Source organism: Neopelma chrysocephalum, unplaced genomic scaffold, assembly GCF_003984885.1.
Source record: "Neopelma chrysocephalum unplaced genomic scaffold, ASM398488v2 Primary Assembly neopelma1_24, whole genome shotgun sequence".
NCBI classification, from domain to species: Eukaryota; Metazoa; Chordata; class Aves; order Passeriformes; family Pipridae; genus Neopelma; species Neopelma chrysocephalum.
The window spans coordinates 1,997,826-2,228,276 of NW_020897693.1; the positions used below are offsets into that span (position 1 = coordinate 1,997,826).

The 230,451-nt window shown below is 41.1% G+C and overlaps 2 protein-coding genes across 4 annotated transcripts; both read right to left on the reverse strand.

Moving 5' to 3' along the window:
• Positions 1-554: 554 nt before the first annotated feature.
• Positions 555-67,587, reverse strand: PARVA (parvin alpha). 2 transcript variants are annotated; one of them, XM_027699710.1, is made up of 13 exons: positions 67,358-67,587; positions 24,924-25,013; positions 24,755-24,825; positions 24,038-24,140; positions 21,959-22,099; positions 19,894-20,009; positions 14,910-14,968; positions 13,831-13,850; positions 12,429-12,490; positions 11,696-11,764; positions 9,837-9,938; positions 8,975-9,047; positions 555-5,513 (listed from the first exon to the last, which is right to left on the reverse strand). In XM_027699710.1, the coding sequence occupies exons 1-13, from the start codon at positions 67,491-67,493 to the stop codon at positions 5,437-5,439; spliced, it is 1,119 nt and encodes a 372-aa protein (XP_027555511.1). In that variant the 5' UTR covers positions 67,494-67,587; the 3' UTR covers positions 555-5,436. The 2 variants fall into 2 exon arrangements, with proteins under 2 accessions (XP_027555511.1, XP_027555518.1); XM_027699717.1 differs by lacking the exon at positions 67,358-67,587 and adding an exon at positions 35,543-35,900.
• A 7,333-nt stretch (positions 67,588-74,920) lies between these two features.
• On the reverse strand, positions 74,921-222,654 carry MICAL2 (microtubule associated monooxygenase, calponin and LIM domain containing 2). 2 transcript variants are annotated; one of them, XM_027699727.1, is made up of 38 exons: positions 222,580-222,654; positions 218,505-218,665; positions 214,150-214,217; positions 177,743-178,100; positions 158,579-158,786; positions 157,801-157,917; positions 156,578-156,679; positions 154,571-154,726; positions 153,555-153,655; positions 151,685-151,942; positions 150,738-150,853; positions 149,356-149,482; positions 149,065-149,155; positions 148,822-148,969; positions 146,498-146,697; positions 145,884-145,993; positions 141,636-141,707; positions 140,926-141,075; positions 139,668-139,772; positions 138,219-138,431; positions 137,898-137,999; positions 137,171-137,302; positions 130,719-130,817; positions 130,215-130,295; positions 128,633-128,819; positions 127,529-127,617; positions 127,104-127,203; positions 108,104-108,296; positions 104,956-105,128; positions 103,609-103,683; positions 99,574-99,671; positions 95,563-96,913; positions 88,114-88,208; positions 86,018-86,110; positions 84,510-84,603; positions 79,016-79,115; positions 77,796-77,869; positions 74,921-76,894 (listed from the first exon to the last, which is right to left on the reverse strand). In XM_027699727.1, exons 4-38 carry the CDS (start codon positions 178,004-178,006, stop codon positions 76,710-76,712), a joined length of 5,859 nt encoding a protein of 1,952 aa, XP_027555528.1. In that variant the 5' UTR covers positions 178,007-178,100; positions 214,150-214,217; positions 218,505-218,665; positions 222,580-222,654; the 3' UTR covers positions 74,921-76,709. The 2 variants fall into 2 exon arrangements, with proteins under 2 accessions (XP_027555528.1, XP_027555537.1); XM_027699736.1 differs by lacking the exons at positions 74,921-76,894; positions 77,796-77,869; positions 79,016-79,115; ... (6 more) ...; positions 104,956-105,128; positions 108,104-108,296 and adding exons at positions 122,620-122,842; positions 124,165-124,222 and having other exon boundaries at positions 138,219-138,437; positions 222,580-222,650.
• Positions 222,655-230,451: the final 7,797 nt, after the last annotated feature.

Below are 230,451 nucleotides of genomic sequence, written 5' to 3' on the forward strand. Positions count from 1 at the left end.
GCACTTCAGATGCCTAAATTTTGGACTGGTTCCAAGTTCTGCATTGAAGCTCCTGCATTAAAGGGTCAAAACAAAAATAAGTTTATAAAGAAACAGATCTCAAAATCTTCCTAAATGCAGTTATTTTCTGAAATGGACATTTAATTTCAATCATCTTAACGTTCCACTAACGTTTTGTTAGATTTCAAATTAACAACATTACTCCACAGAAAATGGCATTATACCCAGCTGCAGTATCACCACTGAAGTTTTCAGCACAGTAATGTTAAAGCAAAGGTATACTTTGCTATTTTGAGTCAAAGACGGCATTTTCCTGACCTGCTGCTGTTAATCATTTCAAGCATATGTTTACATGACTGTTTTTGCCAACCCACTTCCAGCTGTCACCAGCCCCCACAGAACATAATAATAAACACCTTGTACACCCATAAAGAGCTAACTGGAAATGGGTTAGATACACAGAGAGGTCTGGAAGCTCTGAGAACATAAACCATACAACTTCCCTAATTTTTTGTCGGACATCTCATACTTTGACCCAACGACAACATGCAGTGTTGATTTTCAGGTGCAAATTTTATTGTGGATCATAACAAAGGTTTCAGAAAAAGCACAGGGAAAAAGTCATCAAAAGAGTGTGTCTTGTACTTACAGAGTATATATATTCTGTGAAAGCCACTAACTCTGCAGTTGAAAGCAAGGCAGCTTAATTTAAACTAATAATTATTTTTCAGATACATGTTAAGCAAATTTTGCAAATATTCTTTTTTCTCAATTAGTTTCATTTGGAAGTTGAGAACCAAATATTTCAAGGACTTGTTGCAGAGCACATAGTATTAAATTGTTAGACAAAAAAGAAAATCTCACTATTGAAGAAAAAAAGTCACACAAAATATTGTCAAAATACACAAAATTAGCCCTTGTAAATGTTAAATGACTCAAAACCTCTTTGGATGCTGAGGTATGCCTATTTTTAGAATTTTGATGATGCAATCTCAATTTTTCATGTGATAAATCAAAATAAAATACCTTAGTTCAAACTAATAGTAACTTTTTACAAAGGATTCTTTCAGTCTGTCATTTGACTATAAAGATAAAACCCATAATAATTTTTAAAGTAAAAGGACAAAAGTCTATTAGGTAACAGTGTAAATAATCTTGAAAGAGGTCTTCAAGGCACTGTTTTCTCTTTGGGTGCTTGGCCATTTATGAGGGTTGTTTCGATAGGAAGACAAGAATAACAAAAACTAGACCTAAAGCTGGTATCTAGTATATTAAATATCATATATATCTTTCTCTAATGAAATAAACCCCATTACTTCTAAAAGCCATTCTGCTTTACAACACTGCCGCTTGCAGTAAGGTGTCTGCTAAATTAATCTGAAACATGAATTTAAAAACACACTGGCAGAAAAGAAGTAAGAACAAAAGTCATCCAAGTGGCATTTACCTCAATCAACAGTCTGCCTGAATGTAAACCATTTCCAAGTACTTTTCTTCTTTTCTTTCTGTAAAACAGAGGCTCTGTTGATTTAATGCCACTGGTTTACACGGGATACACCAGTCAGCAACTTGGTCCACAATTAACTGAAGTAGATAAGGACCTTGCCCAGCTCTTGCTGGTCCATTTGAATTCCTGAGCTATGTAGCTGCAAGGGCTGCTACCCCCTGTTACAGGAAGATACCTACTGACTAAGAAATGCAAAGAACTAGATATTCTGCAGTCAGCTCATTTAATGAGAAACTGAGCATGTCTGTACTCCATCAGAAATACAGAGCAATCCAATTCTGGACTTTATAACTGTGTCTTGAGTAAAATTATGCAAAAGTTCCTTCAATACCTTTTTTATAGGGTCTGTTCTTTACAGCAACTCAGTGTCAGTCAGCTGGGAGAGAAACCTGAAAGGAGCTGTCTTCAACATATTAGGATTTTAGGTAATTGTCTTGACAACATCTTATGGACACACTATGAAAAATCTGTACCTCCTCTTTGAAAGAAAAGTAAGTTTTGTTTGGTTGGAAGAGCATGTCAGGATCCACCAATGGGAAAAGATGCTATGTCTAACCACAGAACAAAACTGGATACCATATTGCTGGATGCAATGAACGATTTAGAAGTCGGAGAAGCACAGAAAGCTGTTCTTACAGCAGTTTCATGCTGCCCCAGCAGCAGAAATGTTTACTGTTTGTTACTCAAGGCAGGCTTATATTCTGCCAGGTTTTGGTGGACTCAGCTTCCTGTGGGCCTTCGTGTGATGGAGCACAACAGACAAGCACATTGGTCTGGTGGGTGAGATCCAAATACCACCATGAGATCTTCAGGCAGTGGCTTGGATTCACACTGCCTGGCTTTAGAAATCCAGCCAAAGTGCTGAGATGGCAGCCTTGAGAATAGGGGCTCCCTCTGGGACCAGCAGAGAAACTGGCCTCTCCAGGTGGTTGCTCATGTCTTACACGAGCTAAATCAATTGACTTGGGTCCATTTAATCATTTAAAGTAATTATAAATAAACTCTGGATCAACCTAAAATTTAAGCAACTTCTATCTTAATATAAACAGTGAGGAAAATTCTGCATCCAGCAGTATATCAGTACACACTGCTGTGTATCAAGAATAAAAGCAATGAAGGTGTTGGCAGAATTCGGCCCAGTTAACTTAACACTTCCCTTCCCTGGAGGAAGGGGCTGACCTACACCAATGGCTGAAGAGCAAACTGTCTACAGTAGTATTCTATATTTCTATAATATTCTGTATCAAAGCAATAAATATTAGATATAATCTGTATATTAGATTTCATATTTATCTGATAGCTATTTAAATCTACACTGTCAAAAATATAAGCAGTGACCCACTCCTACATGGCAGCATATACTATTTGTGTGAATGTGTTAAAACTATCATATGGATCTATATTTACATAGGGCACTCTCGATTATATAGTGGATTTTAATTTACATAAATTGTTACCATAGGATAGGTAATTGTGTAAAGGTTGGACGTTGTTTAAATGTTTCTCTGGTTCTGCATAATTGCATTTCAGCATGAGGATTTCATCCTTCTGTCTCAGTATTATGTTTTTAAGGATGGAAAATGGAGTCTGATAAGCTTCAAAATATCCAAAAATGTTATACCAATATAGCACAAGAAATACTTATTTTCAAGTCCAGGCAAAAAACCAGTTTCACTGTTCACCTTACATACATAAATCCCTTCTTTAAAGAAAGTGCACTCCTGAAATCAAAGGCAATCAAAATGGTTTGTCACTGTTGATATGTAAAAGTGTTTTAGCTGAGCATGATCTGCAGAAAAAACATACTTTTTAAATTAATTACTACAATTACTAAAATCTAGGTGTGTAAATAAAAAACTTACATGTGAAACATTAAAATAAACTGAAATGGCTGGTGGTATGTACATGAGAAGTTCTGTCTCAGTTTGCTCAGAAAATGTTTGGTTAATTCTTATTTCTTAGCTTCTCAGATATTAAAGCTGTAATGAAAACATGTTCATTTTCACTGAGGTCAAAATGTCCAGTTATTTCTCTCTGTAAAAGGCAAATAATTGTTATTTTCTGTACCTCTAGTTTCAGAAACTCAGTTAAAAATGCAGAGGTAAGAAAATATTTTAACAAAGATATTTAGAATGCTTATAACAATCAGATAACAATTTCTGAATTCATAGAACATCCGGGCATTGTCCTTTAAACTGAACACTGACTTTCCCTTGAAAAAGTTGATATTTACTTCTCAGAAGAATAATTTCGTAGCCCTGCAGCAGAAGCCCGTATCACCTTATTAAAAAACATCAGTTGGTTTTTATCAAAGATAGAAAGCAATTGCTTGAGTTCCCTTTTTGCTAATGTTGTACTGGAAAGCTCTACATAAAAGAAAAAAAAAAAAAGCCCTGGAAAATTGAAAAATATGTCATGCTTTACATAATAAGTAATATATAACTGTTAATGGCTGTTCTTGCCAGCACTGCCTTTCTTCCGAGGAACTGACTCAGGAGTCAACAGATCACTTTTCCTTTTACCGAAACAAGTTCTGCCAGAACTGGATGACTATTAACAAGTCTCCTTCCTGCACTAAGCAGCCCAAAGATTTCTGAACAGTTGTCTAGGAATTTCAGCTTAAGGATTTTTTTTCCTTACTGTGTAACCCAGGATTCCAAGAACCTGTGGTTGCAATGGAACACTTTGTTTAGAAAGTGATTCAGGCAGCCTCTATCGGCTTCTTTACGGAAAAATAACTGGTGCTTGGTATCAGTCGAAGGGAAAAAAAATCAACTCCCGTTTCTCCTTTGTGTCTTTGTTAAGGCTAAAACCAAACAGAAAACAGCTTATTCTTGGTGATTATTAGATAAAAGAAACCTTTATAGGCATGTAAAATCACCAAAGAACTTTACAGTGTAATGGAATCTTTGCAGGTGGGAGCAATTTTGACCAAAAAGCAGTGCTTTTGTATCTGAAACACTATGGGAATATTTCTAGAAAATTAATCTTTTTTTTTTTGTGTGTGTGTGTGTGTGTGCTGGACATTATGCAGCAAAATACATTCATCATAAAATCAACCAAAGGACAATTCTAAATCCTATTTAGCAATAAATCTAAACCTGATAATCCTGTGATTAAACTACCAAAACAAAACCAAGACATTCTTCTACTTTCTAATATTATGTAATAATACAAATATTATAGAAAAACTGTATTATACAGGTGTGTCTTCCTGAAATGTGTTCTTTGCAAAAAAGATCTCTGCCTTGAACAAAACCAAGTGACAAGCTGCAAAGTGTGCTGCTGTGGAATGCTCAATAACACAGATTTAAAGCAGAGTATCACATTATAATAAGTCTGAAGGAATGACTAGCCACTTCAGTTTGTACCCATAAAATTAAAACCTAATAATAGCACTGGAAATATATATTAATCAGGTAAAGTCTCTTCTTTTTAGCCGTCAAGTGAACAAGTGTATTTAACTTTTTCCCTCTATTCTATTCTAATTTCTCACAATTAGAATGGAACCGTCTTATCACAGATAGAAAATATTCTTTCCCTTCTCAGATTCAAAAAAGATATATGTAAAAAAATATTAAAGTACTCAGTACAGAATCTTCCTATGATTGGCTTCAAAGGCTGATTTGAAGCAAAGTTACCAAACTGATTTGTTGTTTGACCTACTAAAAACAGCACGAAGACAATATTATTGAGACATGAATACTCCCAGAATATACTCAAATATTTTCCTCCAACCCTTTTTTCTTTTTAAGTTACATAGTTTTAAATCTACTATGAAAATAGTAGTGCAAGAATAATCAATTAAAAGTTCTTCAGATAAATGGTTTAGTTCCTTTCAGGATAAAGATGCAGAGGAATATGGATGAAAGATATGCTAGGGACAATGCTTTCTTTGTTAACACTCCTTTACAACGCAAATCAGTTCTTCACTCCACGTTCCTGTATTTGGTAAACAAATTGTACAGTACTCTCAGTGTAGACTTCAAGTCACAATTTACAATATCTGAAAAAAAGACAAGGAAAAACAAATTAGTAACTTCATTAGCTCAAAATATTTTTCAGAAAAAAAAGTGCCTATTCTCTACTCCCATCCTTTGCTTGGATCAATATCCATGAACACTGGATCACAAAGATAGTAAGAAAGAGCAGAAATATCAATAAAGCACAATTTTCAAACCGGCAACTCAAAAATTGGTGTTTTAACCACTTTTAGTTAGGGATACAAATAGCTAATGCTACTGATGTTGAAATGCAACCAAGGTTTAGATACCCGTGAGACAAACTGTGTCCAGGATTACATATATTTATATGACTTAATCTTCAGTCAGCTGTGGTTGAAAAGAAACAATTTTGAAAAAATCATCAGGCAGGAAAGAATGGAACTCTCCTCTTATGTAAGAACTGTAGAAGTTAGCACATTCTGAGCTGCAACATCCTTTATTAGGCCTAATTTCAGCAAGATAGCAAGAGGCAAGTTTAAATTTTCCAAAGGATCTAAGGAAGCTAGGTATACAAGTGCTCCTTGAAGACACTTCTGAAAATTCTTTGAGCTAGCTGACATACACGGCTGAATCAGTCCTCAGAAACTCAACATCTAAAGTAAGGGATTTATGTGAAACAAAAAGCTAATGAATACCTTCTGTTTCAAAGAGAAGTTCTTCAGAAAGTCAATATTATTTCACAAGAAATCTATAAAACAAACTGACAAGTACTACTGCAGCAGTCTACACTAGCGCTTCAAGGAACATTTCGTCTCAAACAGGGATTTAGAACTGCCCTCAGAAAGAACTGAGTAGAATTAGAATTGTCCTATCTCTTTCTGTTGACCATATAGGAACTCAAATTCCTGACTCTGGTCTTGGAATTGGCTATGAAGGTGTAAAGCAGATGGTGTGGATACTCCTCATTACCTTCAAAACTTCCACGTAAGCCTGGTAAATGGTGTATTTAATCATTAGAGAGTTTTGCTATTGTATGTATCTATAGTGCTGTTTCTCATGGAATGTAAAGGGCTCATCCTTTGAGAAATTAATCCAATCAATCTCACACACAGTGTCCCAAAGTATGCAGACTTTGAAGGGCCAAAGATATTGGCTACGTTTCAAACTGACATCCATGGACAAAGGGTGAAAATACTCAAGCCTAGATTGATGCATGGCCACGAAACCACATCCATGATGGTTTTGTGGCTCTCAAAAAAATCAGATCAAAAATGCTTGGTATAACAGGAAGAGGAAATGCCAAAAGCTACAGGAAAGGTACATTGCTCCCACAACATCTTGTTATAATCTGCAGTACCATTTGCATGTAACATGGAAGTTTCGTCTGTCAGGCCAGGAGCAAGGTGCATAACACCTTTTTTTCCTAATACATCTCCAAATTAATAAGGAGATAACTTTGTTAGGTCTTTGCAGAGATGCCAGGAGACTCCACCACCACAACAGAATTGCACAGAAAGGCCCAAACAGAAAGAAGCACGCTCCCAAAGAAAGATGAGTTATTTCCATTGCTTCGTGTGTTTGACTGGCATGTACAACATTTTACTGGTTGCAAGTTTCAAAAAGAGAAACTTGAGTTTGGCTTTGATGTACACATTTCAAGAACTAATCTGAAAAAGCTCAGACTGCAAGTGAATTCGTTATAGACTCAGTAGATTAATGTTCCAGCCATTTTTAAAGTAAAAGGTCACGGAAAGCTTTTTAATACCTTTTCAATTATATTGCAAATAACCCAAATAAACTGTTGACCCCATAAAAATCATTGGGTTTTATACTCATTTATTTAACTGCATTCTTTTTCCACTAAATATGTTTTTCATATTCTAAAGCACTTTTCAGCATATTTTTTCCTCAAGAACCTCAAAGAAACAGTGTAGGAATTTAAAGAGAATTTAGTGTACACATTTAGGGTAAGATCCTTTTCAATACTCTTTTGCTCACTGGAAATTTTAAGTACAGGCATTGTGCCCAATGTAACAACACATAAAACAGATGTGTTTTTCCATTCACATTGGGCAGGAAGTTTCATATTAAGCATTTCAATAATTGCACAAGAAATGTCTTATATATGCTGAAATATCCTTATGGCTTGATTTATACTGGAAAAATTAGCTGTCCCTTAGAGCAATAAATACCTGAAAAATTAAATGCCATAAGAATTTTAAACCTCCATGGGGAGTAAGGGATCACAGATACTCTCTGTTTTACTTGGATCCCTAGATTCCACTGTTTCCCCCTTCTCTCTTTTGACTATTTCAAACATAAAGGTTTGTGATACACTCACCAGTTGTTTAGTTAAGCGTGATTGTGGATAAGAGTTCAGACAATCAAAAGAAGTAAAAAAAATAGGCTGGGTAGGTCCAGATTTAATGCACAGGTAGCATAGGCTTGACACTGAGATGCATCATTTTGTGTGTGTGCATATGCCTGCTGCTCCCAGAAGTTGGGAGGGATGGAAAATAAGTAGAACGGAGCAGAACCTGATTCGGCAACGTTTGCCTGAATCTCCAGAGAGTTCTTACTATTAGAAGCAACAGATCATATCAGCTCCTTGGGGAATGACAATCCAGTATTATGGCAGGAAAAGACTGTGAGCACCATATAATGTGAATCTGCAACCGGTCTTGAAAACACACATTTATGTATTGATTATTATGGTGGACAACCAGCAGAAACCCAGCTATCATCCCTGTTAGGAAGAGTGGAGCAGAAGCTGCCTGTCCAGCTCCTACATGGTAAGAAGTGGTAACTGCATATGGGAGTAGCCACAAGAATATGGCGAATAAACACCATGGTGAATAAACACCATGGTGAATCAAGGGCTCTATATCTAGACCAAACAACATCGTGAATCAAGGGCTCTATATCCAGAACAAAAAACTGGATTTAAACACTGTAATTATATGAGCAAAGAGGAGTGGAACATTGGTACTGCTAAAGCCAGCAGCAAAACCTTTATCCTCCCTGAAGACATGTTTTACTTTCAGTTTCCAACTCTGTACCTAATTTAAATATGCACGATTAGGTTCTGCATTCAAAGGCAGATATGTGAACAACTTCTTCCACATCTCCCTCTTTTGTGAAAATCTTGTAAATTACGTTGGAATACTTGAGGTTTAGTATGAAGATATGGTATGGGGGAAAATGAAGCAATTGGAGCAATTCATATCTGACAGTGACACCATTCACACCTGTATTCTTTTCTTTTCAGTGAATATTTGAATATTACTGCATATATGTGGTCATACAAATTTTACCCAGGCCACTGAAGAAAGGAACTTCTGCAAAATTTGGAGAAGTGTATCTATCAGCCATTTAAAAACAGAGTTACTCGAGCAGCTCAAAATATATCTTGCCTTTTGCTCTTTGATTAGTGTTTTAACCTTCACTTAGCCATCCCATAACCCTGTAGGATCTGGATCCAATGCAAATTTTTAAGGAGATACAAAAAAGGTAGAATAGATACCTTCTGGTCTTGGTTTTGGTTTTTCCAATCCACCATCTTGCATTAGCTCAAATGCAAAGGATACATTGAGGACCTAGTAATATAATGAAGGTAGTCACTATTGTGAATTTTATATTTTATAGTACAAATGTTCAAAACAAGATCTATTTAAAGGTGCAGAAGGAAAAACAGTCAGGGCTCCATTTATCAACAGAAGATTTGGTCCATGGAATCCAGACAATCCATTGTTTTGGTGTTTTGGGCTGATGGTGATTTCAGAAATATAAAATTAATTGTAAGGTAACATACAAACTAACATTACCCATAGAAAAATTACTTACAACTAAGAATAGCCCACCTCCCTCAAGTATAAAAATTGGAACATGATGGACCATGAAATGCTCTTGTCTTGAACAGACAGCTGAACTGCCTTGATAGCAACAGACACTGAGGTAATGGTTGGTCTCAAATTGACACATTGTACATATATGCCTTTATGCTTCCAAAACCCATTAAACTTTTCAAACGCTAAATGTGTCTTGGATTTTGGATGTAAAAAAAAAAATCAGTTCTGTCATCAATTCTTGTATGTAACCCTATATGCACTTAATGAACAGTAAGTCTCGTTCAATGACAGCATCACACAGTGGCTGCCAAAATCTGTTAGTACTTGCTAACCACACCATCATTAATATAATTTTCTGTTTTATTCCAGATAAGTATTAATACCGAAATTTTTTAAACACTTGGAAATGGTTACCAGTACAGTCCTTTCTTTCAACTATTAACATCAAACTTATGTGGAAAAATTTATGTCATCCTTGTAAAACTAGACATGTTTATATATTTGTTTGTTTTTAACAGAAAAATACAATCTAATTACCTTTTGTTCAAAACTATCAGGAGTCAAGAAAAAGCAGTGCAGGGGAACAAAATAGCCTTCTAGGAGACCCATTAGGAGGACTAAGTACACACCATCTGCAAACTGTAAAAAAGACATTTCTCAGTACATTTCCTGAAAAATATCTCATTGCTTTTCTTAATGAACAAGATATATATTGTCTAATGCAGAACCGTCAACAAACTACTAAAACAAATATTTTAAATTGCAACTAAAAGATGTCATCTCACTTCTTTGATTCTATTTAATTAGTTAGTTCTGTTATGTCTAATTTTAAGTGTCTGTAATTACAGTGGAAGATATCTAATTGCTATGATATATGTTCATTTCTATCTAAAAAAATAGCAACATCCATAAGAAGGACATGGACCTGTTGGAGCGAGTCCAGAGGAGGCCACGAAGAAGATCAGAGGGCTGGAGCACCTCTCCTGTGAAGACAGGCTGAGAGAGCTGGGATTGTTCAGCCTGGAGAAGAGAAGGCTCCAGGGAGACCTTTGTAGCACCTTCCAGTGCCTAAAGGGACTACAAGAGAGGTGGAGAGGGACTTTTCACAAGGGCATGTAGTGACAGGACAAGGGGGGAATGGCTTTAAGCTGAGGGAGAGCAGGTTTAGATTAGATATTATGAAGAAATTCTCTACTGTGAGGGCAGTGAGGCAGTGGAACAGATTGCCCTAAGAAGTTGGGGATGCCCCATTGCTGGAACTGATCAAGGCTGGATGGAGCCTGGAACAACCTGGTCTTGTGGAAGGTGTCCCTTCCAACCCAAAACATTTTATGTTTCATGGTTTTGTCAAAGGCCTCTCAATTCTACCCCTGTGACATCAGGTCTATTAGTGCACTGAGGTATCTCCACACTCAAATTGAGTTATCTGAAGCAACCTATCACTTTCCTGAGGTAAGTAAATTTTCTTCCAACTGATAGAAATACAGTCTCTCATCTTAGGGAATACTGTATTGCATAAATTCTTAAGAAGTTTCTAGGTACATTTGAATAATACATTTTTCCCCAAAGTAAACAATACAATAAGCAGATATAGGGAATGCCCTTCTGAAAGCCTTTACACATTATTTCCATCTAAATCCTGATTTTACCTTTGAAAAAAATCTCTATCAGATTGATAGCTATTTAAATAAAGCGGAGACTGTTAATAACACAAATCAAGACATAAAATAAAGCCTGACCTGAAGACGCCTGGGCTTTTTTGACAGTGCAGATACCACTCCTTCCTGCCTGACCCCGTAATTTTCTTATGATAACTGCTGCAATTGTTCACATGGGGAGGTATTAATACAGCAGGATTAAGCTTTTCTTTTAGCTCCTTTTCAGCCAATTTAGCAGCTGAGGACAAGAAAGAAGACCACGCACCACATTATTTCTGTGGTGCAATCAAGCCTGCAGCCCAGCTGTACAGCTGCCTGTACACTTGAGTAGCTTTACTCTGGAGAATGCATCTCACTGAATAGAGCCATTGTAATCCCTTGTGACCGCGTGCTTGTGGAAAGGTAGGCAGGAAACAACTGCTCAGCCTGACGTTGGATCAAACCAAGCGGACAGAGTTCTTTCCTGACCAAAACAAGTATGGCACTTGGCAGCACCCAAAGGGTAGCATTTGTTAATTAATTTTTATGCCAGTGAAAGTAAAAAATTGGTTTAGATGCTTAATTGGTGAGGGTCTTCGTCATATAAGCATATCTAGAAATGAAGGGTTTCGTGCTGAAATAACATCTTAGAGCTCAATCAATAACAATTCAATGAAATTTCTGGATGAAGTTGGGGGCATAGAGCAACTGTCATAGTGCAACTGTCTCTTCCCTTTAAGAAAGGCTATAAAATTCTACCTGCGTGTCCAGTTCAGTCACCTCCAAATTCAACTTATTCAGATGCTTATTCACAAAGGTGATGAGAGTCTGAAATATGAAAACAGTGTAGTGAAGGCCTATTCAGTAGGGCAGCAGTCCAATGCAAGCAGTATGAACTCCACTCAGAAGAGAGTGCACGAGTGAGGAGACTGCAACACAGTCTCTAAGTTTTAAAACTGAAATGTGACACTAATAAAAAAAATAAAATTCTTTTTCCAAGAATGAAGAACAGACATAAAACAAGTGTGATAATGTAAAAAAATATACTGTTAAAACACAGAAAACAAACACTTGCAGCAGACTACAGAGAAGTAGGTAATTGGACTCCACTCAAATCTGACAGCAGCCAAAATACTCTAGGTCAGACCTCTAGTAGTTGTAAACTGGGTATCTCTTTGGCATCAGTACAGTCAATGTACCAGTTGGGTTCTACTCAACATACACTTTGTGAGAACTTTTTTGAAGGAACCTTTGGTAACTATATGCTGTTGTGTGTTCCAAAGTTAAGTTCACGCTGCTAAACTTTAAATAAAAAGTAATATCATAATCGTGAATTTGTATATTTAAGCATAAATCCTAATTGTATTTAATGTATGCAAACTGTGCCAATTTACACATTCTATCCACACACACTCACTACAGACATACAAACAGAGATACCCAAGAACGCACATGCACACATTATGTATTTCAAAAATAAAAACCTTCCAACCTTTTTCACCACATTGAGCTTGTCTGGAGCATGGTCAAATAAAGTGTCGAATGCATCTCTTTCTGAAAAACATTCAGTGATATTAATATACTGAGCAGCACTTGTTCCAGTGCAGAATAAACACTTACTGAGACACATACTCATTTGAGACAACACAGCCAGCAAAATGTTTCAATATAGTCTCTGTATTGCAAGTACCATGTACTTTTCATACTGCTCTCTTGCTATAAGCTGCTAGTAACTTATTTTCTATTATTTAAAAACATATAATTTTCAAGTAGTATCTTTCTGCGTAAAACCTTCAACAGCCAGACACAGGTAGTTAAGTAACCAAATCATTTTGTGCAGAACAACATGAGTTTACATTAGAGACACTACATCTACAGATGAAGATTTTCCCCATGGGCCACTGACTGCATTGTGGTATTAAGCAACTCAAGCAGGCCTATGATTACTCATCTGCAATACAATCCTTTGTATAGATGTTTTGGGCTGTTCTGATATGCAATTTAGGATGTTATCATCAGTACAGGTAACCCAAGGTAGCATGACAGGAGTGCTACTGTAGTGACCTTCTAAAGACAACAGAAAAAAATAATTAAAAAAAAAAGCCACCAGAGCCTTTTCTGAGCGTTTTCCATTTCGACAATCACCTGAATGATAGCAAATGACTCCATAAACAGTTACATTCATATTCCTCAATTAAAAAAAAAGCTGAAGTAGATCCAAAGGCATTTATAGAAGGCAGATTTTATACAAAGTAAGACTGTTCAGGAATATCATTGGGAAAAGAAGTCATTCACAAAGCCTTTTCAATCAGCTCCAAGGCAGCCTTTGAAATAATACAAGAAGCAAAAGCTAAATTCTTGGTGGCAAAAAATAAAGAAGGAAAAGCTAAATTCTCCATCTAAGCTGCTCAGGTGAGTGTTTTCTGCTGGCCAGGCATCCGGCCAGTCTCAGTCCTGGCAGTGAGACCTGCCAGGCACAGGACCTTGCATGGTGTGTAGAGCTGCTGAATGATGACTCCAAGTCTTTAAAGTGTAAGTAGGTAATGGATGCAAGAATATCATCATGTTCACCAGCTGGATCATGATAAGCCACCATTTTACATTATGCTGGGAACTTACAACCATCAACACTATTACAGTAATGCTCTGGAGGTTAAACCATGAAGCACCTGAAAATTAACATGTACTGAAAAGCAATAAAATGTGTTTTAAAGATGGTCAGACTGATTTTGATGTTTTTTTTTCCCCTGCCACAATAGCCTGTGGTTCATATATTTGCCAGGGCAACTTGAAATCCTCTACTTCCTTGCAGGTTGATCAAAGTGACCACCCACTGCAGAACTAATGTATACTTTGGCTGCCTCAAGGAAAAGATAATAATCAAATGAACTTACCATGCCTTCCTGATAAAGCCCTATAGGAAAAAAAAAAGAAAAAGAACAAAACACTGTTATATATAATTCACTTGCAGATATTGTGCTGCAAAAGAAAACAGTATACATGGTCAGATCTTCAACTTAGTGGATACTGGAGTGGATCCATGGAACTAAGAAAACCTTCATTAAGTTACTCCAACTGAGAATCTGGATTAGTCTGGAGTCTATCAGCTGTCTCTTGGCTTCACTAAAGTCTCACAGGAGGCCAGATCTCACATTTTCTACTTTGAACCAAATCAACACACCTTGCCTGAGTGAAGAAGGTTTTTTCATGTCGATTTTGTGAAAACTTGCCCCTCTCCTTAAAAGCTGAATTTGACACACCAACTATAATACAATTGCAGCCAAAACAAGGCTTGGGTTGGGTTTTTAAGGACTGAAGCATTTTGCTCCAGTTGATCCCTCATACAAATATCACACATAAACAAATCCATACAGATAATAATAAATCAATAGTACAGCTTCTCTCCATTCAATTAGAAACCAGAATATTCTACTATTGTTCTCTGTTGGTTTGGAATAACTTTTCTGTTATAAATTGTTCAGTGAGATGACACATACAGGGCTTACTACCGTCATTTCACATTCCCAAAGTCAAAACCACGTAAAAATAGTCATATTACATCCCTTTTTGAAAAAAATCTCATTCCTTATCAAGTAAAAACCAACAGAAAAGAATGAGGCATGTCTTTCTTGTTTGTTTGAAGGACTATTTAATAAAATAATAATAAATAGAATAAAAATAGAAATAAATTAATAGTAGATAAATACAGAGTAGAGATTTTGTATATCTTCACTCTGTCTTCTCTTCTACCCTGATCTCCTGTTTTTAGTTCCCCTCCTCTCTATTTCCTCCCCCTTTTGTATTTTTAGATGCATGTTTGCAGCTCTTGAAAAGGCTAAAATGCAGTCACTGGCTGATGCATCATCTTCCCTGGAACCCCAATACTGAAATCTAAATATCAGCAAATGTTTGAGTTTCTGAGACGCATCTGTGTTCAATTACTGAACTGCTGGCAAAAGTGGTGTTGACATACTCAGTGTTACCAGTTATTTCCTCTTGGATTTGTCGAGACTGGAGGATTCCTTCTCGTTTCTGGAAAAAATAAAAAAGGGACATTTTTCTCAGTAAAGTTTAATGCTTTGGGTACGGTAAAAATTTATTTGTGATCCACAAAAGTAATTAGATAAAAAGCCTGCAAAATAAGAACTTTTCTTAAACAACCTTACAGTAATATATTATTTTACCTTGCAAGTATTTGAGAAAACTCTTTTGTACATTAACGAGAAACTTGAAACTCCACCTGCAGAAGGAAGTATTTCTTTTCCTTTCTCCATTGTTCCTAATTCACTTTTCTTTTAAAGGCCCCAATTCAGCAAGACATTCGAAACACCTAAACCCATATGTAAGTATTTTAGTAGAGGTATGCCTAGGTGAGCTGAATTAAACCTTGTATTTCAATGAACAGCTTTGGCAGATGGTGCCTGTGTTTCCCTTTCGCAAAAATCTTGCTCCAAGGCTATTTGTTCTTTCTGCCCTGTTCATACTCTTTCCTTTTTCGCCTCAGTGTTTCCCTTTTCTGACTCCTTTCCAGACAAAGAGCTCTATTTGCCTCTGATGGAAAACCAAAACGGAGCTTCCATTCACACCCATAGGCTGCTCCAAAACCCAGTTGCCTTGTGTTAATATGAGCATTGACTCCAACACCGAGATGTGAGAAGCCCTTGGTACGTGGTGCTGAGTAGGCTTTGTCCAGAGGCTGCACACAAAAAACATGGCAGAACCCAACTCAAATGGTTGCTGCTTGAGTCAGTCAGAAAATGAAGAAGTTGAAAAGTTTTGACATTGTTTCCAGTGTGCTGATGATCGCAGTCATCTGGCGGCGGCGTAAATACCACACATATGTTCTGCCTCTCTTTTTGTTCTCTCTGTTAATTCTGTTCGCTGGTTATTACTAAAATTTTGCAATAAAGAAAAAAAAAAGTCAGGCGGACGCTGACGGCTGCATGTAAAGTCTAGACATTAGGCAATTATTCACGATTCTTCGCTCCCTGTCATAAAAGGAAATGAGAAAAATAAATTTATGCTGGTCCTAGACTTGCCTTCTACGTAGAAAAGGAGAATAACGTTTTGGAAAAGTCCTTCCTGGCATGTGAACTGGGACTGCTGCTCTTCCTTGCCTTGGAGAAGATAGCACATCCCTACCTGAGGCAGTCCTCAGTGTATGATGTGCTGAGGATTTAGCCAGCCTTGAGTCTGTTATTTCTATAAAGCATTACTAAAATATATGAAGAAATATCTTTCTTTCTGCGAGAAAGCTGAACACAGTACCCTCTGGGTCACTCCAGACTGGGACCTGGGGTAATCTAAACTGTCCTTTTAGCTAGATGATAGTTTCAGGGGGTTTCCACAATATTTTTTAAAGTTCTGTTACTAAGTATCTTGAACACAGTAAAAAATGCATTCAGGAAGGACCTTTGAACATTAAAAAGACAGAGTGGAGTCCAGTGTGTTACATACTGAAAGAGGGGGCACAGAACAGCTGCTGAGATATCTTCTGTCACATACCTTGAAAATCTGAAGAAAAATGATATAATTTAGGGCTATCTTCACTTCCAGTTTGTGCAGACAGCAGTAAGTGCTTGTACTTCAAGTTACAATCCAGTTCGTGCTAATTCCAGTTAGAATTCCTCTCTGAGATTTTTGTTTATTTTTCCCTCTGCTGCAGGGTGAAAGGAAACTTTTATTTCCTCCTCATGATGACTCTGACATGCCAATGATGCCTTCTGCAGCAAAAGTTCTATTGCTCTCATCTCCTAGAAGAGTTGAGCATCACAGCAATGGTATCTGTACTTTTCAGTGACCAGGCTGGTAGTATTGAGAGCAAAAAAAGGTCCTTTTGAGGACTGAAAGACTGTCCAGCATGTTCCTTAAAAGCAACAGTGGCTACAACTGAAATAGCAAACTATAAAAATCAACATTACTATTTGAAAGTCACTGAGAAATGAAGCATGAATTAAGACTCCTCGTTAAAAAAAAAAATCTGTGTGCCCTTTCCAGTGACAACAGGAGACTTTAGTGGACAAGCTTGGCATTTTCTTCCTTCACACCTGAAAGACTCCACAAAAAGCCATGAAGATCTTCCTAATCACTTACCATTTTAAATTGTCAATTACCACTAGAACTAAAAAATACATCTGAAATCTGGGTAGGACGTCCAGAAATGGAAAAGGTTTTTTCTTCATCTCCCTTTGTGTCAGCAGTTCTATGTAACTGAGGGCCAACCGCTTAATTTCCCAGAAAAAAATTACACTTTGAAAACCTTCCCTCTACTTGGATGGCTTTTTGCCTATGTATTGTTGCTATCCATTCATCTGGAGGATCATGTTTTATAATTGCCTCAAATGAAATGCAGAATTATTCTGGAGCTTGAAAGAACAAACACATTTGTCACAGGTTCAGAAAAAGACTTCTTGGGAACATGGAGCCAACGCTGCTCTTAAACATTTCAGACCTTCCCAGGTAGTGGGACCAATGATCTCCAATTAAGCTTGTGATGTACACCTTCATCTAATCTCACTAATTTCCTAGCTTTGCCTAAGAGTAGTTTATGCATCCAAGAATTGCTGTCCCAGAATATACTGCAGCCATTCTGGCTGCTCTGCCAGTGCATTCTTATACTCTCTGACTTACATCTCTTGCACACAAACAATCTGTCATCTAATCATTCATGGACGGCATAAATAAATAATTTTTAAAAAGAGGCAACTTGATGACAAGACCCAGCTCTCCAAGAAAGCTCTCCCTTGTTTCAGTAGATACGATCAGACAAAGCCTGGGCTTTGTTCAAAGTTATTCATTCTGTTAGTATGGAAGGAAAAGAAAATAATATAACAGAATAGCTACAGAAGGTCCAACTATCACATTTTTTCCCAAATCAGCTCATAACACAGATTTCATATTACTCTCATTGCTAACAGCTTTTGTACAAAACAGCCAAAGGAAACAAGCTTTCATAAGAACCTGTTGGGCACGAGCACATTTTTTTGTTTCACGAATATCTTTGTTTCTATTTCAATGAACTACACCCAGCCAACATGGCAACCCTCAGATTTTGTGTGTTCCTACAACTAGAAAAATCATGAAATGAATTAAGTTAGTCCTTCTTAAAGACTTCATAAAAGTACTTTGTTCTTTTAATTTCCCTCTCTCTACTGTTCTCTTCATCGAACCATATACAGCAGAATTTAAAACCAGCTACCACATAGTTTGTTAAACTTCCCTAGACTTGACCTTACTTTACAGAATGTATGAGAGTTTAGAACTTGAGGTGTGCAAGTCTGACCACTAAATTAGGCTTTAGGATCTGCTGATTGTTGATTAAAACCTCCATTGACTTCAAACGGTACATGATGCATTACACAGAATCAGTCCCACGGGACATGAAAGACAGATTTAAAAAATAAGCATAAAAAACCCACTCACCATAAAATAAAAATGATAAATGTCTCAAACAATTACAGTAAGTATACTGGCCCCCACCCTCTGTTAATAGGAATCAGCACAGCTTTGGAGTTCCACTGAGTGGCTTTCACCCAGCTCGGGGGCTGCAGGACAAAATCTTCTCCAACATTACTTGGATTTTATTCTGCTGCAAATGCTTTCTCCACAATTCACTGGCGCCTGAGCTACAGCTGTGCAACTAAGAGGCAAAGCAGCAAACCAGATTCTCCCACTGCTTATTGTTTTTAAATTGGTTTATCTGTACTGACTTCAGTGGATTTGCTGTTGAACTACATTAGCCTATTAAACAAGAGGACAATTATATCCACTGATTTCAATGGGAAATTTGTCCGGACGTGTGGAGCGACAGCAGAAGATCTGCTTCTCTACTGTAGGACTGTGTTCTTTTTCTTGTTTAGTTTCTCAGCATAAAGATGCCCTGTCCACTGTACTCCCAATTCTTTAAGTTGGTTTTGGTGGAACTTGGAGATAAAGCAGTGTAAATAATACATCTACAACAGCCAAAGGAAAGTGCTTGAAAACTATGTTCCTCTGAAGCCTAAATGCAGATTTCTGGGGTTCCCTTATCTCTAGAGAAACCCATGAATCAGAATCTGAGAGTCAATGAGTCATTACTAGGCACCAATGATACATTTACCAGACTCTCCTTCAGATTTCTCCCCAAATTACAAATCTTGTCCTATTTGAATGCTGGAAAAAAAGAGCAGTTACTTTCTCAGATCTGTCTCACAGATTTTTCAGTCACACAAAACTTTAGCAATAGCTCTTCCCACCAGTTACTTCAGGGTAACATCAGCTAAAAGGCATAAATAAAGACAGTTACAGTGTGAAAAACAAAGGTAAAGTTAATTGGAGAGAAAAAAAGCAGATTAAATGGGAAGAAGCCAAATAAGATAGGGCAAGCACAAGTCCAACTGAAGGAAAAATGATGAACAGAATAACATAAAGAGTTTGAATGGATGAGGCTCTAATAAGGAGACCGACTGACACAAAAGATTTAGTTGATGGGGAGTTTTTTGCGTGCTTATGAGAAAACCAACACTGTAATCAGACTGAATTAGTATGCACAAGGCTGAAAAAGAATATTTAGTCACCTAACATGAATCTGAATGTAATAAACAGTGACAATTCATCATTCAGTGCCAAGAATGATTTGAATCTCTACACAAGTGAGAAGACCGTCAAAAAATGGGAAAAATAATAATTCTAGAGATCACACTGAGTGATAAACACATTCCAACAATAACAACGCTTCATATATTTTTAATGTCACAGTCTGGCCACTTCACAATCAAAATAAGGTATTCTGAGCCCCAGCTCAATCTGGGAAAGCACTTCTGCCTTTTTCTGGTTGAAGCACTGTCAGCAGGGAAGATGCACACGTGTTTCTCACCAGCCAAAGAGACAAACACATGCTCATCCAAACAGAAACTCCTGATGCATTTCTCAAGAAACCCCTCAGTCATTTTCACAACACTACCAAGAGCTGCTCTTACCTGCACAACAACCACCTGAATGGACACATGATCAGGGAGTCTGATTGGTGCTCGAAAATACTGAGATAATGCAACCAGAAGATGAAGTATTGCTACGAGGCTTTTAGCATGAACAGCTGAAATAGATATCAAAAGCACAAGTTACAAACTGCAAAGTAACTGGGGCACGTATTTTTTTACTTCTTAGGATGTAGGGATTATGGGACTCTTTTCCTCTTGCCACCTGGAGCCGGGGGCACTTTTAAGGCACCTTGTCTTTACTGACCTCCTCCTGCTCAACAGGCTGTGAGAATGAGACCCAGTCAGCAACGTGTGTCAGCACTGAAGTGCTACTCTTTGCAACATGTCTGGATGCCATAGGCTTATGGAGATGGAAATCTAAAGCTAATCCAAAAGCCAGATTTCACGTACGGCAGTTTAAGAGCCGTCTCTGCATTCTCCTTGCCTCTCCTTTATTCCTTTTATTTCAATAAGGATTTATGGACTATCAGAAAGATATTTTTGTACTCATAACATGCACTTATTCATTTTTAAGTGTCACAATGTCTGCAGGATGATAAATGAGCCTATTTTGGCAGAAGCCTTAAGCAATAACTTACTAAACTCAATGACTCAAACATTCCTCATGAAGCTGTTATAGTTCTGCTATTGAAGCTTTTTCACAGCAGGTTTCATAGGGGTAGTTAACACTAACACAACTTACAAGATATCAAAAGCCATGCTGTAGGAAATCCTTAATCAAGTATCAAACCATTGGCATGAAAGTGAATAATTTCTAATTCTTATTATTGCCTTTCTTCTTCTTCTATTTTGTTTTTGCATTCCTCAGAGCAGTATTCCTAAATGATCTTTCATAGCTACAGTACAGTGCACTTAAAGTTTCTTGTCTTGAACTAACCAATAACTCCTACCTGACTTCACTGGTAAAGCACTAAAATATGTTTCTTCATTATCTTCCAATGCAAGTTTCAGTTCTACCATGGAGATACCAATTCATATAAAATGTGGCACTGCTGTCAAATTTTGCTGGTGTGCCAGTGGTCATGGATGAGGTGCTTTTAAGAGAACACTACAAAGATGTCTGTCTGCCTGGCACTGGTGTGTGCCACAGCTGGGTCCAGCTGCTGCTGTCTATCTCTACTTCAGCTCTAAAACACATGTAAAACATTAAATTAAAACTAGAAGTTAAATTGTTGGGCCACTCCACACACCCTGCCTCCAGCTGCAAAACAGAGAATGGAAAAAAACGGGGGGGAGGCTGAAAAGAGAAGGGGACAGAAAATTCAGCAGGACCACACAAAGGGGCAAGTCAGACTGCCTAATGTTCACTCTTCATCCCTTGAGATATTTCTCTCCCTCTCACTAATTTGTTGTGAATGGAACAGGACACAAAACTGCTCAGCTCAAAACAGGTACAGGAGACTGGGAAACTGCTGTGTACTGGTCAAGGTATTCGCCAGCACAAAATGATTCTGAAAACCAATCTTAAAACAGATTAAGAGGCCTAATTTTCTAAAGCTGGTAACCTGCTTTCTGCAACACATGTGCACCAAAATGTCTCGTGTTGGGCCACTGAAGGCATTTCTGTTAGATATTGCTATGTTCATTTTTAACACACAAAAAAGGAAGGACTCAGAACTAACCTTGATGACAGTTTTGTAATCAAAACTAATGGTTCAGATTTAGCCTTAAATGATCAGGAAATATTATTTCCTATCTATGTTGCAAATTCTACACAAACAAAGAGTTCTAGGACCTAACCCTCCTTCTGCCTATTTACTGTATTTATACAGGTTTCAACAAACCTATTTCATAACAGAAAACTTAAGCTGGTATGCACATGGTCTTCAGAGCAAAACCACCATACTTTGACAGACAGTTCATTGAAACTGAAGGCTGAGTATCAGTAAAGAGTGTACCATATCTGGAAATGCCCTTCAGAGCAGTTCTACCACAAATACCAGATTTCAGCCTTCCCTTATCATTGGATATTTCAGAATTCCAGATAGCACCTATAAACTCCCAGCTGCCAACAAATGAGAGCAGCATAGCAAACACAACTTACAGTCAACGTTCCATTTAATGCTTCTTGGGGGGAGTTTAAGGGTTTCATTGATCTTTTCAAGCACTGTCTGTAACTTCTGTTTCTGAGCAATTTCAGACTGAGTAACTTCCGCAACGTTCAGCTTCTCACTTTCAAGCTTCTCTGAAGTGATACAAGAAAAAACAGGAAAACCAGTTGTCAACTCCATGAAGAACACAAAGACATTCCATACACCCAGAGGTACATTTAAGAGGTACCAGACTTCCTAGTTTTAAAATTATCTTAAGTTTTCTTCCAGGGCCACTTTCCCCCACCCTACTGAGCACCTAAAGATAAGATCATATTTTCCTTTTAGTTACACATTGCCAAGGGGAAGGCCAAGTATTATCCTATGCCACACTACTGGCTAACAAATATTTGCTGAAACTCCCTTCAGGGAGCACCAGACTCAGAGGTATGGCCCATTATTTCTATTGCTACTGGATGAGAGAGTATCACTCTGCATGAGAGTGGCTTTACTAGCAGACCATCAAACCTAGGAAACCAACTTTCAAATTTGTTTCATCAGCCTCAGCCTCCCAGCTTCTACCTCAGATGCAGGAGATTAAAAAATTTTACTTGGCCCATTTGTGATAAAAGTGAAGTGATTCCATATTCATAGAGGTGGAGGATGCACCAAAGAAATGCAAACAAGTTTTTCTGGAGGCATGAAAACAACTAAAACCTCAGGAAATCTCTTTCTATGAAACCACAGCCCTTTTCTGCACTCAAAACTTGCAGTAGATTTTAAAATACTTTATGAATTGGTGTGTTACTGATTAGTACAGACTGCTACGTATATCATACATGGCTTAGTGTTTACACTTAAACAGTAAGCAAAGAAAATTTAGCAGTAAGATAACAACATCAGAAACAAAATGCTTGGTCACCTATCAATTTACTTCTATGAAAGAATATCCCATTAGGACATATCTTATTTGGTAAGAGCTGATCTTGTTCTCATCAAAGGGAACTGAGTATCTTCCCAAAGGGAGCGAGCCTGAGCTACCAGTTTGACTGCTATCTCCTAACCCTGCTATATATCCTAATCCTGCCTGAGAGACTGCTGTCTCCAAGGGTTTCTTGTGCCTCCTCAGGATCAGTCTCACAACAAGACCAAAGTCTTCAGTTAGCATAGACCTGATCCACAAGGAATTGAGGGTAACGGAAAAGATTCCACCGAAATCTATAAATGCTGGATCATTATATGGACATTTAAAAGTCAGACTGCATCTGATACGCGTTTTTTGGATTTTGGGTGAGGTCACTGGAGGTCTGCCCATGAGAATCAAATTGCTCAGTCTGGGGCATATCCAGTCCATCACAATATATTCAATAGCTCAACCATTCATAGAAGGGAATAGTCTGTGTAGTCTTTATTGTAAGTGCTCACATGATGTTTCAAGATTCATTTAAGATACTGAAAAGAAATTTACTGGAGACTTTATGAGCTGTAATAACTACGAAAATGGCTTCCAAGCCAGCACTGTAAAAAGCACATGCCAGCTCTGCATTAGCAGTTTCTTTTCTCTATCTGTTTCTCAGCTGAAGCTCAGTTTGCAGTCCACTGGGCACCATTACCTCAGCAACGTTAAAAGCCAGACATCAAGTCAGAGAGAAATTCCAACTTTCCAGAGGAACTTCGCAATGTGAATAAACTACAGTACGGAACGAGCAGAGATTAAAAACATCCACCGTTGTACTGAAAATACCCTTTCCTTCAGACTTACTTTCCACTTGTAACACGGTTAAGTTTGTGCAGCGCATCTGCAGATAATAAATTTAATTGGACTGAACACTGTTGCCAAGACAAGAACCCTCCCTCTCTAGCACCCCAGGTAGGCTTTATGCTGTTCTCATCAAGTGCAGAGCACCACACATTGCACTGCAGCTCTGAGGACTGTGCATGCAGCCTATTGCCCAAGGGCCTCGTAATACAATGCTATTTTTATATCACTTAGTGGCATAAATGTAAGATGATACCAAGGCTCCTAAGTAGGAATAAGAGATCCACTTATTGACAAAGTGCCTTAACAGCGTGCACGTATATTTTTTTCTTACCAAATAATTTCTGCAAAACTTGTCCATCATACAGGTCTTCAGCCAAGTCTTTCACAATAATCCTCTCTCCTACCAACACATCATTAATCCAGTCAATTAATACCTATATGGGAAACACAAATTTGGCAGTATTATACACTATTCATTTGCAATTTAAAACACATGTCATTTTGTACGATGATGAAAATAGAAAATAGAAAGAATACCAAATTGCAATGGCTCAAAATACAGCCTGAAATACCATGAGAAGCAAACAGGAAAGACTCTTCTAAGGTGGCTGTGTCAATGCACCATGAGGTCTAGACAAATACCAATGGATTCAGTGCCTCCTGGAGTGAAGTGTTTCCCTTGCTTTCAGTCGCATTTTAACACTTTACTGTGAAGCAAAAGGTTCTGAAGTTGATTCTGATGAAGCATCCTGCTAAAGTTCTAACCTCAAGAAAAAGATCCCTCAAGATGAGGGATCTTATGTTGGTGGTGGGATGGCACTGAGAATCTGGACTCAGGATTTTAATTGAAATTCTTAAGTCTCTCTGTGCCACATCTAGAGAAAGATGCTGCAGCAAATGACCTGCCCATTTCACTGGGATGTGCACACCAGATGGTTTCATTTAATTAATATCTAACCAGTGCTTTGAAGTGTTCAAATGAAAGAGGCAGTGGTAGCATTAAAAAATAGTTTCACTTTCCTGAGAGTGTTTACATGCTTTTCATTACCTTCATTAGTTCTTGTAATTTTGGGTCATTTCTTGAATTTGGATCAACCATTGTTCGGACTTCATTTTCCTCTGGAAGATTTAAAAGAAAGATATTAGTACCTATTACAGCATGACACTTTATTTTACATCAAGCTTTTATGTTGAGATGTAAAATTGTTGTGAATTACCCAGCATAGTGTCCTCAGGGTCTAGTTCGAATGGAATTGGACTGAGAGGCAAGTTAATGGCATTCATTCCTTCTTCCTGCAATTCAGATACTAGGAAATAAAAAAGAAGAGCTTGGTCAAATTTCAGTTTAATTTTACTTACTATTTCACTCTTGCTAAAAGTAGCATTAGTTGTCTTAATTTCCTTATAAGAACATGACTCTATTAGATAAGCCTCTAGGTGTAATTACAGCATAAAGGATAGCTAACAAAAATTGGAGGTCCAGCCAAAAAACCTTGACTTGTATGAGTAGATTTTTCATGGGTAATGGTACTGGAATTCACGCAATTGCCTCAAATCTTTTCCAGGATAAGGCACATTGTCCTCAAATTTTAAAAGGCTCACTTGCATTTTAATGGTCCTGATATTTTAACACTAATGAATCATTTTAGCTGAGGGAAATGATTATTGCTCTCAGCTATGTCACCCTTGCTCTGGAAATGCTTCAAGTTTAGCTGCTTGAGCAGAGCTGGGCCTGGCTAAATATCCATGCAGGAGTTGCCACATTGAGAAAATATTCAGGACAGGAGGTGCAGCTGCAGCTCACAGCTCCACTGCTCAGGTCAGAGGCAGCCCAGCTAGAGCAGGCTGTGGGATGCTTCTGGCCTGTGTCCCTGGCCTTTCCTTAGCAGAAATCACAGCAGCAAGATACAGGTGTAAGATGATGAACCCTCAAAAGTACTGCCTGAGTGTGGAGTCCAGTAACAGGTTGAGAAAGAGCTCGAACACAGGAGAGGGGGGAGTAATCGAAGATCCCATAGTTTGAAGATACTTGCAGGTGTCAGGAAATACAGATGAGTTCTTACTCAGCCAAAGCCCCCAAATACTGCAAAAATCAATCTTGTAATACCTGCTCTGAGAACATAAGAAGGGAAAGATCCAGAGAAGTGGTGTAAAAGGAGGACTGCCACTACTTCTGCACCTGGTACAGTTCAGAGCAACTTCATTCATTCCTCTGGGTGACCCAAAACTTTAGTAGGTTGCAAAGACAAAACCTCTCCTTTCCTGCCCAAACATGCCTCCTTAACAGAAAAGAATAAACACAAACAAGCCAATACACAATCCCGCTGCTATGGAAGAACTCACAGCACTGTGCAGGGATGGAACCCACAAGTCTGTATCTTGCTTTGTAACCAAGAAATCAGTGCAAACCTGGTTTATCAAACCAGGAAAGAGGTTTGCTGTCTGCTGTCTTATGAATGGCAAGTAAAAAATGTTGTTTTGATCACTCAGTTTCCAGTGTACAGACCTTTAAAAGGTATTATTAGCACATCTGTTCCAGTCATAGTTTAAACTTAAACAACTTAATTCAGTGATCCTACATATGTCCTGTAGATTCAAATATTTGTCTACACCTTCTGATGTGAACGTAAGTATTTGATTTGCGTGCAGATCCAGATTCACCATCCAATAGTTCAGATTTACTGGCTGACGCTTTTCTCAGTTTATTCTGAAAATTACAGAAACAATTTAGGTTGGGAGAAAACAGAAAAGAACTTTAAAGATCTTGTGTTTTGTGGATGACTCATAGGTTAGCTTTTGGATGTTTTGCCTCTCTGCCTTAACTTCCTGTGTGCAGTAAGTGTAGCTAAGTTTCACATGAACACTGTGATAACCAGTCAGTTGGTGTGATAACAGGACTTAAAACTTTCCAAATATTTTCTACGCTTCGTGAAATGTTTTGTGGTCTTCCAGATGAAATGCCTGTGCATGTTTCAAGAGTCTGTGTAGCTGTATTCAGGTATCTATGCAAGATTCACAGCAATCATGGTTGCTGGAATCCTTATGACTTTTAACTGAACAAAAATATCTTTGAAAAATCCACTGCCTTCAATACTGAACCCGTAACTTCACTCCACACACTCACCCTGCTTGTGTATCTGTAAAATACAAATACTGAGCAGCTCTAAAGAGTCATAAAATAATGTTGACAATAATAGTTCCCTCGGTTGTTGCGTATTCTCTAAAACTGGTGGCTGAGAGCAACAGACCAAATTAATCCCTTATGTAACTTCACTGAGTTCTGAGGAGTTATAGCAAAGATGAATTTGGTCTAGCATGTACAATCTCAGGAACTGTTTACACTTAATGGCAGTTGTTGGAATTGTTAGCACTCCTTGGAGAAAATAACTGTTGGTTTTATTAACCTATTAATTTTTTTAAATTCTTTTTGTTTTGGTTCAAAATGGTTATGGGCATAAAAATGTCAGTGGGTACACCATGTGGAGGTCTTTCTGGTTTGACATCTTTAGTTCTTGGAGGACTTCTGCACAAAGGTTCCTAGGCAGAAAACATGGGGGTTTTTCACATCAATCCCAAGAGGGAGCATAGTAACTAAAATCTGTTCAAGCCAATTGCCTCCACTGAGCTCCCCTCTCCCAAAGGGCTTAAAGCTCTGCTTGGGCAAGACACACTGGAGAAAGCAGTCAGCTCATTTTCCTAGTGAAGGACAATAATGAAAGCTTTTGGTTCCTCTCTTCAGGGAGCTACTCGCTGGCAGAGCTGGCTGACACTTCTCCAAGGAGACTGAGCAGACCTTTCAAGGTTGAATGTTATGTAAGGAATTCTTTACAAGGCCCATTGAACCTCCCCACATTTGTCCTCCAATGTGCACAACTATTACATTCTACTTTTAATAACATGACCTTCATCATATTACCAGAGTTTCTGAAAATAAGAGAAAGCAAACAAAACCCTGCCATAATCTTAGCATGGAAAGGGAACATAAAATACAAAGAAAATTATAATAAACATACACAGGGAACTAATACATTGATGTGTTCTAGAACACAAGTGTTATATTTATTGTATAGCAGGGGCTAAGCCCTGCTTTCTGTAGGCTGCTGTAAGCAGCTCACCCAAACTGCAAATACAGTGTGCACACCTGCCAGAGCTATATGCAGAACCTACCCAACACACTGCCAGATGATCCACAGATCCCAGATGGATCCAGTTTGCAGAGAGGACAGCTCCTCCTCAGCCACTGCATTTTGCAGTGCACAACCCCTGCCCCAGGTTGGTATTAATCCCATAATAAAGACTCCTTCTGCTCTACTGTTCCCTACAAGCAGAAAAGATGATGGAGAAACCCTGAGACTTAGAGCATCTTTTAAATTCTTTCCCAAAACTGAAGAGCAAAGATTTGACTACAGATTAGTAATACTACTAAATGGAGCAGATAAGCACATGCATAACATCAAGCTGTGTGTAAAGTCAGTGAAAATGTACTATGTAGAATAGACTCACTTTCTAAGAATTGTCATAAAATACCCAAACATGACAAATCACTGCTATACACTTAGGTGTTTATAGAGGAACCACAAATATGTGATTGAGGTTGAGTTTGCATACCACAGTTTCAGCAGAGGAATCAATTTTTCAGCTGCCTTTCACTAATTTGTTTTAATTAATTTTCATGAAAATCACTTCAGCAACTTAGTATTTTAATAAAAACAAAGACCACAGTATTAGGGCAATTTTTGCAGCAGCTGAAATTAAAATAAAATACTCTAATTTTTTTAAATACTTTGAGGAATTACTTTGGAGCATCAGTAAAACCTCCACTCCAAGTGTAAAGCCCCGGGAAGGGAGGAGGGGATGCATCTGCAGCAGTTCATTGATACCACACCAGTTGCCAGACCAGTGCACTGGGACCTGTGGCAGTTCCTCTGAAGGAGAATATCCACAGAGTTGTCTGTTTGACTTGAGGCATGCTTGGCCACTGGATGACCTCAGCAGTTAGAGTTAAGACCACCTTTCTGTTCTCACCCTCTGCTGTGACCCAGACACAGCCCAGTTCATCAGCTACCATGGGACTTATGCTCGTCACGCTTATATTGGTAGGATTAGAGACTTTATCCTTTTGGACACGAGAGTAAAATCCAGTCCTTCATGGCTTTTTTTTTTTTCAGTCACCATGCTGAGTGGAACTGGGGCTGAATGTACTTTTAGAGCAAGACCCTTAAAAGCAACAGCTACACACGGGCCAGACAAATCTCTGTGTATTGGCAATGTGCAAGTCCCAGTTTTAACTCTGGATAAAGAATGGACATTTCTGCTCAGACTTCTGATTCAGTTCCACGTGCCAAATTTCTTATGATGTAATCAAGTGTAACTCCACTGCTATCAGCTGTCAACAGACTTCCTCCCACCATGCCAGCACCAAATTTGGCCCCAGAGCCGGGGAGCCCGCAGGCCTGTATCAACAGCAGCTACAGCAGCTATTTTAAGCTGGATGGAATTCTTACTGGTTTAGATGCTCTAGGATTACAAGGTCATAAACCTATGCTATCAAATCCACGCTGGTGCTCTGAGCCAGGCCCTGCCCTTTGATGCATGCATCCAACTGCCATTGGAACTGCTGGAGGCCGAGCACATCTGAAAGTGGAGCACTGCCCATACGGTTTAAATTGGCTTAATTCCTCTAGTGCATGCAGCCTGTTGCTCCACATTGTATTTATTAGACAGTTTCATTTGGGTTTTTTACTTGTTTATTTTGTGTGCTGAAGGCTTTTTGCTGCCCTATTTAGTATTCAGGGCTTAACGTTATTCTGATTTGAATGAAACACATCTCATTATTTAACCGAGCTCAGAAATGCCACATCACCCAATGCACTCTCTGTGGTTTAGACATATTTCAGCATATCCATCCAAAGAATCACAAAATAAATACAGTAAGATGCAGTGTTAAATAGTCTCTCCTCTGAGTGCTACAGCCATGTCTTCCCACGTAATTGATTCTGTTCTTACAAAACTAAAATTACTCAAGTGCTACAAAAGTAACGGATCGATTCTGGAAGTGTGTGACTAACTAGAACTGAGCCCTAATGCTGGAGGAGCACAATGCCACAATGCCTCTGACCTCAATTTTTCAAAACCAGGAGATTTAAACATATGCACATACACCTACATAAATATATACAACACTTCTGCAGTTCTTTAACTGCTTTCTTTCTCCGGTCTAAGAGTTTTCCATTCAAGGTCTTCTCCGCCATTTTGAAGGTTGCATGTGCTTTGGTTGGGTTTGCTGTTTTTTAGTTTTGTTTGTTGGTTTTTTTTTGTAGAAGCTGAGTCATTCACATGACTCCAAGAGTTTAAGCTTTCTATAAAAAGTCAAAAATATCTGATATTTTAAACTGCTTTGGTAGGCAGTAGCTTTATATGTCATGCCTCTATCTTAAGCTTATTCTTTGGACCATTTGGAAGGCTAGCTGCATTCATATTGCCAGAATAACACTGGATATTTGTATATATGCCCACATTCAAACATGCATGCCTATGCTACATACATTTATATATGTAGCCAGAAATCATAGCCAGTTTAAAAGAATGCTGATTTTCTTCAAGAACTATCTTTACTGCTCTTGTGTAAGACATACACTCAATTACAATTGAGACAAATTTAGAAGAATTGCTTTTTGGTTTCATATTCTCTTTAGTGGGTGCAAATTTCCGGTAAATGCCCATGACCTTGATGGTTTGCTTTTGTAACCACTCCAGCACAAGAGCAGCTTTACTTCTTCTTCCAACTTGATGGCCTGCAATGCAGACTTGAGTGTGAGTGTATCTGCACAGACTTCAGTGGATTTATGCTGATTTAGACCGGATCACTGGCTCAGTGTGATTCCTGTTCCCTCTCACATACTCCAGTTCTATAAGCTGATATAATTCCAGTGGAGTCATTCTGGATTTGCACTGGTAAATATGAAAACTGATCAGAATTACCTAAGATGGTAGAAAATGAGAGAAAAAAAATAGCAAAAACATTTTCAAAAAGTCCTAGTTTAAGCTTTTACAGAATGATACTATTTAGTCAAGCAAACTTATGCAATTGCTTTCTGGGCAATCCATCCAAAATGTTAATTTCTAATACTTGTGTGTGTGCATCTTGTAAGTCCACAAAGGGAAAAGAAAATATTAATCTAAAATGGTACTGCCTAATTTTCTGGAATACATAATTCATCCAACATGGATTCTGGCAGCTCAGCTTTAACTCCGAAACAAAAGAAATCCACACAAAAGACAATAAATCTGCATTACACATGGTACTAAAATGATCCAATGGATTTATAGATGTTTACAAGTTTGCAGAGTGTGACACAGCGTCCACCAGAAATTTGATATTCACAGCACAAAACATCATAAACATATGTCTGCAACTACAAAAGGGCCTTTTTATGTGGGGATCATTGTTAAAATTGTCTTCAGAACATAAACCTTGAGTTGTAAATGCTACTCCCCATTTATTCTCCAAGACATAACAAATGAGGGAAGAAAAGCAGAGATATGTTTGTAATTGAAAATGTTTCTCAGGAAATGATCTGTACAGGAACATCATTCTCATTCCATTAACTGCTGACTCCAAGCCAACCATTTGTAAAAGTAAATAAATATGCAAACTGGCTGACAACAATGTGCCTGTCTTTAATGTTTCTGCATTAGTACTCAGTCTCCAAAAAAGAATCTATTTTCTTTTCTCATTTCTCCATTAAACCAAACATGGCATGCACACAAAAAGAACAGGAGTAATGCTGTTCACAAAAAAGATGGGAGAAATGCTATGATTTGATTTTCATGTATCCAGTAGAAATTAAATGCTTATTGCCTTGAGCTTTCTTTAAAGTCTGAAGCCACCCTGAAGTACCTCATTGACTAGTTTGCTGTTCCTTTCTTTTTTGCAATTAACAAGGAAAAAAAAAACCTCCATAGACTGACAAATGTCTGGTCTGGGTCTGAGTAGGTAAAAAACAACAAATCAGAGAGCAAACTCAGTCCTTCTTTCTCAGAATTTTCCTGTAGTTTCTAAGAGGTAATAAGTGGTGCAGTGTCAAGCTAATGCAGATGCCAGTCATTCCATTCATTCCTTCAACACATCCTCTCAACACATCTTTTAAAATACATAAGCAGTGTCTGCAGATGTTTTGAGAAGCTTGTCACCCTCCAGGAGTGTTTAAAATCCTACTGAAAAAACAAACCAAACAAAAAAACCCAAAAGGCAGCTTTGGGAACAAATACAGACAAGAGTTCAATTGACACTGAGTTTTACTCCCACTGAAGAATAAATCACGCATATGAGAAATGCTGTGACCATTCCAAGTTGTTATCAAAATGTGCTGTGCTGAATCTGATCCCAGCCTGCAAACTCCAAACAGCCTCAGATGCTTACACAGGGTCTTTGTGCAACAGATACACGCAGGTTGTTCGCTGGTCTGCACATGGTATCCCTATATTCAAAGTGTTTTATTGAAACAAATCCTTCAACAGCTGAGATTTCCAACTTATTGAGGTAAGTATTGAGAGATCTCTAAACCGATTTATTGAGGCACATCATAGTTACACAGAGCACTCGGGGCTACACAGAGACAGAAAGAGGAAGCATTTTTATCCTTCTCACTGATATTTTGATATTTCTCGAGTTACAACAAATCTGCAGAGGACAGCCAGACAGACCTCTTGCTGCAGTCCTAACCCAAAGCAAGTGGAGGCAATTGTTCATCCTATATGCACAACAGCTTGCTGCAACAGTTTTTTTCCAAACATTGTGGAGTGGAGAAGCTGATTTTGTAGGGCTGACTTGCCTCATTTTGTGAATCACCAACCAGCTAATAGTAGCTATTCCAACATCAACATGAGGCACTCATGCAGAGAAGACAAAACCAAGGATCTGTTCCAAGAAGTCTTTCCCAGCTCAACAAGTTCTAGCTATTCCTAAGAGAAAACCCAGAAATAGTTCTTAGGAATGTGAGGGCACACCAGTAGCAAGCTGAGGATTTCCTGAATTTCTTGCTCTTTTCTTCTTGTGTATATAAGCCTCGTTTTTGAAGGAGAAAAAGTTAAGTGTCAGACCTACTGCATCTCAATCATCTAGATGATTGCTTTTTCTTGAAAGAAATAGAAAAATGACTACATTTACTGGAAAGTTGAAGTTCCTTCTCAAAGACTGCAAATTAGTTTATGTATCACACATGGCCACTCTTTTCAAACTGTAGTTCCTAGAGCTACTTGTGTTTTAAGATAAGCATCTTGTCATCTTCAAGGAATGACTTTGTGACAAAGGATCAAAAGATTTGTAGTAAATGGCCAAGCATTTCTACATCCCAGAAGGAAAACAAAAACAAAGCCAAAACCAACTTAATATCTTACGAGAGTTCCTCACACTTCAAGAACTTTCTTTGGTGTCAAAGTCAATCAAGATGAAGTTTGGGGGTGACACAGAGGCTGGACAAGTAGCAAACACATGAAAGATGGGATAAGAGTCACCTAAAGAAATTAAAATAATAATGAATACAAATACGTAGATGTGGTACTAATTTACATAACTGTGGTTTTCAGTCCATTTTTTGCTACCTTCTACATCAATCCTGGGCATCTAACCACAGTTCTCAGATTCAGTACAACAAAGGAGAATTAACTTGCAACATCAAATTCTGTTTTTCCCCTCCACTTTAAAGATTTTCAGTTTCTTGCTATGTTTATTATTTGTGCCTACCACACAGATGGTTTCTAAAAATCTCTGCAACATGTCCTAGGGAATTGAAGTTTCTTGTCAAGGACAGAATCAGGATCTAATTTGGGAATTGGGATCTAAAGACAGGCCTTCAACATGGAAAAACTAGGCTGTGGCTTTGGCTGGATCAACAGAAACCCAGCTATATTCTTAAAGAAAATGGGCCGGATTTGGTGAAAGGCAAAAAAATGAAACCTTAAAATGGCAGAAATACATCTTCCAGCATACTGAAGAGTAAGCTGCCCTTTGGGGTTCTCTCACCAATGTGGAGGTGGAGGTTAACACGTATTTGACAGCAGAAAAGTTTCAAGCTTTGACTGTGACAGCAAGGACTACAGAAAAGGTAAACTTGCTTCCCCATCCTTATCTCACAGGAGTGTGCACCAGCAAGATGCACATCTGATGTGTGGAAGTCTTTCTGCTTTTCCCAGCCATACAGTTTGAAAGGCCATTTCAGGGACAGAAATATTAGGGCTGTGGCAATCCCTGGCTAGAGGGAGGACTTCGGTCAGCTGGCATAAATCACAGTGTGGTGTGATCAGTAGTATGGCTGTGCTATTCTCCTAAAACATATTTACACAAAAGTGTAAGATGATGATGCAAGACAGGACTTTGGTAGCACAAATTGGAAACTATGTTTGGCCTAGGAAAGCAGAGTTAGTTCTCAACTTGCTCAGGAAATAAATGAACATTTTCCAGTCTAGGTTCTCAAATCCCTTAATCAGAATTAATTCATTTAACATCCCACCAACAGAAAAAAACAGCATTATCCCCATTCTGCAGCATAGAAAGTGATGCAATTCTAGATGATGGAATACATCTACACGTTTCCTTTCTGGAGACACAAATTGCACTTGTAAAATGGAAGCTTGGCATTTGAAAATACAGCCTTACCTGTCTGCAACGTTACACTTAGCATGACACGGAGTGGACAAGAATACTCTTGCTTTCCAAACCCATATCATAGTAAAGAGAACACCCTTCTTTCCATATAACCAGTAGTAATGATTTTCATCCAGCCCTGTGCCTTGCCCTTCACAGGCCCTGCCCGGTACCCTCCTGTGCATTCCTAATCTTCCTTATTTCCCTGTAAAACTCAAACAGCTGCTCCAATTTCCAAATGCCCTAAAATAAAGTACTTTATTGAACAGTTCATCTGATTATGGTGTTCACATGTTATTGTGAGGACCAGCTCTGAACGGCACATGCACTACAACAATCTTTTCCAAGAAATCCCAAACAAGCTGCAAGTTCGGAGCAGCACTTGCTACCACCTGTCAAGAGCCGTCAGACAAGGGAAACACCACTGTGTAAACTCCTACCTGTTAAATGCATTTCATGGATTGCTGTCATTATTAATGTATCTATTCCAGCAAGAAGAGCAATCATATCAATAGTAGCTGTGGCTGTATTTCCTACCTTGCAGGTGAACATAACAAAACCTACAACTCAATAATCTAAGTAGATAACCTTAAATGGGTTTTACTTCATAGCACTAACACATTTGGAGTTTCTCAGAAATAATCTGCAGCCTTCTGTTGCTGATGTCATAAATGAGTTTATGTTGCTATTCCTATTAGAAAGTATATAGTACCACAAAATTTTCATTTTAATAAGCATGAATATTAAAACTTACCTACTGTATAACACATAGCTCATCTGAAAATTTCTATCCCAAGAATGCTTTCAACTACAGATTGCTCTGAGTGGAAATTCAGCTGATAAAAATCACTGTTTTCACACTTGAGCCAGTGTTACTTAAGGACTGAATTAGTACCAAACTGAAGCTAACAGAAACACATACTCTTATGAAATACCACTAGGATGAAATAGCTAATTCTATCTCACTAATATTGCAGAAATATTTTCATGGAATAGCATTCAAAATTAACTGCTGTATTTTCTTCCTTTTTTACCCAGGAAAAGCAAAGTCTGACAAGGGTAAGAAGAAAATATGCTCCCCTTCTTATCTCCAAAATATTACAAACCAAAAATAACTGCCATTGAAATACACAAGGTCAGAAAACAATGCTCCTAAAGTATCACAGGAACCGAGTCAGTCTAGTCTCCTACCTTTAGGGCAAAACGCTCCACAGCCCATCGTGGGGTCGCTGGGCCACCCTCATAGTGCATCACAGGGGGGGACTGCAGTCCTTAAGGTGTTTGAAGCCCCTCGCAGGCCCCTTTGCTGCTGCTCTTCAGAGAAGCTGTATTTGCTTTAGAGCCTGTTTTCCAACAGAATGGTCCAAGCACATCACAACTCTCGGCTCAGAGCATCGCTTCAGAACAAGCGACTGACTGCCTTTATAATTTAATATGATGCCACATGAGACTCATAGACCATCTGCAAAAGAAACCAAATCTGCTTTTTGCAGCTTGGTGAGTTGTGTTCTGAAGGCTGTGATGCAGTTTTGATTGTGTGCTTTTGTTATCAGTCATATAACTAAACAAAGTGCTCAAAGGGCAAGTGTAAACCACATGTTTTTAGTAATCGCAGTCTGTTTCTGCTCTAGGTAATTTGTACCTTTTCCCCTTATAACTGAATAAAGTCACAATTCCCCTCAAAGTGTAAGAAAGGTCTATGCATAGACATGGCAATATTTTTGTTTGTTTGTTTGTTTGTGAAACAGAATCTGATCAACAGGAGTTACAGAATCCTTGAAGCTTGTTTCCAGAATTGAGGTGCACGTGTGATATTACCAAATTCAGATCCTGGTCACAGTACTCTTTTCTCTAAAAATACTTCCCAACTGAAATAATTAGCAAAACTCACATGGAATGAGGATTAAGCTCTGAAACAGTAAAAGGCATATAAAAAGCTAAAAAGCAAAGGAAAGGAGAGGTATGAGCCATCAAAAGAATAATAAACTACTGGTAAGAAATAAACTAGTTTTATGGTCTATAGGTCCTTCCAAAGAGGGACAGTAATGAAAATATAATCTAAAGCAATTACTTGCTTGGACTAAAAGTCAAATTCCTATGAAGTTTTCTACAGACTAAAACTTTTCAGAAGCTGTAAAATGTTTAAGTGTCTGTTTCAACTTGGAGCTGGATGAGGGAAGTGACACATCCCTGGCTCATTTCTAAGTAGTGGAAAGTAGTTACCTTTCTAGTTTCCAATTGAACTTCATTTAAAGTACCAGTGCCAAAAGACAAGTATGGAGAACTAAGCAGTATTTATTATTTAGTGTTATTCAGCTGTGCTACACAACATTCATTCTGCAGGTTTCATGTCAGATGTGATTCCTTGCAGAAAAAGATGTGGAGCCCTCATCACAGTTCTGAAACCACATTCTTCTCCAGTTCTAAAGAGTCTCTGACACACACTGGTCTGTGGCTACTGGGTCACTCCTAAAAGCAGCTTTCTCCTGCCAACATTTTCATTTCATGCTGTACTCACAAGTAGTAATGGGGCTCCCCATTCTGACTCCTGGAGTCCCATTGCCTTCTGGCACTGGAAAACTGGATTGCTGAACTGCTGAATAACAGCATTCAGTCACAGGACAATACTGAGCTGGCAGTTCTTTACCAAGCTTTCCTTTTCTTAAGTTCTGAATAGGACTGTAAGTGTCCCAGATACTTTACTGGGGCAATCCCATTTGGGAGATAAGTACAGCTAAAGGAAAACCATGCTTCACTTGAAACATCACAGACGATGCTGAACATGATTATATATAATGAAAATTCACAAAGTCTGAAGCCACAGCAACCTGCATCATCAATTCAAGCTGTTTTGCAAGTGATTATTTATACTTGTGTACAAAGCAGCACTTTTTTGCATGCACAACCATAGCTATTTTACAAAAATAGTAAATGAAATTTTTTTTGTTTATATACCTACAGTACTAAACAAAAGATCATGTCCAGGTAATAGGTGAGGTTACAGCAGAGTAAGAAAGCTGTAAATTGGCTAAAGCAGAGCTGCTTTCTCTGAGGGTATAACATGGCAAGAAGTTGACAATAGTAGATCTGAAGTGCATAGTTTGGGGACCCTACTCATTCCCTCTGTAATTCATTTTCACTTGCCACAAACATAAATTCAAGCAGGGCTTGATTTCTAATTCCTGTAATATAACAACAACATCATCACTCAAAAAGCCTGTGCACTTCCCCCTTCCTTTAGCAGAGATCACTGCAGAGGAAAAAAAACACATTGGTAAGATGCTTTGGGCCTAGAGTTTCCCAAACTGTTCCTAAGGGCTCATTTTCAACCCTGCAATTTTCAGCTTTGTGAAAACAGAAGTATAGCCAGGGAGGACTAAAGTCTTTTTCAAACCGTTTTGGCCATCAATACAGGAAACAATTCAAAGGCAACATGACACTGATAGTTTAATTTGTGAAAATGGATAAATACTGGATCTGCCACATAGCACATTAACCCATGTAACAAATAAATACAGAAATAGCACTGCAATACTTGGTTAAAAGGTTTTGGTTCACAGAGGAGGAAATTCAATTAAAGCATGTAATGTCAATTACTGTCATTTGTAATTTTATTTTGCTTCCCTAGAAACAATACAGATGCAGGATTCTAAAGTTACCTGCATGTTTGATGCAAATGGGATAAAATTATCTAGGTTCTGAGAAAATCCAGATAGTAGTAGGGAAAAAACCCACAGTTTTACCTAACCTCACTCATGGATCTTCTTCGAAGTGCTGATTACATGAGGACTGACAACCCTCCAATTTAAACATAGAAGCCAACAACCCAGATCTGAAACAAGACTTTTATGCTTAAAAAATTATGTTAAGTCATCAGAAAGGTTGGGATGGGAGCAACAGCTTAATTCTCAGCTACTGCAAATGGGCACGGCCTTACTAAAGCCAACAGAAGAACATTGATTGATATTAGAAGAGAACTTGGCTTACTGTTTATACTTACTGATTTCAATTGGAAAATTACAGGGTTAGGTCCTTAATGCTTCTGTCTCTTTTGCTCTGCTCTGTGCAGAAGTGACAGAGACTAGAAGCTAAACCTCTCACCACCACAGTAAGAAACACTGCCAAATCTCATCAGTCCTTTTTCTCCTTTCCCACATGCCATGCACTGCAGTATCAGTACCCATTTCTGCTTTCACACAGTTTTTCAGCTGTAGAGCTCAGTGCTGCTCAGAAGCATCCTACCCATATCATACCCTGTTGAAGTCAGGAAATAGTACCAAAAATGAAGCAATCGAACTTACTGTCGGTGAAATAAATGTCAGACATATTTCTATCTTGCAAACTGTGATCTTGAGCTACCACTAGAATTAGCAAGAGAAAGTCTTCTGTAAAGACCTCCAAGCCATTTTTCTTTTAGTAACACCACTTGTAAATATGGAAGGCATCCTGCCTTTGAAAAAACATACTTTCCTCAATAGTGTAATGGTAAAGTAAAATGATGATTAGATTTATAGGAAAGAGCTAAAAAAAGAAAGACTAAATCAATCAGATGCTTTCTTATGCCTCTAAATGACACACATAAATCGTGTCTATCAGGTTCCCCCAGGCTATTTCAGGAGTATGCAGAACACAAAATGATGCAGATTCATTACAAAAAGTCTAAATCTAATCTACCTGAATTTAAAATGCCAGGAATGGCATGGAAGAAGAGAAGACAGACCTTGTACGCTATACATAAGCAGAAACAAGAGTCATGCAAACTGGGAATCACATAAAATGCTCAGTTACAAAGAAATTATAGGTCAGATCCCTGGCAGTGCCGACATCTATTGGTGTGTAAGTGCAGGGAGGAAAGAGGTATCACCAAACTGCATTTGTGCCTTCCCCAGTTCTCATAAGGATGGTATGAGGCTGGCATCTGGGACTTCAGGGGTGGCACTTAACCTCCCCTCACCATTCACTAAAATCCAAATTATGAAACACCTTCCCAAATAACACAGGGGAACGTTGACAAAAGACATTCAAAAGGGGCATTTCCTACTAGATCTAGGTGGCAAATGCAAAAAAAATAGGACTGTTGACAAAAATAAAATACCACTGACATGACACAGTTCACCTACAGTATAACTGACAAATAGTTAAAAATATGTTGACAAGAACCTGAGGAATTACAGCTCCCCCAGAATGTTGCTATTATTTGTATTGCACCTTGCAAGGCCCAAGTGTCACTAAACACAGGCAGGTCCATTACTCTTTTCCCTAAAAACACTGGAGAAAGAGAATGGTGTTATACTTATAAATACACACACCTTTTTATGCCTTATATCATAAACAAAATCTTTACAACCATACACGCGCACAAAATCAGTTCATTTGGAACACTCAATAATACAGCCTCTCTCTCTTAACAAGCAAGTCTCATTCCCTGACATTAAATCAAGACACACTTGGGTCTAAAACCTTCACCTGGAGCCAGACTGTTGGCTTGTTATGTGCTGACATTTTAAACTGAATGTAGGAATAACTCTCCTCTCATTTTCTAAGAAAGCTATGCTGGATCAAAATCTAAACATAAGCAATGCTACTGAAGATGCAGAAACGACCTCAAAGTCAGCAGAATCTCAGCAGCATAAAACTGGTAGGCAGGTCAGACCTAAAGCACAACCCCTGCCAACTTCTCTTGTGGCACAAAAATATTACTCAGCAAGAGTAAAGGCAGCACAACTGATTACCAAACAGCTTACTAGTGCCATGATACTACTTCTCAAGAGAAGAACTACAGTGTACTGACTTACAAAGATGTCCAAAATTGGCTCAAAGTTTGTGGTAGAGTAAGAGGAAAAAAACCCTTGATTTATAGACCTGTACATTAACAAGCCCCTCTTTCTCATTACTCTCTCACTGCCTTCCATTTAGTCTTCATGTTACTCGAGCTGAATTTCCTTTATGCCCGGGCCCTATTCACTGACTGCATTACTACACCAATTCCACTTGAGATCTCCATTTCTAGAATCCTGCCAAGCTGGCAATATGGTTCCTGAGAGACTACTTTCCCTGACATGCAGTAAGCTATTTATTGACACACCACTGTTCCCATTCAGTTCTGCACCTAAGCAGTGAACTGGATAGCAGTTCCATATGTTGGAGCTGTTACACTTCTCTGGAAAATTATATTACTTTGGGTAAATAAAAAGCTAAGAGCAGCAGGAAAAATATCATAAAAATGCAGCCGAATTTGTTTCATCCTGCTTCCATCAGCAAATTTGGTCTATGACCTCTGCATATGACTCATGCAAGTGCTTTAAAACTTGCAGTGATTTATATTTTCAGGATAGGAAGTTCAAGGCTTATATTTCTGTTCTCCAACCATACATTATTTCTCTCCATACACAATTTCTTGGTAATTATCTATGAACTAAAACATACAGGCATCTTTTTTTCTACTCTGTGGTGCGTATTAACCAAAACCATTCATCTCAATAACCAGTCTCTGTGTTCTTGGCAGAGTAGAGCTGACGTGTAGGTTATTCCTGGAACCATACTAGGTTGATGCTCTCACCATAGTTTTAGTCATGGAAACTGGCTTCTAGCAAGACAGGCATTGTTTGTGAGAAAGGAAATTCCCAGCATGTCTGTCAGAAATAAGAAGTAGTAGGGTACATCCCTTAAAAATGTAACATTTGCATAGCACTGTTCATCAGAAGACCTTAGTCTGTTCTACAAATCAAGTAATGCTCTTTGGAGCTCTGGGCTCGTGTCCTGCTGAGAGAGCACTCTCTGTACTCACAGTCCCTCTGCAGCACGGCTTCACTCCTCAGTCTTACCTTCATAAAAGAGCAACAAGTCAAAACACCACACTGACACCAGAAAAAGAGAGATCTTCTCACCCATCACATGCACACAGACTATTTCTGATCCCACATTCAGTAACCTAACTTTCCATTAGCTTTTCAGACGATTCTATAAAATCATTAGTCTACACGCTACTGTTCTGCTGCCATCCTGCTGATCAGAACCAGTGACTGAGCTCCCATGGAGGCAACTCTAAACCAAACAGAATTATTTCTAGACTTGTGTAGGCTGGTACGGAATGGCATGAAAGCTTCAGTGAACTGGACAACCTATTTCCAAGAGTTTACAGCAGTTCTGTTATGTGGATGCACTGTGGAATGGTGAGACCAAAGGTAACTCTACAACTCACTGTGTATATCTGGTACTTATTCTACATATTTGAGCTCTGGATTTTAATCCCAGAAATGGTAGTGCCAAGGTTCAAGGCACATGGTCCACTCAAGGAACAACCTGATGGCCAGTGTCTGGGTGACCTAACATTTCCCTGTGTGTCTTAAAGGGCTCTATTTGAATTCATAGTCTGCTTTGAAGAGAACCAGCAGAAGAGGCTGCTTTTCAGTTTCTCTAAACACTATTAGTTGGGCTTTTGGATCCACAAACCTTTGTTTTCTATGGTCTATTTGACGTGTATCACAACACTTAAAAGGTTACAAGTAAGGTCTCACTGACTTGAAATAGATAATTTGCCTCATTTGTGATGCAGCCCTGTAAGAACCACAGTGCAGCTTTAACCATAGGTATGTTGACTTTACCCTCTAGGGACCAAGTTGGGAATTACTGTACTGGTTAGCTGCAACTCATTAAGCACTCTTTGCCTTACTCCTGTAAAATTTAACAAGTAGTCCATTCAGTAAAAGAGTAAAAATCTGCCTCCACGGATAAATTCTATGGGGCTCTGTGTCTTCAGCACTTGCCTCTGTAAGATATTTTATGACAGCAAAAGCAAAGTGTCTCGCACATCAGAGTCTGGAGAGTTTGTGTGGCATTGATGTTCTTCCTGCATGCTCTCTTGAACTGGTCATGCCCAGACAGTGAAAACTTTTTCTTTTCTACAGTACTAGCAGAGATCAACAGTTCTGCTTTATCTAATGGGAAATCTCCGGGGGCTTATGAATCATGTGTTGGCAGCTTAATCTAGATGGAAATCTGTGTTCATCCCTGGAAAGCCTTGCTTTAAAACAATTTTCTGTAACATTCAGACTTTAGTTGATCTTAAAATTTATTTCTAGTCTAAATGAGTTAAAACACAGGTGACGTTTCCCCGCTGAATGATCAGCTCAAGCACAAAACCTGATCTGACAGATCTGGATCAGTTTTAGAAGTTGGCTGCAAAATGTTACATCAGTGAACAAGTTAATCCTAACCAAGGACCTGAAAGCTTCTGTTTTTCTTCAAATGTTTCCATTTTCATTAGTACTACAGGGCATGTCAGGCGAATCCTGCCCTTTGTTATTTGTGCAGCCCAATTGCAATTAAGCTAACAAGTCTGCTGTAGTACAGGATGGTGTCCAAACCCTTTTCATAGCTGTGGTTGCTCAGGAAGAAGAAAGCAAACCCTTAATTTGTCACTGAGGTAAGCATTTATCAACTGCAGGCACAAAGGAAGGTCAACACATCTTAGCCGTTTCAGAACTACAATGGCACTTTAAGCCTCCTGACACCACTTGGATGCAGACAATGGTCATTATCACAATTTCATGAATATGACAGAAAAGAAAGAGAATTTGCATGCAGCCTCAGAACAGACCTAGGATTAGTGCTCAAGGCTGTTGGCTCCCAGGCACAGGCTTAGTCCACTTCAGAAGCAGTCCCTCACCCACATCAGTGTCCTCTCATCCACTTTCCTGATTCAAGCTGGTCACCTCTTGAACACTACTTTCACCTTGTCCATCTCCCCCTCCAAGCCCCATGTTTATTGTCACCTTTCCACTCTCCCACTCTGGTGCTGCTGCTGCCACTTCATCCCAATGGCTTCCCCCTTCTCGACCCTACAACTGCAGGCACAGAGCCAGAGCCTCCATGTTCAAATGATCTTGTTTTCCAGATCCTGCAGGGAGCAGAACCAGAAGGTAAATGATGAAAAACAGTTCCCCGTGTTGCCAATCCAATTTATCATATTTTGAATGCAGGTATTAAAAATATGAAAAGCATTATTAACTCTCTCTTGTCCCACTCAGAGGCACTTTAAATTGACTGTTTGAACTTTGCCTTACAAATCTGTTCCCAGTGTTAACTGCTCATTTTACATTACATCCTAGATTGCGTAGTTGTCACCAATCTCCAACCTTCTCTGACCCCTGTAAAACATTTTTCCTGACAATTTTATGAAAAGTCTTTAAATAATATTAGGAAGAGAACCTGATAGTATATACTTCCAGAAACCTGTGTTGGCAGAATTAAGTTTAAAAGCACTGCATAAGCGAAAGAAAATATATTTCCTGGATCAATCAAGGCTTAGTGTAATAAAGGGAAGATGTTGCCTTTAACAGTCAAAGGAATCTACCACCTTGTTAAAGAGCACCAGCCAGGCAACCCGTGCTGGTGAACAAACAGAAGATTTTCAGTTTCTGGCCCCTCACACAGTGAACCTGTTGGTTTATAATTACAGCTCTCTTTGCCTTGCCAGGGCAGGGGGAAAGGGCAGTTGAGAGGCTGTGCTCCACCACAGTAGCACCTGCATGCAAATGCAGCGATATCAGCTTAGGGGCTCCGAAGGGAACCACTTGCCATAAGTAAATGCACTTTGACAGCAGCTCCTAATAAGAGGAAGGAAATGAGAGAGAGAAAGAAAAGTGATAGGAGACAAAAGGACTTTATAAAACAGGGCTTTATTGCTTTCATTTGTAGCATTTTCTCTTTGTTCTCTTGAGCCTTCCAATTCCAGATGCTGCACAAAAGAGATACCTGTCTAAAAAAGTTTATTTCAATCTGTAACTGACTTGCAAGATGCTTCACAAACTCAACAGCCCATTATTAGGAGTAACAATGAGCTACCTCTAATTAATTTGGTGCAGCCTTTGCTTCTGATACCAATCAAATCAATATTAATGGGGAGTTTGTGCTCTCTCATTACAGCACAAAATGGGTACCAATCTTCTCATGAAGATTTTTGGACCATAAACTGTGTTTGAGGTCAGCGTAGTTGGCTTCTTCCCACACCCTTTTTTTCAACCAGGATGGAAAAAATATATAATGATGTGCTATTTAGTACCTGGATAAAAATCTACATTCAGGCTGCCTACACCGAGAGACTGAAACCAGTTCAATATGAAGAAATCCCAGTCTAAGAAAATAAAGAATTTGGTAGCTCGCAGAGCTCAAATTAAACACTTAAATAGGTAACACTAGATATTTCTCATGCTGCCTCACATTTCTCTATTTATTTTTATCTGCAGGATCAGGCGTGTTAGAGAGGGAGGCCTGGTAAGAATTGCCTCAGCCATCATTCTTGGTTACTTACATCTGTGGTCAATTTTCCACACTTTCTTCCATAAAAGGTAAACGAGGCACTGTACTTGCAACAGGATAATCTAAACAATATGAACAATGTTACTGTTAAAGACCATCTGGCTCATCAAGCACGGCTCCAGACTTTTAACTCCTTGAATAAAGTGTGGAACCCTGCAGTGTATTTTTTTTATTCAAAATTCATTTTTAAAATGGTAAAAGTATTGCTCCTGGAGACACGAGGGACTCAGACTGGGAGGAAATTCAGTTTCTGTTTTTATCCGTCCTGTATCTCACACATGTCGCAATCCAGGCTGGAGACAAACACTCAGACGTCACATTTTTCTACAAAAAAAAAGCCCTATGTGCGTAACTGGTATGTGTGGGGTTGGCATTCAGAGGGGAGACAAGAGGGTTAAGTATTTCATAACTCACTTCAACTTAATGGCCTGATTCTGCCACTTCTTGAAAGGTAATAAAAGTCAAAGAAGGGTCACTGGGAATTAGAAGAAAATAAGGGAGGAGAGGGGGTAAAGGTGAATGAGACCAAAGAAGGCTTTTGCTAATTGTACACACAATTTCTTATCTGTAGATAAATTAACAAGTGGCTGGTCTCTGGGAGAAAAATGTTAAAGCAAAGTAGAAAAATATCCTGGAAGAGAGTAAGCTGGTAGGGAGAAAACAGTGATCCCTGAAGTCCAAAGAGCAAAGGAAGCCCTGGAGCTGGCTGTGCTCTGTACACCAGAAGCCAGACCGTGGCTCCGTGCCTCAGTTTCCCCACCCACCCACTCCCAGGGGAATTGCAGCCCACGGGGAGCAGTGCCAGGATTCACTTGAGGTCTGTGAAGTGCTCAGAAACACAGAGCGGCAGCAAGCTCATGCCTTGAAGAAAAACAGTTCCACAGACACACAGGAGTTAAATATTCCCACACTTTTAAAAGGCTATGCACCTCAAAACACACTTGTTTTTAAACTGAGTGACAGAAAGAATTACATCTTGTCGTGGGTCTTTGTTTAGTTTTTGCTCAGCTCTGTGATTTCTCAACTCCGTGATTTCTGTGCACAGAGCGGGTTAAAAAGCCCTGTAAGCACTGGCTGTAACAGAGGGCAGGGTTTTGGTCCTCAAGAGGGTTGTTATCCTCCAAAGAAGTTTTAATAACATTATAAAAAACAAAACAAAACACAACAAAAAAAATCTGAAACAAAACAAAAAAACCCCTGCAACTAAGTGGTTGTTGAAATACTTCAATGCTTTGTATTTAATTTCTAAAAATATTTTTGGAAGCCAAAGCAAAGAAAATGAATTAGAGCATAGCTGGATTTTTTCTTTTTGTGTAAACACAAAAATTAATTTTCATATTCAGTGGTTCCTTGCTTTAAATTCTGCATCTTGTTTTAACCAGAAACATCACCCTATCTGGTTTCTAGGTAGAGCACATACAGGGCTGAACCTTCCCCTACAGTAAGTTCTTCCAGCCACTCCCAGAAAAATGTGCCCACAACCCTTTTTCAAAGTCTACTCTAGTTTAGATCTAATTTTCATTGAAGCTATTATAACATAAGCCCACTGCAATATGCACTGACATACATAACGCTGAATTCTTAGCTTACAAAATAATTTGAACACGCAAGCAGGGCTTTTTTTAATTTTGAAAGAAATTGTGTTTAATATATGCTCATGACTCATCAATTTGGGAAAAAAAAAGCAGTTTTACAGTAAGTAAGATAGGTCAGGCAGTTTTATGATTAATAGGGTCAAAAAGTTAGAATTCATACTTAAAACTTTGGTTGCTCACACTAAAACAATTAACCCTATCTACTGAGCAACAACTATACACCAGGCCCCCAAAAAACAATGTAAAAATTCAAAAAGAAGCAACATGATGTTACAAAACACTTATTTTGATGTTTGTTCATTCCACTCAAAACCAGAGCAACAGATTTCAAGATTTTCTGGGTGTAACTCTTCCAAAACAAATCAAGCTTTGAAGTATGATATGTCAGAGTGCAATGTGTAAACCAGGCGTGCCCTAATGGCTACTTTGCTGCAAAAGAATCCCGTTTTCTGATGTACCAACTGAAAGTCCCTTTCCTCCTACTTAAGCTAATATTAGGATTTGAAAAAATGAAAACAGAAATCATTTGATCAACAAATGAGTCTCTTGCCAAAACATCCTGTATGTTAATGACAACATCAGTTACAAAAGCGTCTGCCAATTACATCATAGCTCCGAGAAAAAATCACTCCCTTTACATTTATTTTGCTGCTAACTTGACTGAGTGCTCGTGATAGTAAGCATCAAATGCACTGTAAGCTACTACTGGATTTTAATTAGGAGCATTCCACAGGAATAATGCTAACACGTGCTGAGTGATAAGCGTGTATGCGCTAATACTGTTCCGTAAAGCCTTAAATTACACGCTTCGGTGCGCTGGATTTAAATCCTAGAAGACACTGGCACCAATTGCTGGGATTACAACTTTCAATTAAACCTAGAACTAAATTACTGGATTTCAAACCATTTCTTTAAGCCACACCTGTCTGCTAAGCCTTTCACCATATTCACACTTAATAACCCTTAACATTTTTCATCTAGAAAGCTCGAAGGTTCTTCCAAATTTAATCCCCGTCACTGCTCCACGTCACATGTATGGAAATTGAGGCACACAAATAATAAATATCCAAACTAATGCAGGAACCTGTGCCATGGCCACTGCTTTTAAAAGGGGCGATTGCACCTTGTTCCCAAACTTGTTGATCATTCTTTATCCCTCATGATCATCATCTCTTGCACAAGTATTCACATGGCCTTATGATAAATTAAGTCAGGAAAGAGCTGTGGATTAAACCGACCAACCAGCCAACAAAAAAAGGTCAGTTCTAACCTATGTCAGTTCCTGATCCCATACATTCCACAGCCATGGAGACACTTGAGTTGGCTCAAGGGAGGCAACACCCCAGGGTTTATGATCAGAGTGAGACTCCATCTTTCAGTCAGCCTGTAAGACTAATGAAACAACAGCATTAGTGCTGGAACTTTCCAAAACCCTGATAACACTCAGGACCATGTGATCATTCAGCAGAGAAGGTGAAGAGGGAATGTGCACTTAAAAAACAATACTCTAGACAATACAACCAGCATTAGGGGGTGGGTCTTCAGAAAGCTCATGGTAAAACCGATAAACTCCTTATGTAACGTACTGCAGGTGTCAAAACCTTCACATGGTCAGAGGCCAAATGGGAAAATTCACCCCAAAAAAACTGTTTGGAGAGAAGTTTAGTGAACGTACACAAAAAGAGTTGCCAAACTGGTGGAGGCTGGCAGAGCATTCTGAAAAGCCATCATATGTGCCTCATACTCCTCTACAAACGTACATCTCTGGCCATTATGTGCTGAGCTCGTTGGGCCTTCACTTGTCTGTTTTCATACTAACTAGCAAATATAAGAGAGAGAGCTGCTATTTATAAAAAAAATGCTTATTAAGTGAAATATTAAATTAACAAAAGAAATCAAGACTCCAACATTCCTATTTAGATCATAAACATTAGAAAACTATCAGATAATTATACCCACGGGTGTAATTCAGCTTTTATTTCGAGACCTGAAATGGTAAGATTTCTCTGGGGCCTTTCAATGGTCTTCTGCAATGAAACCTCCAGAGGAAATAATTACCTTTTGTGGGTAAAAGGAAAAGAAATTGCACCCTGATCCATGCATGTAAATTAACACAGCTGAGTCTGCAGCCATTATTTAGGAGGCATGATCTAGGTGGGCAACTTTCTAGACTTGGCAAAAGAATGTTATGTTGAGTCTGCACAGCAGAATTCTAAATAATTGACCGATGGCCTGAAGCATCTCTCATGGGGAGAGGATGAGACAGCAGGGACTGTTTAGCCTACAGAAGAGAAGGCTCAGGGGAATAACATCAATGTGCACAAACATCTGAAGGGAGATTCTAGAAAAGGCAGAGACAGACTCTTCTCAGTGCTGCACAGTGACAGGACCAGAGGTAATGAGCACGAAGCAAAACACAAGAGATTCCATTTGAACATCAGGAAAAACATTTTTATCATGAGGGTGACCAAGCACTGGCAGAAGTTGCCCAGAGAGGTTGTAGAGTCTCCATCCCTGGATGTATTTAAAAGCCATCTGGACATGCTGGCTCCAGTGGCCCTGCTTAACAGGGTGGTTGGACCAGATGACCTCCAGAGGTCCCTTTCAACCTCAGCCACTCTGACTCTGTGACTCCAGGCACACAGTGATCTTTGTGGCCCAGCACTCACACTGTCTTGAGCAACTGTGAATGGATGGAGATACATCACCTACCTCCCTTCACACTGCCTGAGTGAGCCCGAAGTCCCAAGGCTCTGGTGAACACAATGATTCTCCAACTCAGAAATGCTTAGAAGGTTCAACTATTGAGGCAAATTGGAGAACAGGACCCCCACTGCAGGAGCACAGAATTGAGCAAAGAATCGACTGGGCCATGCCTGCCCTCAACCACTCTTTATATGCACAGACATCAAATAACCAATTCATATTAAGGAAATGTAAGCCATGTGCATATATAGGAACACCTCATTCTTTTCTTGCATTCCTACAAAGAGTTAGATTCATTTAGTACCCTGGTAAAAAGTGGTACTGCACAAACATGCTCTGGGCATAAGATCTGTCACAAATCAAAACTATTAAGAATTATTTTGCCTTGTATCTAGTGTTTGATATATTTCATAAATCCTTGCACACACTGGCAAGCAAATGACTTGAGTACTTTATGAAGCTAACATGTATCACTTCTGAGTAAAGAAATGACCCTGTCCTTTTCTGGAGACTGACATTACAAAAGTAGGTAGTTGTTTTCTGCAGATGAAATCCCTGAAACTGCACATTCTAGTCCACACTCTGTAGTAACTGCTTTGAAGCAAAAAGAAAAATGCTTGGGTTGCTGCTCCTTCTGCAAAGGTTTCTGTGTCAGAAACAGCAATGTATGCTAGCACTTTTAAAGCCTGATGAACTAAAAGGCAAGGAGGACTCTGCTAAACATAGAATCCTTTACAGTGCCTGGACGAAACAACTGAAGAAAACTGCTGCAGCTGATTGTACTGTCTCTAGGTCTTGGCATTCATTATTTAAGTTCAGTGGAAACTGTTCAGCCTTGAAGTAGACTGACTCATGCACTTTAACTTCCAATTTCCTGCAAACAATCCATTAGTTTTTGGCAAGTTTCATACTGCACAGTACTTCCCTGAAAAGGGCAGCTCCCAAACTCTTCTAATTTCAACAGTGTTTTTTGTAAGAGAGTTTAATGAAAGTAGAATTTGTACTTGTGTCCTCACAAAACTGAGTGTGATCCCCACCTGAAGATGTCTGACACACTCATCAAAGGTATATGAACAAATTTGCTCCTAAAGGCTCTCTCCAAATGTACTTGTTGGGACAAATCCTACTGGGTTGTACTATACTCTCCATGTGAGGCAGTGGGCATTTATCAGAGAACACCAGCTGAGTCTAGATGTGCACTGTTGAGTTTTATCTGACAAGGAAAGTAAACCCAGTATTTTCATACTACCTACACTTCTCCCAAAAGTGCACTATCTACTCCTACACTTATCTGGATTTATAATGGCTGAAATGAGCTTGATAAGTAAATGCTAATTTCATCATTTGCAACTAAAATGGCTTTTAAATTTACCATTCCCTTCAAATATTTTGTCACTAAGTGGTATCTGAAATATGTCAGTAACTCAAAATGGAAAATAACTGTGGTATCTCCAACGCCACCAGTTGGTAACTGTAGATAAATGTGGTCTAATAAACAGTGACTAGTAAAACAATTCTTCTTCCATCCCCAGGATGTAATTATTTAAAAATGAGAAAAGAGACAAAAGCATCAACATAAATACATGCGAATACAGCTTTCAAAGGACTCAGTGGGATTCCAAATCCATATGTGCTACAGTTCAGCTGATACAGTATAAAAGCTTTGCACACTAAAATTAATTTCTTTAATCTGTGGACTTTGCAGGGCATGGTGCTGGAATCTTGTGTTTATCCACACTCTAAAAATGCTACAGTAAACAGCAGTACAGATTTCCTCACCTCAGCGTATCAAATCTCCATCTACACAACGCAATCATAATCAGGTTGCAGAGTTTTCACTTTTATTCAGGTCCCCAGTCATCTCTCCTGGGACTGTCAGCAAGCACAGATTATTAACTGAGATTTGCAAAATACTCTGCTCTTTGTAAGAACTGACCCAATCTCATCCAAATGATTTTACTTATGTGACAAAACCATCAAACAAATAGTGGCCACTATGGGAAACTTCATATGCAACAAACTAGGCAAGATGGTCTGGTAGCAAAAACGTTTGCAAAACCTAGAAGCAAGCTCCAGAATGTTTTGAAAGGCTTGTTTTAAAGTGTCTAAAAATGCATTGTGACTATGAGGAGACTATACACTGTGGCAACTTAAGTGGCTATTTAGGCACCTATATTCACTGTGTATTTGGGTGTTCAAAAGACACCTACCAGCTCTACAGGTACTTGCATCCCAGCTGGGAAAGTCCAACAGATATCCAATTCCCTCTTGCTGTACATGAACACAGGCATAAACCTGATTCAGCCAGCTGCCTTTCCCAAGCTAGACTTTGCACAAGTATTTCCACTCTAAATAGGATATTGAAAGATGGCAGACCAAAGTTATAACAACTTTTACCTACTGCAGAGGGTTACCTTATTTTCTGCACAAGCAATGTGTCATTTGATGTTTCATGGCAACGCTGGGTTTGTCTTAATTTCTTGGTACATAGGTTACTATTCTCCACTTCAGAAAGAACTCGCTCTTACCTTGTAGAAAAAAACTAGAAAGTAATCCTGAAGACTGGCTAAATGCTTGAACAATTAGCATAAACCAAGTCCCTTTCTTTCTTTCTTTCTCGTTTTTTTTAATGGACTTTAATTCCCTCGTTTTTAAAAATGCGCAATTTCTTCCAGCTATGTTTAAGGTTCAGTCTGACAGATCCGTTCACTCTTTCTACTATATTTTCAAGCCTTAACAGAGTATGTGCCTGATTTAGTCCTTAAGCTCTGAGCCCCTGACTTGATCCATGTATGCACCTCTTTGAGCACATGAATGGTTTCTTGACTTGTCTACTTGACTTGTCTACTTGCATGTTTATTGTTAAGCAAGGAATTAAGTGGTTTGTCAGACTGATCCCAAGTGCTTAGCATCTGAACAGCATGAATTTTTACTCCACTGGGTAAGAAAACCTTTCCCAGAACTTCATCTCTCTACCCATGATAACTGCCTACATATGACTCTTACTTTCCTGACAAAAGAATAAAATTTACTGACATTCTGATCTGTCTGGGACTTATTACTGAAACTGGAGACCGATGGTTTAAACTAGGGAATCAAATGAAGCAGAGCCAGTATAGTAGTCATCGAGGGGTTAAGCTAATTTGTTAGTGCCCTTGCTGTTTCTTGCTGTCAGCCACTATGCACCCACTCTTTAAATTCTGAAAAGAACACCGACCTTTAATCTGTGGTATTAGTTCCTTTGACAAAATGGAAGATTATGTCTTTTTCCCACAAGCCTTCATGCGAAGCTTAGCCAGCTTCCATCTGGTCTGGCTAATTAAATGTAAGTTAACATTAAGTTAAGAGCCAGCTCCAGCCCACAGACCTTCTATTCTGCAACAGCAGATTTATTAATTGGCCAAACTATTTGCGTATTTAATACCAATTTTTGATTACTTCTATTTTCTTCACTCTCTCATGAAAACAGGGAAATGTTTTTGAAGACATATTTGCATAATTTCAGTTCAGAAACACAAAACATTAAGACGTGCTAGTAAGACTCCGAGTAGCCATAAAACTGTCAAGTTTTTTTTCTTCTGTATTTGACATGTTAATAAAGCACCATCATAACAGTGTGAAGGATCTGCCTATTATGCACAAGATCTGGAATCACTGGAGCTGTACACTGGAGCTGGCCGTGACCCACAATCTGGCCCTATATGTACTAAAAGTAGAGCCAGTTGTTGTATTCCTTATTCAGTCAAAACTTTCTTTGACTCTAATGGGCGTTCTGTCTGAATGAAGAACAAAGGGATTAGATCTAATATGGGGAGTTACTAATTAGAATCATGCCCATAGTTAACTTTTGATAAAATGTTTTTGTAAAACTGAAAATACAGAAAATCTACTAAGCCAAAATGGTGCTTTGCACTATTTTAACATTAGCTCGGTGTAGGTCTGGTACCTAATTTATTTCTCTGTATTTAACATTAGTTGTTAGAGAAGAAAATTATAGCCTTCAAGACTTTTAAAATAAGCAATGCAGCAAAGTTAGATTTATAAATTTATTTTAACACCTGACACTACTTTGAGAAAGACTGTTATCAAGTAAAACAGTTTAAATCTCTTAAGCAAACCTCCTTTTTTGGTACAGAGGCAAAGATCACATTGAGAACTGCTATTTATTAATATACTTATTTAATATAATGCCTGCTGCAACTGTATGTAAAGCAAATTTAAAAATTCAAACCCTAGTAAACTTCTACTTAGTTCACACAAACAAAAAAATGCAACAACAGATGAGTTGCTGTTAAATAAAAAGGAAACCAAACTCAACCAATTAAAAGTTCAGTTTCATCTAAAAGTCTAAACTATATCAAGGCATGCATCAGACAGTTAAAAAAAAAACAGAAAACAACCAAAAAACTTGAATGGCACAAAGCTATCTAATGGAGCAAGACTAAACATTGAAATGAGGAGACCACTGTTCTCTTCCACTTCTTACTTTGCAGATGATCACATGAGTAAATCAATTCATTTTTTTCTGCCTCAGTTGCCCCAAGCAGGCGGTGCGGAGAGAACAAACATTTCTCCTTTTCTGATCTCACTTTAAAATTCTCAGGTGTTTAAAAACATTCAGATGAAGATGTTCTGTGTAAGGACAGACTACTAGCAGCTAGTATTACGTCGGAAATAGAACTGGACAAGCAATTCACTTCTAAGTGACTCTGAAAACAAAAATGCTGTTGTTACATAGTGCAAGACCAACAACAGACACAAGGCATTTTTTATTGTTGGTTATAATGTGCAATTTTTTTATCAACTTATTCTGTTATCTTCTGTGCCCAATAAATTTTAACAACCTCCTTGATAAAAAAAAACCCCAAGCCTTTCTCGTGAACCTTTATCTCTGTTTTACCCTCTGCCCAGCTTACTTTACATTTGTGTTCTTACTGTACACACCAACTCTGTTTATCTCCATAGTTTACCCTTGGAATGCTGTTCTGAGCAGAGTTGTTATTTACTCGGACAAGACCAACTTCGCTCAGAATGTCTGATAAAATCCACTGGGGAAACTCCCTCTAAAACGAAATACAAGACACAAAATGCAACCTAAATTTACTAGCCCGACTCTAAGGCTAGACCCGGTTTTCTTCTAAAGGCCATTAAGATTCAGCCCATATTTAAAATACCAGACCTGCAATACAGCGAACCGCTGAGCTCCATTCTGACACACTACTGGCTGATTCCTCTGAACTAATTCCTGGCACTTACTCGGCTCACGCCAGCTTTCCTCGTGAGCTGGAGCCACCTTGTGCCCTACAGAGCACCTGCACCCTGAGGTCCCGTCAGGAAAAATTGTATTTACATGCTGGCTTTCTGTGCATGAGACAACAACTTCTAAAAAATATTTATTAGGATTCTACATAAATCGTTTCATTTGTTAGCAACTGTTTCAAGCCAGTTAAAAATTAAAAAAATAATAAAGATGCAAATCGACTGGACGCTGATTATTTTTTTCTAATCCAACCCACCACTGCAATGAGGTTTTAGGAGTTATGCAAGACACTAAATCACTTAGAACACTGATGGGATAACTATTTTCCAGTTTATTATCTCTTCTTACCTATGATTGAGAATTATAACAAAGCAGTGACAAGAATCAGAGACCACAAGCTGCTTTGCTGGGTTTTACTTTGCAGTAAAACGGTAAAGTCTCTTTTACGTAAGCATACGGCCTTAAAAACATTTACAAGTGCTGCAGTTCAGATTTGGCCTCTAGCCATAAAATTCAAATCCAGCTTGGAAACATGCCCAAAACTCAGAGGTGAATTTTTTTTTGGTCGTTATAAAATAGGGATCACATGCATTAAATAGATCTGGACACATCTCCAGAAGCTACTGGGGCAAATTCTGACTTGGGGCCAAATCTACCATATTCATGTTCTTTTATTCTAATAGGATCAATATCAAACGTGTTGAGGGTATGAGGCTATTGAACCAATAGGTATTTCCTTTCCTTCTCAAAGCAAGAATGATTTTCTTTATTCCAAGTGGGGAGGACAGATGTGATCGTACCTTCTAATAAAATCAATATGCATCATTCAAACACATAAGACCTGACATTTCTTCTTAAGCCTGAAAGCGTAGGCCACAAAAAAACCCCCAAAACCACCAAAAACCACAAACCCCAAAACCCTGAACTGCATAGTTACAACAAAAAGTGTTCTGACCTTTTACCATTCTTCTTCTTCATGCACTCTGACGACAAGTTAGGCATATCATCTTTTGAATTCAGCACTGCAATACATTATACTGCATTTACTCTGAGCACTCTGACATTATCATTATCTTCTTTTGTGCCCGACAGCAACTGCAGCTCCTATAATGCCATTATTGTAATTAAGAACAATCTGAACCATTGACAGCATTGCCTCGTTTGCTCTAGAATCCCCTGTGCATTAGTGTTCTTCTAAACCAATATTTCACTATTAATACTTTGCTACTTTAGAACCGCCTACGGTTAAAAGAAAAAAATTATTAGGCCTCAGCCTGACTTGATGGCCAAAGAAAAAACTTGTTAAGAAAAAAATAAATGAAAGGCAGTATACTGGCAAACTGTTATGCTTTTCTTTACACGTGTTGAAAATGGATTCACACCCTGGCAACCTATTCAGGCTGTTACCCAGGTGAGGAAGCTTACTTTGGCTTTCTTCAAAAGGACCACCTGTACAGATACAAAAGAAAACATCTCTTCTTTCACTAAATGTACCCAAAGTACTTCTCTGTCTAAACTCTCCCTTTCATTAATCCAGCTCACAGTTGGATAAGTAGGGCACAGCAACTTAGACATTCTTGCTTGGGAAATTCTGACCTTAGCACCCACCCTCATGGCACACGTGATCTGTGGGCTGCCTGCACCCCGTCCATCTGTTTGCTGGCTATGACACCTGCCTGTTTTCTGAGCCAGGAACGTGGTCAGTCATAGCTCTGTGATCACCTGACACCCGAGTCTTTCACTGTCTGTAATTCCAGGGAAACAATTAACTGTGAGCTAAAGAAGTGCAGGTACATCTGGCACTGACAACAGCACTGACACATTAACGTGTACATCTTAGAAGCCAGGCCAGAAAGCCCATGGACAGATCATGAGAAGGAAGTTAACTTTTTCCCCTGCAGTAAATGAGAAGCTGGAGTGTTAAATCCTAGTAGAAAATAAGACAGCAATCATTACCTGCTGAGGTAAGAAAAGGGCTATGTTGAAGTCCACCTACTGAACATGGCTGGTAACATGGAGCTTTAGGTATTTTTAGTAGACATGAACACAGAAAGCACTGTATGAAAATGATCAAAGAAATGTGGCCAGTTGGAAAAGCTGGTATCTCCAAAGGATAATGCAGAAAAGCACAGATGAAAAATGTTATTTCACAACTCCCCTTCTCAGTCCTGTTTCTAGCATAGTTAGCTTAACTTCACCTGAATTATCTGCTTGTGCACTGCTGCAGCAGCAGCCAAGAGGCCAGAACTAATTAGAGCACTTAAAAGCTGACTTACTGCATGCAAAGGCAGGTAAAGAGGTTCAAGTACCACATGAGACTTCAGTACTAATACCACTGATGTGGTGATGAACTTTTTCTTCTTGTAAACATACCTTCCAATAAAAAATTATGAACCCTCTGCTAAAGAAACATTGAGGAAATTATAATGTTTAGGACTCCATCTAGGATTTTTGATTCTTTCAAAGCTTTTGCAGTATGAGATTGCATTTTCATGTCTGGGAAATTACTACTGGTCTGGAGATGAGCAGCTGCTCCTCACTCTACCACACCCTTCAGTCTCTGCTCAGAGCTTTTGAGGGGGACCAGTGACCACTGACAATTGTTGCACCCCCTCTCCTACCACCCTGACTGAAGTCCCTTTTTCCAAACAGGATTTCACAGGTTTCACTATGAATAAAGGCTGATCTCTCCCATCACTGGGTCAGTGCCACAGACACTCTATGAGAAAGGCAAAGAACAGGACCAGCTCTATGCTAAGCAGAAATCAGAGAAGCCAGAAGGACTTAAACATGACTACAACTACCGAGAATGACTCACAAAAATATACAAGGCACATGTTTTCTTTTGCAAAAATAATTATCTAGGGAAAAGTAACATATTGTTAACCATGGTACACTACGTGCTGCTTAATGCAAACATCAATAAGACGTCAGGAAGAGAAGTGCAAAGATTAAAATAAAAGCAGTGTTGCCATCTCATGACCAATGTGCTCTCTTTAATTTTGTATGAAATCCACATATATAACAAGAACATTTCACAGTACCACGTGCAATTATTTTACAGAGACTACTACAAAACTAAAAGGAAAGCAGAACGTTTGGGACACTGTAGAGCCTTGTTATTTAACCCTGCAATTCTTTAATATTTTGAGTAAGATCATTGCTTGGTTAAACAGTCTAGAGCCAGGTGCAGGATTTGGGTGAACAGATGGTGGCTAATCTTCCTAATAGAGCCCTGCCAATACAACTCACTCTTGACCAGCCACATCCCTACTTTTTTTCTGGCCCTTGGTTTTCTCTGGCCTGAGCACAGCTTGCCAAGGGGTAGTTGCAGAGTAGGCTAAGGATTCACATAAGGTTGTTGATCTGATTTGGCTTTTGCTCCAAGACATCTTTTGTTTGTATTTCAGTCTGGTCACTGAAGTGGATTAACTCACTGCTACATCAACACACACCCAATTCCAACAGGGACAAGGTTATCCAAGCCAAGTAACGTTATCTATTAATAAGTATTAGCACACCAAGTAAAAAATGTATGATGAAACATGTGAAGAGCAAGGCTCTGAGTGCCTTTGCTACTCGGTTTTGCTCCGACTACACACTCAAAAGCATCACAGGAACTACTACAAGCTGCAGAAGGCCCACAGAATACACAGAGAGCAAGCTAAGCCTTCAGCCCCACCCCAGCATCTGGAAAAGCTACAAGAGAAAATGTGAAGCGCTGCAAAATATCCTCCCTTCCAGCTCATCCTCTCTCACGCAAAATGGCATCATCACGTGAACGGCTTCCAGCACAGCGTTGACTGCACCAAGTGCAGTGTTAACTGTCCTTTCAAGGGTCATCTCCTTTTTGGTTTTGGCTGCAGTTTGGCTAATAAAACAGCTTAGCATTAGAGATACAAGTCAACAACAACTGTATTTTAATAGGAACTGGTGGGGGGAGGAAAACGAAGAGGACAGAAGCAGCAGATGGAAAAGCAACAAAATTTTAGGTACACCTTGACCGCTGCTTTTCCCAAGTTTCACTTTGCAAAGTTAAGTTGTGCTCCTACAATTTCTGATTTCACCTTCAGCAACATTAGCATTTTGCTGAAAAAGACTGCAGAACTCTGTGGATTAAGTTATTAGGAAGCACTTGATCTCAGATACAGTGAAGTAACAAAATAACTGGACTGTCCTTATCTTAATCTCCGTGAGAAAGGCGGGGAGCTATTAAGCTATTTGGTCTGCAGGGAGGGCATTGTTTAATGGTTGTGGAAAGCATTTAAAAAAAGGAAATTAAAACTAGGATACATCCCAGAGATTCTGTCCAAGGAAGATTTCCAGAAGCACAAATCCATACTTTCAGGGAGCTGCCTTTAAGATAAAGGGTTTCAGAAGATGTAGAATCCCACAAACAGTAATCAAACCCAGTGAGAACTTTTCTCTTGGTCACAGTATTTGGCTCTAGATCTTCTCTTACCTTCAGGGCAGATTCCTTTAAATGGTACAGGCAACATTAGCATTCTAAAACTACAGATTCTGTTGACAGCACACTCACTTCACTGAGGATGAAAATGAGAACTTTGTATTTACTCTCTTCTGCAACTTCATTTAGCTATATCCACCTTCACATTGCAAATTGGATACATGCTTTCATGAGTCTAAGGAAAAGCATATTTTAAATCTGGAGATGTAAAGAAAAAATTAACACTGAAATAAAGGTACATCAGTCTGAGTTGGTCTCTAGCTGTTTTTTTTTTCTTTTCCATGGTTCTGTCCTGTAATCTGGAGGCACTGGAAGCTCTTCAACCATTTGTTCAATGCTGATTTTATTCCACCACTTTAATCTTTTTTATCTTTCATCTAGATAATTGCTATGCATCCAGCCAACTAGAGCAGATACTGAAAAGAACTGACAGAGTACACTGTCACCATGCCTTCATCACACCTGGCCAGTCAGAGGTACAAGCTTGGTGGGCCAGACCAGTCCACCTTCCCTCAGTTGAGATCCTGAACCATCAGACACCTGAATCTCCAGACAATCTCCAGGGGTCCCTTCCAACCGTAACTATTCAGCAATTCTGCAACCCAAGCTGTCTCTAGGACAGCACAGTCCAGCTGGCAGCCTGTGGCCATCTCCCCTTCCCCACAGATGGGGAACAGCTGCGGTGGCAACGAGCTCTGCCAAACCACCAAGCCCCCTCGCCCAGGTCTGCTCACAGCACCCCAAAGAGCTCAGCAGTGACCAGGGCAGCATGAGGAGTAGGGGGAAGCAGCTGCTGCTGGAGAGAGGAGAGGAAGGGATGGACACAGTCACACATCCTCCTTCCCTCCCACTGCCCTCCAGCCCTGTCCCTCCTCCCAGTGCAGCAGCACCTCAGAGAGCAGCTGCTTCCCGAAGCCAGACCCCTTGCTCTGCTTCTCTACTCCCCTTCACCACCTCCCTTCCTTTAACCCATTCCGTGCATGTTTAGTTTTAGCCTGTGTGGGACGTGTGGGCTCAGATGATGGAGAAACTGCTCAAATAGGAAAAACACGGGAAATAAAAGGCATGGTTGTGTAGCAGCTGACTTGTCCATGTAATTTAGGCTGCTTTTGGCAGTCAAATGCCAAGACAGAGTTCTGTGGCTCTATGCCCTCCTGCAGGTAGAATTCAGAACAACAGAATTCATGGCTGTATTGGGTCAGAACAGGGCATCAAAGCCCAGGGTCCCGGTCCCTGGCAGAAATCCTTTCTTTACAACACAAACAGGGAAAAGCAAACCAATGAAATTTGCATAAGCTTCCTAACAGGCATGGATTTCAATTTCATAACAGGTATTTCATGATTTTGGAACACAAAATGTCTGTGATGGCCTACATGATTCCCAAGTGGGTCTCTACAGACATTGGAGTATCTCTCCATCTAAAATCCAGCCAGACTCACTTCTAGCTGCCCCGTCCACTTTTAAAAAATATTTCTGGCATCCAAAACATCCCATAGCAATAAGTTTCAAAAAATTAACCATGCACAGAGTAAAAAAAAATAAAAAATTAAAATTCTGTGTCACTTGAGTTAGTTCAAAAGCAACTGGATATACTTAACCATCAAGGGTCCTCTTGTGGGAAGAGTCAGGAGAGTCTGGCTCTGTGTCCTCTTCATACACATCCCCTTACTGCATGCATGGGTCCTCCTGCCTCCAGTGAGACACCACCACTCCGCTTTGCCCCCTCTCTGGCACAGAAGAGGTTGGCAGCGCTGTGCTTTGTGTTAACCTCAATGCTGTCAGTGCATTTTCCGTATCCTGTTTTACAATCCCACAGGATCTAACCCCTTTGCACATGCTAGGGGACATTCAACATAAAGCAGGCACTGATATGCTCAGCTATACCATGATGGGATAACTCTGGATACAGACTCAATAACCTGTCTGGCAAAAAGGCTGGCATCTGGGACTCACATGCTTGTTGTACAGGAAACACATGGACCAAGCATAATTGGACTGGGCCCTACACGAATATTTGGTTGAAACAATGAATTGTTTAGAGTAATTTTAGGGTTATCTGTGACTTTTGAGGTTCAGAAATGCATTGACAATACTCTCATATCTTTCTCTGAACTAACCAGAACCAGAGGCTATTAAAAAAGGAGGGGGGAAAGCTGTTTAAACAAAAAAACAAAGAGAAAATGCACTAGATAAAAATTCTGAATGAGATCATGAGTACTAGCAAAACTGAAATCCAGGTATAACGTTAAAATGCAGATTACAGGAAGAAAAAGCCAGAAAAATATGCAAGATAAACAGATAAAGAGCTCTAGGTTGCAAATTGTTGTATGCAGGGGCTCTTGGCACTGTCAAGGTATAGTACCTAGCACAATAAGACCTGGCCCTTGATTTAGCCACATATAAACAGTAATAGATGCTTAACAGTGTCTTTCAGATAACAACTAACAGCGCTGGCTGGTTCCTGTTTATTGCAGAGAGCACCACTTGTGGGAAGAAGAGGCAGAGGCAGGAAGGCAAGAGTGGGACAGACCCCAAAACTATCAAAGGCTGCAGCAGTTACTCCTCCACCCGCACAAACCCGGCACAGCTCAGCCCGACAGATGACAGCTTCAAGCACGTCAGAGCTGTCATTTACAAACGTGCCCTACAGCTGCATCTGGAGGGTGATTGCCACCACAGCCCGAGCAACAGTTGGGTGTCCGTGCTGTTCGTCTCTGCCGACAGAAGCGTTTCAGAGACAATTATCTTCCTTTCTGCCGAGCGATCCCTTCAACGGCCAGGGCAGAGAGGCCCCAGATATCCCCTGACAATTCGGATTCAAAGGATGGAAACAAAAACCCAGTGCCGTCCTCTGTAGTAGTTTCTCTTACTCTCATGCTCGCAAGGCTTGTAGCAATGAAATGACAAACAAGGCAAGTGGATCTTCCCTCTCTTTTTCCTTTTTGCTTTCCACTTTCCTTCCACCTACTTAACAGAACTTGCTCCAAGGCAGTAATTATTTCAATGGTGATGCTAACAGGTTTTGCCCAGCATCAGCTATGCAGCTGTCCATAAGGTGCCTGTGGCAGCACACCAGGGACACGGAAATATGCAACACAGTATACAGGGAAAAGATTGTAAGCACATTTCAGTTGCTACACAGTAAGGTTGGCAGTAAAGATCATTATGTCAGACAGCAAAAACAGCTGATCAGCTCCTCAGATGGCACACAAAGGCCTAGGGTTGGTGTACTGATACGCTGCAGCGAAAGGCAGCAATTCAAAAGTAGGGATACAAGACTGACAGTAAAGCCTTTCCCATGCCATTTCCTTTTCTCAGAAGACACTAGATGCCACCTTTGAAGCACCAGTATGAAATCAGCATTCAGTGGTTCATTTTCACCATTCGTGGTACACATCAGCAAATACGATTGTAGGGCATGGATCAGTTCTTCTTCCAGCTTCCTCTGCATTTTAAATACAGCACTGGGTGAGAGCAGAAGATGAGAGAAAGCCTGCAAAGCATTTTGGGCAGCCTAGAATCTCTCACATGAGAAACAGAGAGGCACAAAAATCTACTGACAAAAAACCTAGGCATTTGCACTAGGAGTGTGCATTACTCAAAAGTAAGTTGCAGAAACAGGTCCAAAGAAAATTATTTAAATATATCAATTAAAATTCAGCAGAACACTTCTTGTATACCAAGGAATACACTTCTTTCACAGTAAAATGCCCACAGCAAGACCAAGGCATAATCTCTCTCTCAGTGAGTCACACAGCAAGGCATTTTACTCACAGATTCCAGAAAGACAAACATTTTACTTAAAATACCTGAAAAGCTTTCATACCCTACACTTACTCTTAATTCGTATTCTTAGATTGTCCTAGTTTCATGTTCTTCCATGAAACGCAGGATGAAAACAAGGTAAAGATTAAGAAATTTAAGGTTATTATCAAAACACACCCAGAATCTACAATATTTTACACTGTTAACATGCTCTTCCCTTAGGCATACAGAGAATACTGCCTACTGTGACCTCACATACCAAAATTAAATCAAAACAAGACATGCAACACAAAAAGATGAAATATCGTAAGTGGAAGGTAGCAGTAAATTCATTCCTTCTCCTGCCCATCAACACCAAATAAACGAGGCAGAAGAGCAGTCAAATTGCTGAAATTGATGTCATATCAATTGGAAAACTGATTGAGCCCGCACAATTGCTCTCTACCAAATGCAGGGGTCCAAGCTGCGTGTTTCCCATCTGCTCCTATGCAATTTAAGCAATTCCGAACTTCGCTCTCCATTCCCAAACGTGTCACAGATTTATTAGCATGTCAGGGGCCAATTCTTTTAGATTCTCCACTAAGGTGAGCTATTAGGGGGAGTGAATTTTCTGTGTCTATAATTGCCAGGCCAGGAAAATTCAAGGAGGACAATCACACATGACCTTACTAAAACCCACCATGAAAAATTCATAAGGTAACACCACCCCCCACACACATCTAAAAAAAAAAAAACAACATTCTGTTCTCTCCTTGCACTTGTTTAAAGATATATATTTAGTCCACAATTCAAACTTCTATAAGGAGCTTACAAAAAATTAATTTGTGGTTTGCTTTTGCTAATATGATGAGTTCCACCATATATCTGAACTCCTGATAGATAAGGACTGGGATCCTTCAGTAGCATATATGGGGTGGCTCAGCTTTTGAATGCCTTTCAGGAATGAAAGGGATGGAACCTTGCTAAAAACTACAAATAATTTTTGCGTATCACAGTCCAGTTTGCAAACAGGTCATCAAATATTTTAGTATTATCTCACCATTCTCTCATTGGATAAAAATCTAATTTAATTAACTCCAAACATATTCAATAATTTTAATTTTTTTTACTTTAAGAGAACATATACACCATTTAAAGATGCAGCTGCACATGCTCTCACAGGAAAGACTAAAGTACAATGTTCTCATCCTTGAATTACATCAATGGTGATGAGATATTGTAAATGAAAACCAGATAAAAGCCAACATGACAGATGGGAACATAAGCAAATTTGAACTCCAAATCCTAGATTTTATCAAATATTCTCTAATATTTAATGGCAATGTATTTTCCATATTAACATATGTCTTAGGGTATGACTAAGCCCTGCTTACATCACATGTGATATCTCAAGTAACAGTATCTGGGATTACTCGCTTTCTTTTGGTCAACAATTTGTGCTGTCATATTAGAGAATTCATTTCACTTGTCTAGACTACCCTCATCTCTACCTCTGGTGGACTACTTACCATTGCCAAGAACTTTGAAGTTCATAACGAAAGGCTTGCTGTATATTTTTGTATATATTTATACATATAAATTAATGTTATTACAGAAAACCCACTTTATATTACAAAATACTTTAGGTGTAGCAAAAACTACATAGACTTGACTCTCTTCATAAATAATCTGCATTTTTCTTTATCATAATGTCACTTCAGATCCTAAAGGATTTTCATTTGGTGGAGCACTTTGGCACTTGCTGTATTGTTGCAACAAATGAAAACATCACTTTGACAATGATCAAACTGACTGTTGACTACAAAGTCAAAACTCATGTGTAATAATGCATCAACTACACACACAGCACAGATAGTACCAAAGTGTAAGTAGCATATTCCCTACAAGAGAGAAAATGTTCTTGCATTATTCAAACCCACCAATTCTTAGCCCTTGCAGCAAAATACTGGAGCAAATCAGTAGCTTTCCGTCCTCTGAGTAAAAGCAGAACTTACACCGACTGAAAGAGAGAGAAATTTTCAGTTGTCCCTCATTTATCATAAGCACACCAGGGCCCACTGAGTGTCTTGACCTATCACTAAGCTGTGAGACCCAGGTCTGATCCCAAGTTTTTGATTTCAGGTGTGTACCCTCAGCATGGTCTGGCTTAATATAGAGTAGCAAAACAGAGGGGAGTGTGCGGCAGCTCCTAGGTAGCCCCTAGGGGTGTGCAGGTTGGAAAAAATGCCACAGTAGCTCTATCCAGGCCTTTAACCCAGTGGATCAGGAGACTGGGATGACAGAGGTATCTTCTGCATAGTCTACATTCATCCAAAAGAGCACTTGTTCTACTGGCCACAGATTAAACACAACAACAAACTGGAATAGTCAGAACTGCTGCCTCATGAAGAAATACCAATATAGGTGAGATCCAGAATCTACGGGATTTACTCTACTGGAATATTAAAATGACAAATCACAAGACTAAGTAGGTGAAAAGGGAAAATGAATACCCTATGCAGAAAAAAAGAAACAACAGAGCATTATTTCTGAAGAGTTACTAACAGTTCATTTTTTTGAGAGACTTTACAAGATTAGAGATCAACATCCACATTAAAACAGGGTAGGTAGAGATATCGGACTAACAAACTGCATCACAGAATCCAGAACATCCAGATCCTGATGCTCCACTAAAAAACGTGAGAAAAGAGTAAAGATGCCATCTAAAAGTACTTCATTCTACTTTAATAAACTTAAAGGTCTAAACGTGGCCAGTAGAAAAAAATATTTTCTTTCCTCAAATACCTATGACTTATACTTGAAAATTTTCTAATACGTGTGTAAACAGTGAGTAACCACGTGCACTCCTATGTCTGAGACCCATCTCTATAGGAAACCTACCAAGCAGGAAAACCCCCAAAGAACAGAGCCTAGATAAACAAGCAAACTGCCCTCCTATATGAAGTTCCCAGCTAGGTGGCAAGTACATCTAGAGCTCTACAAACTGACAGCAACTTAAGATGAAACCCGTGTGTGTGCAAGAAACAAAGCGACTCATTCACAGTTTCCAAACCCATATTTATTTCTAGTGGAGGAAAGATTAAGAAGCATGACAAGGACAGGCTTCACAGTAAGGTTTGAATCTGCTAAACCCCAAAAATAAACAAAATAAAATAGCATACTATCAACCTCACCTCTATGTACACTTCCACCAGAGAAATGTCACAAATACGTGCAGAAGTAAGAAGGATAAGATGAATTTAATACAATACTTTTTTGTCCATCAGCAAATAACAAACTCCTCAAAAGTTAAAAAGAACCCACTATTCTCCAAGCCACTGTTATTTTTAAATAGACTTTATAAAATTGGGAAACACAGAAGACAATACTAATGCAGGTTCAAAATTTCAAAAGGGTAAACAGTGATGAGGTAATGAAGTGGCAGGTGCAGATTTTAGTCAGTAAATTCAGTACAAATGTAAAAGTAATGAGAAGAAATATGATCTCACAGAATACATCTTTTTGTAAGATTACAAGTTGAGGATAAAACTAGCTTCTACCTCTAACAGTTTGCTGGAGACTTGTGACTTCAAACACCCGTCACTAAGGAAAACAGCATTTAATAATAAAAAATAATAATAAAAATAAAATGGGCATACCAAATCTGCTACAAATAGGCCAACCTAAAGATCTCTACACATACCTACAATATGGACTCATTAAGGAAAATTGTTGCTAGTTCAGTGCTGCCAGTGGTCACAAATACGCTAACAGAATAATGTAAAAAAGTGGATAACTAATAAAGTTTGTCGTTCTTTACTATTTCATCAACTTCTGGGCCATCTACAATGACCAGAGAAAGCCAAATAATGTGAGCACAATCGTGCAACATGGGTTTTAATGGAAAAGCAAGCCCATGCAACACAGAAAGATGACGTGATAGCTACAGAATGAAGGGCTGTACTGGCTAAAGTTTGTATCATCCTTGTCTACAGCACCGATGCTACTCTGTGCCTCCTTTCATTGCCCCTGTGCACATGAGGAGAAGGGTCTGCTGAGTGTAGTACCTTTCTTTGCACTTGCAAGCAACGAATGGTGCCTGAAAAACTGTTTTGAAGTGGCTGTTACTTCGGCTTTACTTGCATCATATTTAAATTAACTTCAGCTGTGAAAACGATGGGCGAGTGAGGTTAAATTCCAATTCTCTGTCTCATGGGATTTCAAACAGGCAGATTCAGTCGGGGGTGGGCATTAACTCACATGTATGGACAAAGAACCAGACTGTTCTACATACTCGGCGTTCTGCAAAGGTCCGCTGTCGCGAGGCGAAGGTTTTTTTTTTTGCTTAGCCCAAGGACAATTACATTGCAAGCCTCTGAGCAATGATTATGAACATTAAATCAGTTGCGTGCTTTACTCTGGCTCCTCAGAGCGACGTGTGCCGGCCACACCGCACACCAACACTGCATGTTTATGAATCACGGAGGATCCGAGCACCGAGTTTTTGGGTGCCTGCACCACAACTGCGGAGGTAAATCCCGCTGAGGGACAAGCCCCGGGCCCTGCTCGGGGAGCGCTCCTTCCCCGGCCGAGCTCCGCGGCCGCCCCGCACACAGACCCCCGGAGCAGCCCCCGCACCCAGACCTTGGGATCGGCTCCCACAGAGACCCCAGGAGCAGCCCCCGCACACAGATCCCGGCATCGACACCAGGAGCGGCGGGGCCGGGGCGGCTCCTCCCTCGCCGCCTGCCCACCCCACCCCACCCCGCGCGTCCTTCCCCGCCAGCCCCTTCCTCCCGCTCCCCAGAGCCTTTTCCTCTCCCCCTGTCTCCTCCCCCCGTCCTCCGTACCCCCCCCCCTATTAAGGTAACTCCCAGGAAACGTGGAAACCTGTTAATTTTTTTTTTTTTACCTTCTTTGGCTTTTTTTCTCCTGGCCAGCGTGCCGCCGAGCTTGCCCAGGAAGGAGTCATCCTTCTTTCTGGACGGAGGGGATTTAGGGGTGGGGGATTTTGGGGACGAAGGGGACTTCTGCGGGGAGGTTGCCATGCCGGCCCGGCCGCCGCGGGCGCTCGGGGACGGAGCAGACGGGTCCGAGGCCCCGGTGCCGTGGGAGGCTGTTCCCGGCTCTGGAACGGAAGCGGAATTATTTCAAGCATTTGAGGCAGCTCCTGCTCCGCTCTCCCGGCTCTCCCGCTCCTTCCCTCCCTCCCTCCCTCCCGCCCGCCCTCCCGCCGGGGAGGGCCCGCTCCCCTCGCACGGCTCCCTGCGGCCCCCGGCTGGTGCGGGGACCGCGCTCCGCTCCCGGGGGGGCACCCACCGCGTTTTTGGGGGTCCCGGCTGTGCCCTGGGGCACGGGACAGCGCCTCGCCCCGTGGTCCATCCTCCGCCCTTGCCCTGCCTTGCCGCGGAGCCAGGCGCTGACTGGGTCTGGGTGGTCAAACGCCCCGGCGTAGTGGGGTGCCAAAAGTTAAAGGCAGGTATGGACAGAGTGCCAAGGCTCAGACAGCTCGGTTCACCCACAGCTACTCGTAGGTGAAGGCTCTGAAGGATGGGAGGGTCACAGCTACACCCTGCACCAACAGAATCATAGAATAATGGTCTGGGTTGGAAGGGACCTTAAAGATCATCTTGTTCCAACACCCCGCCATGGGCAGGGACACCTTCCACTAGGCCAGATTGTTCAAAGCCCCATCCAACCTGGTCTTGAACACTTCAGGGATGGAGCATCCAGAACTACTCTGGACAACCTGTTCCAGTGCCTCACCATCCCCACAGGAAATAATTTCTTCCTAATATCCAATTAAATCTACACTCCTTCAGCTTAAGGCAATTTACCCTTGCCCTATCACTGTCTGCCCTTGCAAAAACTCTTTCTCCAAGTTCTCCTGTAACCCCTATTTAGGTACCAGAAGGCTGCTAGAAGGTCTCTCCAGAACCTTCTCTTGTCCAGGCTGAAAGGCCCCTACTCTCTCAGCCTGTCTTCATAGGAGAGGTGCTCTGGCCCTCTGAGCATCTCGGTGGCCTCCTCTGGACATGCTCCAAACAGGTGCATGCCATTCTTTTGTTGGGGGCCTCAGGTCAGGACACAGAAAAGAACTCATGAAGTAATAAATTGTAACTAAATAGTTCAGAGCAAGTTAGAGTCCAACCTTACTAAATACATTTCAGTCTTGAGCCCATTTTGCAAAGTAGCTCCTCTGCCTGTAGGTTTGTTCTATGTCTGTGGTGAGAGACAGTGGGCATCATCACATCCACTTCTACAAAACCAAACAAATGTTGTAGTCAGACCAGTACAAAAAGCCAGTGGGAAGGAAAGGTGACTTAACACAATGGATTGTCTATACCAACCCTGCTTTGATTTGCAGATGAGTAGCTTAAGAGACAAGTATGTTTAAAACAGATAATTTGCTGTGCCTGGTTCGGGAGGCACCCAGGACTGCAGCAGCATTAATGTCATCTGGATGCACTACTTTCACTTACCACTTAATCACTTGATTAACAATTCAGGCAAAAAGCCACACACACTTCATGCAAATATCTAGCTATCCATTAGGCATCATAAGTGAAATGAAATTACCACGAGGATATTTCTAAATCGGCTAATAATTGTTGTGTTTTTACAAGCCAGTAACATTGGTTAGCTGATGAGGGGTAGACATCAATGCCTATTTGCTGCATGCAGTTAGTATATGCCCTGGAGAAAAACTTTATTCATCCATACTGCCATCAGTTACAAGAAGGAGTGAGCCCAAGCCATTACCACAATCCTTTCCTTACATTTTCTGTCTGGTTCACAGCACCTATTGTGTCTCAAAACTGCTGTCTATAGAATTTAGGTCTGAATTTCACACATTATTCTCTTTTTACAGAAGTGCTGCTCACACAGTGTATGGATTAGGAGATAAACAGTTTTGAATAATCTTTTAAGAACATAATAAAAGGTGATTTCAAAAGAAGGAGAAATAAACACATCAAACACTTTTTTATATGCCTGTGAATCTGTGGCATTTACAAACAGAGCAATGACCCAACTAAATCTCTATTTGGAGCCCAACTATACATAGATGTCAATATTTTGTAGGCATAGCAGAAGAGAGAGCATTTTGGCAAACACAAGTGTGCTTGCCTTTGTACCTCTAAAGACAGAAAGAACAAGCCAGATACCTCATGAACAGTAATGGGTGCTGGGTTGTGCAGTACAGGGTAGTCAGAATTCAACATGTAGTTTGCCAAGTTTCTCACAAAATAGCTGAAAAGACCCAGCATCTTTCCTATTTCACTACACTCAGCTTATGTAAATACAATATTACTTACTTAATAGCTTCATGAACTACGGGAGTTTCACATCACAAGGGGAAAAAAATTAAATGAAATTTACTGCATTTAAAATCAACTTTGTCAGATTTAGAAAAATAAATACCGTGGGCTTTATGTAATAATGCAAAAGCAAAAGGCAGATTTAATTTTACTGTTTTGTTTTGTTTGTTTGTTTGTTTGTTTTTAATGGGTTCCTTTCAGGATTTATTTGTAGTTCTTTGTGTATAATACTATTGCAGCGTTTTTCCAATTATGATGTTTCTCTTTGAGGATAGTTACAACATTTTTTTTCCCCCTGTATCTTAAGTTTAGAACTGCATATGCTACCTTTTTTTTCTTTTTATCTGGGAATGTATATGGACATATGGCCTTAAATTAATATTGCATTCAGCACAAAGGCCTTATAGATATGCACGGTGTCTAAGTTACAGCAGATACAGGAATGAGTTTTTCTCTGCTTTATATTTGACAATTGAATACTTTCACGATCATGTTCCATGGTCCCAGCACAGGACACAGCAGTCAGCAGGCTGCTGTTCAGGCTGGCCCTGCTGCACCTGGCATATAAAATCCAGAGCAGACCACAAGAGCTCTCACCATGCTCCCTGTCAGCGCCTTGTTCGTACAGATGAGCCAAACATTAGATCAAATTAATTGTATCCTGATCACATATGTACTTTTGCCAGGCAATAAAAGAAGGCTAAATCGCCCCCCCCCATACTTCAAATAATTCTTATTCACCTTCATATCTGTCCATGCACAGCTGTTTTTTATTTCTTTTATTACAAAACTCAGAACAATCAGGAGCAGAGGTTTACTTTCTGAATGAGATGGAAGAGGCAGGGTGGGTAATATCCCAACCACAGCCTAGGCTGGTGAGAAAGAGCAGCCCAGCTGGTTAAGGCTATGCAATATCATTCACTTGTCTTACAGTGTTCTCCTAACACTTTTCTCCTAGGTATACCTCTGCTCTAGCCTTTTGGCCATTTGATCATGTAAAGTTAATGGAAGTAGAATATTTAAAAGCGCTTTATCAACTTACTGCCACTGCCGTGATTGCCTACAGTAACACCCTTTGCTGACTTCAGGAAGAGGAGAACCAGATCAATGTCTACCCTTTTTTATTTTCCTAAGTATTTGCAGTCAGCCTTCTGCTGACCTGCCAACTCAGTGTGGTGAACTGCTGAACGCGCCCACCTCACCCTGACAGTTAATGGCACGGTAAAGGAACCCGCTTAGAAAATAAGGTGTTTCCATACCAGTTACTTTGCAGATGTTTGATATCTATTTTCTTGAAAGGGATTTTCCCAAGAGTGCCCCAAAATACCTGGAGACAAGAGCTCCTGCACGTGTCCATGAAGAAGATATGCCAGGCACTCCCTCCGGTGTGGTGAGGCAACGCTGTGGGCAACGCTGGCGCCCCAGGAGGCTGGGAAGCAGGAGCTGCCTCCAGCCCTGCCCTGCAGGAAGGTGTTTTTGATTTCACCAGGCAGTCCCACTCTTCTTCACGTGGCTGTGGGCAGTGGCCATCTCTGCACAGTACTGAGAGAGGCAGCACAGGGAGCAGGCTGAGGCACAGCCACTCCTGGACGGCAATTGTACTTCCACATCTGTATTCCATACCCACACATGAAGGTTTACACATCCCAAAGGACTTGGCTGCAAGACAGGCCCAGGGTTGACTGATCATCTCAATGTGACTACATCGTAACAGCAGAAAGCATCAGTGTCAGGGTAGAAGAGCTCCAAATTTTCATTGCCACCATCATCTAAAACTCACACTTCAGGATAAATTTGTTTCCAGCTCAAAAACTGAATTTAAAATTGAGCACATGCTCATGCTTAAAAGAGAGCTATGCTTTCTACTCAACTTCTAACTTCTTTGAGATAAGAATCTTCTCCTTAAGTAATATAACAAAATAACATAGTTTTATAAAAGTAACAGAGTATTTCATACTAGATTCTTAAAAAGTACAATGTATTTTTTGTTGTAAATCAAGGAGCAAAAAAGACAGATTATGTTGTGATGAGGAAAAAAGTACATGAAAGACAAAAGATAACATGTTGCACGCAGTCACAGAGATTAATAATTTGAAATTTTCAATGGAAAGAAAGTGGGGTTTAAGCTTTTTTGGTAAAATGAGAACATCATCCTCATATTTAATTCTTATGGTAACATGTTGTTTGATCAATCAGTTATCTATAAAAACTTGGGTAAGTTTACTTGCACTTACAACTGGCCTTCTTGAGATACTTTTAGAAAAAAAAAATTACAACCTTTTTCATAATAAGCTTTACTTGTGCCCTTCACTTGGGCCTGTAATTTTGTACAGCTGTGTTCTATGAATATTCCAGCAAACACATTGCTGGTGTGCAGGGCCATCAGGTTTCTTTTTGTAGTTCTTGAGAAGCAACAAGAAGAAACCACAATTTGTTCATAAATATCAGGCAGAGAGATTTAGGTGAAATCCAGCACATACCTTGCTCATCACGAAATTTTTGCCAGGATCTAGGTTCATGAGATGTGGCTGCCATGAAAACTGCAGGGATAGTATTTGCATGCTAACATGGCAAACCCATTGTGCTAAATGATGCCAAAATGTATGGTCCATGCAAAACCCAGCAGGGACAGCTTTAAATCTTAACAGTAGCAAAGTCTTAAAACATGTGTAGAATCTCCAGTCTTCTAAGCCACATCCTGTAACTTGCTCAAGCAAGAAAGAAAACAGAGTGTATCTTTCTGGAAAAAAAAAAAGGCTATTAAACTAATGTGAAAATCTTAGTTGAAATCAGATATGCATTGGGCTAAAAAAGCAGAAGTTTCAAACCACAAAACCTCTAGATTTGTTTCCTGTGCCCAGAGAAACCCGGTCAAATACACTAAAAATCAGTGAAGTGTCCCTTCACCTTGGGGCAAATGGATTGGTCTTGATTCAAATAGTAGTTTACAAAATCCTTTTCTCAAACTTCATATAGAATCACAGAATTGTTTAGGTTCAAAAAGATCTTTAAGATCAGAGTCCAACCATTAACCCAGCACTGCCAAGTCCACCACTAAACCATGTCCCTAAGCACCAACTGTGATTCTTTAGACCTCTGATCTTTTGAAGAAAGGACAAGGAAAGGGTGTGTGCTGTGATAAGGAGAAGCTCAGTAATTCCTATGAGAGAATTTCTATCCCACTCCTGGGCCAGAAAAGTCCTCCAGCTATTGACTGAGAAGCCAATGTGTCTGCAAGGCTTTCAACATGGATAAGTGTTTGATGTATTCCAGTAAACCCAGCAGGCAGGTTAATTCCTATATGCAGTTCTGAGAACTTACATGTGGTATTATGAGAGAAGTCACCACCCCTGAGGCACACAAGATGGAAGGGAAAGGATAGGAGATGGAAAACTTCAGTTCAAAGATGTTAGAAATTACCTTGACCTGTGAAGAGAAGCAGCTGTCCATCTGTCCTCTGAAGAGGAGAGAACTATCAAGCAGTGCAGAGTCACTAAGCAGAGGACAATGGTGCTGGCACCAACATAAGCCCAAGTCTTGCTTATCCACTTCTCTCCTTTGAGCAGCACATTGTCTTGCTCTGTAAGGCTCTCCCACTGGTAGAAAATAACAAAATGAGATGACCTGATAGAGGTAAAGTTAGTGGAATTTGAAAAATTACAGTTAAGGTTTTCATCACCATTTGATCCATTCAGAAACACTTTCCTTTCGAGTCTGCAAGGAGCTGTTATAATTTTTATATAATTATATAAATTATATAATTGCCTAAGGAAATTAGCTGATGAATTCCTATGTAACATGTGTGGAAGTTGTTAATCTCATGGGGTTTATAAACTCTTGTGTTAAAGATAGAGTTAAATGCCCACTAACTTGTGTCAGACTGTCATTATTTATAAACTACAAAATGAATCTGTGCACTGCAAGAAAGTACGATTTACTTACCAGTAGATGAATTAAGAAACTGATATAATTTTTTATCTATAGATCTTTCCTCATCATACATTATTACACTGTAGGTATCAGTGGAGAGAAATTGCTTTGGAAATGATTTTGAGACTTCAAAGAGTGAGATAGAATTTTATTTTTTCAAATAGAAAATTGTTCACATCCAGTCCATTTAGACACACTCAATACATTCCAGCACATCACATCATACCCCAAAATGACAGTGCCAAGAACTCAAAAATGAACAAATCTATTATAAATTAGTGAGCCAATTCACAGAAAAGATTGAGCAGCAAGAAGACTCATAACCAAACCAGTGTTTAAATACATTTCTAATACAAGCCAACCATATCAAATTGACCTGTGAACAGTGCACATAGCTTCCCTTTTTTTTTACCTTCTTCTCTACTCTCACAATACACAAAGGCCTGCTTTAAATTACTTAATTAAGAGTTTATGATTTTCTAAATCACTAGCACAGTTTATTTTCGGTTCTAATCTTGTGAGGTACTTAATATCAGGCAGGGTTACAGTAGCCTGACAGGTTTTTCCACCCAAGAGCAGACAGGTAGTTTTGGGTGGAGCACGTATTACAACCACATGGCATCCAGAAAAAAGTATTTTTTTAGCTAAGAATAATTTTGAAGTCCCTAAAGTGCTGATGGCCCTCAGCTTCTGTTGACTCTAATACTCTCAGGAATGCAAAACTTTGGAGCTGAAGGGAAAGCACCCTTTTGTATTTGGTTTTATAGCAGGACAGGTATCTCCTGTAAACCAAAATCTCACTTTTTAAAAATACCTTGAAAATATTATGACTCGCTGTTTTTCTTCAGAAAACTCTGATAGATGTTCTAGAACATCTTGTTCTACAGGATTACACGAGGCTTCTAGCAACAGTGATAAAACCCAGAAATTTTCCCCACGTAACTGGAAATATCAGCAGATTTCAACAGAGAAAACCAAAAAATTTATTGCTGCTCTGCCTCTCCTACTTTGTGTCAATCTTGAGTAATAGACTTAGTTTAAAAAAATCAACCACTGCAACTCATCTCAATAAAAATGTCATCTGAAGAACAGGCATGCTTAGCCTATGAATGACAGGACAAAAAAAGATAGTAATTTTGGAACACATTCACAGATTCTCCTCTGTCTTTCCACTGTGATAGAAGACAAATGACAGTGTTAAAGCCCTGCCTGATATGTTTTGAGGGTATTCCTTGTTTAAAATCTTAATTCATATTTTATTGCTAATTATTTACCAAATTGATAGGGCTGTCTACTCTACAATGCACAGCTTTTCCTACACACAGCTGTTAGAAATACACATTTTTCAACCAAAATCAGAGGCAACATCCAAACTGTAAAATGTAACCAGGCACTTATCCTCTTTAAACAGTCTAAAAAATAAATATCAATACATAAATAGTGCAGAAAGACAGCACAGTCCTTGCACCAACAGAGGTATATCATTTATCTGTGGCCAACAGTAAAAACTTGCTTTTATATTTAGAATGAGTATTTCAAATTTCTTTAATACAAAAAAAAAACAAACCTGAAGATAATTCATAAGTTATTGTGACAGAATCCAGTGTGTTTGTTACCCTACAAGTACTTACCAAGAGGTTTTTCAGTTTAAAGCTTTTGTGACAGGAATGCTTCTAGCTTTGGCTGTACCGTAGGCAAATGCTGCACTTTAGCACCATTCATGAAATAATGAGAACATCGAATCTTCTCAGAGCATGAGGTAAAATCATATTCAAAAATAAACAGTCTTTCAGTTTCTCTTTTTTGTGTTTTGGGGTTTTTTTGTTTGTTTTTTTCCCAGTTTGAAAAATCTAGTGCATCATACATACAGTTGGGAATATTATCAATCTTAAATTGCAGAATTACCTCAGATTTAAGAAAGTACTTAAATTAGGAGAATTTCTGCACAACTGTTTTGCCAATATCTACAAATGCATGTACAAAAAAGATAGGAGATAGTTCCTTTAAGCTAAAAATATGCATATATTCTTAAGTAGGAAGATAAATGCAGTTTAAATATAGCCACAACATTTTCTATCAAATGCTGACATAACAAATTCAACATTTTTTTGCAGTCCTTTTCAGGAATTATTCTCAGGGAGATCTTTAACTGCTATACCAGCCATTGCTCCCTACAGTACAACTTGTGATGTGTTTTATCAAGCAATTGTAAAGTCTACCATACTAAAGGCTACCCTATAAATATCAATTGGGTCTGGACTACTATTTTTAAATCATCTTTTATTATATCTCAAAGACCTTAATCTCTGACATGCAGAAACTTTTTTGAGAATGTAACAGCTTTAAGGGTAGTCACCCCCCTTTGATAATCCCTTAGCATTTTACAGAATGTAGGGATTTAATATCACTTTAACTTCTTCTTCAAAAATACACAGTGCAATAAAACTTACAAATACCTGAAAAATTAATTTCTGACATTGCATTTACAGTAGTTTTAGTGAGTGCTTACATGTAGTCATTAGTTAAATGACTCTTCCTCCACCAGAAATAAAAACTAATCCTGTTTTTATATGAGATGCTTGTTTTCTGACTTTTGCATAGCTGACCATGGCTTGGCTGTGCCAAAATATTAACAAAACCACACACAGATTCAGACAAACAGATGGACAGTAATGCTGTCTCAAAAATACGAAGTGATGTCATCATGTTCCTCAGAAACTCTACTCTCAGCATTAAAATAAAATTCCAAGAGAATAATAGAGCTCTGATTTCCCTTTCACAGACCCTGATGCCCATCAGACAGGCAAATTCAGTCCAAATCTGTATTCCAGTGATCCTTTAAGCTGCCAGTGAAATGACTCACTCCAGTATGAGCAAAAGAACTGCTTAAAAGCTTTTGATAACAGAACGACATGTTTCCCAAATAAGCTGATTTTAAATTTGAATTCCTTCATTTTTCAGAAGACTCTATGATTGGGAATATTGCTGAAATGATGTTTATTTGCATGTGGCTGTTTAAATCCTGCTCAGCTGGTAGCCTCTGGATAATATAAGGCTTTCAAAGTGCTGGTCTTCTGCTTTTTCTTTCACTCTCTGCTCCTCTAAGGTACACACAAGTTTGTCTCTTTCTTCAACCACTTTCATCATCTCAGTAAAAATTTCATCCTCCTCATTCAGATCCACCTCATCTTTAAGGCTGTCTAAAAGATCACAAAAAAAGTGATTAAAATCCAGATCACTGTTTGTATTTTAACTGTTAGAGCACAGCTTGAATAAACATTATAGTCAATGACAAATGAAGTCAATAGCAGTTAATACTTTTCAAGTTATAGTTCAGGGAATTTTTTTCCTGCATTTAGGCCATTTGAAGTTGACCACTAAGGCTCCTAATGTCTAGAGTGGACTTTTTAACAAAATTTGGACTGGAAGGGATAGGAAAAGCACTGCTTGTTTATAAAAACAATTAAGATGGAGTTTAAATTTAGTTTATAAGGTAAAAAGCCCAAAATAAATTGTAGTACCTGTAAGAAAATTGGAAGTATTTTTTAGAAAATGTGTTGAAAACTGCCTTCACTCACAATCCACATGCCTAAACCCAACAGGATATTTTGGAGTATTCAGTGCTCTGGAACCCCTCTTGCCCCTTGATTCCTCCTCCCCATACTTCTTTTTCAAAGACCAAATGAAAGGACAAGCCCAAACTGTAATCCCGAGTACCTAAAAGCAGTTCCAAAATGCTGTGGCAGCCAGCAATGCTACACAAAAGCAGATAACCTCTTTTATTTAGGTGGCTGAAGAAGTTACTTTCCATTGCTGCCCATCATCGCATGTTAGCTGGACATTAATGCCTGGAGAGCACAATTAGCATAATTACACGTGCAGTGCTTCTGATCCAGTTCAGTGTAGAGCTGGGCAGGTCAGCTCAGCCGTCTTCACTAGGAGTCAGATGAGAAGATCTCACAAGTCACATTTTGCTGGCTGAGCTGCACTGTCAGAGAGCACAGGAGCCTCAGCCATCCTGGTCCTTTTTGGAGCAAACAGGGATGCACACAGGCACGGTCTGTCACTGTGGACTGGAGAACACCATCCCCTTTGACTTACCATCAATGGCCATTTTCTCCCTCAGCTTTTGTTCCAACCTGCTCTGGTGGTCCTCCAGTTCTAGCTCTTGGGCTCTAGGCATAGCAAAAAGTATGTTAAAGAATAAGCTTTTTTTCAATAAAGACATACATGTTATTTCAACCAAGAGATTTTGTGTTCTGTTTATCCTGTATTTTCTCCTCATGGGCAGTCAGGGCTAAAAGGTTTGCCTATGCCAACATCTCCACAGCAGAAGTACCAGTACCACCTTTTGCATTATGTATCAGATTCAGCTCCCTCATACAGTGCCACACTCAAGGCTTTTAACCATCTGCGCTTTGTTGGTGGCACCCACAGTGCAATTCCAGATAGGGTTGAATACTCCCACACACCAAGGGCCCTGCCAGGCCCTCTGCACAGGAACAGGTCCTGAGGCAAAGGAATTAACACACGTGAATGCATCCAGACAACAACTTTTTGTGTCCTGTGGTGGTGAAAGCCGCCTGCTTTTGCTTTTTTAACTCCGCTTTGCAGGCAGTGTGAGCAGGAAGCCTTGCTACTGAAACACCCACTGGCAATTGAAGGGGCAAGAAAAGGTTTGGCCCCTGGCAGCACCAGCACAGATGGGGAGAAACTGATAAATAGCAACAAGCAGCCCACACAGCTCTGGTGTGAAATCCAGAGCTGAGCAATAACTGCTGCAGCTCTCATTGCCTTCCCACACTGCCCACAAAGAGCGGAGAAAATAGCTGAGAGTCACCTCTGCCTGTCTCTTGGGTGTGTTTCCAAGAAGGCGAGGTGAGGGAGCTACAGCAAATATTGTTTCCATCAACCACAACAGTGGCATCTGAGGTGGGATTTATCTGCTTGTTTCACTGCTGTAGTGAATTCCTAGATCTTTTTTCCTACGTCCAGTAAAAACTGAGATTAACTTGTCAGACTACTTTTCTTCCACAGGAGGAAGTGCTGCAGTGTTAAACTCACATGATGTAAAGGCATCTATATGCTGCGTTGGTTCAGAGCATCATATAGGATTGAAATAATTGAACCACTGCAAGAGGGAAGGATGAGGAGGGCTCAACTACAAATCTGTGTTCAAAACAGATTGTAGCTACACTGGGTATATTTATTCCAGAACTGTCTCAAACTGCAGCACACAGCAAGGTGTTCAGGTGTATTGTGAGTACACTTTTACCCCTCTCCTCTCCCCATCTTTAATACTAATGCTTGTCTTTACTTACATAATCAGGAGCTCAGACTCATAACGCATTAACTTATTCTTCTCCAGGACCAGCTCAAACCACTCATGTAGCATCTGAGTTTCATCTTTTGTGCCAGAATCTGTAAAAAATAGGAGACTTTAGTGTGCATTACCAGCTTTCTTTCCAATGCTTTTGCCATTTAAGTTCCCTTTCAATAGTCTTGTGTAAGCCAATGTGAGCTGAAATGGAGATGGTTTTGCTGTATGCAACTTACATCAATAATGACTGGGTTCAACAGTTTTGTCTACCTTTGTTTGAATGTTGTGGCTTATTACAGATAAAGATGCACTAGATTTTAAAACACTTTTGGTTTAAAGTTTTTCCTTTCAAATAATCATGTAGACTTTCTTTTTAGTGGGCACTTAGTCTTTCTCTTAGTTCTGCCTTTGATGAAATAGTTTCTCTGTTGAAACTGGACTTCAGAGCTGAACTATATGTCTAAGTGGATATTCCAAATCCCATTAACACAATCAGACTTCAGGATGCACATGCTGGCAAGTATGTGTAACTTAGTCCCTGCTTCCAGTGGCCATCAGGAAATTTCCATTCATTTTTCAACTGGCCTCTAAATCTGCCTCTGCTTTGAATGACAAATCTATGGTTATTGGGTGGTTTTATAACACTTTGGGCCAGGGCATCACTGGTAGACAGTATAAAGACACAAAACATGAGATGGTCTTTCTCCCAAAGAGTTCAGAGCCTGACTCTGCCTTGCAGAGGGGGATGGAGGATGGATCTCTCTCACCAGGTGAGGGCCTTTACTACTCCTAAAATACCATCAGTACAAAACTCTTTGGTAATGAAAAATCCCTGGGAGTTTTCAAATGGCACATCAGAGCACATATGTATTTCTTTTTCTCATTGCTCTTTTTAACATCCTCATCACTTCACATTTTCCATTCATTTTCTCCACAAAGCAAAACCACCCCATCACCCTTAGATGCAGAATTACAGCAACAGTGATGGCACTGTCAACACACCTCCCACGTCTGCTTTGCGCATCCACTGCCTGATGCCACAAAATAGCGATCACTTGTGGGAAGAAAATACCTTACACTAGTCCAGGTTGAGGCAACAATTTAGGTGACACACTGGCACCTTCAGAGGCATAAAACCAACAGCCAGCCTGTGCTCCTGCTCCAGCATGTGGTATTTACAGACCTCACTACACACGTTAGAGGCAGGGACAGTCAGACCTGCGACAAAGCAAAAGGAGGTGCCACCAGCAGGCAGGGGAACACAGGTCTCTGCTCCTCAGTCCTTACATTACACTGCTAGAAAACCGAGCATAAAATCCCCATAATCCAGCTTGTCTGTTTTCTGGTGGTGGGAAACTTATGTGATTTCTCCTTTAAGAGGACTGCACCTTTATTTCAGATGACCGAGAGCACTGAAATTTAAACCCAAAGGTGTCAGGTTCAAGCTCCAGAGACACCAATTAAAAGAGCACCGTCAAACTAGGTTACCAAGGGGAGAGACACCAGAGCCCCGGACAGTTCAGCAGTATTTCTGATGCCTTTCTGTCATAGTTTTGAAATGTGTTTCATTCTTGGCCCCAGGAATTACCCTCCTGTCTCTACAGTTTCAGCTGTCCCTCACTTTATGTCAAAGCCAGAGAGCAGCAGTTTGAAGCCCAGCTCCTTTGGGCAGTAATGATCTGCACCCAGTGCAGCCCTTTAGCAATCTTCCTGAACATGAGGGAGATTGTTGGGTGTTTGGGATCACCAGCCCATTTGTGTGCTTTCACCAGCCACCATTATCCCAGGAAACACAGGTCACTTCCTGCCAGGGGCAGAGGAATTACATGGGCCCCCGTGCCAAGCACCAGAGTCATGGTGGCTTCAGTGCAGTTCTGCAGCTTCCCATCAGGACTTGACCCCAATTGGAAATCACCATGGAACAGGAGGATAAAACAGCAGGAGAGGACAGAGCAAACTTGCTTCAATTTCTGCCTGATTCCATTAAAACTTGGAAGTAATGGATGTTTTCCTGTGGGATCTTCCAAGTCAGCAAGTGGTGACAAGTGTCTTCCCAGTGACTGCTGGAGCAGTCCTTGCTAGAACATGCCAGTTTCTCACTAATCCAATGCAAGATGCAGCATTAGTTAAAAGAGCCTTAGGTCTTTGTATGCCCCCATAAGAAGTTATCATCAAAATTTTGTCTATCTTACTGTCAGTAAAAACATTGCAATTGCAGGTACACATAAGTCCTGCACAGACACAGAGAGTTACTGTATCCTTTTTGTTTTTTTATTTAGGCAAAAAACTTCCTTCTTTTAACTTTTACACCTTACACTTTAAAAATCTCTGTATCTCTAATAAAAGACTGTGTATTGTGGGTTGATTGAGGTAAGTAAAGATAATGCACTTTGGAAAAAAATAGTCATTTTAGCAAAATCCTCAGTGCAAGCTGAAATAAAAATAGCCTATTTTTTTCCACCTCCTCCATCCCACAGAATGCCCCCTAAGTGTTCCCAATGGCATTCTTCCCCTGAGCTTTTCAAATGTTTTTTACTAACGTTAATAGTTTTTTAAGTGTGATGGAGTGCTTGATGCTTTCTAAGGGCAGAACAAGCCAGTGAAGTATTTTGTGTAATGCAGTGCAACAGATCTTAAAGGTTAGAGGGAAAACAATTTGTGAGTGTATTTTTCGAGCCACATTGTTTTTTGAGCCACACCTTTTCCTTACAGCAGAGCTAAAGCAAACCTTTCCTCCTGGTTTACCCAAGTCTCCTTTAACTGAGATCCATTTGAAAGTCAAACATTCTTCTAATGACATCATAAGTATTTCTATTTCCATCCCTTTTGAGGGAATGACAGGCTGCAGAGGAGTGTTTCCTGAACACTATTCTCAAAACCTGAACCTTCTGTTCTCCAGATTGATGTCCCTCCACATAGCCATGACACAGTAAAGGGAACTTGGCCAGTTTGCACCCTTTTAGGAACAGTTAAACCTCATATTCCCTATTCTTAAGGGTTTTCACCAGATTTCTTTTGACTCCATTGAAAATTCCAAGAAATCTTGGATATGTTCCTTATGAAATCAAAAACTAGCTACAACACGTGCAAATATTTGTTCCCTTCTAAAACATGGAGAGATTTCTTAACATTCTCTCAATGTAGATTTTCTTCTTTACCATCATTCTTCACGATTTATTTAGTCAACTGATCCATTATGCTAATTTCAGTGGAAAACATGTTTCGAGCTTTTTATTTCTGTGTTTCCTTGTAGGCAGAAGATCTCCATAAGCCTCCACAAATGTCAGCGGAAAACAAAGAAACGGTACATCAGTGATTTATTATTTGGTATTTCGAACCAGAATAAAGGGAATAATGAGCATGAAAAATTATTCGTAGGACTGATATTATTTCTTTTTTTCTTTTTTTTTTTTTAATGCATGAATTGTTGTCACCACAATCAGAAGATCATCAAAACCTCATTTTGCTCATCAGTCTTCATGGCAGTTGTTTCGCACCCACGCATGTTCTCTTCTAATTCAGTTGAGGAGCTAATGAATAACTCCCCCTAACAAAGGGGCCATTCATCCCGGGCTTACAGAATTATTAGAGGAGAGTTGCGTAAATGTCACTGAAGACTAGTGTTTGCAGGCCTGCCTCTAAATTTGGTTATTCACAACCTTTGCAGCTCAATATTATTGCTGAACTGTGATCGTTTTCTAATTACCTTAATAATACCTATTAAATCACTTCAATTGCATAAGCGCAGACCTGCTTAAATACAACTTAACCTAATAAACACTGGTCATTCATTAAACAATAATGCTCATTATTTTTAGGAAGGTTGAACAGAATATTAAACTCGCCAATTCCTGCATCATTACACATATGCTATTACAAGTAGCAAAGCACTCACATTTTGTTTGGGAAACTTATGGCTTCATGCTTTTGCACCAGGAGAGTTATTCAGAAACAGTAACATCCTACATTTCAGTATCTGCCCTATTTGTAACTGGCCACCTACACACAAACAATCAACAGGGAGAAAAAAAAATAGTACTTTCACCTTAATGAGGGCAATCCAATTACTAAGGATGGTAAGAGAATGAGAAGCATCGATCTCTTGGCAGACAGCCTTCTTTAGGAAATGCGATTGTCAAAACAGCGAAAACAAGAAGTGGTCTTAGGCCATTTATCCTGGTATTTGGTGTCTATCCCAAGAGCTAGAACCTTCTTGTCCTTCTATATTTTTGGGGTTTCCAAAAAACAACCACCTTTATACAACTCAGCAGAAAAAAGCTAATGCTCCAAATCCTCAAAGCCTTTTTGGCAGACTTTCTCATGGGCAGTAAGGTGGGTAGAGTTTGGTAAAAGGTTATGCTTTCATTTAAGAAAAAAGATGCTAACCTTTTAAATAACATTTGAAATAGGCTGACACTATCAGTTCTAATAAATTAGTAAATAAATATAAAAGGCTGGGTAAATGCTCTCTTGCTGAACTGATTAGTTCAGCGTCAGACTAGGGGCAATAGCTGCTATGAAATAAGGCATTAAAAAGGCTAGCATGTAGGAATTGGGCTGGGTTGCCTGGCTAAGATAACAACAATATTAGGTGCCAAAACATATCTAGGTTTTCCGTGTTGTGCAACTGCCTGTCATGAAAGCACAAGGTTCAGTTTTCTGAAACAGAGGTAAATAAAGACACGTTTGCACTCAGGTTGTCAGCTCACCGGAGTCCCTTCAGCACAGAACCACAGCCCCCTCTGAAGTTCCTTACAGGCATGCGTAGTCCCATCCTCATTTTGAGCCTGGCAGGAGCCCCCAGATGTCCCTTCCCTCTCTGGAAGGTCTCCCCAGCTTTACCCCGTGTGTGCTGGGGAGCAGTGGCAAGGCTGGGCCAGTGGCAGGACGCTGCAGCCCTGGGTGCTTGGGACTGTCGGCTCATCAGAGGGACGATCTTGCTTCTGACTGAGGCCAGGATGACGTCCCTGTTATCTTCTGCCCATTGAGGGAAAAGCTGCACTGTTAAGGTCTCTGTGCCCACATGCAGCTGTTGCTATAGCATGGCCACTGGCTCTAATCATATTAATGGCATTTCACACTCCAGGAGAAGTCATTAAGGACTCTGTTACTAGGCACAGGCTGCTGCTGGCTTGGTAACTGAGATACAGCTCCTGGAAACCTCACTGGTTCCCTATAAAAGATGAAATTAAGCTCAGGATGGGACTTAAATAAAAAAAGAGGCATGTTGGGGAGTGGGGCAAAATATAGCTTCAGGTTCAACAGCAAGGTAAATAATTCCAAATCTGTGATACCCAACAAAAATCTATAGCATTCAATGTAAAGATGTGTGAGCTAACAGAGCTCAAAGAAAAAGGTTAAACTATTTTTGTCCTTCCAGTTATTGTTTCTTTTCAGATTTCACACCAAATTATTTCATGATAATCATTAAATCCCTCTGCTTTGAAACAGGTTAAAATAAACACTGCCAAACAAAAAACAACTGCTCTGTGTACCTGCTTCTCCTCTTAGTTCTCTCTCCAGTTCGACACCAGAAATCTCCAGAGCTCTTTGTCTTTCCTCCAACTCTTCTAGTTGGCGTTGGACTGCCTGCAAAATTGTAACGATATAAAAGCTACAGACATAACTTCAAAATTCAGAGACAAAAGATGGTCTCAGTGGTTAGAGAAACAGCTTGGAAAGGTCTCAGAGGAGTCCTGGCTCTTGCCAACTCATTGAGTGTACCAGGCGCCTAAGCAATTTAATAATTCCACTAGGTATCTATGGCATTTTTATGTGGGTAAGTATGATAGGTACCAGAAGAACCTCAGTTTTTCTGAGCTTTAGCTCTCCCATTGTAAATCAGAGATCATACAGATCATCTTTGTCTCACAGGGTGTAAAAAGTCAATAACTTACACATTCAGAGATACATATTTTGATGTTACATGAATAAAGTTCATATAAATATTGAAGGTTTACAGTCAGAAAGCTCTGCTAGCTATTTTGCTGTCCATGGGTTTTTGCTGTTTGTTTTGCTTTCATATTTCACAAGCTTTTGACCTAGAAAGAAAAGGGTATAGTAGCTAAGAAGTGATAATTCAGTGGCACTTCAGGAAGGACTTCTACATTCATTGTCCATCCCTTTTTAAATAAGATTTTTCGGAGGTGTCGTGGGGCTAATAGGCATGAAACACCTTAAAAGGTTGAAATGTCAAAGATGTATGTTCAGCAGTTCCCATTTCAGGCTGTGTTAGAGCATTCCAAGCCAAACCCTCAACAACAGCCTAACAAACACGTGAGAGGATTCAAAAAGTTTGAACTACATTGTTTCCCCAAAGCAGTAAAGTAAGAGAAGGCATGTATGCATCTAATTTTACCTTGAGATAATTTACAATTCTCAGATAAAAACTATAACATAGTTGCTCCCACTTGGTATTAAAATACATCTGAGATCGAACTGTGCAGAAGTGCATTCACAAATTTAAACTGTAACTGGAAATAACAACACTTCAGTAGATTCCAGAGCTTTCCCAGCATTTTCTGAAGAGCAAGGTCTGTACAAAATGAAGTGACTTTCCATCATTAAAAAAGAAACCGGTTCACTTCCATTGTTATGGCAGAGGGAGAACAAAAGCCATCTTTGTATTTTTGTATCCTCCTGCTGTGTACATAGAGGTAGTAGCTGAGTTTCTTACGTTCTATGGGGTTGATGTTATTTCCCCTTCTCTTTCTCTTTTCAGTTCATTCTCCTCTTATTGCCAGTCACTGTTCCCTATTGTTCTTCATACACAACTACAAAATTAGGATGATCTCCTGGGGCGCACATGGATTTGTCACACAGAGAGAGATGCAGGGCCCTGCCACATACACCTTCCTGCTCCTGATGGTTGGGGGAATTTGAGCACAGAAGGCAGTGAGCAGCAGCAAGGAGTGAGGGGAGGTGCAGAGCCCACTTTGGGTACCCCCATCCTCACTAGTCACTCTTGGGAGACAAAGGGGACATCTGCAAGCTACATTTTCACCTGTGCTTTGTGAAGCCTCTTCAGCTCCTCTTGTTTAATCAACTGCTTTGTCTCCTTCTCCACCTTCCTTCTCCTTCTGAGAGCTCTTTTTGCCTACAAAAGAGAGAGAGAGAAAAAAAAAAGGTAATCAAAGCATGAGTACATCAATTACAGGTTTCCTCAAACCTTCCCCAGAATCACAGAGCTGCTGAGGTTGGGACAAACCTCTGGAGATCACCTAACCTGATCCCCAGCCCAAAGTGAGGTGAGCTACTGCAGGGTGCTTGGGGCAACCTAGCCAAAATGAAACATGCATTTGCTTACATTGACTTTAAATCATTACAAGCTCTTGATGCAACCCTAAGTGAGTGTGAACTGTGCTTATCAATAAAAAATGTTTGAATCACAAAGCTGACTCTATACAACATCCCACCATACATGGCCAGGCACCAGGTGAGGGAAGCACCAGCTTAAGGAAACTCAAACCCATTTCTACTGCTACAGCTGCTAAGTAGAAAAATCCACTCTGGATCTCTTGTAACACAGTAAGAGGGACACAGCTGAAACAGCAGCCATCACGGGACACCACCTGAAGCCCTATGAAACCTTCCCCAGTGCCCTTTCTCTACTGCATTACAGAGGCTTTTGCCTTTCCCCAGCCACTCGTTGCTGCTGCCAGGAGATCTGGGCAGAAAATGCTGCAGGGCTGGTTAGGGAATCGCCTGCCATTACTCTGTCTTGCTTTTGACCCAAACTAACCTGAAGTGCTTCAAGGCTGTGGTGTTCCTATTTTGGAGGAGACAGAATATATGAGCACCATAGACAAGATGATTAAATAATTAACCAGTCAGGAAGCCACTGAAATTTTTCCCATCGAGTTTTGCCAGGTACCAGTGGTGGCACTGACAAAATAGCAGCCAGAACTGGTAGGAGGCAGCTGAAAGAAACATGTTGAGTGGGGCATGTGCTAATGTCTGTGTGTGACAGCTGCTTGTTCAGTCCTTTTCTGGCAGCTGCCTGGAGAGCTGCCTTCTCCCTGACTGGTCCTGCCCTCTCTGGGACTGCCTGGACTGTTGGGGGTTGCTTTGATCCAGGTGGCTCCCACGTCTCCCTTCTTTTCTCTGTTTTGTTTAAACCTTATTTAATTCACCATATCGTTATCCTGCTATAGATTGTCCTTCCTGTAACAGGAAAAATGAGAGAAGAATTCTGACATCTTAGTGCATCCTGACACAGAGCCACTGGTGACAAGTGCTGTCACACATTGGTGTGCTTCTTCCTCATGGCATTTCTGTTCCTCTGGAGCTGCACAACTAGGTTTCCATTCAAAGTCTCACTTCAGCTTGGCTGACTTTTCCATGTACTGTACTTTGTTTTCCTTCCTCTTCGCAACCTCCCCCCCCGCTGCCCCACCAAAAGGCAACAAATCAAAAGGCCATCTCATACTATTAGTTCCACTCACAGATATCCTCCACAGTAAAGAAGTAAACACATTTCCCACGAGCTATTCAGTCAACAAAAGCTCTGTTCCCTCACACCAGAGCTGGGTACTGAGAGTTCACTGTGCTTATCCCCACGGCTCTCACTCGCCATGGGAGGGCTCAGGACCCAGGTGGGCAGTCAGCCCTTTCGGTGTAAAGGGTCTGGGTGCGGCTTCAGCTTCGTGGCTCACACACTTGTGCTGATTAGGATAAACAGAGTGTTTTCCAGGCAACCTGCCTGCAGCGCTTCTCGAACGAAGCTGTATTTCCCCAAAGGAAATCTGCATCTGTTTGGTTTAATTTTTTCAACAGTTTGCTTGTTGGGCTACATATTAAGGCCACTTAAGAATGCAGCTTCAAAGTGGTTTCAGTGAAACATGCCTGCTTGTCAAATTAAGACCTCCTCTGTCAACACTGGTATAACCTGGGGGAATTAAAGACCCAAAGAGGAAAAAGAAATGTTGGTGTTCATCCGTCTTAAAGACTTTTAATGTATTTTCCCTCCATGACACGTAACCTCCAACGTCCCAATCCTCACTTTGAGAAATTGCTGTGTGATTTAGATCAAAATCATATGATGAATCTTAAATACAGTCCAACTAAGGAAATCCCTTTTTGTTCCCAAGCAAAGATTACCTTGTGTGTTAACGAAGGCTTGAATTCAAATTCATCATCGGAGGACGAAGTCGAATACTCACTAGCTTGTTTTCTGACAGGTAGGTGTTCACATCCTAAAACGCAGGAACAAAATAGTCAGTGAAGCAAAAAATACTGTTCTTTAAGTTAAACAGACACTTTGCACCTGCCCTGAATTCTAATCAGCATCACCTAGAGCAATTTGGAAATTCAGCTGACAGCATTAATTAAATTTTTGATCCCTGTCAAAAACTGCCTGTGTATATATATATTTTTTTTAGGTACTACATACAAATAAATTAATTCTTTGAGCACCATGCATGTAGCACGCTGTTCTGAATGCACTCAACATTCATTAAAATGTATATCTGAAGTTAGCCATATTACCCAAATGATTGTATAAGGCTCACTATACAGTGTAATTGAATGCACAAAGTCTGAGCCAGCTCTTAAACAAATTACCCTTATGTGGCTTGTAGCATCTGGCACCCATTTTTACTACATGACATCTGCTCAGTGTAAAATAGTTGGCGTCAGAATGTCTGGTCATATAAAAAAATCACAAATGTAATCAGAAGCAAATGGACTAAGAGAACAAGGCTTTATCACACAGCCTCATGCAACATAAATATTTCATTAATTATGTCTAAACAAACGTCACTTATTTTTCTGCTTTAGGAATATTATCACATCATTGGACTGTTGATTAAAATGCCATAAGAAGTCAGGAAAATCCATACATCACAACAATACGTACACTCCATAAGGAAAACTCAAAGCCTGCCCTTGGAAAAAGCATGCTTTCAGAATTATAAATTAAATTACATTTAATTGCAGCAATTTTATCATGCCTGTTTTTCCAGCATCTTGTTTCAACTGGGTGCAAATATTTGAATTTCTTCTTAATTTGTCTAATGCATAGCTTCATTCTCTTTATTTCAGAAAATAAAACCGCTTTTGGAACATCTGTCTCTATGCTTCAACCTGCTACAGTGTTAATGATTAACAGCTGGGCATCTTGGAAATGTACATTATTTAAAGCTAACAGTGTTAGTTTTTCTTTGTATCTGCTAGGTAACAGTTGGCTTTCTAGGTGCAAGTTGTATTCAGATTAAAATTACTTCCCATTCTCCCAGTGTAAATGTTTCTTCTTTGCCTTGTTCTGGAGCAGAGTCCTGAAGTTGGACTTTTGTTTCTAGCCGTAATTTAAAATCAGGATCCATGAAACTTATTCACTTCAGACAGTAAAGAATAAATACAAATCCAAGGAATTTGAGGCAGAAATTCTGATTTTTCTCAGCAATCTTAGTTTTAGAAGCACCCAGTCCTTTTGCTCAATGAAGCTGCAAGCTCATGCTTGGCTCAGTGGAGCAGACTTGAGTCTCACCATCCTTTTTGTGATTCAGGTCCTTGGGCAGCAGACACCTGCAAGTGAAGGCAGGGAGCTGCAATAGCCCTCCAGGTAGGTCTCCAGCCTCCCAAGTGACTCTCTGCTCCAGAACTGCCCAAGTTGCCACCCCACATCTTGGAGGAGGGACACAGCTCCTGCTTGCTGACCTGCCAGGGACTCTCTGACAGATCACAATTGCTGGGGTGAGGTCAGTGCCACACACTGCCCCATGCTCTGTGGACAGGAGTGCATTCCCAGCTGCACTCCATCTCTGTCCCCAGCAGGGACAGTCAGATATACAGCCCTTCCCAGGTGTGGGAGGCATCTATCCTTCTTTTAGTGAGTAAACTCTCCCATCTTGCTTTACCCTGAGCAACACAAAGTTTGAAGTAACTACTCTGTGGTCACACCACTGGAGAAATCAAATTCCACAGTATGCAAAGGGCAAACCTTACAGCCCAGCAGGGCTGGAAACACAAGCAATTACACACTCCCTTTCTTCTCTCAGCTGTGCTGGGAATAAGCGACTGCTTCCCCCTGTCCTCCCCTTTGAGTGATATCAATAATTTAAAAAGTGTTACAAGGTCTGGAGGAAAAGCAGCCTGCTCTGAGACAAGAGCACCTGCTTCCTCCTTGGGGGTGTGACTCGGGAACTCTCTGTCTTTCTGGGACAGAGAGAGGGTCAGTGACCTCCCCGAGGACTTCCAAGGCCTATCTCATGAGCACAAGGAATCTGATGCTTGTGCATGGAATAGATTCATAACCTCCACGGTCCTCCCAATGCCTCTCTGCTGTGAAGAGGTGGGTATTTGCACCTTGCTTTACAGAGAAAAGCCATTTAGACTGATCCAAACAGCTCAGCCTTTCAAGGGACCCAGTACCCAAAACCCTGGGAGGCAACAGTCACTCAACTGTGATCAGCACCCATCATGGTCTCCACCTGGGAATGCTGCAGAATGAAGAAACACATGACCTACTCAGTGATGAGGCACCTGATGGTTCTACCTGTGCTCATTGTCCCATTATTGCAAACACATTTCACAGCACTGATGTTCTCTGCTAATATAACGGGGATAACTGAAGCATGAGGTGTCTGGAAACACAGAGCAAAGAGTGACAGAACTGGGATAAAAGGTCAGGTTTTTGGTTCCCAGATGTGTGGCCCTGCCACTTTTCATGGATACAGAAACAATGGAGACAGTGCATTTCTTTCAACATTAAACGGGCAGCCACTCAGTGCTCTGCTCAGCTAATTTTCTTTGGCTACTTCTTTGTGAGAGACCAGAACTATGGACTAAAGTGTACCCCAGATGCAAATTTCAACTTCAAGACAACTATAGAAACCATAGCAAGAAATTACCTCACAGAATGAACTTGCTTTATGCAGAGCTAGAGAAAAATACCACACTTTTTTTGAAAAAAACCCATACCAAATCAACCAAACAAAAACCCCCTCAAACAGAAAGAGGTGGAATAGGCAGAATTTAGCCATCAGCCGTGAGGATTTGGACAAGGAGTTCACACATAAAAATATTCAACTTAGGGACTTTCACACTTACTGGATCATTAAAATCTGAAACTTTGAACTGCAACGAATATAATTTGTCTACTTCAAATATGCCAAGCCTTAAAGCTCAATAGGCTACAGAACAGATCTCTAAGACGTATGGGTTTTTTCCAAATATTAACTCAAGTCTTCTAGACTTGGGCTTTATCTTTACAGCCATCTCATCCCTTCAGATTGGGTGTTATTTATTACATATTTCTTACTTCTTAAGTACTCTAGCATCCCCCTAACTTCCAAATTAACATATAGAGCTTTTCCTCCCCATCTAACAAGACTTTGGATCACTAGGAGTGGTCAGTCACAGTATTAGTTTGTTCCTTTGCCCTTCAACTATAAAGGGCAAAGGAAAAATATTTCTGAAGTGTATATTAGTCTATTCTTGGTCTCCACCTCACAGTAGCTACTAGGAGTTTGGTCAAGAGGCTTTTCCAGCACACCTGATTTACAGATGTCAAATAACAGAAAACAGTATTAATTATTATTAATTGTTAGTGAACCTGACAGAGTCACAGAATACACTTCAAAGTACATTGTTGGAGGAAACCTCCAATTCTTGATATTGGGACTTGGTATCCTCATATGCGTGTGTCATAAGAGATAGGAAAAGTTATACCCATAAAATTAAAATTCCTTCCTATGGCCAGTTTGTTACAGCTCAACAATCCAAGGGTGAGTGTCAAGGACACTTTGGCCTAAGCCTGCTGCCATTGAAGGCCATCACTGAATGCCTCACTGTACCCTAGGGGATCAACTGGACCAAAGTGCAGTGCTTTGAGAACCTCTCCCTCAAGATACACATCCAAGGTACTCATATTCCCAGGAAACTTGAAGGCCTCTGAACAATGAGGGAGATGTCACGGGAAGAGGTTAAGAAGGCACTACCTTCTGTTACGTGTGGGAGCACTGCTGATTGTCCTGGAGATTTATAGGGAAAACCATCACTGCCGCCAGTCTGCCTGTCCCAGCTCAACCTCCCTTTCCTGGGGTGTGTTTGTGTCATGGTAATGACTGCAGCCTAAATACACAGAACTGTCCTGGAGCAGGAACTGTTTTTATAACATAATGTTATACTAATCTGTTGGCTTCCTCTGTAAGTGTCCAAGATTGCATATTTTTAGAAGTCATGGGAGTTAATCGTGACCACTGTAAGTACTTCAGCATTTTACAAAAGAGAGGCAAAGTTACACATATCTCTTGGGGCACTGATGTTCAAAACCAGATGGAAATTGGCATGAGGAAGGAGATGAAAAGAATGGTCAGTAGAAATCAAGAGAGGGCTTGGTTATTTCACTTCACATCTCTGCCTCTCCACAGATTTCTCATGTGGTTTTAGACATGTAATTTGATCTTCTACTGCCTCAGTTCCCATCCTAAAATACAAAATCACTGTGAAAGCAGTGTCCTTGCTGACCAGAGCACTACAAACACACAGACTTTCTGTGGTACAAAGGTGCAGTAAAACAGGAACCTGAAATATTTGCAAGCAATCCCTTTTCACTCTAAAATCCCTTTTTCAATCACAAAATCAGCAAAGTGAGTTCATGCTAAATTTTCTCATCAGATGAATTGGTTGTCCTGCTTGATGGTGTGTACCATGTAAACAACACATAGTCACACACTGAGTTATAACAACTCTCATCTCATGTAAGGGACAATTCTAGGAATGTTTTCACATGATCCCTACTTTGTCAGGGACAGAAATATTCCTCCCATGTCTCCATCTCTATCAGGAAGCAAACCTGGAGTCACACACATCTGCTGACAAAAAACCACCCTCATGGACTGGTCTTCAGAAGGCCTGTCTGTATGTCAAAAGTAATCCCTGGATCCACCCCTTTGTCTCCCTACAAACACTGTTGACTGCTACGCTCACACAACCTGGCTTAAATCTCTTTTTACTGTTGTTCTCCTGTTGTACTAATGATTTTTAGTATCAGTAATTAATATGGCACTTGGGCATTTTTTTAAATTTTAAAAGGAGAACCAGGCTTAGGGGAGAACAGTTAACCATCTAATTGAACATTTTTATTGATCAATTTTTTGGGAGGTGTTCACTGCAGTTTGAAACACAAAGGTGGAATCAAAAGACAAAAGCCTCAAGGATATCAAAAATCTGGAATTGCACTTAGGAACTCCAGTGTGGTTATTTGCACAGTTGTATATTCTACAGCAAACTTTAGATTTTTTTTTTTTAAGCCAGTCTCTCACTGAAAAGTGTGCACGAACCCCTATGGCTTCAGTAAGCTTTGTCTAGGTCCCATACAAGCAGTCTGTCCACCTGCATCTCTGCATGGCCCAAAATTTCCAAGGAGCTATGAGGACTAGTTCTTATGAAACAGAGGGATAGTGTTAGGCAGAAAGCCTTCAAAGCAGGTGAGAAACTGGAATATGGAAGGTACAACTGCAGGTGTAAGTTTGAATGACAGGCAATCTGCTGCTAAGATCTCATGATTCTTCACGCTGAGCTTCAGCTGGGGGTTGAACGCTTGGCAGGAGAGGACAGAAGGACAGAACCTAGTTTTAGTTTGGACAGACACCTGGGTCATCAGCATAGGAAAGACATCTGGATGTGTGTTTGCAGCTGAAGTAAGACGAGGTGTAAGGAAAGATGAGCAACGTAGCACAGGAGTAGACGTGTAGGGTGAGACTGGAAGGTCCTTCCAATCTGTTTCCAGCACTGTATGTGTAAAGGAATGCTACAGGCATGTGATTCCTCCCCTCAACACTCGCCCAGCCTCCAAAGATTTTTCAGTTCAGGAGTGTTCAATATTGGAATATTGGGTTCTAAGTATTTGGTTACTCCTCAGGAGATTTCTCTGCAGTGAGCTTGCCCAGACTCATCTCAAGCTCAAGGACTTTTATCATCCAGCTCATTCTTTGGCTCCACAAGCCACTGAGGGAGAAAACACCAGTGTAATGTAATACCAACCATACTTGCACAGAAACAGTTTGGCCTCAAACAGGATAGAAAAGTCCCACTATAAAGAGCCAAGAGAAGTATGAGAAAGACTCATTAAATGGCTCTCTGCAAGGTGCTGGGAATACTTTTTTTTCATTAAAGAAGTTTCCTGTGATTTGTGGTAAATTTCAAGAGAGAAAAATAATGACATGAAATGTAGGCTAAAGCTCGTCATCAGACTGAGGTTTGCCAAGCCTGGGCCTCAGACAAGTGCCAATATGAGACAGAAATGCCATTTTAGAGAGCCAAGCAGGACTTGGCTCTTCACCAGTTTGATTTACTCAAATATGAATTTTGAAAAAATTCAGGGAGCTGCAATGTTGAAATGTTGAAAACGACAGATTACTGGGCAATGGCTAGATCAGAGCTTAACTTTTTTTTTAATCTAAACAGACTTTTCAATGCCTATAGTCAATAACTGTAATAATTTAAGAATCCTCATTTGGCTTGCATAGCAGAGGAATGCGACACATATTAAACCAGCGTGTTTTCCCAAAATATTTAAAACATAAACAAAGTAAAGCATTATTCATACCTAACAAGAACTTTTCCCATTTTAGTAGGACCACAGCATAGCTAAATGTGTTACAACAATTGGTAAGAGCAAGTCAACTTGGCTCAGTTGATGGGTGATGACCAGGTACAGACTCCAAAAAAGCTTCCAATTTAGGGCCACAGCTTTACAAGTGTGAATAGCAACACTCCATGGCTTCAGTGCAGTCCTTAGCAAGTTCTGGCTCAATGGGGATGCCTGGTTTTATGAGCTGTTAGATAAAGGATGCTCAAAAGCCCAACCCAAAAATTCAGGCATGAGGGCAGGAGTTATTCTATCAATTTTAATGAGCTTCAGATCAAGTCTCTTACATGCTGTCTCTCCTCCTCACAGTTATGCAGCAGTTCTGAAGCAGAAGGGATGCAAAAGGGTCTGGCAGCTCAGTGGGTATGTTTCAGTGACTTCACATTTTAATGCTGCAGTTTGGGGTTATATTTAGGGTTGCAATTTAATAAAGTAAGAAACAAACAAGTATGCCAATAAAATTCAATAGGTTATTCATTTAAATAACTGAGTCTTTCTGCAGTAGACTAGTGGAAAGATGGATCACAGAGAAAGACAGGTGGGTACAGCTCTCATGCCTCATATTTCATCCCTGAAACTGCACTGCAGCTAATTCTTTTTGAGCCTATGCTCACATTACTCAGACTGCTCTTTGTCTGACATCAACATTTCTTGGACTTGCCTGCAATTTTAATACTAACCTTGTTCTTGCAAGCAAACATGAAAATTGACGCCTTTTAATCACTGCCCAGATAGACTCTCAAATAGGTCATGGTGGGTCAGTAAGGTGCTTATTACACTATATTTATTAAGTCTTCTTATGTAGAGAGTAACTACAAATTAAACATAACATACAATAGATATGTGTTTGCATGATCACACACAAGTCTTTTAAAGGTTAAGTGCTATTACACAATAGTAATAACATAATAATGATAATAATAGCAACAACAAAATAATTCCACTCAGGTCCTCACCTGTGGAAGGATAGCACAACCTGTCGTCTGGAGAATGGTCCTTTGGGACAAGCAGAGATGACATCAAGGAATTCTCTTCTCTTTCATGACCTTTACTTCTCAGTCTACTGAAGAGCAATCCAAGACTACCTTTTTGTGCAGAGTCATCCAGATTGTCCTTGGAGGTGTTCTTGGGCTTTGGCGATGAAAGAAGGGTGGACTTTTCCTTACGGATACATGTGTCATCCGTGGGAGTCCCTGGAGGAGTGTCTTTAAAGGTAAACTTTTCAAGGAGTCCCGGGACATCCTCCATCCTAGTGCAAGATGTTTTCTGAGGTATACTGGTTGTATTGGGAAGCCTGATGTGAGGACTGGAGGATGTGAGGGATACCTGTTCACTGTAATTCCTTAGAGATATCTCTTTGGAGCTGACAGAAAAATTAGATGGATTTGAGAAAGCACTTCCATCTCCTAAATATTCTCCTGCCCACTCCTCTACTTTAGGATCCTGTATCTGAGTGTTATTATTGTTAGTGTTCCTTCGGCTTAGGGAATAACCAGGAGCACTGGGGAAGCTGAAGAAAGCTTGTTCTGAAGAGGCTTTGATTTTGCTCTCTGAGCCCTGCTTTAGTCCTCCTGGAGTCGAGGTTAGAGGCTCCAAAATGGACCTTTTGATAGCATTGGCTATGATCCGCAGTGGTGATTTTGGCTGGCCGGCTGTGTGCTGCCTGGAAACTGCATCCAGATTCCTCAGAGCCTCTTTTGTGTCAACTGGCAAAGCTGGCAGAGCATCATCTGCAATTTCAAGAGGCACAGGACAACCAGATCGTTTGAACACATCTTTTCTGCAGCCATCATCCTTCTTCTCTGTAGTCCACAGGGCTCCATTGTTTTGATATCCTGCCCTGGTTCCACCTAAGTCTGTCCTGTTTGAGTCATACAAGGGTTGCTGTCGAGTACAAAGCCCCAGCCTCTTTTTTGCCTCCTTTAATTCTTGCTCAAGGTTTTCTTCTGGGTGCCTGGTATTTTTGCCATCTTTTCCTTTCAAATCCAGAGATGAAAGCTCTTTTGTCTTCTTATTAAAATCTTCTGGTTCAGAGATATATTTCCATGTTTTTTCCTTCCAGTCCTGGGCTGAGTATGTCCCAGAGTCACTATCTGTATCTTCAGGCTCATGAAAATCAACAACCAGTTTCCCATTTCCAGGAGAGGTCCTTGGAGAACCTGTGGTGCTGCTCTGAAAAGAACGATGAGGGACATAGCAATATGTGTCTTCAGGCATCTCTCTGGCTTTTTCTTTTCTTTGAAATACTGGGCTGTAGGGTTTCAAATGTCCTCTTGTAGTTTCTTGTGGTCTATTGTAAGAAGCCGGCTGTGATGTGCATGAAAAAAAAGATTATTTTAGTGATAGAAAAATACTGCCTTGTGTATCTTTTATTTCATATAATATTTTAATCTATTTTAATCCTAACATCATAATAATAAACATAATATTTAATTTATACACACAAACATATGTAGATGACAATAAATTAAGAAAAGCTTTTCTCCCTAAAGGGCTAATATTTCTCTAGGAGTGGAGATCTAATATTACTGGAGATTTTAATAGTCTAAAAATAATGTTATTCATGCTAAGAATTTGTCATATGTTTATGAATTGCCTTTAATATTTTCCTTAGAAAGAAACAATCCTATCTCCAGGAAAACAGACAGGAGCAGATCTGCTCTATTCTCCTGTGTATGTTCTAGTTGCATCACCTTAGAGTTTTGAGCAAGCACAAGAGATCATCATCCATCTTCTCCAAATGCTTTTATAATACTGCATGCTTATGTAGCAGAGGTAGAAATCAAAGAAGTGACCCAGAAAAGACTATAAAATGCAAGATGGTAGTTTTAAACAATTCAGTTAGTTCTCTCTCATGACATTTTTCCTTTGGTAAAGGTTTAAATTAAACTCCAGCCACCAAAATCTTCTGCTGAAGATCGTAACAAGGATAAATATCCACATTATCTAGCAAGCAGACAAAAACTTGAGTTCTTCCTTTTAAAAGGGAGGCATTTTATCATCAGTGCTACATGATAATGGATGGCGTGAAAATTCAATTCCTGTTTCCATTTACGTGCCTGATACCCAAATTCACATGGGTGAAGCCATTAATCTGTCTGACTTTTCATTTCCCATAAGCACCAGAACTAAAGCAGTAATGATTCCTCTCCATTTCACAGTTGTATTTGAAGACTAAAGTTATTACTGGCCAGGATCTTGGATAGAAAAACATAAGAAACACCAATAAACAAATGAACATCCTCTTAATCCTTACTCTTTAAGAAAGAGGCCACTAAGCACTGCCTGTAGAACAGTACCTGCACAGAGTCACCTCTCCTTGTGCACAGAGTGGCCAGGCAGCATTGTGCAGCTCTGCTCCCCTGGGACATTCCCTTCCTGTCCCCATTGTCCTGCACCGGATTTCAACTACCACCATGGATGTGGAAGAGTTGACTTTTTTTCTAACACAGGCCCTGAGGTCAAGCAATATTAATCATGTTTAACCCAAGGGTGAGGACAACTGGTTAGGGCACAGAGGATGTGGGCTGGCCCCTGCTCCACCTGGCTCCGAGTCCAGGGACATGCTGCCCTTTGCTCAGGATGGTCGGTCATGACTCCTGCTGCAGTGCTGCACTTAGGGCAGGTCCACCCTTCCTCAGCCTTAAAAAAAGAGATAAATTAAACCCCCCTAAAATACAATGGAAATCCTAGGTCCTGAAGGAAGCAGAAGATACTCCTGAGCAGTGGGAGGCGTGGAGCCCAGGGCTTGCTGCAAGTTTAGAAAATCTTCTGCCCACTGGAGGCAAGGGCAAAACATTAGACATGGGACACCTGCATCTGAAGGCTTTAACAGCAGAAATCCCTCATCTCCTATGCCAGGTTTTCCATGGTTGGCACCGTGCGAGCCCTTACCTCGGCTCCCACATTTGCTCTCCAAAGTCACAGCTGGGACTTGCCTTTTGCCCAGTGATCAAGGGGATTTCAGCCACTCAGATGTGATACCCTCCCACCTCACCCATTGCTGCTGGCACATGGCCCTGCCCAACGTGCCACACATTTCCATCCAACCCCATGAGCACATGGAGAGATCAACAGCCAGCTTGGCAGGAGCATGGGACAGAGCTTTCAGGGATTTCCTCTCCTTTGGGTAGAAGCACAAAGGAAATCCCAGTGGCAGCTAAGCCCTATGTTGTGAGGGAAGGGCAGGGTGGCAGTACCTACCTACTGTGTTCAGAAAGATATTTTGGTGCTGGAGCATGTCCAGAGAAGAGCAACAGAGCTGGTGAAGGTTCTGGAGTGTAAAACTAACAAGGAACAGCTGAAGGAGCTGAAGGTGTATTGCCTGGAATAAAGAAGACCTGGTGGAGACTTCAATGCTCTCCACAACTACCCGAAAGGAGGTTGTAGTGAGGTGAGGAATGGTCTCTACTCCCATGTAAGAAGTGACAGGATGAGAGGAAACAGTCTCAAGTTGTGCCAGGAGAGGTTTAGATTCTATATTTGGGAAAAAATTTTTCACTGAAACAGTCATGAAGCACTGGAACAGGCTGCCCAGGGAAGCAGTGTAGTCATCATCTTTGGAGGTATTTAAAAGACACGTAGATGTGGCACTTGGGGACGTGGTTTAGAGTTGGACCTGGCAGTGCTGGGTTAATGGTTGGACTCAATGATCTTGGAGGTCTTTTCCAACCTAAACCACTCTATGACTTCATGACTGATGCCACAGATTAGTGCCTAACTCTTCATGTAGTCGAGGTCTGAGTCCCACAGCAAATGTGACTTAGATGCTTGATTTGGGAATGATCATATCAAACCAGAGCAAGTTCTCCTCCCTATGTACAGCACAAGCATAACTCCAACTTCAGTGGTTACTGTGAGGACCAAAACTATTTGAAACAGCAGAGGATGCCCAGACAGCCTGCAAAGAGCAGACATGCCCCAACAGTAGTTACACTCACTCTGCTCTGCACAATTCTCCTTCATACCTGTGTTTGGGAATGACCCTCTCCAGGACCGCTCTGACAGCTGCCTGAGCTGTCCTTCCAGTGTAGCCCAGGTTTCTTGCTGGACAGCAGAGGGAAGCCTGTCAAAGACACAAATTTTACTGTCACATTGCTATTGATCTTGTCTTAAATAAAGTTCGCAATTAAAGAACGAGACTAGAAAATTAAACAGCCACCTGGATACAGCTGTACCCAAAGAAGTGACCTAAAATATTGAAGTTTATGGCCTCACTCTGCGTGTGCATGCTGTGCCAAACACATGTTGATATTTCCAGCGGTGGACTTGAACTGCTTCCACTTTTTGGCTGGATGTAGTGAAGCAGCTTTTGAGTTCCAGGAAACTTTCTGGAAAACCAGCCCCCTTTAGAGGGCTTTCAGGCCTCAGAAGCAGAGGCAGTCAAAACAACCTGTGACTTTTGAACTTTGGGTAGTTCTGAGAAATGAAGAAAATGGGTGACCTCTGAGAGGGCTGTTCATTGGAATGGGAAAAAGAAAAATGGGAAATGCATCCATCTGCAGGCAGTAAGTACAGAAAAAATCCCAAACAGCCTCCCAAGCCAGGACAACAGGCAGCATGTAGGGGGTTCTCCTAGGATCAGGCAAGGTAACTAATTACTAAAAGCCTTGAGCCAAAACTAGTACAAACATACGTTGAACTGCTGAAAGAGAAAGCAGGGAGGCAACTTGCACCTGAAGGGAGTCAGGAGAACTTTCCAATACTTGTGTCTGTGGGAATTTTACACAATAAATAATCTTTGGACAAACGGAAGTATCCCTGAGCCAAGATATTACCATGTCAAGCTATAACATGACAAGTATATTTATAGCTGAATTATTAACTGCCAAACCCAACTATTAGTTCTGAAATCCACGCAGGTTCCCAAAGCAAACTTTGGTTCTTCTACATAGGGATTAACAACTGAATAAGGACAAAAACGAGACTCCAGGGAGAGAGGACAGTTCCTGCATGTGAACTTCAGCAAAGGCAAGCCAGGGAGAGAGGCCAAGTTTCCTTTCCTCTCAGTGTCTCACCTATTTGTACCCAATCTTGATGCAACTGGTTATGTTCAATCAAGATGGGAGGGAAACAATGTGCTGGAGTTCGTTAAGGAACTCCTGCAGGGACAGCAGCCAGGGGCTGACCTTTATAAAGTGAATTGAGCCACGGGAAAACATGAGAATCCAGAAATAGGATAAAAAAAAATTACCACCACCTGCATAAGTGAGCCAGGGGGGTTTAGCCTGATCCGCTAAAGCCCTGAGCCTCCTGACATGAGCAAATATCACGGTTCAGCACACTGAGGGGAAACGCAACCGCTGCAGCAGCGACAGCCACAGCTCCCACGAGGACATAAACCCCCCAGCCCAGGGGTCTGCAGGGTAAGGGCACACACCCACAGGGAGAATTGCTTCCCACTCCAGCTCTCGTGGGTGTGCATTAGCTCACAAGGACAGGGCCTGCACATGTGAGATCGTTGCTCCACGCACAGTCACAGCTTGCCGCCTGTCACAGGGATAATGGTTTTATTCCCACCAACACGCTGAACCTATATTTTCAGCTTCACTTTCAAAACGGGATTTAAAAAAAAAAAAAGTTCCCTAGGGCACTCTCATGATCTGCTTGGCCCGAAATCCCAAGATAAATTAAGAGCACAGTGTTCCCTGTGGCCGGGCGATGGGGATTAAAGGTTTTGAAAGGTAATATCCTGCTCTGAGCCTTTCAGCCAATATAGCTGTGACACTGATTTCCTTTTCTTGGCCATGTACCCTGTGCTGTTTATGAAACATATGTGTTTTGGGAAATATGTCTGAAAAGGAGACAGATTTTTTTTTCACGTGACTGATGATCATATAAAATTCCTGTAATCAAATTGGATTAAATATAGAAACCATGACTTAGTGTTCCTCCAGAGACTAAAAAATGCCTTTATTCTGTTCCCACTGTATGCTGACTGTGCTTTACACCTCATTTTAACAGCATACTTGAGGTTCAGGCAGACTTATGCAGCACAACCCTCTCAAAGGCTTCTAGCTCCCTCTAGAGCCCTTGAGGCACACGGAAGATTTTTAACAAAATGATGGGAAAATTATTTGGCAAACCATTAAGTAATGTACTTGCCGAGAACAGGCTGAAAATTAGTTAAAATTAAGAGGGATGCCCCCCTTCACCCCCAATATTCTCTTCTTTCCTCTCTGTCTTTCTTACCCCCACCTCAAATCTGGAATAAGCACAATTTTTGATTGAGCTTTTAACAACTGAGATCAATTAAGGCAAGATTTTAAATCCAATCCTTTGGTGGAGCCAAATTCTGGTGTATATGCCAATCCCCAAATGCTCAGAGGTGGAGCCAAGGCTGACACAGATGCCATGGGACTTGCAGGACAACCTGCTCCACCTTCCCATCCTAGGCATGGGAGAGCCTTCCCCTGGGTGGTACACCCCGTGCAGCCTCTCAGAGCATGGCAAGGCCTCATGCCTTGGAAGTGCAGTGAATTCCAGGGAACACAGCCCCATCATACCTGTGTGCTTGCCCATCTGCCACAACTGCTTCTCTGGGGACAGACCAGAGGGAGGGGAGGGTTTGCTGAAGCTGAGCTTGGTGGGAGCCTTCCCTCAGGACCATGAAATAGCCCTGTAGATACTCTACTGAGATTTACTGAGTTATCCCAGACTTGTGGCATCGGGGCCTCCAAGGGGCTGAGGGAGGGTAGTAACAGTGCTCGGTGCTTTTGGGATCTAAAAATTCATCCCACAGTGGGCACCTGCAAATGATTTCAAAGCTTTCTTGGGTACTCAAAGCAAGCAAGTCAAAATGCCTCTGCTTGAGCACTGGTCCTATAATGGGCACAGGGGTCCTACTTGTTTCAGAAGCAGAAACATTACTTCTCTGAAGGTAATTGGGGCTCCAAGTGGCAGCAGAAATCCCCCTTGTTGCAGAGGAAAGCTTAGGGCAGGGTAAAGAGCAGCTATCACCACTATTCCCCCAAACCCACTGTTTCCATATCCAGAAACTGTGGCACCTGGTCACGTGCACAAAGCCCTTCTTTCTGCTGCTGTACATTCACCATTCACACTTAGGATTGTCAACACCCCAGTCTACAATTGCATTTCTAACAAAGCTTTGAGAGGGTTTGGGATGCTGGTAAGCTCACCCAACCCCAATACTGCTGAGGTCAATCCTGGTAGGTACCTGCCAGTCCCCAGTGGGATCTTGGGAGGAAAGCGTGTGCACTTGCCGAGGGGCTGTGCTGAGGTGGGATGGGCAACACAGTTCCAAACAGAAAGGATGTGACCAAGGGTGGATGGCTTGTCTGGGGACTCCAGCCCAAGAGAAAGGTTACCTAGATGCAGCCTCAGCTGTGAGGGGTGACCACACAGTTTCAGAAGTGAGTAGAGAACAGAGCCAGTGTCTGTCAAAGTCACCACATTCCTGCGTGATTCCCATGGGCAAAGACAGGTCAGCCCAAACCAAGGGAAACTGCTGGAGGACAAGAACCAAGAACACCTGTTTTCACCAGCTCACCTCTTGGGACAGCTGTTGGCTTTCTCCCTTTCAGCAACCCAGAAATATTACCTGTTTTTTTTCCAACAGAAAAGAGGTGACAGAGCACCTGTGGAAGGATGCAAATAGGCACCTCCAGCAGCATTTCTAATAAGTGACATGATGTTAGACCCAGTGTTGCACCTGATCAAAAGCAATTGGTGTGGGCAGGGCTAGAGACAAAATATACAGCTCTGGGATAGGAGTGCATGCTCTCATCTGGAGAATGAAAGAGGACACCACTCACTGATGGATGTAATTACTCAGAGGACAGTCACACAGAAGGGGAATTTGATCTTTCAAGGATGAAAAATGGAAAAGAAATATTTGATGTGTTTTAGATCTCTGTTGTCTCATCTAGAGACTCAAAAATACAAAACTTCTAAAGGGAAGAAGAGGAAGCAGACAATTAAGAGACAGAAAAACCAAAACCAGCATGAATAAAAAATACAATCACTTCTTAGGCTTTACTCACTTGTCTGGAGTTTTCTTCTCCAATTCTGACACTTATTTAACGCTGTGGAGTGAAAGCTGTTGGCTCTCTGGAGTGCTGAACAGAAAGAGAAAGGACACAGGTTCAGCTAACGCAGCAAAAGTCAAAGACCGAAAACTGAGATGTTAAAAAATAAAAGTAGAGGAAAAAAAAAACACAACCAATCCTCTGACACCGGGGGTCAGTTTTCCAAGCAGCCTCCAGGGCCCCCGGCCCCGCGGCGCGGCCGGGAGAGGGCAGAGCGCGCACGCCGCGGGATGCCGGGAGCGGCTCCTGGTGGGAAAGCTCAGGAACCTTCTCACTTATCCCCAAACCGACACTGGCTCTTTTCTCCGAGCAGCCGACACGAGTAGAAGGACAGACAGACGGGCGAAGGGGCAGACTGAACTCGCGGGAGGGAATGTGTGTGAGAAATGCGCTAATGCAGCTGGGTGAGGATGCAGAGCCGAAACAGGCTGCTGAGGAAGATCTGGATAACCCGGCTGGCACGGTGGGGAGGAAAGTGATGGTGGTAGGAAGATGACTTTAGCATCCAGGGGCGGGGGACAGCATGAAAGTGGGGAAGAAAAAGGATAAAATCCTTCAGTGATATGGGTCACATGCTGCTGGGAACTCTTTGGGGTCTGCAGCTGTCCTTTTGCCCTAAACAAGGGCCTCATTATCCAAAAGTCAATTCAAATTGCTGTAGGAAACCCCCTTTTTTCTGTTTGTATTAAAAATGCATATATGGATGTGGGGGTGGGTGGGGGGAGATGGGAAGAAATGAATGCTGATGGCCTTACATTTTCTGCAAAACAATTTCTTTGGCTGTTTTTAGCACATCTTTTAGTTCTGACTAGATTCAGAAATGAGTTTCCATTTGGAGGCAGATTGTTCCTAAACCTTTCCATACCTCCCTGATGGCTATATCATGCCTCCTTGTGTTTTCACTGGATAAAAAGATTTTAAGCAGATACTGGTAGAAACACAAATTGCACGAAGCAGAGCTCTCTAGTGCTTCCCAACATCACCCTTGTCCAGGCAATGCTGCCTAGACATTTCATTGACTACTGAGAACATCCAGACTTTACCTGTGGGAAAACATTCATCCCACCCCTGTGAGCTAAATATGAGGCACAACTACTCCAGGTTACCCTGCCTCACAGAAATGGTGTTTCAGTTACAGCACCAGAAAGGCAGAAGCACCCCAAACAAAGACACAACTAACCGGTACAACCTGTTAGTGGGAACTAACACTACAGGGAATATCCTCTGCTTTAAAACCTCTCCCCCAACCCTGCTTGCAGCCCTCAGAATGCATCAGGAGCATCAGGTCAGGATGCTGCTTACCATCAGCAACTTTGGATGTTTTGGAGCTTTCCTCTGGCACCACAGGGCTCCTGATGAGCGATGCCCACCTCTGGATGGGGCTTGAACAGGCAGGGGGCTCCAGCAGCGTGGTCTGTCCTTCACTCACTTCAGAGTTTGATGAGTCACCATTGAAATCAGACTCCAGCTCAGAGCTACCGAGAAAAAGGGTAAGATAGAAAGAAAGTGGGACATTTCAGGAGTTATATGGCACAGAGTTATTTCCCTTCAGTGCAACAAGCACTGGCATCAGCACTGACAGCAGTGTGGGTGTCTCAGAGAAATAGGTGTTTGGCAGCCAGACCCATTGTCCTCATTTTCCCTTTTTCATCATCCTCATTACAGGACTGTAATTTGCTGTAGGTGCTATACAGCTGAGCTATCCCTATTCCCATCAGACTTTGCATTTGCACCAACAACCAGCACCTGGAGTCAAAGTGACACTGAGAGAGACTTAGGGTGAAACACCCCACTGCTTGCTTAGCAGCAACGGGCCCTTCTGCCTGCAAGGCTGTACACCAAGATGAAGAAAGGGAAACAGCAATGCCAGAATTGGCCTGGCAACAAGGCACGAGGGTCAAAACTCTACACTTCTCACATTTTTTGCACAGATTTTTGGAAGTAAGAGGTATCCATAAGGAATTCAAGAGGAGGAAGGAGCCAGGAGGAGAGGTGTGAGGACAGCTGTGGGCCCAGCAAACAAGGCTTAGTCAAGAAGTTGGAGAAAGTTGTAAGCATTAGTCTAGAGAGAGAGAGAGAGGACTGAGTGAAGCCACATGAGCAGCCTTCGAACATGCAAAAGGTGTCTAGAGGAAATAAAAAAATGAACTCTCCTCGTTCCTGGAAGCCACTGGGACAGCCCATGTATCAACAAGCTCGGGGAGGTACCCGAGCCAATCACAGAGGCAGATTATTACATCCCTTGCTTTAAATGTAATTAAAAATATGCCACACAAACACATGTGAATGGTACACACATCATGACCTTGCCTCATGGCAGAATGACAGCTTAAGGTGATTATTAGCCCTTTTTCCAATAATCATGCCATTTCTTTCATCTCTGCAGTCCAGACTGTAGGGAACAGATACTGTCAGCCCTTTTGATGTGACCACACTCCCACCACCAGCATGATTCCACTCAGCCTATTTTTAATGCAAACAATACTGCTAACCTAATTCATAGATTTACTGTAATGATTAATAGCTCTGCCTTAAAAAAAAGAGGAGCTCACACCATGAGGAATCCTATTGGCGCGGCAGGAGAATGCTGCTTTGTGTTTATACAGCACTGCTTGCAGAGCCCAGAGGAAGAGGAGGTAAAGGACAGGCTGCAGACCATGTAAAGCCAGGCTAAAAGCCATACATCCAGGTAGCACTCACCATCCCTGCACCCTGATCAAACCAACAGTACTGGGAGGCCAGGATGGGCAAGACAGCAGGGATGGGAACATTGCTTCAGGTGTGCAGCTCTCAGCAGGCTGAATCAGAGTGGCCTGATATTTCACCACTAAAACGTATTTTTTAAGGTGACTTTCAAGCAGCATCAAACATATATATATACACATATAAAAATCTAAGTATATGAAGGCTTTGATAGCCAAGTCCCTGTGTGGATGGGGAGATACCACACTGAGATCAGGCAGAGCACCACACCAAAGAAAAAGCCCTGCCATCAACATTGATTGATATCTTTCTGTTTTAAAGAGCAAAAGGTTTGTTTTCCTTGGCCAGTAAGGAGGATGCTACAGCATCAAGCTTCTCGTCTGATCTCTGCTTGGTAGGTAGTTATTATTCACAGTACCTAAAGCCCTGAACTGCAAAGCTGCGTCACTGAGCTGGTCGTTTTCCCAGTCCCACTGAGTTCCCCGCAGACAGCCCAGCAGTGCCATTTGTCACTTTCTATTTCTCTTGTCCCCTGTTTTTAGGCAGGGGTTGGTTTGCTGGAGCAGCACGAGGGGAAGGGCGCAGCAGGAGCCTGACCTCGCAGCCACTGGCACTCGCCGAGCTGGTGACAGATGCGGCGTCGCTCCTCGTGCCATGTCCCGCTGGCAGAGAACCAGAGGGGCCTTGTCGTCCAGCCGCGGGGGCTGCTGCAGGGAAAGGAGCTGATCCCTCAGATCAGAGGGATTAGCCGGCTCTCATCACTGCCCGGGCGCCACCACGAGCAGAAGGGTATTAGCAAGGGATACAAGCACATGCTCTGGAGGGGGGAAGGGGGGGGTAAACTGTCAAAGAGGTAGTAAACCCTTCCCTGTGTTCTCCATTTCCTCATGGGAGAGAAGCCCTTGATAAGTTCATCTTTCTCTGTAAGAGCACTCAGACCCATGTGCAGAGCACAAACCACTGCAGGGAATAGCAGAAAGTTGAATTTCTCAGAGCATTGCTCTCCACAAGCTACACAGCACCACAAACAGGTGTTTAAAGGATGTCAGGAATCTGAACGAGCTTCCCTACAGAGCAATAGTGTTTGCAACAGTTGGCTTCGGTTTTGCCTTTTTTTCTTTCTGTTTTTCCTTTCTCCCTCTTATTTTTTCAGTTCTCAGTAAGGAAAGCTTCTTTACTCAGGAGATATCCATCTAATCTTTAGGCAGAATGAAATCCCACAGAATCCTGCCCAGAGAGCAAATATATTCTAATGTGCATGCAGAAATCGTGCTTCCTCTGACAGCTCCTCAAGGATCATCCAATTCCTTAGGGGTGGGCAGGTTCTCAAATGTCCCAGAAGAGGCCCAGGGTGTGGAGTTGCAGGATGATGCCCAAGGTGGGAGGTGGCCACGTCACAGGACGCACCTTTTGCCACAACACACCCACTGCCTTAATCTGTGTCCCAAAAAAATGTCTGTTCCAAGAGCTGAACCCAGGCTGATCAGGGCAACGTTTTTCCCTCTGATTCAGACCCCTGTGTGGGATGTGAATGTTTGAAGATTTGCTGCAAAGTGAGTCATGTGCCTGGGGGGATTTATGGCTGCGGTTAAGAACAATTGTTATTCTGAGCCGTTTGTCTTTCTCTTTTTCCCCCCCCCCCACAGTTATACATACACACAGTACTATGTTTTGTCATACTTTTCTTTACCAATCCAGAGAAAAATCAAACTGGGTTTTCTATAGGCTTACTCATATTTTAAAGTACCTGCTTGCATCACTGGTGACCATGACTCGGATGGCAAGAAAGTTATGTTCAGTCATCTCCTCCTCGGGGATGATCCTTATGGCAGAACACCTGGTGGAAGGAGGTGAGAACCAGCTCTCCGAGCTGCAGCGCCCAGGGATGCTCTTCGCCTTCTTGGGGGAGGTGGGCTCATCAGCCAAGGGCAGGCAGCAGCCTGGAAAAGCACAAAGGTGATAGCAGAGTGTTAGGGGAGGAGGGAACCACAGGGGGACTTCACTCCTTCAATCAAGTAGTCCTTGGCCATTGCGCAGATAGTTTCGGGTGGTGCCCTGTGCTGCCCCCAGAGGTGTGTGCATGGACAGCCCGGCATAGCAAAAACATCCCTTCAACCCAGTACAGCCCTGTCGGGTTTCCTCAGCTTGGATTCAGAGAGAAGGAAACTTCAGGGGCAGCCTCAGCTTGTGCAGCTGCAGGTCCTTGTGCTTCTCAGTGGGATGGCCATCAGGCTGGGTGCCTGGTGGCAGCACTAAGACACGTGCCTGCCACACAAGTAGGGATTTATGGGCTCTTTTCTGGCCCTCTTTGTACCTGTGCTTGTGGCAAAAGGCAGGTGAACCAACCTTTCTTGTGTGGCTAAACCTTCAGCCTCATACTACAAGTGTAGGTCAATTTAGGACAGTGGGAAAATAAACACAGAGCAAAATAAACACAGACTCTCCAGGTTATTTTTGACTGTGTACAGCAAATACAGACACTGATTTGGGAAAAGCAGCAGCATCCCAGCAGTTAAACAGCACCATCCCTGAACTGTGCATTCAGGCAGGATGAATACAGAATAAAGTCAAGTTTCCTTGGCAATTCCCTGAGCAACCTCATCTATGCACAATCTCCTGCCCAAGTAAATACAAACATATCAGCTGCATAAGTTCCCCTGGGGCTCAGTGCAGAAGGAACAAATGACAAGCTCTGGCAGAGTGGTTCTGCTTTGTTCACCTCCCACGTGTGGTGCTTTCACCACATCTAATTCAATGCTAGTGCCTCTAATTTATACACCTGTATAAGTGGAAAAACATCAGGCCTCGGTCATGACTCATTTTCTCATCTATTAGAGCAAACTATCCAGTAAACATCAGTTAAAATCCTATTTGCTGCTCCTCCATTTATTTCAGGAGTGCATTCACCCCATCCTTGCAAGGGTTTTTACCTTGAACACCAAGTGCTTGCAGGGGCTCAACATGGAAAAGAAACCCACCGGGAGCAAGAGTGCTACAAGTGAATCCCAGACACATCTGGAGGACTATGTACACTGCAGAGCCCAAGTGCTGACCCATAGACCTTCTGGAGAAACAATTCCCTGCCTGCAGTCCCCGGGCTGTCACACACAGCTGTTCACCTGCAACCCAGAGACAGCAGCCACTGGGCACTGCTGCTATGCTATGCCTTTATTTTGTATGATTCAGGCTTGCTGCTTCTGCAGAGCAAGCTGTGTCCATATGAAAACACGTGCTCAGGGCTCCGCATCCAGCTCAAGAGCAGCCATGTGTTCCTTGATTGCCGAGATTTCACTTCCTTTGGGAGATGGAAGAAATTCATACCTCTCTGATTTGTATGTCTGACTTCTGCTTTGACCTACCAAGGCCACCCACCCAAAGGTGATGTGGGCAGGGCACAGCAAACCCGGCAGTGTTTGGGCAACTCATGGAAGTCCACGAGGTGGCAGGGCATGGCTGCATGAAACATGAGCTGGGCTGGACCACGATGTGCCATTTCTACTCTCCAGAAGCCAAGTAGAAACTGGTTTTGTGAGCCAATTTGTAAACCCCAAATCCTTTGACTTTCTCCTTAAAAGATAGTGCATTTTATATGACAATCAGAGCAAACAAAACCAAATAATAGTTTTCCAGCTCTGTCTATAAACTTTGTACCCATGCTGGCACTAAGTACTGCCCGAGGCCACTGCAAGCAGCTGTCAAAGACAGCCAGTTTTGCCATTTGCTTGCACGCTCAGTATGTGTTCCCTTCCTACCCCATGCATTAATGCTCTCCCTGCCACGCTAACAGGAAAGAGGAGAAAACATGTTTATGACTAACAGACACACAGCTGGAGACCATCAAAACCCACAGACAGACAGGCTACCTACAATGATTCCCAGCATGGTTCCTGAACATGAACAGATTTCCAGTCAACAAGTCCCTCTTCAACAGCTTATTACACATCCACTTTTCAATCATCAGGGACCTGTAATAGTCAGAGCTGGTGAAGAACCTCAGGATGTCACCCAGGACACCAGAGGACAGTGATGGATGTAACTCTCTGAAGAGTTATATTTCTGTGCTTTCTTTTTTCCCCGTTGATTTAATTTTTTATTTTTTTTTGCTTTCTTTTTGGCATCACCACCTCTCTCCTTGAATTCTGTACCCAGAAGCTGACCCTCTCAGGAATCTGTTAGACAGCAGAGTCCTTTCTGAGCAAGATTAGTTTACGTTCACAGTGATACTAACCACATTTAAGATCAGCATCCTGCATTAGCATCCCTGCCCACACCAGGGGCTTGGAATAGTTGAAATAGTCCTCTATAGGTCACTTCCAACCCAAACCACTCTAGGATTAGAAAGCAAACCCACTCCTTATTAACATATTTTATCAATATTTGTACTGTGACATATAAATTTGAATTAGTTATGTTGCACTCAACTCCACAAAAGCAGAGACTGGACCATTTTGGTGTTTCAGTGCGTGGGACGCCCACATGTGCACTAACTCCAACACTGGGCCACACATTCTGCAGGACATTCGGAAAGATTAAGTTACTACTGCTCTCCCTCATCACAGGGCTGCACCTTGGGCAACAGGCTCAAACAGAAGGCAAAGATGTCCCAGAGGCTCAAGGGTCAGGGTTTCTTTGTAGGCTCTGATGATGTTAGGTCTCTCCCAAAAAGCAACCCCTTCTGCAGCACTGAACGGACCCCCCCAGCCCTGGAGGCAGATGCTGGTGGTTACACCCAGCCTGGAGGAGAGTTTTCAATCCCTGAGGACAAAAGGGGTATGGACTGAGTACAGGCAGCAGGGACTTGCTGCTGCTGGACTCATGTAAACACCACAGAAGAGTGTGGCCAATTCAAACAAAAGCCTGGAGCTGTGCAGGCCTGGGTCCCACCTGGCAATCATTACCTGCCCCTCCACAGCAATGTAAACACACCCAGTCAGTTACCACTGTGACTCCGCCGCGGGCCAGTGCTGCCACTAATGTTTAATGAGTATCAAAAAGGAGAAATATGTCCTGATACAAACAAGGGGTTCAAAAAGAAAGCCAGGACTTCTTTAAAGCTCTCATTTTGCACAGCTAGATAAGAAGGGCTACCTGAACTAATTTCTCCCGAATCAGTCCAAAGGCTGAGTACTTACACAAAAGTGAGGCGCACATTTATGCTCCTGAACAGAGGCTAGGCTAAATTAGGAGCAGCCTGTGTACCTCTCCATTCCAGCCTCACAGCTATCCCTGAATCCTGAACAGCCACCCATTCTTGCAGCACTAGCACGGTCCTCAGTGAGACATCAGAACAGCAAGGCTGAGCAGGAGGATGCTGATTTTCTGGAAATCTGACTCCAGGGCAGAAACCAGGCTCGAAACATCAGTGCTCTCATTCCCATCACACTGCAGGTGGAGAGTTAAGGACCTCAGACTACTAGTGTTTGAGTCCTTTCACAAGTCTGTGCCTGGCTGTACTTCCCACATCAACCCACTTCTTTACCAGAAGACACAAAATGGTATTACTGCTATTCCCAAAGGGCAAGGGGCATACGGGTGGACAAAGCCACTCATCTGGGATTATCCAGGCAACCCATGATGCTGCAGGCACCTCCATGGCAAGTCAGAGCTCTCATCCACATCAGGTTTCACAGAATCACAGAATGGGTAAGGTTGGAAAGGACCACAGGGGGTCCAGTGGTCTAACCTCCCTGCTCAAACAGGTTCATCCCAGAGCACATGGCACAGGATTGAGTCCGGATGGTTTGTGAATACCTCCAGTGAGGGAGACTCCACAACCTCTCTGGGTAACCTGTTCCTGTGAGCACTCACCCACACAGGAAAAAAGTTCCTCCTCATGTTCAGGTGGAACTTCCTGTGCATCAGTTTCTGCCTGTTGCCTCTTGTCCTATTGCTTGGCACCACTGAGAGGAGCCTGGCTCCATCCTGTGACACCCTTCCTTCAGCTACTGACAATCATCTCTTCTCAAGGCTGAACAGGCCCAACTCTCTCAGCCTGTCCTTGTAAGAGAGATGCTCCAGTGCCTTACTCACTTCCTATCCAGGACAGGAGATTTTCTGTTAGAAGCTAAGAGACTGAATCAGAGGAACTGGACTTTATAAATGTAAAAGCTAAAAAGGCATCCCATCTGCAGGACGGAAAAGGGCACAGCCCCGTTTCCTGCCTATGCAAACTGGTGCCGTGCCACTGACCTCTGCGTGCAGCACCAGACCTTATCAGAGGAAACCCCAGTCCTCAGGAAACAGTCACTCAAAATAGCATTTGTGTAAGATCTTCCCTCATTTCCACCTTGCTCACTTCAGATTTCCTATTCGCTATGCCTCAGCATGCTAAGGACCTCCATCAGGAAATTGCCTGCTCAGTTTGGACTGGAGTCCCTACTAATCCTTTACCAAAACATTCAAATAATTTACCCTGGGAAGGGGAGGGTGGGGAGAGAGCATGGACAAGCCGTGCACGGGAAGGCGTTAACCTCATGTCACAGTCGGACCAGGTCTGTCACGCTGCTGTTCAGCTGCAGGAAGGCAGCACACACCACCAGCCGCTTAAAGTGGAAGTGTCCTGACAACAACCGACTCACGTTTTCTAGGTGCTGAAGTTTCCTAAGGCAGTCAGTATGAGCAGGCCGAGGGGCTAATGTGCTCATTTCCAAATCCTCCGTGTCCTTTGGCGCTGTCCTGTGCAGGGGTGAGGGAAGAGAGCAGGCAGGGCAACCCTCCGGCACTGCTTGGCCAGGAGCTGCAGGGGCTTCTGCAGCTGGTGCAACCCAGGGTGTTTGTGCTGTTTTATGGTCTATACTACTACAACGTGCTGTCTTAAGGGCTGGTGGGATTAAGGGAATTTAAGTTTTCCATTCCTTAAGCTGCTGTTAACTTCTTTCTTACTCTGCTGTCATCCACATATGAGGATCCTTCTCATCCGTAACACTGCCCCAGTGCCTTATTTTGGCCACACCATTGCCTGTTTCATTTATTTCACAACTCTCCTCTCTCATCTCAAGCACATTGTGCCTTGTTGGACTGATCCCCCAACTCCTGGTTGCCCTTTCCCCAGCAGCCCATCTCAGGGTGATGTCCCTACTACCACCTGCCAGTCAGAAGACTCCTGGGTGCTCCCTGCCCTCTTCTTCCAGCTCCAAACTTCGAGCCCTCACTCAGCTACAGCCTGGCTCTGGTACTGAGCTGGGCAGTTTTCAGGGCTGGGCATATCTTGCTTCAGGTGGACCTGGTCCCAGACAAGGTGTTGGAGGGGCTCTGCTTTCCAAAGCAACGAGAACAGCTCTGTGGTACCACAAAACCAGCCTCATGCTTCCTCTTTCTAATGCACACAACAAAACTGCAGGTCCCAAAGTGAGAGCAGAGCCAGGCTGGGTGGAAGCACACTGGCCAGGGGCTGCCCTTCACTGGGGGCACAGTGTGGGCAGGAGGAGGGGGGGGCTGGTCTCACCCTCACTAGCCCAAGGGCACTGCCAAAGGGCACGCTGGGCCCTGGTGTAGTGTGGGTGACTGGCCTTCAGAGAACGTGCTGCCAGCCCAACCAAAGCCTGCAGGGAGCTGATTTACTTTAGTACCAGACCTGCAGCAGCACTTCCACACACAGGCCCTACAGCCCATCTCCTCCCTGCAAGTGTCTCTCCTCAGTCAGAGCTCTCCTGATTAGAGTCCTTGACTGACTTGCATTGAGAGAAAATAACGTGGCTTTAAGTTTGTTTTGTTTTGGTTGTTTTACTTGTAATGCAAGTGGCAGAGCTTAGCTGCCTTCATCTACTTAAACAGCAGCAATACAGCCAGTGATTTCAAATGAACAATCATGTATTCATCTCGCCCTCCCACTCAAACGCTATGAAAAATGTGGATAAAAACAGTTTCTCCTTTGTCTGCATTTCAAAACTCACCTCATCCTCCTCACATGGGCAGAGGAACAACTGTTTTTCTTACAGGGCAAGGATTTAGCTAGACCCTTTGGTAACTGAGAAGTATTCCTAAAACTTCAGCTGCAGGGCTTGTATGCAGGTCAGCTCTCATCCGGAGGTCAGGGCTGTTCAAAACTCACTCCAGTCTATGGGCTTGGCCTAACAGCCCCTGTAGACCCCAATGAGAGATACAAAACCCTTTCCAGTAACACAGTTTTTCTCTCCATTAAGTGTCATACAAAGTGTTCTCAATTCAATATTGTGCCAGTTCACCCTTGCATTTGAGACAGCAATGTCTGCACCAAGCCTCAAATGAGTCAGAGAAGCAGCCTGTGAGGGACAAAGAGGTTACGAGATCTCTGTCACTCTAGGGAGGTTTACAAAAGTTGGAGCTGGGCCTTATTGCAGCTGCACAGATGTGGTCAAGGAGCACTAATCCTCAGTTTTCCCCCACAGAACCAATAATCCAAACACCACATTAATTTCTTCACTAAATTAATGAGGACACTTGGACAGCAAGACCATCTTCAGCCAGGTTGTGGCTTTTGGGTGGACTTCCAGGAACTCACAGTCAGATCCAGCTGCATCTGTGGCTGAGTGGACTGGATCACTCAGGGATGTTTGTATCAAGGAGCAGAGAAGGCAACAAAGCAACCCAAGCATTTGGGATGACACAGCAAGGCTGTGTGCTGCACTGCCAGCCTGCACACGGAGCCCCCCCCCTTCAAAATCCTTCACCCTCTCTAGGGGATGACGGGCTGCAGGAAGATGCTCCCATAGCACAGCTGCAGAGCAGGAGTCAGGCAGCACTGCTACCCTGGCAGGGACCTGTTCAAAGCTGATTATCAAATCTGAGAAACAAAGGGTAGCTTGTTTACGGCTTGGCAAAGCAGCAGCTTCCAATCAGGAACATAGTGGTGGTATTTGGAGGCCCCCAGCAGCACCCCTCCTGCAAGAGCTTTAAAAAGACCTTTCCCTTCATCTCTCTGGAGATGCTCTCCCTGGTTGAGCCCTTCAGGAAGCTCACAGCTTTGAGGCAGCATCATACTAACTAAAATTCAGTACAGCTCTTCCGCTCATCAAAAGGTCATTGCAACCCTGATTCTCTCAATGACAGGCTTGTAAAATTCACATGCTTGCACTGGAACACCCAGTGATGATCCACCTTAACCTAAAAAGCATTTTTGCCTTTTTAATATTTTTTTAAATAACTTCTCATATACCAGCAATCCTCAGTGGTCTGGATGCATTTCAGCATCTAACAGGGCCTTCATGCAGCACCACTCTTCTGCAAAGGCTCTGTACCAAGGAATATGGCAGTGAGACCTTGTGTCCCCACAGTGGGGAGAGCCAAACTCATCCCAAAGCCCAGAAACGAGAATGGAGAAGTCTCTGGGCACGTGGGATCAGGGACTTGGGGATCTCAAGAGGTTTTGCTAATACCTTGGTTCGCTTTCCTCGTGTACAAGGGCAAAGCTGACAGTCCAGCACAGCAGTGGAGTGGTCTTTCCTGTCTGTAATGTGTGGCATAATAAAGACATGAGCTATGTGAATATTCTTACAGCCCTGAAAGCTTGCACTTACTTTTGCAAGCAATTACTCACTCCTGGAGTGAGCTTAAGGCAGTTTATACCCATGGAATATGGGGCAGGTCTCCTCCATGGCTCCCAGGCACCTGTGCTGTTTTGGCTCAAGCCAAGCAGCTCCAGCACAGCTGGAGAAACCCCTTGCTGTGTCATGAACCCTTCATACATCACAGGGTGTCACTGCCAGTCCCTGTCTGGACTGAGGGAGGGTTTTTCAGGGGGCATTGAGCTGCACAGACACAAATCCAGGACTGATGTCTCACGATCTTGGCACCACCGTGCACTGCCCAGCATGGCTGGGCCATGCCAGCTCTGCTAGACTGCTCTGCTAAATATCTCCAGCGCAGGTTTTTGAAAGCTCAAACCTCAGAGCTGTTTACTGCCCCTCCAAACTAACAAACAGCTAAACGCCATCTACCAGCAGGCAAGCTCCCTCTGCTAATGCAAAACAGACAAATGCATCATTGCATCCCTTGTCCTGGTCCCAGAGACTCTGCCAACACACCAGACCAATTTAATGAGGGAAAGGTGCTGAGTTACACACTGGTGTCTCACACACACCGTGCTAATTCAGCGTGGCAGAGAGAAGCACTGACACCTATCTCTATGTTATGCCACGCTTGCAGGTGCAATAACAATGGGTTTTGCTTAGCTGATGAAAACACCATGGTCCCACGAGAGTCCCTGGCACAGTCCTCCTTCCCTCCCCAGAGCAGCGTGCCACTGCACAATTGGCAAAGGAGAGGCCCTTTCCAAAGGGGCTCAGTGTCCACCCACCTGGGGCTTCACAGACGGCTCTCGACACCTTCTATGATTACCATTTGTAAGGCATTGATTGCTCCAGCATCTGAGAGCCCCCCCCAGGGCCAACACACAGACAGGAGGAGGAGATGTTATTCATCCTGGTGAGTCCTGCTTGTCAAGGCAGCCTGACTCTCTCTGTATGGGCTGCTGCTTCTCCTGAGTCATCTGCCAAACCCGCATCAGGCAAATCACACTACTGTGACCTGGCAAGGAGATGACAAGGGCTTGGGAACCAGCCAAATTTGGGCAGAGCCAAGCACCTGCTGGGGCAGCTGGACCGGGTCAGCCATTTTCCCCCCACCTCAGGCAAAGCACGTGCTGCCCACAATGGCACAAAGCCCAAACTCTGCCAAAAAACATCCTCCTCCCCACGGGGAGTGCTGGGCCAAGCAGCTCGGACACCAGCTGACTCAGGGCAGCTGTGTTTGATCAGCTTTGCTCAGGAGTGGTTGCTCTCCACGTGCCTCTGGCTTGCATGGACAAAAATGGTCAAAGATACTCCACTGCAAAATCTCCAACCAAACCTGCTGCAGCCGCTTCCCCATCAAATCAGTGCGGCGGTGCAATGAGCAGCCAGAAGCATCCCTGTTTCTCCTCCCTCCTCCCCTTTAGCTGGTTTTAAGACATCTGAAGGGAATTAATTTTTAAGCAGGGTACAGTAAGAGCTCCTGTGGGATTTCTTGGCTAAAGTGAGTCAGACCAAACGGGAGCACCACACAAGAAAAAAGTGGGACTGAACCACACTGAGTTAACTGGAGTTTAAAAACTAATACAAACCCAGAGAACATCCCTGAAGGCAGATGAAAAACAGAAACAGCCAGGAAACAACAAATTTTAAAATTGTATCAACCTTTCTGCTTTGGGCCACAACACACTCAGGGTGGTCAGGAATAAAGTATTTGCAGAGAGGTTGGTCCAGAAAACACCTCCAAGAGCATCCTGATCTGCCCACACCATACACAAGGTCTGGTGGCTGACCAGGTGGAGACCCTCCCAGCTGGGTCCTCAGAGGAGATAAGAAACTATTCATACTTGCTTCTGGCAGTGACAGAACTGCCACAACTGCCCTGCCCCAAGCTCTGCACCCGCTCTGCAACTATGGAAAGGCAGAGAAGAAATGATTGGATGTGGGCCTTGTTTGGGGAGTAGGCAGGAAGAACAAAACCTACTAGAATTAGGTGTCCGAATCTCCAGTCAGGATGTGATATTTTGGCACCTCTGGCACACCCCCATTCTTGTGACTCCCTGACAGCTGTGAAAGCAGGAACAGTACTTACCCCAAACTGCCCCAACCACTCAGGACTGGCAAAGGGCTTTCTGGTCCTTAGGTGAAAAACACCACTGAAATCCAGAGTGCTGCTCTGGTTAGCGGGATGTGGGTGCTGGGCTGGCACGGGGTTCACTTTCCCCGCTGTGCAGCTGGTCCAATAGAACACAGTGCCCCCTGTAAAGACTCCAGCCTAACTCGCATCCTGCTTTCCCGGCTGGCAATCCCAAGGCTCTTGGCCTGCCATTAAACTCTGTCACCTCATAACTCTTTCACAGGATAAGTGGACTCTGCCTGGCCTTGTATGGAGCTGCTGACTAAGACAACAACAGGAGTGAGCAGTTCTAAAGTGGAATTACTCACAAACGTGGGCAGCTCTGATGGTGAAAGCAAGCACCAGTTGGCATCAAAAACTGACATTAAGAAATTCAGTCAGCACACCACAAATTGATTTGTAGCACACCCAGCACGCTTTACTGCCTGACTTCTTTCTGTGCCATAAACCAAAAAAATAATCTGAGTCTAGCTTACAATACAGCAGTGCTTTAAGAAAGCTGTGGGGAGAGAAGGAAGGTGTCTTAACACCACTGCTGTGCAAGCACAGCTGAAACAAACCCAGTGAGCTCAGGGGTGAGATCCAGGGCAGAAAGAACTCACCAGGGAAGCACAGCCCATATGGGACTGGGACAGGGGATGGGGAAATCCCCCCAGCTTGGTTAGACCTTGGTGTTGCTGCAATACAGTGATCACCAGCCCACACTGAAGTGAAACCCAAGCTCAAACCTGTTGAAGTTTTAGCTGCGTCCTGTAACCTGAGCTCAAAATATATAAGGCAGCACTGCCTGTGTCAGAGTTTGAAACTGAAGCCATCCCATTGAGCTATTTCACAGATCTGCCTCAGGAAGCTATAAAGCTTCCAGTAGCATTCCCAAACTGATGTCCTGTCCAAACTTGGACTTTTCATCACACCTGAGATACTACCAGGCAGGTTTTTGAAAAAAGTCCTTAAAAAAGGATTCCTGTAAAAGGTATGATGGCTGACATTTCACAGATTTCAGTTCTTGCCATATTTCTCCTGCTTTTTCCACATGCTTGTTTCGTATTTATAACGCAAGTAATTTTCACTTTATCGTGGCTGACAAATGGCAAAGAGCAAAGGTGACTGACACTCCCATTATCCATGGGGTGCCACGGAGCTCCCCGTGGCAGCAGGACCAGACCACCTGCCTGGTTTCCAACTCCAGTGCCTACAAATGCGTTCCTGCTGCCCCTTTCTCCATCCATGGCCCTGTGATGGGCTCCTCCACGGACCATTCCTCCTATCCCCACGATAAACAGACATTTCTGAATTCAGGCATGAAAAATAACCAGGGAATTTGAAGCTGTCAGAGCAAGATCGAGCCCCCCCCGACTTCTGAATGCATCCATGGGGACAGTGCACATTAACATGCCAATACAAACTAAGCAAAAATTAATAGAGAGATAGGAAAAAAAGCAACTCAGTGGAATCCTACTAGATATACTTGAATATATATCTCCAGGAAAAATTGATTCTCAAACAAAACCTGCTGTGACAACACACCATAAAGAGTAAACATGTATTTTATCAGAGCAATCTGTGTTAGTCTGGTATATTAAGGCATGTATTAATTGTGAATTTGGAGTGCAGCAACAACAGTTTCAGCTTCCAGAATGATCAGTGTCTGTCAAAATAATATTTTTGGACACAAACTCAAAGGACCAAAAATGTGAATAAATGAATGAATACCTGCAGAATAAATGCTGAAAGAGCAAATTCAATACTATAGCAACATGCAAATTTCTTCATAATTTCACATTTCAAAAAAACATTTCAGAAATTCCATCCATTTCAAACAAGTTTGGAGCCCACCACCTGAGGAGACGAGGTCAAAGCCTCCCTTCTTTTTATGGGAACACAGTTCATGGAGAAAAGGAAAGAGACTTGGGGAAATATTTACATGATTAATATGTATACTTGGATCAAGCATTAATACATAATGTCTTCTGATCTCCAGTGACATGATCTTTCATGCAAAAAAACCAAGTCATCTGCAAACATGTCATGTCTTCAAAAACATAAGTATTAATGCAGAATTCAGTGCATTTCAAAACTCCTTGTTTTGATTGGAACGTGAGGAATGAGTGAGCCAGAAGTGAATTAAAGCTCATTATAGTAACTAATTGCCATAATGTTGTGGAAAAATGCAGACCATAGTCCTTGCTTGAGGTTGGAAGACAAACAGAAGCAACTTTCACTGGCATTTTACAGCTGTAGTAATTTAGAAGAAACTAAGAGGAACAGAACTCTTCTTGGTAGAGTTAATGAAAGGCTGGTGTTTGAATTTCAGCAATTTTAAGAAGTTGTGTCTGTACTCTTCTTTTCAAATCAAGTACATTTAAAACCTACAAGATCTTTTTCATTACAAAGCATTAGCATAATTATAGTAAAGGCAGGTTACCTTTACTGAATCCTGACATGTTTGATTTTCATTAACAGGCATCTAGGCAGCTGATGCTGCCTGGCTTTGAGAATGAAAGGTTAGGCTGGCTTTTCAGAAAAAGAAATGTAATAAAGAAAATACGCACATCTCTGTACATATTTTCAATCCAAATGGCCCTCGTGGCAACAGACCAGTTCAGACCCCATTTGAACCAGTATAAAGAAGAGGAAAGACAGAGCAGCTCCTGAGCCTGCCTGACACAGCAAATGCCACCTTTATCCTTCTCATGCTGCAATGGCATCCATAACATCAGGTCTTAGAAAGCATTAACTATGTAAAGAGGCATTAGTATCATCTGCTCTAAAATCAGAGGTTTTGGAAGACACCCAGTTCTAGGACAGCTCAAGACTGGAGTAGCAGCTTGTCTGCCTTTCAAATAATTCCAGCTATGCCCAGGGACAAAGTATTATGACTTTGGGTTGCACTTCTAACAGTACATGCTTGCTGAATACTGAGAGCACCCCGGCTTTTGGAGAGAGCTCCAGAGAAAAGCAGCAGGAGAACTGAAGTCTCCTGCTCACAGGGAGCTCTGCTCATACAGCCAAACAAGGACAGGAGCCCCAAACCATACTTGTTAAATTCACACAGAACTTAATCCATTAGTCTCTCCTCTCAGAACCATTACTGGTATTAAAACAGGTGACATTTTTTTTTGTGTAATAATTTTGACTGAGAGTCAGGGGACTAACACAAATTTGCTTCCCTCATGTTGCTCATTTTGTTTGTTTTCTTTCTTTTCCATACACTGTGTCTTGCCTTGTCCATGAGTGTTCCAGTACACTGCAAGGTATATACCTCTACCAATAGGATTTTATCTAGTGATTTGACTTTCTTGGCTTTCTGTATCACCATAAGAAACAAATCTGGACTCTAACATTACCCAATTCCAAGTCATTGTACTGGTATTTTAGCAGGAATAAGTGAAACTTTATGAGAACAGCATGAACATCTGAAGCCTCTGAAAGCTTCAGTGCCAAACAAATCATCACCTTCTGCAGACAAAAACCTCTTCTGATGTTCCTCTGCCACTGCCTCTGAGCCTGCTCTGAAACTGTCAATTGTGCAAAGAGCAAAACTGAGTTTTACCCGAATTGCTTTGCCCATTGCAATTAAGGAAGTGCCAAGTATTGTCTTCAATGGTATTTGTTGCCCCATGTTTTCATTATGCAAACTTTCTACTGTGCATGGTGGCTTTTCCTTTGGCAGGGAAAATGGAATAGCTAATTGAGAATAACATTTGTTGTTCTTTGGCAATGTTGTCTTTAGCAACAACTTAAAAAAATTCATTTCTGTCATTCAAACAACCCCAATGAGGCTCAGTTTGAATGCATTAAAAAAAAAAATCACAATTCTTCCATTAAATTATTGAGACTATTCTCTCTGGGATTTGTTTTTTTCCTTGAAATACGAAGGAAGAGATTATAGCTTAAGAATTGCAGAGTAAGCAACAGAAAGAAAACCAAGGGGAGGAAGACTTAGGAAAGCTATTTTGGAGAACCCGCTGTTTAAATACAATCACATCAGCAGCTTTAAATACAAAAATTAAAATAGAGAAAATCCATGCCAGAGTAAAGGAAGGACAAATAAATAAATAAATAAAACAAAGTCACTGTTAACAGGTAATAGGTCACCAGGAGCTGCAGCTTCCAGGGGTCCAGGAGATACCAGGAACTTGCAAATAGCACTCCAGAGTGAGTAGCAAAGATAAAGCTTTATCCACAGTTATAACCTGCTTTTCCTGAACACAATATGAAATCCCAAACACATTAACTTACTGCCTTTATGACATATGTTAATATGTAACATAATAACATGAGGAAAGGTAACAGAAGTCAAAGAGAAGAGGACAAGTGCCATTTGTGTATGCAATACAAGCAACCCCCATGCTCACCAACACCAGCTTATCGTTGCCAGGAAGGATAAATCCCAACACCAGGCACCTCGGATCTGCAGCGATGGGATAACTTGTCAAGGACCTTGACGTATATCCCTTTCAAAAGGGACACAAATGCAATTACACCACCACAGTGAAACTCTCTGGTCTGTGGCTCAGGCCACAAGAAGGGTAACACCACAGCATCCACCAGAAGAGGAGTTTGCAAAACCAGCGTGAAGTCACTATCAAGTCTGTACCCAGGAAATTTTTATATAAGGAAGAGATGAAACAAGGAGACTTATAAAGAACTACATTTATTTTTGTTTACAGCAGATATCATAAATAAAGCTAAAACAATTTTCACCGTGTGCAAAATACAGAGTTTCCATGTGAAAATTTAAATACAGAGTTAAAAACTATTTAATAAAAATATTCAGTTAAGATTATAAAGTAAAATAAAGACAGAAGGTTTAGGAGGAGAAGGACAGAATCCTCACTGGGCAGGAACAGCGAGGAAGACTCTGTAACAGAGAGTAAAAAACACAGCAATAGGAAGTGGTTTGAAATGGCAGACCTTTATGTCACAACCTTCATATTAAAGCATGCTGAGCTTTGTAACAACACGCTGTAGCCCTGAAATACGTAGGAAGTCACATCCCTGCCACCTGTGCAGGAAGTGACCCTTAAAATACAGAGAGGTTTCTGCATGGGCACAGCATGGGGACTGTCAGAGCCATCAAGTCATTTTAGGATACCCACACAAATAAATACTATCAGGTGAGTCACACAAACGTACAGGTCAGTAAGATAAGGAGCACAGGGCTCCGACCCTGTGGCCCTTCCACATTCCTGGCTAAAGCATGTGAAGTGGGGAGAATGGCAGAGGATGTTCAGCCCCTCCTGAAAATTACTCCTAAGATGAGTTCTTGAAGGCCCTTCCCTTTGAAAGGGATCCTCAGCAGGAATAGCTGAGTTACAACCACATCAGCCAGACCCTGTGCACTTGCTGGTCAGACTGAGCCCTTGGTCCTTGTTTGGATTCATTTCCCCTTCAAGATTGTCAACTTGTGATTACACAAACTGAAACTTATGTATTTCATTACATAAAAATAATCGCGTAAGTTCATCATGGGGAGTAGTGGCAATGTCTCGTGCAGGAAGACAAATCCATTCAGAGTGCCAAAAGGGGGCCCAGTTAATCAGTTAATAAAACAACTCAAACCAAAAAACACTTTGGTTATATAAACTTGGCATGGTGATATTTCAGCCTGAGAACTGCATGCACATTTACTGCTATTACGCCTGTCTACAATGTCACTTCGGGTGGAAGACTGGAATTTGCATTGCTTTGGCTCCTTTTTCTACAGAATCTTTTTACACCATGCTTTTCCAGTATGAAAGCAGAGAAGTGCTCAGACAGCATCACAGTGCTCAGATCCTTGCTTGCTCATTGCACATCTGAGCTCATGCCAACCGGGAGAATCAGCTGGGTAATCCCATCCTGACCTTATTTTAAATCTTTCCTTCAATTCTTTGAAAAAAATAAGGCTTTAACTAGTTCTTTCAAGAAGCTATTTACTTGCCTAACTTACCTTAAAGGCATAGGGAAGCATACATGCACAGACACAGAGAGAAAAAACATTCCCTACAAAGAGGGCAGACACTACCTTTTCTAGAACCATGAATTCAGCAACAGGTTAAATGATCATGCCAAAGCTCCATTAATATACCAGACACACACAGTTTGCTCCAAAAGTTTTTAAAAAAACCCACAAAATGCTGTCAAACGACGGTGTTAGTCACACAATTTTGGAACTGGCAAGCAGGGAAAAAAAAAAATCACCTGGGAGCAGAAAGGCTTCAGCCAGTGAGCGGGTGCAGCACCGGAATGTTGAATCGGACTAAAAGCAATGAGGGACATTGACAGAGAAGAGAGTAGGGAAGAAAACACAGAACTTAACTTGGTTATAGAGGAAAGCATCAGGAAGATTACATAGGTGCAAAGAAGAAGTGGCCAAAATGAAACTGCCCTTTTTTCATTAAATTATGAATGAGGACAAATAGGTATGAATATTACTAGCAGAATATTAAGATGAAGAAGAGAAAAAAATCTACCAATTAGACTGATACCAATAAAATAACCCTTCCGATAGAATCACCTGCAAAATCCCAGTGGAATATGCAGTGTAATTAAGATTCCTCAGGAAAACATTTGCATTATGCAAGTTCCTGAATTCTATTGTGGAAATGTAGGGATTTTATTTCCCATTATATAAATCTATACAAAACCAGCAGAATTTTTTTTTTTTTTCAAATCTGATTTTTAAACTGTCTACTAGTAAGATTCATTTGCTTTAAGTTTATTGGCCAGAGATTTCCAAGTTTCTTAGTACATCACCATTTTCTGTAAGTTTACCATTATGCTCACTCTGCTGAAAAAGCAGAAAACTTCCTGTGGTAAACAGCAGGAGGAAACTTCAGGAAAAAGTGTTCCTGCTGTTGACAAACTGAAATCAAAATTGATGGCAACCCAAATTTTCAAACTTTACCACTCAGCAGTTCGCTGTGTCGCAGGAGTAACATGACAAATTGCACTGCAGATTTTCTCCTTTTTAAGGTGAAACAGTTACTACCATTAGCAAACAAAAATAACAGTGTTTCAAAGTAGGGGTTTTTAAAATGCAATAAAAAAAGGTACAGATAGATTTCTTTACATATATACAGATGCCCACCATGCTGCTATAATTATTGCTGTGTCCAGTCAATGTTCTAGCAAAGTTTGGCTGAATACATGTTTGAGCATTCATGGCAATTTATTTCAAAGGAATGCTACCATACATCTAAACAATTTTCTTCAAGCACTTTTTCAAGTTCTATGCATATACTTAATTTTTTTCCAATAATACACAACCACTCTAAAATGTGAAAGTCTTTATCCTCATAGTTTAAAGAAAGTCAAACTATCTAGAAGAAAAATCCAGTTTGTAATTTATTTTAAACAAAAGACACATTTCCTTTTAATATCTAAGAGGCAAAACAATTCAAATCATCTTTGCCCACTCATTATATTAAAAAAAAAATTAAAAAAATCAAAACTGCCAGCCCATGAGAAACACAGTCATTTAAGACCACTGGAAGGTCATCCTCAGCTTCAGTACTAACTGAATGTGACAGTATTTCCTATTGTTTATGCCACATTCTTTTGGCTACAAATAAATACTACAGATGCTTTTAATTTTAGGCTACACCTATTGCCATGTTTATGTATTTACCTATTTCTTGGTCAACTCCTGAATTTTAACATGTAAGTATTTGAGAGGCAGGGAATATGCTTACCTCACTGGCTAACTAGGATGAAAATAATCAGAATTGGTATGCCAGTATGTCCTTGCTGTTAAATAGATTATTTAACCTGTCCAGACACCTTCTGTCTAAGGTAGACCTCATTCAGAGACATCTGAAAGAAATTTACTTAGTGGTTGCCATTGGTTGTACACATTGAAATGAATTAAACACCCAGCTAAGATGTAATCTTAGAATACATTTATAGGCTTTTGTTGTTTGTTCTAAACTTGTGTTTTTAAGAAATTCCAACAGACACTGGGAGCAGTGCCTACCCAGAGGCACAACAGCAGATATTTCAGTTACAGATGAGGGCTCCATAAATTCATATTCCTCATATCAGCCACCTAATGAGGAAGCCTTGGTCTGAGGAATAAGTCAGGTCTAATTACACTACCAGTTCCTCCAACTTAAAAATTTCAATCAAGCCTTCACTCACCCAACATTTGCTCTTCAAATTTATTTAAAGACTTTAAATAAATTAGTAGAACAGATAATACCCACTATCAACAAAGGGTATCTATCACATGTAAGCAACATAAAAGGCATGACTAGGAGCAATGTGAATTATGTACATGATTTTTTTCAAAACATATTCATGCAAGTTATAAACCTCATTACCCAGAGCAAAGGTGAAAGCAAGAAAAACGAAAAGCTACGCGCCATATTCAGGTTTCAAAACCCAGTCACTTGTCAGAAATATTCCCCAAACATCTGAAAGAACACATGTTCTTTCTTGGTCTAACTAAAAAAAAGAAAAAAGGAAGCAGGGGGGTTGGTAGGCAGGGAGAAAAATGGTTTCAAAATGTACCATCTTCCCCAACGGTCTGATCACAGAATAAAACAGGGCGGGGGGGAAAAAAATCTACAAAATATCCTTCATCTGTCTCCATTTTCTGGAAATGTGTCTGGACACTGTCCTTCATGCTCTAACATACAGTACATTTTACGTTGAAAATTTTGATTGTGTACCTCGTTTATATCGCAAGGAATCCACCGTTCACTGAAGTCATGCGTTAAATTGCATGAAAAGTAAAAAAAAAAAACACAACACCAAAACAAAACTCCAGAACCAAAAAAATCCCCCTCAAGAAAACAGGCTGTTAATTTTGAAAATCTGAAAGGCACAACTGAGCAAGACACGTAGAAGAATTCAAACCCTATAGAATCTCTTCACCCATTCAAGCACATTTTCAAGTGATAGCTCTGCTTCCCGGTACATGTGAGTAAGTACCTCTAGAAGAGCACAGAGGAGTGGCACACCAAGGCTCAAGAGTTCGTACAAGTAGGTATAGTTATATGCATTGTCCCTGAAATGAAGATTGGTAGCGTGCAGAAAACCATGCATCCAGTTAGACAGGCGTCTGGGAATGTCAAGCAGATCCCTTGTCACCCGCAGGGGCCAGCTTAGCGCGCCCCTAAAGAAGGAAGTCAGGATACCTGGGGACCTGTCCTCTGGACTGCTAGCAGCAGACAAAGTGCTTTCTGTGGTGGTCTCTGGGGGTTTGGGTTCCATTTTCTTCCATGCTTCTGCTGCCTCCTTACATAAAGGATTAAAAAAAAAAAAAAAGAGTTAAATATGTTTCTAAAGTAAGTCGAACTTCTGCTAATGTCTTCAAGTCTTTATGTATATTTCCATGTCCAATTGCTCTTAACTTTGCTTTGCACAGGAAAAGCTAAATTCCATTAAGAAGCAGATTATAAATATGCCAAACTCACAGAACCAGGAGGTTTATATTTTAGCACCGATTTTACTACTTCTGCACATTAGGTAGAAAACATCTCCCCCACACACAGGTATTGAACCCTGCTCCAGATAAAACTGCCTCAACATTTCCTGCATGACCAATAGAATCAATACCCACCTTTCCTGGGATTGGTAATGTTGCTCTTCTCTTTCTGTGTTTCGTACTGATTTTGCAGTGTGTAAAATGAGGTTTACAGTAAAATTTACCTATAAGAGGGAAAAATAAATTTTATGACGTTGTCTATATGTATATAGACCGAAAACTCACTGTTGCATCTATAAAAAAATAATGAATGGTTGGGCAGCAAAAGGAATGGGAAACTTGAACACAAATTTGCACATTAGTTCAATAACACAAGGTCATTTATCTACCACTCAGGTATAAGATTACTAAATCACAAAAAAACCAAGATCCCATAAATACAAAGTCACAAACCAACACAAGGTATCAAGCAAAACCAGAAATCAAATAATCAGGTAAAAAAAGTCTTTGCAGATACTCTGGATAGAAAAAGAACCACCTTTGACCTTGAGTCTTTAACCCTCTTGCAGAAGGAGATCGTGTTAATACTGAGATCTACTCAAATCATTTGGAAGTGGCAAGTGATTTTCAATTCAGTTTGATAATTCCTCTCTAAACTGAAAAACGAAATAAAAACTCCCTATCTCTGAACTCCAGGCTCTAGGTGGGACTGAATGTCCAAGAACTGAACCTCCTGTTCTATAGCAGCCTGGAATAAATTACACTGTGCTTGGCCAGTCCTACTGCTTTCAACTCCTGAGCCATAACATCTTAAAAGAAATAACCTATAGTCCCTCCATCCATGTAAATCTGCCACTATTATGGCTTATCCTTATAGATCACATTATTTAATGGCCAGTTATAAATGAGAGATAAGAATAACTCTGTATTGTTGGAGAAAAATCACCCTTTCCCCACCCACCCTGACCTGTTATTGGACAAAGTGCATTTTGGTCACTAACTCATTTTCCACTGAGAATTTCTTCATTTAAAGTTCAGGTCCGTCATAACTCAATTCTTTTGAAAGACTAGGACTGCAAGTACAAGGACCTAAACTCAAAGATCAGTATGGACACAAACTGAACATACTTGGCAGACCTCCTCCTGACCGACTTACTGGGCCAGATCTTTTTCCCGAGTTCCATTAAAAGCATCAGTACTCCGACATTTCAAAATATTCTTAAATAGCTCCTACATTACCTTCTTCAACATCAAAGGCATAAATTCCTAAACGGAGCGTTGTAGAACATATTTCACACTTGAAGCACTCCCTGTGAAAGAAGTGGCCTTCTGCACTCAGCCGCTCCATAACATAGACCCGTTTTTTGCAGAAATAACAAATGTCACTCCCCCCAATAGACTGAGGAAATTCTTTTCGCAGAGAACCCTGTCAAAAGATAAAAACAGAAAAGCACATAAAGCTGTGGCACTACACCCAAATATAAATTCTTATTAAGGGGGCAGCTGAGTTCGCTGCTTGAAGTGTTACCCAGCACCCTCCACACACAATTACAAGCGTTGGTCAGCTTTTTTTACTACTCATTTGCTGCAATTGTGTAGGTTTATGCAGTAACTAATAAATCAGGCATCACAAGGACTTTAAGGGGTGACTTTTGTGCTGGACTTGCATCCAGTTTCCCTCTGGGACTTCACCAGCGTTTTGTGATTACTCAGGTACAAACAAGAGCAGCATCATCCCCAGATGCTCACTTGTCACCCTGCACCACCCTGGCTCAGTGTGGGCTTCTCAGAAGAAGGTGAAGGCAGACCTGGCCATCCTGAAACAATTGACACACAGGTGGAGTCAAGGAAACAGATGCCCTGAAGACTAGTTCACACACACTCTAGAGGAGAATGTAGTCTTGTTCTTTAAGGTCCAGGAAGAAAAGCTGACAGTCTTCGACCCTGGTTCTCCGAACTACCACTCACATCTCTGCAGACATCTCCTCTCAGCCATGTTACTCCTGAGACTACAGCCCAAGCTGGGGCTTGGTTAGTTTTAAAAAATTGATTTGTTTCCTACCACAGAACATTTTTTAACACATTGGACTTTAAAACATGACCCATATTAACAACTTGAAACTATTTTGAAAGTTTTTGTTGAAATTAGGTTGGTAATTAACATTCTTTAACTGCCACAAATCTCATCCTCTCTTGGATATACATGCAAAAGGTACAGAAAAATATATTATAAATGGATTAGATGCTACCAAAGGCTTCCCTTTACTTAATAGAGGCAGGTATGAGGATGTTATTTTGCATTATCGTATTATGGTTGGTTACAGGTCGGTGCAGATGAGCATGCTGCATCTACCACATTCCATCACCACCTCCCTCCCCTTCCACCATCGCTGCTGCCACAGGAGAGATACCACATGTGGGATGGATGGAGGAGGTGCAGGCTTGGCACAGTCCGGGCACATTCAGACAGCAGCACACAGTCCACACAACTCATCTTTAATTTGTCAGCAAAAACCAGCCCTGGAACAACCTTTTAATGTGAAGTGCAAGTCACAATTGTCATTGTCACACTGCCTTGTGTTTAAAAGTTGAGGATCCTACTCCAAAATCTGCCATTAGCAATCCGTTTTGCTGTGATGGATCATTTCAGAGAATGGCACTTTCCAAACAAGCAACCATGCAAAGGGAAAAATAGATTCTTAAATGTGCTTTTAAAAATATGGTGTTAATAGATAGTCACTATGAAGCAGAAGCAATTGAGTTTAGTGCTGACTGGTAAGTAAGTCTCATCACCACAACACGTCACTTTGCTTCCCAATACCTTACAGCTCTGAGCAGTGGAGGCAGCAGATGGAGAGTGAGGAGTGGGGCAAGAACCTGTAGCTCTGTCCGGCGATCGCTTCTGAATTCAACACAGAACAGTGTCAGCATTGAAAAACAGCCCTCTTCAAAATGAGGCATGGTGATTCAGCATTTGTGTGTTAAAAATAACTGCATAATCATGTACTGCACAAAACTTTCTTTAGAAGCCACCCTGATTAGTAATTGTCTTCTGTTACTAATTCTACAGTAATTACATTTAATAAAAGCCTCCTGAAGTTTTAATTCATACAGTCAAGTACTAAAAATATAAATAGAAGACACGGTGAGAAACATTTCCAGCACATTCACACATCAGCATATTTTGCCAACATGCACTTGGTTCCTTAATGGGTGTTAGACTAAGACTTTTCATAATGCTTAAGGTGCTCCACAACCTGTGGATGACATTCTGGAAACACTCCGCTTCAGTCAAGTTATTGTTTCTTTGTGGGTTCAGTCTTACCAGTTCAAGCTGTGGCTTGGGTCTGTGATCATTCACATACAGATTTACAAGAACTTCAGCCACAGCTCCAATTGCACGTGAGACCTTTCCTACAGTCGTCTAACCAGAAAAGGGGAGAAGATGAAGAATAGAAGGAAGAGCTTTAGTTATCTTTGAAAAAGAACTTAAAGAAAAAAAGGACAAGAATGATTTGAAAACATGCAAACATCAATAAAGGAAGGTAGGAGAAAGAGCAGAGGGAAAGTCTAGCAGAGCACAAGCATGTTCATGCGTGACCAATGTGGTCCAGCTGGTGGCACAGAAGGCTTCTGTGCAGCCCATGGACTTCTCCCAGCCTCCAGGTGATGGAGAAATAGCTGATAGGAGCAAATGCTGCTCCTGCAGCACAAGGCCTCCTGCTGTGTCCATGGAAGGCTGAGCTGAGAGCTACTGCCTGGATATCTGGGCTGGACATTCTGACAGATTAAAAAAAAAAAACCCTATTGTTCACTTCAGCTTCTTGGGACATTGTTGTTATATTTCAGAATAGGGGTGGAATTAAACTTCACATTAACAGTACACAAACCGTGGCATTTTAGGGAACATTCTATGAGAACATATGTGCCAATTTCCCACACAGAAATGTTTTGTTGATGCTCACAGAGCAACCATTCACCCTCTCCCCAGTGACTCAATGCCAGGGAAAACTGGAGAAACTATGCTCATGAAAGGAAGACATCTCCTTTAATCTGCTTCATCACACTATTACATGAATGTTAGCCTGTTTAACCAAATTTATCAACTAGGTCTCCAAGGAGATTGCACTTCCTTAGGCTGTGGCTCCAAACACACTGGAAACAGACAACTGACTGCATATTTCAGGCTGCCCTGCCAAAACACATGCCCAGGGACTGGAAAAGAAGAAAGATGTGTGTGCATGAGTGGTAGCAGGTAGGCAGGTACTCTAGTCCCCTGCTTCTGGAAAACAAGACTGTGAAGACTTCATAGATTTACAGAAATATTTTCTATCCTAAACTGAACTTTCTGTAGTGATTCGGATTTTAGCTTTATAGCCAATGTAAGATCCCAGTCTCTCTGGTACCAAATATGCAGCAAGGGCCATCCTGGTAGGGCCAGGGATTTGGTGCTCTGCTTCTGAAGTCAGGTCATTGTTTCTCCCTTGAGAATCCATGATCTCATCTCTTACGCTCCATTTGTCTCCCACAGAGCCCAAATTTTAAGTAAGTTCCACTCTTCTCAGTGAAATGATTTGTCTACTGCCACCACCCCGAGTCCTACTAATGGGAAGGTTTTAAAACACCAGAAAGTTACCATGAAGATAGGAGAAAAATATAAATGTGATGGTATTTGCAATACTTTAAAACAATTTTGAAGTATTTTCTATCAAGTTTAAAAATGTTTTGTGGGTGTATTTTCAGAAAATAAGATGGATAAAAATATTCTTGCTAATAAAAAAATTTTTTTAGGGAACATTTCCAACCTCTTATGGCTCCCCTTATCGTTTGAGAGGGTTCTCATAATTAACTTCATATCCAGGCAGATAAAAAAATATGTATGTTCAGATGACAAGGGCCACTTAAGGGACAACATTCTGTACTGTTTGGTTTTGTATAACATAAAAAGACTTTTAAATACTATACAGTATCTGCACAACTTATGGGTAACAACTGCAAAGTAAACTGCTATTACATACCATAATGTGTCCTAAGTGGTACATCAAATTATAAACCAACACAGGAAATGCTACCTGCTACTACAGGAAAACTATGTTCATTTGTATTGTTTAAGATCATGGAAGAAAAAATTTTCCTCCCAAATTCTGCACCTCTGAATATGCTTAGCAACTTCTAGGCCACGTACAACTTCTTACCTACATGGTCCAAAGTAAAAGAAAGCATTCAAAGTCAGTCAAAGCAGAACGTTTACCTTGAACTAGTTAAATGCTGGACCAATCAGTTAAATAACAAGGCTGTGCTTGAAGTGCAAGCAGTTGAATTTCAAGAAAGGTATCCTTGTGCTTGAACTACACCTTGAAATTCATCAGGTTGGCTGATTTCTGTTCTCCACCCATAGTAACCATCTATGTCAACATTAAAGTAGTCAAAACAAGAAAATTGCATGTTTATACATACTTTAAAAATGTTATTAAAAGGAAATGTCCTTGTAATGAATGTGAATTCACATTCCAAGTAAAAGCAAATGGGATTTCAATTTAATTTAGTGACAATGCCCTTAAACCCATGCTTTAACTTTTGGTCAGCCCTGAATTGGTCAGGCAAGAGATGTTTGTTGTATGTCCCTTCCAACTGAACTATTCTGTTCCATTCAAATGCCACTCAGTCACAAAATAGACACATCAGGGCAAAATGAGAATCCACCAGTGCTGCCCTGCAAGGCTCATGTTTCCTGCCCCTTGTACACCAACAGCACAACCACCAAGCAACCCTTTCTGTGTGTCCTCTGAACCTCACTCTGCTTATGGACAAGGACTTCAATAACATCCTCATCCCATTTAATTGTGTAAGTGTAATAAACCCCAGCTGCAGGAGAGGCTCTGACCCCAAATCTGCACACATTCCTTTAGAGAACCTGTCAGCTCTCACACTGCTTAGCTTTTCTCAATGCCACACAGATCTCTGCCTGCCTGATGGTGCTCAGGTACCCTAGAAACAGGATTCACATAATGGGGTTTGTATTTTGCTCATGCCCTTACTGCCCCTGAGGCTACTAGTGTACGTGAAGTCACACACACACACACAATTTTGTAATGCTGGGGCCCATTATCTGCATGTAACAGGCTACTGCTCACAATCCAGGCAGGTTTATACCAGCAGCTTTAAATCCTTTGCTGAAAAGGAATCTTAAAGAGTTACCTCACACAGTGAATTTCAGCCCACAACCAGAGAACACTCAAAAATCCCAAGTGTTTATGATCTACTAAAACTCTTGACCTGTCAATGACACATTGCCAAAGCTTTTCAGCAGGTTGATCAGGGTGGTTATTAACACGGAAAGAGAAAGTTGCCTTCTGTACTTCTCTGTGCTATTATTTAGAACACCACAGCCAACCAAGGAGTAAGCCTCAGTAGTATTTTCATAAAACAAAGGAAACATGCTCTCTGCCTCCAAAAGAATGCAATGCTTTCCCTTTGTTCTTTCATATCCTTAATGATTTTCCAGGTCTTATTTTCTTTGAGGGTGATTTATTTACTTTTTGTATAACCTGCTACATACATTTTCCTTCTGAGATAAACAACATTTGAGTAATAAATTACTGTGTGTAGGAAACACCCAAGCCCTGCTTACTACTCATAATTAGAGTCACATCACTTGAAGGAAGCAGTTGGTACAAACTCTGCAGGGAGCAAAGCCTATTGATTGCAAAAACTTCATAGTTCTTACATCATACTGTGTGCATTCAATCATGCAAAGCTCAGATGAACAGTTTTCTGAAGGTCAATCCAACTTTAAACAGAGAACAGGAATGACCCAGCCTGTAATATAACATATGCTAATTCATAATTCTAGCTATGTGAATTTTGACAGGTGATTAAAGGTAGTTTTGATTATTACTGGCATCTTGCATACGGAAGTTAATTCTTAAGAAGTTGTAATGACTGTATGTCTTCAAAGAAGCAATATGGTCCCATAGCCCCCTTTTCAAGTGTTCCTTTCAGGCCTTAGACTTAATAATAGGTTTCTGTAATGAGACAGTATGATTTCGTAGCCACCGTTTTCAATAACTATGCCACCATAACTAATAGTGTTCCAATGAAAATTCAGCAGATGCAATGACTGCATCATAAATCCAAAAGTTCTGAAAAGTGAGCAATCTTTACAGATAAAACACAAACAAAGCAATGTGACCATGGAAGGGCATGGACAGATGGCTTGTTATGAAGTCAAGACTGCAGTAGGGTGGCACATTGGCACCCCCTGCTCCAAAACTTGTCCTGCTGCAGACTGCAGGTCTTCCCCAGCATCATGTTCCTCCTTATTCAAGCGTCCCCTATCCCCATCCCAAAGCCTGACCCACATCTCTCTTTCCATGGTGACTGTTTATCATCCCTTACTGTGTTGAAGGTGGGCACAGAGGGCAGGCAATCTCCCCTTCCCTGCAAACTCTTAGTTACCCCTGTGGCAAGGACAGCACCAACAATATCACTTGTACTCAGTGGCACCTGGTAAGAAGAGTCACAGGGGTTTACCTAGAGGGCAATCCATCCTGACTTGGGGTTCATTTGGGGTTCAGCTTCCTGTTACCACATCTGCCTCAAATGGGAGGAGGAAAAGTTCAGCTGATCATTACCAGACTTGCTATTTTAAAATTCTCCAATATGCCATACAAAATGCAACATATTTACACATAAGAGATGCACACTGTAGATGAGGACGTGGGTCTGTACAACCTATGGAGCTGTATATGCAGGCACCAAGATATTTATGCATGTAGATCTGCCAAAGAATAAATGTAATCCTACTTAACCAGCCAAATATATACCCAATGAGATGAACATATATATGATTTTCTTGCTTCAGCTGTGCTGCATTCTGCCAGTACCTCTAGAGAGAGCATTTTTCAATTGAAGTAAACTCAGCCCAAGTGAAATCAAGTCACAAAGAACTCTTGCTACACCATTTAAATACAATGGCAAACTCATAAAAGGCTGTGAGTGCACTTCAAACAAAATGCAGTTTTTAAAACATCCAAAAAGGATTGTTCAGGCCAAATGTTCTCCAAGAAAATACCTTAAAATCCCAATTATTGTCACAGAGTTTCCATGTGATTAAGAGCCTAGCTGTCATATTCTTTTCAAGTTTTTCAGATAGCTTGGGTTTGGTTTGTTTGCATTTTTGGTTGGTTGGTTTTTATTTTGTTTATTTGTTGTTTGGGGGGGTTATTTCGTGGTGGTTTTTGTCTCTTTGCAGAGTCACAATAGCTCTCCAAATCAAACAAGCATTAGACCTCTATTTTGGAAACCATTACTTAGCTTAAAACCCATCACGTGCTATACCACTTAGGTCATAAAAAGTAAGAGGTAAATCCAGGCAAAGGAATTATTTTGAAGCTGAAGGGAATTAGAGATTATTGCTGTAAGTCACCTGCTGAGCTTGCAGTGTCCTTGAAGGGCTGTCTGGCCTGTATTTCCCTGGGGAATGAGAGCCAGGCAGTCATTTCAACACAGCTCTATCTCAGATGAGGAATGTGCCCTTTGCAAACTGCAAGTCAGCTCAGTATCTACCTGCTCAGTTACTGCTGAGGCTGTGAGCCTGATTTCCAACCAACATCAACAATAAGGTGTAAAAATAACCTAAAAAAGATCTAGAGCAATTCCACTAAATGATCCTGCTGGATACCCACCAGATGGGAAAATACCTTCAGTCGTGGCTTACCTGAAGTTGGGCAATACTCATGATACTTATGAATGCTTATTTCATAAAAGTGCAGCTACTTAAATGCAGCAAAAGCTGGCAGAGGAGCCAGCTTTGCTCCTCTTCACAGCAAATGGAGGTGGCACCCAATTTTGCTGAAGAGCACTTGGGTCATGTGCCAGGCAGCCCCAGCTCCAGCAGCACCTGCACTGGTCACAGCAGTCACCTTCAATACTTCTGGAAACTTGATGTCTCCACCTTTATTTCCACACCAACCCTACTCAATACTACAATGCTCCCAAACTGCTGCTACATAGTAAGTGGCTGAAGGAAAGGAAACCTGGGCCTTTACCTGCCCTGAAAAGCTGAAAAAGATCAAACTTCATTCAATTAAAATCCTTCTAAAACAAAGGTTGTTAGAAGCCAATGTCATGTTATCTTCCACAGCCCATTCACATCAAGCATAAGTAGAAAGAACTGAGGATCTCTTCCATTCAGAGTATGCACATTTCCTCTGCTGTTTCAAAGAACTGTATTTTAGCAATTAACATGCAGAAGCAAGTTCAAAGTACAAATAATTAAACAAACAACAATAAAATGCTTGTATTGGTAAGTGCTCATACAATCCTAAGACATGGCCTCTAGTTAAAATAACCATTACCGTGCAGGTTCTCCACTACAGACCAGATAGATATTCTTATGAAAAGAAACACAAATACCACCCAAAAACAACTAACCAACCCCACAGCATCCAGTTGGCTTTACCATGCAAAGATCTTTCTCCAGCATGGTCTGTGGTACTATCCAACGACAGATCATTTAAAATAAGCAGTAATGCAAAATTTTCAGAATTGGAGCAAAAAACATTAACTATTTGCTTTGTTCTTCAGCTTTTACCTGAACTATTTCTGATGATGACATTTCTCTTACAAAGAAGCAGAATTAACAACAGTAAATGAAGTAAAGTTCGATTTAAATGTGAACTACAACCAAGAGAACAGATTTGCTGGCAGCACCTTCCATCCAAGCAGCTTTAGCACAAGTTTGGATTTTACAGGAAAAATCTGTTAATAGAGTACCTGTCGAGAAGGAACAGCAGAGGAAGCTGAACCGACAGATGATGAAGCAGCAGCAGCAGCTGAATGATGAGGTGGAGGGCAAGAGGGAGTTGGGGGCTGAGAATGGGATAAGCCTTTAGTAGGTAGCTTATTCTGTGTAAAGCAGAAACAGGAGAGTTATCCAAGAGACAGTGACATTAGCAAAGGTTAAGTTCACAGTCATGCATCAAGAAAACTATAAAGATAACAACTATAGTTCTGTTCTTCTATTTCTGCACAGTGAGGACCCATGGAAATCATCATGGTACCTTCACAGTAAACAATATTATTGTACTCAATTTTTTTATCAAAGTATTCACAGTGGGATGTAAGGCAAGGTAGAGCTGGGAGAAAGCAAAAGGAAACAGGAAAAGCCAGAGTGCACTAATTAAACACTACTGCTCACCAATTGATTAGAAATTGAGCTACCAGTGTGTGCTTAAGTATAAGACATAGATTATTTTAACACGTTTCTCTCCTGCTAAAGTACTCTGACTGGCTTTATGATTTAGATTGTATTTTACCTCAGTTAAATTATGCAATAATGTTTAAACAACGCTTTTTTACAAGTTTCAGTGGAATCCACACTACTTTTCAGATTCACACAAAACGGAAAGTTAAAACCAAAACCATTGCAACTTTTTCCATCCATGAATTCTTACATGTGTTCTAGCTCAGCACTTCTTCACATCCAAAACTTAATATTCACCTTTGGAAACTCCATGTATCCAAACATTGAGGCGAGATGTGCTGCTTTCTCTTTAATATTCTTTTTATGGAATTCCCTATTTGCTATAGTCTGAGCTCTTTTCTGCAGTGACAGCCAGGGAAGGAAAGCCAAGAAAAGAAAGAGAGATTTCAGTTAATGCCACATATATCAACAGAATATAGCGAGTTTGTAGAAAGACTTCTTATTGCCTTAATATAAGCTAAAGTCAACAGAGAAAAAGCCAGCATAGCCAGCAAAAACACAGTATACAGGTTATCAAATGCAGTTAAGAGACAGAAAGGAAAAGAAGTTGCTTGTCACCTGTTTCATTTTTTCCTCCAGGTGCTGAAGACGCTCAAGCACTCCAGAAAGTACAAATGCAGCAGAACAGGCAGATGCAAGATTCTCAGAGGTTTCTGACAGAGTGGGTTGGGTATCTGTTTTTTGTACAGTCTTTGCTCTCCTGGCCATATGTTCAGAACCATTTAAAGACTGTTTGGGTTCCCTGACCTCGTGTTCACTCCTAGCTACCACCTGAAACTGGGAAACACTTGAAGTGAAAAAAATCTGCTTTCTGCACCACCATGCAGTATTTGCAGCTTTTTAGGATGCTTCCGAAAGCGCAGCACAGTCATGCACAGAACTAGAAATAGTGTTCTCACGTCACTCTTTGCACATATCTACTGCAGCTCTGATGCTTCTGCACATGCACCAAAATAAATCAGTCCTACATATCTTATGTAAGATTATCCCTCTCCAGGTTTGTGTTAGTTTTTGTGAATAACCCCAGAGAATACCAGTGCAGAACAACATGAAACTGCATCTCCTTCTAGAGTTTATAGCAAAGGTATTGGGTTGGTTTTTGTAGCATTACATCTGCCTGAGACCAAGCTTAAAATCAAATTATAAGAATACCAACAGTAGTTCTTGACATAGTTCTAAATCTACTCTGGCTCAAGTCAAGCTATAATGCATTTCAGATTTGAGGCATTTTCTGAGGAGTTCAGAACAGGTCTCTGAATTCGAATTTTCATGTAAAATAGCTCCTGATCTGTGGATTTCCACATGGAATACAGATCTCATTTCACTACTCTTGAAATGCCACTACAGGATGTTGACTTCAATTTAAAACTTTAAAGTAAAGTGAGCATCAATTCTATTTGAGATGAGATTGCTTTCACTGAAAGTACTAAAAGAAACATTTAGACTATGTCTTCAAAAATTTGCCCCATGTATATGATGCTGCAGAAGAGCTTCCAGCAGAAATTCTTATCACAAACTCCACTTAAAGAAATAAAAAACTTGGCCATCAATATCAGCTTTTCAAGGCTCAAGCTTTCATCTTAGACATTTTTGCCAGGTTCCTCGGGCTGGAACACTCACTTTGCCTTATCATTACAACAGCCCAAAGCATTGAGTACATGCACAAACAAATTTTCAGGTACTGCTGTAGTCTTCTCACACGTTAAATGTAGCTATGTAATTATATTTATACAATTTGAAGTCTAAATGTGGTAACACAGAAATCAACACTTACGTTTTTAGGGTGGTTTCCACACTTTCAAATAGTTTTCTCATCTGGTCAAGCAGGTGTAAAATAGCCTTAAACTTTTAATGTGGTTTTCACAGTCCTCAGCTAAATATATCTGTTAACTATGCAGACTACAGACAAATACTGTTTTGTATCTCCTGTAGTTACACAATAACACTGAGTTACCAGCAGTAAGACAAATGGTGTGTTTGTCAGGTGTTACCCATATGAGTTCCTACCTGCCTTTTTGGTTGAGGTGGAAGAAGACTTGGATCCACAGGTTTAGCAAAGCGAGGATTAGCAGGAGGGTCAGAAGCAAGCAGGGCTGGTCTATCTATTACCTCCTTGTAAAGCATTTTTAAAGTTGTAAAGACAGAGTGAAGAGGAAAAAAAAGGAAGACAGTAAATAGGATTCAAAGACCTTTTGAGGCAGAAAGAAATAAAAGTTGCTTTAAAAGACACATTACTATAGAGTTTACCAATACATTTTGCAGATTTTTGTCACCCACCCATTTTATTAGTCTCTTCTACCATCAAAGATATACTTAAAATTGAGCACATTCAGTGTTCTTTAGGACAGTTCATTATTAAAAGCAACACACTGAGGCTTCCTTCAACATGGCCAAGCAAATCTCTAGCCACATACACAGAAAGCTCAGGGTATTGCCAAGTAGTCAAGTAGAGTGCAAACAACAGTGGTTCAAAGATTGAAAAAGTCACTGGACATCTCTAGAGCCTACACTACTGGAGGACTTAAATATTTAAATAAGCAAATGGATCCAAGCACAAAGAATCAAGAAAGAGGCCATCCTTGTCAGAATCTCAACACCTTGCTCACCCTTCCTTCAGATCCTTCAGGTGACAGATCCAAACTCAGCTGATTCAGACCATTTCTGGCTAAAGTGTGGTTTTGAGCTTCTCACCCCTACCTCAGCAGCACAGGATTATTTTTAAAACACCCCTAGTCACACTAAAAACAAACCATGAAAATGCCATGGAAGGCACAAATACCTTTCATTTTGCCTACTTTAGGAATGGAAACAGCAGCCAGACACATCTTGCAAAAAATTAGGTTCCCTTCTTACACTTCCTAAATTTTCCACCAAGAAAGACACCACTGGATATGTAGTGTCCTTTATTCATAGGATATAGGGAAAAAAAAACCCGCCTGCAATATCATTTGCAGCCAGCTTAGACTTCCAAACAACACAAAAGTCCTACAGGCTGACTTACATGAGATTTCTGGACATAGCAATTTCACTGCACTTTTCAATAACAGATACATTACATTAATATGCATTAGTCAATCTATATTAGTCATACTTGTTCTCCAAGTATTAAGAGAAACACTTTTCATTTGCATAAAATATTAAAAAAGGCAACCCACTTCAAACACGTAACAGATCCACTTTTTTCCCTTGGAAATCTGCATCACCTTCACAAGGAGGGACTGTGGTTTAATTTCAGAGATTACTTTTATGTTCATCTATGACCTACCTGTCTCCGCAAAATTGTATTTGAAGTACTCTCTTCAAACTTTGCCAACAGCTGAGTTGCCATTGATTTAACTTTGTTCTGGTTCATTCCTTCTCTGCCATCACTCTGTGCTTTCCCAGCATTTGTCCCTTGGCTTGAAAAGCTCGAAGTCTGCAAGAAAACAAAAAACTATGTTTTTCTTGGGTTTCTTACAACACTCATGAAGAGAGAGAAAGAGATAATATCCTTATCAGCAAAGGGTGAAAGGAAATACAGTCTTCAGTATACTAAAAATGACACTGTTTAGTATGCAGAAGTCACCAAAAAATATTTTCTTTGGTCCCAGAGTACGGTAAAAGGGAACATGAATCAGTGCTGCTATTGATAAAACAGTCAGAAAGGTAACTAATCAGAGAGGGGCTAGAAACCAAGCTGCAATGCAAACTCAAACAAAAATTTGTCTAAATAACTGAGTTAGGAAAAGGAAAAAAAACCCCAATACCTCATGTGTCCTTGTGTCAGAATGAAAACTACTGCAATTTAGTTAATGCTCTCCTCCCTATCAAATGATTTAGTGCACACCACAGTAAATTCAAGGTTTTAGGGGAGAGGCTTTCTGTTCCTGCCAAGCTCAAAAAGACCTGGACCTGGCCCCTCCAACTCCCGCTGCTTCCTCAGCTCTGGTGCTCATCAACGAGCTGGGATATGAATGGACACCACTGGACACCAACCTCCTCGAAGACACCAAGGAGACCTTTCCGACGTCTCTTGTTAGTCTCGTTTTCTTCCGTTTTCCCTTCAACCTGAAAAGGGTAAAGCCAAAACAGGTTCCATGCATTACTGCAGGAGTTACCAAGTTTACCCCAGCAGTTCCTCCCAGGATAACAAGCTCCATAACCAGGCAGGGGAGGCCTGGTCCCTGTTAAACCAGGCACACACGGGTGAGCAGTGCCAGCCTTTGGGGGCTTCGTTAGACCCTCCAGCTCAGCAGGATTGCTCCTCGCCCGGCAGCCTGGTGGGCCCTCGTGGCAGGTATCAGGTATGTAAAAGCTGTCCCACAACCCCTCTCTGGGAGCTCTCATTGGACTCCAGTGGGGGAGAATACATGCCTGAACACTTTGTTGAACACAGGCCCCACAGCTTTGGTGTTTACCTTTTCCTCTTTTCAGTGCTGAAGAGTTTATAATTCAAAAAGCACTTACACATCCTTGAAGAAAAAGGTACTACAGCATCAATTATTCTGGGAATTTTTCTCTAGACTACACTGGTTTCCAGATAAGTAACAAAATCCAGGAACCCCTCACTTTTTCACTATAGTCCCCACATCTCTCTTAACCCAACTATCTGCAAGCAGATCATGTATTCATAGCACAGTCTTATTTTCTTTTTGGAGCAATTGTTCTCTACTTTAAAGGTCTGTCTCCCTCGTAAGGTTCACCTCCCTAACTATGGCTGAACATTACAGTACTTAAGCAACCAAACTGACTATTCTGTGCTTGAGCTACGCACATATTTAATTATTTTACTCAATTAGAGATTACACAAATCAATAATACTCAGTCCGGCTGAACTTGAAAAATAGTCAATCCTTAAAAATTTGTATTGCTTCTTATTAAATTGAGTCTTGAAGATTTGGTACAAAAAGTTATACTTTAGGAACAATAAACCACATTCCACTTATTTGCATTTGCCCACACTGTAACTTAGTGATTACTCAATCAACTTTAAAAAAACTGAAAAGGAATAAAGAGAGCAAGATTAAAAAACACAACCTTTCTTTTTACATATACACTGTTCGTAATAAATCATTATGCAGTGACTAGAAGTAATCCCAAACAAATTCTGGGCAAACACCAAAAGAATCAGATGACAGTATTTTGATTACTTTGTGTGCTTTGGTACACTGTCTTTCAGGCACCAGCTCTCAGCAACCCAGCTTTACACCACCTATAGTCATCAGTTCACAAAAGGGTGAACAACAGAATAGCATAATGTATTCTGCATAATAGCCTGTACCACATAAAAGCAGAATTTGCCTGAGTGAATGGAGCAAACAAGATGCTGCCTTTCAAAAAAATCTTACATAAAGGACTCACATTAACATATTTACAAAGAAGTGAAAGACAAAGCAATTTAATTGCCAAGCAAGACTCCAAAAGGACTGTGCTCTGTATTGTGTAAATACCTTCATTCGTTTATTAGTCTGGAGTACAGGAAATCTCAGTTCCTCTCCAGCCCGGCTGACACTCGGAGGAGAATGGAAAACATGATCCAGCTCAGCACAGGCTGCCAGAACAGCTACACCAGCTCCAGGCTCCACTTCCTGGTCTCCCACAGCCTGCACCCAGATAAGAAACCCACTTCCAGCCAAAAAAAAGGACAAACTAGATGCTATGGAAAGTTTAGTACTACAACACTGTGCTCTCCTACAGTCTGGATAGAACATATATATATCTAATGGATAATGTTCAGCATCACCTTTTGCAGGGGAAAGAACCATAAAACTGAAGCCACAGTTGAACTCTTGACTCAAGAAGTTGCTCTCCAAGGAGTTTTATTTCCTGGGTAGTTTCAGATAGTTCTAGCACTCAAGTCTCTGTCCTAACCCAAGTACCGTAACCCATCCTGCTTAGTTTCACACCCTATCCGTGACAGAACTGCAAAACCTCGTACAAAACGTCTTGTCAGCCTTGCTTCCCAGGCTGATTTGGGAAATATCACTTCCACTTTTCATTGTGAAAAAGCCCCTGTAGTGGAAAACCACAGGGGCCCGTCAAGCAAATCACCTTGTGCTTTCATGTGCAGCCAAGAATTGCAGCTCTGCTATGACAGAAGGCTTATTTCATGATGGGAGGTTAGTCAGAGGCTGCATGGCTTAGTAATGGAAAGCTCTCCCCCACTGCTGAAAGTCTGCAAATAACTCATGGAAAAACAACAGCATTGTGGTCATGAAAAAGGTTTTTCTTCCAAACAAGTCACCCACAAGAAAAAGCAAATGTTATTTTGCCTGTTTGGTTTCTCACTGCTTGTTTATCTGGGAAACATGTCACTTGGTTTTGTGTGTATGTAGGTGACAGGGAAAAATTATATACATCCAGGGATGTACTGGGAAATTGAGTGTCCACAGGTTTTGAAAATGTGTTTATGGAGAGAAAATATTCAAGACAAAAGTCAGTCTAGGAAATATCTGGAAATTCTGGAGTAATTCTCTGGGTGAAAAAAATAGAAATTGCATTTTTACAAGATGAGAGCAACAAGTTTAAAAAGCAATATATTTAAATACTGAGGAATGCAGTACGTACGTGTACACCTGAACTTTTACTAGGACACTGAATTCCAAAAGAAGTAGGAAATGCATACTTTCCCAGGCAAAACTTAAGGGTCTATCAATAGGTGTAAATGAAGCAATAGAGTTAAGCATTAAGGAGGCTTACTTAAAAAACCCAACCAAATCAAAAAAACCCCACCAAACAAAAAAAAAACCCAAAACAAAAAATCCACAAACAAAAACAACTGAAGAAAGAACTTGAGAATCATTGTAGTCAACACAAGGTTTTTAGCTAGCCCAGGAAACTCAAAACCTGGAACAGCTTTGCATTAAGCTCTGTTTCGGAAAAACGCAGAAGTTAACTTGCTTTTGGTGGAGGAGTCTATGCTGTTGTCTACCTTGTGCTGCTCCTCTAGACCAGCTGGACTTGAGGCACTGCTGCCTCTGAGCTGGGTTGTGTAGACACTCCCACTTAAGCTGAAGTTAAAATGAAGATAGGCTTGGCTGTGAAAGCAAATCCCTTCCTCAAGGTCTCCTTTAAGGAGACAACTGAGCTAAGGAAGAGGCAGAAGGTGAAACTGTTTATTACTAACTAATTTTATTAGGGCTCCCCTAAAATTAAATCATATAAAACTTCTGAAGCTATAATCCATTCAAAGACACAGACAATTCTCTCACTGCACGCAGTCCCATTCCAGAGATTATTAACTCAGGTCTCCATGATCCTTCAGGGCTCTGGAGTCTTTAATCATAGCATGTATGGGCATGGATGTTTCTTATAATACAGGGATATAACAGGGCATGCCAATAAATTTTTATTAATAAGTGACCAAGAGAGAAAAGTACACAGGTATGACTAAGAGATCATTATCTCAGAGCCACACTAGTCAACCTGCCCACTGTTGCAGGTGACTTCTAGAAGAGTTAAAAGTTTCACTTCAGAACCTTGAAACAGCTCCACAAACTGTTCAAATCACTGCTTCTGTTACAAAACAGCACTCCCTCCCAACCTAGTATACCAGTGATTATCTGAACTGATATATAATAGAATGGCTGTATATTTAGGAATACAGAGCCACTATTTTTCTTAAAGGTAGAAACAGCCTAGGAAAATTCCAGACTTTCCCATCTCAAAAAAATCCCCAACAAACCCAAAGCCCCAAAAAAAAAAAAAAAAAAAAACAAACCCAAAAACCACTCAACCAACAACTTTCTATCTAGCATTGCACAAAACCTCCTAAAAACTTCTGAAAATTCTCCGAAAATAAAACACATGTCAATAGGCAAAAGGGAGCTGAGATCTCAAATATTTCAAGTTGAAAACAGCAACTCAAACACACCAAATAAAACATCATCCTCCTCTCACTTTTACCAACAATGAACATCAGCGTGAACAAATTCTCCCCAAGTACATCCAAACTCTCACTGAGATTCAAAATTTTGCATTTACAGAGAATGTTTAACTGGGACCATTATCAATGCTTCAGCCATTTGACACTGACAAGGCTTCAGTTTTATCCTTACAAACATCATAATGACTGAGTGTGCATGTGTGTTTTGAATACTGTGAAATCTTACTCAAAAAAAATCTCAATTTACAGGTCTTTTAATAGTAGTATATATATAAAACCCTTATTTCTGAGCCTGACAGCTTACTTTCATCTTTTCAATAAAGAATCATTTATAGGGCAAGTCTTCCTTCACAACTTACCTTTGGTACTCGTTTTCTTGGTAAAGTTAAATTTAAATAATTAGAGATGGAGCTTGATGATTTTTCTGAACCAAGATCATTATTTTCTCCATTTTGCTTCTCACCAGCATCTGTTCAAAAAACAACCATTTATTTATTTAGATTTATTTTTAAAGTATTTTGACTAAGCCAAAGCTTTCCAGTTGAGTGCTAGTAGCAATTACATATAAGAAACACAGGCAAATAAAAGTAAATACATACAATGTGGGGTGACTTTCTAAAAAAGAAAGAGAAACACACGGGCATCAATGTGCTGTGGGCAGTCATCCTTAACAGGGAGTCACACTAACAGGCTGATACATGAACTTCATGATGTCAAGCACCAGTTATCCATCTGCTCCTATTCTCCGAAACCACCAAGGACCCACAAAACCTTGGTCCTCAATCAAGGTTTTCCCCTTTCCTGTTATAAGCCCAGGGTGACTATTGCATATAGAAGCAGGCACGCTCGCGTGCCAGAATGGCTCAGCTGGGAAAGGACTCTTGGCTCAAGAGCAGGGCTCGTCTGCAGCCTGGATGAAGTGCTCCCGCTTCCCAACCCTGCAAGGATTAGGAGCAGCCTGGGTCTGGCTTACCTACGGCCTGCAGAGGTGTGCCCCGGAACAGCTCGTAAAACTTGGACAGGTACATGACCATGCTGAGCTTGTCGGGCTCCCCGGCCGAGCCCACTTCCTTCCCTGTGGTCACAGGGTGGATCCCAAACTCCTGCTCAGCAACGTCGAATGCCAGCTGGTTGTTCTTGACAACGTCCTCTTCGTTCAGAGCATCAAAGTCACTGCGGGGACAACGCAGTGGCATCAGCACTGGTTTTCTCTCTGCTCCCCTCGGGAACATGCAGTGCTCCCTTGCCCATGGGAGAGGCACGGAACAGCACCAGGAATGAAGGCACAGGCATTTCACTGGACCAAAGCTACAGAGTCCAATGTAAGAGTCTCACACAAATCACATTACAAATAATAGCTTTGCCAGAAAGTAATTTAAAGGCTTTTTCACTGAATTGTATCTTGATGTAGTCCCACAAAAAAGGATTCTCTCATTTATGAAGAAATGCAATTCCTCCTCAGAACTGCTAAGAAACCTTTTTCCTCTCCAAACACAGCTGCACTACTATAACTTTCATCCATTAGCAATTGACTTCTCAGTTTCAATTAGTTCTATAAATCACCAAAGCCAGGAGGAATAAATTTAGGCTGGCATTCTATGAAAAAAATTTCTTACATTTGTCTGCACACACATGCACAGGAACTAACCTTTCTCTTTTTTTTAAGGTATTAACACACACAGTTTGAGCAAGGACCTACTGCCCAGGTCAGAACTGAATTTAGCTGTGCACTAAGTAAGTACATCACACATCTGGAACTCTGTTATCCAGTCTCTAATCCATTTTCTATGGGACCTATTCTAAGACTCTGATCTCTTGAACAGCTTCCAAAATTCATGGTTAAAATTAACATGTGAATAAATTACAAAGCTCCACGCAGGGTAGTTCCTTTCTCCTCATAAACAAATGTGAGTTTTTGAATCCCCAAAGAATTTCTCCTCTTCCCTCACCCACCCACTGCCCATTTCTGGAGCCAGGGGACTGTGGGCAGCCCTCCACCCCAGCCCTGCCCACGGCCCACAGGCAGCCTCCTCTCTTGCCTGCCTGGCTCTCATCTGGCCAAGTCCTTCAGCAGGCTCATTTAAAACAAAAAGCCAACAAGATCCAAACACAACATTAAACAGCAGGAGGTCTGTTAGCTCAGGAAGATAAATTTATCGACTTTGTAGAGAGTAGTGCTTAAAAAGACAAGTTTTCCACAGATAGCAAAAATTACTTTGCTTTCTATACCCTTTCCCCCCATTACAGTCACAAAAACATCCATAATTTTAATTTTTTTAAACTAACCAAAGGCAAAAAAAAAAAATCTTATCGTTAAAATCTCAGCTCTTCCTCTGGCAAAACTGTATGAACTAGCACCCTGGGTACCACTCCTATTTTTTCCAACTTAACACACCTCATAAAAGAGCACAATCATTCCTTCCATTTATCCACAATAAAGGGAGGTTGACAATAATTCATTTTTGACTCCTAAGTCTGTGTAGGAAGGCAAGAGAATGCATCCACTGCATTTTGGAGATTGGTGAAGAGAGAGGAGAGTCACCCCACCGACTGCCCCAACCAGTGCCAGCAATTGCCATTTCCTGACACCTGTTACACGCTGACCCTCCTGTATCTAACTGAGGGACCTTACAAAATATTCACACGTAAGAAGTTGGGTCTTGTAGCCTTAGGACCCCAGAAACACTGTCAAAAGGGGAATGCTGGCTTACATTCAGTCACTGGGGTGTTAATCTCCAGCCCTTGTTCCATAGCACACATGAAAGGGCACTGTGCTCTTCTGGACAGAGTTGTGCAAAACCCACCTCCATGGTCCAAAGTTTCCCTACATTATTGTCACAGCTACCACTACAAAACAGAGGATGGCTCATCCAAGGCTCACTCAGGTATTTCTGTAACTCATGATAGTGTCATTATGGCTGTGGTTTTAAACGTACACTAAAACCCTTTCTCCAGGGACCTTGGGAACGCAGCTCTTCACATTCTCCAAGCACCACAAATTTCATCTTAAATAGACACATGACTCCCACAAACACGATAAATCATAAGGTTCAAAGCCTTCCCAGCTCTTTGAAAGCATATATATTTCTTTTCAAACAGCATGCAAGGACATACAGAAAAAAACAAAGCAAAACCAACGCCACCCTCTCCACCCTGGCAATGGTGTGCATTTCCCTGCAGAAAACACCCACAGAAGGGGACTGCATAGCATCAGTGATGTTCTGGTCGGTCTTGCACTACACTTCAGTAAGTCCTTCATGTACCCTAAGCCCAACAAGGTCTGCAGATGTCACTTACATGAGGTCAGGCCTGAAGCGATGGATAATCGCGCACAAGGCGAGGCCGCTCTTCCAGGAGGTAGTGAGGTCCGTGACGTCAACGTTCCGGTATCCTTCCGTCTGCTTCTGACACCACGTCAAGAGCTTGTTAGGTCGAATATCTGACTCTGCAGTTACACAGGAGACCAAACATTTCAATCTGCTCTCGCACGCTCGGAAGGCTACAAATGTTAAGCCGCGGCAAACGTGAGGTGCCACATACCATGTCTGGAGAGATTCACTGATCTTCTGATGGAGCTCACTCTTTCAAGAGGACACTGCTGTAACTCGTTGGTGACATATAACTGCCTCACCTACAAGGAAAAGCAATTATCAGCATAATGTTAGAATTGCTTGGAAAGAAAATAAGGGTTTTCTTTCTAGGTTAACCTTATCAGCAGCAGGTTCTAAATTAAGGAGTCTCCTGAAGATTTTGTTTGCACACTACTTGCAGCTCTATTTATCCTAGGCAAAAAAAGAACTGATTTCACAAGCAAGCCTTTTATGTACTGACCTGGTGAGGTCGAACGCAGCTCGAGTTCAAGTTTGGATATCTTGTTCCTGGGTCAATGGTATACTGGTCAAAGTTCTTATTAATATTTTCAGGGGTCGTCTGAGGCAAGAGTCGATAAATGCTCTCTCTTATAGAGAAAAAAATACGGAAGAGTTATATATTAAAATAAATATTCAATATATAAAGAGGTTGTTTTGTTTGCGTTTTTTTGCAGCTACACCTTATTTTAGTTCTGACAGGACAAATGTCACGCACTAAATGCATAAATGCATCCATCCCATTTCTTATCCCCACTCAGCAGAAGGATGCCAGACAGAAAAAGGACATCAAGAAGAGAGGCTCTTAGAACTTATGCCCACATTTTCCTGAGGCAGGAAGTGAGCAAGAAAAGGAAGGGGGACCAAAAAAAAAAAAAAGAAAGCCAAAAAAAAAAAGAGATTACATCACCCAGTCATCTGGTTTTGTTTTACCATCCACCCAAGGAGTAACTTCTTTACCACATAACAGCACTAAATCCTGTCATCCTGCAATAACCACCACAGCTTTTTTTACTATGGTGTTCAATTTTCCATTTGGGTCTATGCCCTGCTTGAGTCATCCCACAGGCTCCTATCTTAAACCTTCCCAAAGTGCCGTAGTTAGTAATGCTCCTACTCACATTACCACAACCATGACTATTACGTATCTGCCCCAGAACAGCCTGGGCAGCTGTAGCAAAGCTGTAGTTGCCAGCAGGACCAAGGACCAAAGTCAGCAAATTCAACCATCAGACCATGGTGACACCAGGATTGCTGGTGTCCTTAATAACAGATTTTTTTTTTGCTCCGGTCAAAAAGACATGACACAGAGAAGCTTATGATGCAGCACTACAGCAATTCTCTTTTGCCACACATTTATTAGCCTAAAGAGAACATCTGGGCTACTAAGCCAAACTGAAGAGTTTAAATCACAGAGACCAACCATGAAAGCTGCTAATGTTGAAGAATTTATTTAGACTTCTTTAAGGATTTTTCATATTCTTTTTAGAATAAAAGACCAGGAGCTGAGATGGTTGGATGGTTTTTTTTTTGATACAAGGTATCTTTGGTTTACTTCCTTAAGAATCACACTTAATTCTAGTGACTAGTGATTTAAGTAAGTGATTTAAACCATGTGCTGCACACTGCCAGGTCTCTGTATTAGTCTGCAGAAGCTCACAGAGCAACAGCTGGTTATCACTGTAAATTGTTCTGTAATTTTAAGGAACAGATGATTTCATCCCAATGCCACTACAGGGAAGAAAAATATTTCTCCTGATGCCACTGTGAAATCCACTGCCTTCTACCAATACTGTGACTCTCTAACGTGCTGGGAATGATGGAGAAGACAAGAGCAGCACTCACCGTTCAGCAAGGATCTCCAGGGGGGGTTTCCCTTGAGCCCAGCTCCGCACCATCCACGCAGTGTCAAAAGCAGCCAGGAAGCCTCTTGCACAGCCAGTACCCATCGGCCAGAAGGGCTGTAAGAAGCATTTACACTTCAATTCCTTGTACTTCTTACGGTCTTATTACAAAAGTAACATGCAATGCGAATTTGGAGTCTAGAGTTTCATATAGTCTTAGAAAAATGGCCCAGAAAGAGTTAAAATACAGCACTGACAATGCTTGCAGTTTTTAGATGTGTCTCTCCTCCAAGACATAGTAATAAAAAAGATTGCTTCTTTCACTTTTTCCCTTTTTTTAACTTGTCTCTTAAAAAACAAATTTCTTAACCTCAAAAAGTTTAAGCTGAGGAAAAAAAAAAAAAGACTCAAGAATTAGTCAAGGAAAAGAAAAAAAAAAGAAAGAAATTATGCCCTTCTCATCTCCTAATTTTGCTTTGGACTCTTCTTTTCAAATGCTTCATGCTGTCAGCATGGGTTAAAAAAAAAGGACATAACAACACACACTTTTCACTTCAGAAAGAAAAAAAAAAAAGAGAACATAGTAAGGCAAAGAGACTGCAACAATAATTTGGATCAAGTTTTCCTGACTGCCATTATGGAGAAAAATTATGCCATGCACCCAAGCTGAGGACACAGAGCTCACAGTTTTCAGACAGAAATACAACTTGCATAAAGCAAAATGGGATCTCAGCCAGAAGCTGCCAGCCAAGCATTAGCTATGACAAACTACGGCATAAAAAAGGAGAAAAGAAAAAGGGGGAAAAAGTCTATTCCAAAGAAGATACCACTGTTTAAGGACATGCAAGAGAGGATGCTTTGTTTTGGTCAGGAGGGTAGATTGAATGGTTGGATTACGGAAATAAGAGCAAAACAAAAATGGACTACTTGGAACACATTCCAAGGTACCTCAAGCAAACTGTCTCCAACAAGTGCCACCAGAAGCTGATGTCTGTGCCTCTCTCTCACTAGTGCAGCATTTTCAGATGCATACATGGAAGTAAAATCAAACATTGCTACATCTGGTTGGCCATAGTGATTAATTGCAAAATCCAAGGAAGGCAGCTGGTAATTGGTTGCAAAGTCAGCAGCTTCTCTGGCGTAGGACAGCAAATTGTTCTGGTTAACGTTTTCCCCGCAGAGCAGCAACTCTGTATCAATGGAATCCTGCAAGGAGATAAACATGTAGGATGAGATAATCCCCTGTCCTCCTGAATTGCAACCTTGCAGTCTTATAGCACGAGTGGGAACCACACAACTCACACCATAAAGAATCAAGTAAGACTTGTCATCTCCTCCAAAAAGCTGATACAGAAACACAGGTTACTGTACTACCCCCAAACAGGAAATCTCCATGCCAACACTGAACAAGGAGCTTTACTGGCAACAGAATATTACAGTGCCTCCCAGTTCCTTGGTTGTGTTATTTTCATATCATTACTTCCCTCCCATCAAAAGATGTTATCATCACCCCTGCAATGCTTTCTTGCACATGTGCACCCCACATCTGAAACCACATGAGAGCAGAAATACTGATGACACAACATGTGGGGCTCAGCCTCAAGGTTTGACTTAACATCTCAGTAATGACACCACATTCAAACTTCTCTGTTGTGCTGTTTTGGCCTGTGGCTTTCTTTTTTTTGCCAGAGTGCTGAAGGACCCTGCCTTTGCAGGTCATCCTACTTAAAGCCAGTGATTATTAATAAGGCAGTTTCTATTTACAGCTTAATCACGGATGAGACCCCTAATCGCAGGATGATACCACAGAACCGCTATTAGCCCAGTTGTTTCAGACAGACTGGGTTGGGGTGGTTTTTTTTTCCACTCAGACCTGAGTAGGTCAGGAAAACAGCTCTGATGAGCCACAGCCAGTGCTCCTCTTCTCCAGACTCCCCACAGATCTCCTGGGACTGCCTCCACACCGGCCCCACAACCCCAGGGCTCACCACCCACTCCCCACAAGGGCTTCAGCCCTTCCCTGCTCCCACCCCGGCTGGTCATGGACAGCTGCTCTGCCCTGGGAGCCCCTGGCCTTCAAAAGGGTAGGGAACCATGGCACTGAGCTAAGTGGTCCCACCAGAAAGCCAAGAAACCTTCTGATAGTTCCCCACAAGTACTTCCTTCAGGAAATTACACTCGACTGTTTTGGCACTGTCCTACTTTGCAAGAAAAATTAACCACTCTTGAGTTTCCAGGAAGACAAATCTAAGTGGTGCCATAACACTTTCTAGAAACAAAAGAAAAACCCCCAACATCTTACAGAAGAAGAAAAAAGAAAAAAAAAAAGGGAAAAAAAGACCTCAAAATCCCAAGTTCCTCTGAAAGTTCATCCCATTGTGTTTATAGACTCTTTCTACCATATTTCACCCACTTGAGAATTTGCAATTTAGCCTCAGGTAGGTTTTTATGCTTCCTTATTCACCTGATAAAACTGGACATAGCTGTGCTAAGTTCACCTTTAAATAAATGAGGTTTTTATTTGCTGGTGCAATGATCACACCACGTATTTCCAAGGTGAGTCACGATCCCATTTCAGCCAGTTTTGGAACTGATAAATTTAGAGAGCATTGTTTTCAGTTCTCTATAGAAACTTTGAGCTGACTGAAGGTAAAAGCAAATTTTAAAGAGGTCAGAGTAAGATCCAAGTGACCTGAGCTTTAATGAAAGGATTAAGTCTATAAACACCCTCTATAACATGCCACAACGTTTATGCAGATGTTCACACTTATTCTGCGCCATGTAAATAAAATAAGGTTTGGCCAGCATTTTTACATACGTTAATAATCACTCCTTTGTCCAGAAGACTCTGCTTTTTTGCTGTCATCACAAAATAATGAGTGCTATCTTTATAGTAAACAATATTCTCCAGGTCAATCCCTGAAAAGAGATAATACATTTGTTACCAAGTGCAGGGCACTGCCTGTGTCATTTACTAACAACATGTGAGTGATTCCCACAGGTGCCTTTCCTCCTTGGGATGGATTCACTTTCCCTGCTGGGGTGAAGTATTAGTGGATAAAAATACTACAAAACAAAACATGAGAGGAGATCAGCCTCACCCCACAGGAGTTTTTCTCAGCACAGTCAAAGTTATTCAGCTTTCTTTCACGGAACAGCCAGTTAACTACAGCATTAACAGTCTTCTGAGGTAGAACTGGGTGCCAAGGGAACAAATTGCTTTTCAGCTTGCTAGGGCTCTGGCATTTGGTCTAAGCAGGACTTTTGGTTTCAATAATAATAATAAAAAATCAGCTGTAAATCAAGAACAGAATTGCTTGTATTGACAGTGGGTGCAACTATTCTGAAAGCCCTTTCCATTAAGAAGTATTTCACAGTTTATATTTTTAGTATTTACGGCAGATAAATTCTCAGTTTATCAGCTCTACACATCAAAAAGTAAGAATAAACTCCTTCCAGAAGGGCAGAGCTTTTTTCAAAGTTTTTAAGCTGTTCAGTATGTGAACAGATAGAAACAAAACAAACTAACTATGTCTTAAGGGAAATCTCTGGGCCCTGAAAATGCTCTTTTAAATTTGTTCAACATAGCAGACATTTTTACAGTGGAGAAAAATTTAAACATTAAAACAAGCTATGATGTGGCAACATCTCAGCTAAAAAAATATCCCACTGTACCATAAATGGACACCTCCATCTGCAAGATTCTGACATCAACATTTTATCACTTGGAATTTTTTTTTATACAGAATATTTGAATTCATGTTATCAGGAATAGGAGGGCGGCCTCTGTTGACTCTTGTATTTTGTAGTGGAAAAAAATGAGGATGCACCCACCCGTTTCCTCTTTAAGGTCCTGGAAGAACTTCTGATTGAAGATGAAAGCAACTCCACTAATTTCTTCTACCTTGGCTTCTGCAGTCGTATTTCTGTTTATAAAATTGGCAGTGATGGCTATGGCCAGCTTTCCACGAAACTCTTTCCTCCTGAAACCTGGTAAGCAAAGAGAAAGAATTAAAATAACTGCAAATTCACACTGGACTTCAGAGAGAGAGCAGCTCAGTGCCTATCCTACATCCAGTCCTACACTTCAAACAACACACCATCAGTAGATTCCATCTTTCCTCCAAAATTCCCTTGAATGCAAAGAGTCTTTTTTCCCCCTTTTCAGCTGCAAAACTGGAGCTATACTGCATTCAAGATAAAGTCTCACTTAAAAAAAAAAAGTCTGGAGAGGAGTTATGGGAAGAAGTTAAGGGAAAATCATGACTAAAGAAAAATATAGAAAATTTTTTAGCAATGTCTGGAAATAGAACAAATCAAATTTAGTGGACTGAGACATTTTTAATATGCTAAATAGCAAAATAGGTATTTGTTACATAGGTGGTAAACAGCTCATGAAAAAAGATGCAAGAGATCAGCAGTCAAAAGCAGCAGAGAAAGATCTGAAAAACAGAAACCCCTGTAGCAGTGCTTAGGTGCACACACCACCAGCTAATGAGATCTTTCAAAGGTATTTGGGGTTGAAAAATATTCAGTGGCTTAACTGTTATATTTCCAAGGTCAGACTGACTGAAGTTCCTTGCTCTCTGGCTCCACCTTTTCTTCCTCTTTTCATGAAGAAAAAGTCCACTAAACCATGCTGTTGCAATCACACATTTAAGTTTTTCCATCTGTATGTTCCCCTTATCCTTAATTAAATTATAAAGTAGGACAGAGGGTGCTTTGAATATTTTTAGCCACTTGCAGATGACTTGAGAGAATTTTATGAGAAGAAATACAGATTTTTGTCTCTATGCTTCTTGATATGCTCTTGCTATTTCATTGGGATAGATTTAATATGACAGTAACAGCTTCTGTATGTATCTTCAGTGCACCAAATACTCCCTTAGTTCCTGGTATGATGATAACCATTAACTTCTCAAAAGAGTCTACAGCTGAGGTAAGAATAATTTTGCTTTGCTGGTATTTGACTACTTAAACAGTCTTTTATGGGACACAGCTGGACAACAGGGTGGGGAAACTTCCAATAGAGCATTATAAGGAATTAACTGTAACCATATTGTGGCTGGCAGATAAAAGAATAAGTAGAAAAACTATGAAGCTAATATAAAAAAAGGAAATAGTGTACTTAGGGAATGGGAACTAGCATGGATATAATCAAATACAAAAGGGAAATATATCATTAAGTAACAGGTTTGTTCATGTGATACAGGAGCACCTTGTCCAGTGTCTCGTTAAGGAAAAACAGCTCAGGTGGTCTGAATTCTCAGCAGTGACTCAAGTTCATGAAGCATTTACCCTCTTTCCTCCCACACACTTCAGAATTATTTATTATCTTTTGGTATTGTTTCCAAAGTAATTGTTTCTGAAGCTCAATCTCCTCTACAAAAAACAGAAAACCTCTGATGACTTCACTAAATACTTAGCAATCACCTTTTGGTCATTAGTTCAAACATACAGGGCAAATTTACAGCACAACAGCAAAGTCTGTGCAGTTCCTGACACATATCTTGTCAGCCTCCTTGAAGTTAAATCACAATATAATTACTTAACCTAGAAGCAAGCCCAATGGCACTGTGGTGCATTCTGTAGGCAATGCAGATACACAGAGCTCAGAAGCAGCAATGACATTAAATGTCTTCATTTTGACAATTTTAAATTGTAGTTGAGCTACAACTTAACAACAAAAGCAAAAGATACCACACAAAATAACAGCTTCCACACAGACATCAGTGGATTGAAAGGTAACCTGTTGTTCCGTGTTCTCCTCTGACTCCCAGGTCTTTCAAGATACCCTAAAGACCATCCATAAGCATAAAAGCACACATTCACAACACCCACCTTCTAAGGTGTTCCTGCGGCCATCCGCCCCAATAATAACATCAAATTCATACTCTGACAAAGGGTGATCCATGGGGAGAAATTCAGCCCTCCAACCTGTTTCTGAAAACACAAATAATATTTATTAATTCTTCAGTAACACAGTGGAGAAGGGATTTCAGAGTCTGAAGAAAGGGCATTAAGATAAACAATGTACTTCTCATTCAAATGGAGCTGAATTCTGCCTTGGTCTGATGGAGGGAAGTTCTGCTGCAGCCAAATCTACGTTCAAGCTGTATTAGCAAGGTGTCAAGCTTGTACACTGACAATAAAAAAAAAGGAAGCCTTCGTCTGGATCACCTGCTGCACTAAACTTCCTCTCAGACCCATACCACAAGAACATACTTAAGCACTTCATTCTCACATAAATAACCTTATCAGGGCAGTACCTTACATGTAGGTACAGCTAGGAAGAGCTGGGTATTAAAAGAAGAAAAATAGCATTCCATCGTCAATGCTTTTAATTGTCTTCTAAATAGAAATTAAATGGAAGCACACTCACAAAGCAAAATTTAATCTTTGCATTAACACAAAGCTGATTGTGTGAATATGTTTGTATTGTCCATATTTTAAAATTATATATACTTCAACTACTTAAAACAATACATTTTTTCTACTGTCACTTATGACCCTTTTAAGAGATAGCACAGTATTTCAACTGAAGTAAAACTTTAAAATATTCTATTGCTACTACACCCTAAATATTAATATTTTTTAAAAAATAGAAAAAAAAGAATGAGAAATCTCTATTTTGTTTAAAAATCTTGCATAAGAATGTTGATAAGACTCAATGTGCCAGTGGGAGTTATATCAAATGTGAAAGCAAAATGAGACCTCAGGCGCTTAATCCATCCTCAATATTTATATTATCAATCAAAATTTGTTTTTGCAAGAAGATACCAAGAAGCCACACCAGACTCCCTACAAAGCCTCAAACACATGCCAGAAGGCATAGTGCAAAACCTCAGCTTCTCAGCCTGGGTCATATTTTAGGAATTATCAGTGCTCTGTCTCCACGATACTTATCATGCCGACAACTGCAGAGAGCAAAGACTGCTGAATAAGAAGGGCAAAAAAACCCTCCCATTTCTTTAAACAGAATTCAACTACCTTGAATGACTTCACATAATGCACCACATAAAAAGAAGTTACTGTGAACAGAACTACAGTATGATAAGCAATACTTTGGTTTTCTTGATCTTCAGGAGGCTCCAGAACTTTCACGAATTCTAGATTCACGTGGATTTCAACACCCAGTATAAGTGCAACTTTGAAGAGGATAAGCTGAAGTTGTCGAATACCTGTAGACAGCAAGTAACAAAGGCGTATTTAATAAGTAAGCAACCACAGTTGGCTCCCAGCATGCTACTGAACTGATATTCATTATTAGCACAAGCATGAAGCAGTATTATTTCCTACACTGTGATGAATGCAAATGTAGCAACCACCACAGGATGTTGTTCTCTTCCGTCTCCTTTTCCTCTTGCAGCACAATCTTGTGGGTAAAACTCATTTCAGTTGAGCTGCTTAGAATACTTTTGTAGAGCTTTCCCTCTTAATGATATTTAAACGATCTGCTAACCAATATGCTGACCATTTTAGGATACAAGATTTTACATCGTACTTGCCTCTAAATTAGCCCACTTTCACATATTTTCTCAGACTAGGGTTGTGTCTACCTTCAAAATAGTAGAATGAATATCAATATTCTTCATACTTCATAATCAAAACCTACTGTTTAACAAGTCCAGAGACTAACAAAAAAGCTGGTCCATAAGACTATAACTTGTTCTACTGCCATTTTGCTTAAATGAGGCCATTTTTTCCCCTCTGTGTGTGTGCACACAGGCACTAGCACGTGTTTAAGACAGATGAACTTTCTTCAAACCAAGAAACTCTCCAATAATCTCCTGCTCTTGGCAGCCTCTCACCTGAACAGCGCCCACGCCCTCAGATACTTACTGATGTGATCAATAGATCCTGCACAGAATTTTCCATAAAATTTCTTTGCTCCCAGTCCCCGGAGGTCGTGGATGGTAAATGGCCAGAGGTGCAACACATTGTTTCTTGAAAAAGTGTCCCGCTTCTCCACGACGACAACTTTGGCTCCCAGGAAGGCAAGTTCTATGGCAGTCCGCAAGCCACATGGGCCACCTCCAATAATTAAACACTAGCAGAGAAAAGGAGGAGTTTTACACAGGGTTCTGTATTACTTCCACACACTTTCTAACTTACTCTGTTGGTATGACTCGACAGTCAACTGGACTTGCACCACTGAGAGTGTATTCAAGAAATCTGTTTAAATCAATTAACATTCAAATTTTGTTTGCAAGTGGTGTTCAGTCAATTTACACAAGAGGATGAACTGTGCTTAGTGTAGACATAAAAGCATCTGATAAGAAGATGTGACAGAAGGAACAGCAAAAAGCCAAACACTTTTGAGCATCTGCTCACATATTTCCAACCCCCATTTAGCGTTTCTGAAGCACTTGCAGTAAACAGGATTACAGCTACATAAAAGGGAGGGGAAAGGAAATAAGCAGTCTTAGTGTAGGCTTTTTTTGTTTTACAGAGGAAATTGGTGTACATTTGCTGGACTTGTTAAACAAATCTGTGATAAGCCAGTAGCCTTACAGCATTAGTTACTCTCTCTTTCAAGTGAGGGTGTACCCTGGATATAACTGCCTGGTTCACCTACTGATGTAAAGCAGGACCTGTCACGAGAACTCAGCAGACCTGTCCTGCTTCACCACGGCCAGGGAACTCAGCCTGTCCTGTTACATTTTGCCCAGTGGTCAACATCCTCACCTTCAGGTGCTTAGGAGCTTAAATCTAAGTTTGGGCATCCTCAGAAGAATTGCTTCCAAAACTGTTATAGAGGATTCTCACATAAATTTTAGTTGACAGCTGTAATTTTTCACAGATTAACAAGCAAAGGATTTCCAGCAAGCAAACTAATTAAAACCCAAACATATCTAATGCTTACATTTCCTTGACTCATTACTAAAAACTGATTAGAAACAGTCTTATAGCTGGACAACACTGCTGTTCCATACCTCCCACCAAACCCCTGCCCCCGACTTCACGAAATCTGTGCCATCAGTTCAAGCACTGCGGTGGCTGGGGCAGGGAGAGCTGAGGTGGGTCTGGGTGGAGGGGAGAGCTCAGGAGAGCTGGGCCATGTTGCAAATCCAAAGCCATTATCTCACAGGCCAGACATGCTCCTGTGTGTCCTGCACACATAGCCAGACAGTGATTACAGTTTCAAAGCAGGCACGGACTGTATCTGGAGGCTCGTTTGGATACAAGTCTGGTTCCCATTACGCTGCAATTTCATAAAATAGAGTCATTTATTTATTTTGGTTTCTTCATCATTTGTTTTCAAATTTAACAACTAAAGCAAAAAGTATCTGGTGCTGACTTTTGTCCATGACTTTTGTCCAATCCAATCATAAAAGTGCAAAAATTTTTAAAAAATTTAATAAATAACTCTAACAAATTCCCACTGAAAAGAGAACTCCTGTGGGGTGCTTTGGCTTCGCTTTAGGCAAGTGTTTTGTTAACCAGAGATATTAAAGTTAGGCTGTTGCATTAGCCACTTGGCTTTCTTACTCTTAAAATGACATATTTAATTCACAGTTTCAGAAGCAGATTCCTCACTGCATGCTGAATATTAAAAAATTAATAAATCAAAAAAAATCAACAGATCTAATTAAAAAGGAAGAAATAAAGTGCAGATTTAGTCTGACAGAAGAGGCTCACTGGTGGATCTGGGTCAGGTGTTTTCTGCACATACTTCTTGTGATTAACATGGGAACACTGAGCTCTGACAAGTGAGTGACTGCCTTCACAGCTACAGGATTTTCCAGTCATGTTTAGCAAGCAGTTAGAAATATTTTACAAATAAACCCATAATGGTCTGATAAGGCGGGGTTGTTTTTTTGGCTAACAAACTGTATCATATATACATAAATGCAACTTTAAAAAAAAAAAAAGCAGTCTTTGGAGATTTAGACATAGTGAATCCTGCCAAGTAATAAAACCCACCCAGAAAGCCTTTCTGGTTCTTCCTGGTGCTCTGCAACACAGTATGTTAGAATTTTAAGGAGGATTCTGCCCTCCCCCATTCTCCTATCACCATTGACAAAGTATCTTCATAATTCCTAGAGACATCATGAAAAATGGTTGTATATTTGCCATCATCCATGGTTACCTTCCAGAAACATAATTATCTATGTCTCAGAGCTATTTGTTCTTTGATTTATTAAGGATGCTTCCTGCTGGTGTAGAGCTTACTCTTGGCATTTTGTCATGGTTTTTTTTGAAGCTCCTAGGGTCAAAACCAGCACAAAACCCTTGCAAAGGTAATTCTTACTGCATTTGTGTTCCTATCTTTATTAAGTAAGGGCAGGGACAGTACCACTCGTCAGCTCTCTGCTTGCAGTCACAGAAGAAACCTTCTTGTAGCCAGCCTAGAACAAACCTTGAATGTCATCCTATTCTCAACTCCTGTTACCCCAGTCCCCTGGCTCATCTGGGCCTGCTTTTGAAATTAATTTCTTGCAATTTAACACAGATTGTGACAACCAGCATCACATCAGGAAGTCTCACACGATCAGTCCTGAAACATAGCAAACAAGGTTGGACAAGTGCCAAGGGCTTCTTGACATCCGTATCACCATTCATACATCAGCTGCCTTTTAACAGTGCCAGATCATCCCCTAAAAAGGTAAAGAGTAGCTTGATTTTTCAAAGCATCTTCAACAAGTTATTTCAAGTAAAAGTTGCTGAAGAGGACTCACAAGGAGCTTTTGCATATTTCTTGTTCAGGCTGGAAATGAAGGGAGAAAGATTTGTACAGTTTTACAGGGCAGCTTATGCAAGAATAATATCATGAGCAAACTTCTGTGAGCTGCCTGAGGAATCAGTATCATGCTGGTTGTTATATCCTGAGAGTACACCATGTTAGTGCAAGATAGAAATACTGAGAGAAGGCATTTTTCTCAGTGAAAACCTCAGTATAAAGGGCTGATTTTCTGCCTGCAAATGTAGGTAAATACTTTCTGTCCAATGAGAAGCTTCACTGAATTTAGTACATTCCCCAAGAACAGCACCTACATTAAGGTAAAATTAGAGAAACAATAAATGAGGAAGGAAAAAAACAACAGTCACACGTTCCTGTACACCAAATTTCCTCCACCAAACTCCAGCTATGCAGTAACTGGCAGTTCTGGACAGACTGCCCATAAACACCAACTCCCACAAGCAATGGTCATCACAAGTGCTTTTCATCAGAATTTTATGTGAGCTAAATTCATCTACTCTTGCAAACATCATGAATATGAATGATACCAATTACTGATAAGATATATGCAACAATGAAAATTTTACATTACAATATAAATTATCATAAGTAAATGCACAAGCTGGTCTGAGTTAAACTTCTGCAAGAGCATTTTTAGAATACTCCTTAGAAAATTCCCACTGAAGAGGACTAATGCAAGTTTACAGGCTAGTAATATTTGCCTAACGACAAACTTAGGACTATTCCAGTTTAAATTCATAAGTAAAGCATGGACATTTTTGTACTTCACAATAAAACACTAATAAACCCATGTATATTTTATAACAGCTGTCTACTTAAGGTACTGAGTAAATACTATGTTTCCATGATACTGTTAAAAAGTACTGTACTATTCCCTAAAAGATAATTGTTTCTGTATTAATCTTGTCCCATGCTATAATCAAGTACACTACACATTGCATTATTTATCTTCAGACTGAAATAGAGTAGAACTTCATGTATTTTTTTCCTGGTACAATTAAAAGATACCAGAAATTTTCAGTTGTAATAAATACAAATGTACACAGCATTTGTAAGTCTCATAAGCTTGATTCTATTCAAAGGTCAGTCTGACTGCAAGAGATGCTACTTTCTCTCTATTAGTATGCTTAGGAATGCACCTTGAAAATCTCCAGAAAGCGTTCCTACACTGAATTAGAGCACTTAGTGTGGAGATAAATGGCAGCACAAGTTACCTCTCCAATAGCAGAATGACTTCTGTGCCAGGCACAGGTTTTTGATATGATCTGCTGGATATAATGTGCAAACACACGACTTACAAAATAGGAGGGGAGGAAAGGGAGAGAGAGAGATGTGAAGTAGGGACCTTTTGCAACCCCTCCCATCCCCTCACTACTAAATCAGCAGCCTGGGAATCCAGGCACCTGTATCCCATTCTGGAAAAACCATATGCAGTTTAACAGCTGAGAATTTGCAGAATGCCTCCACTGGTTTTCACACAGTAAACAATGGAGGGTTTGGAAGAAAGGAGGGAAAGGGCAAGAATACCAGCACTGTATTTAACAAAAAAAAAAAAAAAGAAAAAAGAAAAGAAAAACCAACAAAGCAAAAGAAAATAACACTACACAATGACCTAGCCACAAAAATTTCATCCACTTTATTTTGAGAGGCAGAATCTACTCACTGACCTTGAAATATGTAAAAAAATGTTATCTCTCAGCTCAAGGAATCTACCAGTTGGTAGTAGCAGGGGGGTGCGGGATGCAGCCAAACAGCATCTCTTTGTATAGTTAAGAATAGACAAATCCTGTTGCAGTCCAATGCATTATCCCACTGTTATCGTCCAACTCTAAATCCCTCACTCCTCTTCTGCCCAAAATATCCAATCATTAAATTAATCCTGGAAAATAAAAGGGTGTTCAATGATCATCTGCTCTCTGTATTTTCTTGGGATGAAGACAGAAGCTACAATCACTCCCAAAGTTCAAGGTTTTCTCATTTCTGCCTTTTAGTTGTTTTGGAGGTGAAAAAGAGGAGATTATTTTCAGATTCCAGCTCCACAATAGACACAGAGACACCTTTTGCTGTCCTAAGATATGCCAAGTCAGGAGCACCACTGATACTCTTCAGTGGAAATGCACACACACACAAGTGAAAAAAAATAGTGGAAACCATCTGCTCAAGTTAGTTAACTGTCTTTAGCTTATATGTAATATTTACCCAAATCACCAATTGGAAATAAAAACCTACAGGAATGGATCATGCTGCTAGAAATGAGTACCAAGGGGTGGCTTTCCCCATGTGTCTCTAAACCCCTTAACCCTAACGAGTACAGGTGTCCTCAGCAGCCGTGGGCCTCCCCACGCAGTGACAGGAGACTCTGCCTGCAGGACACAGAGGGGTAGAATGCTTTGCTTTTCCATGGCAAAACCTCCTTCTATAGCTTGCTCTGGACCTCAGGTGTGTCCATTCCCTTCATCACCAGATCTGGGTCTTCACACTGGCCCTGGCCTTTTTGAAACACCCAAAGCAGCAGGGATGCACCAAGGACTAATTTGACTGATTCCACAGGGTTACATCCTACGTGGATTTGGACAAGTGTTTGTTAGTGATAAAGCTAAATGTGATGCAACATGAGACAGGCACAAAATGTAATGAAACAACACATTTTCTGGATCAGCAGTGACTGTTCCCTGGAAAGACTCCAAAGTGAAACAGCTGCATAAGCAGCTAAGGCAGACAGCTACCAGAAGCTGCAGTAGGAAGCTTTCCCCACCACAATGCTTTTCACTCCATCCCCTTTACTAGATATGAAAATGCTTCTGGCAAAAATAGGACTGCTCAGTAGGACATTCCTGACTTACAGTTCATCTCACATTTGCAGTCTCAGATTTTATCACATAAATTCATTGGCAGCCACTGGATACAGCAGTGCAGTCAAATGCACTGAGCAACCTATTTAAAGTTGGAAGCACTATAATGGAAGAGACTGAAAGATTAAAATCTATATGCCACTAAAAATGTCAAAGGCTGAAGTTTTAATTTTTAAAAAATATGAAAAAAGAAATAAAGGTTAAGCTTACAACAGGCATGACGTGTTTTGTCAATTTAAGATGCAAATCCAGTCTTGCTACAGCCCCGGTCTACCTAAGCACTTCAACGCACAGTTGCTCTGCTAAACTCAACAACCCTGTTCAGGTACTCTCCGCTCCTGCAGATGAAGACCCCTGTACAAAGTGCTTGTCACCTACTTTTCCACAAACCAGCCCAGCCACTGACACCAACAAAGGACATGTTGCTATAAAATAACTCGGTTACCAGACACATTAGAGATACGGGAGCACAGTGACGTGCCCTGCGCTGCTCAGGATGCTTGTGCTTGCTGAGCACTGCCATACCCATACAACTGCTTTTAGTGAAAGGCAACAGAACATGACCTTGTCAAGAACAGTGAGGACAACTGTAGCTAAATAGGACAGTGATTTGGAAGGTGTCCACTTGACTGCATACATATATAGAAAAGGGACAGTGCTGACTTAAAACATGAATTCTTCTATTTGTTTTTGGAATGATGTCAAATACCAGAACATATACCCAAATTTTCTGTGGTTAACAGATATACACTACATGCAAAATCCTAAAAATAATTGAACAGATAGAAATTAATTCTTCCATCAAAGGAAGGGGAGAGACAAGGCATAGGAGCTAATTGAACTTGCCCTACAAAGATTAAGTAGCATTTAAAAGTGTATTTTTTCTCTGTTGTACCATGTTTCATGAACTCCTTATAAAGTTAGCAAGATTAAAAACATTTCATTTGACAAAAATAATATTCAGTTAGATGCATTTTCATGACAGGTCCTAACTGTCCAAAGGGCTACGTGGACACTGCTTAAGTGCTCTACAGATAGTTCCAAAATTTACCTTAAAATATTAAGACTAGCTGCATCTTGCTGAATGGACATCTTTGGAGAGTGAACACCACATAAAATCCACTGTTGGGGAAGTTTAAAGGCAGCTAGGAACACCAAGGCTCATGCACCTCTAATTGCAACTAAACGCTGCCTTGGTGCATGAAGCACATCACAACCAGTTCACTTCTGCTTTTGATCCCACCAGTACTTTACTCTCTGTACCCCCAGCTGAGCCGCTCAGAAATATGCAGTTTTGTCCTCTCACACCAGAAGTACCCAGATCAGTGATTGGCAAAAATGGAGACACAGCTTTTCCTTTTTCTTCCAAGACTGTAACATGGATTTGAGGCTACCTAACATAGGCTGACTTTGGCCAGAGCTCTTCCCCCGGCTCCGGGCCCTGCAGCTGCTGCACTCGCAGCTGGACGCAGCACAATCCAGGGATCAGAGGATCTATCTTTACTGCCCTCCTGTTTTATTGACTCAAAATGCCAGAAGTGAAACATTAGTACAATTATTGCATTCATTTGGCTCATCTTTAATGGGATTTTTTTTCTCTTTTTTGGAAGATAAGCTTCTGCATGGAAAAAAACCCACATGCCTTCATTTCTCCTGGATGTATTTGAACACACTTGTCTGTCCATCCTCTCTGTCACATGGTTATCTAATATTAGATTTGTGCATAAAAAGTTTTCCATACTTTGAAATCAAAACAATGGTATGAAAGACATTTGAAATTTATATTCTGCTATGGCATATATTAAAGAAGGGCTGTGTGCATTCAGGGTGCTGGAAGGTCAGGAGTGCCTTCAGTGATGCAGAGCTGTAGGGACTTTGAAGCTTTTCTGAAGAGCTCTCTCAAGTGGCATCGGTCATATTTAAATATGCTAACTCGATCTTAGACCTTTTATATCAATCTGCCAAAATTTTAAAAAATAAATTTTAAAAACACAGCATTTGATAGACACATCACAGGAAAGTATCCCTGGAAACTTTGTTCTCCTGCACCAGTTACAGTTATCTGAAAAAACCCGCACACCATCTGACGGGACATGTTATACTCATTTCAATAAACATATTATCCACCAGAAACCAGGCAAATGCTTTAATCCAAAAATGTCCTCAAATAAAACACAAAATAAGCCCTCTAACATCCTTCGGAATTAAGAGTATGTTTGCTGTTTTCTTACCTGTCTTTCATTGTAATCAAAACACGGGGAAGCAAAAAAAACAAGCCCACACCCAAAACCCAGAAGAGATTGGTTTCTTTTCTTTTTTTGGCCAGTTGCTTAAACAATCAAAATGAAAACAAGATAAACCTTGCAGAAAGAATGCTGCCTGACTATCCCAGCCATGAGCATGGTTGGCAGCATGTAAGGACCTTGCCTGTTTTTTGTAGGCTTACGCCTGTCATACTGAGATAGCGCTTCAAGGCTATACTTAAAAACTTAGCAAAAAAAGCCCAAAACAAAACCATGAAACCAAAGAATCCACCCAGAAACAGAGATCTGATGAACAAAGATAAAGAAATAAAGGCACCAAGAGCCTCACCTCTGAGCACAGCAGAGACTAAGCAGAGACCAAGTGTTGGGAGCCTTGCGAGTAGTGACGCTTGTGAGGTTGAGAAAGAATAGTTACTCCTCTACATGGGTTCAAGGTTCAGGGGCTGACCAGCCAGCAAGAACTTGTCTACAGACCCAGAGGAAAGGATTTCTCATGCTCTGCGGCATCCAAAGCACGAAGGCAAGTTGATCAACAACCATGGCTTTGCTACAGGAAGAAATCGGTAATATGCTTTAAAAATAACAGCCCTGTCGCTACAGCCTGGACTGTCTACAGAGATGAAATAATACACTGGACCTAGAACTTACAGCTAAAGAACAACAACCACAGCAATCTAATAAGTGAGCTAAGCTTCCACTTTGAAATTGGCTTTTTCAAGTAAGTGGTCAGTCAAGTTACTTTGAGGATATTTCACAGAATATTTTAAAATATGTTCTAAAATACATCTTTCTGTTAGATTAATTATTAACCAGCACTCAATGAAGGCTTGGCTTTTAGAAGCCAGTACTGGGTAAATGAGCCTTTACAGTACTAGACATGGGTCTGAGTCAGAATCCAGACTTTTAAATTATTATTTATTTATTTTTAAAGAGCTTAATCATTTAACCCCATAACTTCTAACTTTCCAAAGTAGAATGACTGTACAGTAGTGTATGGAACCTATAGATGAGCTCAAAATGCTACAGGAAGGCAGGAATTCTGGGCTCCTGAGTTCTCTTTTCTTCCAGCTCATCATGCAGTCTTCCAAGTCACTATATTTCGAGTGCTTACACTCAGTCGCTTACCTAGTAAAGCTAAATACAGCTCAAAAGAGTGACACCTGGACTTTTTCTGGTTTAACTGGTCACTTGCACAAACCAGTTTACCACGGATAGACAACACCTTCTTTCTACAGTTTTACTTATAATTTGATAACACTATGAATTAACAACCAGCACCTCTTGGCAACGTGGCATTCGAGTGTGTCACAAGCAAGATGGGCCTGAATTGTTTGAACAAACAGAATTAGAAAATGCGACTTTAGCATAACACTTTTGAGGAAGGTTTTTAGCAGGAAAAGTTAACAGCACTCAGAACCAACAAACCAGGCTGCTGGCAGCATGTCACACAGTGAAAGTTAGATTTTGGCTTCTCTAGTTCTCATTTCCAAAACCTTTTTGGCTGAAAATAAAGAAGGTACATAAAAACCTCTTACTAAGGGGAAGAGTCATGGAAAATAAAAGCAAATATAAAATGGTGAAAAAATATAAAAAGTAGAACGCTTCAAAAAGAGGGGCAAAGAGCTGAAGACAAAACTTGGCAGCAAATTGCACATCACGAGGTGTAATAGCCTTTTTTACACCAACATCCGACACAATAGAAGGGAGATAAACATACACAGAAGATCAGTGTTTATTTACACGTATTAATGAGTCTGTTTTCACATTCCAGCCAGGGTGAAATTCAGATGGAGACACCTGCCTCAAACACCGGCTGCGCTCGTTCTGCCACTATCAGGGCTGCATCCAGGCTGCCAGGCAGTGAACTTCCTACCCCAGATGCCTACAGCCAGGCAGGAGATGGAGAAGCTGGCCCAGCCCTCACAGCCCCACAGCTGGCCAAGGAGGGACCGGACCCAGCGGCAGTCCCACCGGTCAGGAATGGCTTTGTCCCATATGTGACTATTTCCTACCTTGCTAAAAAATAAGTAAGAGAAAAAAGGGGTGAGAGGGGGAGAACCTGAGAGAAATGCCTTTGCCTTCCACTGAGCACTCGCTGATCTGCATAACTTGTTATTACTGCTCTGGGTGTGTAGTCCTTGGCAGGAAGCTCACTGCCATCTCTTGCAATGTTTTCTAATCTAAGCTGCAATTTACCCTGGAGCAGTTGTTTTATCTGAATTGTAAATCCAGCGAGGATGGCAGAGTACAGGCAGGACCGGGACATTTTGCTGTTGCACAGGTCCTTTCAGAGCTCTTTCAAAAGGGCAGTAGAAGGAAGCAACACAAGGCCAATTCACAGTGTGGCAGAACCACATGGTTCCTTCTCAAGTCAGTATCTTAGTCAGATCCAGAGAGTGATGTAAGACGAGTCAGGCAGTATCTCTTGGTTGGTTTGTTAAGCAGAAACAGCCTGCCCTTGGAAAACACAAGCTGTTCTTCAGGGCTGAAACAGGAGCAGCAAATGTCCAGGGCAAAACACAAAGTTCGAAAAACTAATCAGAATTTGATCTAGCAGCATCAGCCAGACTATTAGAGAGAGAAGGTGAAATGCTCAGCAGTTCTGGATGCGCTCCACAAAACTCCATGGTGTTCCCCTTGGGGCCTTCCCTAACATAGGTTAGGTGAAGGTATCTAAGCCTCTCCTGCAGGTCACGTTCTCTAAAGCTCTGACCATTCCTGCTGCTCTGTTCTGGACTTGCTCTAGTTTATTTACTACTTGCCTGCTTAAAACTAAGCAAAATATTTTAGCTGGGATTTTTCCTGCACCAACTTGGTGGAAAGGAAACATCCCAGTCCCCGATACACTGCAGGCCTCCTCAGACAGGCTCCCAGGATCAGCTCTACACCCTATGGACTCAGGCTGGGTGTGTGGTTCATTACAAGCACCAGATCATTTTCTGCAACATATTCCAAATTTTCTCTGGGTATTACACTCCTTCGTTGGAAGGTTCATAATCTTCTAGCAGCTTTCAGAAATTTTACCCTGTTGATCTCAGACCATTTCTTCAAGATTTCTAGACATTCTAATCCTGTGTTTCAAAGCACTTGCAGCTTAGTCCTGCTTGGTCACATTTGCTCCTCCAGAACAAAACCAAGGCCCATTTGGGTACCTGCCAGCCTGTCACGATTTTGGAAGATTTGAAGCAAGAAGTGACCAGCTGCCGGCTCTCCTTGACAAGGCTTTTCACCACAGAAGTACTTTGGTTTCCCCCCATCAGGTTTGTTTCAAAATACAGCTTTAAGCTCAGCCAACCATTCCCAATTTGAAAAAAGGCTGAAGAACTAGAAAATTGTAATAATGTCACATTAAGGTATAAACTCGGATCATTTTTCAATAAGCACTTTTCAACAGATATGCAGGTTAAGGCATAAATATCCCAGGGATCTGAAATGGCAAATAGTTTGCAGAAACTTGGCTGTTTGCAGACACAAACTTTGTAAGTGTAGATAGGTTAGGGAATGTGGGAATTTTGAGAACTATCTGACATAAAATAATCCACCTTTAGACACTGTAGCAGAGAAAGTAAAGCAGCAGAGAAAGTAAAGCAAACACAATTTTAAGGGCATTAAAAGGGAATTTCTACATTTTCTTTGTAACAGCTCCTAGTTAAACTTCTTTTTTCACCATAAACTCCATCACTGTGAAGGCTTTTTAGAGAGAAAATGCAAATAAAAGTTCTGTTGTTTGCTTAATAAAATAAGCTACTACCAAAATATTTTGTATTTTCTCTTCTTACGCAGCACCTCTTAAAACTGGTATTTTACAGCCTACCAAAAGTATATTAAAAGCTGTCTGCACTGAGGTCTAAACAGAAGATAACGTAGAATTAGATTTGTCAGCAGAAAAAGGAAAGAAAGCAACCACATCCCCAAAACCTCCGTTCTCAGGGCAGACATGGGAACCTCGGGAAGGACCTGAGCTCTAGGAGACAGGAAATTGCCTTATTGTCTGAAATCTGGGGTCCAGCAGCCAAGTGTTTAATCGCGTCTTGGTAGCAAAAGTCATGTATTTCCTCACTTATCAGTACACAAACATTTACCAGAGCAAAGCTGGAAACGTAGCTAACAACAAACCCCCAACAACCACACCTGGCACCCTCGGGGTCTCTCTGAAGGTCTCTCTCTGACCCCATCAGATCATTAGCAGAGCTTTGGGCCAGGGGCCAGGCAGGAGCACCTCTTGCCCCCCGCCCCAGCCTGCCTGGTGGACAGACACACAGCCCCATGGACGGACACACGGCCCAGCTGCTCCACAAGGCCAAGCCCCCAAGCCCTGCAAAGCCACAGTCAAGGGGACACACCCTGTTGTAACCTTTTGTTTCATTCAGACCTAATTAAGCCACTCGTGGTGACAATAGTGGTGTTCTGTGTGAAAGTAACAGGGTGTCACTCCCTGTGGGAATCTTTATAAAATATCTAGGAAATCAGGTCAGGGTGGGACAGTTCCCTTCTCTCGATTACTTGCAAAGCCATTAAGTGAAGAACAGAGAAACAGCACAGTGCTGTTGGAGTAAGATGTAAAGCTACTGTTACCTTGCAAGCCAAAAAAAAAAAAATTAAATTCCCAAATGCCTAAAAAGTCTTATCTAGGCTGTCTGATTACACTCCTTTGGCCAGGCTTCATTGCTTTTCACGACTGATAAAGCTGAAAAAGCCATATGTTTGTGGAAATGTCTCCAGGATAATAAAAATAAAGTGATTTCATTACCGAATCACATGCCAAACATTTGCTTTTGATGATGTAATTTGGCCCAATCTCCGTTTAAAACACATCTCAAAGAGTCAAGTACTTTGTTTTGTTTTCAAAGAACTGTCTGCTGTGTGTCCTGTCATCACCCGAGCTTCTCCCCATCCCCTCTCTAAAAATCCTTAGAGAAATTAATGCATAGACAGTGTTCAACAACTGTGGTTTCACTGCATGTTTATAGGTGATTCACTGCTTCTCATCTCAAATAAATTTTGCTTACCACTCATTCTCATTAGTCCCATATTTTCTACTGCTTTGAAACAGAAGTTGCTTATTAAAACTCTTAAAAAAAACATTTACAATGCAAATCCAGTGCAAGGCTTTAGGTGCCCTGTCCTAAAAGGCAAAAGCAAAGAAGCACAGATATCAAAATAAATAGCTTGTTTTTCAAGTATACCAAACACACCTAGGTGTCACTTCAAAAGTCACTAGAATATGTGGCCCTTAATATTCCCAAAAATCTCAATAGCTTCTGGATTCTACTATCCAAGTACTGTGTGTTTGGATTAAAAAAAAACAAACAAACAACACACACACACAAAAGTAGCTGGATGTCTCTCTCTGAAAAGCCACAACCATTCATTCCCTAAGCTTCCTAAATTCAGTAGTCAACTTCTAGTTTCAAGTTCTATGACCTTCACAGGAATGCCTTTTTATTACAATAAGCAAGTTAGCAACACTATCTAATACATCTATGATAAGTATGGTGTGTTCATTATAAACCCTGATTATCAGGTTTGGAAATCTCCCCATTTCAATCATTATTTTGAAGAAACCAGTGAAAGGGATGTGCCTCTGGATGTTTGCTCTTTATAGAATAAAGAGGTTAAAGTTTTCATTATAATATGGATATTTTTGAGTTGGAGCACAACTGGCACTCCCTTCTTTCATCTTACAATTCAATTACTCTCTTAAAAACCAAATGTTTGTCTCAAGGGATGCAATCAGTCAGGTCACTTGAACACACAACCTCACTGACTTCTGTACCAGTATGCACAGCACTGGAGAAACCCGGCTGAAAATCCCACAGTTGTCTCTGAAGGATCAACAAGTGCCAGCACTTTGGGAAGAAATGTAGCCACCAAACCTGCAAGTTTATACGTGCTGGATGATTTGCTTAATTAAGAGACAAGTATTTGGTTAGCACTACAGAGCAAGGTGGGGAGAGGAAAAAAAAAAAACAAACCTGCCTCACTTATCATGAGGGGCAAGACTGCAGAAGAGGTTGTTTGCAAACAACTGAGGACTGGTAGGAAGCCAATTTCTACCTAACAACAAGGATATGGACCTGGTATCCACTCCTCATCACCCTACTGCTACAGAATGTGGCAGCACACAGCACAGCCCAGGAGCACCTTTCCTTTTCTCAGCTCTGGGGGAAGGAGAGCACCAGGCAAAGTAGGTTTTGTAAACTCCCAAGTAATACATTTGGCAGCCTTTGGAAATGAAGACAATACGAAAAGGGGCAGAAGGGGTTTGGCAAAGACCATCATCCTTTTATCATTCACAGTTACACCAGTGTGGTTAGCACAGGGAGACGAGGCTCAGAACTAGTGCAGTCAGTCACAAAACCTCCAGCCCCATCTCTGACCCAGGGCTCCTCTTCTGCTGACTCAACACCCTGGCCCCCAACTCCCCTGAAACCACACACTCTCTGTAATGCTGCTTTGGCTAAACCATTAACCCACCCAAGGAGCCCTGGAGCCCTCTCTGCAGCAGGGACACCAATGTCACTAAGTCCAGGTAAGACTGGCAGCACATGACACTACCAAAAAGAGCCACTGTTTTCACATAAGTCCTGGAAACATGGTTAAATTAGAGTCATTCTCTTGCAATAGGTTTCCCAACAGGAGTTTTTGGAAGGAAATCTAATCTATTATAAAACAAGATTTGAAAGGCCAAGTTCAGTCAAGAATAAAACTAGAGAGGCACTGGGGGACAGGGCTTAGTGGTGAACATGGTCGTGCTGGGTTAACAGTTGGACTCAATGATCTTGGAGGTCTTTTCCAACATCAGTGATTCCATGGCAGAGTTCAAGATAATTTGGTTTTTAAGAATTTATATCATTCTATATACACATCTACATACAAATGCACATAGGTATATGCACATATTTCTGTACACAATTTTATTTCCTTGCTTTATACTGAAACTGTTCAGTTCAACCTCGAAACTGCAGCTCAGACTGTACAAGTCCTCTGCCCAGGAACTGTGCCCAAGGTCTACAATACAGATAATGCTAAGAAGACCAAAGCTGTGCACAGGAATTTGTGTCGCCCCCCTCCCGCCAACACCATCATCTGAAATTGGTACTTTCAGAGAGAGATGCCAGAGTCTACTAAAGCAGCTGATAATTACACAGTAGCACTTAAAGTTTCCTTAGTTCTCAAGTGTAGGCCTGTGTTTTCAAAAAAACAGCATTCAGGTTTGAGGGGGAAGACAACACCATATTTGCATGCTTTAGAGAGAATCAACACCTTCCTTGAGAGTAAGTCTGGGATGTTTTCATGTGCAGCAATCTCTGCTCTCCTTAAGCATGGGAGAGCCAGAATTTCAGGTGCACAGCATGAGCCAGGTCCTACCCTCTGATCCATATACATACCTACCTCAAACATCAGTGGGAGCCTCATTTATATGTACATGCACATATTCATATCATTTACACAGGTAAACTGACAGTAAATCAACTGCAAGTAATGAATGTGCTCCATACAGAAAGTTAACACTCACATATGTCTTAAAAAGGCTAATGAATATACTAACACTAGCTGGATGAATTCTTGTTCATCACTGCATTATGTTTTGCATAGAGACATTCAAACTACCAGCATGGGGAACAACATACATTAAACCTTTAATGTTCTTCCGATTGTCCAGCTACCTTTCATTCCCTGAAGAAAGAATCACTTCAGATTCCAAGCACACTACTCTGCATTAATTAGTAAAAGATGAAAACCAGAGAGAAACTTAGTCATCATAAAAAATTTGTGCTCTTTTTCTAGACGTATTTGCAAAAACCAGTGTGATATCTACAGTTTTGCCTACTTAGGACAGACTTCTGTTCCTCTCTAATGCCAGTGAACTGCGAAAATGCCAGCTCCAGAAATAGCAATTCTGAACAGGAATCATCCCAATTTACAAGTCTGAGATTGAAGGAAGTTTATGTTTTGTACAGAATTAGCATTCCTACAGGTGACCTCCAACACTTTCAGAAAAAGTTCATTTCTGCCCCAATTTTGTGCACATCTTTCTACAGCTCTCTGGTTTTATTCTGGGGATGCCTTTTCATTTGTTTGTCTGTTCTATAAAGAATTCAAGGGAAAATAATGCCCCCAGTAAGACAATTCTGAAATAGCAGTGGGTTTGAACTTCTTGAAAATTGCTCAACTGGTTTTATTCATCCAGCTTAAAATTGTATCATTGTAGAAACTTTGAAAGCCATATTTGGCAATGTTCTTCAAGGGCAGGGAAGACACAGGATTATTGTTATTTAGTTGGAGTGGAACATTCTGTATGTATAAAACTTGTGTATATTGTAATGAGTAACTTAAGTGTGGCTGAAGAGTTTATAAGCACAAAAATCAACAAGTACAGCATTCAGCCCTTAAATACCATGTAAAAAAACCAAACAGTTTTTGGGTGAGGCAGCAGATTTTCATTGCATTTAGAAGAAAAAAAAAAAACAAACCAAACAAAAAAATCCCTCCCATAAGTAATTTAGAACCCAATTGCCTTGTATCTCCTTTATCTCCTCCAAAGATTGGGAAGATTGTAAAGCCATATCTAAGAACCATGAGCTGCAGACTCAGCTACAGAGTTCAAGGCGATAACCTCATATAAAGCCTTCAAGTCATGTATTTTTTTTAAATGATGCCTACTAGCAACCTAGGCACTGTTTACAGAGCTGCAATTGGAAAAATCCACTTAGCTCATTGCTCATTTTGTGATCCTGCTTTAACAAGTAAGATTTTTACTCCGGGCTGATCTACTTCAACCACTCCCCAGGCAACCCTGCAGAGGTGAGTGCTGGGCACTGCTGCCAGGATTTAGCTGCCAACTCCTGTTTGCTGCTTCACTGCTAAAAATGGTACCTGGCATAGCATGCAAGTAAGACAGAAACTTAACATCACCAGCTGCACCAAAGGGGAACATGGTATGTCTGTTGGAGCCTAATCTCCCCGCACTGGCATCTTGGTTGGGCTGCCAGCATTTCTGAGAATTCCTTATCTGTAATGGGGCTGTCAGAGCCCACCACTGCCATGACCTGGGAGCCTGCACTCCTCTCCCCAACATGCCTCCTCTCATTCAGGGAGCAGAGACAGGCTCTCAGAGCAGACTGTGATTCACGTGTGAGGAATGTTTGGTAGATATCCCCACCGAGCCCACAGACTGCGGTTACTGCCTTCATTCCCAGCAATCTGAAGATTCATGTTTCTCTCGTTAAATCAGCAATGACACAGTGAAGTGCAGGTCTGGGCATGATCCAGGTTCATGATGAACATCTACAAGCATTTCACAGAATATCTATACCCACACTATTCACATACAGACATTCTATATTCATTTGCAAGTTGATCATATTTGCATCGTAGATATGTCTGTTAATTTCCGCAAATACTTACACCATGCCACTAAAAATAAATCTTTAATCTCAAAGAGCAGTAATACCAAACTTTCAACACTGTGGAAGGTGTTGATTGGCCTCCTTCTTGGCAACCTTGTAAAGCATTACACAGGCCATATATTTTGTGTACCAAGTGATTTCCATGAGTCTTCTCACCATATATATAAAATTAATCACTTTGCTTAAGAAGTTTGCAGAACTAGGCCTCGGCTTTGTAATGTCACACTTGAGAGAAGACTTAATACTTACATTTCACATGGGTCTTAAAACCCGCTTTTTTGTGCTGCAAATACTTCCTCAAACTGACCATGGAAATTTGGACCTGGGGCTGTATCTGCATGGCTAAGGTGCATGTGGAATATTTCCTATAATTTGTTCATCATCAGATGCTCTCTCATTCCTTCCCTTTCCTGTCTGTTTTCATCACAAAGATCCATGACATATGTTCAAGGACTTTTCCAAAGAACAAAAGGGAGGAAGGAAGCACAGGTCAAAAAGGTAAATGAAGGGGGAAAAAGGAAAGGACAAATACAGTGGCTGTCTGGAACAGAATGCAAATAGCTGAAATGACACTCTTCTAAATAAAAGTTAAGGACCTTTATTACCTTAGAAAACAAAAATCTTTGGGAGCTTATGAAAAATGAATAAAAGTAAGACTCCATAAGTACTGAAGGTAACGTGGTGTCCTTCTCCCTGGTCCTTTTGAGAAGTTTGAATGCAATGATGCAAATAAGAAGACTTTCAACACTGTCTATCCATGAAATAACCCTTCAGTGTTAGTTTAAATTAAAAGTCCTCCACAGTTTGGTGTTTAGGTACCCCTCTGTGTGCCCTTCCCCTCTGTTTTACCTCTATACAGTCAAGTAGCTTCTGAAAAGTTACCCTTCTTGGGGCAACTTTTAGCCATCACTTGGCAGTAAATAAGTGAATTGCTCTTGAGACAAAGCTAGTAGAAGTATTGTATGATAGCTAGATGAAACAACTGGCATGAACTTAAGTATTTGGTACAGTTTTGTCAGCAAGATTCATACCAGTGTTCAGTGGCTGTCTCTATCAAAATATGTATTGCATTCTCTCTGAAGAGAAGATCATTTCCTGTCCTTTCCACAACCAAGCAGACTGTCCCTTTCAGTAGTTACCACATAGCAATTATCCACATTCTGCTTAAGAAAAAGCACTTACAGGAAAGTATTTCAATCCATAAATAGTGCAGGATTTTCTTTTGCTGTTGTTTGTCTACTAGAGCCAACGCTGGGGGACAAAGAGAGATCCCCAGACCTCTGAGCAGCACTTCCAGAGACCAGTTTAGGAACTGCTGCTGAAACACATTTGGTCTCTTTACAGCATGCACTGAGCAGCAAACTGAGGAGCCTGCTGAATGTGCTATGGTTTGTACCTTGCAAAACCCTGTTTAATAAAGCAAGTAGTTCTCGTGAGCCTGGAATGAGTGCAGCCTACTTCCCTCATTAGTATGCATCTTACACCTGACTGATGCTTGATGTCTAAAAAGGGTAGAAAACTCTTCTGCCATGACTGAGACAGATTGTAAAGCAGGCTGCTTTAAGCCTCACACTTTACATATCATGTATTTCCACAAAACTTGAAGAAAAATACCTTAAAATTTGTCCAAATCAGTTGACAACAGTTTTAATATATGAAAGGGAGGGTTACATGAATGGAAACACTGCATGTGATGGTAGAAACCGTGCCTCTACAGAAAAACAAGTTTGAAAGTTTCGAAGCTTTGAAATCCAAAACTGAACTCCACTTACCTTAGTGTTCATACAAGATCTTCCACGCTTATACTCTTTGTGACTTGCTCTTTTATCAAGCTTGTTCCACAAAGCTTTGGCCTTCCATGTGGTCACTCTTGATTTTAGTTTGGTGTAAAAGTTTCTATTGTCCAAAGGATCTAATTCGAGTTGGCGAGTGAGAATATTGAAGGCCTGAATGGTGCCTTTGCATGTTGTTGCTTGTACAAAGTTCTCAAATATCTGGCCAGCTTGACTGTATTTTTCATCATCGGTTTCCCCCATGTTCCGAGAGAAGAGTTTGAAAAAGATTAAGCTGGAGTTCTTGTGCTGGGGTACAGGGGATCAACAACACCGAGTACTTCCAAGCATGTTATTCCTAGAAAAGACAAACACAGGTCACATTAAAGCATTTTCTGCATAAGAAAACTAAACCCACATCCAGTATGAACATAAAAACAACATACGGTGACAACCAGGTACAAACAGGCACACAAGTGTCACAAACAAGCTTAACATACCTGTGCTGTCACAACATGTACTCACTAAGACTGTTATAAAAACCCTGCAAACTCAAGCCTGCTGCTTCAAGAAGAACCAGCTTCACTGACAGCCTGAGGATTTCTTTAATTTTTTGCTCAGTCCTAGGTAACTGATGAAGAAAACCCAAATGTCCAGATGCTTTTCCCAAGCAGCATTTAAGTCACAGCAAGTTATCACATCTCTGGTAACGTTTTAATCTTAAAAATTCATGGAAACCTGCAGCCAAAAGTCAACATTATTGAAGGGATATTTTTTTTATCCTGTTGCACAAGCTAAGGCCAAGAGTGCAGCTTAGCCAGAGCAATTCAAAATTGGCACAACCACTTGCCACAGGCAAACGCACCAAACAGGCTAAGCAGAAACATATCACAAGTTACACCAGAACTGAAGAAACAGAAAACAAGTACCCGCAGAGAGCCCCCCTTTTCCCAACTCTCTTGCCAAAGTGAGAAAGGGTTTGGTGCTCTAGTGCATAGAAAGGAATTTTATCTCCACGTCTCCACATGTTAAATGCTGAAGTTATGTGCTTGGAGTCTTACCTTGTCATGTGCTGGTGATATAAAGTAATGATGTTTGGCCCGCTAAGCCCCACTGCCTTTTCCTAGTAACATGATCACTGTCAAACTGTGCCTGATATTCCAGATAAATACCCTTACATTCTGCAAGAGCAATGCTATTCTAAATTAACATAAGTTTCAAAGAGCTGAAATACTTTCATTGTGGCACTCCCTTATCCTTCTTTAACCTTCTTCTCAATCTCTAATGGGGAGCACCTTAGAGTCAGCCAAGGTCCACAGAAAACATCCAAGGGGCTTTTACATTTTCCAAGAAAATTGTTACAGGTTATGTATAAACTTGTCCTCAGAAGAGGGTTTACCTGGACTCAAGTCCAGAAATTTAAGTCATGTATTCTTTTTCTCGCTATTAAAGAATTATCTACCAATCCAAGAAACCAAAAACTAAATCAATGCTTGCCCAACTTCCCACATAATTAGTTATTGTACTTGGAACATCATCTGTTGGCTGATGGTTTTAGAATAAATTGTTAGAAAGGCCTCTGAAGTTATGCTTTTTAATTTAACACTGTTCACAAACTATTCATTCTCTGCTTGCATTTCCTTCAAAGAAGAAAAGAGGAAACATAACCGGTGTATTTAAGAAGAGACCTACCATGTCTATCTTACCATCCTCTAATACAGAAAAATATTATGCAACTTATTAAAGAGATCCCATGGGGAGATATGAGGAAGTATCTGGAATACTCACATTCCCTGGCTGTGCTCAAAATAAATAACCTTTGTGTGCACATCATCAGTCTGTTGTTGGTTTGTGGGTAAAATAAATTGGCAATGTTGAGAGTTTGTACATTTTCTTAGACCAAATGTCATGCTTAAATATTTGGTGCCAAGAATAAGTCAGAAAATTTTTGTTTTCCCCTCTGAATACTTCATTTATAGTATGCTCCATGCCCTTTTCTGAAGAGCCTTGTGGCTTTGTGAGGTAAAAGCACAAACATTTTATGTGCCCCAACTTTCAGAAGGTCTAATTTTTCAAGAAACTGAGTGCCATGAACTCCCATTGACTCAAATGGAGTTCAGGACATCCTGCACCTTTCCAGGTTCAAGTCCTCAGTGATTAATGAGAAAACCCCTCCAACAACTCCATGTCAGCAGGAGGGAGCACAGCCACCTCAGCCCCCCCAGTGTGGGTGTGAGGGAGGCCCAGCACTACCCTCACCAGTCCTGGCTCTGGGCATGCAGAGCTGCAGGACCGGATTAGGTCAATCCAACAAGGGCCAGTAGATCCAAAAGTTCCACAGGGAAAGGGAAAGGTGGGGAACAACCGTGGAAGATAATCATAGAATCAGCTGGGTTGGAAGGGATCTCCGAGATCATCAAGTCCAACCCTTGATCCACTACCGCTGTGGCTGCTAGACCATGGCACTAAGTGCCACATCCAGTCTCACCTTAAAAACCTCCAGGGACGGAGAATCCACTACTTCTCTGGGCAGCCCATTCCAATGCCTGATTATCCTCTCTGTAAAGAAATTCTAATATCTAACCTAAACCTCCCCGGCACAGCTTAAGACCATGCCCTCTTGTCTTGCTGATAGTTGCCTGGGAAAAGAGACCAACCCCCACCTGGCTATAACCTCCTTTCAGGGAGTTGTAGAGAGTGATGAGGTCTCCCCTGAGCCTCCTCTTCTCCAGCCTCTCCTCATAGGACTTGTGCTCGAGTCCCTTCACCAGCCTCGTTGCTCTTCTCTGGACCTGCTCCAGGACCTCAATATCCTTCCTGAACTGAGGGGCCCAGAACTGGACACAGCACTCCAGGTGTGGCCTCACCAGCACTGAGTACAGGGGAAGAATCACTTTCCTGGACCTGTTGGCCACACTGTTCCTGACCCAGGCCAGGATGCCATTGGCCTTCTTGGCCACCTGGGCACACTGCTGGCTCATGTTCAGCTTCCTGTCAATCTGAACTCCCAGGTCCCTCTCTGCCTGGCTGCTCTCCAGCCACTCTGTCCCCAGCCTGTAGCACTGCATGGGGTTGTTGGGGCCAAAGGGCAGGACCCGGCACTTGGCCTTGTTGAACCTCACCCCGTTGGAATCAGCCCAACTTTCCAACCTATCCAGGTCCCTTTGCAGAGCCCTCCTGCCTTCCAGCTGATCGACACGCCCACCCCCCCAGCTTAGTGTAAGATGCTACAATGATGCTTAAACAGCTTGGTAAACACGTGCCTCAGGATTTGAGACCCGTTAAAAAAAAAAAAGAATTAAAATCAAGGCTAAGTACTTCTACACCTGCCTGAGGTAATTTTGTAACAGAAAAATCAAAGTATTTTCCTATTCCCCCAAAATAATTATGAGTAGATTTGTTGGGAGTGGGGAAGTGTCAGTGAAATGTTCCACTTTGGACATGTCAGCTAAGGGAGTGGCATTATTAGATTAGATTTCCTTCACTGCTGTAAACTCACATTGGTACTCTCAGTGCTACCAAAGGCTTTGACCAACAACGGTACTTCCTCTCCACTGTTTTATTAGCTCATCAGAAGACTGTTGTTACATGTTCATAACACACGACATATCTTTAAAAGTTAACTCTTGGCATAATTGCTAAGTGAGTCTGATCACAAGCTCTTTAATTCAGTATCTTTTCTGCTCACAGAGAGTAGAGTTTTATAGCTTCAGCTGTTTCCGTCCAGCCAGGAAGTGGGGGCAGAATAAAGCTAAGAGAGGAGAACCATATCTGAACCAACCACAGAAGAAAAACAGCATGTGCCAGTGCTGATAACAGCAAGGACAAGGCAGGAGATCAGCAGGACCCACTGCAGGCAATGGGAAGAGGACAAAAACATTTTTAGCAAGGAGTGGAAGTAGATGCTGCACACGCGCACACACACACACACACACACACAAACACAAGCAGCAGGCCTGGGGTTCCTCTGCCTTTCCACTGGGGAGGACAGCCAGGACACCTTCTCCAGCCTTACAACATCCCTCTTCCAACACCGCAAAGCCAAGACTGGGGCTACATTTTCTGGGCACAAAATCTTCTCCCCAGGAACTTCCAAAACGCTCCCATCTTGTCCATACTGAAAAGCTGTGGAGTGGCATCTCAGTTGAGACATTTGCTCACTAGTGAAACATTTCTCCTCACTGTGTCAGAGGTCATATTCTCCAAAAAAGTTTCATTTTGTGGTCAAAAAGCCAGGATGAGACAGGAGACTCTGGTTACTAGGGTTTCTGGATTGCAGGAAACACCATTTATTTTGGTTTTTTTTTTCTTTTTTTGGCATGAACACTGTGTTGACAGATGACAGAGAAGAAGATGGTGCTCTAAGTATATGCAGCTGATGGAAAAGAATGCATTTTTGTCTGAGGAATCGCTGATATTTCACTGCAGTATTGTACATAATTCACTAGAAACAATGCAATAAGGACAAGAAGTTGAACAGGGTCATGCTTAACTGTAATTAAAGTTTCCTGTTCTGTAACTGTCTCAAAGACTCAAGAGGCAATGCATAAACTGCTTACCTGTAATAGAAAAAAATAACAAGGTTTGGCCAAGTGCTTGAGTTATTATCATTTATCCTTTTTCTTCCTTCATCCTATTCACTCTAGGGATGAAATACAGATCCAAAAGTCTCATCAAGGTGAGTACTGATGCTGAAAAGCATAGTTTGCAGTTTCAAAGTGACTATTAAACTTCCTCTGGAAGCACAATCCAAAAATATAATGAAGCTTATTTGCAACTTTACTGAAGCACTACAGAGCCCAATAAAAATTTGGGCCAGGGAAAGGAAAAGAATGAGAGAACAGGAAATAGTCTGGACAAACAGTTCTTTTAAGTCAGAACTGAAGCATCCGTGGGTTAGATTTACAGCTAACAAGAATTGCCATTTTAGGTCCCACAGAGGAGGTATTAAGCACATAAAAGAATCTGGCTTTCCACGTAGCTTCCCTGGGTGATACAGGAATCTCTGGAGGGCTCGAGGGCACAAAGTGCAAACTCTGGGAAGAAGAAGGATTCCATTTGGATGGCCCCTTCTACTGTCAGGAGTTACCCCTACCTCCTCCTTTCTGCCTCCAGCTGGGGCAAACAGGAATGTCACATAAGGAAAGCTGAGAAGTGCTGTTCGTGTCTGGTGGCTGCCCAAGAAGAAAGCAAAGATCTTATTACAACTAAAAGGAAAGCGGTGCAAAAGGGACAGAGAGGAAGTAGAAATTAAAGCAATGCTGCGTGTACAGATGTAGACACAGGAAAGCAAAATGCCTCCAAGTCTTGGCTGACATCTCCTGTCAGTGAAACAAGCTCTGTTACTGCAGATGATTTTGAGAACACTGAAAAAGCAGCTCCACTGTCAGGGCAATTCCACTAAGTATCTCCAGTTAAATGGATGTATGGAGCTGGTTCATGTCTGCACATGAAGTCTTTCAGCAGCAAGCTGAGCAAGCAATAAAGTTGACATATATGACTCATTAAATGAAAATAAATTTTTGACAGCACTACCATGCGAGTTACTTGTCAGCAGGGTCTTGAGGTAGAACACACAAAAATTAAAAACCTTTTTTGGCTTAGTTGTCCCACTGGAGAGAGAACAATGCTAATTTAATTCAAACTTGCAGCACTTAAGTCCTTCCTTAGTCCCTTAATGCCCTACTTCTAATATTTGAGAACATGTCCCTCAGAGAGATTGGAAAAGAATTAAATTCCTCACATTTCAATACCACTAATCCTGATCCCATTTTTCAATACAGCCCTAATTCTTCCATGTTTACCGAGAATAAATTCTTCTATTAAGACGGCTCTTTGGCATGCAGGACACAATACATTTATTGTTTGCTTAAGGCGAGAAACATCAACAGAAATAAAAGACTGGATTCTGCAACATCTGTAGTTATCATCTGCTTAGGCCCTTCCTCATCATCAGCTAAAACTACAGGATTGCTGTTGTCTCTTCCCTGACATCTCAATACCATTATAAAAAGTAAAGTTTGCAAGTGAAACTGGCCATGTTGTAGCCCTTCTAGGTTTTGCAGCTTCGTTTTTACTCTCATTATGCACTCTGTTTTATGGTGACCATTTTAAACATAAATATTTCTATCTGGAGGAAACACAGCTTTTTGGTGGTTTGGTTTCTTTGCATGTTGTCCTAAAACTGACATAGAAGGGGAAAAAAAAAAAATAAACGTGATTCTGGTAACAACTGAAGCTCTCATTTGCTTTGCTTATAAAACTAGTTAAGACCTCAGAAGTCCATTGGTCTGAAATACTTGGTTTTTTATCAGTGACAAATGGAAAACACATTTCTTAAGATGCACAGTCCTAACAGAAACATCAATGAAGAGAAATTGGCTCTGAACAAAGCCTCGCAAACCATCTCTGTAAACAGCCAGATTACTTTTCTGCATTTTTATAAAAAGCTGACTTCCACGGAACTCCTAACTTTTCAGGCCAAGTATGGAATTCAAAACAGTTCCTACTGAGACACTCTGTGCCTATGAACTTACAAGGTTACTGTACACGCTATCAGCCTGTTTTGCAGGAGTTATATGAGACATTTCAAACATAAGCCTTCCAACAAGTGCTGCTGTGCCAATTTAACCTGCTACATCTGGAAGCACCCACAAGAAAATATAGCTGGAAACATGCACAAGTACACCAATGCTTTGCAGTGGATGTTTTAGATATGTTCACAGGAAGCACAAAATAAAATGACCTATCTCTAGGATTTTATCTGCCACACAGACTAGGTCACATTCCACACATTTTAAAGCTGAAAACTTTAAAAATAGTCCGGTTTGTTTCTTGATGTTACTGCTCTGAGCCTTACAGTTTTACTGGGGGAATACACCAGGACACTGACAAGTAAAAGGAGTGCAACCACATAAGCCAGCAGCTTGCATGTGTCTCCATTCAAGGAATCATAAAGCATTGGCCTGAGTAAGGCGTGGGATGCTGCCCAAGGGTCCGCACATGCAATCCCAGGGATGGAGGCTCAGGCATCTGCCCCAGCTGCTGGTGGGCCCAAGGCACATGACCCTCTTGCAGCCCAGGTTCCCAGGCTTCAGATCACACCAAACAGAAAACTGGCAGCCACAGGGTTCACACCACTCTGCTGCCTGCACCAGAAATCCTGTCCTGTGAGAATCACTAAAACCGTGGATGCTCATTTTGCCAGACACCAGCACAAGTGTTTCAAATGAATGACAATACATAGTTTTCCAGACATCTGTATGCATATACTCAAACTAGTCATCAAAAATACTGATCAAAAATACTGTCATTTCTGAAGAACGAGTTGTAAAATTACAAAGTTTTTGTTTCCTTTAAAGTAGTGGTGTTGTACCTACTCCACTGGAAAGTGTAACTCTAGACTTTCAAGTCCAATGGTTTTAAGGAGAAATGTCTCCTATTTCTTTTATTATTCTGTGCAAATTACAGTGAGTATTTAAAAATTATTACTTCTAACAGGGGTGCTAAAAGCTCTATTACAAGGTCCCAAGTTTCCACATAGTCAACATCTTCAAAGGTAAGTGTAGATGATTACACACAGTCATTAGGGGTTAAATGTTACACATGAACAAGATATTAAGACCTGACTCTTGTTTAGACTGGTTACAAGAAAGAACATTTTTTAGCTCTGCTGTAGTAGATCAGAAACACAATATAAGCAACAGTAGAAGGTTTATGCTGATGTTTCCCTAAGTTAGGATCACAAGAGCAAAGGAAAAAAGTATACCATAAGGATAACATCAGTCAGTAAGAAAGCTTAAGAAAAGGCATCTGTTCTTGAAGTTACAAAGATGTTATGAATGTAGTCTCAGTGAGAACAATTAAAAGGACAATCTTTAAGCTCTTTGAAACTCCTGCCTTTCTTTTCCTATAGTAACATTCATAATTTCAAGCTCACACACTGGAACAGCAGGGATATAAAAATTAATCAAAGAATAGGCAGTGTTGGTTGTTTTTTGATCAGCACAAGACTTTCTATTTTCAATAGGATGTTAGAACATTGAGCCAGACTAATTTGGAGAGCAAGTAATACCCTATTTTCCATTACCAAAGTCACAGCCAGCAGGGAGGCAGCAGGGCCAGGCACAATGGTCAGGGACAGACAATTGAGACGATGGAGAGGGAGCTCTGGCACCACTTTTGCCCAGCTGCCAGTGAGAACTTCAACATCTCACTCCCTCCCATAGCCCTGTGTCCTCCTGTTTTTCTTCACCCTCAGGTCACAGGGAAAACTCAGATGGCACAACTGTGTCTATGAAGAGCACAATAAAATGCACATCCGCTGGCTGACAGAGCTGTCAGCAAAATCCCTGCTGCAGATGCAGCTATACCAACAAAACTGAGCCACATTTGGCAGTGGTTCCTCTCACACAGCTTTCCCTTTGTATGCATGGGGACATAATTATGGAGGTAAATACACCATAAAAAAACCCAAACACATGAACCAGTAAAAAGCAGACTCTTTCAGTCAGCAATCATGGAAATAATGTTGGTTCACGACACTGGGAATAGGAATAATCCAGAAGGATGGGGCAGCAAGACAAGCTATGAACTAACACAGCAACACGAGACTGCCAAGGCCTCTGGCGGTGCCCAGTGTCACTCTTGACCCAGAGGGGCTACAGAGCAAACAGTGTGACCAGCACTGCTGCTACTCCAGCTGAAAACTGCCCGAAGACATCAGCTGGAGACACCAGAAAGTGCCTCTGGAGAAGAGTGGATACCAAAGCAAGATTATCTTTTGTTTCCCCTCAGGATTTTTGTGAGAAAGGAAATTAATATTTCTTCATAATATGAATTTCATAATATGAAATTATGGTTGTGCTGAAGCCAACTGCCCAGGGTACATCTTGGGGAAGAGCAAGAACAGCACCAATGTTAGTTTTCACAAACACATGCCAAAAGCTCTCTGGAGAATGGTTCAGGTTGTCTTTCCAAGCATGGATCTGTAGATCCCTGCTCTTCAGTATGTTTCCCTCTCGTTACTGGGGCTGTGGCAATTACCCAAGAGCTGAACAGGAAGAATAAGCAGCCAACACGAGGGCTGCAAGACCTTGAGGGCTCCAGTCCACAATAATTCATTTGGCAGAGCTGCCATCATCTGTAGACATCAGACTTCCAGATCAGCAACCAGGATTAATCCATTGAAAACACAGACAGGATTGCTTTGCCAGCGATCAAAGAAATGAAACATTCTGGGCAATATTTCCTATGTGTACACACACGCTTTTAGGAATCAACACATTCCATTGCTATAACTTTTTTAGTGCAAGACTGCACACAGTTCTTCCTGTGTTTTATCGGGGCATTAATGTTATCAGTCACACCGAAATCCACGGGAACCACAAAGTTAAAGAATCAAAGAAACCCAAAAGCAGTTTGGAGTTGTAAATGATAGGTTCCTTGGTTGCAGTAATGTCAATTTGCCACCAAAAACCAGCCACTGAATGACAGTGGAGAACTGTGAAGCCACACCCAGACAAGTCAGCCAGAGGGTGATGGGAAACCAGAAAATGAGGTTAAACACCAACCTCTGCTCCAAGGAACATTTACATAAAAAGACAAAAACAGAAAGAAAGCTACTGTGATGGTTTTGTATCTTTTATTTTTTTTGTCCTTGTAAACTGGACAGATAGTTACCAGAAGAGATTAGAAAAGACATATTTTCTGAAAGTGGAAACAGTATTTTTGGAAGAAAATGTGCAGGACAATTTCTACCCTCCCTCTGCCTGGACTTCCCAAAAAAATGAAGAAAAACAAAGTATAAAAAGAACCAAATAAAGATTCCAAGAGAGTTACAAAAACATCATCCATTTCTACTGCAGAAAAATCCTATCAGTCAAACAACAGAATACATCTTAAAACGTTAGTTTCTGGAAATCCACCAGGAAAAAAAGAAAAAAGAAACCACACCACCCAGTGGGAATAAGATATTAGGAAGCAGTCCCTTCAAAAAAACCCCAAAAAACTCAGAGAGCAAAACACCATTAACCAACAACAGGAGGGATGACAAATGCATCACTGTTTTCACAAGGCAAGCTGAGATAAAGTCAGGATTAAATTATGATTCATCTTCTCCAGCACAGAAAAGTTTACTAGTTTACTAGAAAAATGTGCTTTTTTTGGTGTTTCACTTCCCAGAGCAATTGTTCATCACACAGCCTGGCTCCAGAAGCCTAAGGTTTAAATTCTCTATGTTAGTCCTACCAACAGCACCGAAGGTCAGAGGTGGTTGCACCTTCTCATATTAAAGTTTTATGCAACACTGGTCATTTGCTTCCAATGACCTACACTGTAATGCGTAGAAGATGTTATCATCATGCTCTTCACTAGTCATTCTTTCATTTGGAAAATTTATTTTATCGTGCACTTCAGTGTGCGTAAGCAGGCAGACACTGTAGGAACACAGGCACCTCCAAAATACCAAGGCAAAGAATGTCAGTTCTTCTAAAAAGTCACTTTTCTCACTGTCATCTAGTCCCAACATTTGTTTTACTGCACTGAAGAGTCAACATTTCTTAATGAAAGCACGCATCTGCAGCAGGCTGCGGCCAGCGTCAACAAATACATATCTGAAAGCCAACGTTAATGTGCATTTAAAGAGTTCAGCCTGTGTAAGTGCAAAAACATCACAGGTATGTCAGACATACCCAGGAAGTTTTAAGGCAGTGATACCGTTTCATTCCCATATATTGACATGTGGTTACGTGGAACAGCTACAGCTGCTTGGGGATCCTGAAATGATGCCATGTGGTGACTACATGGTGCTTACTTGAGCATAATGTTTTCAGTGCAGAGTAGATAAGAGGCATCACGTTTCCTACAGCTACAGGAAGACAGAGTTAAAGCTGCTTTGGTGCCCCAACTCTCAAACAGCCTGTAATTTTCAGAAAGAGAAAGGGTTAACTGGTTCTGGGTTCACGTAGTGCCTGGTGCACAAGGTGCTGATTAGAGCTGGCTTTGTTAGAGGAAAACAACAATTTGGGAAGGCAAGTGGTTTACAGAAACATCTTGGGTCAATTGGGTTTTGCTTCGGCACAGCCCAGCCTCCGCAAGCCTGTGTCTCAGTGCTGCCAGCCCCCCAGGGCATGGGGCAGCTTTAATCTTAGCCCAGCTCCTGTGGGCTGCCCTTGGCCTCTCCAAGGTCCCCGAGGCTGAGCCCACAGCACTGACCCCCTGAGCACTCTGCTCCTCCCTCACTGTGCCCGCTCTGCCAACAGTGGGAACTGCCAGAATACCAGAAGCTTTACCCAGCTGCCAATCAGAAGAAAACCCAAAAAAACATTCACCCAATGTGCCTACACAAAGCAAATTAACTGAAGACACAAAAATGTATTTTGTTATTACACTTCCTTCATATATAGTTCAGTTTTAATATTCCCCAGTTTATAGAGGCCAAGAAGGAAAACAGAATTGACCGCCAGAAAAAGGATGAAGAGCAAGATGTCTGGATATAAATTATTCACAAAGGAAATATTGCTTAGTTTTCCACTTTACAAGTATTTTTTTAAAAAAAGTTTTGTTATGGAGCCTGAGACCTTATGTTGGCTTGGACTTCTCTCTGGTTTTATATTAGTGCAGATTTTTCCCCTCTCTTCTGCATACAGGTAAACAGTATTGCTTTTATTTCACTGAAATGTGCAACCAGATTTTTATCTACACTCCACTTACCAAGGTGTAGTTTACTAGGAATAAGGAGTTGGCTAATGCCCTAACACAGCAGCTGTATCACCACTGTGATTAAATACCAACACAACCAGTGCTCCAAAAGCCATATGCACAGCACAGGCTTTGTTGCAGCATGTTTCAAAAGTAGGACATCCCTGGAGCTCCCTGCACGGGCTCTGAAAACAGCACAGAACCAGCCTTTACTTGTGTGGCACTTTATCTTAGCTATTTCATAGACTATAGCAGCCTGCACTTGGGGTGTTCCTGCCATACCAAGCCCACCTTCCAGCCCAGGCATCAGCACAGGGGTGGCTGGTGATGGACAGAGAACAGGCAGGAAGGCAAATCTGTGTTTGGACCAGACCAGATTCTGTCTCTCTCACAGCACAGTGATAGATGCTGGTTTGGGATGAGCAGCCAAAGGACCCTCACATAACACCATTCACTACCTTGCTGCAAAGAAAACCCAAATTGGCAGAAACACCCCCAAAGATCATGTAGTACCTTTCAGCTTTGTAAAGCATTAGGGCTTCTCTCTGGGAGCAGAGAAAGGAAAAAAATAACTTTAGTGATACTGTTGGATGGTTTTAGCTCCCCAGCTTTTCATTCCAGATAGGACTTTTTTCAAAAAAAGAAAGTTTATATTTCCCCCCCCCCAGACAGTTGCTTGGAACTTCTATTTGGATTACCAAAGAGAACAAGCAAGTGATACACTTCATAAAGCAAAGGAAAAAGTTTTGGACACAATATCCAAATGGATACAATTTGCATGGTATAGGCTCACCCCCGTCATGGAAAAAAAAAAAGTGAGCCAACATGAAAACTAAATCTCAGATGAAGTTTAAAGAGTATTTGTATCACCTCTGGGGCAAAAATCTCAAGGAACAGTGCCTTCTTTTGTGTGCAAGTCATACCACAACCAGATACTGCTTAAAAGAAAACTCTCAAACAGTAGCCAAAGGAGAAAAAAGAAAAAGGCATGGCAACATGAAAAAAGCTCAAATACCAGTCAAGGTATTTCCATAATGCATTTCTAAATCAGAAAACCTTATGAAAGGGTGTCTAGAAGTGACTGCAACAGTCGCAGAATCAGTCAATTCCTTTACGGTACAACATGAGAGGTTTTACCCCTGCCCTCATTCCTGCCAAGTGCACAGCACTGTGAAGTACATCAAGTTCAAATACCCCAGCACCTCCCCTGTGTGTGGCACAGATTATCATAGCAAAGGCTGTGAACATCACTGTCCCTTTGGTGGTGCTTCTGGTGCCTGGTGCAGCTGGGCAGGATGAGAGGTTCTTATCAAAGCTAGACTGAGCACGACTTCTTCACTGATGCTATCAGCTTCAAGGAACTCCTTTCAAAGAAGGTCCATCAGACATACCACAGTCTGGGGAAAACGGGCTCCTTTCTAGCCAGATTAACCTGTTACCTTAAACTGCCACATTTAAAAAACACATGCACACGTCTAAGGATATACTGGTGAGCACGTATTCCAGGGCCCCTGCTGCCACGAATGTGGATCCTTTAATGAAAAGCTTTTGTTGTATTTCGTTAACAGTTTTTCTGTCCTCCACAATCCACAGCCCTCCTTCCCCCACCACATACGGCAGGGGCTCTTCCAGCTCTGCCCTTTGCTGATCACCAGTCCTGCCAGTGAATGCAACCAGTGACCTGCCTGGGGGAGCAACACAAGCACGCTGAGAAAAACTCAAAAGCCTTAGTAACAAAGGGCCCTAATGCATAAGCCAACAACATCCAAAACAGTTCATTCGTAGCTTCCTGTGATTGACAGGATAAGCTAATAGTTGAAGAATACTATTTTCTTCACTGGGCAAAAGATGCTATATGTTTGCATAAATGAAGACTAAAAAAAATTGTGAAGAGGTACAAGTTATTGAGTTACACAAGTGGCTACTACAATCCCTCCTCATGCTGCCCATAAGATGTGCACACATGAACTTCTGCTTTGAACATATAAACTAGGTCTAAGGGAGATTGCTAGAAAAAAAGTGCAGGAGGCAGCACTTCACTGGATTCCCAATATCCAGAGTATCAACTAATTATGAATCAACTTTTGCAGAGCCTGTTTCCCCAAGGCATCTTGGCAGGCAGTGTATGGCAACGCACGAACAGTTCACCTCGGTATTTTCAGGTCAGTGAAGCATCAGGGAGAGAGCATCCCTGCTTTCTAAAAACAGAAGCTGACAGCTTCACACAGCCCATCTTCTTGCAGTTGTGGCAGCTGTACTTACGTGTTTACTCCTTTTATTCCTTTTACCTTCAGTGGCAGGGTTGCTCTGGAGTGGCCAACTCATCTCACAGCACTTTGGCAGAGGTCTAGTCATCAACAGCAGGTTAAAAGGTCAGGTCACTAAATCTGATTAAGGCACAGCCCGGCAGGCAGGAGAAAAGATTGCAACAAGGACATTCAGCACAGCCACTACTACTGTGACTCCACAGTTCTGGGTCTACAAAACACCGGAGCAGGGAGAGAAAACGCCCTGTGCTCACAGGCACTACGGACACAGAGGGAAGAGTCCACCCAAGCTCTGACAGACGACAGACTCTGTGACAGCACAGGCATAACATTCTGGTTTTAAGCACAGTAAATCCAACGTCCTTTATTCCCAGACAGAATACCCAGGTTATTAGCAACAGTTACCAACACAATTACGACAAGATTTCCCAGATGGATTTCTCCACTTTCTTGCCTACACCCTGTTTCTCTGATCCCTGTGAGGTTGCACACACCAGTGCATCTCTGCTGAAAGCTGACAATTTTACTGCTGGAATTTTAATCAAAAGCCATAGGAACATAATGTAGAATACAGGCTTAGAGGAGAGAAGAAACAGGTAAAGGTGAAAAAATGGAATGAACAACTAAAATACAATTTCGGTGGAAGGAAGAAGAACCTTTGGCCCGAGTCTTGCTGCCGCTCTGACACTTTCTAACAGAAGTTCATGACAGTTTTGTGACACTGACTGCAAGTCACAGTATCTTGAGCGAAATTTTTAAACATACTACACAAGCAGAAAGTTCAGCTGTTTCCACCTCCTTTGAGCATTGGCAAGGTTATCATTACACTGTCACTGCTGTAAAACAAACCCAGTCATCTACAATTGCACCACGGAGGAGATGGCTCTGCCGAAAACAGGGGAGGGGCTGCACCTGCCGGGGTGTGCCAAGCGAAACTCGCCATCCTGGCAGCACATGACTCAGCACGTATTCGGGTACATCAATACTCAACCACCCATTTGAAAATGCAGGTAATTTCTTCTTATCTCCCCCCCCACACACACACACACACCAGTCGGTGAGCATGGGAAAGGCAGAGCGTTGCAAACGAAGTCTGAGGAGCCTCAACAAGAAAAAAAAAACCCACACGGCACAAGATGTGAAACAACTATTCACACTGGACAGTTGCTATTAATATTCTGTTTAAGATTTAAATGTATCAGGTAAGAAACATTAGAAATTTGGATCCTATTTCCGAAAACGGAAAGGGGACAGCAGACACACTTGACAGAGACTCTTCCTGTGAATACAGATCTGTTAGGTAAATAAATAATTAATGTGTTACCTTTTTTTACTTCATTCTAATTGTGAGAGGTAACATTTATGTCGTCAATACTAGTTTCTAGTGACGAGGTCCAGAATAATCTATTAGTTTTCATTTTAAGTTCCACAGACTTGGCAGAAAAGAGAAAAACTCTCTCTTTTTTGGATGGTTTCCCCCAAGAAAGCAGAATGATCATCAAAATCATTATAGAATCATCAGTCAAAGGAAAAAAACACTTGTTTGACTTCATTTCCTCCTCCAAAATTAAAAAAAAACACTTTTATTTCAGCCCTGTGCCTGGCATAACATCCCAGCTAAATATTATACAACGGACAACACCCATAAGAAAAGTAGAAAATTTGGATTCAAAACATGAGCTGCTTCTTAGTATGACAAGGGTGTATTTTTCTCATTAGAGGAACAGTCATTGAAAATAAATGCAACAAAGGCTTCCATGAATTCATCAGAAGCACTGGTCGCAACCTTACATCGCCTCTCGATGCCTTGCAGAGGAAAGTCAGACAAAGTAATGAAGTAAGTTTTCCACTTTGTAGAAGTACCAGTAATTCTCTCTTGCACACATTTTCAATAAATTTTGCCTGTCCTTTGGCATACTGGCTGGATGACAGATGATTAGGCAGAGGCAAGGAAAGTCTTGCCATCCTTTGCTTGCCTGTGTGCTACTTCAGTAGAGCAAAATAAAATTGAAAACCAGTGGTTCACAGTCTCTGTGCACTAGAACTGTCAGAGTAAAAAAACTGTGATATATCTACATCAATATTTACCTCCAAATTAAATCTTGTGTGCAAATGCAGATTTGCTATACTATATAAGCAAATCCTGGATTTATCTTAGAAATCATTGAAATAAGAGAGACAGTTAAATAATTACACAGCTGTTTTCCAGAAGTCAGTGTTTGTAGTTATATTGGCTTGAGATTTCAGACGAGCCAAATTACAGATATGTATCCTATTAAGTTCTGGGTCAGAATCCACAGAGCTCAAAGGGCAGCAGTTTCATATTGACACTTCTTTGCAGAACTACCTGTTTTACCTGGCCACCTGAAGGATGCATACAAATGCTCCGTTAGAAAAAGCTGAGTCAAGAAATGATCGAATACAGGGTCAAGTCATTTGTGTATTTTATTGAATGTCATGTTGAACCTTGGACTTACTTTTTGTGAACAATACATAAAAATATGTCACCTTGCTCTGAAACAGTCATGTTCATTTTGGTCTGTATTAATGTCTGATAAACATAAAATAATTGGGAGACAAATGTTTCAGTTCCATAATAGAGCCTGAAGATGCTTCTACATGCTTACAACATCAATCCATTCATTAAGTCAGGTAGCAGGTAAGGAAGTAGCTATAGACAGATCTGGTGGTATATATTTAAATGCAGGTATAAATAAGGCCTTAAGATATTATCAAGCTTCTGCACTTGTCATGAAATAGCATTTCAAATACTGCTGAAGCCCTCTATGTGCATGCATTCAGCAAACAATCACAACTCCTTCCTCAGTCAAAAAGAAAACGAAGAGAAAGAAAATAATCTTGCCCTTTGCATTTTTGCATAGGTAAGTGTAAGATAAAGATCTCCTTTCCCACATAAATACAGAGGTAAACGCCCCATTGTGACTTTTCATTCCCGCATCAGGAAGCACAGACAGAAACCCTCTTCCCTGAGCAAGGGGTCAGCACCCACCTTTGCCACGCTCCCGGTGTGTGACACAGCTCCTCCTGCCCGCGCCAGCACCTGCTGCTTCGCATCTCCCTAAGCCATCATCTCCCTCGGGAGGGCTCATTCAACTCTGCTCTGAAGCACAAAACGTGCTGAACTGCCTGAGCTTGGCATCCCGCTGAGTCCACCTCGAGGGGAGAAATGACGCTCCTGAAGGAATAAAGCCATTCCCCTCCGTAGGCTATTCTATCTTTATCTTGAAAATTGATACGTGAAGTAGTCATCAAAATTACTCTGCAGAGGATACTAAAGGCAATTCTTTTTTCCCCTCTCACAAGGTGCACGAAGCAGGCTGGCCTAGTGCACATGAACCTATTTTCCTGTCTGCTTATCTAAGCATCAAAGCTACAAATAAGATGTGGCTGACCTGTAGCACTCACTGGTTGTGTCTTCCTGCACCGTACAGAGCAGCTCTGCAGCATGTGCTGGGGAGTATTACATTACCCATCACCCCTGTGCTACGGTTTCGGCCCTGATACCTACTCCCAAACATACACCAGGTACTCAGGACAAGACCCAGCACTTCATTAAATATTTGGCACATTGTCTCAAATTACCTTTGACACACAGGGTTATTTATACATCACGGTACATGGCAGCCTCTGCCACAAGATAGCACCGTGCAATACTGTGTGTCAGGAATGCAGGCAACTGATTTGAACCAATCCCCACTTCAAGACACTTTTACTAGGAAGCAGGTCACAAACTGAGTAATATCCGTTCTATGCGCTGAAAAACGTATGCTATTCATTTCCAGGAAATAAAGTCAACCACCCTAATCCTTCTTCCCTATCACACACACCCCCACCACAACCACAGAAAGATGGTTTCTTTTGTCTAAACAGGATCACTGTGATGTATTTAGCTCTTTACACGAGCCTTATTCTTCCTAATGCATTTCCTAGGGCACCTAACGTTGACTTGGTGCAAGGGCAGCGTTTCAGAGAGTAAGTACAGCAAGAGCTATGTGGTTGCATCCACTGAATTCAATTTTGAATGCACCAGTAGTTCATACTTATGGAGCTTGTTTCCAAAGCCTTAAACATATGCACGTTTCTGACATTCACTCAACCACATTAACGTTCAGAACACAAATACTGTCCAGAGGAGTGTCAGCTGTTACTTTCAAAAATCCACAGAAATGGGAGGAACGTACACTCTGCATTCATTCTGTAAAGTAAAACTCTTAAATCTGAAAAATGGCTCCAGAATTCAATATTTGTCCCTATAGCCATGTAATTACTTAAACAATTTTCTGAACTGACAGACAACTCAAGTTGGCTGTATAGGTGGCAACCACAGGAATTCGTAGCACTCAGTGAAAGGGGAAAATCAAATACTGAGCAGAAGACTAGGAGATCAGATCTGAAAGAAAACTGATTCCCATAAATTATCCAAACCCAAATACCACATTCCATCAGCAGCTCCTTCAGTCCACCTAGGATGGAAATGAGACTGGAGAAGTAAGTTCTTGTCTCAGGATGCTCACTTTTTTACTGCCTCTGAAAGGGGAAAACCAATGGCAATTCAAGTGTACAAGCACAAACTGTGCCTGATCCACAGCTGGGGTGAAATGATGACAGGGAGGTGATTTTAAAAAAAATTAGCACTGACTACGTTTACTACCAAGAAGTTAAGCCCAAGTACTTCCTGCAACACAAGCCCTAAATTTTCTCTTAAGCAGCTCAGATTGCTACTTAAAATTACTACCCAGATAAGTGCAAGGTGACACAGCATAAAGAAAATTCATAATAAATGGCCTAATAACAAGCACACAAAACAGATGAACCTGTAGAAAAGGAAGCCAAACTCATGAATAAGCAGAAGCCAAAAGCTACCCAGTATCTTGTAAAGTTCATGTTTAACCACAGCTTTCTTCAGCTGGAAATGGTGTCAGCAGAGAACATCACGTTGCACTAGGAATTCCTCCCTTTGCTTTTAGCAACTCTTAGCAGAGCCTGCAGTTGTTCCTCTAAATCCTTCTGTGCTGCTCCCTGTGTGCACAAGTTTAGAGGGCAAGAGTATTGCACATCCCTAACACCACTAACAGATGGGGCTCACCTCAGCCAATAACACAGATTATAGTCTTTGCAATACACTCTTATCCGATTACATGCAAAAAAGAATTCCACTATCTGCCAAACACAAGTCTTCTCAAAGAGAAGGGAAAAATTTGTCTTCTGCTCCTGCTCCCCCTTCTGCTTTGCTGTTGGGAAAATTGTTAATTTTTTTCTTCTTGACTCCATCACATATGATTTGCACATGATAGACTAGGAAAAAAAACATCTTGGAAGATATAAAAGCCTTACAACTGGCTATTGGAGTTGCTTGTTCAGGTAAGAAGATGAAAAATAGGTTATCTGAACCAAGTATTTTAATGTTCTCAGTCTTCTACAAGTAACACTATTAAAAAAATAATAAATTCATAGAATGGTCTGTTCCAGTCTCTCACCACCCTCACAGTAAAGAATGTATTCCTGATATTTAATCTAACCCTGTCCTCTTTCAGTTTAAAGCCATTAGCCCTTGTCCTACCACTACCTATCCTTGTAAAGGGGCCTACAAGAGAGCTGGAGAGGGACCTTTTAGGTACTGGAAGGCTGGTCTAAGGTCTGTTGAATTACCACAAGACTATTTAAAGTTCATTACAGAACATCTCTGCACATTCCCAACAGAAATTTCACATGGCTTTGGAAATTCTATTTTGATGCTTGGCTATGGCAGTAATACAGAACAATGAACTGTAACACCCCTTTGGGCATTACTGGAGTCTAAACAGGCAATAAGCTGCAAGCTTAAAAGGTCTGAGAAGGATTTATTGTGGACGAGCGGATCCAAAGAAACTGCTTTTCAGGAAGCCAAAAACTCCACAACACACACTTACAGTGCCAGGCACAGTGATATTAAAAACTGAATTGGTAATATCCCCTTGGCTGACTGCAGCAAGCAGAGAAACTGCTGGCACTGCTTCTCCAGACCACGGCAGATGAGATGTCAGTGCCAAGAACAAAAGTTTAAATCTAACCCACATATTCCCATCACACAACTCAATAAACCACCTGCCTCACCAGGTCTTGCCATCACAGCTCTAGAAGGCTAACAGAAAGACGAAATGAACCCATGTTTCCTCCTAGTTACAGTGTTACTGGGACACTGAAACAAGAACAATCAGAATTTGAACTAAATATAAGCTAGGGCAGCAGTGTCTTACAATTTGTGCTGTAGTAGGGTCTACCTTTCCCAACAAAGAATGGGGTTTCTCTTGCCCGATTCCTCATACAGTAATTTGCCCACAAAAATTTGGAGGAGATAAAACCCCTGAAAACATAACCCCCACTGAACACAAGGTTATAAGCTCAGAGCAGGAAGAGGGCAGCACATGCAGCTCAGATTTAAGCACAAGTCTGAATTTTTTTCCTTTCATGGAACTAAGAGTCTAGAGATCATTTTGGGGAAGTTTTTACTTGCTTGTAAATGTAACTATGCATAGATGAAAGAGTTAGTCATCTTCTCCATGTCAAAAATAAACGCAGCAATTTCCAGAATGTGTCACAACACAATATTAACTATGTATCTGCACGGTCACTGAATCAGTGGACACTTAATAGCCTTAACTTATTTTCTGGAAATAGTCTAATGTATAGTGCTGGAATACCCTCAGCTACTAACACAACTTGTGGAAGAGTCAATTTGCAGTATCAACACCTGTAAACCTGGTCCCAGTGATGAGCAAAGCAACCAGTGTGCCATCCCTGCACAGCCAGGCTGCCAGACACAGAGCAGAGGCTGCATTTTCCAAATTCAGGGACTCCTAACACAGCAAGAGCTTGAAAAGAAAAGGTGCATCCAAGAAACAATTTGCTCACACACAGAATGCCCACACCAAATGCATATTTTACAGGCACACATCCATTTTACAGGCACATGCAAGCCATGCTGCTGGGACAGACATACAAAGCAACCTCTCAGCCTTTCTGTAGCACCTTGGCTCCGGATCCAACACGTGAGCAAGCTGAGACAACAGAAGGACCACTGGGAGGCAGACCTCAATTTCAGCAACCTGAAATTGTCTTTGTTTTAAGGGAATCAAAACACACTATGCCCTTAAGAGGCAAAGCCTCTTCCACCAGAAAAGAGCTTTTCTGCTGATGCCAGGGGAATCAAACAGACGAAGGATTCCTGAGGAACAGATACGTGTTACCAAGGACTCACAACAAATGTTACAGCCACGTGGAAGAGTCCCAACGGGAAATATACAGCATTTGAAAGTTTTCCCTTGAGTTTTCAAGGTACTAATTATAAAATACCAGAGCAGCAAGACAGCTGGAGCAGATGCAAGGTATGTGTTAGAAGAAGTGAAAGACTTAAAGCACGGAGAAACCAGATAGCAATCACCTCTCTTGCTTTATGATTTCTTACACTTAAAGAACATCTCCAACCAAAACATAGGCTCTCTCATCTCCACAAGGCATGGGACACGGACACCAGACAAGAAAACTCTACTTCAGCATATCTTAGTAAAGAAAAAATGTTTTCAGATCATTCTTACTTCTACATTGTAGACAAAACCAAAGAAAATCTGAACTCCTCACAAACAGCAGTGCAACCACCACCCTGCTATTAGGGATATATGCTACACAACCTTAGAGCAACATTAAGGCAATTAAGAACAAACAAACAAAAAATAAAACTCAGAGTTTGAAACAGAGACGACTTCCCATTTCTGTGTATTTTTCTTTATACTAGTTTGCTAAGAATTCACCTAATTTTACAGCCAGGGCAGGAAAAGTCACATCACTTGCTGCAGACCACATGGCAAGAGGAATTTGAATGCAGCATGCTTCAGTTTCCTATCAGAACTTCGTTTCTCCACCACACACTACAAGACACATCTCCAATATATTTTGCCAGTACTATTAAGAGTAACAAATGTCAAGCAGCGTTTTAAAAGCTTTATTTGTGAGGTATCAACTTGACAGGTCTGTTTAACATGGGGAATGACATATCTAGATCGCAGAAACAATGCTGAAAAGGAGAACTGAATCAAATGTATGAGTCAAACGTGCCAGTACCTGGCTAGTCAGCCCTGCCACAAAGCAGAAACCAAGACATAGGAAAAGGACCAAGAATTTCTCAACCCAAGGTTTTAAGTGAAAAAGACTACTAGGCCTGTGCTGTAATGAGGTGTGTTAACTCACATCAGCTGATTTATGGAATCCTGATGTCTTCTGGTGTATGTCATTGGTGACCCCATCATCCCAGCCCTGTGCTACTGCCACAGCGGGCCCTGCTATCTGCTCGAGGGGGAGGCAGCAGTGATAAGGAGGAGGTGGGGCAAGATTCAAGTCAGGGGAGTAAAGTGGCTAATTACTGCTTTGGGCAGCAAGTACAATGGTTACAAAGATAAAATTCATATTTTAAAGACATCTTGTATTTTCAAGCAGAGAACTGTAAAATTGTATGTTTTTCCAGTTTCTAAAGAAATGAAACATGACAAAACCTGAGACTGAACATAAGATTCAGTTTGAGTAAGACTAAGATCAAGGATGTGTTGAGCGCTGAGTTTAACTCTTAATACCTTTATTGACCTCAAAATATAGAGAAAAACTGTGTAATGTCTCTAGAGTTAAAAGCAGAAGTTTGCTGATGCTTCAGTACAGTACTTTAGAAGCACATTTCTCAGATTGCATCCTCCAGAAAGCAAAAACCCCACCGTATTTAGAGAAACACCCAGGCACCTCAAACTAAGCATAAGTGGACATACACTCATTTAGAGTGCTTGTGTCAGTGATAACAGACATGAATTCCAGTTTGGTTGTTGGATAATCTGTTTTCCACCCATGTAACATAATTAGCACCCAACACAGAGTGGTGAAATGAGGGAAGCAAGATGCCCTCTTTTCTCCCAGATGAAGGCACTTCATGAACATCAATTAGATGTTAATGTCCCTGGGAGGCAAGCGTGACAAGTCTTATTAAGCCATTTTAAAGATTAGGATACTGAGTCACAGAGAGATTATGAACTTCCTCAAAACCAACAGCAGAGTCAGAGAGGGGGCAGCTACACCCCAGCTGGCACTGGCAGCAGGGGACTGTGCTGCTCCACCTTACCACAAGACTTAAGTGTCTCTAAGGGGGGGAAAAAAATAAATCCACGCTCCCATGAAGTTTCCTGACCATGCCAACATGCCTCCATTTCGACCTGCATCGACCATCGTTAGATACAAAGGGACCATCTTTAGATACAAGAATGCAGTTCGGTTTCCACGCTCAGATCTCATTTTGGCTGAAGGTACCAGCAAGGTTGCCAATTGTAAACAGTTTTTTAAAGTCGACAGAGACCTCCAGATCTTTTACGATAAGCTTGAGAGAACTTGAAACTTTTTGATACTAGTTCAACCCTATAACCCTTGGGGCAAATAAATCTACATTCATCAGTCTATGAGCCAACCCACGGCCAACTATCTGAATTCAAGTCACATGCTGAATTTGCACATTAAAAACGGAGCGAACATGACAAGACAATCACTATCACAGGTTAACAAACACTTCAAAGCACAAAGAGAAAACCCAGCAGATGCCATATTCAATTAGCCCAAAAGGTGAGCAGGAAAGGATGTTATGCTGATTAACACACTCATTAAGACGCGTCCGAACTAATAGCCCACTTCAGTGTTGTAACACGTTTGGAAAGCACTCAGGTCTGTCTTAATCGCCGGAGCGAAAGATCATTTTGAGTTTCCCTGCGTGGCCGCCCGGGCCAGCGCGGCGTCACCCGGCGGTGCCCCGGACGCGCGGGGGCAGGTACAGCCCGCGGCCGGCAGCGCCCGGACCCGTGAGTACAGCCCGGCACGGCTCCGTAAGGCTCAACACAGCCCAGCAGAGCCCGGCACAGCCCGCCGGGCACCGGCCGCCCCAGCCCTCCGCGCCCGGCCGAGCGCCGCCGCCCGCGGAGCTGAGCCGAACCCGGCGCAGGGCGCTGCCGCCCGCCCAGGAGGGACCGCCCGGCCGCGGGGGTCCCGCTCCCAGCCCCGCTCCCGCCGCACCTGCTCCGCCCGCGGCAGCGCCCCCGCCCCGCAGACCTACCGGCGGCGGCGGTTCCGCTCCACATGCTGCTGCTGCCGCCGGGGCTCGGTTCAGCTCAGCTCGGCTCGGCGCGGCTGGGGCGGGGCCACCGGCCGGGGCGGGCCGGGGCGGACGGGCCGCCTGCCCCGTGTTACCGCCTGCCCCTGCCCCGTGCGAGCGCCTGCCCGAGCGCCCTGCGAGCCGCAAGGTGCGTGTGCCCCGCCGCCCACGGTCGGCGCCGGTTTGGGGCTTTTCCGAGCCCCGCAGCCCCGGCCGGAGGGTCCGGCCCCGAGCGGGGCGGAGGAGCTGCCACCTGTCACGGGGGAAAGCGGTGCGGGGACAGCGCATCCGGCGGAGCGGAATGGGGAACTCGGGGCGGTTTGTCTTGTCTGTTTAGGTTCTGTTTCCGAGGAAGCTTAAGGGCTGTCATGTATCCGGGAGGTTCGAGAAGATTTAGGTCGGCGCGCAAATAGGAGGCGACTGGAAAGAAAGTTCAAGATCGACAGCTGATGTGACTGACAGCACTGACACTGTGACTGCCTGGCTTCAATCAACAGTACCAACATCTTGCTAGGGGCAGAAATGAAGTTTTGTGGAAAAGGAACAAAGAAAAACTATTAAGAATCACTTGAAGTGCTGCAACAGGGAAGGTGAACAAGCCAAAGCTCATATTTACTCACCTAAAGGTTTGATAAGAGCCCCAACAGGCCTAGTTTATGACCTAAAACAGTCATAAATATTTTGACATGTCCCATTTAAGTGACACTGAAGGCGGCTATGGTAGAACAAGGGAGCCAGACCCTGCTCTGCCATGACATGAGCTATCTGACCCTTTTCACACTTCCCTCCTATGAGCCAAATTTGAAGTGGCTTTGGATAATATGAAGAGAAAACAAGTGTGAATGTGGCCCTTTTTATCCACACGCAGCTGAATGTAACATAATCTCGAATAACTCAAGTGTTTCACCAAGCCTCTAAAATAATTTGTTGATCTTAAGGCAGGAATTTTGTTGTAGAAAATATCTTTCATTTGGGTTGAAATTTGTCTTCTAGACTTTTGCATCGTGCTTGGCTGAACCCAAGTTTTACTCAATCATTAACTTAGAATTGCAGTATGTTTGTCTGCTTCTTTCACTTCAGGAGATTAAGTGTACTTTTTCCTCAAAGTGATAAAAGCAAGAATATAGAAATCATGGTGCATACCATTTCACTGTTATCTAAAAGACTATCTTCTTTAGCAGCCTTGGGGAAGACAAGAACAAGGAATGAGAAAACACTCTCGGCAAACTTCCAGAAAAAGTGATCTGTAGTTAGCAAAGGGAGATGTGTGTATGAAAGAAATAATATCTATATGATTTGTACAAAGTCTTCCTAGTTTCAGTCCACCATTGAGAGCCAGAGAACCCAGAAAATACCAAGTCAGAAAGAATTTAACCCCTACCGGGAAATATTCCAAAACTTCCTTCTTTAGAGTAGATGTTCCTTATTTGTTAGGAAAGATGCTTACAGCACTGGCCTCCCGTGTGTCTCTTCACCTTCACAGCTGTCCTTTTCCCTCCACACCTCTCAGAAAAAGTTAATGAGTCCATAAAAAGATAACTCTCTTCTGGCAAGTCCTTCAAAAAATTTTATGCATCACTAGGGAAACACGTATGGGGCTGCATGAAGACCATCAGGGACCTCGCTATTTAATAACTATAATTAGTATATTTACTCCTCATCCTTAACTATTTGATCTTTAAAAATGGCCAAAAGATGAATGTATAATTCACACTCACTAATCTTAAATATTATCATAATCATCTTTAAAAATTATGTTTCATTAGATGTTACTTAACCAGAATTAAGAAATTCTTTATTCACAGTCACACCTACCTCTCTTCAAAGGAGAACATAACTAAGACACTCTCTAATCTAATCCCTCTGGGCTAAGATGAGCACACTTCAATACAGATTAGATTAACAAACACTAATCAGGAACCATCAATCTGGCATTACATGGGGCTGTGCTGGCTACTCTAGCCCACCCTCCCTTCTGTGAAGAGTGGGACATGCAACCATAAAGGGAAATAGCAGCTTCCCTGGGTGCTACACAGCCTCCCCTTCCAGTGAGACCAAGTTCCTAACCCATTTTTCTAACTTGGCAGCTGCTTAGTAATTTTTTTTTTTTTTTGTTCAAACATAGCCTGTTCTCCCCCATTGAAAGGGTAGGAAAAAAAGAATAAGAATAGTCCTTACAAAAAACAATCCAGCCTTATCAACTAGGATAAAGCCATGCCTGCTAACTCTGCTGTAGGCTGTTCATCCCTCACTGTGGCTGATTATGTGCAACACTCCCTTTCCTGATACGTGCAAGCCTATGTATTCAAATTCTTGTAAATGTAATCCTATCTACATATCCAACACAATAAAAGCCCTTCTTGTGGTATTCTTCAAAGTTAACTGAATTTTTCCTACAGAGGAGATGGTCTGGCTGTTACATTGTGGCCTGGCTCTCAGCAGACCAGGCTGAGCTCCCCCCTCCACCACTCACCTCCTTTATGACTTTGAGAATCCACATACACATCATGTATCAATTTGCAACCTACAGGGTGCAGGAAATAAGACTTCCTTACCTTATGGGGGTTATGAAGGTGAAAACCTCTTATGAGGGTGAAACCTTGACATTCTTCTACATCATGTGAAAGGCCATTATGGGCAGCTTGGTATTTTCCTGCACTGGGTTTGAAATTAGTCATCATACTCATCTCTGCTGAGAATCACTACCTAAATACAAATTTTTTCTTCCTTTAGTAATGCTTTTTGTTTTACATGAACATATAAAGCCATTAGAGTGGTTCTTTTAAAGGAATTATGCTCTATCAAGTGAGGAAAAGAAAATAGATCTGAGGAAAGGAAGCTGGACTCTTTACGTGGGAGCATATAATTTTCTTGGAGCCTGGGATAGCAGGATTTTCTTACCATGTGTGCAGGAAATAGCCCTTCCTACCCAATCCTGGATGTATCAGATGTATTTATATGCTACCCTTAGCATATAAAGGAACTATTCTAGCATGAGACACCTTCTAAACAACATTTCTGTTCAAGTTTCCAAACACACTAACAGATTTACACATTTCTCTTGAGGAACAGTTCAAAATGCTTTGGTTCACTTAAAAAAAACCCCAGAAGTACCTACAAATCACACATAGCTAATTTTCTAGCCCTCTTCCCACAGAAGACTACAGATTACTTTGTTAGGGAAGTTTGGGGATGGGTTCTTCATCACCCTACCTTCCTCATATTAGCAATTCCTACTGCAGAAACAGTAGTGGGGCTCTTCCACAGTGGCACAGAACTGTCAGGATCTGTATCTGCCCTGTGCTGCCTCTACCCTTTAAGAGGGCAAGCTCTAACAAACCATCCCCCAGCACACCTGGCCAGTAACTCATCCCCAGGTTGGTACCATTAGTCCCTGTTTCCTTGATGCAAATCTTCTGTTGTTTGGGGGCACATGTGTGGGTGGTTTTATTTTTTCTGTGTGTATTTTCTCTGATATTTTGACAAAAAGAAGATAGAGCTGGTCTAATGCAGGTTACTGATACAAATCTAGGAAATTTCACTTTTTGGATCATATCCCTGAAGCTAAAAAGGATTTTAGTGACACAAAATTTCTAATAATACACCAAATCTGAGCACAGGATGACCTCTTGCTCCCAGTTGCATTCAGTTGATTCACATCCTAAAACACTTTGCTAAATGCAATTTTATAGATTTATAGAGAGTACCCAGCTCTCTATAGAGATTTATAGAGAGTACCACCAGCCTCTTCAAAATCTTCAACTCAGGAATCATAAAAAATTCCTTCTTTGAAGGCAGAAGAAATGACCCTCACACTCTCTAGGAAAACTCTCATTTTAGTAAGGAAAAAAAATATAGTCCTGTATTTATTCCTATAATAGGGTCCTGTGTCACTGTCATTTTACTTCATTAAGGGATAATGCCAGCTTTGGTGATGTTGTAATTACAAATCATGGAAACATTTTCGAGTTCTGAAAAGCAACAACCAGAACCTTAAAAAGTTTGAAACTTCTCTTAGGGCACATGTCATTTTGTAAGATGTGTTTGAATTTTGAGAAGATTTGACAGATAATCAAATAAGGTGGGCATTTGGAAGGGTAGAATAAGTCAGCATGGTAAAGAATTTCATTTTATTCCTTTCCCGTCCTTGTAGTCAGTCTTTTAGTCAGCTGTTTAAAGATTTAGTCTTCCATAGGGACATATTTTTATTATTTCCTTAAGGAATATCACTAAAAGTCTTAATTTTATTAATGTTGAGTCATCAGAATTTATTCCACAGATATTTTATATTTTCATTTTTGACACTTGGGGTTTCATGCTCAAAGGAATAATAAAAAAAATCTTTTGATTTTGCTTTGATTTGCAGAAGTCACTACTCTGAGAAATACATGAGAGATATCAAAGCCATAGAGCTACTTCTCCTGTTGAAATAAATGTCAACATCTCACTGACTTCAGAGGGAAAAAGACCAAGTAATTAAATGTTGTTTTGCATGGATTCCAATAGGCTTTGGATCAGGCCTCATTTCCCTAGCTAGTGCTTGCAGCTTTGCTGCTTTGGATTCTGCTGACAAACGACTCTCTGTAAAACTAACCCACCAAGCTCAGCAAAGCTGATAAGATTTCCTTCCTGCACTGCTGCACTAACACCTTCCCTGAAAATGTGCTCTGAATTTGGTCATACTTGATTTCACATTAAGACTTTGCAGAGAGAAGTGAAACTTCGGTGTCCACTACAGTAATAAAGAAATTTAAGTTAACACAGAGGCAAATGATTCCAGGCCATGTACAGCTGGTAAATAGGTTCTGCTTTCTTGGGGTGCTAAAACATCTGCATGAGCTGGTAACTGCTTGAAGGATGTCACATTGCAAAGCAGGCAGAGAGGGTGCTCCAGATTGTACTAGAAGAAAAATACACTGATCTGGGATTGGGGAAATTTTGTGAGAAAAAAAAAACAAACCAAACACAAACCCAATAAAAACAACTCAGAAGACTTGTGTATTTAGCACACACCTGCAGAAAATAGTTCCTAGAATGTGACTGTCTGTGAATAAAGGGAACCTTCTGTAAACATATTCTTAATACAAATTAACCTTTCTGTATGTGTTGTCAGCAAGAACCAGAGATTATTTCTTGTCTGTGGGAAACCTTCTGTCAGAGACAAAGATCACTTTCCACATGCTTTGATCTTGGCATATTAAATCTTAGCAGAGACTTTATTTAATTAAATGGTATTTATGTTTTGTGGGTGTTACTGAACAAAGACTTCCCCGAGTGTCATTAATAGGAGAATGACAAAGCTTGAACTAGCGAGGACCATCACGATAAGTCTGAGTGCAGAGATGTTTTAGGGAAATCACTGTTTCTCAGACAGCTGAACACTCAGACACACTTGCCTAACTCAAGGATGAAACCACAACACTTCTAAGTGCCATCCTTCCCATTTCACAGATTCTCGTTCTTCATTTTTAAGTTAAACACTTCTAGTAAGTCTGTGCTATTGTAATTGTTTCTTTAATGTCTAAGACTCCATATGCATGAGCAAACCCATGTTAGAAGTTCAATGTTAAATCTTGGGGAAGGAGGTACTTTCTTTGGCAATGCCAGAGTTTACTTTGGGAGATTCTAGTGGCTGATCATTTACTGTGCTGCATTATGCTGTATTAGAGAAGAGATGACCTCACTTCCCATGCTTAGCCAAGAAGGAATGACTAGGAAGAAGATATAGTCCCTTTTTTTTTAAATTATCTAACACAAATGTTTCTAACTTGCTCTATGGAGATAATAGAAAACAACCAGCAACTGCTGGGTATTAGTTTTGTCTGTTATACATCATTGTCTGTCTTGACAGCATAAAATAAATAAATTATATGTATTCAACCCCCCTTTGTTTGAAAAATAAGGTTGCTAAGAAACAAGAGTTATGCACATTTAATGCCATTTATGGCTTTTCAAAGGATACTGTCAAGAAGAGGGGAATAACTAAGGGCCTATAGGTTCCACATAAATTTTGCTTATTATACATATTTCAGCAAGAAGTGTTGATACTTATAAAAATCTGGTTTATCTGTAGTTTTGCATTTCAGTATGATTTATATATGTTACAAATGTTAGAAATACTTCATTCAAAACTGCTTAGTTGTCATGGTCCAGGAGGTAAGAAGCTATGCTCAATGAAATGTGCATATTGACATTTTTCACTACTATGCTTATTGGTAAGAGAGAAAATTTCATTCAGCCTCCTACATTTCACTGGAGTCAATACTATGCTTATTTAAAACAATAACCAACTTTTCTTCTGATTTCACTCAACTGCAAAAAATAAAAAGAAGAAAGGAAAAAAGACTAAGACATCTGTTTAAAGCAAGAATTCAGTGGTCGTCACCAGAGGCCAAACAGCAGCACAGCAACACAACTGCTAAAGCTGAAGGTGTTCATGGCATTGAGAGGCTGCCCACAACACAGACACAAGAGACCTTTCCCTAAACCTGGTGTTATAAAGTTGTGAGTTATAGGTGCCTAATCACTACCTTAAACTTAGGAGAATTATCCTCAAAACATTGGACTTCTCACTGGGTAAAAATACAGCCGTGTTCTCAAAATGCTACTTGGGAACATGCTCTTCAAAGTTTAATTGCTTTTTAACTACTCACTGCAACGTCAAGGCTTTTTCTTTTTATTTTGCATCCAGCTACAGCAGCACTGAAGATTTCTCTTTCTTATCTGATCACAGAAAGAAAAAAAAAAGCAGCTTTTTCCTGTTTCCACCCTTTCATCCCTGGTTTCTTAAATGGGGCCTAAAGCCATTTTACCTGTTTAACCCTGTGTGATAATTAAGTTGTTCAAGCTTAGTCAACTTTGGTTTTCCCAGTTAAATTGGCCCCCTGCCAGCGTTGTCAGTTTTCCATAAATCTGTAGGGAAGAGCTCAGCCTTCCATGACACCTCTGCCCCCAGAGGAGCTCAGCACTGCCGTACAGACGTGGGCCATGCACAGACATCAGCACTGCCAGAACCCCTCTGCCAAATCCACAGGGGCTCAGGATGATACAATCCTCTTCAGCACTGCTTATGAGAGGGAAGACCTGTGCTATAGCCCACCTGGCAGAGCAAAAGAAGTTTTTCAGCAAGCATTTGGCAAGGTTGAGACCGTGTGTGGAATAAGGCTGTGGCCATTCTCCTCCCTACCATAAATTTTGGAGATGTCAAGGATGTTGCAGGTAGTTCAGTCCTGGCTGCTGCATCCACCAGGGATGGCAGGCTTTGCAGCACCACGTTTTCTGCCACCCCTTGGCCTTTGGCTTAGGGCTTGGCAGAGGGGTGCCACCTTACAAATAGCCACCAGCTCCCAGGGTAACACCAAGGCTTGTTGAACAGCCTCCTGTTCCCTGAATTTTCTTAGTTTGTGCAATCTCACCAGATCACAGCACAAGCAGTATTGTTCCTGACAACCTGCAAAATATTTTTATGAACTCCATCATATAGTGTTTAAACATGTCATGTTAGGAACATGCTTGTTAGGAACAATCGTAGCTTAAAGAGAGACATTTTCAGACTTGCACCATCTGCCAGTAGCTTTCCAGTTTTAGTACCAGGATAAAAAAAAAAAGTATTCTTTAATTAAAAAAAGGTCCCGTGCATCTGCAAATTTGTCAACAGGGCAGTTGGCATCCCTCCACCTTTCCTGCTTCTCTGTATCCAGAGTTTGAAATAACAGATTTCAGCTGGTGGAGGAGGAGCCTGAACACACCAAGAGCAAAACCACTTTGAACTCCCTGGAATGGTAACAGCGGCACTTGAGGAGGAAACAAAGCCTGGGCACAAGCGCGTTTTCTCAACAGCTGAAATGAAGACTAACAACTGCCACATTCCCAGGGGAAATCCTGTTGAGCAGAAACTTAGTTCATCAGCTCACTGTGTGATTGTTCCGCGTTGCTCACAGAACTGGCATTTCTTTCAAGTGCCCTTCATAGGGCAATATTTACAATTCATACATGGGATTGACCTGTGAAACTCAACACAGCTCAAAAAGTCTTCTTTTGCCTGTTCAGCCTTCCTGATTTGCAAACGCTCCTTTCTGCATGTGAAGTGCTTCTTTTAGCTATATATTGCTGCCTTGCAATTCCTTAATGAGCAGCAATTATGCTGCTCTTTCAAGATATGCATCTGCCATCACCCGTTCACCAACACACTGTTTAGCAGTGTTTAAGCTAAAGACGAAAAGGTATTTTCAAAATTTTAAAAAGTCAGTTTGAAATCTGTCTACAGGATTCAAATGTTTGATTTACTTCCTGGTGATCAAGAGATTGCTGTCTGGCCTTTTGCCCACACAGACAAATATTTGTTGTCAGATAGTAAACAAAAGTTTAGTTATACATGGATAATTAATATTAAATGTCTATAAAATATGGTGCTATCTAACAGACCGTTTCAGAGAAGGGTTTATTGTGAAATTTTACAGATGAAACTTCCTTATTAAAAAAAAAGTTCTGCATTGCAAGGAGGCTTCTGCTTTAGTTAAATGGCTGATTTCCTTCCTAAGCCCAGCCACTTCTCTTATCATTTATTTCAGGCAGTGACAGAGTAGGATTTTTTTAATTTTGGTATACAGTATTAGGATTTTTAGCAAACACATTTCACTGTGTGCTCACGGAGAGAAAGTTTACATGTACTTCACAATATATCCAGATTTTGGAAACTTTCCCACTCTTGCCTTCTGTTTTGCTTAAAACATTAGTCTACAAAGCATCAATAAGCATCTTAAACTAAACTAATGTCTGCATGTCATTATTTATAAATGTGTGGGTGCTTGCCTGGAGGCAAAAGAACCCATAATACTGCTACCATTTACTGTTATTTATATGTAGCTTTGTCTGGTTTAGTGCGGCTTTTCCTACAGCGTTTTTTTGTTCCAGGTTTTTTGTTTGGCCTGCCCTTGGTACTGTGTGTGGTACCACTTTCACCCAGGCAGCTCTGGCCAAAGAAGGTCAGCTGAGAACAAGGGCTTGGAGCATCTCCCAGGGCCTGGCTGGGCTGCATTACTTGCACTTTTGAGGACAAATATGCAAAGTTTGATGAAGTCAGTGGAAAGACTCCTACTGGCTTTGGTTAGCTCTGGATCCAGCTATAAATTATGGAAGTTTGATTTTATTTCCATTACTTGTCCACAATATTTTTCTTCCTGTGTTAGCAACATAGCTCCTCTTTAAACAATGACAGAACTGCTCTTTCCAGTCAAGTGATCCGTTTGTCAGTAAATTGCACTGGAATATGACCAGATAGGGATCCTGAGTTTGCTGCTAATTGGAGAGGGGGGAAAAAAGATGTTCTTTCTAGTTTTGTGGACAAAGTCCTTGATTTCAAGGGAATCATACAGTATCCTGTTATGCTTTGTATTCAGTATTCTAAAATGGGGGAACAGTGGTTATCTTACCTTTCCAGAAGAACAAAGTGAAGATAAATCACTGTTCTAGGAAAACGTAGGGAAATTATGGAAAAATTTGTCTAAGGTAACTCACTAGTTTACCAGTGGCAGAAGTCATACTTATGCTGGAATTCCCAGCTTGTGTCCCATTCCTTGCTCTCTCTGTGCATGTGACATACACAGACTGTATCACAGAAGAAAGCACACAGGAAGTGCACAGTAAGTCAGGATTTTGTCAGTTTAGCAAGGATAAGTTTAAAGAAATGTCTTCTTGGAATCAAAAAACACGGGCCTTGAAAACAAAAGGACAGCTATCAAGGCAGTTTATTTTGAAGTTTAAAAGTGACTACTATCCCTAGACATTCATCTAAATAAAATAAGGATGTAGAGAAATGGTATTAAGTAATTAAAGTGGGGTAAAAAAAAATAAACCAAGAAAATTTTTATTAAAAATACTGGTGGTGTATAGTAGACAACATCTATGCAGCCATGTATCAACAGACTTTGCTGTCTGCATAACAATTTTCCCTCAGAACATGTTCTATTTATAACCCCCCTAAGCCTTTTGCAGTATGTTTCCTGTTCAGACATACCACTTAATCACCAGAAAATGACTCAGCCAATACGTCCAGTCACTTCCCAAACATGGGATTTAAAACTAGTGAGAAAATTATGAGCATGCTTAAAACTTGACTGATGAGTCAAAATATTGTTTAAACTGATTCTTATTTTTTTGATATGTACATGTTAGAAATTGTTCACCTTGTCAATGAGAGCACATAGGCACTTGTTCACCAAGAATAAGAATATTTTGCTTATTCATTCACTCTGAAATGCTTTCTATTTCTGTAATTACTCTACCATTTCAAAAGCAAACAAACAGGCTTATGACCAAAAATTGTAACATGGATAAGTCTCCCTCTGCTCTCTTTTGGTCTGGAGTGGCCACTGCTGTGAAGAAATACTTGATCTTTTTAGCTTGCATAAGACACTATCTTGGAAACACAAAGACATAGCTGGCTGAAATTGTCATTTTCAACTTACTTATTTACTAACTCATTTCTAATTTTTCAACTCTAGAATATAAGAGATCTTGTTGTGTTTTCTATGCACAAAAATGAATGCTATTTAAATATTCAAACACAAACATCATGCAGCATATTCATCTGCCAAAAAATTAGAGATAGAATTGAATACAGAACACAACCATTTTCATTCCTCCTTTCAAGAGCAGAAGCATTATCAAAAACTAAGCATGGAGTTCCATCCTAAAACAATAACTCATGCATAACTACTATCTGCATGATTCATCATGGCAACAACCACAGAAATTCTTCCACACTCCACAGTCAAGAAAGAGGAGTAGAAGTATTTCCTTTAGTCCAGATTTTAAAGCACCACATTTCTGGCATTTCAACCATTTAGCTTAAAGACAACCTCACCTGCATGATTTGTCCTAATCTGTGTGCCCTAACAAAACCCCAAAATATTCCTGAACCTTTGGAATGTCCTGAGGGACACGATCTACACTCAAGTCTCAGATCTGTACAATCACAGAAGTAGTACTGTAGAAATAGAATTTGCATTTACAAAGGAGAGGGTTTTTATTTTGAGGACTCTTAAGTCTCACCCTGTTTTGCAGCTGTGAATTTTGTGGAAGTAACTTGCTTACAGTGCAAACCAATGCCAGGCTGAAAACGTCCCAGCTTTCACCCTCATAATCTCTCCACCAAACACTTGCCTCCATTATTTTCATTGGCAGATAAGGAGAAGGAAGCTATGGAAATTACACCCAAGTAACATCATTTACCCCAAATCTCTCTTTTAAATAAAAACTTCTTTTCTGTTATTGTTTTAGATACTTCACAAATCTGAGGCAGTAAGGAATAATCGCTAACAGTTTATGAGACCTTGGTCTATTAAGCAGAAGAATACCCATGATCCATAGCAAGAAAATCACCCTCATTTGATATCTATTTCAGTTTATCTAGGTTTTTTACAGAGAGGCTAACCAGTCTTTCTCTAATGCCACTGGTTTCTTTCAAGCGGATTTTTAAAACAGGTTGGAAGTGACAGAGGAACATGTTAAATACCTACACACAAGAGGGGGCTTTTGAAAATAAACCTTTTCCAAGTTAACTAAGCTAACTTCATATTGTGAGTCTTAATAGGCCAATTATGGGCATATGCATGGCATGGCAATGTATGCCCCCATCCTGAACCGACCTGAATTTGTGCCAGAAGTGGTCGGAAAAATAAGGATGCCGTTTCATCTGACTGACAATGTCATTCTGATAAATGTCCGAGGTCACATTCCAGCGCTATCATTGCTGGCCTTTCATCTGCAGAAACTGTTCTCTCACTTTCACAGCCAGCAGTACAGCAGTGCCTCAAAAGCAACTGAAAAACACACGAGGATAACTACCATAGAAACATCAGGGGAAAAATCAAAATACTTGCATGCTTTTTCACCTACAAATGCAGTTTCGAATGTGTTAACATCTATTTCTGCCCCAAGTTTTGTTCAAAGTATCAACCTTTCTCCATACTACGGGATTACTGGGGGTTCAGTATGGAAAACTGACAGGTGTGAACACAGAAGTAGCACTCACAAAAGCTTTATGTGTCTCAGTATCTGCGAAGTGCTGTGAGTTCTCCCTTCTCTGCATGGCATCTCAGGTTCCACAGTTTTTCTTCCTCTGATACCAAGTAATTATTAGTAATTATTAGGTAATTATTATTAGTAATAATTAGGTAATAATGAAACTGCTTGTCAACACCACAAAATCTAGGCATGCTTTGCTCTTCATCAGGAAAATTTATGTTTCTTAGGTAAGATATGCCTACCTTCCCTCTTTTCCGAGCCAAAGTTCTTTCAACTGGTCCCACATGGGACAAGGTGACCTCGACTTCTTCTGAAAAATAGCATTTTTATAGCTCTACATTACGCACATATTTACTGGGGGTGGAAAGAGACAAGTGTCTGCAATGTCATTACAAGTTTTCCTGCTGATCCAGGGCACGCCCATGTGACCCTCGCCCTATAGCTGCAAGAAGTTTTGATTTAAAATTTTGTTTCAAAATAGATTTGGACAACTGCCTAAATCTGAATGCCCAGGGCTGTGTTCTGAAAGAGAGAGGAAAGGAGGAAAGAAGAAGGAAAGTAGAGGGGAAAAGAAAGGAAATTGGGTTAGAAAGAAAACTCCCCAACTAAATATAGGTGAAATAATTAAAGAGAGAGCTTGGAAAACTCCATCTCCTTTAAACTTCTTAGGAAATAAGGATTTGAAAATAAGTGCAAGTCAGCCAAAGTATAATTAAACAGTTCAACAGTGTACCTCTTATTTAACAAAAAGTCATTATGCAAATGCATTTTTTAGATTAGATGGAGCAAAATGAGTTGTGTACAGAACAAAAAGTAATACTTTTGGGCACCAGTGTTACTTTCAAGGCCCCTGTTTCTCTTGTGTTCTTAAACAATTCTTTCACTTTCTTCTGTGGAGAGTAACTTGCTTAGTTTTTCCTTTGCACCTTCCTCCCTGCTCTAATATGGTAAAATCAGAAGTGGATGCAAAGAGCAAACCTGCTTGAGTTCACTTGTTCACATCCCATCTGTAGGTAATTCAGTATACACTTTGGGGAGCTCACAAAAGCAAACTTCATCAAGACAAGGCAAATTAAGAAACAGAGCAAAAGGCTGTTGCTATAAATATCCCATCAGACAGACAGAACAATAAAACCCCTCCCCAAGGAGTAACATATCAGTTGGCCTTTGGTTAAGAAATGCTCAAGAAGCAAGAACCTGTCCATTATGCCAGAAATAGTTCCAAGAGAAGCACCAACACCACAGGTGGAGAGGCCTTTACTGAGGTAGTAAATTGGGAAGCTTGTGGCTGTGGGCTGCTCAGGAGGGAGAGAAGACTTTCCAAAGTGACAAGTCAGATTAAAGCTGCTTCTCTAACTGTCCCTGAAAGAGCCTCGCTAGTCCCAGGGGGAGGGAGCACTGTCCCCTCACCTGAAGGGATGCAGCATGAGCACATTTTTGCACACACAAAAGGTTCACAAGACTAACTAAAACCCACTTAGCTCCATGCAACTTCCACTGAGTTCAGTGGTGCAGGACCTGCATCTGGACGACAAGAAAATAACTTATTTTCTTACAACAAATTACAACTCTATTTTCTTCAATGCTCTTTCAGGAAGTGGGCACATATGATAAAAATGTAAGGCTGCAGATAACATGGGTTTAAGTGATTTCTAAATTCAGTTATATCCTATTTGCTGGGGGTTACTGCTGCCCCAGATGCAGCAGCTCATCCAATAGTAATGCCATTGCCATGCAAAGTAAATGGATCATCTTAAGTCATGCTCTTTACTGAAACCAAACCCTAAAACACTCGAAATATTGACTTATTTTAAAACCATTCACTACTTCACTGCTTCTGATAAATTTCTTCGTGAATTGTTGTATGTGTCTGTGGAAATGGAAATAGAAAATAATAGGAATGGAGCCATGTCTTCTACCAGTTCATGTTGAATACACCCTTGACAGTAGATAATCAGAAGGAAAATGGGACTCAAAGGAAGATATACACATAGATTAATAGCTGAGGAACTTTATCTTGATTTCTTGATTTCCTATCTAACCACATGCTTTCTGTTCGCATTACAGTACCCCTTTTAGAAGTATTTTAGTCTTTATTAAAAAGGCTTAAGTATTAAAGAAGCTTCTGCATACCAAAGAAGATTGCACCAAGAACTAGCTTGCCTCAGAATAAAAAAAGACCCCTGCTACTGCAGGTTATTTGTGGCTTGAATGTATCTAGTTTCTACTTCCAAATTTAGGGTGTTTCTTCTGGTTGATTATAGAACTGGCAGTCACCTTTCCTTTACTATCAATTAACTAGGTATTTAACATTGCATTTCTCTCTTTTTTTTTAATCTGAATGTCCAATGTTTATAGGACAATTGAATTGTATATTCAGTCCGCATAGTTGTATTTATAAACCACACCTACAAATACACATTACATGTCCATTGTCAAGATCTATCATCCATAAAACTATGTCAACTGATATTGTTTATGTTACCATCAATTATTTGTTTTCTTATTGCAAAACCTCTCAGATTAAAGTAAGCTAAAGAAGCTCATGATCCATACCTTTTCCCAGTTTAAATACCAGTATATCATTTATTTTCAGCCCATTTTATCCTACAGGAATTTTAAAAAATTCTTTAACTATCCCAGCTGTACCCGTGATTTATTGGACTACAATCAAAGCTGTAAAGAGATTTTTGTATAATAAAACAAATTACAAGTGGGAGTCAAGAGGGACATATGCCATCACACAGCAAAGAATCAATAATAGAATAAAGTGACTTCAAATTTTAAAAAGATTATAAATTTCTGCTCTCAATATGTTGACTCTAATAAAACCTTCACACAGCAGTTTCTGAGCAGGAAGTTTGGCAGGACTCAGTAATTCAGTCTGCAGTAAATAAAGGTGTGGACAAGTTTCAAAACATCTCGGGTGGTGACAGGGTCAAAGCCCAGCACCCTTCTACAAATGGTGAAAAGAAAACTTCCAAATGCTTGAAATACTGTTCTTGAATGGAAAGATTAAAAAATAACACAACAGCCTGAATCTGAAAGGATACGGGAGTTGAAAAGTAATTCCATATAAAGAAAAAAACAAAATCAGTAAATTCAGTAAGTGGTTATATTTAGAAGGCCTTAGTGCCAGATTCTTTTCTGGTATTGAATTGTTGCCAACCCTACCCCTTCTAAAGATAAATAATATCAAAGAGGCAGCTTTTGGTCATAAGAAACAAACACAAAGATGGTCAAGACTTTGCAGAAACAGATAAGTGAAAGGCTGCACTGGATCATACACAGTAGCTATGCAAGGGATCAAAACCTGATATTATGGATTTCTGTGGCAGAGTGACATCAATTAGAAGAAACAATTTCATTCACAGGGTTGACACCCTTGGCTCTCAGACAGTAAGCCCAGGTTTACACTGGCCCTAAGCCCATTCACCCTAGAACAAACAAGTATGACACTAAAAATCAGGGCAAAATCAGAACACAGAGCATGACAAATAGTGTCTGACTTTTCAAAGTCGCAGCAGTATTTTGTCTTTTCTGAATAATTTAAATCTTCCAGTCACTTGCAGTTAGTATTTTGAAAGCTTTTGCTGAGTTGAGCTGTGTTCTTGTACCATCGATAGATTTTGTTTCTATACTTTCCTTATAGAGAGTGATTGGATGGATTAGAAGTCACTGGTTATTCCCATGGGACAAGACTTCATCTGGTTAAGTATCACTTTTGTCCCAAACACTGCTGACCAATATGCCAGAACTGGTAATGCATATTGAACAAAATCCAGCTTGTGAAGAAAGCCATTTGTGAAAGAAGCAAACAAAACAGCTGTGATTACACACATGACACGACAGAAGTATTTCTCTGTGGAGCAACAGAACTGTGTCAGCTGGAGATCCTAAATTTAAACCATGCAGCATCAAGTTTCAGATATGCACCAAAACCACCTACATGTCAATATTTATTGGGACTTTTGGGTCTGTGGATGCATTTGAAAGGAAGACAGATGCTTAAGGACAGCAGATGTACTGCATTTTAATCCCAGTTCCTGCCTGGGTAAACTTGGCTTCTCCTCTCATCTCCAACAGGATATAAAACTACTTAAAAATGTTTCTTCTGTGTGAGGAAGACTTTACTCATGTGATTACTGGGTTAAGAGGTAAAGATTAATGATTGTAAAGTGCTTTGAAATCCAAGATGAAAGGTAAAGGTATTATGCACGAATGATTATTTTATACCATTTAATATCATTTGTTCGGGATGATGTCACGTAATGAGAAAGGAAGTATTTTTAAGATGGACACAGATCTGGCAAGGGAACTCGTATTCTGGCTGCAACAAATTTTTCTTGTGCATATGACATAATTTCTGTAGGTCTGAAATAAATGGCAAACCACATAGGGAAAAAGAAAGACCTTTTTTTTTTTTGCACATAAAGTCTTCCAGTGCAGCACATTGCCTGCTTTTACTGGGCCTTCAGCCTTTCTGATGCAACAGCAGATTTACAACACACAGAAAAAGGACTCACCACAAAAACAAACAAACAAACAAACAAACAACCCCCCAACCAACCAATCAACCAAAAAACTTTTTCTTTACCTGGTCTTCAATCACCTGGTTTACATGCCAGCAATACTCTACACACATTCAAGGCACCCCTCGCCCATTGTAGGTCATCCCTGTATCTCCTGCCAGCTGGTGAAAGAAAAAAAAGTGCCAAATCTCTCCCTCTATCATTTCCCCAGTCCTGCTCGTTGCATCTGTAAAATAAAGAGAAGTTTCTCCTGATGGAGAGAAGGCAGAGAAGTAAAAGGAAAGGATACAAGTGGATGGAGGAGAAGAGAAAAACCCAGAATATTTCTGTACTAGCAGTGGGAAAGGGGTCTAACATTTTCTTCATTTGTTTTTTGCACAAGCTGCTGAAGCACTATAGAGTGTAATTCTACTTCTAAATAAAGTCTCTGTCCCCTGGAGAGCTCTGGGCAGGGCAGAGCTGCTGGGATGGGGCTGTGGCAGCCAGCCTGACACCTCCCTGGTGCTGCAGCAGGTAACCCACTCGTCTAAGGCAGACACTGGCAAAAACCTGATGTTTCTCCATGACATTGCCTCACACATTATATAAGTAAATCCATCTCTCTGTGTATAGCCACACAGGGGAAATATTTACACTGCTAAGCATTTGGATTATCAGAGCATAAATAAAGTGAAGGCTACTGGAGCCACTGTAACCCATCAGGGTGAAGCGTGAGCTGCTCCATGGAACGTGCCCCATTATATCACGTGCCCTGGATGTGTCAAGGCTGGAATACTGGACTGTGCTTTTAGGCAAACCCTATCTTCAGTAAGCACTGGCAGCATCTTAATCCCTTTAGTATGGCTCTGATACACTGATCACCAAAATCTAGGGCAGGCCTCTGAAGTAGCTGGATCAGGCTCTAATACTCCTTTAGATCATAATCCTGCAAAGATTTAACATTTACAAATAACTTTATCATGTGAGTAGTTAAATGGGATGTCGGAGGGCCAGGGTCAGAACTGGAACATTCCAACTTTGGTTATATCTGTCAAAGATACAACAGAAACAAGAAAATAGGGTGGCTGCTCAGAGAACCTGATTCCTGGGAATATGTAGTACCTCAGTACTTACATATCAACTTAAATTCACCCACAACTATTCAGTCCTATCGGCTTCAAAGGATTTTAATCAGCATGCAAAACTAAGTACATCTGCAAAAGATAGGGACTGGGCTGTAGCAGTTTCTTCTGACACAAATATTCTGCGCTCTGCTGTGACCCAATGCCTATTTTAGTGTTTTTCCCCTTTCGTTTCTAAGCCTCTTTTTTGAACCTTCATCCTCCAAACAGGATACCTTTCTGGATATCTCAGCATGCAAATGTTGTGAGGCTTTTACCTGTAACAACCATCAAGATAATGCCAGAAATAGGAGAGCTGAAAGTGAGAAGCTACTCTTTAATTTAAAAACTGGGCAATGAGTGTTTACAGCCCTCAGCTGAGCTAGGCTACCCTGCCCTTGCCACCTCAAAAATTCTGGCTGTGGATTTGGCCTCTTACCTTCTGTATAAACCACTGGAAGTTTAATTTAAGGGAAAATGGTTGCATTTATTGAAAAGTTTTGTATGATTTTGCCAGGGGGAGATGAAACTGAGAAGAAAAAGGTGCCCAAACAAAATATAATCTAAAACATCAGGCAGATTATAGATGTGTCAGTTGGGAAGTATTTTCTTGGTCACTGCTAGGTTTCATATTGGATTATTAAAAGATTATCTAATTTTCCATCAGCAATCTGCTGCAGCCCTGCTGTGTTTAGATTGTTGTTTGTCATTAGAAAGCCTCTGCCCTGTTGTTTACACATCTTCTCTCACCGAGAGAAAATCATATAATATTTTAGCAATAAATACCCACAGAAAAATGCAAAGTATTCTGGAAATAAAAGAGGAGGAAAATAACTACTTGAACCTGGAATCTGGTTTGCTCAATTTATATATGAAGTATGGATGCCAGTTATATTTTTTAGTTTTTCATTATAAAGAAAATTAGACCGGGGGAGGGGAAAACAAACAAACAAACAAACAAATAAAAACAAAACAAAACCCCCACACCCAACAGTGACTACTGCCAGTTTTGTAGATCAGTATACTATTAAGATTCTTATTGGAAGAAAAACTGGGCAAGATGACTGGTAAATTCATAAATTCTTGCCCATCTGAAAATTATGCATAAGTGTTCAAATACTGCACAGTGCAGTATTACATGCATAAAGGAACAAACTTTAGCATGTTATCAAGAATCTAACTTTGTGCAAAATAAATCCATCTATTTTATAAAACACATGTAAAACGTACTTGCCCTGGTGATAAAAACATTTGGTACGAAAGCTTCTTTAGAAGTCACCACTTCCTGTTATCCTTCTTAGTTCATTACAAACAGTTGTGTAATGGGTCAACTCTTTTTTTATAGGCTGCAGTGATATGACACTTGTAAAACTGAGGTTATGAAATGAAAACTATTTTACAACAGCACGACCCTGCTTCCACAGCAAACTCACAGCTAAATATGTCTTCTGTGTTTGTATATTGATCTCACTCCTGATAAACAAGTAAAAGTCCCCCTCTATCATTACTGGATGTTTGCTGTAATATTCAAAGTTTTGAACATACCCTTAAGGTCTTGAAAATCTGCACAAGTCAGAAATACAGTAGCAGTTAAATGCAGAAAATGTCTGGATGACATTGTTAGAGTTCATCTAGATCCCATATGTGCTTAAATCCCTGCAGACTGAAGGCCTATGGTAATCCTTTTCCAATGTTACAAACAGGTTTCTAAAATTCAGTTCGGACAAAAGAAAAATCAAGGAACTAGTTAAAGTAACTTTCTATACTTTCTGCCTGAAGAGTCAAAGGAGATGCTACCATCATTTACTACAAAAAACACTGTGTTAGTTAGATTAGAACTGGAAATTTGAATGCTGAGTTATTTGTTTAAAATAAAAGTGACAGGGTACAAAAATAGGTTGCTGTTTCCAAGCCACAGAACAGCCTGGGAGGAAAAATAACACATCCAAGCAAAATTATGAAAATTGGAGGAGTGTTTTACAATTCTATATCTAATAACAAATTTCACCTTATAAAAGTTATACAAATCCTACTTTTTCTAGTTATTCTTTAAAATACAATGTTCAGTATAAGAGTTTCCCAGGAATTGAAGGCCACACCCACTAAGTAGCTCAGATATTCCTGCTTTAGAAAAACTCATAGGCAGAAGATCGTCTGATCAGCTCATAAAACAGATTTAATTTTTATAGTAATTGGCTAAATTATTAGCCACATTTCTGGACATGTTGAAAACTACCATGTGCCTAAGACAATGCAGTCAGTAAGTGTGACTAAAGAGTCATTGAATTCCTAATCCAAAATTTTCCACTAATCCTGTCTTGTTGCTTGTCTGCTAATAAACAACAAACAACTGTGTATGAAATATCACCGATCCCTAAGCATTCTAAAACCATGGCTCAGGCCCCCTAGTCTGAAGTTTTCTCACGATGAATATGCTTGTAATTTGTTTTTCACATAAAACTGAGTAGGTTGTTCAGTGTTTTTTGGCAACCACAACAGCTTGATATGTAAGTTAATTTTCATGTTTATTGTGAGGTAAAAAATCCGGAAGCTGCAGCTCCACAAAGAAACCACCAAAACTCACGACACTTGTGATACTCTTAAATCCAGTGATGAGACATATGGAAAAAAGAAGTGATACAAGATGTTTAAAAAGCTGCTTATTTAGTTTCATCATGACATATCAAATAGACCTATCCAACAATTTTAGCATGTACGATAAAAGGGCTCTTTTATCAAAAGAAATTAAGGCAAGACAGGCAGGCTGAGAAACAGAGTCCTGGGACATCAAAAGGAAAAAGGAAACAATTCGCTTGCCTGCAGGAAAAGGAAAACCTCATTTAACTAAACACCCAGGAGAAAAGGCAGCATGTACACAGCTTGAGGAGTTCCTCCAGTGGTACAATTTACCCTCTTGATTCCATCAAAAGGTGAATGACTGCACACACACATAAGGGCAAGCAGCTACATTCTGTTCTTTGTTGCAGTCACGCAGTCCAGGCGTGAGCAACCAGAGCTTAACCAGAGATTCCTATTTTACCTCCCTGTGTGTTCATTATGTGGATGTAAAAGATGGCAGTGCTTGTCCCATATTTCTTCTGAATCTCAGGCCATTCTTGTGAGACAGATTCAAGGCACTGTGAAGACAAGAACAAGTGATACTGTGGGGATTTAAACGGCCCCCCTCACACACACACACACACACTTCCCTGAAGGAATGCTGTAAAGGTGAGCTGGAAGTGCTCAGCCAGCATGGACAGGCTGTAGTCCAGCCCCGTGCTCACACGTAGCCTCCATTCACTACAGCAGGATTTCACAAGGGCAACTGGGGCAGAGTGCAGCCACTGTGTTTCAAAACATTTGCAGAATGTTTGGATATAATTCTTTGAGGAGGATTTAATTTTCTTAATGAGTCTGAGTAAAATCATTAGCTGCCACAGTTGCACAGGGAATACTTCAGGAGATTTCATGAGGCATAATTCAGCAGAGCAAAACAACACAAAGTCATACTTGTTGAACACACTATCTCAGAACAGAGCAGGCTGTTCCTCTAATATAATCTCCCACACAGTGTATTTTTAAAACACTGAACAAACCAACCACACTGATTGATTTTACCGTACCAGAAACTACACAGAATTTTTTTCTTGACAATATAATTAATATTCCTTCTCATATCATGATTTTATAATAAACACTCATATTGTAGTGCCTTCATCCCTGAAACCAAATTAAGGAACTCTTTTGATAAATGGAAAAGTAGAAATCTTAAGCAGATGCCTTTGGAGCCAGGTCCTTCTCAGTGTTCATTCATCATATAACGTTTATTTGCTTTCTTTTAGTGGCCAAAGTTCTGAATACTATTCTCTGGGAAATGACTGTCATGGTGCCTGGATGAACTGTACTGGCCACGAGTCCAGCAGTTCTGGAGTCCAAGTGAGGGAAGCATGACTTGGTTGCGTCATTCTCCACATCTCCCTCCGCCTGACTCACCTTTCTGACACTTTCCCCACCCTGACTGATCACATTCACACTTGCCACCTGCTCGGCCTATCTCAGCAAAACTCACGGCTTGTGCAAGCAACAGTCTGTTCCAATCTCTCAGCGGGAAGCAAGAGGCCCATGGGAACAGTGGGCACCCTCCAGAACGGGGCAAAACACTTTCCAAAATAACCATATGTATGACCTATTGTAAAAACTGGCCCTCCTGGGGTTTATTCCTCATTGCCTCTGCCTGCCAGCAAAGAACATGACCCTTTCAAAGCAGCACCGACTCACGTGGCAGGGAGCCATAGGAAAGGTAGCACTTCAGGCCAGCACTCTCTTTCCCCTGCTTTAACCTTCATAATCAAATATCAGAAAGAATGAAAACAATCTGTGGCTGCAGCTGATGGTGCATTACATTTTCTGTTCTCACCAGCACATTTTATAGGTCACCGTTTGGCCAAGGAAACATAACACGGTGTTCCTTCACCTCCTCCCCCTTGCTCCCCTTTTTAAATTTGAAAACAGGTATCTTCTTCCAAGCTAAATACTTTTAACTACTGAACTTCACAGAAAAAGAAGGTCACAAGCTGACTCATCAACAGCCTTAATAAATGTACTAAAGATCCTGAAGAGGACATCAGATCACATGAGTTATAAATGCCAGGTACAGAGATAACTCACCCCCCAGGAGAACAGGTGTATGTATTTTTAAGGTTTACCGTGATTTATGAAGCAATAAACATATTACTCCATGCCAAAATGTCCTGGGCCTGATATTCCCCTGCTTATGGTCCATGTACATCTATGTACATCTTCTACAGATCATGCACAGTATGAGCTTTCAAATAAATCAGAGCATAAGGGATTTATATCCCTTGGTGTGAGGCATAAACACACAACAGTTGACTTTTAGAAGCTGATCTGCTAAGTTCACTGAGAGTGAGAAGGACAGTTGCTAAAAACAGTCTAAGCCTTTATCCAAACAATTTGTATTCCAAGCCTTCAAAATACAGAAAAAAATGTCCTTTGTAGTTACTATTTGGCACCACCAGCTGGATGCTCTAAGGAACTAAAATAGGGATTTTTACTGCTTTAAACCAGAAATACCAGCAGTGTAATCTTGTGGTTTGTGGTCCTGTGCACTATTTTGTCTTGCTGGTAAAGTGTCAGTTGTAAATACCTAGTACCTTCTGCACAAGAGGAGGGACTTGCTGACTTTCATTTGTATCGTATGGTGGGTTGGCCCTGGCTGGACACGAGGTGCCCACAGAAGCCGCTCCATCACTCCCTTCTTCAGCTGGACAGGGACAGAAAATACAATGAAAGGCTCATGGGTTGAGATAAGGACAGGGAGAGATCACTCACCAGTTACTGTCATGGACAAAATAGACTTGGCTTAGGGAAAAATAATTTAATTTATTACCAATCAAATCAGAGTAGGATAATGAGAAATAAAACCCAAATCTTAAAACACCTTCCTCCCAACCCTACCTCTACCCAGGCTTAAATTTATTCCCAATTTCTCTTTCTTCTTCCCCGAGTGGCACAGGAGGATGGGGAATTTGAGCTGTGGTCAGTTCATCACACCTTGTTCTTTCCTCCTCTGAGGGAGGACTCCTCACACTCTTTCCCTGCTCCCGATGTGGGGTCCCTCCCACAGGAGACAATTTTCCATGAACTTCTCTAATGTGAGTCCTTCCCAAGGGCTGCAGTTCTTCATGAGCTGCTTCAGCAGGGGTCCCTTCCACAGGGTGCAGTCCTTCCAGAACAGCCTGTACCAGTGTGGGATTCCCATGAGATTTCAGCCTCCCTTGGGCAATCACCTGCTCTGGTATGGGGTCACCCCTGGGCTGCAGGAGCACAGCTGCCTCACCATGGTCTGCACCACGGGCTGCAGGGGAATCTCTGCTTCAGAGCCTGGAGTGTCCCCTCCCTCTCCTTCTTCACTGACCTTGGTGTCTGCAGGGCTGTTCCTCTCACATATTCTCACTCCTCTCTCCAGCTGCAATTGCTGTTGCTCTGCTTTTTTCTCCTTTCTTAAATATATATTTTCCCAGAGGTGCTGATGGGCTCGGCCTCAGCCAGCAGCAGGTCCATCCTGGAGCTGGTTGGCATTGGCTATACTGGACATGGAACAAAATTCTATCTGCTTCTCATAGGAGCCACCCACGCAGCCCCCCTGCTACCAAAACCTTGCCAGGCAAACCTAATACAGGCAGTCAAGTGAAACTGGAAATACCGAGATCTGCTCATCTGTACCTTGTGTGCCTCTGGTGAGCTCTCATGCCGAGTGGATACAATTTATACCAGGGTCCCACATGGAAGGGGATTGTCCATTTCACCTGCCTCCTCATCCCTATGGATGCAGGAATTAGTGCAGAGGGAGCTTGGTCTCATTCCTCCCGGCCATACCAGTAGCAGGTTCTGGGCAAGCAGCCAAGCCCTGTGTGGGGCAAATGCCCCAGTGCTGAGATTGTTTCACTTGGGCAGGTCACTGTAGCACGTGGTTGTTTCCTGCCGGGCTGTTTCTGACATCTGAGCTAGCAGCGAGATGGTAAGAGTAACCTGGAAAGCAAGGGAAATAGTATTAGAAATCTACATATCACCTCATGTGATGTTTTGCAATGCCCACCCTACTTTACCTGGAGTCTATGATAAACTTGCATTTTGTTACTGTCACAAGTTCTTGGCATGTCTCACTCCTTAGGAGGAGCACACAATGTGAGCAAAGTGAAAGCAAACCATGTAATTCCATTTTTTTCTCATAACAGGATATACTAGAAGTGTGTAAGCCAAGTGTTGCACAAACATCAGCTCTTAATGCAGAGCAGTGCAAACATATCCATCACCCAGCAGTGTTCTGCTGCCCTTATCTCTTTGCCAGGGGTGATGAATGCCATGAAAGGAAATAAAAATGACCTTCTGTAGATTCTGACCAGGTGTGGTGGTGGTGGCAGGAGATTGTATCTCTACTCTCAGTCCTGGAGGCAAAACTCCTGCATACAAACCATCCATTTTGTTTGAAACTGGATATTCCTCTCTACGTAAAAGACAAGTGGTTTTGCTGCAAGCACAAGAAGAGAAGGGTGAGCAACTGCATGAGATATGAAGTTTTATGTCCAGTGAGCTCAAAGGCATCATCCATCCCCCCAACAACTTTTGGTGTGAGCAGAGTTGGCCCCCAAAGTTTTCAAGAATCACTTCCCCTCCTCAGTCTGAATTCCTGTGCAATGCATGGCAGACACACAGAGTCCAGCCCTGAGGAAACAGGTCAAGTGGCACCGTGACAAGGACTGAGGATGGAAAAGGATTAGAGAGGCTGAGTCAGTCATAATAAGCAATGATTAACTTCGGGGTTCTCTGCTTTTGGCATTCAGATCATGTAAAATCGTGGCATTACTTCAGTGCCAGTCAGCCCCACGTCTGAGCCCTTCCCTTCCAAACAGGCGCCCCAGACAAGATGGATCAAACCAGCAGAGTAAAAAGCGAAAGTTGAAAATGCATGAGAGGTATTCACAATAACTTCTGCTTCAATGGGAACATTGCTATAGCTGTAAACAAATAAACTATAAAATTTGGCACGAGAGGGGCCCAGGACTGGAATAGCAGGAATGTTGCAGATCAAGATTAATGTGCATTGGCAGAGCTCCACGGAGAAACATGCATGGCACCTGTCCCCACGGTGCCTGCCTTGAGCTGGTAACGTTAATCTCCTGGTTTCATAACCAGAGCACCCAAACCTACATCTTAAAACAATACCTTGTAGATTGTAATGTAAACTATTTTGAGGGAAATTTTGCTGAAGAGAAAAAAACGTGCATACATGGGACAAGCCAGGTGAATCAGAAAGTAAGTGTCTCTATAAATGTGTTTGTAGAGAAAGAATATTACCTGTTCTTAGGAATATATACATGTGCATGTGTGTGTAAAACTATGTATGTTCTATTTGTTGATAATAAGATAAGCATTAAAAGATGTGACAAGAGACTTTTTACAATTCCAGCCACCTGATGTGCTGCATAGTTCCTCTCAGGAAACCTTCTCAACTTCTACCTAAATTCCCAGAGCATGCTGCAGCTTGGATTTGTGGCAGAAATTCCCAGCCTGGATGGGATGCTGGAGCATCTGAAGCCTTGCTGTCAAATATCAGCGATAGGTGTTTGATTAGTTAGGTGTCATTATATCATTCAACCATCCTTAAATAACTATTACACCATTGCAGTCACTAATCCTTTCTGAGAAAGACAAGTAAGAAAGAATTAATTGGGTGACCATTACATGTGTACTGTACTTTCTTTAGGACTGAATGTACTGCAGGCTTTGCTATGCTGTATTCCTTCCTGAAATATTCCTCACTAAGCCCTAACCCTATTAATGTCAAAACTCCTACTAATTTTAGTGGGCCTAGGAACAAACGTTATTTTCCCATCAGCTAAGAACAACTCCCTCAAAAGAAAGGGAAGAGAATAGACCCAGGGTTTTGTAGCCATGTCTCACATTAGGATAATACTGTATTTTGACTTTGCTCTCACATGATTTGTCTTGAAGACAGTAGCAAGTATTTACAAACAGACTAGCTCTCAAACCCTAATAAACTCTTTCTTCTTATGTAAAATATGTTCTGAGAAAAGCAATACCTTTAATTGTGGAGAGGGTGTGACAAGCCTGAAAACTTTTCAGTGTTTTTCATTTCTTTTAAAACTCATTCAGGAAATTTCTGGACAAACTATCAGAGATATTTTAGCTTTTTTTATGCATAATGGACTCAGCATACTCTGTGGTGAGAAAAGCAGAGCAGTCCCTCATTGAAAGTCCACATAAAAATATTGTATGTCGTTTGAAATACCCACATAAAATTGGAAACAATTTTACAGATAGTAGGAGGTTCCTACTTTTGCTGCTTTCCTTCAAGAAAATAATGGGTGTTCAACTGCTACAAAAACAGTGGACAGGCAGTGTCCTGGTATGCCAGAGGAGCATCCTCAGCCCAATGACACCCACTAGATGGGGATATTTCCATAGGACACTCCTGGCCTTTCAAGCAGTGTTCAGTGCACCACGAGTGTACCAACACCAGCTCATATTCTCAGTTTAGATCTCCAGTCTTGGACCAGATCAGAGTTAATTTGTTATAAATGCTAATTCAGAGCAGTAACAGCAGTTTGGGGCAGCCCGGGGAGATTTTCTCTTTAAAGAGCAGCTGATCCAAATTATTTTTTTGCTTGAGAAAGAACAGATGAATATGTGCCTGTGTGCACACACACACACAGACACACGCTCACATAGATGTATTAAAAAGTCTAAATGGAGCACAGATCCTACTGCTTCTTAGTTGGATTAAGTGCTTCAACAGCCTTTGAGAGTTGGGCAACTGAGGCATGCAAGACTTGGGGCACAGTCAAATTTTTAAATGGTCTTATATGTTTGGTATTAGTTAAACTCAGTTATAAATTTTAAAAATACTTCAGGTTTGCTACAACAAAATTTTATTTTGTTCGTGTGTGTGCTTATATGTATGTGACACACAAAACACTGCACGACAAGTGAGAGGCATCTAGTGTATTAAGCAGTCCCTGATTACAGTGAAAAGGGCAGAAGAATGTGTTAATCTTTTTTGCCTTTTGTAATTTCAATGGTCTGATTTTACAGGACTTCTTGGTAAAAGCATAGTGATTAACCAGCCACTAGAAGCATGGTTTTTCCTATCTGGTACTCCAAGTTCTTTGAAAAGCAAAATTTAAATCTTACATGGCTCATTTTCTCCTCTACGTATTCAGGCAAGGCTGATTGGACTCTGTGTAAGATCCTTTTCTGCATCCCAGTATTTTTCAGTCTGTGAGAATCTGGTCAGTACTTTCTATGCAATGAAGTCCACAAAGAATAAGGCCTACATGGAAGAGTCTTTTATTCTAAGAATAAGAAACTACAGAAATGCTGAGCTTTAAGAGGTCCTTTTTTATTTATAGGTGCTAACATCACAACTGGAAATATCCCTTGTTTCCACTCTATGTTTCACACATTTTGTGAGCTTTGGGGGATCTGCTAGATTCACTCACTTTCTGTTTGCAAGATTCATAGGATGATTTAGGTTGGAAAAGACCTCTAAGATTATTGAGTCCAACCAGTAACCCAGCACTGCCAAGTCCCACTAAACCCTGTCTTTAAGTGCCATATCTACATATCTTCTAAATACCTCCAGGGATGATGATTCCACCACTTCCCTGAGTGGCCTGACCACCCTTTTGGTGAAGAAATGTTTCCTAATATCCAACCTAAACCTCCCCTGCTGCCACTTGAGGCCATTTCCTCTCATCCTGTCAGTTGTTACTTAAGGAGAAGAGACAGATGCCCTCTCGCTACAGCCTCCTTTCAGGTAGTTGTAGGGAATGGTAAGGCCTCCCCTGAGCCTCCTTTTCTCCACAGTCATGATTTTGAAAGATTTCTGTCTTCTTTCACCAGGATTTCATCTGTGCTCTCTCTGCCTCTCTACCTCTCTGTGTTCCTAATGTGTCATACCCAAAACTACTGAAGAACAGTTGTTTGGTAACTTTTAAGGTCACTTATGGTCTTTCCATGAACCTCAGGGAAACCAGGTCGTATATGAACTCCACAGGTCCTGTATGAACTTCATACACTCCACAGCACAAAACAGATTCCAGAGACCTGGGAAATCATCACACATTCCACTGAGCTGAATCACTGTGTAAATGTTATCTTTGTTAACTATTTATTCCCTTACCCTTACAAGCTGGATAAGGGCACAGGAACCCACACCTCACTATCAACAGGGACACACTGCCCTTTTTTTGGTTTTTTGGCTCACCTCTTTTTCATTGCACTGATAACTGTGGATTTTTGCCAGCTGCAAGTAGTTCTTGGCTGGCATTGGAGAAAGAACTTGGCTGGTGGCTGGGTAAAGTGTGTA

Bases quoted from the DNA above. Each gene is read 5' to 3' on its own strand.
- PARVA (XM_027699710.1), bottom strand. From the start codon at position 67,493: ATGGCAACCTCCCCGCAGAAGTCCCCTTCGTCCCCAAAATCCCCCACC. The intron at 24,141-24,754 runs GTAATGAAAAGC...TTTCCCATATAG, and splicing joins AATTACAAGAACTAATGAAG to GTATTAATTGACTGGATTAA. The intron at 12,491-13,830 runs GTAAGTTCATTT...AATGTTTTTCAG, and splicing joins GGCTTTATCAGGAAGGCATG to AAAGAGATGCATTCGACACT.
- MICAL2 (XM_027699727.1), bottom strand. From the start codon at position 178,006: ATGGGGGAAACCGATGATGAAAAATACAGTCAAGCTGGCCAGATATTT. The intron at 148,970-149,064 runs GTATGTGGCACC...GTGTAACTGCAG, and splicing joins AGTGAATCTCTCCAGACATG to AGTCAGATATTCGACCTAAC. The intron at 141,076-141,635 runs GTTGGTGTCCAG...GTTTTCTTGCAG, and splicing joins TCCTTGGTGTCTTCGAGGAG to ACTTCGAGCTTTTCAAGCCA.